The sequence below is a fragment of the Sarcophilus harrisii genome, chromosome 4 (assembly GCF_902635505.1).
Source record: "Sarcophilus harrisii chromosome 4, mSarHar1.11, whole genome shotgun sequence".
NCBI lineage: Eukaryota > Metazoa > Chordata > Mammalia > Dasyuromorphia > Dasyuridae > Sarcophilus > Sarcophilus harrisii.
Genome location: NC_045429.1, coordinates 26,939,753 through 27,227,148, shown reverse-complemented (window position 1 = coordinate 27,227,148; position 287,396 = coordinate 26,939,753). Strand labels below are relative to the sequence as shown.

General features: G+C 49.2%; 1 protein-coding gene across 1 annotated transcript; it reads right to left on the bottom strand.

Annotated features, from left to right (window-relative positions):
* Positions 1-87,942: 87,942 nt before the first annotated feature.
* On the bottom strand, positions 87,943-286,582 carry TRABD2B (TraB domain containing 2B). Its single transcript, XM_031968552.1, has 12 exons — positions 286,103-286,582; positions 282,463-283,023; positions 164,354-164,634; positions 156,534-156,755; positions 127,204-127,556; positions 125,933-126,070; positions 125,302-125,492; positions 124,313-124,505; positions 123,986-124,056; positions 123,763-123,878; positions 115,663-115,947; positions 87,943-93,938 (listed from the first exon to the last, which is right to left on the bottom strand). The coding sequence occupies exons 1-12, from the start codon at positions 286,238-286,240 to the stop codon at positions 93,722-93,724; spliced, it is 2,766 nt and encodes a 921-aa protein (XP_031824412.1). The 5' UTR covers positions 286,241-286,582; the 3' UTR covers positions 87,943-93,721.
* Between the last annotated feature and the right edge of the window lie 814 nt (positions 286,583-287,396).

Below are 287,396 nucleotides of genomic sequence, written 5' to 3'. Positions count from 1 at the left end.
GTGTTTGGGAGGGTACTAATGTCACAGGAGAGCCAGGGGGCCTGGCTTCCAGCCTGGGTGGCTCATGTGGACACTTCAATTTCCTTTCTAGAAATGGAAATTTCTATTCTAAGCTTCCTTCCTTAGCTTTGACATTATTTGTTCTATGTCCCAGCTCTGACATTCCCTGTTCTAAGGGCCCTCCCAACTCTGACATTCCCTGTTCTAAGCTCCACTTCAGCTATGGCATTTTGTGTTCTAAGGCAAGGCTTCTGAAGCACTTTCCACTCTCGACTTCTTTTTGCCCAAGAACTTTTTACACGACCCCGGCCATATAGGTATATAAAACAGGTAAATAAGTCAAATATTTACTGATAATAAATCATAAAGAAATTTATTTTAAAATAATTCTTTGATGCATATATAACTTTACCATTAATTAAAGACAAAACTAATTTGCATACTAATGAGATAAATGTGCTTGTTTATTTTTATATATTATTTTTATTTATTTATTTATATTTATATATTATTTTTATATAAAGAATTAAATCTTAGCAAAATATTTGATACCTATTTACCATTGCCAAAGTTTTCAAAACCCCCACATTCAATTATGTGACTTCATATGGAGTCAAGTTTAAGAAGCTTAAGCTTCTTCAGGTATTCAGGTACACAGATCTCTCCCCCAGTTCTGCCAGTCCAGGTTCTAAAGGCCTTTCTGGGTAGGACATCCTGCGTTCCAAGGTGCCTTCCTTCTCTTTAATGGCATAAGGCATGTTGTCCCCCAAGTCCCACCAGTGCCTTCCACCCCCTTCACCCCGTCAGCTAAGGCACCACTGAGTGGGGAGGATGAGGTGAAGCCCGGGGCACTGTAGGAGGCAGAACATTTTCAAAGGGACAATTAGAAGTCCCCACTTTGTGGACAAGTTCCTTTCACCGGGAAGCCTGAAAAGACTCAGGGACGGGGTGAATAGAGGGAGCCAAAAGAATCCCAGGGCTTTGTCATCCTCATCCCCACTGAATGTCCCCAAGGCCACTCAGCGGTTAAAAAGGACGGAGGCTCCCGCTCCGGGTGTTTGGAGTGGGGACTGGCTTGTTAGCGATTTGGAAGTAGGAGGGAGCGAGGAAAGAGCTAAGATCAAGAAATTTGGCAGCAGAGGCCCATTGATTATGTCCTGTGGGGGTGGGACAGGAAGAGTGTGAAGGGGGCTGCTGAGGTAAGGAGAAAAACCCCTTATGAGAGACAGGTGTGGGGGAAGTCTAAGATTGGGCTGGGGGCAAGATGACGAGTGTATGTTGCAGAGGGCAGGAAATGACCAGGAAGGAGGACTCTGGAGGGATCTCTCAGTGTGTGTGCAGAGGAAGGTGACCAGAACATAGAAAACTGGAATCATAGGAGATCTCTTGAAGGAGAAGGGATGCTTAGCCTGGAGGAGAAAAGATTTGGTGGGGGTGGGGAGAGAGCATAGGGTTCTAGCTCTCTTTAAAGAGCTGTCATGTAAAAGAGGGAAGGAAAAAGAAAGAGAGGGAGGAAGGGAGGGAAGAAAAAGGTGGGAGGAAGGAAGGAAGGAAGGAAGGAAGGAAGGAAGGAAGGAAGGAAGGAAGGAAGGAAAAAAGGAAGGAAGGAAGGAGGGAGGGAGGAAATGGAGAGGGGAGGGAGGAATGGAGAGAGGAAAGCAGAGAAGAAGGGAGGGAGGAAAAATCTTATTTTTAAGTGCTTAAAGTGCCAGATGCTGTGCTAAGCACTTTATAAATATTATACCATTTGATTCCTATAGCAACCTTGAGAGATAGATGCTATTATAATTCCCATTCTATGTTGGATGTTGGAGGGGATGTGGGAAAACTGGGACACTAAAGCACTGTTGGTGGAATTGTGAACTGATCCAAGCATTCTGGAGAGCAGTTTGGAACTATATACAAAGGGCCATAACATTGTGAATATGCTTTGATTCAGCAATACTGCTGCTAGATCTATGTCCCAAAGACATCCCCCAAAAGGATGGGAGAAAGGGAAAAGGGCCTATTTGTGCTAAATGATTTCTAAAAGCTCTTTTTGTGGTGGCTAAGAAGTCAAAGGGATGTCTATCAATTGAGGATTGCTGTGGGATTGTGATGGAATATGACTGTGCTATGAGAAATGATAAGCAAAATGATTTCAGAAAGACCTTGAAAGACCTCCATGAACTGATGCATAGTGAAGTGAACAGAACCAGGAGAACCTTGTCCCCACTAACACCAATACTGTTTGACGAACTATGAAGGACTTGATTCTTCTCAGCAATACAATGATCTAAGACCACTCCAAAGGACTAATGAGTAAACATACTAATCTGTTTGCCAAGAAAGAATTGATATCGATTGAATCCAGACTGAAGCAAGTTATTTTTCACTTTCTTTCTTTTTACTTTTATTCAAGTCTTCTAGTGGAGAATGACTAACATGGAATGTTTTATAGAATTCACATGCTTCTGATTGCTTACTATCTCAGAAAGAGAGAAGGGGATGGAGAGATGGAAGAATAAGCTTTGAAATTCAAAACTTTAAATAAAAAATGTTTAAAAACTGGGGAAAGAAAAAAAGAAGATGCTATTCACCTTCAGAGGAAGAAAGCAGAAGTGTGTGAGTTTACATGTATTTATAAATTTGTTTTAAATAGTGGTCTTCTCTAATGCAGGATGAGGAGGAAGAGGGAAGGTAACAGTTCAGAACTTAAAATGTAATAAAATAAATAAATAAAAAATTTTAAAAAGCATCTCACAAAATTAAAAAATAAACAGAATTCCCATTTTACAGTTGAGGAAGCTGAAGCAGTTGAAATAATCTCAATTCAACTTACCCAAGGGATCTGGTTTGGTGCTAGGGTCCTCTCACAGTCTTAGAGATCAAAGGTGGGAGGTCTATAGTCTGGGCTCAGTTGTGTGACTGCTGGGGAGCCCTTCAATCCAACCCAACTTATTATATTTCGGGTCCACAAAAAGGGATACAAAGATAAGAAAGAAGCAGTTTTTTCGTAGTAGGATATAAGCTTCTTCATTTAGCTTCTATCCTATTGGGGGCAGCAATTTGTCCCCAGGTAAGAACATACCTTCAGTCAGCTAACATTTAAGGGTCTATTATGTACAAAGCAGTGGGCCAAGTTGTGGGGATAAAAGACAGGCTAAAACAGACCCTGCCCTCGAGGAGCTTCCGGTCTAAGGGTGGAGGCAACCTGCAAGCAACTCTGTCCAAACAAGAGGACACTGGAGATCGCCTTCATCGGGAAGGCGCCCGCACTTGGCTATAGGCTGTGCAGTGCTAGAATGGAAGAAGCAAAGCCCAGAATCCTGCCCTTTCCCAGTTGTTGTCCTGGACGCATCTCTGAGACAAATTTCTGAGCCTCGGTTTCCTTCTGTGTAATAGCTGAATGACAAGACCTATAGAATGTTCCTGCCCAGGCACTTGAGAGAATCCCATGAGCTCTCTCGACATTTGCTGTGGCTACTCCTGATCTCACAACATTTTGTAAGTCCATGCTAGGCTGGAGCTCTCAGATGAAGCCCATGGGGCAGGGGGCCCGGGGCAGAAGTCCTGGGTCATCCCTAGGAGCCCTCTCGGTCTGCTGGGCCTGCAACAGGCTCCTCTTTCTAAGGAGGAAAGGAAAACCTCCCCCTTCTGTTCCCAGGCCCAAGTGGTCCAGAGAGAGTTCCCAGCAGGCCATGAGCAGTTGCCAAATCACTCTTGCTTATGTGTATTTATTTCCCCAGCCATGTGTGTCAGGACCAGTTAACGTGCTGAGGAGAGGGCTCCCCAGACCCCAGGAAGGGACTCCACACCGCTGCAGAAAATTCACACCTTTGAAAGCGTTCCAAGCCGCTCTGGAGGGCAAACAAAGCTCCCCCGTCTGTGGAGCCCCGGGCACCCTTGGGGGCCCAGCTCATGCTCATGGAAACACCATAAAAGAGCTGAGCACTGTTTCCTTTCCCACTCTAGAAAGGTTGCCTGGGGAGCTCTGGAGGAAGGGGTGGGGACGGGTGGGGGAAGGGGCAGGCGGCAGAGCCAGGGCCCCCAACCAGGCAGGATCACCCCGGGGATCGCAAATGCACATCTAGAAGGGGTGTGAAAAGTCACCTCATCCAGTCCCCACTGAGTTCCAGCAGAGAAGGGGTTTCTCATTCATGCAAATAACAGAAAAGAGCATAAGACACTAATCTCCCAGCTCTGGACATTTTCCCTAACTGTGCCCTCTGCCTGGAATGCCCTCCCTCTTCATCTCCCTCTCCCGCTTCCTTTAGATCCCAGCTAAAATCCCTGCTTCTCCAGGAAGCCTTTCCAGGTCCCCCTCAATGCTAGCTTCTTCCCTTTGGAATTATCAGTATAGATTTGTCACATATAGTTTGTAGTGGTTCTCTCTGTCAGTCTGTGTCTGTCTCTCTCTTCCTCTATCTTCCCCCTTTCCTTCCTCCATCTTGTTTGTATTTAGTGTTCTCTGTCTCTCTGACTCTCCATCTCTTTCTATATCCTCTTCCTCCCTCCTCCTTTCCTTTCCTCTTCTCTGTCTCTCTCATCTTTGTCTCTGTCTCTCCTCCTCCCTCCCTATCTCTCTCTCCTTCTTTCTCTGTCTCTGTCTCTCTGCCTCTATCACAATGTCTGACTCTGTGTCTCTCTCCCTCCAATTTATCCTTCTTTCTTCTCTCATCCCCTCCCTTCTCTTCTCCCCTCCCTTTCCCTCTATTCTCCCCTTCCCTCTTTTTTCTCCTCTCCTCTCCTTTCTGTCTCTGTCTCTGCCTATCTCTCCCTTTAGATGTGAAGCTTCTTAGGCTGATTTTGCCTTACTTTGTATCCTCAGCTATCTCATTGCCTGGCACATAGCAGGTAATTTAATAAATGCTTGTTGACTTGGCTTGATCCTCTGACCCTTGAAATTACAACTGGGCAAAGAGGCTGATATAGTCACAGAATCCCAGCCTCCCAGAGTTGAAAGGGGACCTCCATAGTCTCCATTTTATCAAAGAAGAACGAAGAGTGTGATTGACCATCAGCCCTTTGGGAGAAACTAGGAATCTCTAGGGAGCTTCAACCAGGACTTTTATCTATGAAGGATGCCCATCAGCTATGGAGTGTGATGACCCTGAGGGGAGCTCATGGCAAGAGGGGAGTGTAGGAGAGCAGAGCTGGGGAAAGTATAGACCAAAGTCATACATGAGATGGTAACCAGGAACAAATCAGAATCCCCCTGCTAACCAGCAGGCCCCGGTGGCCAAATGCCACCATTTGGGCAATAGCAGCTTTGTTCTCTGGCTCTCAGGTACTTCTTCAGAAACTGACCCACTGGCCAGTCCATCTTTCTGACTCCCCCCTTTTTAATTCACAGGAAAAGGGACAGAAGGGAGAAAAGTCCATTTTGTCCCTTTACTGTGGGATGATTCTTTCTGGGTCACTTACTTTTAGTCTCTGACCATTTCAATTGTTCTTACAGAATTTGTTCAACCCAAGATGTTTGCTTATTGGATGCATGGGTCAAGGATGAGTGGAGGAACCGAAATCCTTAACGGGTTAAGGGAGAGTTTTCCTTGGATGGAGGCGAGAATCAATTAGAGAGGGAGATAGACTATACAATTTATGAGCACTATGTTAAAGATAATTTGAAACCTAATTGGAGAGATCTGTTGGAAAGAGTATGATAACCTCCTGAACTCTGACTCCACTCATCATTCCTGTGACTCTCTAGCCTGAAACACCCTTCTTTTCCCATCATTCCCACAAATGCGCTGTCTCAACCTATTAACATTTGAGGTTCTGAAAGATAGAGATTGTCTCACTTTTGTATTTATATTTTCAGGGCCTAACAGTGTCTGACACAAAATAGGCACTTAAAACAATAAGCATTCACTCATTCAATTAATCAATCTATGTTCTTTCCCGGTCGAAAGAAAACAATTAGCCAACCGTCTGGGTTTACTATTACTCGGCCGTCTATCATGAGGTTATAGCTCTTTTATATCCCTTGGTCACCAGTGGGACCATTCAAGACCTTATATTCAGTCTTCAGTGGGAGATTACCCGTTGCCTTTTGTATATCCTCATGGTCCCTGTCCAAGCCATTCTGACTCTTGAGCTGTCAAACTCTTAACCTTAACCAAAAGGGAATGAACAATGTTGGTATAGCAATTTCTCAGCGAGACAATGCTTATTCCTGACCATCACTGCATTATTTCCTCCCAAAGACCCCTAAGTATTCTATCTGAAAATCCATTCAAAGAACCTGTTAAGGAATCAAAGTCAAGATTTCTTGTGTGTCATTTCCGGAATTTCCAATTGAAAAAAATGGAACAACATTCGTCTACGTATTGCCATTTTACTAGAAGGTTCAGAGTATTGAGATCAAGGCCTGCTGGGAGAACACGATTTACCGTATGCCACAGAGATCTAATTGATGGTCCAAGAACTAGAATCTCCCATCTATCAACCAATGGGAACATCGCAGTACCCCATGAGGAAAACAGGTAGGGATATGTGTGCCCATTTTATAGATAATTCTAAGGTCCTGGGATTCTGTGTTTCTAAGCTTCTCAGAGAATGACAAGCTTCTCTCAGTCTCCAAGGACCAGTACATCTTTTCGGTGGCTCTGTGTAGAATATGGGAACAGAGATGGGTCCGTGAGGCCCATTTGCCAGTTCCAGCAGAGGTGCTCCCCTTTGGGGTGCTGGTGAAGGGCCCAGCCTTAGAAGTACACAGGTGCCTGGCAGGGCCTCCTGATCCCCTGAGGCCCTAGGGCTGCTGGGTAGAAGCATCTCTGAATGAGTCTGCCTTTCCATCTTAAAGAGCCTGTTGAAAATAGCCTCTCCTCTCGAGCTGGGAGCCTCATTACTGACAGGCTGCAAAACAATGTTAATTGTCCCCAAGTGGGCAGAGCCTCCACTTGTGCGGGCAGCAGTGGCGGCTAATTCAGCCACATGAATATTTATGGAGCATCTCCTAATTAAACCCAGAAATAAAATTTATTCGAGCTAACAGGGCCACCAAGAGACTCAAAGGCCGTGTCAGGAACCAGCCTCTCATTTCCCTGAAGTAGGGCAGTCAGTGCAATATTTGTTTCCAGGGCCAGTGTCGTTGGGGGAAACGGGCCCATTTCTGAAGTGGGTCAAGTGGCCTGAGCCTAATAACATGCAACATGGAGGATGGCCCAGACAGCTCGGCCACAAGCTTGGACCCTGTGGCCTCTTGCTGGGCTGGGCCGGGTGAGTGTACACAAGGCCATCGAACTAGCAAAACTGTTTATCTTTGAACTAGAACCGACTTGGACAGTCGGGGAGTAGGGAGAGGAAAGAATCGTCTCCGTATTCCCCAATAACAGAGATTTTAGCCTACTTGTTGGGAAGGAAGGGGAAGCTCAAGCTTTTATTTCACAAATAGGATGGCTGAATATCAGAACCCAGAGCAGACAGGGGCTTCAGAGACCCTATGTTTCAACCTCTACCTGAACAGAAATCTCCCTTCCACTATATTTGACGAGTGGTCATCAAGCCTCCGGTTGAATATTCTCAATGGTGAGTGTCAGAGGGGTGGGATGGGTAACACACCGAAGCAAACCCTTCCATTTTGGACAGCTCTAACTGGCGGGAAATATTCTCTGCCCTCAAGTCTAAAAACGTCAGACATTATTATTATTAGCACTACTGTTGTTCCCATTCTTATATTCATTATTATTCATTACATTCATTCATCTTATATTCGATGGGATTCAACTAGAAATGGTTCTGGGACAAGTCAATCTCCTGTTATCATTCTTTGATGGTACATTTTCAGTGGCTGATTGCCCAGGTGGATGAAATGATTGCTTTTGTAATAGAATAGATGCTTTAGCATGTAATCTTATCTTTGGGTGACATATAAAATTATATATGTATATATAAAGCATTATGGAAGTTAAATCTCACTGTATAAGTTCTATATATATAATCACAGGTTATATGATAATGCCAATAATATAAAGAAGGTGTTGATACATCAAATGCTCACCCTAGGCAAACTACGTGGTGGAAAGTTCCCCGAGAGTACCTTTGGCACAGCTCCTGTGACAGAGAAGACATCGGGAACCATATGTCCCTCATTCTCCTCCCACATCATTTAAATTTCTTTTACTAGATCTCTATCTTTTGAAAACTTTCCAGACTTGAATCTAGGTCTTTCTGACTCCCAATGGCAGTCCACCCAAGATGGGAATGAGCAAGGCGCTGTCCTTGGTACTGGAGCCATAAAGATGCTCGGCCCTGTCTTCATGGAGCTGACATTCTTCTGGGTGTGCCTTTCTCATGTATACAGTTGAGGAAATGCAGGTGCTTCCAGGGAGGAAACAGGAGAGCGCAACCGGCAAAAGTTTCTCCCAGGAGGTGACCTTTGATCTATGTGCTGAAGAAAGCTAAGTTTGAAAGGGTAGAGGCAGGAGTGCATTCCAAGTTTGTGAAAAGGCATTAGATGGAAGCCCCTTGGTGACTCTCCCCATCATGGGGGAAGAGCCTCCTGCTTCTATCCTTCAGAGCCAAAATAAATAAGGCTCTTCCACATGAGAGTCCTGAACATATCTGAAGGTACTCATTCTCCCCTCCCTTGACTTCCCAACCCTCCACATCCCAGTCTTCTCTTCTCTGGGCTGAACCTGGCCCGCTCCTCTGCTAAGTCCCCATATGGCACAGATTCAAGGCTTTGCACCATCTCGATTACCTCTCTGTGGATGTTCTCCAGCTTTCTCCATAAGGTGGCCCCCAGAAATGAACAAGATGTTCCAGCTGGATCAGGCCCGGGTAGAAGACCAAAAATAAAACAAAAACAAAAACAAAACCCCATCCCCTCCTTATTCTTGGAAACTCTGCCTCTCTTACTACCAGGCAATTAGTACTGCTTAAGTTCTTGATATGTTTACAGATGCACAGCTAGTTAACCACACTTGTTTCTACTTTGTGCTTGAGCGACATTGCTCATCTTTGGGGTATTATGAAATCAGACAAAGTCATTGCTCTGAGAAAAGCTAGAAAGTACAGTAGCGCTTAGCGTGGATTTCCCCTAATACCAGGAATTCTAGTGGGTCACTCGCTTTAGAGCATAAGGGAATTTTAACAAATCCTGTGTTCAGTCTTCCCATTTCATAGATAGGAAAGGGGACATACCTAAAGTTTGAAAGAAATGAAATAACTAAGCAAAGGAACCTCTGCCCTTGGCCTTCAGATCCTGTGCTCTTCCCATTATTTCTCCTGGTCCACGCCCAGACTACCAGCCTCCACCCAGATCCCCATGACCTTGAAGACCTTCTGGTAAAGCCTATAAACTTGTGCTTTTTTTGAAGGTCAGCCTGGCAGTCAGTTTGTCGGCTCTGGCTCTCTCCCCTGGTGCCCCAGAGCCCAATAAATCCAGCAAACACCATAAAATAACACCTACCTCAACCCCCAACCCCTGCCTCAACCCCCATCCTTCTGGCCTTTGAAAAATCCCATCCGAGAGTCAAGGTCATAAAGTCCTGCTGAGAATCTCCTCCTTCCTCCCCTGATGCATAAACTCAGCTTTTATCCCCCTTAAACCTGAGCGGTGGGGAGATCATGGACCAGATTGGGGAGGAAGCTTGTTTGTTTTTTCTCCAAGCATGTGAAAGCTCAGACGTTTCCCCTCTCACCCCAACCTTATCTGGTTCCCTACTTCCGGAAGGGGCCAAGAGGCTGTTGCTGATTGCTCCCTTTCCAAGGTACTCTGCTTGTATAATCAGTCCCAAGGCCTTGGGGATTACACACCTCTTCCCCAAAATCAACAAGATGCAGTCAAACAAGGAAACCTTTCCCCCTTCATAGTCTCTGGCCTGGACACCAATCAGCAAGAAGGAAGCAGCTCAGAGATAAGGGTTAGGGGGACTTGTGTCCCCACTACCAACAACCTGCCCTTCCTGGGCCCAGAAATGGAGCTCCCCTAGGATCGTAGGGTCATCCATCTTTAGAGGGGTAGATTGAAAACAAGAACAACAGACATTTGATGGGTCTCGATGCTTAGAAGGAAGGAAACTGGAGTTTATTAAGCACCTACTATATAGTACTAAGTACTTTACAACATTTATCTCATTTGATCTTCACAACAATCCTGGGAAATAGATATTATTATTATGCCCATTTCATAGATGAGGAAACCGAGGCAGACAGAGGGTAAGACCGGATTTGAACATAGGTTTTCCTGACTTCAGACCCAGCATCACCTAGCTGTCCTTTTCAGAACCAAAAGGGACCTCAGAAATCCCTGTTACAGCTTGGATAACATTGTGGTGGAAATGAGAAGAGCACATGAAAGGCCATGGCCCAGAATTTGAATCCTGACAATGACTCTCACTCGGGGTAGGATTTGGAGTATTCCTCTTAATCTAACTGGGCCTCAGTTTTCTATTCTCTAAATGAGGCTCTGATGTCTCTGAGGTCCCTTCCAGCTCTTTATGGATAGTCCTATGATCTGTGCAAAATTCCATCAAGGAGCTGTCCATAGGATCTCTTTTCCTCTGGCCCTTCCAGAGCGTCTTAAAACCTTTTTGTGCATTAGATCCCTTTGGCAGTCTGGGGAAGCCTATGGGCCCTTTCTCAAAGTTTAAGGCATAAAATAAAATACATATGATTACAAGGGAACCCAATTATATGGAGATCGATCTGTAATCTTCACATATCTATCAGTATTTATCATCTGTATCTATATCTCTACCAATATTTAAATCTATCATCTATCTAAATGCCCATCCCTATCCATCTATCATTTCTATCTATCTATCCATCATCTGTCTATCATCTCTATCCATCTATCTATCATCTCTATCTATCTATTATCTCTCTATCTATCATCTCCATCTATCTTCTCTATCCATCTATCATCTCTATTTATCTCTCTATCATCTCTATCTATCATCTCCATCTATCATCTCTACTATCCATCATCTCTGTCTATCATCTCTATCCATCTATCTATCATCTCTATTTATCTGTCTATCATCTCTATCATCTCCATCTATTATCTCTATCCATCTATCTATCATCTCTATTTATCTATCATCTCTATCATCTCCATCTATCATCTCTATCTATCTATCTATCATCTCTATTTCTATCTTTATCTCTTTCCCTTTACCTCTCTATAACAAGTTTGTGGACCTGGTAGAGAATTCCTTTCCTACCCATTGCCTACTTCCAGAAATAACTTGGGATGGGAAATCAGAAGCCCTGATTGTTGGTCCAGTTTCTATCATGACCTAGCTATGTTCTTTGGGCTAAGTTCCTTCCCTTCACGCAGACGATGGCCAGGGTTCCTCACAACTCTATGTCTTAAACATCAATAATTATCCTTCCTAGTTGCATGCTTCCCCTCCCCCCCAATGAATTCTACGGTTAAGGGTGATGGTGGGAAAGGAAATTCAGGTACGACTTCCTTACCTGCTCCCTGGACGTTGACCTTAGCCCGCATACATACCTCCAGCACAGGAATGGGATGAATGAGCCCCTGTCCCAGTTCAGCCTCCATGGGCTACCTGGGAAGCCAAGCCAGCAGGCTGAATTTCATACCTTTTAGCAGTAATTGTTTAATTCTCTCCATTCCGAGGGCCACAGGCCCCGGGTGGTTATGTCTGGCCCACAGCTTCCATCCTCCTCCTCCTGGGTGCGGCTGCCCCAAGGACAGAGATGGAGCTACATGGAGTCCCGATGCCCAGGAACGCAGCTCTGAGCCCCAGCAGGAAGTCCTGCTAAAAGGAAACCATACATGTATATTTATTGTGTATCTAATTTATATTTTAATATATTTAACATCTACTGGTCATCCTGCCATCTAGGGAGAGAGAGGAGAGAGAGTAAAATTGGAACAAGAGGTTTGGCAATTGTTAATGCTGTAAAGTTACCCATGCATATAACCTGTAAATAAAAGGCTATCAAATAAAAAAAATAAAAAAATAAAAGGAAACCATAGCAAGAGAGCCCAGAGCAGAAACTGGCCAGGCTTTCTGGGACTCTGTCATTCCAGGCCCAGATGATGGAATTTTAGAGCTGGGAGGAGACACAGAACAGAGGAAGTCAGAGCTGGGAAGAGTCTTAGAACAGAGAAAATTAAGCCTGGGAGGGGCTTAGAGCAGAAGTAAGAGGGCTCTTAGAACAGAGAATGTCAGAGTCACGAGGGGCCTTAGAACAGAGAAAAGTGAATGTTAGAATGATGAAGACGCTTAGAACTTGGGACATAAAATATCAGTTAGGAAGTACCTGAGAACATAAGGTATTAGAGATGAATGGGGACCTAAATGAATGAAAAGTTATTTGTTAAGCACTTACTATGTGTCAAATGGCAGTAAGGTAGCACAATGAAGAAAGAGCTGGGCCTGGGGACAGGAAGACTTGAATCCAGCCTCAGATGCTTACATGTTGTGTGATCCTGGGCAAGTCACTATTTGCCTCAGTTTCCTCATTTGTAAAATGAGTTGAAAAAGGAAATAGCAAATTGCTCCAGTATCTTTTGCCAAGAAAAAGAGATTATGAAGAGTCAGATACAAGTGAATGACTGAACAACAACTACAAACATTTCAAACGCTGTGCTAAGCACAGGTAATACAAACAGAAAAGGCCGGGCAATTATACTCTCAGACAGCTCATATTCTCACTGGGGAATTCACAGGGCCAGTTGGAGAGGTGCCGAGTCCTAAGGGTGCAGCCTTAGGTGCCGAATCTCTTAGTCTAAGTCAAATGACAAAGGCCTTCTGGCAGCAGCAGAGATGACAACTTCTTGCCTGGTAGCTAGCTGTTGAGTGACTGACTCCAATCTTAGGGGAAGAAATAGGATTGGTCGTCCCATTCTCATCTACTTGATGCGATTGGTTAAGCAGTCTGTGTGGTTCTGAGCGACTCCTTCCAGAGGATGTGTAGAAGTAGGCTGGGGATCCTGGTGATGAAGGGTCTTCCAGAGGCCTTGGAGCATAAATCAGAGGAGCTCCCAAAGGGCCCCACAGTCTCATTTGCCAGGGAGGATTGAGCCACACTGACCTGGCCATGGGCCATGGGGGGAATGGGAGAGTGAGAATTTGATCTCAGGCTTCCCGAATTCCCAGTGTGCATCGAGAGAAGCCTATGGCCCATAGTAAGTGAGATGCTCCTCCTGATGTTTTTGAGAGAAATTGCAACTGGGGTACTGGGTCCAGTTTAAAGTATCACTTCAAGTCCAGAGCCCACTGAGAAGCCTGAACCAGGGCAAGGAAGATGGGGGTGGGGTATAAATTAGAGATGAGACTATAAGAAGGAACTAGGAACATTCAGTCTGGAGAAAAGAGTTCTGGTGAGAGATTATCTCAGACTGCCTCATGTGAGAGGAATCCAAATGATTCTTCTTAAGGGATTCCCTTAAGGAAGAAAAATATGGACAGAAGTTGCAAACAGGCCAGTTTCTTTCTTTCTTTCTTTTTTTCTGAGGCAATTGGAGCTAAGTGACTTGCCCAGGGTCACACAACCAGGAAGTGTTAGTTGGATTTGAACTCGGGTTCTCCTGACTTCAGGGCTGGTGCTCTATACACCATAGCACCTAGCTGCCTCCCAGGCCAGTTTCGATAAAAGGAATCACCACCTAACAATAAGAGCTGTCCCCAAGAAACCTCAGGAGTCAGGGATTGTCCCATCACAGGTCTACCAAAGATGGCTTCTGAGTCTTTTCTGGAATTAAATGAAAGGGGATCCCTGTTTAGGGGCTCCAGATAAGCTCTGAGTCCCCTTCAAGGGCCAGGGCTCCCTAAGGACCTATTCCTCTCTCTAGCACTGCCTATGGGGTCTCCAATCCAGCTAATGCCTTTGGCTTTGCCCTCTCCTTCTTCATTTCCCCAAACCCTGTGTTTTTCAAGGGAAATGGGACCCACATGGTTCTCATTCACCTGCATTTAAGCCATCCAAGGGTTTTGTGAGAACCATTTGAGGTTGGGTAAGTAGTCAGACTTTAATGGCCTTTTCTAGTTCTTTCCCTACTTCTCAAAACAGGAAATCAGGTTGTGCCGGACATCCACCACCCAGGACAGCTTTTCCTCAATTGGGACTCAAAGGAACTGGATTTCACCTATGGCAAGAAGTTGAAACAACATGGCAAAATGCATCAGGGATCCATCAACACACACGGGCCTGGGCTCTGAGGCCACATGATCTTGGCCACTGAATGTCCCCCTTCCCCTTCTTGGGGGCCCTCGACCTGTACCAACCAAATGTGACATCCACTGAAGCTCGTTGTCACCATCCACTGGGATCCGCGGTGTAGAATCAGGATGCAACCTCTTGAGAGATTTCTCTCTGGGATGCCCAGATCCTTTCTCCACACTCCTGAAGCTGAAGTTGGGTCACTGGGCCAATCTAGCCTTCTATGGACCTCTCCATCCAGACCTCTCCAAACCCCTTGTGATCATGTGCTCTCAATTCCTACAAACTCTTCACTTTCTAATATCCATATCTTCTCCCTCCATCTTTTCTTCTTTCTCCTTTTCCTCTTCTGATTTTTCTCTTTCTTTTTGTTCTCCCTTTTTTCTCCTCTCTTCTCATCTTCTCCTATTTCCTTTCTTCTTTCTTCTTCTCTCTTCTCTTTCCCTATATTCTCTCTCTCTCCTTTTATCTCTCATTCTTCTCTTCCTTTCTTGATCACTCTCCCTCTGTCTTTTCTCTTACCAATCGTGACTTTTCCTCTCTTCACTCTCCCTCTATTTACTTTCTCTCTCTCTCCATCAATCTTCTTCCTCTTTCTTCCCTTTCCCTTCTTTTCTCTCTTCCTTCTTTTTTCTTGCCCTCCCTCCCCCTATTTTCACCTCTCTTTCCTCCTCTTTATCCCAGACTGACAGAAGAGGAAACAAAAGCTCAGAGAGGAGACTTGGGATGATGATAAAGCCACGTTCCAGAATCTGAAGGGCCGCTCTATTAAAAAAAAAAGGAGCAGATTTGTTTAGCTCATCCCAAGAGGGAAGAATTTATATTTCTGGGCAGAAGGTATAAAGAGGCAAATTTAGGTTTGAATCCAGGGAAGAACTTCCTACAATGAGAACTCTCCCAGTCCGTTCTGCAGGGCAAGGAGCTCCCCGTCCTTGGAGGTCTGCGAGCAGAAGCTGGATGATCATGGCTCAAGGATGCCGTAGAGGGGATTTGTAGTCAGATATAAGATGATACGACTTCTAGGTCTTTTCCAGATCAGAGTTTGTGACTCTGACTTGTTCAAGGTCATATAGGTGACCTTAAATCAGGAGGTCAGAGGTGGAAATCCATCCTAGAGCCTCTGACTCCAAATTCAAGCTCTTTCTAAGATGACTTGGCATCTCAACACCCCCTACCCCAACATGCACACAGTTTGCCTACATATATGCACAGCAACATACATGTAGCATGCGTACAATCACACACATGAGTTTGTGCACGCACATGTTTGTGCACACGTGTGAGCAGTACAGACAAATGCATGCACACCTGCAAAGCCATAATGTCTCTGTTCCCACCCACCTCCCCTCACTGGTCCACAAGTCATTGGACACAGTAGGGATTTAGTGTTGGGACAAGTTAATTGTTCATCTTTCTCTCAGTCCCCCTGTTTCTCCCTCAACCCCTCCCTGGATCCAGTCCCCCAATACAGGAGAATGCTAAGATTGGGATGAGAATTTAGAACTTAGAACATGGGATTTCCAAGGTGGTATGGATCGTAGAGTAGAGAACAAACCATCAGAGTTTGATGAGACTAAAAGGAATGGGGTCTATCTTCCCTCCCCTGTTCCCAGTAATGTTTCTTGAATTAGCACCAAGAAATAGGCAAACTGTGTGCCTCAGTTTCCCCATCCTTCAATGGGCCCTTGCTCAGGAGCCAGCATTCCCTCTACACCTCCCACCCTCACCATAGGAGAATGGGAGTGGGGGAAAAAGAGATAAGCTGGGAATGGGATGGAAGGCAGTCTGTATCCATGCTCTCATTAGCAGGGCCCTGGAATAACAGCAGTGCTAGCGAGAGCTCCCCTCCCCTGTGCCACCCACTCCACTCCCATCCTAGGAGGGCCCGGGTCATCTCAGAGGGGAGGAGGTTGGGGGGGGGGTCCAGAGAGCAGTCGGGCAGGCTCTTAGCCCGGGCCTGTGCAATAATCCCCTGCCTTTGTCCAGGCCTTTGTCTGGATGGTGCACCTGGTCCTCCCAGCGGCCCCACTCTTCAGGTAGCTGTGGCTCCCAGAGGCCCCGGGCGGCCCCACTGTGAGAGAGACGCCAACCCTGGGCCTCCCAGGGCACTGACCCCTTTGTCCTGCTCCCCAGCTGTAATTATGTCCTAATAGAGCAACTAATGGTTTCTCTTTCTTTCCCTACGTTTAAGAGGTGTCTGATGGGGCTGGGAAATTGGTCTGAAACCCCAAGCTCGCTGGCTGGGTGGTGGCGGCTGAAGGGCCTGTCCCCTCCGCACCCCCCTTAACAGCCAGGGAGTCTAATAATAGATGTGATTTCTAAAGGAGGTTCCCAAAAGAGGTTTCCTCATCCCAGCCCTGGGAGGCAGTGGGGAGCAGGAAAATGGGGAAAGGGGAATGGGGGGGGAGGGAAGAAGGGGGAAGGAGTGGGGGAGGGGAAGGAGGTAGGGGGAAGGAAAGGGGGATGGGGAAGAGGGAATGGAGTGGGAATAAAGAAAGGGAGTGAGAGGAGAGGGGGAAATGAGTGGGGGAATAGGGGAGAGAGAAGGGAAGGGAGAAGATGGGTGGGGGGGAAGGCAATGGGGAAGGGAAAGATGCTAGGAAGGAGGGAGAAAGGGGGAAGGTTGGAGAGAGGGGAAATAAATGAGGGCAGGGATTCAGAAAACCTGAGTCTAATTCTGGTGACTGCCACTTGCTCCCTGTGTGACATGGTCTAAACCAATCATTTCCCTTTCCTGAGCCTCAGTTTCCTCTTCTGTAAAATTAGGGATTTGAGCCCCATGGTCTTTTCTGATTTTATAACTTACTCCCTGTGCAGCTTTTCTGGCTTCTCTTTCTGAACCTCAGTTTTCTCATCTGTGAAATAAAAAAAACCATTGAACTCATTGGCTTCTAAGGACCTTTTTGATCCCAATGACTAGCCCAGGGTCACCAAGCTAGTAAGGGAATTACAGGAATATGGATTTAAAGCTAGAAGGGCTATCATAGGGACGGGGCAGAAACCTAATCTCCAGGGCATTGTTGTCTCCCTTCCTCGTTCCTATCCCATGATTCCTCCCAACGCTGGTGTGAAGAAAGTACATTGCCAACTTGAAATGACTAGCTCAGGGCTACACAGCTAGCAAATATATGAGGCAGGGTTTGAACCCAAAGTCTCTTTTGATTTTAAGTCCAGAAATTTTAAGTGGGACTTCCCAGCTCCATCAGACACCTCTTAAACGTAGGGAAAGAAAGAGAAACGATTAGTTGCTCTATTAATTCATGTTACCATCCTGCTTCTAAAGTGCCAGAACTGAGAATCCAACTGTTTTCTGACTCAAGCAAGAGCTCTTTTCTCAACGTTTCTTCACTTCTCTTGACCTCAGTTTTCTCATCTATAAAATGGGGATAGGGACCGCTGTCCACAGCTAGTATCATATGTAGGATTAAAAAGATCACCCAGCTCCAATGTCACCCTTTCTCTTTTGTACCAATTTGTTCTTCAGCCATCTCAGTGATGTCCAACTCTTCATGATCCCATTTGGGGTTTTCTTGGTAAAGATGTTGGAATGACTTGCCATTTCTTTCTCAAGTTCATTTTACAGATGGGGAAACTGAGGCAAATAATTAAGCTAATGTCTGAAGCTGGATTTGAACTCAGATCTGGTACCCCATCCACTGTGCCACCTGGCTGCCACTAGGTATAGGAAATAGGAGACTCATAATAATAATTTGCCCATTCATCCAGGCTCCTTACTCTCGGAGGTCCATCAGGTGCTGACATGAGTGGGTTTTCTGGACTTCCTGACATTGTCTCTTGTGGATTCAGGCTGTCAGTTATGAATAAAAGGCTCTCAAAGGCTATCCCGAGATCAGAAGTTCTTTTCCCAACCCCAGTGCATCCCAACAGCTGGAATCCTTCCAGAGATGGAAACTCAGACCTCTAAGTCAGGAGAGATCCCGGAAGCGTCCAGTCTTATTACCGCGGAGAATCTCATCTGCAGCATCTCCTTTATGGGAGGAAGCCCATTTTCCTGTTGGACAGAGTCTATGGCCAGAGATTTCCTTGTACTGGGTCAAAATTTACCTTCTAGTATTTCCTTCATTTATCCTAGCTCACGGAACTGGAATTTTAGATGAGGAGACCGAGGGCCAGGAAACGGAGACTTAAACCCAGGTCCCCTGACTGTAAACACAAGTTAGGTCAAGAAGCATTTATTAAGTACCTACTGCATGCCAGCCACTGTGCCAAGAGAGTAAGAAAGAAAAAAATGGCAAAAATAATCCCTGCTCTCAAGGAGCACACATGACCACACTCATTTCTGCCCTTGCTGCCACGCTGAGGGATGGGGGAGGGAGTCTACACTGAGCAAAGCATTGAAAATCTGCCCTGTAGACATTACTGTGATTCAGACACCAGTCTGGTTGATAGAAAAGCTATAGGATCCAAGGGGAAGCTTGATGGTTCTGGAGTCCAAGGAGAGAAGTTCAAACTGTACCTGTCCAAGTCCCAGCTTCTTCAGGACTCAATTAAATGAGTGTAAAATGCATGGGCTAGACTCCTTGGCCTCTGAGTTGAAATAGTTCCTCCCCTGAAAGAGTTTATTCCCTGCGTCCTTGCAGCATCCCCTAGGAAGGCTCTCCAGCCATCTGAGAACAGGGATCCTATCTTGGGTAGAGGCTTTGTCTCCTCAATTAGGCCGTGAGATCCCTGAAGGCGGATACTGTACATCCCGTGTCTATCTCCTCTCTCCTGTAAAGTAACATCCACCACCCGTGGGGGCTCCAGAAATAATTGATGAAGTTGCAGTCCAGATTGGGTAACAGCCACTTGTTCCAAAACAAGTATTAAGTGCCTACTGATAGCATCTCCTAGTCCCTGGGGGGTCCACGGCTTCTCAAGGTTACACTGTGGCCATTTGTAAGCCTCGGTCGTTCCCTGTATTTGTGTATTTTGTTTCCCCGTTGAAATGGAAACTCCTCAAGACAAGAAACTGTTTCATTCTTGTCTTTGGATTCTCAGGACCTAGAACAGGGCCCGGCACATAGTAGGCACTTAATGCTGGTTGTTTCCTTCCTCTCTGAGCTCAGATTGGAGTCTGCTCTGGAGATAAGCCTGATCAAGATGAAATATCAAAGAAAAGATCATGGGAAGCTGGGAAGTAGGGGTGGCGCGTCCACAGGAGGTTAGAAATTCTGTGTGAAGCAGGAGGATGAACCTGGGACCCAGTCACGGGGACCTCCATTCAAATTCTGGTTCTGACACTTAGTAGCAGAGTCCCTTTGGGTAGGTCCCTTTCTTTTCCTAGGCCTCAATTTCCACATCTGTAAAACTGAAGGCATAATTGCCTGCTCAGCCTCCCTCACAAGCATGAGGTAGGTCTCTGGACTGTTAGGTGCTGCTCAGAGATGAGGATTATTTAATTGTCACCAGGTTGTCCGTGCTATGAGATGCTATCATTGTCTTCAAGGAGCTGAAGGGCTGAGAGATATTTTTTTCATAGAGAAGAAAAATTAGTGATCGAAGCAGGAGTTCATAGGAGGGTAAAGACACCCTGGGGAAGTAAAGTTACTTATCCGAGGCAGAACCGAGCCTAGTTCCTGCCATTTAACCCAGGAAATCACAGCATCCCAGAGCTGGAGGGAATCTCACAGGCTGCTGAGTCTAGTCTCTCATTCTACCGGGGAGAAAAATGAGATCCAAAGGGAAGGCTTTGTGCAAGGCCCTTAGGTAATAAACAGAACTTGATTTCAAAGCCAGGTCTCTTGCTTCCAAGCCTAGAACTCTCTATTTATTCTCCCCCAAATCCCCCAACAAATCCATTTAATGATGGAGAATTCTTTCTCTTATGAGGCAATGAGTTCCTCTTTGGGACAGACAAATGAGAGAGACAGAGACAAAGAACAGACACAAAGAGAGACACAGACATGGAGAGAGACAAAGACAGAGAGATGCAGAGAGACACAAAGACAGGTCAAGAGAGAGAGAAAGAGACAGAGACAGAGACAGAGAGACACAGAGAAACAGAGAGAGACATAGACACACACACACACACACACACACATAGACAGAGAGAGAGAGTGAGAGACAAAAAGATAAATGGTTGATGGGTAGCTAGAGTACTTATTAAGCCTTTTCACGTACCTGGCACTGAGATAAGCACTAGGGAGAAAGTATAATAGAAAGACAGTCCCTTCCCTCCAGAAGTTTATAATCTTTTGGGGAGCACACCATATAAAGGGGTGTCAGAGAGGGGCTGGTCCCGGCTCCAAGGCTCTATGACATTGGGGAGAGGAGGTGGACTCCAGAAAGAGCCAAGGTCAGAGTGAGTTAGTGCATGTGTGGGCTCCATCCTAAAATAGTGCTCCTGGGGAAAGCAGGGAAGCACATCTGGACATATTGGCTGGGACTAGGGTGTGAAGGACTGCTAATAGCAGGCTGATGGTCAGGCTCATATCTAGCAGACAGGGAGGCACTTAGAGGATGGAATCAGGTCGCGGGTGAACAGCAGTTTCTCCCACGTAGTGGGCCGAAGGGCCACCGGAATGGTTCTAGGGGGCCCCGAAATGCCGGCTCCGTGACCCAGCCAGGTCTTTGCTCAGAGCCAGAGGGGATCTCAGCAGCCAGAGACCTAGACCCTGCCTGAAAGAGGTTTGCCATGAGTCTGGGTTTAGTTTTGCCAAATGTCCTTATCTCCAACCACCCCTCAGTGGTCCTTCCCAGTCTAGGAGACTTCATTCAGGAGCTCCCCAGCTGGGCTCAGGACCGCGCTCCTCCCCTTTGCCCACCATTGCTCCAAGGCTGCTGGTCTTCTCTTCTGCTGCTTTCTCTGGGGGTCAAGTGGACCCCAACAGGGGATGTCAGCCTGCCCGTGAGGCCCTCCCAAGAGCCAAGCCCAAGTACCCAACCATGGTTGGGTACTTTCTGCCTCAGCCTCCCTCTGTCTCTTTCTTTGTGTCTCTCAAGTTTTGTATCTCCATCTTTGCCTCTACGTGGTGAGGGCAGTGGTCTGTCCTTCCCTTCCCTTCTTCCATCCCTCTCTCCCTGCTTTCCAGCTTTTTTCCAGGCCTCCATTTTTAGAGGCCAATGCTAGGGGTGTAGTCCAGGCTCACAGATCACTGAGTCACCCCAGTGTGGTATCAAATGAGCCAAAAGACGGTTTATGTGTTTCTCTGCTGCCATGGCCCTAAAGGTTTTACCATGAAGCAACTCGTCTGTTGGGAAGATGCCTCACCGTGGTTATCCACACTGGGCTGTTTCTGAGCTCAAAGGCTGGTACAGCCTGTGCCCACTGGGGTAGCCTTGGAGAAGCTGGGCTCACCTCCCCACCACAGTGAGGAGGATGGGCCTGGTTGTATACAAATTAATCCAAGCTAATTTGGTGGGACCTGGCAGGAGGGGGAGGAGAGGTGGGAAGAAAATGACAGAAGGGAGAGTGAGAGAAGGAGAGGGAGAGAGGGAGGGAGAGACAGAAACAGAGAGACAAAGCTAGAGAGGGGGAGGAGAAAGAGAGAGAAGGAGAAGGAAAGAGAGAGGGGGAGGGAGAGAGACAGAGAGAAACAGAGACACAGAGAGAGACAGAGAAAGTCAGAGACAGAGACAGAGACAGAGAAAGAGAGAGAGAGGAAAAAGGGAGGAAAGGAGGAAGGGAAGGAGACACATGTATGTGTGTTAATATAGGAGGGAAGGTAGGGAATTGTGGGAGGGAGGCTCTAGCAGCTAGAGAAAGCAGGAAAGTTCTCCAGGCCTTTGCATTTCTAAGCCAGCTGTAGTTTCTAAGAGGTAGAAGTGAAGAGGAGGCCAGAGATGGAGGACAGCTGTCCAAGGGCCAAATGCTGAAGCATCATGCAAGGCCAGATTGTCTGGACTCTGGGTGTAGAAAGCCTGGAAAGGAAGGCTGGGCCATGTGGCAAAGGGCCTTTAGTACCAGGGAAGAATTTCCATTTGATTCTAAAGACAACGGGGAGCCACTGGACCTTCTCAGGAAGCCATAGAGAGAAAGGAGAGATAGTCAAAAGGGGCCAGTTAGGAAACTCTTCAATAATCCAGTGAGAAGGATTGAGGGTTTGACTTACAGTGAGGTGGAGAGAGGGAACAAATCTGGGATTTGCTGTGGACAAAGAAGGGATGAGTTGGTAAGTGACTGAATAGGTATGGATAACGTGATGAGGAGTCCAAGATGCACCGGGGCCAAACAAAGGGCCATCTGGAGCTGCCTTTGTGACAGAGGAAAGGGTGAGTCTGGGTAGAGGGGCCCACTCCTTTGAGGAGCATCACAACAGCACTCTGGCACCAGGGAGGGGCTCTTGTCGTGTCCTATCAGTCCTTTCACTGATGCTTCATGCAGAGTTAGACACACAGTAGGCACTTAATACATGCCTAACTGGCTGTCTGGTTGCCTTTACTAAATCATAAGCTTTATGTGATTATTACACATTCTTATCGTGAGATTATTGTGTGAATCCACTAGATGGATCCCAACAAACTGGGGAAACATTTTCCAAAGCTTCTACCTGAGGAAGAGCTTTACAAATATAAATACAAACAATAACATTTATTAAACACCTACTGGATGCAGCCGCTGCTAGGGATGGAAGAAGAACAAAGTTTTCATCATCCGCTGGTCCTGCCTTCCCACAAACTCCCGCTCCCTAAAGCAGGGATTCTAATATCAGTCTTGCCTCTACCCCCAAAGTGGGGGAGCCTCTGGGAGCCCCACAGACTTGGGGATATGGCGGGGGGCCTTGTCACCAATACTGACTTGATGGAGCAGAGAGGGGTCTAAAGGCTTTTCCCTTTGCCTAAGGGAACCAGGCTCCTCTCCCTCCCCCAGAGGCAGGAGGTTGGTACCCGGGCACTGTCACGTGGTGCTGGCTGGTCAGGGGCCAAGGGAGAAAATGCAAACACATTATCCACTCCAGCAAATACAATCTGCTCCCAAGGGCTGACAATTAGGCAGTCGGCCCACTGGGCCTCACACTTGACTTAGGAAAATGATCACTCAGCAGCTGAGGCCGAGAGAGAGGAGGGCTCGGCTGGCAGCCCCGCCACTCCGCTCGTACCCAACCCACACTCCCGGTCCCCAGCCTGAGAGCCTCAGGCCTCCCAGATCACTCGGACAGGGGGTTCCTCGGGCTAGAAAATGCCTCCCTGGTTTCCGATCTAGGAATTTCAGGTATCATCTGCTCTAAAGGGCCACCCCCCGTTGGAGAGGTGAAGAACCTGAGGTTCAAGGAGGTCCCATGACTTGCTCAAGACAACATAGGAAATGAATGATAGAATAGGGACTTGAACCCAGGTTCTCTGACATCAGGCCTGGCCCTCTTGTCCACTGCACTGCAGCCTGGCCCAAGACTAAGCTAGGGATGCTGTGACCTATATGGGCAGTAATAGAATGACAGCTCAGGGGTCAGAAGGATGCCTTAGGGCTCATCTAGAAGCCCGGAGAGGCCAGGAAGCTAGCTACAAATCCCGAGTCCATTTAGCAGCTCCCACGTGACCTGCGTCTCATCTGACTGTTCTATTAAATGCGGCCATAAAGCTTGTCCCTCCCAGGGCTGCTGTGAAGATCCATCAGTTTTGTAAACGGTCGAGCATCTCATGGGCACCATTCAGCAGAGCAAGTCAGTGAGCATTTATTAAGTGCCTATTATTTACAGGGTCTTCCTTGTGCAATTCAATGCTAGAGATGCAGAGATAAAAAGAGAACTGACAGAGGCCCTGGATTCAGGAGCTTGGGATTGCATCAATGTTAGAAAAAGGCCAGGGAGGCATTATGGGAGAGGGCTTCGGAAGTCTGGTGAGAGGCTGTGTGGGGATCACGGGTCAAGTCAAGGACTCAACAAGTTTGTGGTCCATGGAGTCTTCTTCCTGATTTCTGGGGCCTTCTCTTGAAGACTAGTCACACAACTCCGGGCTGCATGGATTGCCACAGGCAAAGCCTCCCCAGCCCTCTGGTCAGCATCAGATTGGTCCTGGGCCTGTCCGGGCTGACTGAGGATGCAAACTCGGGCCATCCAAGGACCCTGCTCTCACAAGTGGATCGGGAGGTCCTGCCAGAGTCTAGCTCTGGTCCGGGGGGGGGGGGGTGGGGGCACATAGGCAGGAAGGAAGAGCCAGGGTCCTCGTCTACTGGAGTTGGGCCCAGGAGGAAGGGCTAGAGGGGCAGGTCAGGAACAGCTGGGAGGAGCCGGCAGCCTTGGGGACCGACTCTGTTTTCGGCAAAACGCAGAGTATTAAACGGGGGAGGGGTGGGGAGTCAGACCCAGCCAGGGCCTGGGGGGAAGGGCTGCCCCCCCTCCCCTCTCGATTCTCACCAGCACATGTGGCCTGGCTCTTCCCCTTCCTCCTTCTCCTTGAAAGGGGTCTGGATCATTTGGAAACCATTTGGCCCCATATGGATCGTTTTTGAGGTAATACTTGGTAATTCACTCTGTTTCCCACTTGTTTTTTTTTTTTTATTGAAAAGGCTGATTCTGTGTGTGTGTCCTGGGGAGGGGGGTAGGTTAAGGGGGCTGGAAGAGATTGTGAGAGAGGCAGAGATGCAGCTCCTGGGAGACAGAAAAGGGAGAGAGATTATGAGAGACAAAGATGAGGGAAACCAAGGTAGCAAAAAAGATGGAAGCCAATGTGTGTGTGTGTGTGTGTGTGTGTGTGAGAGAGAGAGAGAGAGAGAGAGACAGACAGACAGACAGACAAAGTGAGAAAGACTGTGAGAGACAGAGAGAGACCGAGACAGTCATAGACATAGATAGAAACAGTCAAAGAGAGAAAGAGACAGAGACGCAAAGTGAAAAAGACTGTGTGAGAGAGACATAGAAACAGTCAGAGAAACAGAAACAGAGACAGAGACAGAGAGAAAGTGGAAAATACTCTGTGTGTGTGTGTGTGTGTGTGTGAGAGAGAGAGAGACAGACAGAGAGAGAGAGAGAGACAGAGAGAGAGACAGAGACAGAGAGAAAGAGAGAGAGACAGAGACAGAGAGGCAGAGAGAAAGAAGAGACAGTGACAGTCAGAGACAGACAGAACATGAGAAAGACTGTGTGAGAGAGACAGAGACAGAGTCAGGCAGAGAGAGAACATACATAGAGAAAAAAAACTAGAGAGAGAGAAATGGAGAGGAGCCAGAGACAGACAGTAAAGGACTGGGAAAAGGAACAGAGACATTGAGGGCAGAGAGATAGTGAGGAGATTGGGAGAAGCATCAGCCCCTGTATTACATGAGGGCAGAAATTATCTTCAAAGCAAACCTTGAATGTTTTCCAGCTCTGGGCACAGTAGGCTGTACACAGTAGGTGCTTAATGAAAGATGTGAATGAATCAGTGTGAAGCCAGCTTCCTGCCTCTGTCGCTTTCTCCAGCTGTCACGCTGTCTGTCACAGGGGGTAAGTAAAGGCTGGAGAAGGAAAAATTCTCCCAGGATGCCTGCAGTGAGCCCAGGGCAGGGCGGGAGCCCTTCCTTCATGCCCATTCCCAGGCGCACCCAGTCAGAAGGCCCACGACAATCCATCTCTTTGCAGCCCTTCCCTCAGGCTCATCTGGTCAGTGGGCACAGGAAGGCTCCCTACCTCCCAGGTCTGGTGGAAGAAGGCTTAAATCCTTCAGAAGCTCGGAGATTAGGCCAGCTGTTCTCTCCAACTCCGGGCTTCCTGGGTTTGAGGGAGTTAGTGAGTAGGGGATGGGGGGGGCAGAGACAAACACAGAGACCGGGGAGTGACAGAGACAGACAGAAACCGGGGGAGAAGAGAGAGACACAGAGACAGACAGAAACAGGGGGAGAGGAGAGAGACACAGAGAGACAGAGACAGAGACAGACAGAAATAGGGGGAGAGGAGAGAAACACAGAGAGAGACAGACAGACAGAAAGACAGAAACAGGGGGAGAGGAGAGAGACACACACAGAGAGACAGAGAGACAGACAGAAACAGGGGGAGAGGAGAGAGAGACAGAGAGAGAGACAGTGACACAGAGAAAGATGTAGAGACACAAATAAAAAGACAGAGACAAGAGACACACAGTGAGAGAAACAGAAAGACAGAGACAGAGATAGAAAGAGACAGCGACAGTGTCAGAGACTCAGGACAGACCAAAACTTGCGTCCTGCGAGCCGAATCTCCAGGCCAGGAGCAGGCCAGGATGAGGTCTCAGGACCAGGCCAGGATGAGGTCTCACAATGATCGCAGATTCTAAGCGCTGAGAACCAAGCAGGCGCATAATAAAAGCTGGGCATCCCTGGCAGGGGACACTGCACCTCCCTATGGCCCCAAGGCATCAGAAAGCTGGGGCTATTAATGGCCTGAAGTTCAGGAGTGAAATACAGCGACCCAAAGATGCTGCTCTTGGGGAGGGGACGGAGGGAGGCGGGCGTCCCCAGCTGTCCTGGGAGGTCCCCACCGGGGGTATCCAGGGCTCGGGCTTCAGGGCGGGGCACATGTTAACAAGCACTTTGTAAATTTCAGACCACTTTATAAACTGCAAAGCTCCTTAACCGCTCCAAAGCCATTTGTAGACTGTAAAGTGCTCGTGAAGGGTGAAACCCCTTGTAAACTGCAGAGAGCTTCTCAAGCCATAAATCCTTTTTACCAACTATAAACCCTTTGGCAACGCGAAAGAGCTTCGTACACGATAAGATTCCGGATCCCCAAAGAGGTTACTATTGTTATTTTGTCCCTCCCGTACCTACAGAGCCATCGGAGGCCCTTCGGCGGGCCATGGGGCCACAGACAGGCCTTTATTCCCAGCTCTTCTAGGCCATCCCTCCTCGGCCTCCCAGCCCTCGGCAGTTTCTCTGCCCACAGGAGCCTGACTGAGGCACTCGGGGCCCGCATTTCTTTGGCTCTTGGGTTCCCCAGCGGCCGCTCTTTGCCCCACTGAGGCAGGAACAAGAGGGGAGAGGTTCTGGGGCTGCAGACCAGAGATATGTGTCCACTAAATTGCAGGCAGACTCCCCCGAGTCCTGAGCCCTCCTGCTCAGCTATGGCACAGGACAGGCTGGCCTGGGCTTCTGCTCTCGGGGGGCTCTCAGGATCACCCCCAGACATGAGAATTGCTTATTAGCCGAGCTCCCATTCCTCTTGGGTGCCATGATTCACAAGAGCATAGATTTAGAGCTGAAAGGGACCTTCGAGCCCATCCCCCCCTACACATAGGAAACTGAGTCCCAGGGAGCTAAAATGTCTTGGACACGGGGTAAATGCCTGATTTGGAATTTGAAATGGAGACACGATTTCTGAGCCAGATCTAGCGCTCTGTCCCAGAGTGCCACCTTCCTTCCCCACTCCGCCCTCTATCATCCCACAACAACCTTGGAGGGTACAAGTCTCAGTGTAGCCATTTTGCTGCTGAGAAACTGAGTCTCAGAGAGATTGGGCCGGTTTTTTAAGGTCACACAGTGGTCCAACGGGGCAGCAGCGATGAAACTAACCCGGAGGAAGAGCCAAGCAAGACCTGGGAGTGCGGGCTGCCAGTTCTCTGCCCCAGATGGGGAAAGGGAGGAAAGAGCTCCTCATTCACTGCCCTCCAGCCACACAAGGGATCCTGGGAGTGCTCTGGGCTGGGTCAGCTACACGCTTTCTGGAGACCTGGTGGGATCTGAATCCTAAGCCAGTGATTAGCTGTGTGACCTAAAGCAGGTCCCTTTGCTTCTCTGAGCTGCTCCTGTGTGAGGTGAGGAGGTCCAACTAGGTGATACCAGACTATGCTGTAAATGAAAGACAACCCTACACCCCTAAACCCCACTCCTTCTCTGATCCTCAGTTTCTTCATCTGTAAAGTGGGAACAAGCACCCTTGAGCTTCCTTCCTCGAAGGGATGTTGTGCTGAAGGGACTCCAGAAGGGGAGAGTGCCCTGGCCACGGGGTCACTGCTGTTATTTGGAGTCCCGCACGGGCGGCCACTCCTCCCTCGGTTCTTCCCACCTTCCAGCGGGGCTCCCTCCTCCCCACACCTCCTTTGTCCCTAGTCTGACAGCAGCTAGGAGTCTTGCTCAGCAATAGTGACATCTGCTGGCGCGGGGCTGGAAGTGCTTGGGGAAAGGGTGGGGCTGAGTCAGGGGAAAGTGGTTGGTGACTGGGGAAAAAAGGGGGTGACTAACATTCAAGGACTCCGGAGCTGGGAGGGAGCTCCTGTGGGCTTCCCCCATTTTGTACAGATGGGGAAACTGAGGCTGAGAGGGGGTTAGGGACTTGGCCAAGTTCACTCCGCTCATTGTGTGATTTCTCTCTCTCTCTCTCTCTCTCTCTCTCTCTCTCTGAATCAGCTTTCCTTCCAGTGCACACAATGAGGCAGCTGGATAAAATGACCACAGGGTCAGTGTGGCAGGGGACCTGCTCAGCCTGGCTAGGCTGGGACCCCCCTGAACCTGAGGCCACTGACCTCTGAGCTTTCTCAAGTACAAAGCAGGGGTCTCCAGCAGACCCCTGGGTGCCGGTGCCCAAAAGGCCGCCCAGGCTCAGAATCTGGCCCATTCAAGTTAAGCCGGGTCTGCACGAGAAACCCTTCTTCCTCATGGAGCGCGAGGGGCCACCCCCTTCTGCCTGAGGGCCTCCAGGATGGGGACCCCCTCTGAGATGCTTCCTGCTTCCAAAGCTCTTCCCAACCTCAAGCCTCCCTCTGCTGCTGGCGTTCCTGAGCCTCTCCTCTGGGGGTGGGGAGAAAGGCAGATCCCTATTCTGGAGACCAGCCCTTTGGATACCAAGCCCCGCTGTCTTGTCCTGATCTCCCCCCCACCCCGCCCCTAACCCTTTGCCCAGCTCCCAGGCTCCTCTGCACTAGCATCGATTTCTCAGATTGAAAGGACGTGAACCCATTTCATCCAAGCCCTTTACATAGAAGCAAAGGGAGGACTAGAGCATCTAAGTGACTTATTGAAGGTCACACAACCCGCCGACCCACAGAGTTGGAGTTAGAGCTTCAGAATCCTAAGCCGTCTGCTGATCTAGCCGCCAGTGTCCCAACCAGTCAGGAGGCCCACCTCCGCCTGCCCCCCACCTCCACCTGCCCCCCACCTCCGCTAAACATGAGCCCCCATCGGTCATCAGCATTTGAGCAGGGCTGGGCTGGGGAGGGGGGCGTTATCATCACCGAGTCTGCCTCCCCAAAGCCCCCACCCCATTCCCCTGCTCTCTGGGGGGGGCAGAAGTTTGTGGGGTTTACACAAGGTCCTCGGGTCCTCACTTGGGATGGGACCAGCTACCGCCTCCCCACAAGCCAGGCCCCCGCTGCTCCGGCCCAGATATCTCTGCCTGTTAAATATGCCAGGCCATGTTTGCCAACAGCCCGACCTTCCTAGGCATTGGTGGTGGCCGGGAGAACGTATGGAAATTGCTCTGACCTCCTGAGAAAAGGGGGCCTTGGGCAGTGGGAAGTTCAGCCGCTTCAGTGTGCAGGCCTCTAATCCCCGGCCCCCAGAGTCCTGCCTGATGCTCAAGACCCATGGCCAGGTGGCAGGGCCCACTCGGCCAAAGAGAAAACAACTTCACCTCTTGTCCTGTCCCTGGAGCTGTGGGCATATCAATACAGACTGACACAGGGTCAGAGGGGCACACACACACACACACACACACACACACACACACACACACAATCATACACACAACCACACACAATCACAATCACACAAATCACACATTCAATCACATGTACAATCACACACAATCACAGTCACACAAATCACACATTCAATCACATACACAATCACACTCAGCAGCCTTGGAATTCACACATGTTCCTATTTTCTCCTGGGTCCAGTCCACACATATACTAACACACATTCTCATGTACGTCTTCCACAATAAATGTTCTTAATTCACATCCACACTGCCCCTCAGTATGCTTTCACACACACACACACACACATACACACACTCATAAATATCACACACTCACAAACATTATACATACATTTCCACAAACATCACACACATTCATACAGTCTTACAAACATTACACATACACACACACAAACATACATGTTTAGATACAGGGTTCTGGGGAAAATGCACTGAAATCAGAGTCAGAGAAACTGCTTTCTTGATGAATGACCTTGAATCTTCCCCTTGCAGGGCCTCAGTTTCCTCCTCCATAAAAAGAGGGGTTTGCACTTTGTGAATGGAACAATGGAAAGGTCACTGGGCCTGTAGTCAGAGCATGTCAGCCCAAATCCCGCCTGTGGGATCGTAGGCAAGCCCCTTAATTTTCCTAAGCCTCAGTTTCCTCACCTGCAAAATGAGGGGGTGAGACCAGATAGCCTGAGGTCCCCCCCCCAGCACTGAGTCTATGATGCTGGGAGCTCTCTTCCACTTGGAAACACGGCATCTGCTTCAGCTGCCTGGAGACGAACAGCAGAGTCATAGGAGGGTATTGGGTTTGATGTGGGTGCTTTAATTCTAGCTCTGACAATCACTACCTGCGTGACTTTGGACCACTCAAATTTCTCAAGGCCTTTGTTGTTCCATCTATAAAATAAATCCATAAAGTACCGTAATGTATTGTGTGTGAGACTTAGAGTCAGGAAGACACGAGTTCAAATATGGCCTCAGATACTTACTAGCTATATGACCTCGAACTAGTCAATTCACCCCTTTTGCCTCGGTTTCCCATAATAAATAGGTTGAAGAAGGAAATGGCAAACCTCTTCTGTATTTGCCAAGAAAAGCCCAAATAAGGTCACAAAAAGTAGGACATGACTTAAAAAACAACCGAACAACAAAAACATGAGGACATTTACTAACTAAATAATTTCTAAGCTCCCTTTGAGCCTATGAATTGGGCTGAGGCGTCTTCATGGAAGGGCTCCCTCAGTTCATCCCTGCCACAATTCTCCCACTACTTCCTATCCAACTGGATCTTTCAATGGCTCCCATACTCCCCTCTTCTTCAAGATAACTGCGGTTTTAAAAAAAAGCCGATGAATCTAGAACTTCTTTACTGATGGTCCTTAACCTGGACCTAGCACCATCCATGGTTTTAGACCTGAGTGTATGAATAAGAGAAAGAGCAAGAGGACCAGGTAAGAATTCATCATGGCTGAGGAGAGCAGAGCCGGGCAGCTCATGGCCGAGCAGAGCAGAGTTGAGAAGCTCTGGGAAGTCTGGCTCAGGAGGCAGCTCTCCCTTTGTCAGTGTCTTGGTTTCCTGTATTTCATCTCAGAAGTCTTCTTCCTCAGTGTATACCATGAAAATGACCCATTCTTGGTCACAGAAAGTACCAAAGGGCAGAGCGGGGATGGCTCTGTGTTATCAGATAACATTTTGTGTCCTTGACAACACTATCTGAGCCTGGCCTTGGCAGCCAGAGAGACATCAGGACCTGGATATTAAAGTCCTGTGGCCTAGTGGGGAGACTGGGATTGTCTCAATGGATGGGTCTTCCTGACTTGTGCACTACGGTGCCATCTGGCCACTCCTAGTCCAAGGTCACAGGGATACTAAGAGTCAGAGCTAGGATTTGAACTCAAGTCATGGAATCATCAATTGAAAATGGAAGGGAACTTAGAAGTTGTCTAATTTCAAATCCAGTGCTCTGCCCTGTACCATGTTGCCTCCCTTGTCCCAATCATTCAACATTTATTTATTTTTTATTTTTTTTCATTCAACATGCATTAAGCACCTACTGTATTCAGTCACAGATCCATGTTCTACCTCCCACACAAAGCGGATTTGAATCCTCCCACTTGCTGGGGCTCTCCCTGGAAATTACTTGTATCCACTTTGTATATATGGAATATATTTTGTAATGTATTTGTATGTGATGTAATTGCTTATGTATACATTGTCTCCCCAGTTGAACAGAAGCTTGCTGAGGGCAAGGGCTCTGTCTTTGCAGTGCCAGCACCCAGCCCAGGGGAGTAAAGAGCATAATAATTGCTCATTGGCTAAAGATAATTGCAGTTAAGAAAAGCAGATAAGAACTTCTGGACTTATAGTCTCTGGCCTGGACCCACCATCATTCATGGGAAAGACACAAAGCACCTGCCTCCCCAGAGCTCATGTTATCAGGACCTTCTGGACATCCCCTCTCCACCTATGGCCTGACCCAGGCCCACCTGCTCTGCCACTGCTGAAGGCCAGGTCCCTGGCTCTGGGTATCTAATATACAACCAGCCCCAACGAAACTAGCTCAAGGTCAAACGTCAGCATAAATGGGAAACGAAGCCACGTGATCTGGCAGCTTGTCCTGAGTGACAGCCAGTCCCTGGTCCTGGACCGCCTCAGCCTGGGCCCCCAGCCTCCGGGGGCCGCCAAGCAAACAGAGCCTTGCCTTCATGGCACACACTCTGCAAACCAACGACAGGATCAGCGGAGAGCTTGTGTCTCAGCCCTCCCGCCCCCCAAAAGCTGAACTTTACAAGCGTTGGGCTCTGGGTAGAATGAACAATTTCCCATAAGAGATGGCATTGCGGGCTGAAAGGCAAATTAGCCCTGGCATTCAGAGCAAGGCTGCCAAGCTTGGGGAGGGGAATCAAGGAACTGTTCTTTTCTGACCCTGGGATTCTTTCTGAGAGATCCAGAACTTAGGGAAACTGGAGCCCCGGGGGCTGACCATTGTGAGCTCTGATCCTTTCTGGGAAGTCCTGTGGGTGAGGGGCATCTTTTTCCATCTCGAAGCCTCTGTTTCCTCATTTGTAAAATGGAGAGGTGAGCTGGGAAGGCTGGACAGGCCTGAGGTCTTTCTGGGATTCCGAAGGGGAGCACGAGGCTGCTCACTAGCTGTGTGACCTTGTAAGAGAGGGAGGAAATCCCTCCCATCTCGGCTCATTCTTTCATCCTCAAAATGGGATTATCTGGATGCCCTTCTTCCCAAGACAGTCATAAAGTTAAATGCCCCTTGTGAAATCTTAATCATGGGAACTGTTATTATATATTGGTCAGCCAATGAGCATTTATTATGCTCTTTACTCCCCTTAGCTGGGTGCTGGCAATGTAAAGATGGAGCCCTTGCCCTCAGCAAGCTTTTGTTCAACTGGGGAGACAATGTATACATAAGCAATTACATCACATACAAATATGGTACAAAATATATTCTATGTATACAAAGTGGATACAAGTAATTTCCGGGGAGAGCCCCAGCAAGTAGGAGATTTGTATCCACTTTGTGTGGGAGGTAGAACATGAGCTGATCTGGAAGAAAGTCAGAGACTGGAGTGGGGAGAGCTGAGGAGGAAGAGCATTCCAGACATAAAGGATTTCCTGGCCAAAGACAGAGCCAGGACAAGAAATGCAGTTGGAGGGGGAGGGAGCGAGGAACCATGAGCAGGCAATTTGGTTAAAACTGGTGCACGATGCAGTGATTTGTCAGGAGCTTGGAAAGCTAGGAAGGGTCCAGGTCAAAGGGAGAAGCCATCAGTGTCATCGGTCCTGGAAGCAATAGGAAACCGATGGAGTTTCCTGAGCAGGGGGGTGTGACCCAGTCTTAGAAGTGATTTAGAAAGGTGGTTTTCATGGCCTGGTGGAGAAAGGACTCATGAAGGGAGAGGCTGGTTGCTAGGGAGACTGAGAGGCGCTGGGGGTTGGACCGGGATAGTGCCGATGTGGAGCAAGAGAAGGGGGCAACAAGACTTAGCAACCGGATGTGAAGGCTGAGCAGGGAGGAAGAGCGGGGAAGGGCAGTGGGGCTCTTGAGAGAAATAAGGAGTGGGAGGGAACTTCAGCAATGAGATGATTCAAACCAGTCTCATTTGCTCAGTGATGAAGAGAGCCATCTACACCTGGAGAGAGAATCATGGGAACTGAGTGTGGGTCACAACATGGCATTCTCACTCTTTCTGTTGCATTGTGTTTTCTTTCTTGGTTTTTCTTTTTCTTCCTTCTTGTTCTGATTTTTCTTGTGCAGCAAGATAATTGTATAAATATGTATACATATATCATATTTAACATATATTTTAACATATTTCACCTGTATGGGATTACAAGCCATCCTGGGGAGGGGATGGGGGACGGAGGGGGAAATTTGGAATAGAAAGTTTTGCAAAGATCAATGTTGAAAAATTACCCACACATATGTTTTGTCAATAAAAAAACTTTAATAATTAAAAAAAAGAGTGGGAAGGAAGAGATCTTTGGGGGGAAGAGATGAAGTTTAGTTTGGGGCAGAGTTTGAGATGCCTAAAATACGGCCAGTTGGGATTGTCCAATGAATAATCAGTGACAGCACACAATCGGCGGGGAGAGGTGGGTCCTGCATCTCAGTGACAAAGTCTTGGTGACGCCCCAGGCCTAGGCCTCTAGATTCTCTTGGTGTCCAGACAATTGAGGCCAAGGGTTTCTCTCCCAGCCTCAGGTTGGCCTCTTGGGCGCTTCTGGCCCAACTAGTATAACGAGAAGAGCCCACGCAGCCCCTCACATCTGGATTTCTTTCCCAAATCTGCCCCTCTCTTGCTGCGTGATTCTGAGACAGACAGTTAACCTCTCTGGGCCTTAGTTCTCTCATCTCTTCATTAAGGATGTTACATTCTCTGATATCTAAGGCTCCTTCCAGCTTTATATCTGTGAACTTATGATCACAATAGTCTCTTAGGCTTAAGAGTTAAGAAGATAATTGTACTAAGAAGATGGAGCAATTGGGCAGCAGGTAAAGTGTGCAAAGGATGGGCCAGGAAGAGTGGAAGCAAAAGAGAAATCTCTGCTAAGCAGCTACAAGGCCCTCCTCTCAGACTCAGTTTCCCCTCGGTGAAAGGAAGGGGATACGCTGCCTGACCTTTCTCTGGCGGTCTCGGCCTTGGGTCCCCGTGGTTCTGGGATGGCTCTGAGACAACAAGGCGGGAGGGGAGAGGGGGATGCCAGTCTCCTCCCCCACTGACCTCTGGCAGGCCAGCCCTGCAAAGGCATCTGGAGCTGGGGAGAATGTGTGTGCAGAGCCTGGCTCAGCTGGCCGGGAGCCCTGGGGATGCAGGAAATAGGAGCACACTTCACATTCCTGAGGATGTGAGATAGGCAGGAGCCCCCCAAACAAACAGAGCCCGGCCAGCCTGGGCTGGGACCCCCAGGGGCTCCCCGAGGACGGCTTAGGTTTCACGGCTCGCCAGCTCCGAAGGGGCGGCCCGGGCTCTGGGGTGGCCCATTTGACAGTTCAAAGATGATATTTGGAATTTGGGGTCAAAAGTCAGTCAAGAAGTCATTTTCCAGCCCTTTCAGCTGGGAGAAATTTGCTGAAGCCAATCGCTTCCCTCTCCCAGTCCTCCCCAGGCTGGCAGGGCCTCCCCCTCCCCTCGGCCTGAGGAGCTCTTCTCATCCTTCAAGAACCAGCTTCAGTCTGGCCTCCTCCACGAAGCCCTCCCTGATCACCCAGGGCCCCCCATGAGCTCCCGTCTTTGTATTGGGCCGGTCCTGACCACCTGGACCCCAGCTCTGTTCTGCTCAGTCTTGGGGCCAAGGTTTGTCTTTTTCTTCTCTCTGGAATCATAGATTTGCAAGAAGACCCTTAACACAAAGAATAAGGAAGGTAGGTGATTAGAGAGACCTTTGAATGGCAGAGCTGGGAGGGGCCTGAGAACAGGGAATGTCAGGGCTGGGAGGGCCTTAGAAAAGGGGCTATGTCAGAACTGGAAGGAAAACAGGGGATGTCAGGGTTGGGAGAGAGCTTAGAATAGGGGATGGCAGAGCTGGAAGGAGAACAGGGAATGTCAGGGCTGGCAGAGAGGTTAGAATAGGGGATGGCAGAGCTGGGCGGGGGTGTGTGTGTTCAGAGATAGAATTCCAGCTCAGCCCACACCTGACCAAGAACCTGACAAGTTAGTTCTCCTTCAGCCTTTGCTTGAAGACCTGCAGCACAGGGGAACCTGCTTGGGCCCCAGCCCGCTCCTTCTATCTAAAGGGAGAATGGGCTGTCTTAATGGGGAGGAGGGGTTCCTGTCAGCAGAGCAGCTGAATGACAACTGTTGGGCACAACAAGTGTACGGGGGAGGCGGTGGAAGAGGGAGGGGCTCTGGAGAAAGGGTTCCTGTGCAGGCTGCGGTGGGATTCGACATGCTCTGAGGCCTATTTAATACTTTGACAGGGTTCCAGGATGGAGCCATTTATTAATTAGCTGCATAATTAAAACGAGTCCCATCTCCTCTTTAATCCTCAGCTTCCTCCTCTGTCACATGAAGATAGAAAAAGGGAAGGAGCATTTATATCAGACCTACTATGTGCCAGGCACTGTGTGCGCTAAGTGCTTTACAAACACCATCTCACAGGATCCTCACAACACTCCTGGGAGGGAGATACTGTTATTACACCCATTTGAAGAAACTGAGGCAAAGAAAAATTAAATGACTCACTTAGGATCCACCCAGAAATGTCTAAGGCTGGATGTGAACTCGGGTTTTCCTGACTTCAGGCCCCATATTCTATCCACTGAAAAAAATGCCCCCTTCAGAATGATTCTAGAATCTAAGTTTTAAACTCAAAGGGCTCCCAGAGCTCATTTAGCCCAGTTCCTTCATTTTACAACCATCATCTTATTATTCCTCGTCCTCATCCTCTTCTTTCTTCTTTTCCTTCTCCTCCTCCTCCTCCTCCTCCTCCTCCTCCTCCTCCTCCTCCTCTTCTCTTCCTTCTCCTCCTCCTCCTCCTCCTCCTCCTCCTCCTCCTCCTCCTCCTCCTCCTCCTCCTCCTCCTCCTCCTCCTCCTCCTCCTCCTCCTCCTTCTCTTCCTTCTCCTCCTCCTCTTCCTCAGACTCCTCTTCCTCCTCCTCCTCCTCTTCCTCCTCATCTTCTTCTCCTCCTCCTCCTCTCCTCCTCCTCTTCCTCCTCATCTTCTTCTCCTCCTCCTTCTCTTCCTTCTCCTCCCTCCTCCTCCTCTTTCTCCTCCTCCTCCTCCTCCTCATCTCCTCCTCCTATTTCTTCTTCTTCTTATCCTCCTCCTCCTTCTCCTCTTTCTTCTCCTCTTCCTCCTCCTCCTCCTCCTACTCCTCTCCTCCTCCTCCTCCTCCTCCTTCTCCTCCTCCTCCTTCTCTTCCTTCTCCTCCTCCTTCTCCTCCTTCTCCTCCTCCTCCTTCTCCTCCTCCTCTTCCTTCTCCTCCTCCTCTTCCTCAGACTCCTCCTCCTCCTCCTTCTTATCTCCTCCTCCTCCTCTTTCTCCTCCTCCTCCTCCTCCTCCTCATCTCCTCCTCCTATTTCTTCTTCTTCTCCTCCTCCTCCTTCTCCTCTTTCTTCTCTCCTCCTCCTCCTCCTCCTCCTTCTCCTCCTCCTCCTTCTTTTCCTTCTCCCTCCTCCTCCTCCTCCTCCTCCTCCTCCTCCTCCTCCTCCTCCTTCTCTTCCTTCTCCTCCTCCTCTTCCTCAGACTCCTCCTCCTCCTCCTCCTCCTCCTTCTTATCTCCCTCCTCCTCTTTCTCCTCCTCCTCCTCCTCCTCATCTCCTCCTCCTATTTCTTCTTCTTCTTATCCTCCTCCTTCTCCTCTTTCTTCTTCTTCTTCTCCTCCTCCTCCTCTTCCTTCTCCTCCTACCCCTTCTCTTTCTTCTTCTTCTTCTTTTTCTTCTCCCAGTGAGAAAATCCTTTTATCAGTGATGAACCTGCTGGGCACATTTATGGTCTTAGAGGTTTGTCTGGGGCATTAAGAAGAAAAAAGTATTTCCCTAGGGTCACATGGCCAGCACATGTTTGAGGCAGGATTCAAACTCAGATCTTCCCCATTCCAAAGCCAGCTCTCTACTCATGTTGTATGCCATGGTGACTTTCTGATATTATTAATCCCAGTAATGTCTGCAAAGTACTTTCCATAGGGCAATGCGGTGAAGAGAGAGTACATTTTACACTTGAGGAAACTGAGGCTCATAGAGGAACAACGACTTGGATTCAAGGAGTGTTGCAGCTGGCCAGGATCTTTTAAAAATCATTTACAGTGCTAAACTTGAAATCAGAAACTCCTGGACTTGAAGTCGGCTTTACAAGCTATGAGGCTAAGTAAACATTCTAAGTCTCAGTTTTCCTCATCTGTAAAGTGGGGAGAATATCAGCATATACCTCATTGAGTTCTTATGAATGAGGCTCAAAGGTGATTATGTAGGTCAACTGTTTCAGAAACCTTAAGGTGATGAATACATGTGAGCAATAAAATAATTGCTTTAGAATAAGAGACCAGATCTAGCAGGGCTGAACACACTTGCCCAAGGTCATGTGGTGAATTGGTAGCCCAAATTCACAAAGGAGGTGAGATCAAGGGCCAAGATAAAAGTCTAGTTCTCAGACTGCGTGGCTTCCAAGGTCCCTTCCAGCTCTGTTGCTCTTGGCTCTGAGTCTTAAGGTCCCCTTGTTTAGTGACTCGGTATAAGCAAGGCAAAGATGGGGCAAGTCTCCGTGGAGAATGGGCGTTTCCAACTGTGGCTTTTGTGGGTGTGGATTCTGAGGAGAGAAAGTGTTTAGCCATGGCCGGAGAGAGCAGCCCAGACTCAGGGACTGGGGGCCCCACAGGCGGGGTGGCCGGGAGGAAGGCAGAGGCTGGCCCTGGGACCCCGACTGGACAGAAGTGGGGGAGTTTGGGTGGCCAGTGACAGCTGGTTCTGCTTCTAAGTCCATTCTTCCTGGCAATCTGCAAGGTACCATGGTACCTTGTTCTCTTTGTCCCCAGAGAGAGGAGACGAAACCGGAAGTGGAGAAGGGGAAATGCTGCACGGAGACAGATTTTGGCTGAATGTAAAGATCTTCCCACTTTACTCAAGTGGAATGGGGTGCATCCTCTCAGTATGGACCTCCCTATTAGCGGAAGTATTCAAGCAGAGGCTGGATGACTACTTTCCCAAGGCTCATTGTAAATGGGACCCCAACTTCCATATCCATTGAGCTCAATGGCCTTTAGGGTCCCATCCAACTTGAACATCCTGTGAGTCCTGTTCCTCACTACCTCATCATGTCCTCTCAGAGCTCTGTTATCCCTCTACTATTCTTTCTCAGAAGCTAAGGAAGAAATGGACTGGGGATGGGGTTGAACCAGTGGAGGAGCCTAGTGCTTGGCAAGAGTTTTTGGGACAGACCAGCCTGCTTTCCTTGGAGGTCACTCACTTGCCTGGGAGGTCACAGGGAATTTGAGCTCCTCCTACCTAAGGTACCAGGTTAGCTTCTGACAGAGCATCTCGCACTTCCCACAATGTCCCAGAATCCTCTCTCTCTGAAGGCCCACAAGTCAGACATCTTGAGCTCTCCAAGCTGGGCTGATCTTACAGATCTTGGAGGTGATCTGGCCAAGGCCCCGTCACTGAGGGAAGTCTGGAATCTTCCATGAATCCATGAATCTGGAATCATGGAGCCTAAAGCCAACCCTTCCCATGCCAGTAAACTGTAGTGGTTCCAAGTTACCTCCATGATGAAAAATACCATTTTCTCTTGGCATTCAGAGCTCTTCATAACCTTCCCCACGCCACCCCGCACTTTCATGAACCTTTCCATTCTTATTTCATCCTCTCTATGTACTCTGTAGTCCAGCGACTCTGGCCTCTTCAATGTTCTTCCAACAAGAACCTCCATGTCTCCATTTTGCCCTTTTTTTGGCTGTCTTCCCCCTTCCCCTCCACCCTTCCCCCTCAGCCCCTCCTCATTTCTGACACCTGCTTTTTTGGCTTCTTTCAAGTCCCAGAAAAAAGTCCACTTCTATTGCAAGCCTCTCCTCGGTGTCTTCACTGTTAATTATCCCCAATTTATCCCATTTCTATCATGTTTGCTTATAGTTATTTGCTTGTTTCCTTCCCCATTCCACTCTGAGTTCCTTAGGGTCAAGGATTCTCTTGCCTTTTCTTTTTATCTATCCCCAGCATTTAGCAGAGTGCCTAACACATAGTAGGTGCTTTAAAATATCTCTTGACAGATTGAGTCCTCTGCTCTTCCCCAACCAGCTGGCCTCCCTTGTAGCCTACTTCCCATTAAGATCTCTCCACCTGGCTGTCATGAAGAAGGATTCCTCTGTGCTCCAAGACTGTCTTCAGTCCCTCTTGTTTCTCCAGGTCCTAAAGACCCCATGAGCCCCTAGACTCCCTGGTCTTTGACCTCCCCATCCTGACTCCCCTCCCACTTGCCTCCCCTGGTGTCTCCTGTCTTCCTGTCCCCAGGGCTCTTATTTGGTGCCCTGGACCTCAGCTGTACCCCAGTGTCCTGGCTGCTGCAACCCCCCCCCCCATCCCTGAGCATCCCTGCCACTCTCCGGAGGCCCAAGAAGGTCTGCATGTCCCCCCCCTCTGGGGCTCCCTACAACCACCCCCTTCCTTCCAGTTGGGGGAGACCTCCCTAACTCCCTTTCTTTATGCCCCTGGCTCTTCTTGCCTTTGTCCTGCTGTGCGCGCCCCCTGGTCCCCCTCTTCCCCCTCCCCTCTCGGTCTGCTCCCTCTCTTCCCCGTGCCCCCCTTGCATCTCTGGGCGCTGCTCCCCCCGTTACTGCTCTGGGCCCCCTCCTCCCCCATCTCTCGAGCCCCTGGGGCTCCGGGCCGGGGCCACTAACCTTGGCCTCCAGCTGCCGGTTTAACCCCGGCGGCCCCGGGGGGGCTGCGGGGGCGCTGTCCAGCCCGCGGTGCTGGGCGGGGGGCGGGGGCGGGCCCGGGCACAGCGCATTTTATGCGGCCTCATGGTCCGCAAGGCCGGAGCACTTGAGCAAACGTAACCTTCAGCGGGGGCCCGGCGGGGGCCGCGGGCCCGAGCCCCTCCACGGCCGCCGCATGCCTGATGAGTTGACCGAGCATCGATCTCTCGCTAATGGGGCTATCTATATGCGGGGCCGGGCCCCGGGTCAGTGCCGCCCCGCCCCCGGCCCGGCCCCGGCCCGGCCCGCCCGCCCCCCGGCCAAATGAGAGTTTAGAAAAGTCAATATTGTTGGAAGGGGCTGCCGGGGGCGGAGGGGGATGGTGTGCAGGGGAGGAGGAGGGATGGCCGGGGAGGAGGAGGATGGCCGAGGGGACAGGAGAAAGGACAGAAAGAGGGAGCCTGCACTGAGCTGCAAGCTCTCCCCCTCTCCCCCCCCAGCCTCTGGCCTGCAGCTCTCCCACTCTCTAAGAGCCCTCAGTTTCCCCCTTTGTAAAATGAAGCGGTTCCGTTGTGAGCTCAAAGTCTCCATCACCATCTCTGTGTCCCCCATCAGTTTCTACAGTCACTCTTCGGAGAATCTTTCCTCATCTGCCATTGTCTGTTCTAAGAAACCCTCCCGACTGGCATTCTCTGTTCTAAGGGCCCTCCCGCTTAGGAAATGATATGATTCCATACTCCCTCAAGGAAAAAAATTGCAGTAGAATCTTAGAACAAGGCTTTTCTACCTTTTTTATAAGCCTATGGACTCCATTCTTAGAATAATGCTTTTGAATGGAACACCCAGGATTACCCAGGTACTGAAAGCTAGCTATGGGATCTTTTAAAATCCAGGTTCAAGGACCTAGATTTAAATCTCCTGCCATAGAGGTAGAAAGCAGCTCTGAGAGCTTCCGACTAGAACGCTGAGGGGAACCCTCCACCCATGGAAACTAGCTCATAGTCCCCATTAAACAGTGCTGAGTTTGGGGGAAAGGGACCCCCAGTTCTCTAGTACTTGGGTTTTTTTTAAATTTAAAAGTCTGAGAGTAAGAACATAGGTACCATTATATCAGGCAGGCTCAGAAAACTTGCCCAGTTGATGCCAGGCTCTCAGTCAGATGCCCACTCCCAGCACTGCCCATGAAGGATTGGCAGGGCTTGGACAGGCAAGGAGGAGGGAGCAGGGAAGATCTCTCAGTGAGGGGATAGAGAAGAGGGAAAAAAGGGCAAGAATGAAGTTGGTCCAGATCAAAGTCCTGCACCACAGGTCTCTGTGATCCCTTCTCAGCTCAGGATTGAAAATTTCTAGCCTTAGAGTGTGCATGGTGTGTAGAGGAAGGTGGGGAGGGGAGGGACTGTGAAACAAGAAGGCAGAGCTGGGGAGTTAGTTTGCCTGGACAATCCCTGAATTGTGCCCTTGTTCTTTAGACCTTCTGTATCTTTTATTCTTTTTCGTTCATGACATGAACAGGAATATCATGTTTCTGGGTTCATAAGCAAAAGGTCTGATCAGAAAAAATATTTGGGTTCACTTGCTGGTGTTTTGTGACAGGAAGAATCTTGGGATCATTTAAGAAATAAATTTTCCAAATTACTTCGTCATTGCTGGGCAATTAAGTATTATAATATATTTTATTTTACCTTAATTGATTTGGGGATAATGTGTTTTAAGTGTAGTAAAATGTAGTAAAAACTCCTAGGAAGAAGTTCTTCAAGTTAATTTTATCTCATTGTCAGAGCATTCTGCAGTAAGAAAGAAACAAAGAAAGAAAGAAAGAAAGAAAGAAGGAAGGAAGGAAGGAAGGAAGGAAGGAAGGAAAGAAAGAAAGAAAGAAAGAAAGAAAGAAAGAAAGAAAGAAAGACAGACATTCCATGGATGTCCATGGAATAGGACATCCTGAATTCAGCCTTCATTCTCTCCGGAACCCTCCAATGACAAGGAACCCCCTTTAGCCCATTCCACTTTGGAGCAGCTCGAATTGTTAGGAAGTTTTTCCTCATCCCAAGCTGCAGAGCTCACTTAAGGCAGGTCAGGCTCTGTGGGCCAATCCATTTTCCATCTGTCAGGATCATGTAATAACCACCTTAGAGCTCATTTAATGCAATCTTTTTATTTTCCACATGGGGAATCTGAAGTCTTCGAGGGGATGTCACTTACCCAAAGTCTCAGAGTAAACGACAGGACCAAAGCTAGAAACCAGGCTCTCTGGCTCTCGGTCCAGGCCGCTTTCCACCCCACCACGCTGCCTCTTTTGCACGGCATGGAGGTTCTCAGGGAGTGAGACAAAATCACATGTATAAAATACAGACACTCCTCATGACCTTTCAGACAACTAATGAAAACGATGGGTACCATCCCCTCCCACACACATTTTTCCCATGGCAGGGAAAGAGCTTTGACTTTCAGGTGGGATGGAAGACATCTGCAGTGGCTCAGGCAGGGAGGGAAAGCGTTGGGAGACTCAGGGCTGAGGGCCAGGATGTGAAGACCAGCAAAGTGAGCGTGCCATCTGGTGTCCACTAGAGAGATTGCAGGCAGCGCCCCTGATTTCCCCAAGAAAGATGAGACAATTGTAGAACGAAACCTTTTAGCCAGTGATTGATAAAGAATAATCTCCCAGCCAGGAAGATATGTAGATATATGCAAATGTGGATCTGTGTGTATCTACATCCATATCCGTATCTATACCTATATATGTGTATATTTCATGTGTACATAAAATAAATGTGTATTTGTACAAATGAATGTGCGTACATATGTACAATAAATGTGTGTACCTGTGCATATATGGACAACGTGTGGTTTTTATATATTCATGAATATATGTATGTATAATCTTGTGTGTGTGGATCATTTTGGGGACACATGTGCTAGATATACCATTTCTATAGGCAGCAGAGACATATACATACATGCAGAAGGCAATATGAGTATATATTTGTATGCACGTATGTGTGTGTTTGGTAGGTATGTATTGTGCATGCATGTATATCGTTTTGTAGCTTATTCATCCATATTTTTCTTCATTTCATCAAATTCATGAAATCATGTTTTTTCCTTCATTTTTTTTTTTTTCTGTGTGGATAGTCAGGTCAAACACTTTGAAGTGATTATAACGGACATTTTACTACACTTAAAATACATTCTCCCAAAATAAATTCAGGCAAAATAAAATATATTATCATGCTCAATTGCCCAGCAATCATGAAGTAAGCCTTCTTCATCTCTAAGGTTTGTCACCCCCAAGTGTCGATTCTCCCTCTCCCTGGACTCCCCGGAAGTTTCCTCTTATCTGCTCCCAGGCATGAGGTTTATCTTTCCATCCCTATGGATCTATGCGACAGTTGAGCCCCTCCCCCATTATTTAGAAAAACCTCTCTGCCCTTGTGGTTTCTAATTGATTTTTCCCTTGGCATCTGGCATCTGGTCCCATCACTCCCTGAACGCTCTGTCCATAGATACCAGCTATCTTTCCGCTTTTCAGTCAAGTGGTTTTCCTCGATCTTCATTCTTCTTGAGATTTCTTTGGTATTTCCCTACATCCCCAGCCTCTCCTCTGGTAAATTTCCTCCTCTCAGGGTCTTCTCTAGTTCTTCTGCTACCCGTTTTCTGTCTTGTTTTCAGGATTATTAGCTATATCCTGCCTGCCGTGCCGTTGTGGTCCTCCCGGACTGCCCTGGGTCCTCTTCTCTGCTCTCTGTAATGATCTCGCTTTTGTAGTGACCTCATCAACTTTCATAAGTTCAATGATTATGATTATCCAGTTTACATATCTATCTCTGGTACGGCATCACCATCTGGGAAAGAGATAAGGGACTAAGCATTTATTAACTTTTTCACTCTTGATGGGCACAGTGCCAAGTGCTTTTATAATTATTTGTCTCATTTACCTATTTACAAATATTACCCCATTTGATCTCATTTGAATCTCACAACTTTGGGATCACCGTACCCCTTTTATGGTGAGGAAACTGAGGAAGACAAATCAAATGATTCACCTAGAGTCACACAGTTAGAAAGTATTTGAAGTAGGATGCAGGTCTTCCTGGTTTCCTGATTTTAGGCCTGGAGTCCTATCATCCATACTACTTAGCTGTCTATTGGACATGTCCACTTGGGTGTTCCATAGATGTCTCAAACTCATCATGTCCAAAATTTAACCCATTATTTTTCTCCCAAAATGGAAACTCTCCTCCTATGGTTTGGTTTCTTCCTATTTGTTTCCTGACTACACATGAAGTATTCTCAGACCTGGGGAGATTCAACTAGAGCCCTATTATCCATACCACTTAGCTGTCTATTGGACACATCCACTTTGCAGACGTGTCCCTCTAACCCCAGAATTCTGTGAATCTATAATGACAATTTCATGATGAAGATCAGAAAGTTCTTGATTCTGATGATGAGGAAGGAGGCCATGAAGACAATGATGATGATGATGAAAGAGTCAGGGATGGTGAAAATGATGGGGGTAAGAGGTACAGGAAGGGTAGAGTGGGGGGGCAATGAAGATGGCTATGATACTGAGGCTGAAGTCAATAAAGGTTACTGATGGTGCTGAAGGAAATAGAGATGAGGGCATGAAGATGGGGCTGATCTTGGCGTTGGTGAGCCTGTTATTGGTATTGGGCATAATGGAGATCAAAAAAGGGCATGGCGATGATGGTAGGGAGGTGAAGATGGAAATGACCATGATGGCTTAGAGAGCAGTGGCAAATGCATGTGGTGCTTGTGTCTCACCAGAAACTCCATCTCAAGAAAATGGGCCCACCATGCTCACTCCTCCATTCTTGTCATGGTTCCAGGCTTGAGTCTCCAGCCCTCTTCTTCATGTCCCAGCAACCTTCTCACACTGAAACATACTTCCATCCCTCTTAGTACCTTCTTCCCCAATGCCCACACTTTTCAGCTTTTTTATTATTGTTTTCCTTTTTCACCGTGTAAATGCTTTAAAGATGAGAACTTTCTCTCAGTCTCCTCCTCCCTTTCTCTTTGTCTCTGTTTCTCTGTCTCTGTCCCTCTGTATATGTCTCTGTGTATCTTGTTTCTTTTTGTCTCTTTCTGTCACTCTAACTTTTTGTCTCTGTCTCTGTCTCTATCTCTTTGTCTCTGTCTCTCTCTACCTCTTTGTCTGTGTCTCTTCAATAGATCTGGTATAGAAAATGCTCTGCATCTCCAGAGAGAGAACTATGGAGACCGAATATATTTTGAAGCATAATATTTTCACTTTTTTGTTTGTTTGCTTTTTCTTTTTTGTGCTCTTTTTCCTTTTGGTTTGATTTTTTCTTGTACAACATGACAAATATAGAAACATATATATGTTATATAAAATATAAATATATAAAAATATAAAAAAGGTTTGTACATGTATAACCTATATCATATTGCTTGCTGTCTTGGAGAGGAGGGAGGTAAGGGGAGGGAGGGAGAAAATTTTGGAACATAAAACTGAATGTTACAAAAATGAATGTTAAAAACTATCTTTATGTTTGTTTGGAAAAATAAAATACTACTCAGAGAAAAAAAAAGGTATAGCCCTCTGTCCTCTCTTCCTTTCCCAGGACACCCAGAGATGCTACGCCTCCTTTGCGTCACTCAAATGATGGTCCAGGACCCCAGCCTTGGTTGTTTGCCTCTTGTTTCAATAATGGAATTCATTAGTATAGTTCTACACGTTCCCAGTCTTAACTTTGGAGGAACAAATCCTCCATCTATTAAGAATGATGGCTGGTTATAGATGATACTTTAAGGTTTTCAAAGAATATTCTATATGTTATCTCATTTGATCCTTATAACAATCCTGGGAGGTAGGTACTTTATTAGTTCCATTTTATAGATGAGGAAACTGAGGCAGAGAGTGGCTAAGTGGCTTAGTTCTATAATTAATGCCTAGGGTAATATTTAAACTCATCTCTAACCACTGCAGCCTAGCTTCTTCCATAATGTGTTGATGGCCCTATTCTACTTTTGCACTGGTCCCTCTGCTTACGTCCCAGTTACCCGACTTGGTCTCCATTGTCAGACACTGCTTTGGTCTTTTACCAGCATCTGGGGGATAATGTCCTCCCCCCGCCCTTCCCGGCTTACTGATGCCCGGTGAATATGGTTTGAATCTCCACTCCAAGGACTCTTGCTGTCAGCACCTGTATTTCTTGAGATAAAATGCCTGCAAAAATGAGGACAGACATCCCCGAAGACAAAGATAAGGCCAGCAAGGTTAATTGCTAAATATTATAGAGATTTATTGTTGGATGCGGGCCAGCTGTGGTCCAAGCCTCCGTCTCCCAGCTCCTACTGCTTATAAGTTTTGCATTAACCTCTTGGATACCATAGCACAGGCCAGGTTGCTTCTAACAGAATTCTAAAACATGTTCAGAAAGAAATACTTAGGTGATTTGCCAGTGATATAAAAATAGAAGGGACAGCTTAATGCAGCAAGAATGAAGGAATCAGCACCCAACACATGTCAAGAGACTAGTACATCGGGTGAAATCTGATAATGTGGAATTTAACAGAGGTAAATGAAAAGTTTTTTATTTGGGTTCAATTTTACGAATACAATATTGGGGGGAGTATGACAGACATACCTGAATTTGAAAACAGAAAAGATCTGGGGGTCTTAGTGGACTGCAAGCTCGATACATTCAGCAATGGGATACAGTGGACAATTAACTACCTAATTTGAATTTAGACTTCATTGGTAATGATCTCACCATCTGCTACAATGGTCACCCTGAATCTGTAGTATTATGCTCCCACATTTTAGGAAGGACATTGATAAGGTGAAAAATAGCCGGAAGCAGGCAATGAGGATGGTAAAGGGCTTATATGAAATATGATTTGTTTTTCTACAGTCCCTGGCACTGAGTAGGCACTGCATAAATGCTTATTCCCTTTCTATTTTTCCCCCTTGGTATACAGTTCATGGGAATATTAGTTAAAGGATCTAGGGGCACTTAGATCTTAGATTTAGGGGGTACATGAGAGCTATCTTCCAGCAGCTGATGGACTGTCATTGTTCTATATGGCCCCAGAGGAATGAGTTGGGAACAATGTTGAAAATTTCAAAGAAGTCAGGTCCAGCAGATGGCAGGAAGAGCCTCTTCCCAGAAGGGAAGGGGCTGTTTGGGAGCTTTTGAGTCCCCCTTTCCCCTCCTTGTTGAGGTCTTCAGGCACTCAACAAGTGCCTGGATGCAGCAAGAATGAAGGAATCAGCACCCTATTCAGCTGGATAAACACTGGCCAGCAATATTACAGAGGAAAATTCTTCAAGCATGGGATGTGCCACATGACTGACCTTGGAGGAACCTTCTAGCCCTCGAGGTTCTAGAGTTCTTCACATTTAGAAGAAGGTGTAGCGATCCCAAAAATCCAGACTGGGTCCAAGAAAAGGTCCTTCTGGATGAACTTTATTTCCCTTTTTTGACAAGGTTACATTAAGGGAATGCTAGAGATACTGTTCACTTAGTGTTCAGAAAACCATTTGACAGTCTCTGATGGTATCCTTGAGACCAAATGAAAAATGGTAGAATCAAAGATCTGAAAAGGACCTTGCGACCAACCAGGTTAACCCCTGCACCTAAAGAATGCCCACGACAACATACCAACAAGTGGTTGTCCTCGTACTGCCTGGAGACCTAGGAGAGGGAGCTCACCATCTCTCAAGCAAGTCACTTGACTTTCTGAACATCTGCTTACCATGCTTTCTATGTTCAGACTGTCAGACTTCTTTCAGAAACACTCCACGGGGACTGTTGTTTTTGTTTGTTTATATTTGTATTTGTATTTATGCACATTTGTGTTATTATAGTGACTGGTACATATGATAAGAACTCTCTCTTAGTCTCCTCTTTCTTTCTGTTTCTCTCTGTCCCTCTGTATATGTCTCTGTGTACCTTGTTTCTTTTTTTTATCTCTTTCTGTCACTGTTTCTTTAACTTTTTGTCTGTCTCTGTCTCTCTCTATCTCTTAGGAAGCATTTTATCCAACTATTTATTTATCTACTCTATCTCTATCATTTCTTCATAATTCTAATTGTTATAACTCTTAATTGTTAGGAAGTCTTTCTTGACATCAATTGAAATCAACATCTTAGAAACTTCAACCATATCTTAAAGTTCTACCCTCAGAAGGAAAAGGAAAATAAGTAATATCAACAATCATTTATTAAGCCCCTACTATAAGCCAGGCACTGTTCATTAGGGAAACAAAAAAAAGTAAAAATAATTCTGCCCTCGGGAAGCTCACAATTTTATTATTGTTCAGTCATTTCAACTAATTCTGCCTTTTCATGATCCCATTTGGGATTTTCTTGGCAAAGCTAGTGGAGTGGTTTGCCATTTCCTTCTCCAGCTCATTTTACAGATGTGGAAACTGAGGCAAACAGGGTGAAATGACTTGCCTAAGGTGCCACAGCTAGCAAGAGTCTGAGGCAGGATTCGAATCCAGATCTTCTTGACTCCAGGTCCCAGACAATTTGTTGCCCACAGTTCACAGTGTATTGGGGGATAAAGTCCAGTTACTTTTCCATATGATATTCCTTCTAATATTTGAAGATATCTACCACGTCTCCCTTCCCCCAAATCTTTGCTAAGCTAAACATTCTTAGAACTTTCACCTTCTCCTTGCATAGCCCTACCCCATCCAAGAAGTCTTCCTCTAGTTTTTCATCATTTTTATTAATATTCATCTTAAAATGTGATATACAGAATCGAGCACAATACACCAATTGTGGTACAACCAGAGTAGGGAATAGAGGGGTTATTATATCTTATCTGATTCTTGAAAGCTATGTGTCTCTTGAGGCAGTCTTGGATCACAGTAGGATTTTCTTTCTTTAAGAAAAAATTGGGGAGGGAGTTGTCACGCTGCACTCCATATTCACATTGAACTTGAGGTCACTCCTTCCCCTAGACCTTTTTTCCAGACAGACTTATCAAGCAATGCTTCTGCCATTAAGTGCACTAATGTTGATTTTTGAACCCATATAAGACTTTCCATTCATCTGTCCTGAATTTCTTTTCCTTTAAGATTTAAGATTTGTTTGCATCCTGAGTGTCATGTATTCGGATGTCCTTTTCAGATTTATAACATTTTCAAATTAGATAGATGAATAATAATAATAGAAAGTTGCAAATTACTTTAAAATATTATCCAATTGAAATATCACAACAATCTTGGGAGATAAATTGTATGATTATCCCCATTACAGAGGAAGACACTGAGGCAGAGATTTGACCCTGACCCCCAAATTAGTAAGTGTTTTGAATTCAGTTCTTCCCGAGTTCAAGACCAATGCTTTATTCATTTTTGACATCTGGCTGACTTTGTTTAATTCATATATAAAAAGTTTAAGTAACATGAGGCCAAACACAGACCCTTGGAACACTGTCTTGAAAATCTTCTGCCATATTGATGTTGGGCCACTAAGGTCCAACTCTGCATATAACTATTCAACAAGCTCCAGATTACCTAACTATATTATTTCCTAGTCTACGTCTCTATCTGCTGCACAAAACCATCACGAGAGAGACTTAAACACTTTGCTCAAATCTGGGCAAATTACACCTATAGGATTCTCCATCTTTGCTGATATTCCTATGATATGGTCAGTTCTTTTTATTGTATTTTATTTTTCTAAATACATGCAAAGATAGTTTTCAACATTCACCTTTGCAAAATGATGTGTTCCAAAATTTTCTCCCTCTCCCCAAGACAGCACACGATCTGACAGTTTTCTAAACATATTTCCACATTCATCATGCTGCACAAGAAAATCTGATCAAAAAGTAAAAAAGCACAAGAAAGAAAAAAGAAAACAAATAACAACAACAAAGGGTGAAACTACTATACTTTGATCGTCCATTCTCTCTCTGGATGTAGATGTCACTTTACAACCCAAGTCTATTGGAATTGCCTTGAATCATCCATCTCATTGTTGAAAAGAGCCAAGTTCACCAGTTGATCATCACAGAATCTTGTTACTATGTACAATGTTCTCTGGGTTCTGCTCACTTTGTTTAGCATCAGTTTGACATGATCAATTCTTGATGAAGTTATTCTGCAACTCTGTGATCATCATTTTCTTTTCTAGGTTTCCTTTAATAAATGTAGTCTAGAGATTTTTTAGGAATCAAAGTCAAGGTTAACGGCCTCAAATTTGCAAGCCTCATTTTCTTCTTTTTTTGAAAACCAGGACATTTTGGCTTTCTCACGTTTTATGGGATCTCTTCCACCTTCAGGTTTTAAAAGAAAGTTGACCAAAAAAACCAAGTTTTTTTTCTTACCAATAATCTAAAGGTGTAGGTAATTTGGACTGGGAATCCCAATCTCATCAAAGGTTTCTAGGTGCTCTCCTTTGTTATCAGTCAGTCAAAAGAAGCATTTTATCACACATTTCCTATTTTCTAGACACTGCGCTAAATACTGGGAAATAAAGAAAGGAGAAAAGAGTCTCTTCTTTCAAGGGGCTCTCATTCTAATGGACAAGACAGTGGACCAGAGAGGACATTTTTATTCTGTCTTGTTCATCTTAAGATAATTTTCTTTGTCAAGGAGAACAGAAATTGAAGAGTTGAGCAGTATTTACTTCTTCTTCTTTTCAAAAGTCATTGTCTTATCTGTCCTGAGCATTACCCTATTCCAATGTAGCAGGAAAAAAATCTCCTTTTTGTTACTTTTAATTTTCTTCACTAGTCCCAGTTTATTCTGAGTAAAGGATTTCCAAAAAGTAGGAGATGTGAGGTATCCCTTTGTCACATGCTCTCTAAGCTTGAGCTACTAAACTAATGTCTGGATTTTGCATGAATTGGTAGACCAATGTGCCATGGATTGGGGAGTGGGGAATATTTCAGACCAGCTGTTCTTCCTCTATAACTTTAGTAAATATCCCTTTCTAAAAGCTTAAGTCTGATTGAGTAATTGTTATTAGTAGATAATCATGGGAGGAAGCATCCAATGGCATTAGACAACAACTCTCCCCATCCCGTCTCTTTTGACTTCTCCGGGATACTCCTAGATCCCAAGAGGAGATATATCAGCTATCTTCTGGGGAATCAACCTATTAGAACAGGTGGGAGTTGGGAGAGTAACATTCTGTGCTACCTAGGAAAGAATCACTTAACACCTGGCACTATCTGCCTTGGGAGGGAATGGGTACCTCCTCACTTGAGTTTCCAGCTGAAGAGCAGATGCCACTTGTTGGGGATATTATACTGCCATTTTTGGTTTATGGATGTACTGGATTAGATGACCTCTGGGGCTTTTTTTGCCACCGTCTTTGGACAGAGCCTGGTACTGGCTTCCGAGTCCCTCCAGCTGTGTACTATCCCTCCCTTCCTAAAGGCACAGTCCCCAATACAATAATGTAATGGATGCCTGGCCAATGGCAACCCACTCCTCAGAATGTGTGCAGTGTTCTTTGACTACTGTCAGCCTGCATGAAGAGGCTAGGGAACTCAATTCCAGAAAGATGTGTTGATGTTTAACGGAAGGAGCCTGATCCCTGATTCCTAATATTTGCAGATATTTTGAAATTCACATTCACAAGTGATCTTAGTGGGAGCAAATGCTTTCTAGAGATTGCTTTGATTTAATTTTTCATTTTAATTTGTCTGTTTAAAGCAATGGGCCTTTATTGTGGTTATCAAAGGAAGGTTTTAGGAAATGCCGAGGGGACAAATGGAGGCAGGAGCAATAAAGAAAATATATAGTTAAAGATGGCGTACCAACGCTAGCAAACCAAAGTTCATGAACTTGAGTTGAACTGAGGATATTTGTTATTTGGGGCCATACTCTTGGCAAATGGAATGAAATATGCCCTCAAATGAGCAGAGTGTAGAAGGGGGGCAGGAGGAAGGATTAGAAATAGGATAAGACCTGGGAGGAGCTCACTGTAGTCTAATGGTTTCTGATTTTAATGAATTATTTTTACTAACTAGGCACCTAGCTCTGTTATTACTTTATTATGAAAGAATAAGTGTTCTCAGGATCCTTTACATGGCACTCTCTAAATTTGCCACCCTGGGGTAAAGCCTTGATCATCTGACCCTAGTTAGATCTCTGCAGAAAAGATCCTGAGTCTTATTCAAGGATTTTTTGTTGTTTTCTCATCATAGAAGTTTTTAGTGTAACATTGTTGACACATGCCCTATTCTTTTTGAAGTAGTCCTGACTACTTTAATTTTAAGCCAATACCCTCTAGGGACTGAGATGATATAGGGTGTTGGGGGGAGAGTGTTTGTTCTTTTGTTTCCATTACCTTTCTTCTCACTAAATATCCCTTTGTAAGAGACAACAGATGGTATTTGGCCAAATAAAAGTGTGTATATATTGTTACTCATTGGTTGTTTAATTAGAAAAAGCCTAGACTTGGAGCTGGTGCTAATAGTATTAAAAATGCCTCAAACCTCTCAGTGCTCCCCTAGATCCTGAAAGGGAGGCATATCCTTGGGTTGTGGGATTGTACTCAATGAAAGTAAGAATTGGGTATGGTTATAGTTTAGTCTTTCAGCTGTATCTGACTCTTTGTGACCCTGAGGACCTTGCATGTCAATGCTGTCCCTGGCATTTTCTTGGCAAAGATACTGGAAGGGTTTGCCATTTCCTTCTCCAGGAGTTGGGGAGAGGAGTTGTGTTGATTAATGTGTGCTGAATGCATGACTGGCTAGCTGGCTGATGACATTAGCACCTGAGAACACCTTGTCTTATTCTCCAAGCTATGTTATCGTACACGGTATTTTTCTTATGGGATCCCAGATTCTTAGGCTGAATGGCATCACAGGAGCTAGGCTGTTCATCCCCAAACTGTAACATCCCTAATGAATGTTCATCTAGCTTCTGCCTAAATATTCTAGTGGTAAGAAATTTATTAACTGGGAAAATAATATGGATTGTTTTTCCTTGCATCCTGTTTAAGCCTGCCTTTCCCTGTCTTCCATGTGTGGCTCTTACCTGGGCAAACCAGAATGACAAGTTTATCTTTGCTGCTTCATGTTGAGCTAGAATCGAATCTTGGTCCCTAAGCTTTCCATATGTGTGACTCCCATGTGCCTGTTTTGGGAAAATGAGAGTCCCATATATGGACTCTTTCCCTGCAGACGTCCATGAACCCAGATTGAGTGTATCCCTCCTCATTTCCAGGCTTACCACAGATTAATCCTCAAAGCAGCAAAGATCTGCCAATCTTCTCATTTTAACACTGGATATGGAGAGATGAGGAGCTGCTAGCATGCAGTGAACATGTAAAGATTTGAAGGCTTATGACCTCACAGAATAGAAAACTGAAGCCTAAACTCAGTCCCAAAGCTTAATGGGACTTCATTCAAGTCAGCAAGCCTTTATTATGGATACTCTATGGCTCAAGTTCTAGGCTATGTGTTGGGAACACAAATAAAGGTGAAAATCTCGTCTTCCCTCAAGAAGCTTCCAGTTTAATGGAACGCTATAGGCCAGACAACTTGCGGCTAACTTCAGGGAGGGAACTAGCACTGAGGAGGACTGAGAAAGGCTTCATTGCAGAAGGCAGGAACTCAGTTGTAGGATGTAAAAAAAAGTGTTGGAGTTGGAAGTGCCCTAAGAACCCAGAACATGGAAAGAACCTAGAACGTGGGGTATCAGAGCTAGGATGGCTCTTAGAGCACAGACTACAATAGACCTCGAGCACAAACCAGAAAGTGTAGAACCTAAAGGAGACTTTAGAATATAGAACCATGGACATCAGGACTGGGAGGTGCTTAGAAACACAGATTAGGGAATGTAAGAACTGGAAAGGATCTTAGAACATAGGAAGGAGGATATCAGGGATTGGAGAAACTTTAGAATTTAGAATAAAGAGCATCAAAATACTGGTGAGACTGATAGGATTGGAGGGAGGTTCAATTTTGTCCCATCTCAGAATTAGCCCCTAGGTGGCAGTAGGGACAACAGAATTTGGAAGAGAGGTATTACAGAGCATAAAATGGAAGATCAGTTAGGAGTGGGGATGGGGCAAAGAGAGTCAGAGTTAGGGAATTACTCAGAGTGGAAGTAAGGAGAGGGCAGGGAAGGAAAGAAAAAGTGTCAAGTGGTAGAGCAACATTGAGTCTAGTGAAAAGAGAACTGCATTTGGCGCCTGAAGACGTGGCTTCAATTCTAGGTTGATAACTTCCCATCTGTGAGACCCTGGATAAGATGCTTTCCCTTGTCTAAGCCACAGTTTCCTCCTCTCTAAAACTGACAATGTTGTGTTGGGCCAGATAATATCCAAGGATCTTCTTAACTCTAAATCCAATCTAACGACTAGTGACAAAAATAGCTACCATGGGTAAGACCTTGTTCTTTGTGCTGGAGGCAGAGTCTCTATCCTCAAGAGACTTACAATCTGCCCTTGGGATTCAAGATAGGATGTCAACTTTCTCCCATAGAAAGTCTTACAAAGTCTTACAAAAATGATTGTTGAAAACTATCTTAACAAGTATTTGGAAAAATAAAAAACTATTGAAGATAAAAGAAATAAAAAATAACAAAAACATTTTAAAAGAAAATTACCATTCTTTGTAGTCCACTAATAGGACAGAAAATATTCGATTCGAAAGAGACCTGGGAAATCTGTCCATCCATATTTGTAGAGCACTCAGTGGTTAATTTAGAATGCTCTGGATTATATCGGTTATCTCACTTGGCATCTCTCATGATATAGGATGTGCAACTATTCCTGTTCTCATCAGAGATGAGGATGGAGAAGCAGCCTATTCAAGATCACCCAGTCAGTAAGAGCCATGGCCTGGAATAAGATCTGACTCCAAATTCTGTGGGCTCTAATCTAAAGGGCCTCTCTAGTCTGCATCTTACATCCCATTAAGAAAGAGAGGGAGCATGAAGATTTTCTTCCTGCAGAGCCTTAAGCAAAGTCAGGATGCTCATTGGTCAGGGATATTCCAGAAGGGATTCTGTTTCAAGTATTGACTAATAGATACATCCCTCTGAGGTCCTTCAAGATCTATGACTTAAGTAATTTAATGGGTCCATAATTAACAATTAATAAGTGCTTATTAAATATCTATTGTATGTAAGGTGCTGTGCATAGTGCCAGGAATACAAAGGAAAAAAGCAAAAACATTCTCTTTGCCTACAAAGAGTTTATAATCTAGCTACAGAAATGATATGGATACAGATAAATAGCTACTACAAAACACTGACAGCTCAAATGTGAGAGACTGTTGAAAAAAAGAGAGGCAATAAACATACATATTAACATGTGGGTTTCTAAGCCAATATTATATATATGGGTCGTGGCTCTATTTGAGTTTGCTACTGATGTTCTGAGGTGAGGAAGGAATGCATTTTAGACCTATGGAACTGCCAGGGCAAAGGTACAAGGGTGGAAAATAACAGATCAAATGTGGTTCATTATGTCCATTTTTCTGGCCAGCCTTCAGTTTGGAATATATGAAGGTGAGTAATGTATCACAAATCTGGATAGATAGGTTGGAGCCAAGTCATGAAGATCTTAAATAAAAAACAGAAGAGTTTTGTTTTTAATTTGATCCTAAGATGTCACAGGAAACCACTAGAGTTTATTGAATGAAGGGAGTGGTGTTTGGCAGTGTTAGCTATGCATCTGGGTGGAGGAAGGATTAAGTTGGGGGGAAAAGAGCCAGAGAGATGAACTGGGAGCTTTTATGCAGTTTAAGAGAGAGGGAGAGTATTGATTGCATGAGTAGAGAGAAAGAATAATCAACAGGACTTGGCAACTAATTGGGTGTTTGGTATGAGCAAGAATAAGGTGTTGAATGACACTGAATTTGTGAATCTAGGAGAAGAGAAAGATGGCAGAACTTCAACAGAAATAGGGAAGTCTAGGAGAGGGGAGAGTTGGTGGGGGGGTGGAACTGGAATTCTGTTGAACCTGAGATGTTTACAGAAAATCTACAAATCCCTTTAATATGTCCATCAGGAGATTGGTGATGCTGGACTAAAGCTCAGGGGAGATACTAGAACTGGATATCTAGTTCTTGTTGTTTGTTTTCCATTTTCAGAGGACTAATGACATCACAGGATGATAGTTGACTCATGCTTGAATTGGATTTAAGCGAGGCAGAATTGTACAAAGTCATCAGCCTCACTCTCTCTTCCAGAGTCATCAAAATCCAGGGGCAGAACAAAAATCAGAATGATTCATGATGATCCAGGAGGTAGTGGATGAGGATGACCTTGGTATCTTTTTTAAAATATTTTTTATTATAGCTTTTTATTTACAAGATATATGTATGGGTAATTTTTCATCATTGACCCTTGCAAAACCTTCTGTTCCAACTTTTTTCCCCTCTTTCCTCCCATCCCCTCCCCCAGATGGCAGTTAGTCTAGTACATGTTAAATATGTTAAAGTATATGTTAAATACAATGTATGTATACATATCCATAGTTATTTTGCTGCACAAGAAGCATCAGACTTTGGAATAAGGTAAAATTAACCTGAGAAGGAAATAAAAAATGCTTGGCCAACTTCAAAATATTCTATAGCACCTGCTTCAGCTGCTTCCATGGCAGTTGGAACAAATTGTTCTTATCCACCCATTCTGCTGAAGAAGATCTTCATATGTCTAGGGTAGACAGTCCCTAATTCACCTATGGGCTTGAGGCCCATTGGTTACCCTCAATTTGGGTCAGGCTTTCTGCTAAGAGGGTTTATAGGGGTGGGCCCCCTGCAATGCTACAGTAGATTCTTGAAGCCACAGGTGATAGTTGAATGAATCAGGTGGACATCAAGGATAGATGAGTAGCCCTGAAAAGATGTTAGAGAGCCTTCACACCAGAGGTGTTTGTCCTTCTTGAACTCTTTATATACCACTATAGATCTAGGAGTCAATTTGCAAGGACATGATAATTAAATCCACAGGAGCTGATGAAGTTAAGTGGGAAAGGATGAAGAGAAAAGAGAAAGGGACCCAGGGGAAAGCTTTGGGGGATATCCCCCCACAGTTCACTGAGATCAGGTGATTTGAATGCAACTCAGGGCTTTATCTATGGGATCAACACCCTATTGGTCATTTTTTGGACATTTTTGGACATTTTGCAAATGTCTTTCTCCTTGCCAGAAAAACAACAAGAAGTAGATGTAAAATGAATGTTATCAACCTTTATTTTACTTCCCAATCTAAGCAAAAGGATCCTGCCCCTTCTTTCTCTTTTTTGTCCCAATATATATTTTATTTTTTAAATACCCATTTGTCCTTGGCCGCCCTCAGCAACCTAAGAACAAGATGAGTTTTAGCATTCTGAACATTTAAAAAAAATTTTGAAGGCGAAAATTGAAAGCTTTTATTTTCTCCATTATACAAACCTATAAAGCTATACAGATAGATTAAATAGATATATATCTTTATGTATACATATATTATACACGTCCATACATACAAGTGTGGACATACATGTTCATACACATGTATAAGTGTACAAACTTGTAAACACACACAGTGGTAACTCCAGGGAAGGACTTTTACCAATGCAGGACAGCATTTTTTCTACAACTTATAGTCTTAGAGTATTGTTGGGGTATTGAAAACTCAAATGTTTTGCCTAAGTAGGATGTATCAAGATAACACCTCAAAGCATATGTGCTCATGACTCCAAGGCAATCTCTGTCCCCCCCAATAAATCCCTTTAGCGGCTGGTCTAATCCAGGTTGAGGATAACCAATGGGCCTCAAGCTGTCTTCCCCAACATGTGAAGACGTTTCCCAACAGAATGAGTGAATGTAGCCACTATTTCTGAATTTGTTTTATGAATACATGTCCAACTGTTTCTTTAAAGCTTTAATGCTCCTACGTAAGTGTTTTAGATGCTAAGAACAAAACCAATCTGTTTTGAGTTGATTTTTACTTAGCACCTCAACAAGGTTAACATAATAATCATCATAAGAGCTAACATTTATAACAGTTAGTTTATGCTAGATACTGTGCTAAGCTACAATTGCTTATTATTTTTATTGCTAGCAATTTATAATTGCCTTATCATTTAAATTTTTTGTAAATTTAATAGTATTTTATTTTCCTGTATACATGCAAAGATAGTTTTCAATATTCAATATTCAATGTATTCCAAATTTTTCTCCCTCTCTCCCTCCTTCTCCCCTTCCCATGACAGCAAGCAAGTCAATATAGGTTAAATATGTGCAATTCTTCTAAAGATATTTCCTTATTCTTCATGCTGCAAAAGAAAAATCAGATTAAAGGAGAAAAACATGAGAAAGAAGAAAAAACAAGCAAATAAATAAGCAACAAAAATAATAAAAGATGAAAATAATGAGCTTTGATCCATATTCAGTCTCCATAGTTCTCTCTCTGCATGTAACTGGTACTTTCCATCCTAAATCTATTGGAATTGTCTTTGATCAATTCACTGTTGAAAAAAGCCAAGTCCATCACAATTGATCATCACAAAATCATGTTATTGTGTACAATGTTCTCTTGGTTTTGCTCAGCATCATATGAGTCTCTCCAGGTGTTTCTGAAACCACTCTGCTGATCATTTCTTATAGAACAATAATTTTCCATAACATTCATATACCATAACTTATTCAGCCATTCTCCAACTGATGGGCATCCATTTAGTTTCCAGTTCCTCGACACAACAAAAAAAGCTGCTACAGACAGTTTTACGCATGGGGGTCCTTTTCCCTGTTTTATGATCTCTTTTGGGATATAGACCCAATAAAGACACTGCTGAATCAGAGAATACACAGTTTGATAGAAATATAGACATTTTTAAAAAAACAGGAACCACCTCTGTTGCCTGGTGCCTGGCCATGCTTCCATTTTCTATATGGATCTTTTGAAAATCTCAGTCACGTGGTGAGTTTCTTCTGCAACCAGTTTGGACAAATCCCAAACTTCCTCATTAAACAGCTCCACTTTGTATCTTCAGAATTTGCTTTTTTGAGCATCTCCCAAGTCTGCTGGCTGACTCCTCCTGAGGTATTTTACTCTCTGGGAGCCTGCCTACTTTCCCCTGCATCCTTTGAAATCTGCTTTGCTCAATTTCCAACACATCAGACTATGCCTAGATTTCCAAACCTCCATCTCAAATTCTAGAATTGAGTGCTTACTTCTTATTCTAGAGGTCCCTGGGGTTCCCATCATTTTTACCTCAGCAGCTAGTTCTGCCTGTTAGTGAAAATCAGATTCCTGATAGAACTTCCCTATTGTTTCCTTTGCCTTTTGAAGGATGAAATTATCACCAAGGTTAATTCAAGAAATCCTTATCTACTTTGTTATTATTTTTTTTTTTGGTGGGGCAAGGAGAGTACAGAGAGACTAAGAAAAAGAGATAAGAGAGACAGAAACTGAGAGAGACAGAGAAGAAGGAAAAATAGACAGAAAGGAAATATCTATTTATCTGTTCTATACATATGTGTGCATAAGTATATGCCAAATTATTCAAATCTCATTTTTTGAACAGTTGTTAAAATACTTCTTGACCACATTATTCTCATGTTCTAGAATCTTCATTGGCTCCCTACTGTCTCTAGGATCAGTTGACTAGTCGCTATTACAGGTCATTCCTTTTATTGAGGGAACTCAGGACTTAGATCACAGATTTTCTCTGCTTCCTAACAATTGATTTAATACTGGAAGTCTTGGATAAACCTCTCGATTCTCCCTCCAGCATCTTCACACCCTTCAGATCTACCCCTCAGCCATAAATGCCCACTTCTATTATCTAGAACTCTGAATGTCTACCCCACAATCCTTCGGTCATTGCACCTCTCAGCATCGCCCCTCCTAAATTATTGCTTTTTCTTAACCTTCAAGTATGTATTATCTGTTTTATTAGAAGTAACATTAAACATCAAGACAAGTAATTATACGTGACAAACGACTCTTTACTTCCCTCCTATTTTCTATGCAAATTTCCAAGCATAAAGTTTTTCAGTTTCTCCTGCCAGGTCCCCAGCAATTTTTTTGTCCCTTTGTTTCTTCTTCATTTTTCCTTTTATAAGATTGAAATGAGTGTTCACTCCAGCCCCTGGCCTTAATCTTTCCTTTCTGCCTCCCACATGCCTTCTTCCTGTTATTCCAAAAAGGTCTTCCCAAATTCGCTTGTATTTCTCATAGCTTAGATCTCCATGCTTTGCAGTATTTCATGGATGCACTGCAATTGATCTGATTAAACCAGTCTCCTGTTGTTGAACATTGAAGTTGCTTCCAGTTTTTACAGTTATATCTATGAAAGCAATGGAAATCTCAGAACAGAGAATCATTTTTATTCTCCCTCCCTTCCCCCCCCCCTCTCTCTCTCTCTCTCTCTGTGTGTGTGTGTGTGTGTGTGTGTGTGAAAGAGAGAGGGAGGAGAATTTAGTTAGGATATATCACTAACCATTTTCTTCATCCTTGTTCACATCTCCAATCTTCTGGCTCCACATCCCTTCCTTCACGGTTGACAAAACTCATTATCTGTGCTATTCCCACCTATCTCTCTCTTAAACTTCCCTGTTAGTATTAAGGTCATCACCATCCCCTCCAATACCTAGGCTCCTGACCATCTTCTTCGCCTCCTCCATCTTGCTCCCTCCACATACTCAATCAATGACCAAATCTCATTATTTCTATCTTCTTTACATTTCTTACATGCTCCCCCTTCTCTCAGCTCCTCATTACCTCCTGAAAGGGTCATGAGCAAACCCACCTAATTGATTTCTCTGCTTCCATTCTCTCCTGTTTCACCCATCCAAGCGACAGTAGAAATAATCTTTCTGAAGCACATGTCTGACTGTCACTTACTGCCTTCCTCAAGAATCATCAGTGACTTCCTGTGTCCTCCAGGCTGGAGTAAAATCAGCTTCCCCCTTATCTTCTCTGATGTATTTTTCCAGGGTTCCGTTCTAGCCACATGGGCTGACAGGCCACTCACTTTTCTCTTTCCAACCTCTGGCCCCTTCACAGACAGTTCTCTGCTTCCTCATAACTGCCTCTTACAATGCTCAGATTCTTTTTAATCTTCCACCCGGGGGTCATGTCCTACAGGAAGCCATCTTGACTCCTCTGCTTACTAGAGCTCTCTTTCTTTTCAAATGACACTTGATTTATCTGTCTCAATATTATTTATATGTTCCCCCCATCCATCCCACACAGAAACCTCAGCAGAAAATAGGTCCTTTGAGGGCAAGAATTATCTCACTTTTACTTTTTTATATACTCACTACCTAGCTTAGAGAAAGTGTTTAATAAATGATTGTGGGACTAATTGATTAATTGAACCCTTGGTCTCCTTTACAAAGCACTTTCCCATTCATTCTCCCATCTGATCCATGCAAAACCTCCTTGGGAAGGAAGCAGAGAATTTAGTATCCCCATTGGACAGGTAGAAAAACTGAAGTCAACCCGTTTCCTTCCATCATTGTGATTTTTCCATTAGATCTGCTCCAGGGACAGTGAGACTGAAGCTGATGTGACCTTCCTATTCATCCTGGGTGTGGTCGAGGGGTCACTGACAGGAAGGCGAAGGGCTCAGACATCCTGCCCTAACAGGCCGGGTGGAAGGAACTGGGGGTGTTTATTCTGAGAAGAGAAGGCTTGGGGTGCATCCAGAAGCTGTATTCTGATAGGCTGTCACATGGAAAAGAGATTCACCTGGTTCTGCTCAGCCCCAGAGAAAAAGATTGGGACTAAAGGGGAAGTTGTAGAGAAAGAGGTTTAGACTCCATGTAAGAAACTGCTCCCAGTTCTTAGTGATTTGCGTTGTCCCAAGGGGCTCAACTCAGTAAGAAGACCTGAGTTCAAATCCCACTTCTGACTGTTGCTATTGTATAACCTTGGGTAATTAACCTCAATTTTCTCAACAATAAAATGAGCACTAATCAATCAACAAGCATGAAGTGCTTACTTATCTTGTGCCAGATATTGTGCTTCATATGGAGATGATGCAGAGGCAAAAAGGGAGCACTACCTCCCTTATGGAGTTTATACTCTAATGGGGTTCCTCCCAGCTCTGGATCTATCAGACTATGATTGGTCTAGACCAAATTTCAAATTTGGCGAGAGGCTCCGGTATTGGATTTGGAAAAAAATAATAACAGATCCCTCCTTTTTATTAAAGGTTTTCAATTTTCAAAAGATATACATGGACAATTTTTCAACATTAACCCTTGCAAAATCTTGTGTTCCAATTTCACCCCCTTCCTCCTGCACGTCCCCTAGATGGCAAGTAATCCAATATATGTTAAATGTGGTAAAATATTTGTTAAATCCAATACAGACATCCATATTTATACAATTCTCTTGCTACACAAGAAAAATCAAATCAAAAAGGGAAAAATAGAAAGAAAATAAAATGCAAGCAAATGACAACAAAAAGAGTGAGAATGCCATGTTGTGAGCCACACTCAGTTCCCCCGGCCCTCTCTCTGAGATCCCTGCTTCTAGAAAGCACTTTCAAGCTGCAAAATATTCTCTATACATTATCTCATTTGAGTTTCACAGTGGCCTTGAGATACCATGATTCCCCTTTTACAGATAAAGAAACTGAGGCACTAAGCAGTGAAGTGATCTGAAATGTTATGCCGGTGTTGGATTTGAACCCAAATTATTCGTGCTGTAGAGAGTGGATGCTTTGCAGGATACCTCGCTGACTCTGGGAGGCTGCCACGTTTGGGACACAGTTGAATGCTCACTTTGGTGTTTGTTTGAGAGGCCATCCCTGGACTCTTGAGCTGGGCTTTGGCGGGGAATAATTGAGATAAAAGTGAACAAGAGTCTGTGCCCCTGAGAAGCTGGAAGGACATGTCATGGTCATCTAGCACCTCTCCTACCTCATCCCTTCATCCAGAATGATTTTTCCTGCTTTCAAGTAAGACAGTCATCCAGCCTCTGCTTGAATACTTGCAGTGATGCAGAACTCACTACCCAACAATTAAATAAAATGTCTATGAACACTAATAAAGCACTTACTGTGTACAAGATTCAGTGCTGGAGAAGAGCAATGAAAGGTGACCTGGGCTCTCCTCTCCCAGAGCAGTCTATTGTCTGGGTATGGGAGAGAAGCAGGGCAGAAGTAAGTTAGCTGTGAGTGGGAGTATGGGAGAAAAGAGAGAGACCTTTCATATCAGAGTGGGCTTCCTGGAGGTGGTGGTCCCTGAACTGGACTTTGAAAGAGAAGAACTTTAGGTGGGGCGGATGGTCAAAGGTACATAGTCAGAAGATCTGGCTTTTAGCACGGACTAATTAGCTGTGTGCTCATGAGCTTTTCTATGAGCCTCAGTTTCCCCATATAGAAAAAGAGGGAATAAATGGCCTCAAAGGTCTCTTTCAGCTTTATGCTTCTCTGAACCCTCCATGGTCCAGCCCACCTTGTTCCCAACTCTTTGGCTCCAGGCGCCAATGGCCGTAATTCTGTCCAATGCCACATGAGGGCGGCCTTGTCTCTCCATTCTCTGAGCTTCCTTCCAGCTCCCGGTAGATGAGCATTCAGGTTCCCGGAGCTCTTTGTGTGAGTGGGGAGAGAGCCTTTGGGCAGCTTCTCTTGCCCAATACCTGAGCCTGCACTGCCCAGCTACTAGCTGCCTCTACTGGGAAGAACCTTGGACTCTTACTGCTTGAGGGATTGGGAGTTGTCTCTCTGAGCCTCCACTTTCCTGCCAAAAAAATGGGAATAATCATGCTGGTGCTTCCTAATTCACTGAATTATTGTGATTAAGCTGCTTTCTAAACCTTAATGTGTTTTAAAATCCTTGCCTAGGGCTCACAGAAGAAAAGGAATGTTGGATATAGAGTCGAGAGCCAATGATGCAAATCCTGCCTCCGATACTTACTAGTAATACACGACTAGTTACTAGTCACATGACTAGTCATTGGGGAAATGACTTACCTAGTTTGCACAAAGAGAAAAATTCTTATCCTCACACTCAGAAAGGATCTTGGTGAGGAGATGCTTTAAAAACCTTAAACAGAACTCAGAGACTGAGTACCGTCATTGTCATTATTTGATTTCTGATTTCCCTCAATCTTGTATTTTTCTAAGCAAACTTTTTGCCACTGGCATAACTAAGGTAGGGCAACTGGTACTTTGCCTCAGGATGTTGGAATTTAAAGGTTACTGGTGACATTCGTTAAGTGAGCCCTGCTTTGCTTTCCCAGCACCAGCGTCTCTGTTCAAAGGGGCCAGGATCCCAGGGTCTGTTTTAGCCCTTTCCCATCAATGTATCCTTTCATCTGGAAGTTGAACTATCTGTTCCCCAGGCTTCTCAGACTTTTCCCCTCCTTTCCTCCCACCAGTCCAATTAAATTTATCATTAGTTAATTAGAGGGCACTTTTAATGTTGCTTGCCTTGTTGCCAAGATCCTGAGTTATGTCTTGAGCTATTTCCTTGTTTTCATTTCTCCGGCCTGATGAAAAATGGTCATTTGCTCAATTATTCGGTTCATAAGCTCAAGGGGGAGAGAGACAGAATTTATGTGAAGGAGGACTCTGCCTTCAAGCTCACAGCCTCAGAGGGGGAAGAAAACAAAGTGATTTTCTCACAGTGGCTCTGTGAAATCCAGAATAAAGACATTTTCCCCATCCTCAGAGAGGAAAACTGAGGTCAGAGAGGAAAGGTAACTGATGGAAGTCTGGAAGGGGATTGTGCCATGCAGATGTGACATTGGGGCTTGCCGGGAGGAGGTGAGGGAGCAAAAGGACCAGGTTTCCCTGCTGGCTCCGCCACCCTGGATTTCCCCAATGGGCAAGCAGACAAGTCCCTATTCTTCTCAGATTCCATTTTCTCATTTGGAAAGGGTGATAATAATTTCCTGATGAGGTCACAGAGTCAGAGGACCCGGGTTCACATCTTTGCTCCATCATTGACTCACTCTGTGACTTTGGCCAACCTTCTGCTCTTTGAGTGTCACTTTCCGAAGATATAAAATTAGAGGGATGATCTCTAATGACAAAAACATTCTTCCAGGACCTTTCCAAGTCTCAGAGTCTCTGTTGTTGGTTCCTCCCAACCTTAATATTCTCTGTTCTAGGTTCCTCCTAGTTCTGACATTCTCTGTTCTAGGTTTCTCTCAGCTCTGATATTCTCTGATCTAAGACCTCTTTCTAGTTCTTACATTTTCTAAAGACCTGCCTAGTTCTGACACTTTCCGTTCTAAGGATTCTGCTAGTGCTGACATGCTTTGTCTATCCTCTGTTCTAAGGTCCTACTCTCCTAGGTCTGACATTCTCCATCTAAGGTTTATCCCAACCCTGACGGGCTATGTTCCATGTTTTCTAATCTCTCTCAGCTCAGACATCCCAGGATTCCTGATCTATACAAGGAAAAGTTCGACCTAGATATTCCTTCTGCTTCCTTCTCCTCGGTTTCCTCCTTCCAGACCCAAGAAGCCTCCAGCTCTTTTACCTGCCCCTTGAAATAGCTGTAAATCAGCCCAGCCCAGAGTCCCCCCATGTAAATATTTTACGAACTATAAAATAATCACTGTATATATTTAGGCCTCTAATGTCGGAGAGTTTATGGCTGGCCCTGTAACCGATGTGTACATCTGTGGAGATAATGTCGGTGTTTTATAGACTGTGCAGTAAGTAATGTATATATTTTGGACAACAATATAAATATTTTATAGACTAAATGTACAAGCAACTGCTAAGTTGGGAATTAAAACCGGGTGTTTGGAGAAATGCAGAACATTAAGCCTTAAATTCTACTGTATGGGACATGTCCAGCCCAATTCGGCTGCAGAGTATCCGAGGCTGATGCAGCTCATAAATCATGAGTGCTGGGACCGGCGGAGACTGGGCAGACGGGCCACTTCGGGAGCTGCCTCTTACAATCAAGTCTTGGGCCCATTCAAGGAGGCCTGGGAAACAACAGCTCTCCCATCCAGGCCCTGGCTGGCTCCCAGGGACTGTCTTGGGATCCAGCCCCTCCCCAGGAGAAGTAGGATCTCATCCCACTTAATAGATGTGAGAACCTTCCCTGTTTATGTCATTCCTACGATAGTACAGCTGAAGAGCCTTTGGAGATCACCTTGTCTAAATGCACTCAATTTTTCAGAGGTAGAAACTGAGGTTCAGAAATGCTCAGGCTATTTCCCAGTCACGAGGCGTATTATCTTTGTAGAGAAGATGGAAAGATATGGACAAATGAGAAAGCAGTCAGATTCAGAACCTCTTGGATGACTAGACTCAAAGCATAATCTTCACTAGTTCAGTGACAGCACGTAGCAGGATTGTCTCAGGGGTCAGCACTTGGCTCTGGGCTGCTAACATGGCTATCAGAGCTATACATAAAGAAGCACATCATGTATTCACCAAAGTAGCCAGTGACACAAAGTAGCCAGCCACATGAAGTAACCAGCAACACAAAGTAACCAGAGACACAAAGTAACCAGAGACACAAGGTAACAAGCCATACAACTCTGGGAGGGGAAGCTAATACAGTGGAAAGGCAGGTTCTAGAGCCTTGGGTGGAATCAACTAAGATGAAATCCACTAGGGACAAATGTCAAGTTTTGGACTTGGGTATAAAAACCAACTTGACAAGTACAAGATGGGGAGAAGGAGTTGTCCCGAAATAGCTCTGAGGTTTTTTGTGGACCACAAGCTCAGCGTGAGTCATCAGGGTGGGATCCCGCCAAGCTAAGAAGCCAGATCTTTGGTTGCCTTAATTGGAGCAACTTCTAGGAATAAGGAAGGAATCAGATCTCCCCTGGAGTACTTATCTGAGTTCCATCTTAATTTTTTTATATTTTAAATCTTTTGTTGAATTTTGACCCACATTTCTTCTCCCTTCCCCTATTTGATCTCTTCCACTTCCATAGCAGCTGTAGGGGCTGACCCATATTTTTATTTTGCCCCAGCCCAGCCCAGGCCCTCACTTCCCTTTTTTTTTTTTTTTTTTACAGGTAAGCCTCACTCCTCAATTCACTTAAATATCTCTTTTGATTCTCTGAGAGATGAGGAATGCTAAGATAGTTTTTCTCCAACCAATGGGAAAACTGGCTTTTGACCTGGAAGGAAGACCTTTAGTCAGATTGGAACTCAAACACTTACTCTCTGTGTGACCCTGGACAAGTTACTTCATTTTGTTTGCCTCAGTTTCCCCATTGATAAAATGAGCTGGAGAAGAAAATGACAAAATATTTCAGTATCTTTGCCTAGAAAAATCCAAAATGGGATCAGGAAGATCTGGACACAATTGAAAACTACTCAATAATAACAACAATAGCATAGAGGAATCTCAGCTCCAATTGTAGCTTTCTTCCTACAATATCTCAGAGGGATAGTTGACCCCCCCCCATGAACAGAAATCTCCTTTTCCCGAAGTGGTCCTGGAGTCTCTGTTTGAGACCCTTTAGGGAAGGGAGATTAGGTCATCATCTCATTCTGGGATATTACTTTGGGTTGATTAGCCTCTAATATCCAGATTTTCCCCACTGCTCTTGGCTCTATTTTGGGGGGCCAAGCAGAACAAGACTCATCCCTCTTCCACAGAGAAGCCTTCACATATTTAAGGATAGCTCCTATCCCCTTGAGTCATCTCCAGATTAAACATCCTCCATTCCTTTCTTATCCCTCCTTCCTTTTCTTTCAACTATTTTTTTTTTAAGGAATCCATGTGATGTAGTGGAAAGATTGCTAGATTTAAAGTAAGGCAAAGGGTCTGGGTTCAGATCTGAGCTCCTCCATTTACTTCCTATGTGACGTTGAACAAATCAGAAATGGCATACAGTGCAGAGAGCACTGAACTTGAAATCAGGTCTCAGATACTTATTAACTATGTGATTCAGGACAAGTCCTTTTACCTGTTTCTGCTTCAGTTTCCCCATCCATAAAGGAGGAATAATAACAGCAGCCAAACAGGGTTATTGTGAGGATCAAATGAATTGACATACATAAAGTACTTTGCAAACATTAAAATGTAAATGCAATCTATCATTATTAGTCTTTTCATCCCCCTTGGCCCTAATTCCCACAGAAGAAATCAGATTAAATGGTCTCCTAGCTCTATACTTATCGTGCAGTGATCTTCTCTGCTCTCCAGTGATACTGATCTCCTAGCTGTTGCTCACACCAAGGATCCATTTTCAGAGTACAAGAGTTTTTGCTGACTGTTTCCTATGCCTGCAATACTCTGCCTCATCATCCCTGTCTCCTAACTTCTATAGCTTCCCTCATGTCCCAATTAACATCCTATAGGAAGCCTTTCCCCAGATCCTGTTTAATTCTAATGTCTTTTCTCTATTTTTTTACTTCTAGTTTATCCTGCTTATAGCCTAATTAGGTTATAAGAAAACTTGCTAAACATGCCATCTATGCCTTTGACCAAGTCCATAATAAAAATGATGAAAAACAAAACCATTGCTTTTTGTAGACAATGTGGTACATTTAGAAAACCCTAGAGAGTAAACTAAAAATTAATTGAAACAATTAACAACTTCAGCAAAGTTTCAAGACATAAAATAAACCCACACAAATCATATTCATTTTTGTCTTTTACCAATAAAAACCAATAAGAAGAAATAGAAATAGAAATTCCATTTTCCATAATTGTAGATGGTGTAAAATACTTGGGATCATAAAATTATTATAAATTATATATATGCATATGTATAATTTTATTATAAAATACCTGCCAAGAAATACACAGACACTGTATGGACACAATGGCAAAACAATCTTCATACAAATAAAGGCAGATCTAAATAGCTGAAGAAATATTAATTGCTCATGAGTAGGCAGAGGCAATATAACAAAAAATGGCAACAAATTACATTACATTAATTTACTTATTCAGTGCCATACCAACTAACTTTATAGACTTAGGAAAAAATAATAGCAAAATTCATCTGGAGCCACAAAAGTAGATGAATGCATGGAGGGAAATAGGAAAAAAAAAAGTCTATCAGTACCTAATCTCAAATACTACATATTCAAATACCAAATAACTACAAAGCCATAATTGTTCAAACAATTTGGCAATAGGTAAGAAATAAAGAGGATGATCAGAGGAACAAATTAGGCATACAATATACAGAATCACATGAAGACAGTAAACTAAGTTTCAATAAGCTCAGAGATGCAAACTTTTGGGGCAACAATTCACTATTCAACAAAAATTAGGAGGGGCTGGACCTGAGACAGCCCCTGGGAACCAGCCAAGGTTTATGTGACAGATTTGCTGTTTTCTAGGCTTCCTAGACCTAAGGAGTCTACTGTAAGAGGCAGCTCCCACAGTGGCCTATCTGCCCAACTTCTGCTGGTCCCAGCACAGTATGATTTATAAGCTGTCTTGACTGTGGATACTCTGCAGTTAAATTGGGCTGGACACATCTCATTAAGTAGAATTCAGAACTTAATTTTCTTAATGTCAGGAAGACTGTCTGATAGAAACTAGTACATAATACCCCCAAATCTCACACCACATCCCAAGATAAGCTCCAAATATATACATGATTTGAACATAAAGGGTGACATCATTTGCAATTTAGTAAATCATGAAAGAAATTACCTGTCAAGTCTAAGGATAGGAGCAGAGTTCATAACCAAATTAGAAATGAGAGATTTGCGATAGATAAAATGGACAGTTTTGGTTATATCAAATTAAAAAGGTTTTGCACAAACAAAACAAATACAGCTAAAATTAGACGAGAACTAGGAAATTTTGGGGGGAAATCTTTGCAACAAGTTCCTCTGATAACTGAATAAAACTTATAGGAAAAGCCATACCTCAATTGATAAATGACCAGAGGATATAGACACTTTTCAGGAAAAAACCCAAATATCAATAGTTATGTAAAAAAGCTCTATACCACTAATAATTAGGGAATTGCAAATTAAAACAACTCTGAATTATCGCCTTATGCTTCTCAGAATGGCTAAGTTGACCAAAAAAGGGAGGGATATCAAATATTGGGAGGGCTATGGGAAAACAGGTACTTTAATGCATTGTTGGTGGAGCTGTGATCCGACAGTCCTGGAAAGTAAATTGGAACTATTCCCTCTCATAATCATTAAACTGTGCATACTCTATGATTCAACAATACTACCCCAGTACTAGGTTTATGCCCAAAAGAGATCAAAGAAAGGAGAAAAGGTCCCATGTATACAAAAATATTTATGGCAACTTTTTGTAGTAGTAAAGGATTGGAAATTGAAGAGAGAACTCATCATTTGAGAAATGGATGAATAAATTATATGGTATATGGACATGGCTAATGAGAGAATTTGTATCATAATACAAAATGTGGAAGTGAATAGCATTTTTCATCCCGAGTCCTCCAGAATCATGGTTGTTCATTGTGTTGATCAAAGTCCCTGTTTTACAAATGGATTATCTTTTCAATACCGTTGCTATTGTATACATGGCTCACTATGCATCAGTTCATTTGAGTTTTCCTGGGTTTTTTGGAAACTGTCACTTTCACAATTTCTCCATGGAGTGAGGTTACTGAGCACCAATTGCTAGCAAGAAAAGGCTCTATCAAGCTCTGAGGGAACCAACAAGAGGTATAGAATATAAAAGGGAACTTAGGACATAAAATATATAACATGAAAACTGAGGGAGGCTTTAGAAGAGCACGTCAAAACTGAAAGGGAACTTAGAACATAGAATGTCAGAGTTGGGAAGGGCTTTGGAACACAGAATGTCAGATTTTGGAAGGGACATTAGAACATAGAGTGTCAGAACTGGGAAGGGTCTTAGAACATAAGAATATCAGGGCCGAGGAGGGCCTTAGAACACAATGTCAGAGCTCTGTAGATTTGGGGGGGAGAAGAGACATGTGAACAAGGATTGCACAGACTGTTTATGGGCTCTACCCTAGTTCTTCCCCACCAAATTTATTTTATTTGAAGAAACAGAATAAATAAAAAGAAAAACAAAAGAGAACATTAGCATGTGCCCAGTACAACATCAGGGAAGATTCAAAAGATATGACAACAAATACCAATTTAAGAAAAGTATATTTATTAGTAGAAGAGATTATATCCATGAATGTCTGTCTTTTCTTTACTTCCTTGTAAATTCTTTTGTTCTCTGCCTTATTTACTTTATTCTTTTTTCCTCTTTTCATCCCCCCAACCCCCAAGCAGACTATAGTTAAAAAAGGTTATATTTATATATACATATGTAGATATATACACATAAATACATACATACACACACATAGTATATCTCCCTCATCCTCCCATCCGCAAGCAAGCTACAGTTAAGAAAAGATATATTTATGTAGATATCCATAGATATCTACATAAATATGCATATACACACATCCCAGATACACACATGTATTTCCTATCCCTGCTGACTTTTTTTTATTAAATTTTGTTCCATCACTTGACTTATTATCACTTAACCTCCCCTCACCCAGAGATCTCTCCCTTGTCTTCTTCCCTCACTCCTTGTTTCCCCATTCACCTATCCTTCCCCCCTTATTTCTTTATAGATTTTGGAGGGTGCTGTATCCTTCATGATATATATGTAGCATTGCCAATTGAACTCCTTTCTGACATGAGCAGGTTTTCAGAATTATGAGCCCTCCTCCCCGTCTAATATCACTGTGTCTATTCTTCCTCTGCACCTCATTTGTATAACATGAATGCTATTTTTACTTTACTCTGCCAATCTTCTTTTTTTGAGCTTACCCTACTGTTGATATAAATCTTGAACATAAAGTATACATTTCCCACGTAAAAAATAATTTGTCCATGTTTAAACAGTTTATCCATGTTGAGTTTCTTAAAATTGCTCTTTGATATTGGTGCTTATATGTTTAATTTTCTGTTAAGTTTGGGTTTGGTTGATAGAAAGTCCTGAAAATCTGCAAGTTTGTTGAATGTCCATTTTTTTTCTCATTGAAAATTTTAACGGCAACAAGACTATATGATGATTAATTCTGATGGATGTGGCTCTCTTCAACATTGAGATGATTCGGACCAGTTACAATTGTGTAGTGATGAAGAGAACCATGGTAACAGAGGGTGGAACATAGCATAGCATTCTCACTCTCTCTGTTATTATTTGCTTGCATTTTGTTTCTTTTTTTCTCAGTTTTTCTTTTTCTTCCTTCTTAATCTGATTTTATTTTGTGCAACCGGATGGCTGTGTGAATATGTATACACATATTGGATCTGGCATGTATTTTGGCATAATTGGCCTGAATGGGACTGCCTGCTGGGTTGGGGAGGGGATGGAGAGAAGAAGGGGAAAATTTATGGCAGGGGGTTATGCAGGCATCAATGTTGGAAAAATTAACCATGCATATGCTTTGTGAATAAAAAGCTTTAATTTAAAAAAAAGAAAATTATAGACAATTTTGCTGGATATGATATTTTTGACTGCAGGCCTAGTTCTTTTGTTTGTCTGTAGATAGGATTCCAAGACCTGCAGTCTTTTATTGTAGGTAGTGCTAAGTCTTGTGCAATTCTACTTGTAGCACCAGCATATTTGAATTTTTTTTTTCTTGTTTCTAGCAAAATTTTCTCTTTGATCTGGGTTTTTTTTAAATTTGGCAATAATATCACTATGTGTTTTCCACAAAGGATTTCTTTAAGGTGGTGACTGGTGGATTTTTTTCTATTTCTACTTTTCCCTCAAGTTCTATCACTCCAGGACAATTTTCCAATATTACTTCCTGTATTATTGTATCAAGGTTCTCTTTTTGGTCACAACTTTCTGTCAGTACTATTGATGAGGTAAAGCCTAATTTTGGGGGTTCCCGGTGAGGGAACCAAAAATATGATGAGGTTTAGGTTTTGGGGAAGCTTAGCTTTGGGGGTTCCTGGTTAGGGAACCAAAAATATGATGAGGTTTAGGTTTAGGGATTCCCTTTCAGGGAACCAAGCAATGAGATATACATTTGGGGAACCAAAATAAGATTAGGGTTTCTAGTGGTCAGGGAGTTAGATGATAAGGTCTAGTGGCAGGTTTGGGGTTCAGGGAACCAAATGGAGAGGTTTGACTCCCCTGCAACCTCTTGGGATTCAGCACAAAAGTAGGGAGTTTTGGAGAACCCCCTTCTGGTGGCACAGGGATTCTCTGTAAAGGAATTTACAAACCTTTTCTGAAAACCTAGATTGATAAAACAGGTTTATTATAGGCATTGGGAAGTAAGATTAGAAATCCTGATAGAGAGGCATAAAGTCTTGTTAGGGAAATAAATGAGGATAAAAAGAGGATAACACTGGAAAAGACTATTATTCCAGTGGACAGAAGTCTTCTTGGCATAACAAGCATGGTATAGCTGGCATGTCTAGAACCTCTGCAAAAAAGTGAGTTTTTAATTGCCATTTTTATAAAGAGGTTTTTGGCTACAAGCCAGGCTTGCTCCCCCTCCCAATGAAGCTAATGGGTGAAGTTGAATTGAACAGAAGATCTTTAATTGAATAGGTTGGAATTCTTTTAGCTCAGGACTGAACCACCCCCATCTAGATAACAGAATGCAGCTGTATATCTTGTTTCCCTCGGGCGCGTCCCTTACTGGGGAGATTTTCTCCTTCAAGAGTTTTAGAGTTCTGGGTCCCTTTTTCACTATTCTTATATTTTCTCTTTCTTGATCTGTTCTCCAGATCTGTTGTTTTTCTTATGGGATGTTTGACATTCTGTTCTACTTTCTCATTCTTTATAATCTGTTTTATTATTTCTTGGTCTCTCTTGCCTTCACTGGCTTCTCCTTGCCCAATTCTATTTTCAAAGAGTGATTTTCATCTTTGAGATTCTTTACCACCTTTTATAATTGGTTAACTTTTTTCCTATAATTTTCTTGTTTTTTGGGGGTGATTTTAATTTTTTTCTTTAGTTTTTCCTCAATGACTCTCATTTAAATTTGGAATTCTTTTTTGAGTTCTATAAGTTATCTCTGAGCAGATAGACATTTCATGTTACTCTTTAGAGTAGAAACTTTTTTTTTTTTTACTAAAGTGTCCTCCTCTGAAGATCAATCCTAGTTTTCCCTGTTCCCATAATAAGTTTCAATGGTGGGGTTCTTTCTTTTTTGCCAGTTCATTTTTAAAATAAGAGGTATTAGTATAAGCACCTCTAATCATTGGTGGGGTATGATGCCTCAAGCTTCCCTTTAGCTTGATATTCTGAACAGGAACCCCAAACCAAGAGTTCCATCCTCCTGCAAATGTCTGTAGTCAGCAGCATCCCTGCCCCTCTGCCTCAGCACTAATGGGGGTGCTAGTTCTTTCTCATCCAGGACCATGTCTCAATAGCACAATTGGCTCTGGTGGTCCTAATCAGCCAAGCTTAATTTTGTCTTCCTGGACTCAACCCTCACTCAACAATCTGAGAAGTGAAAGTCTCTATGGTTCCTGCTGAGGCTCCAGCTATACCCAGTTAGCCCGAGGGATCCTCATTTGATGTTTTTGTGGAGCTAGTCCAGAAGTTTGCACTTCAAACAGGTAAATCCCCACCATGGGCCTTTCTTCAGATCTTGATAGGTTAAACCGGGACCCCTTTTCTGCCCCAAGTCTTCTTGGTTTTTCACCAATCTATGTTTGCTTTGAGGCACAAATTTGCTCTATTTGTGGGGGAAATCAGGAGAGCTTGAAATTTATCAACCTACCTCCTCCATCTTCCCAGAATCCTCCTCCTCCCTTCCAGTTCTTGATCATTCTTGGCTCTTTCTCTCTCCCAGGCTGCCCCCCAGTTTTAGAGTCTTGTAACAACAGTTTCCTGGTTTGTATGCACTCTGTTTATTCAGCAATTTGGCCAGAGAAATCTCCTTTTCCCTCTGTATCCCCAACAGGTGGCATTTTAACTGCAAATCATATGTTGGTAAAGAAAATATTTGAGAAATGTTTGACAGCCCCATCAGTGCAAGCATTCAAGCACAAACCTTTCCATCCACAGTCTGAGCTCCCAGGGGAAGGCCCAGGTGGAAACTCTGCCCCATTCCCACCTCTCCCAGCACTGCTACAGAAGCCCATTTGAGCAGGGCAGGAGAAGGAACGAAGGCTCCCATTGTGGAGGCATTTGCTATGGGACTAACCATCCACTTGGTCTATTAAGATGTGTCCAAGTATAACACGTGCTTGGTGTATTGGGTATAGAGAGAACCCTCACCCTTGTTGACGCAGCCGGGTTGCCAAGCAATAATGTTTTCATTCCAGTTCTCAAAGAGAAGGTGGTGGTGTTTCTGAAACCCTGGTGATTTGCTTCTCCGAGAATATTGACTTTGTCTCCTTGGCTGCTCATCCATGACTGCTTGGTAAGACAATAGGAAATGATCTCAAATAGAATATCTAGTTCAAGTAGTTCAAGACAGAAGAAGAGACAACTGGGTGAGGAGATGTGAAGGATGTCTTCAAATATTGGAAGTACTGTCATGTGGAAGAAGTCTAATACCTCTTGTTTTGCTTGCCTCCCTCCCAGAACAGAACAAAGATGAATAGATACAAATTAGTGGAAAGGAGATTTCCAGTTTAAAAATAGCCAGATGCCAAGAATCATCTATCCAGCTAAATTAAGCATTATTTTTTCAGAGAAGAAGATGGACATTCAATGAAATGGATGAATTTCATTTATTTCTGATGAAAAGACCAGAGCTGAACAAAAAATTTGATCTCCAAATACAAAACTCAAGAAAAGCATAAAAAGGTAAAAAGGAAAGAACTCTTGAGAACTATATCTGTTACAGGTATACTTAGAGAGTGCAGTTATAATTTGATTTTGTTGTGATAATATGAAAAAGAAATTACAGGTGGAAGGGGACCATATTGGAAAAAGGAAAATGGAGGTAAAATGAGAGAAATCTCATGAAGAGGCAAAGAACATCTATTATAACTGAAGGAAAAAAGGGAAGGGGATGAACATTGTGTGATATTAATCATCAGATTTGACTCAAAGAGAGAATATCTTGACTTATTTGGTTTCACAGAGAAACTTCTCTCATCATGGGAGGGAAAAGGGAAAAGGAAAAGGGGAGGCTAATAGAAGGGAAAACAGAAATAGTAGGGAAAAGGTGTAAGAAAAGGGGAGGGCTGTTTGAGAGAGGTGGTGATCAAAAGCAAAATATTGGGGATGAGGAAAAGGGGGAAAGGAAAAAGGAAAGCATAACTTGGGGTAAATAAGATGGTGGGGAATACAGGACTGGTCATTTTAACTGTGAATATGAATGGGACAAACTCTCCCATAAAACAGAAGCAAACCCCAGACTAGATTAAAAGCCAGAATCCTACAATATGTTGTTTACAAGAAACACATTTAAAGCAGAGTGATACATACAGAATAAAGGTAGAAGGATGGAGCAGAATTTATTAAGCTTCAGATGAAATAAGAAAAACAGGAGTAGCCATCCTGATCTCGGATCAAGCAAAAGCAAAAATAGATCTAATTAAAGTAGATAAGGAAGGAAATTATATATTGCTAAAAGATACCATAGAAAATGAAGCAATATCAATATTAAACATATATTCACCAAGTGTTACAGCATTCAAATTCCTAGAGGAGAAATTAAGAAAGCTGCAAGAAAAAATAGATAGCAAACTATACTAGTAGGGGATTTCAGTTTTGCTCTCTCAAAACTAAATAAATTGAATCACAAAATAAATAAGAAAGAAGTTAAGGAGGCAAATAGAATTTTAGAAAAGTTAGGCATAATAGATTTTTGAAAAAAATTGAATGGAAACAGAAAGGAGTACACTGTTTTTCTTGGTGGTTCTTGGAACCTATACAAAAATTCATCATGTATTAAGGCATAAAAAACTCAAAATTAAATGCAGAAAGGCAGAAATAGTACATGCATTTTTTTAGATCATGATGCAATAAAAAGTACATGCAATAAAAGACCAGGGGAAAATAGACCAAAAATTAATTGGAAACTAAATAATCTAATTCTAAAGGATGAATGTGTGAAACAACAAATCATAGACATATTCAATAATTTCATCCAAGAGAATGACAATAATGAGACAATCTACCAAAATTTGTGGGATGCAGCCAAAGCATTTATTAGGGGAAATTTTATATCACTAGATGCTTACTTGCATAAAATAGAGAAAGAGAAGATCAATAAATTGGACATGCAACTAATGCAGACAAGATTAGAAGGGAAGCAATAAACTGGGAAAACATTTTTATATTCAAGGGTTCTGATAAAGGCCTCATTTCTAAAATATATAGAGAACTGACTCTATATAATATATAGATTATATATATATTTAAATTTATAAGAATTTAAGGCATTCTCCAATTGATAAATGGTGAAAAGATATGAACAGACAATTTTCAGATGAAGAAATTGAAACCATTTGTAGTCATATGAAAAAGTGCTCTAAATCACTATTGATCAGAGGAATGCAAATTAAGACAACTCTGAGATACCACTACATACCTCTCAGATTGGCTAAGATGACAGGAAAAGATAATGATGAATGTTGGAGGGGATGTGGGAAAACTGGGACACTAATACATTGTTGGTGGAGCTGTGTGTGAAAGGATCCAGCCATTCTGGAGAGCAATTTGGAACTATGCTCAAAAAGTTATCAAACTATGGATACCCTTTAGCCCATCAGTGTTTCTTTAGCCTTATATACCAAAGAGATTTTAAAAGAGGGAAAGGGACCCACATGTGCAGAAATGTTTGTGGCAGCCCTTTTCATAGTGGCCAGAAACTGGAGACTGAGTGGATGCCCATCAGTTGGAGAATAGCTGAGTAAATTGTGGTATATGAATGTTATGGAATATTATTGCTCTGTAAGAAATGACCAGCAGGATGGTTTCAGAGAGGCTTGGAGAGACATACATGAGATGATGCTAAGTGAAATGAACAGAACCAGGAGATAGTTGTACATGGCAACAACAAGACTATATGACCATCAATTCTGATGGACATGGCTCTCTTCAACAATGAGACAATTCAGCCCCATTCCAATGATTTTATGATGAAGAGAGCCATCTATAACTAGAGAAAGGACTGTGGGAACTAATGGTGGATTACAACATGGCATTTTCATCTTTTTGTTGTTGTTGCTTGTATTTTATTTTTTTCTCTTTTTCTTTTTTACCTTTTGATCTGATTTTTCCTGTGTAGCAAAATAATCGTATAAATATGTATGCCTATATTGGATTTAACATATATTTTTTACCATGTTTACAATATTATATTACATCCCATCTAGGGGAGGGGGTGAAGAGAAAGGGGAGAAAATTGGAACACAAGGTTTCTCAAGGGTCAATGTTGAAAAAATTGTCCATATGTTTTGAAAATTAAAAAAATTTAAATTAAAAAAATAGCCAGATGTTCCATAATGGAACAGGCTGCTTTTAACATTAGTGACCTAATTGGGAACAAGACAAATTCCCATTTATTGGGGAATACCTAAACAAATTGTGCTACAGGTATATCGTAGAATATTACTGTATTGTAAAAAATAAAAGTTTATGTGATGAATACAGAGAAGTGTGGAAAGGCTGACATGAACTGATGCAGAGCAAAATAAAGAGAGCCAGGAAAACAATATATACTATGGCTCAATAATGTCAATAGATAAAATAACATCATGAGATAATCAAAGCAGAATGTTGCAAAATTATGGAGCCCCAAATAAGAGATATGAGATCCTTCTCTTGCTCATTTGTAGAATCAGGAGTGTTGACACTACACATAATGTCAGTTTTTGGATAGATGGATAGATAGATAGATCAGTTTTACGTATTTATAGCTATATATGAATTTCACGTGTGTGTGTGTGTGTGTGTGTGTGTGTGTGTGTGTGTGTGTGTGTTGGTATTAGGGATGAGAAGGGGAGATAAAATAAAAAGTCTAAGCAATTTAAAAGCTAAAAATATCAATGAATTTGTATTTTAGAATAAAGATAATGCGTCTCCTGTAACTGTAGGTGCTCAAGAAAGAACTCTCTGGCCCCTCAAAAATGTAGAGGACATTCCTAAAGCAGATGAGGACTGGGAGTGGACATCCTCTGAGATTCCTTTCAGATCTAAGACTACAAATTCAGAATTCAGTTAGAAGATTGGAGAAGAGAGGTTTAAACAGAAGCCCAATTCATACTCCCTCACATCATTTTTCTCTGCTATGCCCATTAGCCAGAAATCAATCTTCAGCCACAACACTTGTAGAAACTCACTCTCCTATGGCATGTCCAAGCACATACAAACTCACAATCATCCATGGCACATGCAGACTCTCTCTGTCTCTGTCTCTGTCTATCTCTGTCTCTGTCTCTGTCTCGCTCTCTGTTTCTCTCTATCTCTCTCTGTCTCTTTCTCTTTCTCTATCTCTCTGTCTTTCTCTGTCTTTGTCTCTCTGTCTCTATCTCTTTCTCTATCTCTCTGTCTCTCTCTGTCTTTGTCTCTCTGTCTCTCTCTCTGTCTCTGTGTCTTTCTCTATCTGTCTCTGTCTTTGTCTCTGCCTCTGTCTCTCTGTCTCTGTCTCTCTCTTCCCCTCTCAGACCTACCCACTCACCACACCAAAGAGTAGGAATGTAAGACTCCCCTGGCACGCCACACTTTCCCTGCAGGAGCTCCTTTCCATAACAAGAAGCCGGCCTGTTCTTTATTTGGGGATTTCATTATTCTGCCCATCTGTTTGCAGCGTGGTTCTTGGTTGGTTTTGAAATTTACGAGCCGGTGGAGAACACATCTGCCCAGAACCTGGCCCACGGCTGGCAGGAGCCTCTGGGCTCTGGGAGGAATGAATGACCTTACAGAACATGGAGTTCCTGTGGGTAAACAGGGACTCTCTTGCTGACTTGGGTCTCCTTTACTAACTCATCATTCAGATGACTCCCACTTACGGAGGGGGTCCCTATTGTTCTGTCTTGGGCCTTCTTATCTCTAGAGTGAACAGATCAGCTTTCATGGATTTAATGATTATCTCTATGTTAATGATTTCCAGACCTATATATCCAGCCCTAACCTCTCTCCTGAGCCCCAGACTAGTCACCAAGTGTCTATATATTTTGAAGTGAATGTCCCAGAGACTTCAAAGTCAATATTTCCAACTTAGAAGTCATTATCTTTCCCCCAAAGCCCTCCACTCTTCCCAACTTCCTTCTTACTGCCAAGGAAACCTCCTGGCCTTTCAAGTTTACAATCTGGACTTAACCTTTGACCTTCTATCTCACTCATCCCACCTTGTTTTTCCTCTCTCCACAACATCCCTCAAAGGCATCTTCCCCCTTCTGTCTCCTCAGGTAGCCACCCTCATCACCATCACCTACATGACTGCAAGACCTTTATATATCTTTTGTTCTGGGTACATCATACACCTAATATATTTACATATATATATATGTGTGTATATGTGGGTGTGCATTATTATATATGCTTATGACATAAATACTAATCTTATTTGAGAAGAGAGAGTATTAGAAGTTGAAGAATCAAAAAAGTTTCACACAGAAAATGGTCCTTGAAGTAAGAGAGACACTGAAGCAAGCCTGTTGATGGTCACTATTCTAAGTAAGGAACAGAGAAATAGCTGGCTTGACTGGTTAAGGTAGAGAGTGATAACCAAGACATTTGAGAAAGAGAGGAAGAGCTTTAAAAGCTAAATAGAAGAATTTTCCTTTTGTATCATAGTCTACAAAACACCTCTCCTATATGTATACATATATACATATTATATTATTTGTTAATAATTTTTTTATTTTATTTTATATTTTATATTTGTTAATTATCTGAGCCTTAATACATGGTTTCATTTGTTAAGGGTACATTGTGATGCTGAAAAAATATGAAAGTTTATTTGAAATATGAAATATTTGAAAGTTCATTATTTGAAATAATGAAATATGTATATATTATTTTTCATGTTCTTATTCAGTGTCATAAGTTTTTCTTTCAAAAGTAAGTCCTCTCACAGTTTATTCAGTTGTATATCCTTTTTGTTTATCTGTTAGACTCCTATAGCTCTAAAATAAAAATATTAAAATGTTTTATAATCACTGTATTATTTTATTTTTTGTGATTCAGTTAATTTTTTCCTTATGAATTTGGATACTATGATAAGAGACAGAATTCATACACATTTATTTCTGCTATTGTTTCATTGTCTGCTATTCTTCATATGCTATGTTTTCAACATTCACCCTTGTAAAACCTTGTGTTCCAAAATTTTCTCCCTCCCTTCCCTCCCAATCCTCTCCTCTAGGCAGCAAATAATTCAGTATAGATTAAACATACACTATTTCTCTCTCTGTGTCTCTCTCTCTCTCTCTCTGTGTCTCTCTCTCTCTATATATATATATTTTTTTTCCACATTTGTCATGTTGCACAAGAATCTTCTTTCTCATTTTAAACATTAGACAATTCTCATTCCTTGACATTTTACACTTTTATTTTTTTTTGCTACAGCTGACAGCATGATTACAACTCCTATTTGTTCCTGAAATTACCTAGTGTCTACTAAATTTTATTATACTCTCTTGTTTTCATTTTTGCAGGTGTCTTTATTTTCAGATACATTTCTTGTATTAATAAAATGTTCAATTTTTCTTTCCATTTTGATACTTTTGTCGGATTAGATTGTTTAATAAATTCATATTTAAGGTTATGTTTATTAGATTTATATTTTCCTCCATTTACTTTTATCTTGCTTTTTAAATTGCTTACTTGCCCTATCCCAAGTTCCTTGACTTGGCTTAAATTGTTCATTTGCTCTTTTTTCCCTTTCTCTTTCTTTTTTATTTATTTGCTTGTTTATTTGATTCATTTAACCTTCTTTTTAAGTACCCAGCTGGGTGTGGGATCCAAAATTTATCTTCCAACTTAAATCAAAAATCTCAGGTTGGAAAAAATAAAATAAAATTTAAAAAATCTCAGGTTGGGCTTCCTCCTTTCCTTGGCTGGGTTGTAAGTTCCTTGAAGACAGAAATTGTCTCACAGTCCTTTTTCTACATTTCTATATTCCAAACATCTAGCACAATGTTTGGTATACTGTAGGTGTTTAATAAATAGCTGTCAATCAAATGACTAAGTATCTTTATTTTGCTGGACCCATTTTTAAAAATAGCTTTTTATTTTCAAAATACATGCAAAGATAGTTTTGAACATTCACCCTTGCAAAACCTTGTGTTACACATTTTCTCTTTCCCCTTCTCCATCCCTCCTTTAGATAGCAAGTAATCCAATATAGGTTAAACAAGCCCAATTTTTCTATACAGATTTCTATATTTATCATGCTGCACAAGAAAAATCAGATCCAAAAGGAGAAAAATAAGAAAAAATAAGCAAGCAAACAAAGTGAAAATATTATATTGCAATCCACATTCATTCCCCACCTTCTTCTGCTCTCTGGATGCAAATGGCTCTTTCCATCACAAGTCTTTTGGAATTGGCCTGAATCAGTTCATTGTTGAAAAGAGTCAAGTGCTGGACTCATGTTCAAGAAGAAGGCTAATTTCCGTTTCTTTTTCAGTTTTCTTTCCTTTTCTTCCAAATTTGACTCTTCCTTGTCTGTCCCTTCTTTATTTTCTCTGTCCCTCATAAGAGTCGCACTGTTGTGGTACCCATCTGGAACTTTTTTTTTGTAGCTCATTTTGAAGTCAATACATTTAGAGATCTCACCTCATCCTACCTTTTGTTCGTTTGCTGTTCCTTACTCTTAGAAATGTCAGTTCACAAGGGAAGTTGTTCAAGCAAGGAAAGGAAGCCGTTTCAAGGAAGAAAAGAGTGTTGTTTGGTGAAATTAATTCTGGATCCTGAGCCATGAGATCCTCTCTTATCATGATCACTTACTGTTTTGTTTTATGCTACCCGCCACCCAATCTTCACATATGTCCCAGGTTCTGGCTGCCTTTCGAGACTCAGACATTCCCTCTCCTGAGGTGGATTCCAGTCCTGGGAAGAACAACACTTTTCTTGGAGCACACAGTCTCCTAATTCGCAAATTTCCCCAGGAAAAACACCAAATCAAACAAAACATTATAAGGCTCCTGTTTCTTACCACAGGCATACACTTTTCTACATGGGAACATTCGTTAGCCCTACTATTTCATCAACCCCCCCAGAAGTAAGATTTCTGTTTCTCTGCTCCTGACCTTGCCCATCCACTGCACTGATTTTGCTGTATTCTGCCATAGTTCCTCCCCCTTGCTTCCAATCATGTTGAGAGATTTCAGAAATTATTACGCTTTTTCTGCACAAATAGTGGGCAAGTGTGCATCTCCAACTTCAAATCCTTCTAGCTTTTGTTTTCTTTGTTCTCAAGCTCACAATTTCCCCTGTGGTATTTCCTTCCCCAAAATATATTCCATCTTCAGCAATAAGTCTCTCTAGATTCACTCATCTGTGTGTTTTTTCGTCTAAAGTTACTTAGTGTTTACTTGGTCTTTATCTTATATATACCTATATATGTACTCATGCCTCTCCTATTAGAATGTAAACCTTTTGAAGGAAAGTACTTTTTCCAATTTTTTTTTTTTTGCATCTCAATTTTTCTGTACGGTGCTCTTACTAAATGTTTATTGATTGATTGATTGACAGAACATTCAGTTTTTCTACCTTTCCTTCTACTTATTGTTAAAAGTCCCTTATATGCTGACTTGTAAAGGGCTGAAACTCTAAGTTGATGCATTGAGGACAGACAGTCAAGTACTTAAGGCTAATTACTGATTGAACAATACTCTATTAACATATGCTTAGAAAATGGCCCTTCCCACAATTCTGTGCTGGTTCAATCTTTTGATGTATACAGAGAATTATGGGAAGGATTAGGGGGTGGAGTAAAACAAGCCAGAGTCACTTTGGCAGTAGAGGAAGAGAAGGAAGGTCCTGCATACATTCTGTTCACTTCTACCTCTAAAGACCAAGAATAAAGAAGAAGGACTTTTACTTATCCTAACTCCAGCTGATTCTAAGGTATCCAGGGTGGTAATTCGGTCTTCACATTAACCCTTTAAGTTTTTTTAGTCTCTTGATCATTCCCTTTTTGTTCTCTCTTTTATCCATCAGTTCAAGTTTTTTTAAGCAATGCTTTTTATAAATAAGAGAATTAATTTTTATTATACTTAACTTTTTAATATTTCTCTTATTTGGAGTCTTTGAAGATATATGTTTTGTTCACTTTTGTTTATTTTTGGGGAAGTCCTCAAATATCTCTCTTTTGTTAAAGGGCCATCTATCTCACTGATGGTTCTGTTGATCTTTCCAGGATGTTATCTTGATTTACAGCTTAAGTCATTGCTTTCTAGAATGTCTTATTCCATTCTTTTCTCTCATTTCCTGCGACTCTGGAATAATGCTAGGTTACTGAAATTAGTGCTCTATTATTAAACAGTGCTCTATTAATTAATCTGAAATTAACTGCTTTTTATTGCAGACCTTTTCCTTTTATACTCCATTCATCTCCTTCAAATCACGGGATGCAGTTCTTCCTTACTCCCTCCAAGAAGATGCTGCATCCCTTGCCTTTGTCGCTAGTACTGAATGCTCCTTCTTTTCTGTTCCCTAATACAGCAGGTTACTCTCACTTCTGCTCTTTCTTCATACTGATTTATCACTCCATCCAAATTCTAGATTATTTGCCAGAAACCAGGTCATTGTCCTTCCTTTTTCAATTTATTAATCATTTAATTAATCAGTAACCCCTAGTTCACAGTGTTCTTCACTAGCATAAATCTATTCTTGGAGACTTCAATCCACATGCTGACATCTCCTTAATTCCTATCATCTATATTTTATTACACCTCAGCTACACAAAAGCATGGTCATACCAATTCATTAGTAGCCACAAGTATTCTACCTTCACAATCCCAAACTCTGGGGACAGTTAGGGTAGTGGATAGAGTCCTGGAATCAGCAGGACCTGAATTCAAATTTGACCTCTGATACTTAACCCATCAGCTATGTGACTCTAGGCAAGTCACTTAAAGTCCAATTGAAATACCTTGCAGAACAAAACAAAACAAAAAACACACAAAAACCCTAACAACAATCCCAAACTCTGAATGTCACTCTCTCTGGTAATAACTTCTTGTCCTTCCACATTTCCTTGTACTTGGCCCCTACTAAATCTACTCTTTGTAATCACCTCAAACTTTGGTCACTTGACTTTTCCTTGCTTTCCTAGTTCATTACTCCTTAATCTGGTCTCCTTTTTCTTCCTGGAAAATTTTGATTTATAGTTAAAGAAATCAACATTATCCCTTCTCTCCTTGAATCCCTTACCCCTTTCTTCAGAATCTATTCATCCTTTTCACTTTTATTTCATCTAATCTCATAATATACCCACCTTTTACCTTCTCCATTCCTGCACATGAGTTATTAAATACTCCTAGAGGAAATCACACAATTGTGCTGACGATAAACACTAAAGATTCCTGCTATTTCATCTCAATGAAGCTCTCATTGTAGAAAGGCAATCTGTTTATTCTTTCCTGAGTGAATCATATGACACTTCTTACAGTAAGTCCATCTAATGCATCATAATTACTTAACCAGAGGTTTATGAACTTTTAAAAAATATCTTTTAGTGACTTTATTTCTTCTTTAAATTTTTATTTGATTTTTAATTTATGGAATAAAACAAGCATGTCCATAACATAGCATAATTTTAAAAAGATGACTGCACATGAAATTGCAAATCTATCATGTACAACTTCCTAATGATTGTATTTCACTGTAACTACTTTCTGTTGTAATCCTACACTTTTTACTTTGGGCATTTAAAAACATGATTCTGAGAAGGGATCCTTTCATAGACTTTTCCAGATTCATTTGCCAAGGAGGGTCAGTGACCCAGGAAAGAAAACTCCTGGTGCAAGTGAACTGCTGTCTGGTCTACATTTCTCCATCTCATTCATAAGATTAACATGAAGAATTTTGTTTAAAAGTTTTTCTAAGGTGCTCTAAATCACTATCGATAAGAGAAATACAAATTAAGACAACTCTGAGATTACACACCTCCCAGATTGGCTAAGATGACAGGAAAAAATAATGATGAATGTCGGAGGGGATGTGGGAAAACTGGGACACTGATACATTGTTGGTGGAGTTGTGAAGGATCCAACCATTCTGGAGAGCGATTTGGAACTATGCTCAAAAAGTTATCAGATCCAGCAGTGTTTCTACTGGGCTTATCTCCCAAAGAGATAATAAAGAAGGGAAAGGGACCCACATGTGTAAAAATGTTTGTGACAGCCCTTTTGTAGTGGCTAGAACCTGGAAAGTGAGTGAATGCTCATCAGCTGGGGAACAGTTGAATAAGTTATAGTATATGAATGTTATAGAATATTATTGTTCTTTAAGAAACGATCAGGAGGATGACTTCAGAAAAGCCTGGAGAGACTTACATGAACTGATGCTAAGGGAAATGAGCAGAACCAGGAGATTGTCGTATATGGCAAAAAGAAGATTATATGATCAATTCTGATGGACTTGGCTCTCTTCAACAATAAGATGATTCAAACCTGTTCCAATTGTTCAGCAATGAAGAGAACTATCTCACTCAGAGAGAGAGAACCATAGAAACAGTATGGACCACAACATAGAATTCTCATTTTTTGTTGTTTGCTTGCATTTTTTTTGCGTCACTTTTTCTCTTGTGCAGCATGATAATCGTATAAACATATATGCATGTATTGGATTTAACATATATTTTTACCATGTTTAACATATATTGGACTACTTGCAATCTAGGGGAGGGCATGGAGGGGAAATTGGAACACAGGTTTTTGTAAGGGGTAATGTTGAAGAATTGTCCATGCATATGTTTTGAAAAACAAAAATAAGCTTTAATAAAAAAAGAAAAGCTTTTCTAAAATCTAGATAAACTCCATCTACCACATAATATCTGCTCTACCATTTTATTATAGTCTTGTCAAACAGAGAAACAATGTAAGTCTGGCAAGACCTGCTCTTGGAGAAGCTAAGATAACTTAGTGACCACTGGCTGCTTTCTTTTCAAGATGTTCATCTACCCTCCTTAATAATTCATTGTATACTTTTTTTCTGGGAATCAGGGTCAAGTTCACTGGTCTTTAGTTTGCAGTCTTGAGTCTCTTCTCTTTTGAATAAATCAGAACAGCCTGTCTCTCTCCAGTTCTTTAGTGTCTCTTTTTTTTCTCCACTGCTTTCAAATATCCCTGAGAGTGACTTGCAGTTCTATTTGCCAGTTCTTTTAGGATGTGGGTCAACTGGTGAAGGTAAATTGAATTCATTAAGAGCAACCAGATACTCAATTACTATCTTCCTATTTCTCCTCAGTAGCCATTTGTTAGGTTTTTACCAGTTGATTTGAGTTAGTCTAAACCTCTCATTTTTTAAAATGGAGAAACCAAGGCCCAGAGCAAGGCAAGAACTTTCTCAAGATCATATAGTCATGAAGCAACAGAGCAAATAATCTAGTAAACAACTGCTAATTTAAAATCTACAGTTTTGTGGTTCCCCCCAAAACATTTTCTGGCAAACAAGACAAGGGACAAGAGCCACCAGAGAGAACTTAGAATATCTTTTATTATTAATATATTATGCTACAAAAATATCTTGACAAAATAACATTAATAACATTTTTTCTCTTCTGTTCATTACATTCTTTAGGAAATTCTTCACAAAACTTCAAAAGAGGAGTGTGTGTGTGGGGGGGATGAAAACCCACCCATTTGCTTTGGAAACATTTCAAACCCAACATTCCAGAGGTGCTCTTTCCAAGGGATGCCCATAGATTGGGAGGGTCAGCAGAGGTCCCGGCATCCCCAGTGAAAGAGGACAAAGGTCAGGCACATTTCTGGGAAAGATCTCGAGTCAGCCTCCTCCTGGAGGCTCGGAAGGCCAGAGAGATACCTGTGGCCTCTCCTTAGAATGGGTGACCCCTCAGCCTGACAAAAACGCTAGTATCCGTACTGAATAGAACTCAGCCAGTGTTTTCTAGGAAGGCTCGTGAGCTGACGCTTGGACTGATTTGGTGTGGGGCCAAGGGAAGTACGTTTGGGAGCTCTTACTCTTTCTCTCACCCCTTACACCGCAATCTTCTATCAACTAAAAGAAGGCAGAGCCCCTCCCAGCTTTGGTTTAAAATACTGACTGTACCTTTCCCCCACATCAGTCCTTATTTAGTGCTTTGGGAAGCCTGGGAGGAGCGGGTTGTTACCCCTCTTTAACAAGCAAAAGAACTGAGACCCAGAGAGATGAAGTCACATCCTCAGATTTAGCAGCAGAGAGGACTTTGGGATGACTTCCTCCTTTACAAAATCTGGCATTAAGATTCACAGAAAGACCAGGTTTTACCCAATCAACTCATGGCAAATGGGAGACAGTTAGGAGTAAGACCCAGATCTCCCTGCTTAATGTTCAGAATGTTCATTTACCCCATATCAACACCGCTGACTCCAGACTATCCAAAAAGCTACTTCTGTCAGCAACTGGAGCCTCATTTTCCCCATTTGTAACTGAGATGAGCCCTAAAGTCTTTTGGAACATTTCATATTCCATATTGTAAATGTCTCCCACTCTGACTTTCTCTGTTCCTCTGATCCTTCCTAGCTCTGATGCTCCACGGTCTACGTTCCAGCACTGCTGCCAACTCTAAATCCCATAACTCTGTGACAACCAGAAATTCCAAAGATGGAGGCCTGGAGGAGGTGCCTCAGGCAGGCATCCATTTTGGAAAAAAACAGGTTCTGGCTCCATCCATTCATTATGCCCAGTGTCCACGGATGGGCTGTCAGTTTGCTCTGGAATAATCGAGGCAGGGAGAGGAGGATGGGACAGGGACCTGAGTCACGAGTCACATCTGCACATGGAGCCATCACACATGTTGACATCCCATTTCATGTGGACATGTGTTTGTGATTGCAAGAACTCGCCATTTATTCTCAAGCTCTTGTCTCAAAGCCAGTTCTCTTGGCCATGGATTGGCCGGGGACCTAAAAGAGTTTCATTGAAGATGTTCCCAAAGTGTTGATTGCCGCAGGCAGAGAACAGCTCCACATGGGCGAGAGCATCCCAAAGGGCTTCCTCCAGTGACTGGGACTGGACAAAGCCCAGCCCGCTGAGCCACTGGACGCTTCAGGAAAAGGTGACCTTGCCCCAGGGCAGCCAGAAAGGATGTCAGGTTCCCAACTGGAACAGGACGTGGAGGAGAAGGGATATAGTGGACTCAGGTTGGCCAAGTCAAGGGGCTGTACGGAAACAGACAGCCCAGGTGGTAAGAGGATCAAAGACCAAGCTGTACAAGCATCAATTCATGGAACTGGGGATATCAAGGTACAAGAAAACAAGACAACAGCTCCAACCTCAAATCCTAAAGGATCTTGTGGGGAAGAGGGATCTCTCGTTCAACTTGAGCCAAAAGGGCAAAACAAGGAGGAGGCGGGGAAGCCACAAAGAGAAACATTTAGATTGGCTCTAAAGAAAATCTTCCTTACCATTAGAGCCATTCAACTGTGGACTGGGCCGTCTTGACAAGTAGTGAGTTCCCTGTCACTTCAAGTCTTCAAACAGGGGCTGTGTGACCACTTGGCAGAGAGTTGCAGAGACAATTCTCCCAGCTCAGAAAGATGGACTTTAGAGAGTTAGCCTACTGTGGACAAGGATTTTATCATGTGTTTGTATTCCAAATACTGAGCACAGGACACGAAACCCAGGAGACACTTAACGATACCTGTTGACTGACTGACAAAAAAGATCCCTCAGAGGACCAGCACTTTGGGGTAGCCTCATTTGAATGAATGAAGCATTGATGAAGTGCTTACTGTATACACAGCACTGTGCAAAGACTAGAAATATAAATTGAAAAATTGGACAGTCGGGCTCTCAAAAAGTTCACCTTCCAATTCACTTTCCTCATCTGGACGACAGAGACCTGGAAGGATGACCTTGTCTGTCGTTTCCAAAGTTAATAGGAAGGAAAGCAGAAAAAGTGAGTCAGGACATGGCCCCACCCAGGGCCTGGGCACAGGGGATTCTTGGGGCCAAGCTCTGTCAAGGGGCTGTTTTTGCCAACATTTCTTTCCTACAGAACCGAAGCCACGCTCCCCACGCCAGCTTCCCCAGAGGCGGCAGCGGGCATGTCAGAGGGAAGTCTGGCCCGTGTGTTTCTAATTCCTTTACACTTATCTCACCAAAATCCTGTTTTGCAAGCTCTGTTTGATGTCCAACACGCCGCTGGAGCCCCCCTCCTAAGCTCGCTAAGCCCCTTTCTCTCAGAAGTCGGAAGTGTCTTCCTTGCCAAGAAGAAGCCGGCCAGGATGCCGGAGATTTTGCGTTCCGTTCCCAGTGTGGGGACCACAAGGGGCGAGGGGACCCTGGGGAAGGTCTGCTCCGTTTTCCATGCATCACCCTGGCCCTGGAATGAAGCCTCTGGAAGAGCAGCCCCAGGAGGGTGGAGCCCGGCTCATCAGAGCGGCATCTGGCCCCGAGCTCAGAGAGCGTGGGGCCGCGGGTCTGAAGGAAGCCACAGCAGCGTGTCATCACCATCCCAGGAACAGTCAGTCCCATGCTTGGCCACTTTGGGGCCAGATCTTCTGCCTGGGGATCACTTCCCAGGACCCAGAGCTGGAGAGGGCCCAGACACTCCCCAGACCCCCGGTCTGCCATGTCTCAGAACCTGGGTTTAGATTCTGGCCTTGAGACCTAAAAGCTGTATGACCTTAAGCCAATTACTTGCCCAGCTCTAGGTCCCTTTTCCTTCTAAGATGAGAGGGTTGGACGGAGAGTGTCTGGGGTCCTTTCCAGCTTTTTACAACTTTGAACAATCACTCGCCTGCTCTAGACCCTGTTGCCTTCCTTTGTAAAGTCGGGGGGTGGGAGGAATGGGTGCAGGGGCTCAGCAGGGGAGGAGGGAGGGAACTAAGCAATTCCAAGGTGACCTACAGTTCGAAATGTTGATCCTCTGGCTCTGAATTCAGTTATTCCCAGCATCCTTCCTTGTCATTACAAAGGATTATTAGGGCTAGGAAAACAGATTCTTAGGGTCTAACCATCAGCAATCCCAAAGAGAACTGGACTGCTTTGAGAGGTAGGGAGCTCCCTTTTCCTTAGAGAAGAGGCGAATAATTATCCCCCAGAGAGACGGGTACAGGGATGGTGGTTCATGGGTAACATCACTGAGCTTCCTTCCAGCTCAGACTAGGAGATCCTGGGCTTCTTTGATTCCTGAACATGAAGGCAACATCTCTGTTGTCCCAGAGATCTCTTCCTGCTCCAGAGCCCTGGGGAAGCAGCCTTGACAGGGTCCAGAAACGGGCTTTCAACTTCTATTCAAATGATGCTACTCCTTTTCTTAAGCTAGCTCTAAGAGGGGTCTCCTTCTCCAGGAAGCCTCCTCTCGGTCCCCTCGATTTCCCGGAGCTGAGCGGAGCCTCTGGAGCCCCGAGCCCCTTAGCACTTTCTACTGTGACATAATGTTTCCTGGAGGATGCTTTGTGATTTCTGTCATTGGACGACTTGTTGCATGGGGATTTTCTCCATCACCAGAGCATCCACAAAGTAGGAACTCACCTGTACCTAAGCAGAGGCACGGGCACAATGGCAACTCAGGAAAGATCTTGGGTCCTGGCCAACTGGCTGACTCAGGGGCCAAGTATGTTCTCGATGAGCCAGTCTTGGTAGGAAATTTGAGGTTGCCGCAGAGATTGAGACCCAAGACTCGCCATTCCCTGACCCTGGCCCTGGCCCTCGACTGAGCCATGATTCTCACTCACACAGAGACAACTCTGACCAGATGGCTGCCACAGGCCTGGCTGTGCTCTCTGCCCCTATATCCTAACTCCTGGCCTTTCTACCATCTGAGTTCAGAAAAAGCAAAGGGCATATTCTGTCCCTCTGCCAACCCCAGGGCCTCTCCCTGCCCTCTGCCCCCTGCCCTTAGCCATGGAGGAGAGCCATTGCACAGTGATCGGAATCCCCATCATGAGAGAGCAAAAATGTTTTAGCTGGGAATCCAAAGCCCTGGGTTCCAGCTCTGGCTGCAAGGAACTGTGGGAACCTTCTTTACTTTTATTGACCTCCACTGCTTGCCATCTCTAAGGTTTCTTCTAAATTATAGAAACCTCAATGGTGAGACCAAATTATCCAGTCAGCCCTAGAGGCATGAGAACACAGAATAATCCTTCACTTATGGTAAGACCTGAGTACAAGACGCTGTCCTTCCACATGTCTAGTCTCCTGTCTGTGAATAAAGGAATTAGATGTTATGGTTTCTAAGTTTCTTTTCATTTCTAAATTCTATGAAAGTCCTTTATTTGACTTCAAATAAATTCCTTCATGTTGCTGGGCCTCAGTTTCCCCCAAATAGGGATAATATTACTCATCTTCACTCCTTCCAGGGCTTCCTTCAGAGATCTATTTTTCCTGACCTGTGCTCCAGTCTCACTTCTCTTAGTCATTTCTTATGGGACTCTGGACAAATCATTTCCTTTCTCTGAACCTTAATTTCCACCACTGAAAAATGATGGGACGGGGCTTGATCTCAAAGCTTTCTTCCAACTCTGGGCATCCCTCTTTCTTGGTGACGGCTCATTGCCTCACTGCCACATGAAGGAACACTACTCTCTATATGCTTTGGTCAGATCACTTGCCCGGGGGTCCCAAGTGAATGCAGTGACTTCTGGGGGCTTTCACAATAGCAGCATAAGCATGAGCAAAAATCCTCCCAGTGATGGGACAAAGCACCCTCACCTATTCCGCCAAACCACAGGCCCCAAGGGGGCAACTACTGTCCAGGGTCAGAGGTAAGGCTCCCATTTTGGATATTATTCCTCCAAGACCATGCGTCATGCAAAAGTCTGTCATCCCAATTCCCCTAAAGTATGGGGAGCCACTGCAAGCCTCTAGTTCCTGGGGGAGGCAAAATACAAACAGTGACTCCCCTCCCCCAGTCTAAAGCTCTCGCCAGACCCTTAGGGAGGAAGGCACTAAAGTCACAGATAGGAAATATTCATTTAGCTAGGTGGCCGGCAATACAGTTTAATAAGTGTATTATTAACATATACATCATAAAAATAAGTTTATCATAGAATAAATATGCTTCTTTTTAAAACATGGACAAATATATTACAAAACAAGCCCCATAGTACTAGGGGAAATTAAGATCCTTCTACAAAAAAGAAGATGTAAGTCAGTATCATGAGAAAGTGTTTCCCAGAAATGTGTCAAGTCCTCCCCAGGGGGCCAGAATCCTCATTCCCCAGGAGCGCTCCAGGGGCCAGGGAGGACAGCCACACCCTCAGAATCAATTCATCATTTACCACAGTCTCTACTCCAGCTCTTGCACCTGGGGTCGGTGGAAGTCAGGATGGCCCCACCATTTGCAGGAGGATGGTGCCGGTTGTGAAGAGAAGGAAGGAAGTCAATGGAGAAGCGACTGCGGCTGAGCTTCCGGAGGGTCCCGGGGGTTCTGGCGGGGCCGGTGGCGGCCGATGTTCCAGCTGTTTGGCAAACCTGGTGGGAGGCTTGGCGGTGTCGTAGGCACTGGTGGCCCTGGATGGGGAAGGCACTGTCGTCGTACTAGAAGGAAAAGGAAACACAAACCTTCAGCTTTCCAGGGGCTGTTTTACCTGGCTCGGGTGGCCCATCATTAGCTCCTTCCCATCCCTCCCTCGTCAGGCCTCGGGGGGTTCGTGGCTGCAAGTGTTGGTGGGAGGGAATGGGGGGGTCACTCCTCGTGTTGCAGATGGAAAAAGAGAGGGGAGACATAGGAAAGAACGCATTCATTCTGCCATCACCGATAACGATAATAGTAACAGAAATCACATATCGTGCTTGAAAGTTTGCCAAACCTTCCATATGCCATTTTATTTGACCCTTATGATAACCTTGAAAGGGAAGTAGTATTCTGTTACTCATGCTACAACTATAGACCAAAACAGAAGTTATGTGATCTGCAAGGACGTCCAGCTAATAAGGGGATCGATAGGGAGGAAGACTCTGACTCCAAGTTTAGGGATCTTTGCATAATAACCTTGTTGTGCGTTGTTAATTGGATGAGTGACTGGTGATTTTGATAGGACAGCATAACAACCCCATTTTAAGAGAGAAAATAGGCTCAGAGACATGATCCGGCTTCCCCATCCACAGCTGGAATTGAAACCCAAGTCTCTCATGATCTTGGGTCAATCATTTTCATTACATTCTGCTTCTAATACAATCAACCATGCCGCTAATGAAACAACTATTTGAATAACTATCTAACCATTCATCCAACGAACCATATAACCAATTAGTCTTTATCAAATCAACCATAAAACCACACGAGCAAATATTTATCCATCAACTCATCCATCTATCCATCCCTGAATGCATTCATTCATTAAACCAACCAATCCACTGACCAGCCAATCAATCATCTGACCACTAATTAAGAGACTAGCCAAAAAACTATCTATCTGAACAACCAAAACACTATCCAGCCAAACATCTGGCCAACTGATTGAAAATATAACCAGTAAATCACCCACCTAACCAGCCAAGCAATGATCCAACCATCTTGGTTCTTTGTTGTCCTTTGTTCTCAAAGAGGAGCAAAATGACATCACTATGGTAGAGTGGAGTTACATGTTTCCTGACTGTGGCAGATGATCCCATATGAGCTTGGAGAGCTCTGCCATAAGTTGGATACAAATAGCCCTTAAGAATATTTGGGGAGGACTCTCTAACTGCTCATCTCACTTTTTTCTGAGCTAATTCAATTCTGCTTTGCTCATAGAGCACAGCATTTTCTCTGATGAGGGCACGCCATGCCAGTGTCTCCCATTGTCAAACAATGGATTCTAAAGTTTTTGAGACCTTGAGAGTGTCTTTGTGTTGTTTTTTTTTTCTGACCACTTTGATAGTGCTTGCTCTGTGTGAGTTCTGCATAAAATAATCTTTTTGGCAAGTGTACATTTGCAGTTGAATAATGTAGTCATCCCAAATAAGAGATCAACTGCTCATGAACCAACCAGCCAATGTATCCACCAACCAACCTACCAACCAATAATATTCCATCCATCCTATTAACCATTTATCCAACCAACTAACTACTTACAACTACTCGAATAAATTACCCATCCAACTAGCCCAACAAACTAATGCTATTGTGCCAAGAGTTCTGGATGTGGAGTCAGAAGCTTGAGTTCAAAGCTTCATTCTGCTATTCTCTCATGATATGGTCTTGGGAAGGATATGTAATTCTTCTATCTCCATTTATATTCAATTTGTTAACTAGAAATAATAATGCTTTTCTTTTGCTCAGGATTGTTAAAAGGGTCCTATGAGTTAATGGATGTAAAATACCTTGAAATCATAACAGATTATTCATATCCGAATAATTACAATTCTGATAGTGCCAGATGCAAAGATATAAAAGCAGAGCATATCCCTGCTCTCTGGAGGTGGAGAATAGTCAGAAGCCTTGTAAGCCACCAGTACTGCAGGAAGTTATGAAGTTATTCCTTGGGCAGTTAAGAGGATATAAGATGACCATCCTCCTATGATACCTGAACCATTGTCACGTCAACAGAAATAGTTTAGTGGAAAGAGGTCATGGAATTCAGAACTGGAAGGGACTTAGTTTTTACCTACTTTAGCCCCCTCAATAAGTGCTTATTGAGGGGAACAGCTAGATGACACAATGGATGTTCTGGCCCTGAAGTCAGGAGCACCTGAGTTCAAATCCAGCCTCAGACAATTAATACTTCCTAGCTGTGTGAATTGAGCAAGTCAGCTAACCCCATTTGCCTCAGAAAAAATAAAACAAACAAACAGATAAATGCTTATTGCACAAAATGCCTGGTAAATGGTCAATGCTTGATAAATACTTATTGATGATTGAGTTACATATGAGGAAACTAAAGGAGAGAGGGGGGGGAGATGGAGGGAAGGAAGGAGATAGAAAGAGAAAGAGAGAGGGAGAGAAAGAGAGAACAAGATTTAGTAACCAATGGGCCATGAGGTTGATATGGAAGTAAACAAGGTGAGTGAAGGACTGAGAGGAAGATGGTGGTGATGACCGTATGGTGATATGTGATCTGGAAAAAAAATTGGTTTGGGGGGAAATGATAAAGAATCCCCTTTTAGATACCATAAGTTTGAAATGGCTAATGGATGATGAATCTGTGATTGTCAAAAGGCAGTTGGTGATGAGGGTCTGTATCTTACAGGAAAGTCTAGGGCTGGATCTATAGATCTGGAAGTTTATCCTGTTACGATTTCTAATTTCCTTCAAAACATGATCCATTCATTTTTGATAGTTCTAGGATTGTTTTCATTTGAGGCAGCATGGTAAAGTGAAAAATATGTTGTCTTTGCAGTCAGAAAATCTGAGTTTGAATCATATTTATGCCACTTTTATAATCTTAGGCAAATTCCCTTAGGCCTCAGTTCTCTCTTCTATAAAATGAGAGGGTTGAGATAGATGACCTCTATGTTTAAAAATGTTTTAGTTACATGTCCCCCTGTTACTAATATTTTATTGCATGTAAAGGTAGTTTTCAACATTCACTTTTATAAATCTTTCTCCCTCTCCTTCTCCCCTCCCCAAGACAACAACCAATCTGATATAAACTCTACCTGTACCATCATATTAAACATTTCTACATTAGTCATATTGTGAAAGTGGAAACAGAATAAAAGGGGAAAAACATGAGAAAGAAAAAACCAAAAAAAAGTGAAAATAATCTGCTTTGATCTGCACTCAGAGTCCATCAGTTTTTTCTCTGGAGTATTTTCCATCCTGAGTCTTTGGGAATAGTAGGGGATCATTGTATTGCAGAGAACAGCTAAGTCTATCATAGTTGATCATCATCCAATGTTTCTGTTACTGTAGACAATGTTCTCTTGGTTCTGTTTGTTTCACTCAGGATCAGCTCATGTAAGTTTTTCCAGATTTTTCTGAAATCTGTTCATCATTTCATATAGCACAATAGTATCCATTTATTTACATTAAATTTACTATATTATATTCAACACATAAATTCAAATACATTATTTACATTCATTTACCACAACTTGTTCAGCCTTTCCTCAGCTGATGGGCATCCCCTTAATTTCCAATTCTTTGCCACCACAAAAAGAGCTACTATAAATATTTTTGTACATGTGGGTACTTTTCCCTTTTTTAGTGACACTCTAGTAGTGACACTGCTGGATCACAGGATATACACAATTTGATTAACCTTTGGGTGTAGTACCAAATTCTTCAGAATGCTTAGATTGATTCATAACTCCAATAACAATGCACTAATGTTCTAATTTTCCCACGTTTATCTTCTCCAACGTTTATCATTTTTTCTTTTCTCATATTAGCCAATCAGATAGGTATGAGGTGGTACCTCAGAGTTGTTTTAATTTGCATTTCTCAAGTCAATAGTGATATAGAGCATTTTTTCATATGACTCTAGATAGTTTTAATTTCTTCAATTGAAAACTGCCCGTTCATATCCTTTGATCATTTATCAATTGGGGAATGGTTTGTATTCTTTTAAATTTGACTGTGTTCTCTATATAGTTGAGAAATGAGACTTTTATCAGAAACACTGGCTGTAAAATTTTTCCCCAGCTTTCTCTTTTCCCACTAATCTTGGATGTATTCTTTTTTGTGTGCAACCCCTTTTTAATTTAATGTAATCAAAATTACTCATTTTGCATTTCAATTTTCTTTATCTCTTGTTTGCTCATAAATTCTTCCCTTCTCCATGGATCTTACAGGTAAACTATTCTTTACTCTCCTAAATTGCTTTGGGTATTACCCTTTATGTCTAAATCATGTACCTTATCTTGGTATAGGGTGTGAGATGTTCATATATTCCTAGTTTCTGCCAAATTATTTTCTGGTTTTCTCAGCAGTTTTTGTCAAATAGTGGGTTCTTATCTCAGAAGCTGGAGCGTTAAAACAAATAAACAATAGATCACTATAGTCATTTACTATTTACACTGGTTCTTGTGTACTTAATCTGTTCCACTGATCCACAACTTTGTTTCTTAGCCTGTACCAAATAGTTTTGATTATTTTTACTTTATACTTTGCAATTTTTAAATTAATTCCCTCAATTTTCTTAACCTTTTGCTCTTTCAGATGAATTTTATTATTGTTTCCAGCTCTAAAAATAATTTTGATAGTTTTATTACTATGGCATTGAGTAAGTAAATTAATTTAGGTAGATAATGTCATTTTCATTTTAGTAGATCTACCCATGAGCAACTGATATTTTTCTAATTGTTTAGATTTGACTTTATATGCAAGAAAGGTATTTTGTAATTTGTATAGCTCCTAGATTTGTCTTGTTTGGTAGACTTTCAAAATATATATATATATATTTTTTTTTTTCTATATTTTAAACAGAATTTCTCTATCTCTTGCTTCAGGGCTTTGTTGGTAATATATTGCTGTAATTGCCTTGCTAGTATTTTGTTCAAAATTTTTGCATTGATATTCATCAGAGAAATTGTTCTATAATTTCCTTTCTCTGTTTTTGACTTTTCCTGGTTTAGGTATCGGCACCATATTTGTGTCATAAAAAATAATTTGATAGTATTTCACCTATTTTTCCAAACAAATTATATTGTATTGGAGTTAATTGCTCTTTAAATGTTTGATAGAATTTATTTGTAAATCCATCTGACCCTGGAGATTTTTTCAAAAGTCATTGATAGCTTGTTCAATATCTTTTTCTAAAATGGTGTTAAGTATTATATTTCCTCTTCTGTTAATTGGAGCTGTAAATATTCACCCATTTAACTTAGATTGTTAGATTTGTTGGCATACAATTGGGAAAAATAGCTCCTAATTATTGTTTTAGTTTCTTTTTCATTGGTGGTGAATTTACCCTTTTCAGTTTTGATAATGATATTTTGGTTTTCTTCTTTTTTAAAAAGTCAAATTAACCAAAGATCTATTTTATTGTTTCTCATAAAACCAGCTCTTACTTTCATTTATTAGTTCAATAGTTTTCTTACTTTCAATTTTATTAATCTCTCCTTTGATTCTAATAATTTCTAATTGAATATTTAATTGAAGATTTTTAATTTATTTTCTTTCTAGATTTTTTAACTGCATGCCAAATTCATCAAGCTGTTCTTTCTCCATTTTATTTCTGTAAATATTTAGAGAGATAAGGTTTTTCCTAAGTACTGCTTTGACTGAATCCTGTAAATTTTAGTATGCTGCATTATTGTTTCTCTCTTTGATGAAATTATTGTTTCTATAATTTGTTGTTTGACCCACACATTCTTTAGAATCAGATTTTTTAGTTTGCAATTAATTTTTAATATATCTTTCTATGGTCCTTCATTACATGTAATTTTTAATGTATCATAATCTGAGGAGGATGCATCTAATATTTTTGCCTTTTGCATTTGATTTTGAGATTCTATGCCCTACACGTGGTCAATTTCTGTGGGGGTGCTATGTAACACTGAGGAAAAGATATATTCTTTTCTATCATCATTCAATTTTCTCCAGAGGTCTAGCAATCTAACTTTTCTAAAATGTTATTCACCTCCTTTACTTCTTTTTTATTTTGTAGTTAGATTTATCTAGTTCCAAGAAGGGGAGGTTGAGGTCCCCCTCCCTTAGTAGTTTTGCTATTTCTTCCTGTATTTTACTTAACTTCTCCTATAAGAATCTGGATGCTATATCCTTTGATCCATCAGCGGTACCCAAAGAGATCTTAAAGGAGGGAAAGGGACCCACGTGAGCAAAAATGTTTGTGGCAGCTCTTTTCGTAGTGGCTAGAAATTGGAAACTGAATGGATGCCTATCAATTGGAGAATGGCTGAATAAATTATGGTATATGAATGTTATGGAACATTATTGTTCTGTAAGAAATGATCAACAGGATGATTTCAGAGAGATCTGGAGAGACTTACATGAACTAATGCTGAGTGAAGTGAGTAGAACCAGGAGATCATTGTACACGGCAACAACAAGATTATACGATGATCAATTCTGATGGACATGGCTCTCTTCTACAATGAGATGATTCAAAACAATTCCAGCTGTTCAGTGATGAAGAAAGCCATCGGCATCCAGAGAGAGAGGACTGTGGGAGCTGAGTGTGGACCACAAGACAGCATTCTCACTCTTTGTGTTGTTGTCTACTTGAATTTTGTTTTCTTTCTCAGTTTTTTCTCCTTCTTCATCCGATTTTTCTTCTATAGCAATATAACTATATAAATATGTATACATATATTGGATATAACATATAACACATTTAACATGTATTGGACTACCTACCATCTAGGGGAGGGGATGGGGAAGGAAGGAATAATTTGGAACACAAAGGGTCAATGCTGAAAAATTACCTGTGCAAATAAAAAGTTTTAATAAAAAAAAAGAATCTGGATGCTATATTACTCGGTGCATATATGTCTAGTATTGCTATTACTTCATTATCTATGATACATTTTAGCAAAATGCAGTTTCTTTCCTCATCTCTTTTAATTAGATCTATTTTTGCTTTTTCTGAGATTGCCACCCCTACTTTTTTTTTTTAAAAAACTTCATTGGAAGGATAATATATTCTGTTCCAGCCTTTTACCTTTACTGTGTGTGTGTGTGTGTCTATGTGTTGTATTTCAAATGTGTTTCTTATAAATAATATTTTGTAGGATGCTGGTTTTTAATCCACTATATCTGCTTCCATTTTATAGGACAGTTCACATTCACAGATAAGGTTACTAACTGTGTATTTCCCTCTATCCTATTCTTCCCCTCACCCCACCTATAATTTCCTCTCTCCTTTTACCCTGTCTCACCTTACTAGTTTTGCTTTTGCACCACCACCTCCCTCAATCTGCCCTCCCTTCTTCCTTTTCTTTAACATTCCCCTACTACTCCTCCATAGAGTAAGATAGATTTCTATATCTGAGTGTGTATGTCATTCCTTCTTTGAGCCAAATCTGATGAGAATAAGGTCCTCCTCCCTTCTTTCCCTCTACTACAACAGAGTTTTTTGGTACCTCTTCATGTGATGTACTTTTATCACAGTACAATTCTTTTTTCATCCCTTAATTTTTTTATATTCATCACACCATAGTCAACTTATACCCTCCATCTAGGTTTCCTTCTAACTGCCCTAATAAAAGTACAGTTCTGAAGAGTTACAAGTATCATCTTCCCCTGCAAGGATGTAAACAGTTTAACCTTATTGAGTAACAAGTGGGTGTGTTTTTTTCTTTTCTGTTTACCTTGTTATGCTTCTCTGTTAAGCACTGGTCTTTTCATCAGCAAAGTTTTTAAAAGTCCCCTACTTCATTGAATATCCACTTTATCCCCTGAAAGATTTGCTGGGGAATTGATTTTTGGTGGTAATTCAAGCTCCTTTGACTACTGGAATATCACATTCCAAGCCCTCCAATTCTATAATGTAGAAGCTGCTAAGTCTTGAGTAATACTGGCTAAAACTCCTAGATATTTGAATTATTTCTTTCTGTCTGGCTAGAGTATTTTCTCCTTGATCTAGTAATTCTGGAATTGGTTATCATATTTTTTAAAAGTTTCATTTTGGAATATCTTTCAGGAGGAAATTGGTGCATTCTTCCAGTGACTGTTTTACTCTCTACTTCTAGGATATCTAGGCTCTTTTCCTTGATAATTTCTTGAAAGATAGTATCCAGGCTCTTTTTTTTCTTCTATACGGTCATAGTCCAGTAATTCTTAAATTATCCCTCCTGGGCCTATTTTCCAAGTTAGTTGTTTTTCCAATGAGGTATTTTACATTTTCTTCTATTTTTTCATTCTTTTGATTTTGTTGGACTTATTCTTAATATCTCATGGAGTCACTAGCTTCCATGTTCCCAATCCTAATTTTTAAGGAGTTATTTTCTTCAGTTTGCCTTTTTCCTCTTTTTTTCCGGTTGAGCAATTCTATTTTTGAGGAGTTGTTTTCTTCTGTGGATTTTTTGCCAATTTGATCAATTATTATTTTTTTTAAGGAATTGTTTTCTTCAATCAATTTTTGGCCTTCCTTTTTCAAGTTGTTGACTCTCTTGCATACCTATCGTTTATTTTCCTAATCTTTCTTCTCTCTTATTTGATTTTTAAAATCATTTTGAGCTCTTTAAAGAAGGCTTTTTGGGTTTGAGACCAATTCATATTCCCCTGAGAGGTTTTGCATGTAGACATGTATACATTGTTGTCCTCTTCTGAGTTTTGTTTTGATCGTTCCTGTTGCCACAGTAGCTCTCTATGGCCAGGGCTCTTCTTTGGTTATTTTTGCTCATTTTTAGCCTATTTTGAGGCTTTTTAACTTGAGCTCTCTTCCTGGTATACAAAGAGCACAGCCCCAAGCTTCTTGTATTGGTGGCCTGGGGACTGGCTTTTTGTGTCCTGGTCAGACACAGGGTCTGGGATATCACTGGGGATTAGCAAAAAACATATTGATTTGATGCTTGATACCAGTGTCATTTCCTCACAACAACCCTTGAATATGGCTTTTGTGACTCTCATAATATCCATGTTTGAGACAAACTTGGGCTCAGAGAAAGGAATTGTTTTGGATTCTCTTAATCCCACCCCAGCTCTTACATCCCCTGTTTTAGCTTCCACCCAGCCCTGACCTCCCCTGTTCTAAGCCCCCTCCCAGCTCTGACACCCCCTATTCTAAGACACCCTCCCAGCTCTGACATCCCCTGTTCTAAGGCCCCTCCCAGCTCTGACATCCCCTGCTCCAAGCTCTCTCGCAGATCTGACATTCCCTGTTCTGTGTTCTCAGGGCTCTTTTAGCTCAGTCTCAGGAATCCCTTTTCCTCTGACTCCTCTGTCCCTTGGAGTTGCAGGGATCCCCAGCCTCCAGGACACATCCCAGCCCCAGGACCTGGGGGTTTAAGGAAGCCTGTGATGGGTGCCTGAATCACTTCTGCTCTGATGAGGCCCCAGACCCCCACGGACAGTGGCCAAATGATAGTACCTCAGTCGCCCAGGTCCTTTGAAGTCTCTCCTCCGAGTGTCCTCCCCCCATCTAATGAGTTAAAGATGTGCTGCTCCTCTCTAATCTAGCCCCAGCCCTGCCTTCCGCCTGATTGGAATCAGCTTGGCAGGAAGAGAACCAGCGTGTCATCCTCTCCAGGAGGATGTGTGTGTGTGTGTGTGTGTGTGTGTGTGTGTGTGTGTGTGTGAGACGCCTCTGGGAGTGAATGGGGGAGGAGGTCCTGAGCACCAGGTTGGAGGGAGGGAGAGATTTCTCGACAGGGAGTGGAGACAGACCATTATGGAGAGAAGTGCGCAGCCCTCACTGGGAGGTGGGAGGCAGGCTGTGGGTGGTCCGAGCCCAGGCTGAAGTCATCCCCCAAATGGAAATATGTCCTTGGCACGATATTTCTTGGGAAGATCAGGCCTTGAATCTGGACGTGTGACTTTGAAATCAAAAGCAGCCGCGCAGTTTCTAAGTAGATGTGGCCCCAGAGGGCATCCAGGTAACCTCTACCTGGGCAGGTAGCCTTCCTGTCACACACCAAACCAGGAGTCATGCGGCCTCTGTTCTAAACCTTCCACAATCTGTTCCATGTTGGAAACTTCAGGATTGTTTTCATTTGAGGCAACATGGTACATGAAAAAGACACTGTCTTTGGAGTCAGAGGATCTGGGTTCAAATCCCCATTATGTCCCATATTTGTGAAATCTTAGACAGTCACTTGTCCTCCACACCCTTGACTTCAGCTTCTCCCTTCAGACTTCAAAGCCAGCTAGATGACACAGTGGGTACAGGAAGATTCATCTTCCTGAGTTCAAATCTAGCCCCAGACACTAGCTGTGTGATCTTGGGAAGGTTACTTAACTGTTTGCCTCCATTTTTCCATATGTAGATGAAGGAAATAGTAAACCACAAATCTCTGCCAAAAAACCCCCGCTGAGATCATGAAGAGTCAGACGTGACTGAAAACAACTGAACAATAACAATCTTTGGGAAGGTTTTCCTGATATGAAGCATAAATTAAATCTGTTCGAAGCTCCCTCCCAGCTCTCACATGCCCTAGTCTAAGCTCCCTCCCAGCTCCAACATTCTCTGGTTCTAAGCTCCCTCCCAGCTCTGACATCCCCTGTTCTAAGCTCCCTTCCAACTCTGACATTCCCTGTTGTCATCCCTTCCCAGCTCTGACATCCACTGTTCCAAGCTCTCTCTCAGATCTGATATTCCTTGTTTTGTGTTCTCAGGGCTCTTTCAGCTCAGTCTAAATTAAATAATTTTTAATTTAAACAAATTAAAAAATAAAAAGTTCTGCCCATTATCCCTGTTTCTGCCATCTGGAGCCAAATGGATCAAATAGACAATCTTTTTCAGTTTAGCCCTTCAAATACTTAAATACAGTAATCACTCTCACCTCTTCTCCTCCTCCATCCTTCATCCCCACTACTTCTCTTCACCTGGTTAAACATGACTAAGTCCATTTTAGATCTTCATCTGTAACATAAAGCCTTTTTCTTCTGGCTCTTCCAGCTGACTAATATTCTTCCATGGTTCCTACCACAGAAGACAAGCTTCCAGAAGAGGTCTGATGAAGGAAGAATGTAGTGGAACTCTCACTTCCCTCCTGAAGCTCAGCCTCCTCTAAATGTAATCCCAAGTCACGCAAAATTTTGGAGCGTCCACAAGTTTTCAGTTGTTCACAGTCCCACTATTACCGAGGCAGGCCTATCCCAGGAGAGTTTCTCCAAAGTTTGAGAAGAGTTTCTCAAGTGTTTACCCCAAAGTCAGGACAGTTTCAGGGTTCCCCCCATCATTTCCACTAAGACCTCTTCAAGAACAATAATTATCTGATCACTCCTCCCCTGCCTTATACATACGGCTTTGATTTTAGTTTTTTATCCAAGTGGAAGATAACTTATCTCCCCACTGAATTGCATCTTATTAAAACCAGTCCAATTCTCAACATGGTCAAGGCTAGTTGGATCCCAACTGTATTTTCCACCGTTTTTATGATCCCTCCCAGATTTGGCTCATTTGCAAATTTAATGAATATGCTATCTAGGCCTTTATCCAAGTCATTGATAAAGAAGTTAAACAACTCAAGGTACAGATCCTTGTGGAACTCTTAAAGACCTTCTGCTATGTTGACATGACACCATTAATGGCTACTTTTTGAATCTGGCATCTGAGCAGTTCTGAATTCATTAGATCTTGTTACTGTCTAAGTCAAATCTCCCCATGAGAATAACATGAGATACCATAGGAAAGACTTGGCCGAAATCTAGGTAAATTTTATTCACAGCATTTCTTTTATCTAGAGGTTTAATTTTAATCCAACATAACCAATTCTTGATGGAGCCCAGTTAGCTTTTTGGAGCTGTCTCTTTGTATGTTCACTAATCATTTTCTGTAATGTTCTCCTTTAGAATTTTTCCAAGAATCCAAGTCAAGCTCATTGGCTGAGAGTTTTTATCACTTTCTTTTCTTTACTTATTTTTTAAAAATCAGGATAACATTTGCCCTTCTCCCATCTTGTGGTACTGCTCCCAGTTTCCATAATCTCTTAAATGTCATTGACTGGCTCAGCAATTGCATGTGTCCATATTTTTAGGACCCAATGATGATGTAGCTCCTCAGACCTGAGGAAATAAATTCTCTGAGGGCATCTAAGTGCTCGCTTCCCATCTATCTCCTTATTTATCTTGGATATCAGTTCCCTGTTAATCATTTTTATTGTCATTTCCAATGCAAAAGTCCTTTTTCTTTGCAGAGAAAACTGAAAGAAAATATAAGACCTAACCTCCTCTGCTTTATCTCTGTTGTCATCATCCAATAAACCCCAAGCAAATGTTCTACCCTTCTTTGATCCTTTTCATTCCCAACATAACTTAAAAAAGCCTTTTTATTGCCTAGCTTCCCTTTCTATCCTCAGTTCATGCTAAGCTTGAGCATTGCCGACACTATTTTTCCAGGATTATGCCAGGTCTTTTATAATTTTTTTCTATTACCTGCCCTTTCTGTCATCTTCCTTTCAGTTCTTTTAAAAATCTAAGCTTTTTGGTGAGTTCCCTGTGCAACCACATTGGTTCCTTTAGGCAAGTCTCATTTTTCCTCAATAGAATTGTTTTCCTGTTTCCGCAACATCTAGGATTTGGGCCAAATTCAGGACAAATTTCCTGATATTCTTACCCCAGGAACAAATTTTTCCTTGTTAGTGAGAATGAGATCCAGAACAGAATTAGAGTTTCTTCTTGTTAGTTACTATGCCTTCTGAGGGAAACCTTGCCCTAAATCACCATCAAGGAAAATCAAGAAATTGCTCAGTTTTTGGAGGAGGAGGAGGAAAGGGACAGTGAGAATGAGAAGAAGGGGAAGAAGGGAAACACAACACAGAGAGAGAGATACAGAGACAGATGGAGGGAAGGAGAAAAACAGAGAGGGATGAGGGTGAGGAGAGAAGAGAAGAAAGAGAAAAGAGGAAAGGAAATAAAGGATTAATAAATAAATAAAAGGATAAATAAAGTGCCTTATCACTACTATATCAGTCTTCAATACCAGATTTGTGATCTATTTCCCAGATGCCTCATCCATTTCTTCTTTTTGTCCAGGAAATCTGTAGTATATTCCAGTGACATAATCATCACTTTTCCATCTTTTGACCTTTACCAACAAACTGCCATGCCCAAACTTTGGGCAATGCTTTATGGGATCTCGAGACCCTTAGTTTTATGAACGGTCCCTTTCTTGGATTTTATTTCCTGCTAATTTGTGCTCATTCCACTTATTCTCCTTCCATCTTATGGCTACTGCATCTAACTTAAGAAAACCTAGGCCATCTTCTCCCTCTTCTATCCTTTTTAGTTTTAAAGCCTCTTGATCAAATTTGCTGAACGTCTGATAAAAACATTCTGATCAGACTTTGTTAGGAGCACTCCATCTCTGGCCAGAAATATGTCAACCTTACATTGTAAGATATGATCCAGAAATCCAAATCCTGTTGTCAGACACTACCACCTAGACCAGCTATTCACTATTTAGGTTGTAGGCATCTAATTATTTACATGTTATTATCCCCATTTGAATACGAGCTCCCTGAGGGCAGGTTATTTTTTTTTTAACTTTTCCTTCTAGCCTCAGTGCCAGATGCGTAGTTATTATATGATTATTGTTATTAACTGACAAACAGCTGCTTCATTACCCTTCAACAGAGAAGTACCAACCCATAACCACATTTCAAATCTTTCTTCCTCTGAGGATCACTGGAACATCTCTCCCTTCAGAGTGGTTGTACTTGCACATTTGGGACATTGAAAAGAATCATGAACTTTGGCAGAAAAATCAACATAATACCCCTAATGCAAAAACCTGCATGATATCTCCTGTATTTTACAATTGCTGAAATTTTCAATCTTGTTTCTTGAAACTAATTGTGGTTTTTTACACCTCAACCTTGTTCCAAATTCTTCAGACCTGATCCCTTAAGTATATTCATGCACTTCATATTCATAGGAAATGTTTTTTTTAAGTCCTACCTGTAGTCTGATGGTTTTCCCTACTTTCTTCAATTTAAATCTGAATTTTGCCATAAGAAGCTCGTGATCTAAGCCACAATTAGGGCCAGGTCTTGGTTTTAACATTCTGTATATGGAGTTTCCTGCCCTTGGCAGCAAAGTGTATAACCAGTCTGATGATAGTATTAACCGGATGGTGACGGCCATATGTAGAGTCACCTTTTGGGTTGTTGAAAAAGAGTATTTGCTATGACCGGTGACTTCTCCTGACAAAACTCTATTAATCTATAAGGAAAGCTGATGCCATAGAACCTATGCTAAGGTGCCGGAGAAGACTTTGGCTAGTCCCTTGGACTAGCCAAGGAGATCAAATCAAATCAGGACTTAAAGGAATTAATTCAAACTACTCACTGGAAGGACAAATATTAACATTGAAACGCAAATACTTCGACCCCACAATGAGAAGCCAGGACTTATTAGAGAAGACCCTGATGGTGGGAAAGAATGAAGGAAAAAGGAGAAGGGACGACAGAGGATAAGATGGACAGACGATGTCATGAACGCAACAAAAAGGAGCTTGAACAGACTTTGAGAGAGAGTGTGAGTCAGACGGGCCTGGGGGCAGGGGTCTGTGGGGTCACAAAGAGTCAGCCGTGATGAATGAACAATTATCATCGATGGATGTAATTCTCCCTTTATTCCACTCTTGTTTCTAACTGGCTTTGCCTTGCCTTGTTAACTACCTTCTCCTGTTCCTTTCTACTCCCTAATTATCCGTGTTCCTTCTTACTCCATGGATGGCCTCCTTGATTGTCCTTGACCTTATTTCTTTTATACCCCCGAAGTAGAATTGGGGCCTGCCTTCGCTCTGTAGATCCAGGGTCCCAATTTCTTCTTCCCCTTTCCTCGTTCAACCTCAATTGCTTCACCAAGTCTGACTCTTTAATGTCACCCAAAGATGACTAATTATTGAACTCAAGGCTTTCTCTCAGTGGTAAACAAAGAGATGGATAGAGAAATTATCTCTCTTCCTCTGCTCCCACCAAAACTGGAAGTAAAATTGTCAGGCTTCTCTGTATTCAGAGGCCCCTCCCAGCCCTGACATTCCCAGTTCTAAGGCCCCGACACCCCCTGTTCTATGCTCTCTCCAAGGGTGCTGCCGGCCGCCAACTTCCCTCCAGCTGCACAGTTGTCACCGGGGGGGGGGGGGCAGTGGCCATCCCAGGCACCAGGGGGCTTGGAAGGTCTCGCCCAGGAGAGCTTAGGAAGGCTGGGGCTTCTCCCTCCTCCTTCTGCCAGTTCTGTTGTTCTCAAACTCTGAGTAGGAGGCAGAAGTTCTCCTTTCCTCCCCCCAGAGTATCTGCTCCTTGAGGGTAAGAACCCTTTCCCTTTAGGAAAAGGCTTTTCTGGCCTGTCTGCAGTGCCTCAGCCCCCTGCAGGGACTTCATGAAGGCTTGTTTATTGAACGACATGACCTTAGGGTTCTCATGCCTCAGTTTCCTCGGATGGTAAGGAGAAGGGGCTCCTTTAGAGAAAGGGGGACTATCTTGTCCACTCCCCCCTCCCCCCAGGCTGTGACAGCTCAGGTGGCCGAGGCCAGCTCCCCAGGAGGCCAGAACGGCTCTGAATCCCACGTGGCTTCCGTTCCCCTGCTCTGGCCTCTTTCTCTGGGCTCTGCCACTGCCCAGAGGGTCCCAGAGGAGAACGGCACCTCCGGGCTTGGGGGGAAGGCGGCTCCCTCCCGGTCCCAGCCCCTGAGGCGCCCTTCCAGGCTCCCAGAGTCTGCAGTGACCTTGGTTCCTCCACAGCCACTGGGTAGCCCTCAAAGATAGAATTTCCTTTTCTTCCACACTGGCTAATGAACAGAAAAGGGGGGAAAGCACCAGAAGAAAAAAAAGACATAAAAATTCCTGCTGGCCCCCGCCCAGCTCTCTGGGTGGGGGAAGCGGCCTGAAGCTTAACTGTTTCCCAGCTGCCACCAAGGGAGGCTGCTCCTTGCCTGGAGATGGCCTGGGAGGCGTCTGGAGGGCCTGCGGGGGACGGGCTCGGGCACTCCCGGCCCTTCCCAAAGGCTCATGCTCCCATCAGTCTCTGGGCCAGAGAAAGAGGCCCCTTCCTCCCCCACATAGACCCCTTCTTTCCCCACTGACTCTCCAGAGATCCAGTCATCTGTGACTGTCTCAGCTCCTCCTTAGACAGGGGTCTGAGGGAAGGCTTCGGGGGTCTGGAGGGTGGACTTCGGGGGCCCTCTGCCCCTGCCTCCATTTCATCAGGCGGCTGGGTGGTGTGATGGGTAGCGTTCCGGACCTGGGGCAGGACGACTGGGGCTTGCTAGCTGTGGGACCCTGAGCAGGGTCTCCTCCTCCATGAAAGGGCCCCCATGAAGGGGCCGCTTCGCAGGATCAGATGAGGCGACCACTTGTATCAGTGATATGCCCACCCAGAGCCTAGAGGCGGCTTCTCGTCACTATTGTCATTAAGTGACAGGCTCAGCGACACAGGAGGGGCAAAAACCAAGTCGTCCCTGCTGCCTGGAGCCACATTCTGGGAGAAGGAGGTGTCCAGTGGGCCTATGGGAGATCTCGCAAAGGAAGCCGGAGCCCGAGATGGCGGGGAAAGGGGGACTGTCCAAAACATTGGTGCGTGCCTGCTGGGTTAAGTGTCTGAGGCCAGATTTGAATTCAGGTCCTCCTGACTTCAGAGCTGGGACCACCCAGCTGCCCCTACTACTGCCTAGTCTCCATCTCCGTAGGGAGCAGAAGGACGGGGGCTCTGGCAAGTCCCAGATTCTTAGAGCCAGAGAGACCCTGGGATCTTCTTCCAGCTTCCACCAGCGCTCAGGCCCCTCTGCTTTCACACCTCTGGCGATGGGAACCTCCCTCCTTCCCGGTGCTGTTCACAAGCCTCGCCCACAGCACCTGTGTTTCCCTGTGGCCCAGCCTCAGACCCCGCAGCCGGTCAGAGGCTCACAGACACCATGGGAGAGACCGCGCCGAGCTCCTCGGCCGCTCTGTGCAGGGAGTTTGTGGGGGCCTGGGAGTAATTAAATCCCACGTCACTGCTCCTTCCCCGGCCATGGCTGCCTCTGAGCTTGTGTGGGCCTCCCGTGTGTGGGCAGGGAGTGAGAGAGGCCCAGAAAGAGATAGTCCCGGAGGGGGGTGGGGGGAGGGAACAGGCAGGAACCAGGGCAGGGGAGAGCGCTCCGGTCTGGGGTCCGGCCTCCCCTCCAGGCCCCACTTCTGGAAGCAGGCCCCTTGTTATAGACGATACCTTCGAACGGGCCCAGGGGGCAAGGGAGGAATCGGAGGTGCTGACCAGCCGGGGAAACTGAGGCACTAAATGCTTCATCAGCCGCCTTTCTGACTCCTCTTCCTGGACGTGACCCCAAACTCTTTTCCACAGTTCCCCCTTCTGTCACTGGTCCGCCTCAGGCCTCGTTCAGCCTCACTTGCTGCTAAAAATGCCTTCAGGGCCCTCTCTGCTGCTCCAGATCGGTCCTGTCCTTCAAAGCCCAGTACTGCGGCCCTCTCTGTACTGGCAGGAACAGGGATCCACACACACATAATCACTCATGGACACATACTCACACATACAACTCACACTCACAAACACACACACACACTCTCACACACTCACACACTCACAAACACACAACTCACACTCACTCACACACACGCTCACACTCACACTCACTCACAAACATACACACACATACACAAACACACACTCACAAACACACATACGCTCACACTCACTCACAAACACACACACTCACAAACACACACACTCATACTCACACACACACTCATACACATTCACACACACAACTCACACTCACAAACACACAACACATTCACTCACACTCACAAACACACACATTCACACTCACACACTCACATACACACACTCACAAATACACACACTCACACTCACACACACACACACACACTTCTCTCAGCACCCACATTAGGATGTGGGGTAATATCCAAAAAGCATTTCTATATCTAGTGCTTACTATGTGCCAAATGCTGTTGTAAGTCATGAGAATACAAGGGAAAAATCAAAATGACACCGGTGATCCGGGGGGGTCCCTCCTGCCTACCAGTTAGAGCTGTCCCGAAGAGGAATGGGCAGTGCCGAAAGGTAGTGAGCTCCCCGTCACATCTTCTGCACTCTAGCCTGGACTGTGAGCCTGAACAAGTTACAGAATGTCTCCAACTCTGAGTTTCCTCTTCAGAGTCCATATTGGATGTCAAAGAAAGAAATGGTCCGGCCTGGCTACTCTGGAGTCTCCTTACACCCTCCACTCTACCTCCTGTCCAGGGGTGGGCATTTTGTCTCCCAAGCATCATGGGTCCTGGCCTGGGGACTCATGCTTCGTTGTAGCTTTGGCATTGTCTCTCTCCCCATTCTTCTGAATAGAAAACTGAGGCTCAGGGAGGGGAATTGACTTAGTTGGAGATGCACAATTCAGCCGACCTGCCCTGAACTTTCCATGGCCTTCTTGGCAGCCTCCTAGCCTCCTGCCTCTCTGTCTGAGCTTTGGAGACATCTGAAGCTGGGCGTGATCTCCCCCTCGCCTGCCTCCAGCCCTCTTTGCTCACAGGGGCTCATTTAGCTTTTCTTATCAACCCCCATAAATCAGTCGGGCCCCTGCCTCCTCTCTCCATTGTCTCTGTTCTGTTTAACATCCTGGAGAAAGAGGGACTGATTAGGAGAGCCTTGATGTGGGGGCAAGGAGTCTGCTTTGGCCATTCACCCATTTATTCCTTCAACAAGCACTGAGTCCATTTCCATTTGCCAGACCCTTTGCCAGGCCTTGAGGGTACCAAGACAAGCTAAAGCTGCCTTTATCCTCAACGAGCCAACACTCTCCTTGTGAGATGGAGGGAAGTAAGCAGAGGTTGATCTGGCACCTCCCCCTTCCTGCAACCCCAGCCTCCAAAGGAAGGAATCCCCAGAGACAGGGAGGAGAAGGGGTCTGATGCAGCTACCCCCACCACTCGCCTCCTTTTAGACGAGGAAACTGAGACCAAAGGGAGCTAAACTTCTAGGACCCCATGAATAGGAGGGGGAGGGCCAGAAGTGAAATCGCAGTCTCCCGGCTTTCTATGGCCATTGCGGAAGTTCTGGGGGTGTGCAGCTCGGGAGAGCGGCACCATGGTCTGTCCAGTCTGGGCTCCCAGCCTGGCTTTCTCACCACCTGGCTGAATTACCAGACAAGCACTCAGTCTCCATCTTTGCCATGTTAAGTTTGCAGTGTTTTATCACTGCTGACTCTGTTTCCTCCCAGAAGTTCCCATGATGCTCCCAACTAACCAGGAAAGGCATCACAATCTTAGCTCAGAAGTGATGCTTTTCAGGGTCACTCAGGGAGCTAGTAGCTGAAGCAGACCAAGGGCAGTTCTCTAACCACTGCTTCTTATTACTAAATCTCTTGGCCTCAGTTTAATGGCTTGTAAAATGGGGGAATAATTCATGTGGTTCCCTCCCTTACCTGGATGCTGTGGGGGGGTATGCTTTAGAGACAGCACTTGTTCTCCTGCTGACATGAGATCCCATTCAACCATGACACTTTGAGGTTGGGAGGGATCTTGGCCATCTAGGCCACCCAGAACCCAAAAAGGGGTGACAAGTACTTAGTGAGGGTTCAGTCTCGTTCTGAAGCCCTGTAAGGAAGGGAAGCTCACCCCTGACTGGCCAGCAATGATCACTCAGAAGGTTCTCCTGACATCAGGCCTAAATTGGTTATAATTATTCTCTCCATGACCCCATTTGGGATTTTCATGGCAGGCACTGGTTGGCTGTTCCCTTCTCCAGCTCATTTTACAGATGAGGAAACTGAGGCACATGGGGCTGAAGTGACTCACCCAGCCAGGAAGTATCTAAGGTGAGAATGACCACAGGTCCTCCAACTCCAGGACCAGGGCTTTGCTCTGGCACTTTCAGAAAGCTGATGGCTCTGGCTGGCTAATCCCTCCTCTCCTCACCTTGGCTGCCCTCCCTGAGGAAGAGGAGATGATCTGATTTTCATTCTCCCCACTCCCGGTTGTTGGGGGAGGGAAAGCACTTTAGCAAACCGCAGAGCCCGGGAGGAAGGAAGCTGGGGCATCTACTAGCATCTGGCGCCTTGCCTGGAATCCCCCAGCCGGGATTCGCCGAGAGCCGTCCCCAGCCTCCGACCCATTCCGGGACAAAACAAGGAAACCGCCTGGTTTGTGGAGTAACGTGTCTGGGAGCTCTGGGCTGGGAGGAGCGCCATCTCACAGCCAGCCAGGGCAGCGTCTCGGCCTTCCAGGAGGCCGGTGAGCTTTTTGCCGAGGCGACAGCCCCCTGACATCTGTCATCACCCCCAGACTCTGGCTGACTGGCCCGGGCCCTGTTGACCCCCAGCCCTGATTCCTGCCAAGATGATAACATTACTTCTAGTCCTGGCTAAAAGCAGCAGCCATTTCAAGTCGGCCTTTGCCCCAAGGCCCAAATTCCAGGACCCTTCTTTCTGAGGAGGAAGTGGGGATATCTGACCAGACTCCCTCTGGGAGCCAGACGGGGCTTCCAGGGTGACCGCCAGTCAAACATGTCGCAGGAAATGTGTGCCCAGGAATGCTGGGAGCATCTGGCGGCTTTCATGATTGATCCTTCAGCTTCAACAGACTTTCTACTTAACTATAATCTGCCCCATGAAGGGCTCTTTCTTCCTTCCTTCCCTTCCTTTCTTCTTTCCTCCTTCCTTTCCTTCCCTCCTTCCTTTTCTTTCTTCCTTCCTTCCTTCCATCCTTCCTTCCTTCTTCCTTCTTTTCTTTCTTTCTCCCTTCCTTCTTCCCTCCTTTTCTTCCTTCTTCCCTTCTTTCTTCCCTCCCTCCCTTTCTTCCTTCTTTCCTTTCTTCTTTCTTTCCCTCCCTTTCATTTTGTTTCAGTTTCTCTCCCCCCTTTCTTCTTTCAATTTATTTATTTCTTTTAGAAAATCTTTTCTAAAGTGCATCCAAGAGAAAGTGCAGTGTGGGACCACCCAGGGGGAAGGGCCTTGGGCTGTGACTCATAGGCATGGACTCCAGACCTAAGTCAGCTGGGGCTGCAGCAGACTCATTTTTTGTTCTCTGAACCTCAGTTGTCCCGATTTTTACTTTGGGGGCTTGGAGAAAACTGAATTCAAGGCAGTGAGTGTGTTGCCTGCTTGGGGAGCAAAATGAGAAATTGCCCCAGTCTTCACGGAGCTTACGGTCTCCTGGGAGTGGGGCAGGGTGGCTGGGGGGGGAGAGGTCCCCTGACAGAGATGAGTGGAGTGGAGACCATGTGAAGAAGAGCACAGGGGAGTTGGAGGAGCAGGAGAGAAGCCCTATGGGAGAGAGCACGGAGCTGGGCCTTGAGGGAAGAGAAGGAATCTTAGAGGCAGAGAAGGAGGGTATTCCAAGCACAGGGCTCACAGCCCGGGCAAAGAGAGGAAGGTGGGAGGTGACAGGGAAGTTTGAGGAAGAGCTGGGAGACCATCGAGTGGGGAGTGGGCTGGGGATGGCTGGTTAGGGAATTATGAGGACTCCAGCTTCAGTGTGTGTGTGTGTGTGTGTGTGTGTGTGTGTGTGTGTGAGTGTGTGTGTGTATGAGTGTGTCTGTGTGTGAGTGTGTGATCTGGCAGGGAGGAGCAGAGTGTGGGACTAGCCATCAGACCATCGGCATTCTACCCCTAAGCCATGTTCCCTCGGGAGCTCAGTTTCCTCATCTCTAAACTGCGTGGGGCAGGGAGGCTGACTGGTTTCCAGCTGGGGTTCTCTTACTTCATATATTCTAAGGTTTGACGTTCCAGGCTGGGGGACAGTGAGGAGCAGTCTCGGCACTCACCTGTCCTCAATCCGGACCCACAGATCGTTGAACTGCCGCGGTCGGTGCTGCTTGTGATGCTTCCGCCGCCATTTCTTCTGTCGCCCAAACTCCTCCAGCTGGCTCAGGCTGTCGGAGAGCAGAAGGTGGGGGGACAGGAGGTCGTCCTCTTCCTCCTCTTCGTCCTCTGGCCCAGGGGGCGTAGAGGCCGGGGAGGAGGGTGGGCTGTGCTCCATCGGTGGCACCGTGGGGGCCATGGTCACAACGGGCTCTGGAGAAGGGGGCTGGGAACTCCGGGGGCTGGAGCTGAAAAGAGCCAGTAGGTCATGTGAAGCTGGGGGTCGACAGAGGGTGAGAAACCGTTCCCCAGAACCCCGAAGTGACATCACCACGTTAGGGTCGGGTTCCGTGTGTCCGACTGTGGCTCCCAGTTTGGGCTCGGAGCGCTCCACCACCCTGGGACACTGAGGGGAACCTCTCCTAGCTTCTCTAACTTGGGGCACCTCAAATTCCTTCTGGGCTCATTTGGTTCTGCTTTGCTTGTAGGGTCCTCTCTGAGGGGGCACTCTGATGTCACCTCCCAGGAGCCCGGGGCCGAGTCCCAGACGGAGTCGTGGGGCCCGGTCCCAGTCCGAGTCCTGGGCCTGATCTAGCTGGGCTTTGATCCTGGCCTAGCCGTCCCATGTACAGCTGCAGGCAGGAGCCCTCTCTCCTTGGGGAGACAAGATATAAGCAGCCATTAGTCAGGGGACGCTAAGGGTCCCAGAAGCTCCTCAGACCAGAGGAGGGAAGGATTCTTGGAGGAGAGAAAGCCTCTGAGCTGGACCCTGAAGGTGAAACCAATTTCCGGATTGGTAGCTACAGCTGGAGGAAGGAGGGGATATTCTGGGCAGAGGGAACAGCGTGAATGAAGCTTCTAAGGATGCCATGGGCACAGACCGGGGAAGATTCTGGGTTGGCCAGTGGGTTTTATTGGAGGGACAGTGGGCATCTGGGGAGGCTTTGGGGCTCACCTACTCTCTGCCCCTGGGTTCTGCCTCGGGGGCCCTGACAGAGCAGACAGAGGCAAGCCCTGGGCCGAGGAGGCTTAGCTTTCACTAGGGCCCGGGGCTGGGAGCCTCATTCTGATAGACAGCAGGCCTTCCTGCTCTCCCCTCAAAGGGCCCTGATATCTGGGGGGAAGGGGGGAGGCTGATGTCATCCTCAGCCACTCCTGGATCCCTTTATCCCGCCAGGCCGGCCCACGGCTCAGAGCAGGCGATGACAGACGGTTCCCTGATCTCCTCGCTTGGGGCACGACCACGGCCGGGACAGAATGGACACGGCAAAGGGGGCCGTGAGAGAGGCCGGGGCAGAGACCCCGGGAGCCCGGGACTGTGCTTCCGTGTGAGAGCAGCACGGCGCTCAGTCTGGAACCAGAAGGAAGGCTCTCTTTGGGACTGGCTTCAAGCTTGGGCCTGGCTTAGGGCTCACTCTGGGCCGGGGGTCGGGGATGGTCTGGGAGAGTCGGAGGTCACTCTGTGACTAGCCTTAGAGGATAGTCTGCACCTGGTTTGAAAGTTCCTTCACCAGACTCAGGACTTACTCTGAGATCTGGAGGGAAATTACAATCCTGCCTCAAGATTAAACCCCTAATCTTAGACCCATTTCAACCTTACGGAAGGCTGTTTGGTTTTTTTTTTCTATCACCATTCTTTCAACCACAAGGGTTCATCTATTTTTAAATTCTAGTAATTATTATTTTATGACTCCCCTCATTTCCTCCCCGACACCTCACCCTGGCCAGGATGTGACCCTGGGCCCCAGCAGCATGTGCAGACACCTTGTCAGCCCTGGCAGGTCCCACCCTGCTGGCGAGGTTCCAGGGGAGCGAGGTACCAGCCACAGACCAGAGAGCCTCATCACTCACACAGGGATTCTGTGTCCTTGGCAACCGTAGAGGGCCGTATAAAATATCCCTCCACCCTGCGTGGCCGCTTCCACGGGGACAATGGCGGATCGCTGGGGAGCGGGGCAGAAGGAGTCCCGCGGGTTCTACACATGAGACTGAGTGACCATATTCCCCAAATGCCGCTCCAGGCCCTGATCCTGCACACCCTGGCGCGCTCATCGCCCAGGCGAGGGAAGGCAGAAGAAGGTTTCAGCTGGGTCGGCACTTCTCAGGGAGGCCCCGGCACTTCTCAGGGAGGCCCCGGCGGAGACGTGGGTTTTATTGTGCATCCAAAGGCAACAAGAAACATGATTTCTGGGACATTTGGCCATCTCGTATTGCCGAGCGGGGGACGAGCAGAGGCGGGAAGGACCACCGTGAAGGTAACTGCTGTTTCCACGCCAACATGTATTGCAGAGGATGAGAAAGGAGACATGTTGGAAAAAGAACCCACAGGACGCTCCAAGCCAAGTCAATAGAAGCCTGAGAACTTGGGGATTTCATTGTGCAGAATCGGGGGCGTGGATAGGGCCAAAAAGAAGGAAAGAGAAAATACGGTCAAGGGTTGAAGAAGGAACGTTCGGGATCCTTGGGTTTGAAGAGTGTGAAAACTTTCTTCCCCAAACAACATCATAAAACAAAATCGACTCTTCTTGCAGACAAATGTTCCGCTGCCCACATGGGGGGCAGGTCCCAAGCAGCTGTCTGTGTGCAGTCAGACCGTTGGACAGGCAGGAGGAGGACAGAACCAAGGTGGAATTAGATGGAGAGGAGGCGGGCTGTGTAATTACAGTAGGAAAGGAGGAAGGGAAGGAGATTTTCTGTATTCCTCCTACACATCAGGTACTGACGCTGCTGAATGGTTTTTCACAATTATCTAACGGCCTTGTGAGGGAGGGACTCTTAGTAGCCCCATTTTACAGATGAGGAAGCTGCAGCAGACAAAGATTGAATGACTGTCACAGCTAAGAAGGATGAGGTGAATTAAGCTTTCCTGATTCGAGGTTCGGGGCTCTATTTACTGCGCTACCAGCTGGCTCTAATAACATTGATTCAAGCCCACTACTCAGACTGCTTGGTTTTCATTTTCTCCAGGATTTTCTCCTGACTTTCTAGACTTTCTTTGTTATTCAGTCATTTTAGTCTTTGTGCCTCCGTTTGGGGTTTTCTTAGCAAAAAACACTGGAGTGGTTTGCCATTTTCTTGTCCAGTTCATTTTACGGGTGGGGAAACTGAGGTAAACAGGGTGAAGTGATTTGCCCAGGGTCACTGAGCTAGTCTGAATTCAGGTTTTCTTGTCTCCAAGTCCACCGTTCTAACCGTTGTACCATCTAGCCACCAAAGACTCTTGCTTTGATAGATAGAAATATCTTCACCCTGGAAGTTCACTCTTCCTGGATTTCTCACACTGGCAGGAATCTCTGTCTCTTCTTCTTCCGATTTTTTGGTTCCTCCCAGAACCTTCATTTTATGGAAACTCTGAAAGCCAACCAGGCCTTCATTTCTCTCCAGGCTCCACTCCTGACATCTGGGACCTTCTCTACCACACTCTCCCAGTAGAGCTTTTTATCCCCTACCAGCTCTCACCCTGTCTTCTTGTTTTCTTCCATTAAAGGGTAAGCTCCTTGAGGGGAAGTGCCGTCTTTCTTCCTTTATACGTACTCCCCGTGCTAATACAATGCCGGGCAAACAGCACTTAGTAAAAGCTTGTTGACTTGACATGCCAAAAAAAAAATATCTGGAAATGGATACAGGACCAGACATTGACTCCGATTTATCCTTATTTCCTAGGGAACCTCACCTGCAGTAAAGTACCATAATTCCTGCAGAATGGGCACCCAAAGCATTCAGAAACAAAATCAAAATCGGGCAAAACAAGAGCCCAGAATCCTCTTCAGCCAACAAGCACGTGATCTTCTTGCCCAGGGTAGAGACGTAGAACAAAGTGGGTTCAGTTTGCAAAATTTTTCACAGGAGAAGAGAACGAGGGATGAATAATGAAGGGAAAAAGAGTTTGCTGAACTTGGCACAAGTAACCCAGTTCATCCCAAGAGCAGAAACTGATGAAACAAAAGGGGTGAGCAAAAGGGGGGAACAGAACAAACACTGACTCCTGAATCACCTTCATCCATCACTAAGTCACCAGGCATTTATTAACTGTCCGACACTGTGATAAACACTGGGGCACAAGGTCAAAGATCAAACAGTCCTTGATCTCAACGATTGTGCTTTTTCTAGGACAAATGTTCTTAAGCTGGGGATCCTGCACTCCCTTGTGGAGAATATTCTGAAAACTCTCTTTTGATACATTTGGTTTCCTCTCTAATTCCACATGGTTTATTTTGTGCATTTAAGAATATGATTAAGAGAAGTCTAGGTTTCCCTGGGCAGCCCGAGGAGGGGGCCACAGCACACAAGAGGTAAAAGGTCCCTAGGGAGGGACAACATGGACACTTGAGGCTGGAAGAGGCCTTGAGGCCGTGTGGTATTCAGACCCCTCCTTCGGTAGATGAGGAGCCCAAGAAATGAGAGGACACGGTCTCAAGAGCAAAAAGTGGCAGTTCAAGGTCCTTCCTTTACATGGACTGTGTCATAGTTTCTTGCACCCCCTTTTTCGCCACTTACACAGCACTTGCCCAAGGTCAGCTTCCTATAACCTCTCATCTCCACTTGTGTCATTGTCTTCTAACTAAATCCCCAACAAAAGCCCTCCTGCCTCCAGTCCTTCCTGCCATTCCCCTGTAGAGTTAGCTGTTCGGGATTCCTAAAGTATTGGTTTGACCGTGCATATGCTCCCCTGCTCAAGAACCTCCACTGGCTCCCAGTTGCCTCTTGGGAAACGGGCAGACATTATCTTTTTTACAAATGTTGTAGCTGGGACCCATAGCATGGGACCCATGGGGGGATTTATTTGCTCAAGGATAAAGAGGTTAATGTGGGGGTGAGGAGCCGTGTCTTCTAGCTTGTTATCAGCTGGGGGAGACCCCGCTGGTCCCCTTTGATATCTGGCTTTTCTGCACCTCTTAGGCCCAGAGGCGTCGTCAGCAAGGAAGTGAAGTGAGAGAGGTGTTCCTGAGTCACGGCCTTGAGCTGGGCCTGCCGGGTCATGCTCCCAGGCCCGTCCCACAGAGTGCATGACCTTGGAAATTTTGGCCCTCGGCATCCTTGGGATATGGTGTTCATTAGGAGGGCAGTGCTGCTCAGCCCAGCTCGCTGCCAGCTGTCCCCCTGGCAAGACTCACTCCCTGCGGCAGGAATATGGCACAGAGGCTGGTGGGCTTACGGTCCCAGAGAACCTCAGAGCTGGGAAGGCCCTGGGAGTGTCAGGGCTGGGAGGGGGCTCAGAACAGGGGATGTCAGGGCTGAGAGGGGGCTGAGAACAGGGAATATTGGGGTGGGAGGGAGCTGGAACCATGATGGGAGGATCTGGATCCTTCCCACAGTACTGCGCTGCTGCTGTGGGAGGCTGGCTCTGGATTTCCAACTCTTGGTGGCTCCTTCCCTCCTACACAATTTCTCTGGCTCCAGGGGCTGGCTCTTCTCCAGGCCTAGGAGGTCCTGGGGTCCCATTAGCCGTTTGGCCCCCGCTGCTGGCAGCCTCATGTTGTGCTTGCAAGATGCCAAGAGAGCTTGCTCCCCTGTGACCTTTGGGTGCCTCAGTTTCTCCCTTTGAAAAGGGAGGGTGTGCACGGGGCCGTCTCAAGGGTCTCTTTTCTCTCTCTAACTTGGAGGGCCTGGGAGGGGGGCGTTCCAGCCTCCCCCTCACAGGGGCCTGTGTTCCTGACCTCCCGCTGCTCTCTCAGTTCTCCTATTCTCTTTTTAGAGAGAAAGGGAGCAATCATTCCTCCTTCCCAGCTCCGGCCCCCCAGGCTGTGCCAGCCAAGGCCAGTGCAGGCAGGCAGCTGCTGGGGCCCTCCTTCCAAGCCTCTGGACAAAAGGAGATGGTCCAGTAACACCTGGGCCCACCTATTGCCCTGTATTGTTCTGGGGCTTCCCAGAATCCTCCGGGCCCCTCCACTTCTCAGCAAAATGCAGCCTGTTCTTGCTGAATGCATTCCAGCCCTGAGCCTGAGTGGTGGGGGGCGTCCGGGGCCTGCTGGGCTGTTGGGGGCATGGGATCTCAGAGGGGGAGAGATGGCCTTGGGCCTCTGCCCGCTGGGCTCCAGCTGTGTGGGGGGCTCCGGGAATGGGGACAAAGGGAACTTTCAGGGGAGGGGAAAGCGTAGAGGATGCTCTGGAGCCCATGACTTCTGCCCAAGAAGCAGCTGCCGGTCCTGCTCCTCCCTGCAAATGCCCTCAAGGATTCTAACTCACAATGTCAAATCGGGGTGATAGCATAATGCCCTCAGAGTAAACTCCTTGAGAGCAGGGATCATTGCACCTTTGTCTTTGTATCCCAAGCATATAACATACTACCTGGCACACAGTAGGTGCTTAATACATGCTCACCAAGAGACTGGGAGAAAAGAAGTTTGCAAACACTACATGTCTCCCCACAAGCTGAGAACTCCCCTTCTGGTGACCTTTCACTTTGCAAAGACCTTTTCTCACAAAGACCACGGGGGTTAGAGTTACCACTAGTGAACATCCCATCTTCCTCTTCCTTCCTCCTGTAGCACCCAAGTGCAGGCCCTCATCCCCACTGGCAAGGACACGCCGTGGCCTGTGGAAGTGACTGTGGAAGTCATTCCCCCACGAGCCCCTGAAACTACCTCACTTAATCAGAAGGAGAACGTCTTGGCGTGTAGCCGGACACCTGGGTTCATATTTGGCATCTGACTCTTACCAGCTGTGTGACCACAGGTGTCACCTAACATCCCTGAGAGGGAGGGTCCTCACCTGTAAATACTCTGCCAGGGAAAGGGCCCCCCACTCCTGCCTGTGCCTGCTGCTCCTAGCCCAGGGCCTGGGACATAGAAGGTGTTTCATAAAAGCTCAAGCAATGAAAGTCGGAGTCTCACCCGTGAAGTCCCCCTGTGGAAGAGCAAACACCCTAATCCTCCATGCCTGTCCATGCCCTCCCATCAGGGCTCTCCCCATGGGCACCAATGACTTGACCCAGTTCCTTGATACAAGAAGACCAAAAGGAGGGATGTTTCCTATTGTTTTGGGACAAATAGTGAAACTAACTCCACTCCTTTCTTTCCTTGCTTTTCCAAGAATGAGCTGGATCCTTTCTTCAGCTGAGCGGCAAATTCTGTTTCTGGCTTTCATTTATTTCGAAATGGAGACAAGGCAGGTCTTCTAGATGGAGACAAGACAGGTCCTTCAAGTGGAGACAAAGCAGGTCCTCCAGGTCTCAGAGACAAAGCAGGTCCTCCAGATGGAGACAAAGCAAGTCCTTCAGGTGGAGACAAGGCAAGTTTTTCAGATGGAGACAAAGCAGGTCCTTCAGGTGGAGACAAAGCAGGTCCTCCCAAATGGTTACTGGACAAGGACCTTCCTCCAATTGGTCACTGATTGAGGATCTTCCTCCCCATGGTCACTGGACGAGGACCTTAAGCTCAGGGGACCAGCGGCCGAGGTAGAAGGTAACTGATGGTCCAGCACTGGAATTCTCAGAAACTGCTGCCCACTCTGTTTCCTCTATCACGCAGAAGGAGAGCAGGGTCACACAGCCCCAAGGCCCGGGTGTTCTCATCAGCCATTTCATGGGTTGGCAGGGCCAGAGAACTTATCCCTGCAAGTCAGGCTTTTGGCAACAGGCCCCTCTGTTTCTGGCCTTGCATGGCAGGTCACTGGGCCACCTCAGCCAGCTGGGAGAACCAGCTGGGGCCATACTGGCACTGCCTAGCAGAGAGCAGCTTCATACGGCTTTCCAATGAGGCATCTGTACAAAGTCCTCAAGAAGGGCTTCATACCGGTAAAATGGGTATGACGCCGTAACCGCCCCCCAGCCCCATTGTGACGATCCACCCAGAGAGGGACACAGCCGGTGCTCAGCAAACCCTGACGCATTATGGAATTGTCAGCTACTGATCATGCTCCCAGATTTCCCCTCTGGGCCTCAGTTTCCCCACCTGTAAAAACCAAGTGTCTCTGAGGACACTTTCCAGTTCTGATCTGTGTGATCCTGTGAACAGGTGAAGAGAGCTGAGCCAGCTACAGCTGCCTGAGAGCCTGAGCCAGGACCAGAGTCAGGACTAAGGAACTCCATGGAAATGGAGGTAAAGGAAACAAAGGCGTCTCACCTGTGCACGGCCTTCCCTGGCGGGGTATGCTCCACCTCGAACCCAGCCTGGCGCAGGACGTCAATCACAGTGTTGTTCCCCAGGAAATGACCTGAAATAGCAAACGAGAAGAACATCTATCATCTCCTTCCCTTCCCAGAATAAGTGACCCCTCCCTGAGCCCTTCATCCTCTGGATGCTGCCTTTGGAAGTGGGCCATAGTCAACAAGCACTTATTAAGCACCTGCTGTATGCTAAGCACTGGGGTAGGACTATAGCTCAGTATCTGGGGGGAATCTTTGGAGACCACGGGGTCTGCAGCTCACAGAGGGAAAGTGATTGGCCAAGTTCACTCTTCTGATACCGTTTATGGGGCTTTCCCGTCTCCCCCGACTCTGGAATTTGCTCCCTCCTTCCCTAAGTGCTACATCAGGCTTCCCCTGCCCCCCGGCTTCTTGTGCCCCCCTTCAGCTAGCAGGCTTTTGTGCGGTCCCCATTTTGTACATAAATGCACATGTGCACACGGCAATTGGAACGTCTCTCCTCAAGAAGATGTCTTTTATCTCCATACCTGGTGCTGCACATAGTAGGCAGTTAATGAATCGTTCCTGGCTGATTGAAGGGCGGATGGAAGAGCCCCATTGCTCCTCCTCCACCCCGAGCTTCCCCAGCTTGTGCTCTGAGACCCCAGTCAGCCCCACCACCCAGAAGTACTGAAGGCTGACCTCGGGGGGCACAACCCAAAAGTCAGCCCTGCGCTCATGCTTTGGCAAAGTAACGGGAGGCCTCCCCGTGCACTCAGAGCCGAGCTTAGCGCCAGGGAAACAGTAGCGAGTCCCTTCCGGGGAGGCTGCTCCCCACCTCCTGAAGCAGTTCTTTCCGTTTTTGGATGTTACCCACCCCCCAGCCTAGCTCCGCCTGTCTGGGCTCGGGTCTGCTCTGATCCTTCCTCCCCCTTTGTCCTAGACACAGTTTTTCATGAATATAAACTCCCATTATCCCCTGGGAGAAGGAATGGGTCTATGTCGGCGAGCTCTTCACCCTTAGGTTTCCAAATCTCTCCAGTAAGAACAATGGTTCCAAGACCTATTTGGTGGAACTATGGTCTGGAACCCGGCTTCTGCTGCTGCTGCTTTTTTCCCCCTGAGGCAGTTGGAGTTAAGTGACTTGCCCAGGGTCACACAGCCAGGAAGTGTGAAGTGTCTGAGATCAGATTTGAACTCAGGTCCTCCTGACTTCAGGGCTGGGGCTCTCTCCACTGTGCCAGCTGGTTGCCCCAGACAGTAATATTATTATTAATCAATCATTATTTATTAATATATTGATATATATTATATATAATTTATATAATATGTTTATATATAAATCTTTCTATTATATAAATATTATACATTATATAAATTAATATAAATTTTATATATTACATAATCACACATAATAATCTAACAATCAGCAGCAGAAACACCACTGAATTGTCCCCAAAGCCTGGGACCAAGGGTGACATTGCACATGTACACGTGCCATCTTACTCTGACTTTAGGTTTAATATGAAGCAGGTACCTGAAAAGTGCCCACTAGCTGTACTGGGCTGGAGGGGGGGGTGAGACAGAAAGGCGCAAGGGCCTCTGGGAGGCGTCGGCGGGGGGGAGCTCTCAGGAAAGCTGCCAGGCAGGAAGATGAGGGCTCTCTCTGTACCCCAGGCAGGAATCCGGCTGTCTCGCTCAGGATCAGCCAGCCCATGTGTGCCAGAGCTGCGGGAGAAGCCAGATTTTCCCGGGGAGGTTCAGCTTTCCTCACACTCTACCAGAGCTGGCTCTCACCCTCTTAGTCCTCGAAGCCCCCCCAGCCCCCGTGCTCCCGGACCCACTGGCCCAAGACTTGAGGCTCCTGGAGACTTGAGGCTGGGGGACAAGAGGGGATGGGCCTGCGGCCCTGGCTGGCTCTGGGTGGGCTACACCGACCAACTGGCCACAGACCCAGGAGCTTCCAGGAACAATCTACCAAAAGCACAGATGAGTGGGCCTTGGAACCTCCCCTCCCCCCGGGTACCAGAGCATCTCCCCTCCCGCCTCCTTGGAGACTTGTTTAATTAAAGGCGCCCCAGCTCCCTGTCTCAGCCCTGCACACTTTCAGGGCCTGCCAAGGAAAACACCAGGCCCTGGGCTGTATACACTGGGCAGCAAATATTTACGCGGGCCTTGGCTGCTCCTGCAGAGCCAGTATTCCTGGAGACTGCAGGAGGGGCAGCCGGGCAGCATGCCGGAATCAGGGTGCCAGGCCCTGGGCCTCTCGGCCCGGCCTGAGGTCCCAGGGGCAGCACCAGGAAGCACTGGAGTAGGAGCGAGCCCATGGACAACCTGGGAACCGGCTTCAGCCTTCCAGAGGAGAGCTAGGGAAGCTCCTCCAGAAGGGCCCTGACCACCACTTCATCCAATGCTCAGGCCCCAGCTTCAGCTTTCCAGAGAGGAGCTAGGGAAACTCCTGCAGAAGGCCCCCAACCTCTGCCTCCTTGGATGCTCAGGCCCCGGCTTCAGCCTTCCAGAGGGGAGCTTGGGAAGCTCCTCCAGAAAGGCCCCGACCACCGCCTCCTCCTCGGATGCTGAGGCCCCAGCTTCCTTCCAGACTGGGACTACTTGGGGGGGGGCAGTTTTCCATTCCAGATGCAGCTCAAAGACCTCTGATGACTCCCTATTGTTTCGTGAGATCCTGGGTCCCTTGGTTCCCCACGTGGACGAAGCCCCTTTCTCCAAACCCTCACCCATCATCCCTTTAATGGCACATTCTAGAATCGGGCCAGAAATCCAAGGCAAGCCCACTGGGCCATCTTTGGCAGACTCTGACCCTTCCTTTTATTGAGAAACTGGGGGAACACTGGCCTTTGTCCAATCTGATGGCGCTTTTCTCCAACGGTGTCTATAGGGCACTGGCAGGGGCTCAGAGACCAGCCCTGCCAGTTCCTGGAGAAGCCCCGGGGACAGGGTCTGGGCTTGGCTGGGATTCATTCCTCCCATCTCTCCTTTTATTGCTCTTGCATCTCGTCACTGGTCATGCTGTTCCCCGGTCCCTACACACTTAAATGCTGATTTTTCCAGGCCAAACTTAGGGAAGAGCTGCCCCTTGGGTCACTTTAGAGTGCACGGAGAGGCTCGAATGCCAGGCTAAGTTAGAATTTGTAATCTGGGCTTTCTGACCTAGGAAAGATGCCAGATTTAAAGTCAGAAGATGTCCGGGGTCCCAGGCGTCTCAGCCCCTGTGGTTAGCACAGGAAGAACCCTGGATTTGGAGGCAGAAGACCTGAGTTCAAGTTCCAGTTCCAGGCCTGGAACTCTGTGACCCTAAGCAAGTCCTTCCCCCTTGGAAATTTAGTTTTATCCTCAGTAAAACAAGGAGAATATGCCTCTTTATCCTCACATCACTTATTGGGAAGCTTAAAGCGTTGCCGTTAGTAGGAACTGGTATTACTTCTTTCAATAATAATTTCGGTCTCGAGTAGGACAAGGACTTGGATCTGGTCCTCCTGGGTCCGGACTGGCTTTGGACGGTGCCATGGTCCGAGGGGCTGGCAGGGGGATGGCCCAAGGCCTGTGTTTTTGGCGGATTGTCCATTCCAGGAAACTCCAAGATCTGGGGCCAGTTGGCTGAGGATGGCCGGCTGCCACAGCCCCACCCAGAGCCGGGCCCGGGCCTCATGTTCTGGCCCTTCCAGACCTGGTTTCCTCCTTCTGTCCCCGTGCTCCCCAGCAGCACTGAGCCCAACCTCGGCGGATGAGTCGGAGGCGGCTAAGGGGGGAGCCCCTTTCTCCATGCTCCATGGCCTGAGAAGATTCCAGGGAAGGGCAGGGCAAGTTCCTAGAGGGGCTCCTAGCGGTCTGTGTGTGTGTCCCAGAGGGCCCGGCTTAGCTGGGTTTGAGCTAAAGGGAGATGGTTTTTTGACTATTAATCTGCAAAGAGGTTTTCCTAAAGCAGAGAGAGACCCGCTGAAATCCGAGTCCTCGGGAAGACGACTCGTGTGAGAAATGCTGGAAATCCTCGAAGGGCGAAGGTAAGGATTCATTCTTCTGGTTCCTTGTGAGAGTCAGGATACCCGGAGAGGTAAACTGAGGATGGACACAAGGGAAGAGCCTTCCTCATCATGAGAGCATCCAAAGGGCTAAAGTTCTGCCTCGGTTTGCAAGGAGTCTCCAGCCCGGAGGCTTGAGGGCCACTCAGGGACGGTGCAGGGGGCAGGAGCAGACGGCTGGGACCCCTCCGAGCTGGGACTCTACCCCAGACATCCCAGGGCCTCCTGCCTGCAGAGGAGGGAGAGCCTGGAGGGCTCTGGGGGAGGGACTGGCCCACGGACATAAGTCTTTGGGACTCCCCGGCGAGCATGAGGGGAGCCTTCATGCCCCCTGGGAATGCTGTGCTTGTCTCCAGAGCTGGCTGTGGGCCCAGCGAGGATGGGGCCACCTCCTATAGAGACAGGCCAGGCCCTTCCCATGGCTCCAGTGCTGACCCGGCTCCCTCAGGAGCAGCAGCCCAGCAGCCCCCCCCCCCATGTCTGGGTCAGACTTCTCCCGACCCCCCAAGCCCCTCACGGTCCCAGCGGGAGCCCTGACTCTCCTCAAGCTCTCCCAGGAAGCCTCCCTGTGGTTCCCCCTTCTCACCCTATCCTGGGACCCACCCCCAAATTCTGGACGGGCCCCTGTGCCCCCTCCCCTGCCCTGTAAGCTCCCTGAGGGCACGGACTTTATCCCCAATCCAGTCTTAGATACAACAGTGCAAGTTTGAGTTCTGAGCCTCCAATCCTTCAAGCAAAGTTCTGTCCCCAGGCAGCAGGACCAGGGTTCAAGTCCCCACTCTGCCAATGGGTGCTGGGCAAGCAGCTTTCCCTGAATTGGCCTCAGTTTTCCCATCTGTAAAATGAAAGGGTTGGACTGAAGTTCTCTAGGATTGTCCCCAGCTTGGGCATCCCCTATTCTAAGGTCCCCCAGAGCTCAGTCATTTTCCACATTCTGAGATCTCTTCCTCCCCCAGGAGGAGGTTCGCCTCCTGCTTGTGGGCCCCGGGCCCCAGAAGTCCCTGTTTCCGAGTGGGAAGGAAACAAGGCCGGTCCCTTCCAGGACTCCCCAGACGGGGTTTGTGCCAGGGACAGGAACAATGGGGCGATTAAGAGCGGCTGGGAGGCAGCGCCGGAGACCTGTGGGGGGGATAGGGGTGGGGGCAGGAGGGGCGCGGCCACATATTTCCAGGGCAGGCCCCGAAGCCTCCCTCACTGTCCCTAATCCCCCGCACATGTTTCCTCCGCTGGGGAGAGCTGCGGACTCGGGGCTCCTCGGGAACAGGGGCCCGAGCCGTATTTATGTTCCGTCTGAAATTAATGCAGGGGCGCCTTTCAAATGCTAATTCGGCGGCCCCCCAGCGGCTGCGGCTGCGCAGGGACTGCCGAGGAGGGTCAGAGACGGGAGGGAGGAAGGAACGAAGGGAGGGAAAAAAGGAGGGAGGGAGAGAGGGAGGGAGAGAAGGAGGGAGGAAGGGAGGGAAGGAAGGAGAGAGGGAGGAAAGAAGGGAAGGAGGGAGGAAGGAAGGGAAGGAGGAAGGGAGGGAGGAAGGGAAGGAAGAAGGAGGGGAGGGAGGGAGGGATGAAAGGAGGGAAAAAAGGAGGGAGGGAGAGAGGGAGGGAGGAAGGGAGGGAGGGAGGAAAGAAAGGAAGGAGGGAGGAAGGGAAGAAGGAAGGGAGGGAGGAAGGAAGGGAGGAATGGAGGGAGGGAGGAAACAGGAAGGGAGGAAGGGAAGGAAGGAGGAAGGGAGGGAGGGAGGAAAGAAGGGAAGAAGGACTGACCCCTTTATTTTCTTAGGGAAACGGGAGAGGGGGGAACTTGGGGATCCCGGGGCAGAGGGAGAGGAGGTCAGAGAGTTGAGGTTGAGGCACGGAGCCAGACAGGGAAGGTCAGAGAGGATAGGGGGCTGGGAACAGAGCAGAGATAGCTGGGAAGAGCCTGAGAACAGGGGATGGCAGGGCTGGGAGGGGGCTTACAATAAAGGACGTTAGATTTGGGAGGGGCTTAAAAGGCTCTCCCTCGGTGAGGCAGGGATAACTGATCAGAGCAGACACTCACTGCCATTTTCCACAAATGATCCCATCATGCTCCCCAGCTGGCATCTGACCGGGACCCAAGTCCCCATCCTGGAGACAAATGGCTGAGCTGGAGTGATGGGGATGGGAGTGAAGGGGGAGGGAGGGTGAGTCTCCTTTCTGTAAACTGATTCAGTTTCCCCAAGCCTAGAACTCTGCTTCTCCTGTTCCGTCTTTCATCCTTTTTCCCCTTCTTAAGTTTTCCCTTTCCCCCTTAGCCCAGGATTTCCAGCTGCCCTCGACCCTTCCTGTGCTCCCTTTAATAATAATAATAATAAAATTATGTCCCATTTAGATGGCATTTTAGCATTCAACATGGTACCATCTGCAATTCCAAGCGCTGTGCCGGGCATGTAGTAGGGGCTACATAAATGCTTATTCCCTCCCCTAAAGAGTAAAATCGGGGGTGGGATGGTCTTAGGTTTTCAAAGCAACTTAGAGATTATTTCTTTTGATCTTCACAATAAGACAGAGCTAAGAGCTACCATTACCAACACTCTACAGATTCAGGAATTGAGTCTTCAGGGAGCTAAGTGCCTTGCCCAGAGTCTGAGAGGATGTTAAGGCAGCTTCCGGAGCTCCCTCCCTGCCCCCGCTTCATGACCACACTCCCCGACTGAACAGGTGAGAAGCCCTCCGCCCTTGTCCACGCAGAGCAGCCTCCGCCCTGGCCTTGGTGTGCAAGGCCTCCCACTTCAGCCGTGTCCTCCCCAGTCCCAGCCTTCTCTCCCTCCCCAGCCCGGGCTTTCGGGATAAGCTCTCCCTTCTGTGGAAGGACGGACTCAGAGGGACTGGGAGCACTGCCCACTGTGGGGCCCAGCATCCCCGCCGTCCCTTCCATAGCACTGGATAAAGTCTTCTCCAGAAGGGGAAAGAACTCGCAGCTTCTCCAGCCGCTTCTGTCCCAGATTCCCTGAAGGTGTCCAGGGGCCAGGGCCTCCATCACAGGCTCCGCTTGGGGCATCAGGGGCTCCTCTTCCAGAGCCACGTCCATCCCTCCCCACCCCGGAAGAGGAAGTGGGAAGAGCTCCCTTTGGCCCTCTCTCCTTGCACCAATCCTCCCTCACTTCTCTCAGACTCACTTTCCTCACACATAAAAGCAGAGAGTTCTCCTTTTTGGCCCTTTCCCCATCCAGATCGAGGACCTAGAGTCCTAGGAACTGACTCATTGTTCAGAGAATAGTTAACATGGCGTCTTGAAGTCACGGAGACACGTGGGCTTTCTAGTGGAACCCAATTCAGAAGCAGATCTCATCCTTTTGCTACATAATGGACTTAAATAGATGGAAAATCCCAGATCCGACCATCCTGGTTGTTGATTTTTAAAGTGTGTTTGATGGACTAGAGGAGAGCTTTGCTTCCCAGGCCCCCACTCTAACGGGAAGCAGAAGCACATGCCCAAATCGTGGAAGACCCTCCTGATCGTGAGAGTTCTCCCTATGTGGGGATGGGCATCCTATGGGATTGGCATCCTCCCCCTCCGTGGAGATACTCAAACAGAAGCTAGGCAGTCACTAATGGGGCTGCTAGAGAGGGGATTCCTGTTCAGAAATGGCCTGGACTGAATGTCCTTCAGGTCCCTTCCCACTCTGAGATGCTGGGAGGGCTCCCATTCCAAAGTCTGACCCTATTCCCTGGGGACCATGACTTCTTGGCCATGGGAGGGGGAGAAAGCCCACTAATGGTTTATTTTTTTAAAAATGTCCAAACATATGGTTAACCTCAGAAGGGATTAATGATGCTGGCCCATTAAGTCCATGTCAGGCAGAATAATCCCACTGGAACAATTAATCACAGAATGAAGAAGAGGAGAAGCGGCCTTGGGACCTCGGACACATGGGAGCGTGAACATAAACACTTGAAAGTTTCTGTAAACAGATGTTCGCTCATGTAAGCAAGTCTGCCATCACTAACGTTCCCGTTTTCATGAAGTGGATATAGGTTATATAAGGGGCTGCAACTGGGCCAGGAGGAGGAACCCCCAAGGGAAGGAAACCCCACAGACCCTGCCTTGCTTTGTGACCACTTGAGCCACTCACTTCCACTCAGTGGCTTTCAGTATCCTAATAGAGGGGTTAGAGCAAGTGATCTCTAAGCTCCTCCGTGGTGAGATGCACCAGAGAGGGATAGATCAAGCCAGTGGAGCTCGGATGTTCCTTCTCGTTACGAGACATAATTCCGTGATTTCCCAGCGTGCTTTCTACTTTCTCCACAACAGCAAGATGAGGAGGGAGGGAGAGAGAGTAGAAGAGTGGAAGCCCTCTCAGGTCACCTCATCTTCACTTTCTACCAAGAGAAGCTCCAAACAGCTCCCAGAAAGAGTGACATCAGCGACAGATTAAAGGAGCAGGGAAGACATTACCTTCCAGATGGAGGACACAGCAAGAATTCGTGACCAAACATGAGATAGAGAAGGTCACAAGAGCTGGGACACTTTGGAGTACATAAAATGAAGAAAATGCTGCTGTTCTCTTAAATGAGAAGAGAAGAAGGAAATTGGGGGCGGGGGATGTGCAAATCTTTGCAGCAAGTTTCTCTGCTAAAGGTCTCATTTCTGAGATATAGAGGGAAGTGTCTACTTCATAAAAACAAGAGGCGCTCCCTAATTGATAAATGGTGAACACAACAAGCGGTTTTCAGAGGATGAAATCTAAGCTATCTACAGCAATATGAAAAAACTCTCTAAATCACAAATAAGGAAATCAGCATTTATATAGTATCTACTGAATGCCAGCCACTGGGATATGTGCTTTACTAATATTACCTCGTTGGAGTCTCAAGAAATTCCCAATAATAATCTCCATTTTAAACAACACCGAGGTACCACCTCATACCCACCTGAACAAAACCAGAAAATAACAAATGCTGGAGGGGCTGTGAGAAAACAAGATGGCGGTGCCTTCCACAATATTAAGAAAGTTAGGATGGGGGAGGACTGGAAGCAGAAGGACACGTTCAGTTTTGAACATGAGTTGTTTACAGAACATTCAGTTTGAGAAGTCCAACAGACGGCTGGAGAAGCAAGCTGGGAGCTCAGCAGAGAGGTTTGAGCTATATAGGTAGATCAGGGAAAGATCTGTAGAGAGATGATAATTAAATCCATGGGAACTGGTGAGATCATCAGGTAAAAAATGGTATGCAGTCCTTAGTTTGATGGAGGACAGAGCCTTGGGGGATGTCCATGATGAATGAGCTTGACTCGTACAAAGATCAAGCAAAGGAGATTGAAGAGGCGACAGGGAGGAAGGAAGAGAACCAAGAGAATCCCCCACACTTAGAAGAAAGCATCCAGGAGAAGAATTAACAGTGTCAAAGATGGCAGAAATGTCAAGAAGGATGAAGCCGGAGGAAATTTCCGTCATTGAATCTTGCAAGTTAAGAGATTGTGAGTAACTTCGGAAAGAACGTTTGAAGGCAAATAATGTGAGAAGTCAAAGTGAGAGAGTTAGGAAGAGAGTGAGAGAAAAGGAAGGAGAGTGGGGACTTTTAAAGGAACTTTGAATTCCCAATCCCTATATTTATGCACACCTGCATTTTTGATTTCCTTCACAAGCTAATTGTACAATATTTCAGAGTCTGATTCTTTTTGTACAGCAAAATAACGTTTTGGTCATGTATACTTATTGTGTATCTAATTTATATTTTAATATATTTAACATCTACTGGTCATCCTGCCATCTAGGGGAGGGGGTGGGGGGGTAAGAGGTGAAAAATTGGAACAAGAGGTTTGGCAATTGTTAATGCTGTAAAGTTACCCATGTATATATTCTGTAAATAAAAGGCTATTAAATTAAAAAAGAAAGGAACTTAAAGGGAGGAAAAATGTGGTATGAGAGGGAGTAGGGATGGATGGGTGGAGACGAGGGTTTTTGAGAATGGAGGAGACACGGACATGTTTACAGGGAGCAGGAAAGCATATGGAAGACAGGGAACGACTGATGATAAATGATGGGATCCAGATGATAGAGAGGGTGATGTGCTGGAGAATATAATAAGCAATGGGATGTCTTCTGCAGGTAGGAAGCTTTGCCTTGGCAAGTGGAAAGATCATCTCATTGTGTGAGCTAATGGTGAAGCAGGAAATGGGGAAAGCATCGAAGCAAAGGTAGATGAGGAGGAGGAACAAGGAGTTCTTTATCTTTTCCAGTGAAATACGGAGCAAGGTTCTCAACTGAGATGTTTGGAAATGGATGAAAAGGTGTGAATTGCTCTCATGGTAAGCAGGGCACTGAGTGAATTAGGGTTAGTGTAAGAAAGTTGCCTTGCCACAGTGAGAGCCCAGTTGAGATTATGCAACATCAATTTGGAACAGACCCAAGCAGCCCGGTTTGGGGGCTCTTTCCCATCTTCATTCAGCTGCACAGGAATAAGAGGGAAGTTATTTAACAGTGAGAATTATCCAAGGCTGAAGCTTGACAGGGCAAGATCATTGGTGGGGGTGGGGGTTAAAATGGAGTGATGGATTCCAGAGAAGGAACTGGGATAGAACTGAACTGGCTTAGCAGGCAGTCAGTGTGGGAAAGGGAGAGAGTGGGGCCAGGGCTGAAAAGAATTGTGGGGTCAAGAGACTGGAAGTCACAGTTTAGGTGAAGAACATGATTTGGATTCGCAAGATGGAGAGAGAGAAACAGAGACAGAGAAAGAGACAGAGAGAGACAGAGAAAGACAGAGAGAGACAGAAAGAGACAATAGATTATGATCAAATAAAGGAGTTTTAGAATTCCACCTAATTGCTGAGTATCTAAGGCACAATTTGAACTCAAATCTACTTGACTTCAAGCCCAATACTCAATCCACTCTATACCTAGAGACCAAAGTAGTAATAGTAGCAGCAATAACAGTAGCAGTTGTAGTAAAAATAGTGATAGTAGTAATAGTAGTAGTAGTAGCGATAGTAATAATAGGAGTGGTAATAGTAATGATAGTACTAATAGTATAGTAGTAGGAGGAGTGGTAGTAGTGATAGCAGTAATAGTAGTAGTAGTAGTAGTAGTGATAGTACTAATAGTATAGTAGTAGTAGGAGTGATAGTAGTGATAATAGTAATAGTAGTAATAGCAGCAGCAGTAATAATAGTAGCACTGGTAGTAGTAGTGGAAGTAGAAGTTGTAGCAGTGATAGTAGTACTAGAAGTAATGGTGGTGCAGTAATAATAGTTGTTGCTGCTTTAAAATACACCCAATTCAATTCTTCCTGTGCCAAATTGGAGACACTCTTAGAAGGAATGCACTCATACTGAGGGAGGCTGGCAGAGGCTTCTTGTGTCAAGGGGGATTATGGGTGGGACTAAGCAAGACTTTAGCAGAGATAAGGAGGGAGGGCATAGCAGGTACAAGGCACAGCCAGTGCAAATGTCAGGAGGTGGAGTGTCTTGTGCAAGGAATAGCCAGGAGAGCAGTGTCACTGCATCAGAGTATTTATGGTAGAAGGAGTGTCTCTTTGCACAATGCCTGGCATACAGTAAGTACTTAATAAATGTTTATTGACTATTCACTGACTTTCCAATAGAAGTTGGTTGAAATTAGTATCGGATCCTTCTCCCTTTCGCTCTCCTCCCAGCTCTCCACCCAGCTGTACCATGCCCAGTTAGATTCCCCTGTGTATCCCTTCCCTCCTCTGAGCCTCAGTTTCCACATCTGTGATCTGGGAGGATACTTCTCTGACTGCATCAAATAAAACAGTTATGATATAGTGGGAAGAGGATTGGATTTAGAATGACAAGATTTGGGTTCAGATTCTGGCGCCTCTTGTCAACTGTGTGATTGCCGGCAAAGCACCTGTTCCCCAGGGGTCAGGAGGCGATCAGCAGGGGGACTTCTAAGATAGAGAAAAGGACTTTGTATGGAGAAAAGGAGTTTCAGTTTCTGTCTTTCCGGCCTACAGAGTTTTTTTCATAATAACTCGGAGAGATGAGGCTGGTGTACATATTATTACACCCATTTTACAGATGGGAAAACATGATCAGAGAGGGGAAAGAATCTGTTCAGGCTCACCCAGGGACAAGAGCCCAAGGTGGGATGTGATGAGGCTCACCTCTCCCCCCTTTGGGGGATGCTATCCTGCATGTAACTAGAGGGAGGGTGAGCTTTTTCCTGGAGTGCTGAGACATTCTGAAGAAGGCTGGCCCATGCCTCTGCTCCAGCTGACACAGTCTCTCCTAGGGGGAAATGCTTTAGGGGTGGGTAGTTTGTTCCTTCCTATTTCTGCAGATAAAACTGTGTGACACTTGACCCCTTCCCAGCTCCTCATTGGGGGAGAGAGCAAACATAACAGGACCATGTGTGAAAGAGGCTGCCGGGGACAAGTGGCGGGGGGAGGGTGGATGAGAATCATGGGGGCCCATTAGGAATGGGAGAATGTCAGAGGCCACAGGGAAGGTGTCTGAGGAGCCCTGGTCGCCAGCCCCAACGGGGGGACAGTCACGCTCAATCACATCTGGCCCTCCGTGACCCCACCTGGAGTTTTCTTGGCAAAGATAATGGTCAGCCATTTTCCTCTCTGATTCTTTAGACATTTGAGAGAACGGAGGCAAACAGGGCAAAGTGACTCGTTCACAAGCACATAGCGTCTGAGGCCGGATTTGAACTCACAAAGGTCCGGCTCCCCAATTCTAAGCCTAGTGCTCTGTGCACGATGTTGCCACCTAGCTGCCCCAGCCTGCTGTTGTTCTGTTCTTAAGTACTTAAGACCCCTGTGGAGGGCTGCTTAAATACTTACTTAAGTATCCTCCCAAGGGCTGCTTAAATGCTTAAGAACTCTGCAGAGGGTTACCAAGAATCCCGGTCACTTGAGGAGACCTCCTCCTACAAGCAGCCCTCCTGGAACAACCCTGCCTGATTCTGGACTCGGTCCGAGGAGATCTGGTGAGGATTCTGCTGTAACGGACCTCAGCTTTCCATTGGGCAGATTCCTCCTGATGGCTCTGGAGGAGGAGACTGAGACCGGGACTTTGCTCAGCTCTGCCGCACTTATACCCAATTCCTGTGGCTCTCATGGCCTTCTCTGAGAAGGAAGGGCAAACAACAGAACAATTAGATGGGTCTTAATTGGAAACTACTTCCCTTGACTTGATTCCAAAGTGTGGCATCCTCAGTGATCGAGGAGGACCAAATTTCTCCCCCTCCTTTTCGGTCCCCATTTTTCTTATCTGCAGAACAGGACTGGGGCAGCCTCGGCGATCCCCAAGGGCCCTGACTCTTCTCCTCCCTCCTAGTTTCTTCCCCTTGGTCCCAGGCAGGGCTCAGTGCCCAGGACAAGACGCCTCTCTGGTCATTTCCAGCCCGGAGGTTTGGTGGCTGTGATTCCCTGGGGCGGCCGGCACTCTCACCCCCCCCCAAATCCGGGGCAGGATTCTAGCTCCTTCCCCTTCCTCCCCCCAAGGTCCTCAATGAACGTGCTATTTATGGTATTCGTAGCCCCTTGGCTTTAAACCCCCCTTTCATCCTATCAGCCCTGATAAGAAGTAGAATCAGCGTCAGGCTGTCCCGTGATGGGAGCAAGGGTACACAGGCCACGGGGGCAGAGAGTCCCACTATTATATCTCACACACCGACTGGACACCCAGACCCCGCATCTGCTGCATTGTGAGAAACAAGGGCCTCCACGGTCTGAGTTGAGCACCGGGAAGCCCGCCTGGAGGAGCGGGGATGACCAAGGCCAGAAAGCCTGATGGGAGGCATTATAATGGGCCGATGGACCTGGGCAGGGTAGTAAGAGGGCAGTGGCTGTGGGACTGGAGAGAGGTGGGGGACGCACCCGGGTCTGGTAACTGAGATCTGCCCTGAAAGTCATAGACGAGCACCGCAACTCCACACGATAATAACCAGACTGAGAGTACTTACATGGTTACAGCATTTCTGTGACACTTAGAGGGTGGCGGAGATTTATACACAGTATTTTGTTTGATCCCCACCACAATCCTGGGAGGTGGGTTCTAACATTTTACAGATAAGGAAACTGAGGCTGATCGTGATTACATAGCTTGCCTAGGGCTTCACAGCCACCAGGAATCTGACATTGGAGTCCAGAGCATGAGCTCCCACCCATCTAGCTGCCAACGTTACAAAAAGGAGAGGCGGTGATGGCCCCACAGATGGAAAATTAACACCAAAAAGGAAAGGCAGGTTTGGGAAATTGGTAAGAAGCTACCCTTCTCCCCCTCCCTCCACCCCCACCCCTGTTCCTTCAGGGCCAGTCAGAGCTAGGACGAGGATGTTTTTTGCCCGCAGTAAGCAGCACAAAGCATGTCCTACGTTGACTGAGTGGTAGGAACTAGTCTAGGAGTCAATGACCCTATTTCCCATCCCCCGGGAATTCATTTCATACATGAGGGAACAGAGAACAAAAGTAATGAGCTTAAAGTCACAGTGAATCCATGGCAGAACCAAGACCAGAATCCAAGTCTCCTAATTGCTAGTCAGCATTCAATTTATGTCTCGGGATAAGAACCGGGTCACTCTGTCTATAATTGGAGAATTGAGAATTGCAAGGAAGGGAGGGAGGGGAGAAGAGAGGGAGAGAGGTGGGGAAGGAGCAGAGGGGAAAAGGAAGGGACAGAGGGAGGGAGGGGAAAAGGAAAAGAGGGAGAGAAGGAGGAAGGAAGAGGGGAAGAGAATGAAGGAGGAAGGAAGGAAGGAAGAGAAAGAGAAAGGGAGGAAGGGAGAAACAGAGAGAGAAAAAAAGGAAAGAGGGAGGGAGGGAAGAAGTGAGAGAGGCCGGGAGGGAGGAAAGGAGGGAGAGAGGCAGGGAGGGAGGAAAGGAGGGAGAGAGGCAGGGAGGAAAGAAAGGAGGGAGAGATGAAGGGAGAAAAAGAAAGGCCAAAAGGAACCCTAGAGACCAATCATCTCTTTTTACAAATAAGAAAATTGAGGTCTGAAGAGATAAAGAGATTCGTCAAAAGAAACTGGAAACTGAGTGGCTGCCCCTCAGCTGGGGAATGGCTGGATAAGTTATGGTATACGAATGCTATGGATATTATTGTTCTGTAAGAAACAATCAGCAGGAGGATTTCAGAAAGGCCTGGAGAGACTGACAGGAACTGATGCTGAGGAAGTGAGCAGAACCAGAACATTATACACGGCAACAACAATACCATATGATGATCTGTTCTGATGGACGTGGCCATCTTCAGCAATGAGATTATTCAAATCAGTTCCAATTGTTCAGTGATAAAGACAGTCCTCTACACCCAGAGACAGAACTGTGGGAATTTGAGTGTGAATCACAACATAGCATTTCCACTCTCTGTTGTTGTTTGCTTGCTTTTTGTTTTCCTTCTCAGGTTTTTTCTTTCTTTCCAGATCCGATTTTTCTTGTGCAGCAAGAGAACTATAAATATGAATATATATATTGGATTTAACATATATTTTAACATGTATGGGACTGCCTTCCAGCTAGAGGAAGGAGTGAGGGGAAGGAGGGGAAATCTGGAACAGAAGATTTTGCAAGGGTCAGTGCTGAAAAATTACCCATGCATGTTTTGTAAATAAAAAGCTACAATAGAAAAATTATCTGTGCATATGTTTTGAAAATAAGAAGCTTTAATAATTAAAAAATAAAAATAAAATAAAATTTAAAAGAGAGAGAGAGACAGAGAGACAGAGACAGAGACAGAGAGAGAGAGAGAGAGAGAGAGAGACAGACTTGCCAAGCCAGAGTCAGGATTTATTTACAAATCAAGAACTTTCCCTTTACACTTCATTGTTTGTCCTGATTGGAGATGGAGCAGCCAGCTCAGGGAGCCCAGGTCCCTGGTGCACCCAGCACCCAGAGGCCTCTTCGGGTATGCACATATTCATGTGTGAACTATTGGAGCTGAAAGCTGTCTTTGTTTCTGAGCTTGGGTCACCCCACAGAATTGCTGAGTTTTCAGAAAACTTGGGAAGTATAAAAAAACCAGACGGAAGAAAAAAAATTCAGCTCTGGGCTGGTGGGTGGGCGGCCGGGAGGGAGGGTGGGCGGGGTGCTGCCGCTGGGGGTAGTGGGGAGGACTCGGGCTGGGGCTGGCAAGCTGGTCTGCCTGCCTGCAGGAAGCCCTGGGTTATAGCCCAGCGAGGGCTGGGGGGGTTCAGAAAAGGAGATCTGCAAACCTGCCGATCGGGGTTTCACTGGCCCACAGAGAGCCTGGAAAGCGTGGTGGAGCTCCCGATGATTTTGTCAGTCAGCCTGGCAAAAACTCCCATGTGCCAGGGCCTTCAGGTTCTCCCTGATGCCCCGAGGTGGGTGCCAGTGGTAGCAGCGGCCCATTTGGCAGGGGAGGAGGCTGGGCTCCGATGGAAGTCAGCTCAGCGTTGCACCCCCAGTGACACAGCCCACAGAAGGTCGAGCTACCTCCGGCTGTCCCCATCACAGGCTGGGGAGATGGAGTCACAATGAGTAAAAAACGCTTGTTCCTAGGAGGCTCCCTCAGCAATCTGGTCACACGGACTGGGCTTATCATTCTCATTTTGCAAAGGAGACCTGGGTCCAGAAGAGGCTCACAAAAATCTCAGAATTCCAGAGATGGATTAGAAGCCTCTAGTCTAACTCACACCTGGGCCAGAATCCCTTCCTCAGCATCTCTGACTACGGGGCCCTGCTCTCCCCCCTTCAGGGTAGTCCCCCATGTCACTCTGAGACAGCGCCCATTATCGGGGATGTTCGTCCTGATGTGAGCCTCAGTTTGCCTTTCCAGTTCCCCCTTCCTTCCCCCCAATGGCCTTGCTCCTCCTTCAGACACTGAAGCCTTCCCTTCTAACCATCCCCAGCTCCTTCATCCGGTCATCACAAAAACACTCCAAGCTCTTCACAAACTCCGCTGGACCACCTCGTTCATCAATGTCTATGGAAATATCAGATATCCTCCTCCTCTTTCTCATCCTCATGCTTAATTCCCATCACCATCCTCCTCCTCTTCGTTATTACCATCCTCCCCATCCTTCTCTCCCTCCTCATTCTCATTATCCACCCCGCACCCAGGAGCCGTAGTGACTTCACCTTTATTTTGTACCCCCGGACTATATACAGTAGGCAATCAAGAATTGCATGTGAAACTGAACTCCACGGAACTGAATGAATTGAACTGGAGAGACTACTCCCTCCGAGCTCACTCTGCCTTTTAACATCAAGGCCAAGACTGCGAGTCCAAACTTTTTTGGCTTCCCTCCCCGGCTGACTCACTCTCGGCTTCCAGGCCACTGTTTCTCGATGAGCCGCTGGCTACCCGAGCTCCCCATCGTGTACTTGGGAAGTTGTTTCTCTGGACCCAAAAGCAAAGCTTGAAACGTTCTTATTAGATTCCTCCCAACTGTCCCACCAAGGCAAGCTCCCCGGGGAGTCCAGCATCCTCCCTCCCAGCTCTGAGTCATCTGCAAACGAACGAGCCTGGTCTCTGGGCCTCTCTCCAAGTCATTGATAAAAATGGGAAACAGCTCAGGGCCAAGCCCGGATCCCCGGGGTCACTTAAACTATCAACGAATACTCTTTGGGGACGCTCGTGCAACCACATCTGAACACACTTCGCCAGGCTAGTGTCTGGTACGTGCCTCCCCATCTTTTCCATGAGAAAAGCAGGAGAAACGGTGTCGAGAACCTAGTGAAAAGCGGGGGAAACAATGGCTGCAGGGCTTCCCCGCTCTTTCGGCTCAGAATCTGTCGAAATGAGGACTGAGGTTGGCTTGGCAGGACTGGCTCTTGGTGAAACAATGTTGGCTCCCCGTGACAGCTGTTTCCTCTTCCAAACGCTCAGTTACACTTTGTAGACACTTTTCCCCCCTTCACTGAGAATTGATGGGGCAGAAGGGAATTGCCTTCCTCCAGCCCGATTGGTTTCGACTTTCCGAGATCTTCCAGAGATCCTGGATAGCGACTCAGTGAGCCCACCTGCCGGTTCTTTTGGGGCCACTTGGGCCCGGTGACCTGAAGCCCTTCAGGGAGGTGAGGTGCTCCCTTATATCTCCTTCCTCAGGTGCGGGACAAGCCATTATCCCCCCTTTTTTGGGGGTCTGCCATTTAATAGTTAATAGGCTCTGTGCAGAGCTTTACAAATATGATCTCATTTTATCTTCATGGAAATTGAGGTGCTACCCATTTCATAGATCAGGAAAGAGAGGTTAAGGTCTCACAGCTAATAAGGGCTGGAGGCTGAATCAAACTTAGAGCTTCCTGGTTTCAGGCCCAGAGTTCTTGCCACTCGTTGCCTTGGAGCCCAGAGTCAGAGTAGGAACGCATAAACCACTGAAGAATTGGGAGGGACATTATGATACATCCTTCATTTTTAAGATGGAGAAGCAGAGTTTGGAGAGAAGGAAATGATTCAATCAGTTCCTGACATCCCTCTGAATCTGCCTGCATTGTTCCTAATCCAGCCTCCAGGTCAAACTAAACTTCTTCTTGGTGGCTGCCCTTCCTGTGCTCTCAGTCCGGCTCTGAGTCTGATCCCCTCCAGATAGAGCATCCCCAGGCCTGGCTCCGTAGGCTCTGCGCCCTGGGTTTCTGGGACCAAGCTACCATCTTGTTCCCTCCTGTTTCCATCTGATCTATTCCCTAGGCTGGTCGTCTTCCTCCGGAGGATCCCGTTCATTGCAGCAAGCGTTTATAAAGGGCCCACAAGCTCTTACTTAGGTACCAGGGAGACGGAGGTTGCCTCCGTCAAACATGAAACATCCCTGCTCTCCAGGGTTTGCTGTTCTTCTGAGCGCTGAGAGCTCACATCAGTCCTGGAGAAGAATTAGATGATAGAGAGAAGCCCCAGTCGGGGAGGGAAGGAGCCGGCGTCCAGGCTGGGATTCAGTGTGGGAGCCCCCAGAGCTGGGAGGGAGGGAGGAGCCCAGCAGGGGAGGTGAGGAAGGAACGGGGTCCAGGAAAAGGATGCCCACGAGGGCAGAGGCCGGAGGTTATGTCTCAAAGAGGAGCTGCGTGCCCCTTTTGCTGGACCAGGGAGCACACATACCGGAGAGGAGCATGAGAATAAGGGCAGAACCGGGCTTGACTCAGCCTCATTCCCCTGATCGTGCAGGGCACAGGGCTCTGGCCGAGGGAAGGAGCTCCGAGCGGGGCCGGGGAGCCAGAATCCACGTCCTCTGAGTCAGAGCTGGGACGGCTCCGTCACCGCGGGGCTGCCAATGCGGAGTCGGGCGGGTGTGCCGGCCCCCACGCTGGGGCTCATAAAACAGGCCCAGCTGCAGACCAGCCAATCAGCCCAGGCTCGGGGCCAAGCCGCCATGTACCAGAAACTTTATGAGGCTGCTAGGGTCTCACCCCCCGCTGTCTCAGGCGCTGAGGAACTCACGGATGGAACGCGCGCCTCAGCCCAAAGCACGGAGAGAGGGGAGACGGGCTAAACGAGGGACGGCCCGGAAGCACCGCGGGGCCACCTGCTTGCCAGGAGCACCGAGGGACCCGCTCACGCCTGCCCCAGAAAAGTGACTTAGTCCACCCGGAGCTGCCTTGGGCCTCGGAGTCTCCTGGGCTGCTCCTCTGTGAGGCCAGGAAGGACAAGGGGCAAACACAACTGAGCCTCCAACAATTCCCAATACTGCATTCTGGATCGGGCACTCCTGGCCCCTCTGTCTTCGTGCTGTTGCTGTTGTGGGAGGCCTCTCAGGGCGGGCAAAGAGGCAGAAAGCGCAATGGGAATGGCAGGCAGAAGCGGCAGTGGGTCAGTCTCTGGCGGGGCCAGGAATCGTCACCTCTGTGTTTTAAAAGGCCCGTCACTTTGGGGGGCCAGGCCAAGGTGGATAAGATGTCAGCTCCCTGGCCTTTCTTGCTCTCTGGCTTCCTGAGCGAAGTTAGAGCTGATGGTCCTGAATTCCTGCTTGGTTCAGCTCAGGAAGGGAGGAAGGAAAGAAGGAGGGAGGAAGGAAGGAAAGAAGGGAAGAAGAAAGGAAGGAAGAAGAAAGGAAGGAAGGAAGGAAGGAAGGAAGGAAGGAAGGAAGGAAGGAAGGAAGGAAGGAAGGAAGGAAGGAAGGAAGGGAAGAAGGGAGGGAAAAAGGGAAGAAGGGAAGAAAAAAGGGATGAAGAAGGAAGAAAGAGGAAGAAAAGCCTAGTGTCTCAGCTCTGCACAGGTACAATCACAAGGCATCTCAGAAGCAGCTGCTCCAACCCGTACTGGGGCAAAAAGTTCTCCAGAGTCACCTCCCTGACAGGACACACAGGACGGCCCTAATTATTAGAAGATTCTAATTCCAACCAAATGGCCCTCTCTCCGACTTGCCCTGTCCCCCTGAGTTCTGCCCTTCAGGCCCCAAGAACGAGTGCGATCCCTGTTCCGTGAGCTGGCCCTTCAGGGGCTCCTGTTCTTCTCACTCTGCCTGCCAACTGCATCCTCTCACCCAAAGCCATGAGCTTTGAGCCTTCCACCTTCCTGGCCATCCTTCTCTGACTGGGATATAAATGTCCTTCCTAAACGACCGTTGCTGGGGCTTTGTGCAGCACGGTGCTTGGCCCACAGAAGGCACATAATAAGTGTTCGTAAGCCCAGGGAACAGAAGGCACTTAGTTAAGTCCAACATAGAAAAGGGAATCCGGCATCAGGAAGAGAGGGCCCTGGGCTGGGAGCCAAGGGACATAAGCTTAAAACTCAGCCCTTGACACTGCCTTGGACAGGTCACTGCTGGGTCTCAGTTTCCCTAGCTGTTAAATGGGACCACCGCCGTATTCAGTCGTCTAACGCTGCTCTTTTCCAGCTGTGTGACCTTTCCCTTCTCTGGGCTGTCCCTTCCTTTATAGGATGAAGCAGTTCTAACAGATGAGCCCCCAAAGCCCGCTCTTCTCCAGATCAGATTCCTGGGCTATGATGTACCCCGGGGTCCCCCAATACGCCAGGATTCTGTCATTTCAGGTGGCTTTCTCTGTGTTCCTTGGGGGCTTTCCCCCAAGACAGGGGCCGGCTGTGAGTCAAGGGCTTGGGAGGACGGCGATCTCAGCGAGCATCCCCTTCCCACGGCGGGAGTCCCTCCCGAGCACTGGCCTCCCCGGGCCAGGCTCATTCCAGAGATACTGTGCTCAAGACACATCACATCACAGGCTTTCCATCTGCGCCAGCAAACGTCATCTTGGCCTGCTCAGAATAACCTCACACTTTCCCCTTCCCTCGCTTATCCTGTGTCTAGACAGCACCTTCCCCGCTATGAGATAATCTTTTCTCTTTTCTTAATGAGAAGGTCAACCCACCCAGGTTCACAGCAGCCCAGCATGGCCACAATCAGATGCTCAGGAAAAAAGGGAGTGGACGGAGAGCGGCCGGGGTGGGCCTGGCCCCCGGATCCTGGGCCCTCTGAAACCAGCTCCCGGCCGGCCTGTCCCTGCATAGGCAGGAGCATCTCTGAAACCCCTTCATCCGAATCCCGGAGGCCCATGGGGCCAGAACGCAGACCTGCAGACCCGTGCCTGAATCCTCAGCAAAGTCTGATGACCACTGAGTCTCCCCTTCTGTAAAAGGGCCCTGTCCCGTCCAGCCTCGCGTCCCCTGATCCTGCGAGTCTGGCTTCCAACAATTAATAGTTGTGTGGGCTTCCACTGGGCCATGTCTGGTTATTAATAAAACCAGGTAGTTGAACAAGGTAATCTTTACACTCTCTCTCTAGAATTATTTTAAATTTCTAGTGCACACTGACCTGAAATGTAACAAGCCCTTAGTAATACTTACTTATTGACTGACTAGTCATCGATACTTTCTGCTCTTACAATACTTTTTTCCTTCTCCAATTAGAAAAAAGGAAAGAGAAAAAATTCTGAACAAAAACTACAAGGAAAGGGAAGTTACAAAAAAAGAAAGAGAAAAAAAAATTCAAAACTAATTTTATAGGAAAAGGAAGAAAGGAAGGAAGGGGGGAGGGAAGGAAGGAAGGAAGGAAATAAAAGAGGGAGAGGAAGAAAGGAAGGAGGGAGGGAAAAAGAAGGGAGAAATAAAGGAGGGAAGGAAGGGAACAAAGAAGGAAAGAAAAAAAGATACAGGGAAGGGAGAAAGGGAGGAAGGGAAGAAGGAGGGAGGGAAGAAGAAAGGAAGGAAGGAAGGGAGGAAGGGAGGGAGGAAGAAAAGAAGAGAGTAATAATTTAAATAAGGCCTATTCTGTGCCAGCAAATATCTCATTTGATCTCCATAACAATCCTGTAGGGATATGATGTTATTGTTCCCATTTTACATTTAGAGAAATTGGGGCAGATAAAGGTGAAGAAGTAGCTTGTCCAGGGTCACACAGATAATAAGTATATGAGACAAGGAATGAATTCGGTGCTTCTTGTCTCCAGGCCCGGAGCTCTCTCCACTATACTTCCCAGCTACATATAACTAAGTTATATTCAGCGTCCCACCCCAGAGGGCCCCTCCTCAGCAAAAAAGGGAGAAAACTGCGTTTTTCCCATCTCTTGTCCAGGAGCAGGCTCGGTGATTAAAATTTGGAGGCCATTTTCATCCCTATATTTTATGACCTTGACTCCTGGGAGCCATGTGACAGAATGGAAAAGCAGCTGGACTGGGCATCCTGAGCAAGCCCCACGGTTTCTCCGGCTGCGATTTGTTATCGGGGGTGGGCTGGGAGGCTGCAGGAAGGCCGGGAGTGCAGGCTGGCGAGGTGACCCAGAGCCGCCCTGACGCTTCCCAGGCTCATCCTTCGGCCCAGTGGGATCCGTCCTGCACACCTCGGGCTGCTGACAAGCGGCCTCTGCTTCGTGTCAAGGCGTGTGAGGAGAGAGGGGGCACGGGGCATCTTCTTCTGATAAGTGAGGCCTCTGGCGGGCCCGACTGTTGGCGAGCTCAGGGTTCCTCTGGAAGACCGGAGGAGCCCTGGCAGGAAGTCTGAGGGCAGAATAGAAGCAGAAAGGGAACCAGAGCAGGTTGGGCCAACAGGAATCTGGATCCCCTTGGAGCAGACTCAGGAGACGGGCTGGGGAGGCCCTGGAGCACTTGGTTTGGAAAAGGGGCCTGGGGGCTCTCTTTGAAGGGTGGAGGAGGGACCAGCCTTGAGCTGCCTGGCATCAGAGGGCAAGGCCAGGAGTTCCAGCAGAGGCAGATTTAGGATAAACAAAAGGGAAACTCTTTTCCCACAAGGGCTTCTCCAGAGTAGCACCCCAGGGGGAAGTGGGGGGCTCTCCTGCACAGGGCTCATGCTCAGGATCTTCACAAAGCCAAATAGCCACTGTTGAGGATCCCTAACGTGGGAGGTGCTGGACCCAATGCCCCCCAAGATTCTGGGGTTCTGTGAGGAGCCACCCATAGGCCTGGTGCAAAGCCCTAACTTTGGGCTTTGTGAGTAGGGAGGTAGGGAGGTGGGGTCAGGAGGTGGGAATTAACTTGTTCATTCTGCGGTTCACTCAAGAAATGCAGAGATGACATTTTCTGGGCTCACTGAGCCTGGGGGATGGAGATCAGCTCAGAGATACTCCCTGTCCTCAGCAGGAGATTAGGAATCTGGTTCAAGGACCAACCCACTGCGTCCTCCATGGATTAAGGGCCTCCTTAGGAGGCCTTAATTTTCCCGAAGTTTTCTGGAAATTGAAGTCTGCCTTGGAGCCCATATGTGTATATTTCTACAGCGTCTTCAGGTTTCATAAAACTCCAAAAAAAAAAAACTCCAAAATCTCCAAAAGGAGTTTCTGTAACCCTTTAGTCCAACTCCTCTTGGAAAAGAGATTCCGATTGGTCAACAAACTCCTACTATGTGCCGGGTTCTGTCCAGGGTACTGGAGGCAAAAAAATGGCCCCTGCCCAGAGGGAGCTTACCATTCTAATGAGGAAAGGAGGCTCCTGTACAAGCAACATGGAGGGGACAGCACCTGCAGGGGGAGGGCTCGGGTAGGCCTTCTGCAGGAAGGGGATTTTAAGAGGAGGAAGGAGGGAGGAAGACTATTCCAGGCTGGCAGGGCAAAGGCTTGGAGATGGGAAATGAATTGTTGTGTTCATTTGAGGAACACACAGAAGCCACCATGGCTGGGTCATGGACTTCCTGAAAAGTTTAGCATAATATTGGAAAGATTGGCTGAGGCTACAGGGTTAATTAACCCTTTTTTTTATTTTAGAGGTAAAGAGGCACTGTTGGATGCCCTTGGAGTTTCTGGGGTAAGGTGGCGACATAGTAGGAAGATCACTTTCGCAGCTAAGTGGAGAAAGGACTGGAATGAGGAGAGACTCGAGATGGGGACCGGCCAGAAGCTGATCTCAACCAGCCTAGGTGTGGGCGGTGAGATCCTGCCCCAGGGGCTGGCCGATGGCATCTGATGGCAAGAACATGGTAAAGGAAAATCATGCAAGATCAGCTTCAGGGAATGAGGGAGTGTGGAGGTTGAGGGGATACCGAAATTATAAGCCTGGCTGATCAGGAGGATGGTGGAACCTTTCCAGTAAAAGGCACCTTGGGAAAGATGTTAGAGTGAGGAGGACCCAAGTTCAAATCCAACCCCCGACACTTACCAGCTGTGTAACCCTGAACAGATCATCTCACCTTTGTCTCTCATCTGTTTAGGGGATAATGATTGCACCTAACTCCCAGGGTTGGTATAAGGATGAAATGAGACACTATTTGTGGAGTGCCTGGAATACAGTAGGTGCTTAATAAATGCTGGTTTTCCTGGCTAGTTGCCAGGTCTCCCCCCTCCTGGCCCAGTGGTTGTGGTGGTGACTTCTGCCAGGCCTCTGGATTGCAGAACAGGGCTCAGGGCAAAGCTGAGGCCAGAACACTGAGCGGGGATGGGGGGGGGGACAGCAAGCCTGAAGCGGGACCCCTTGCTCCGATCTCATCAGCCTTGGACGTTGGACACCACGGCGGTCTCTGAGAACCCGGGAGAGCAGGGACAAAGCCAGACCTCAGCCAGAGCCAGGCCCCATCCAGCGTAGCCAGAGCCCTACTCTGAGATGAGGGAAGTTTTCCTCAAATTAACTGCTCTCATAAATTTATCCATCTGTTATCATAAGTGTGGCTTGGAAATGACTCGGCCATAAAATCGAAATAAGCCAGGAGTGACTGTTTCTTCCCCTTGGCTTCGTGTGTATATTCTCCATGCCAGCATATTAACTCTTTTTAACAGTCCAGGTCTGGGCCGGCCTCGGACGGGGCGTCCATAAAAGACCTGACAAATTCCTGGGGCCTTACGGTACCTAGCCGCCTGCCAGGGGCCAGTCAGCCTCCACTCCCTCCCAGCCAAGGTCAAGGTTGGAAGATGAAACCTTCAAGATAAACCCCACAGGGTCCCGGAGGCCTGAGCAGACCCCTGGGGGAGGGGAGGAAACACCGTCCTGGAGCCAGCCTGAGGCCCCAGTGCAGCTGGGCTGAGAGAGGCCCTATCTGCCCTGGCTCAGGAAGTATGGGTGGCCCACCCCCAAGAGGCTTTCAAGGTCATTTCCTCTTCAAGACTTAGCTTTCCCTAAATCATCAGATTTTTCTGGATTAAGATTGGGACTCCTTATTCTAACACTGAGGGCTTTAGAAGTTCACCTCGCACCAGAAGTCGCCCCGTCCCATTCCCTCACAAGACAAGTCGCCTCATCCCATCCCCTCATACGAGAAGTTGCCTCATCCCATCCCCTCGCACCAGAAGTTGCCCTGTCCCGTCCCCTCACACAAGAAGTCGCCTCATCCCATTGCCTTTTTGAAGATATAGGGAAAGTGAGACCCTCAGAAATGGGCTGATTGTCTTCCTATCTGTGCAGTCTTCTGCAGTTGGACTATGGGCTTCTCAAAACCTGCCATATTTTTCATCTCTACTTCCCCTCCATAGCACGATGCTCGGCTCACTGTAGAGTTATTCATTTCCTCCTTTGAGTGATGGAGTTAGGAAATGAATGAATGAATGAATGAGTGAGTGAATGAATAAATGAAAAGAATTTCTTAATTGCTTATAATATACTAAACTCTGGGGGTACAAAAATGCAAAACACTTCTAGGATAGTGATCTATAGCTTAAGGAGGGTGACCTGTAGGTCACTGGAGACTGGCAGGGGCAGGAGCCCACCATGATGCTTGCACCCCTGCTCTGCTGCTCAGCACCCGTGTGATCTTGGCAAGTGAGCTTCCTTTCCGTCTCATTGTCTCCCCTACAAAACTAGTATTTTACAATACTAATAAAGTGTATGTCCCTTGCCTTGGCATTCAAGGTCCTTTACAATCTGCCACCAGCCTCACTTTCCAGCATTATCTCCCAGGGTCCCCTCTAGTTCCCAGCCAACCTTCCCTCCCTTCTGAGCAACCAGCATCATGTAGTGGAAAGAACACGAACCTTGTCCATAAGGCTTGAGTTCAAATCTCACCTTAGAGACATTTGCTTATTATGGGATGCTGGTGAGTCACTCTCCGGGTCTCGGTTTCTCTGCTTGTAAAATAAGATCCGACATCACTTTCCATTTCTAATCTACGTCCCACGATCCTCCTCTGGTTCCACCTTCACACTCCTTCACGTCGGCATTTCCCAGGTTCTGCGACTGCTCATGTTCCCTGGAGTGTGCTCCCTACCCCTCTTCACCAGATATATTCCAGTCCATTACTTTAACCCAGCCCACGGCTCCCCTCAGCTGAGCACCTTCCTTGCCACACCACCTTCCCAAGGCAGGTCGGCCCTCCGCCCCTAGGGTTCCCAGCGCACCCCACCGGCCCCGGCTCATGCGTCCCTCTCCTGACGCGGGACATCATCACTGGTAGCTGGATCTCCTCGGCCTCCCGGGGGATGAAAGCCAAGGGGCTGTGATGGGCCGGGGTTCTGGATTCGGGATCTTTAGCCCGATTCCGGATCTCCCCCACCACCCGGACAGGCTTCTCCCCAAACGCCGTATGCATTTGTTCCATTTTTGTCCAGTTGAAATGAATGGTGGGAGCAGCAAGAAGTGCTCGATGACTCTAACCCTCAGGGTGAGTGGGAGACCCTGGGACTCACCCAAATATTTCCAAAGAGAGGACGGAGCTGAGACAAAGGGGGAAGGGGACATGACTGTGGACTGGAGGGAGGGACCAGCAGGGGAGACCCTCTGGCTGGTGGGCCCAGTGATGGAAAGCGAAGCCATCGAGAGGACCCTGAAATTTTTGGCTGCGCCCCATCCGTGTGTGACTCAGAGCATCTCCAAAGACTTCTGTGGACCCCACTTAAACCCTCTAGCGATGGAGAGCTCACTCCTTATCAAACTGCCTTCGTTCTCCCTTTCCAAGGAGTTCTAATGCTAAAAAACTCTTCCTCCTCTGCTTCCTGGCCCCTACCCAGTTTCCTCTGGGCAACCAAGCAGAACGAGACTAATCTCTCCTCCTTTAACCCTCTGGAGGTGGGAGTACATCTGCTGAGTCACCTCCTCTCCAGGCTGAAGGTGAGAGGGGGATGGGTTGGGGGCAGGATCCCTCTGGGGGCCCCTCCTCCCCACCCCCACCATCGGGCACCATCCTGTGGTCTGGCTCTTCCGGAAACACTCAGTCCCAGGGGAAGCTGCTCCTGGGATGTGGTTAGAAAGCGGCCTCCGGCAAGATGCTGGTATGCACTTCCAGCAGGTGCCTGAGTCCTCCTAAGCCACCGTCAGCTCCCAGGCAATCCCCATAGGCCGAGACCCAGTTCCTGTCCCGTCTCCTTCCTCCCTGAGGTTACAAAGGGATCTCGGCGGCATTAAGGGAGATGCGGCTTCCAGGAAGCAGGAGGTGATGGATTCCCCCTTCTCTGGGTGCCCCCTTCCACAGGAAGTCTTTATGACTTTCCTGTTTCTGGGCCTTCCCACCCTTCCTTCCTGCAGAGCTCGTCTGTATGTATTTGAGGCTTTTTGTCCCCCTCCCTGTTGAGTCGTGAGCTCCTTGCGGGCAGAGACCAGCTTTTGCCTCCTTATTGCACGCCTGGCACTTAGCCCAGTGCCTGGCACGTAGTAGGTATTTCACAAATGGGCAATGACCAACAATGCCCTGGATTGACCACACTAGGAGCTCCATCTTTGTCCTGGGTCCCAGGGGCTGGGAAGGACCTTGCTCTGTTGGACAGAGGCTACCCAGGGGAGGACAGGGGAAGGGACGAGAGACAGACAGGGTAACATGAGAGCTGTGACGTAAAAGGGGGTCAAAATTGCTCTGCTTGGGCCTGGACTGGGTCTGAGCGGAAGGAAAGAAATCTCTCAGAGGGAGAAATGGAGGCTTGCTTGGGAAAAACTCGAATTAGGAGCAATTCTCCCAGAGGGGAACGAGCCTCCTTGGGGAGGGTCGGGCTCCCTCTCCCTGGGGGTGTACCCGCAGAGGCCGGACGCCCGCTTGTTGGGAGTGTTGGGAGGGGGAATTCCTGGTCAGATACAGACTGCTCCAATGCTTCTGGAGGTCTTCCAGCCCTCAGAGACGCTAATGCTTCCAAAGTTTATGACATGCTCTGATCGCATCAGACCCTTCCCAGGAAGCCCAAAATATGTTCCTGAAAGTGTTACTGGCTCCAATTCACAGATAGGGAAACTGAGGCTCAGAGAAGTAGCTTGGCCACAAGTGACAGAGCTGGGGTTCCTGTCTCTGAGGCCGGGGCTCTCCATGGTCAGGGACTTTGGGTTTTCTAAGTGAATAACAAGATGGCAGAAGGTTCTTTGGGAGAGGCCGTCTGAGCAGGAATCTCTGTAGTCCACCGAGGGATTGTTATCCGGACCCTGAAAGCAGGAATTGCCAGCAGCCTTTGGCAACGGGGGGGGGGGTCAGTCTAGCCTGATCCCTTGTTGACAGGATGGGTCATGGTGGTGATTGGGGCAACTCAGTCCGACCCCTAAACCAGATTGCCTGGAGAACTTACACAAACTCACAGGCCGTCCCCAGGCTAGCTCGGGGCTATCATCAGCCCTGACAGGGAGAGATCGATTGCAAGGTTCAGACACTGCATCTCACTGAGGGGCTGCAGGGAAGGGCACAGAACTGCTCCAAAGCTTTCCTCCGGGAGCGGAACTTCCCAGCTCACTCTCCACTCTTCAATAATGCAGCTTTGCTCGGTTTAGACTTCCTGGAACCAGAGCTGCCCAAACAAGACACTCCTGCCGGATGCCCTGGCCCTTTCCACCTTCTTTCTGTTTTCCCCCATTAGACTACAAGCCTCCTGAGGGCAGGAACCATCTTTCTTTCTCTTATTTGTGTTCCCATCACTCAGTAAAATGCCAGGCACAGAGCAGACAGAATAAACGTTTGCCCAATCGAACTCGTCTGGTTAGAACATCACAAGAGCAAGGGCAAATTAGCCCAGAGAAATGGGGTGACGGCAGTTTGGGAAGAGTTTAAATGCCCACTGGAGACATCTGGAGCCGGACAAGGGGGTGACATAGTCAGACACAAATGAAAGGCCTGGCAGTCGTGTGGAGAAGGGACTGGATCAGGGAGAGGGGAGAGGCAGGGAGGCTAATTGGGAGGTCATTGTCATAACCGGGGGAAACACGAGAAGGACGTGGGCCAGAGGGATGGCCCTTGTGTAAAGGAAAAGGGATGGACGCAAGAGATGACCTAGAAGGCAGAATAAATAAACTTGACACAAAGTTCTTTCCTTCCCCAAGGGGAGAGGAGGACACATAAATTCTTCAAGCCAACACAGGCATTTTCCAACAATGTTTGTGACTGACCCACTGACCCACTGTCCTTTGCACAACAGACAGTAACGATCGCGAGGATGCTTCTTCCTGCCTCTTGCCACTGTTATCCCAAGCCTCCCCATCCCAAAGAGCTGGATAAATGCTATTATAACTGTCTCTCATCTCCTGAGGAGACGGAAGGAATTTCCCAAGAACCTCCCCCGCCCACCCCACCCCTCCTTCTGTTTGCCCTTTCCAAAAGCCCCTGGGTCACCACTCAAAGAGCCAACCCTACACCTCTCCTGCCAGATGAGCTCCGCAAAGGTGCATCTCCTGGGCCCTGTGGGGGGGAGGTGGTTTGATTTAGGGAGTTTGGGGAGAAAGGAGGGGTTGTTTGATGGGGTTGGAGGTGTGGAGGGGTGGGTTTATTTTTTTTTGGGGAGGGTTTTTGGCCTTTTGGGTCCCCGGGTGGGGGGGAGTGGGAGAAAGGGGAGTGAGGGAGGGGGGAACGGAGGAGGGGGATTGGAGAAAGGGGGGGTGGGTTTTTGGGGGTAAGTTTTCCCAAAGTGGGATGAGAGGGAGTTTGCAAGATTTTTTCCCTTTAAACCCATGTTTCCCCTTCCCCGGGGGTGGGGTGAGGGATTGAAAACCCAAGTTTGGCCTTTGGATTTTAGTTGGTGATGGCCCAATTTTCCCCTTTTAGTTTTTATTAAAGAGCGGAAAGGAAATGGCAAAAAAATTCTTTTTGTTTTGATTTTGAAAACCAAGAAAAGAAAAAGAAAAGAAACTTGGCCCATTTTTGGCGCAGTTGAGAAATTTTGAAGAGTTTGGAAAGAAAAGAATTTTTGCCCCTGCAAAATTTTTTTTTCCCTGAGAGTACGGTGGTTGTTTTCCCAGGGGGCCCAGGGGTGAGAAAGGGGGGAAAAGGGTTTAAACCCCTTTTGAGGGGGGCCCTTTTTCATAGGAGAAGGGTGGTATTGAATTGTGGGAGTTGGGCTTGTTCCTAGGTTAGCCAAGGCCCAAAGCAAATAAAGGAGGGGGCCCGGGGGGTTGCTAACTTTTTGTTTGTTACTTGGGGCGGGAAGGGGGGGGGGGAACGAATGGTGGGATCTTTTTAAATGTTGTCCCGTAGAAAAAAGTTTGTGGAAAATGGGAACATTAATAACCGAAGGGTTGTTTTTGGTTCCAAATAAGATTTGGGTCTAATTCTTTTGGTTTTTTCCCTGTTCTTTGCTGGAGGTTGGGGATTTTATTTAAACCTTTCAAACTGAGTAATGTTTTTTTTATTTTTTTCCTTTTTTTTTTCCCGGGGTTTTGTTTCTTTATTTTCCCTTTCTTTCCGCCCCCTTTCCCGGGGGTGATGGGGGGGGATGGATAAAGCCCCTTTTGTTTTGGGGGGTTTTGTTTACCCCGGGGTTTTTGTTTGGGTTTCTGGGTTTTTTGGGGGGAGGGGGGCGGTTTTTGTTGCGTTTTTGGGGTTTTCGGGGGGTTTTTGTTGAGTGGGGAAGAGGCAAGAGTTTAGAATTTGGGAGTTTTTAAATTTTGTGAGGATGGTTTGATAACATTTTGGGGGAGTTTGGGGGGTTTTATAGGGGGGATGGGGGGTGGGGGGAGGGGGGTTTAACCCGCAGTTTCCCTTTGAGGGTTCCCGGGGGGTTAGGGGGTTTCCCTGGGGGGAGAGGGGGGGGGGCTGAGAGGGTGGGATTGTCCAGGTACCCCACCAGGGGGAGAGTGGACCCGGGAAGGGATGGCCAAAAAAAGATGGGGGGGAGTGGGGGGGAATGGGTGGAAGGGGCGGTGTGGAGAAGGGGGGCGGGAAGTTAGGTGGGAAAGAAGGTGGGGAGGGGTTTTTGTGGGTGAGCCTGTTTTCAAGAGGAGTTGTTTGTTGGAAGGGGAGAAAGGGCCGCCCAGAGAAAAGTTTGGGGGGAATTAGTTTGGAATATCCTGGGTCCAGGTTTGTTTGGGTTGGGGGCTTTTTGGGTCCAGGTGTGGTACCTTGCTGGCAGGGTTTTGGGTCCGCCTTCATCTTGGGTCCAGCCCAGGGTCACCCTTTCCCTGAGAGACACTGGCCAGTTTGCAAAGAGGCCGGTGAGGTGGAAAACACCCACAATGAGAGCTTTCCCAAGGGGCAATTGGGGACCCGGCCACATGGTGACCATTTCGAATGATCCCTCGGCCCTTCCAGCTCTGAGATTCGGGGACTGGGTAACTAGTAGGTGGCTGGGTTCCATCCTTGCCCTTGCCTTGACCTCTGCTCTGTCCTCCCCTATCCTCTCTCCCTCCACATGCCTTCGGCCTCCAGCCCTTGGGTGTGTGGCCTGCTGGGCACAATAAAGGGTAGAGGGTCTCTGAGAGGCACCGAGGTTAGGAGGCAGGGTGGAGGGACTGACGTCAGGCCTGGCTTTCCTATTTACTTGCTGTGGGACTTTCACTCTCTGGACCTCAGTTTTCTCATCTGTGAAATGGAGGATTATTCTAGCCTTCTGCAGCCCTGCCCTGACATTCAGTGTTTCAGGGAGGTGGAACCCCCCCTCCCAGGGATCTCCCCTGTCCCCAGAGGAAGCTTCTCCTCCACCCTAACAAGCTCCTTCCCCCAGCTTCTTTCCATCAGAGGAAGGGCCCCGGTCACCTCAGCTCTGCCTGGCCCTCTCACCCTCCACACCCAAACAGCAGCGGACCGAGAGCTGTGGAGGGAGAGCTGCAGGTCTGGCAACTGGCTCTGCAGCCATTCACTCAGCCTGGGAGAGAGCTTCTGATCCACTTTACAGACTAGGAACTGGAGGCAGAAGGAAGTTAAGTGTCTTACTCGGGGGTCACACAGACTAAGAAATGTTTGGAGCAGCCTCCAAACTTGGGTCTTCCTGCCTTGGGTCTGTCCAGCTATCCCTATCCAGCTCTGACTGTTTGGTCCATGCGCCGTGGAGCGGCGGGAGAGAAGGCTGGAGTCCCGCAGCCTCTGGCCCCATCCCAGCCCAGTTCCTCACTCTTCCTGCCCCTGCTTGTGGAGGCTGTGACTCAGTTTCCTTATCAGTAAAAGGCAGGTTGGATCACATGATCTGGAAAACAGAAGACTCACTGGGAAGAAAAATGCCTGAAAGCCCAGGGCCCGAGAGGCCATGCATGATGAGGGATTACTCTCACTCTGCCAGCCCAGGGGCAGAACTAGTGAAACCAGCCCCATGGAGGCAGCCGGGACATCGGGAAGGACGATGACAGCTCCATTACACATGGAACGGGTTACACAGGATGTAAGGAGTTCCCCATGACTGAAGGCCTTCCAGCAGAGCCCTGGCTAGTGGGTCGTAATGGGGATCCCTGCTCAGCTGGACTTGATAGCTGAATGGGATTCCTGCTAGCCACGAGACTCGGGGCCCCTTCAGGCCCAGTCCTGGAAAGGGGTAGACACAGATGCCCCCCAGAAACAGGAAGCAAGCTCGGCCAGGCGCCCTGTTGGAGATGGGGCAGTCGTTTAGAATCCTCCAGGCCATCTTTCCAGGGAGCACATGATGGCTTGGAACCCCATGAGCCATTTCCAAAGTTCAGCTGCAGGCGTAAATCAGGCCCCACCCGTACACATTCCCCCAAATTCCTTTCTCCCCAGGACATCCTTGTAAAAATGTGAACGTTTCAAATGTCAGGCCGGAGCTTGGGCGTCCAAGAACCTGAGAATGGCGGCTTCCCCTGTCCCCGGTGCTCCGTTTCCCATAGGTTTCTGGGCTCATGGCTGACTGACCCTCAGCGGCTCATATGTCTGTTCCCCCTCCCACCCCTTCCCATGCTGTCGTATTAGCAATGTGACTGGGATTAGCCGGGATGGGGCCAGAAGTCCTCCCTCCTTACTCTGGGCTTCCCCTCTTCTCTGACTCACGGCATCTCAGAGCCGGCAGAGACCCCAGAGGCCGCCGGTCCAACCCATGAGGAATCCCCTCGTGACCTTGTCTTAATGAGGCTATGGGGACCCAGAAATGGGTAAATGTAGCCGGGGGAGGGAGTGTACTGCTTGTGGGAGACAACGGGGACCCTGCTAAAGGAGGATCTCTGCCCACAAATCCCTGGGGAAAGGGTACATGCTATCTTTGGGGCAGCCAGACCGGCCTACTTTGGGGGCAGCTCCATTTGGGACAAAGAGGTGCCTGACATCAAGCCCAGCGCGGCCTCTGGGGGTGACTCCCCTCCCCGCCACTGGTCTGGGCGCTGACTCCTTCCTTTCTGTCTCTCTCCAAGGGTCAGTGTCTCCCAGAATCATCAGTCAATTAATCTGACCCAAACACCAAAGATTCAGCACTTCAGCTTTTGCAATGATGGTTTACCGTCCTCCACTTCCAGTCCTCCCGCGATGGGGAGCTTAGCACATCCTGTGACGGCCTGTTCCACTCTGAGCTTCCTTTCATAGGTAGAAAGATGGATCCAACATCTCGTCTCTGTGTTTCTCCCTGTCTCTGTCTCTCTATCTCTGTCTCTCCCCCTCCCCCCAAGTCCCTCTCTCTGGCAGTTGGGCCAGGCTCACACAGCTAATTAGTGTCTGAAGCTGGATTTGCACTCACGTCCTCGGGACTATGGGCTGGTTGCCCACTATGGCACCCCCTAGCTGCCCCTGCATCCAGCCTCAATCAGCCTCTCCCCAGCTTCCCATCATGCCTGGCTCTGCCCTCCGGGATCACACAAAACAAATCTGCTCCTCCTTCCAAGGATAAGCCTTTAAATAACTGAAGACAGTTATCATGGCTCCCTGCCCTCTCCCCCGCATCTTCTCCAGGTGTCTCCCAACTATTCCTCGCAGAACATCCTTCACGGGCAGGTATCTCCCCTCCCCTCCTGCACGCACCTGCTCCGTCCTGGAGTCTCTTCTTATTATGATCATTTCCCAGGGACCTCCTTGGCTCCCATTGGTTCAATGATCATGTCTAACAAACGCCTTCTAGACCATCCAGTCTTAGCCCCTCGAGCTCTAGCCCCACCATCCAACCACCAACCAGAGTCTGCTCTTGGAAGTCTCACGATCACAATTCGGCAAACATTTATTGCATCCCTACTATGTGCCAGGTGCTAGATGCAAGAGAAAGTGCCCACCCTCAAGGAGCTTCTGTTCTATTAGGGAACGTACACGGGTACGTGAATACAGGACTTCTGGAAATAAAGAGAATTATCTCAAGGGCCTCGAGTATGCGCGATGGAGGGGATCAGGCTGGAGGAGGAGGTGAGGGGTGATGGGAGCCAGGGCCTGCGAGAGGCAGATGCGGAGGAACCGGCCCATGCAAAGGCGGGGGCTGGAATGCCATCTCCTTGGAAATCGGGCCAGTTTGTCTGGAACAAGGTCCGGGGAAGGAGAATAACGGAAAATGATGCTGGAAAAAGGAATGCGGGAGGATGGAGGCAGAGGGACTTAGACAGGGGAGTCTCATTTATTTTATCCTAAGGACCAGAGGAAGCTGCAGGAGCTGTTTGTGGAGGGAGTGACCCGTTGGATCTGGGCTTTAGGAAGATTGGCAGCTTGGGGCGGGGAGAGGCAGGAGTCCTGAAGATCAGTTGGGAGGTTCATCCGAGAGCCTAAGTCGGAGGGGATGGGGATCTGACCCAGAACACCGTGATGTTCCAGGATGTCCAGGATAGCCTGGGAGTAGGAAACACAAGACCCGGCAGCTACTCGATAGTGAGGCAGGAGAAGGGAAAGAGGAAGGAAGCAAGCATCTATTAGGCTTTTACTCTATGCTAGGCATATAGTCTCATTTGATCCCTCTCACTATCCTAGGAAGTAGGTGCTGTTATCTCCATTTTACAGTTGCGGAAACTGAGGCAGACAGAGATGAAATGACTCATCCAGTGTCACTGAACTAGTAAGTGTCTGAGGCTGAATTTGAACTCAGCTCTTCCTCCCGGCTCAGTGAGACTGCAAAGTGGGGCGACTCAAAGGAAGGTGGAGCTCTGGAAGAACACTGGGAAGTTTGGAGGAGGGGCCCTGTGGGGGGAGAACATAACGAGCTCTGTTCGGTTTGAATTTGAGACGCCCCTGGGGCGTGCTCTGGCCTATTCTCCCTCACCTGCCATGTCCTGGCTGTTGCCAAGTCTCGTTTCTGCCTCCATAACATCTCCCGAATATGACCCCTTCTCACCGGCCCCCAGCTGTGACTCTGGCCCGGGCCCTCATCACATGTCACCCGGACTATTGCAGCAGCCTCCTAATTGGTCTCCCCGCCTCCAGTCTCTCCCAATGCTTCACACAGCTGCCAAAGCGGGCTTTCTAAAGTCCACGTCCGCCCGTACCAACCCTTGCTCGGCTTCTATTGCTAATTGAATTTTGGGGAAAACTCCAGCTTCCCATTTGGCATTTAAAGTGCTTACTTCTGCTCCCCTGCCATCCCCTCCGTCTTTCCAGGCCCGTTTCCCACAGACTTTACATTCTGGCCAAGACATCTTATTGCTGTTCCAGGAAAATGACATCCAATCTCCCGCCCCCATACCTTTGCACAGGTTGGCCCCCGTGCCTGGAATGCACCCCTACTCCATCTCTGAAGGACTCTGGTCCTTTTCAAGACTCCGCCTCCTTTCAGCCATCTTTCCTGCTGAACTGCTCATCGTTAGTGTGTACCCATCTCTGATTCTTCCCTAATTTGTGCTGTAGCCTGTCGGCTACGACAACATTAATAAATGTTTATTGGAACACACTTCCTAATGTTGTTAAAATTAGGAACTAAATGATAACATTAGGAAAAAACATGCAATATTTATAAATGTTTGTTGCATTGAGCTAAACTGAAACAAAATGAGTCGAACCCCCATTTGGATATCAGGTCCTCCCTGAGCCTTTCCTTGGGGGAGGGAAGTAGAGAACAATGGATCCATTTTCTAAAACTCTAAGTTCAAATTGTGCTTCAGATGCCTTCTAACAGGGGATGCTGGTCAAGTCTCTTAATCTGTGCCTCAGTTTCCTTAGCTATAAAATGAGGGGCCTGGACTCAATGGCTTCCACTCAGGATCTTTTTCTTTTCCTCCTGTTCTCCCATCCCCTGCTCCTGCCCTTCTCCTGCCCCCTCCGCCCAGTGATCACGGTTGGTTTCTAGGTCTCTGACTGTTCTGTGGTGACCAACAGTGGAAACCTTTCACACACACCCCCAAAGGGGGAGAATACTCCGTCACACACTTGACCGGTCAAAGGGGCACCCTCGCTTACATCAGAGACAAGGGTGACATTTAGTCCGCAAGAATGAAGGGAACAAGCTGATCCTAAAGTTCATCTAAGGTGAACTCTCCCTGGGGTCTCTGAATCCTCCACGAAGTCTTTCTGCTGTGGTGGGACCTGGGAGGAATCAGGAAGCCTCTGTCAGTCTCCCTTCCATCAGTCATTTAGCTACTTGTGTGACTGGGGGCCTGTGTTTTTCCCTCACTGGGCCTCGGGGTCCTGGATACAACGAGGGGGGCAGACAGAGAGATCTTTAAGGGCCTTTCTTTAAGGGTCCTTCCAGCTCGGAGTTATCTGTCTGGGTCCAGTCTTTGCTTGGCAAGAAATGACTTCCTTCCTTTGAGGAAAAGAAGGATTTGGGCTGAAAATTCCTAGGATGGAGGGAAAAGAAAGGTAATAAAACCTCCATTTCCCAGCCAGCCTCAGAACCTCCCAAATTCTCCAAAGGAAATTCAGCATATCTGCGAGCGTCACTGTGATCCGCTCACACAATTGTCCTGTGTCTGCTCCGAGGGGCCCTGGGATGGCGGGGGGAGGAGCGAGGGCTGCCCCGGCCGGCCGGCAGCGGGAGGCTCCGCGGGCTTGCGTCAGGAAGCTCAGGCAGCGGCTCCAGAGGCTGCTGGGGCCCTGAAGCTCCATGGCTGGGAGATGGCAGCCTCCTTCCCCGCCTCATCCTGCCCTCTCTCAAGCGGAGCTGCTCCACAAAGGGAAGGAGAATGGCGAGTTAGGGACTTGCAGTCACCACTTTCTCTGGGCCCTGGTTAGGTTCCCCTCTCACAGACACTCCTTAGAATGAGATTGGGAACAATGACCGTAACATATCCACAGAGAGATCTCAGGCTCCAAAGCCCTTTTCTCACCAGAGCCCAGGAGAATAAAGCCTTGATATCAATCCCATTTTATAGGAAAGAAACTGAGGCTGCTCAGAAAATAAAGCTGTTTCCCAGGTTTCCCAGGCCAGAGGCGGAAAGCTATGGTACTGGGGGTGTGGGTTCAAATCTCAGCTTCTCATTAACTGTGTGATCTCGGATAATTCACCTGAACCCCAGTCCCTCCATCGGAGAAGTGGGGATGTTAAACCTCGGCCTGTCGCCTTCCCAGGGTTACTGTGAGGATGCCCCGACAGAAGGAAGAGCCCCGGGCACTTTATCAAGTTCAAGGTGCTTCAGAAATGGGCCCGTGCCTGATGGGGGCCTGCGCCAAGAGAGCAGAGAAAATGTCTTCCCTTTTCTTACTGCATCAGGGCGAAGTCTGGAGGGCCATTGACCCCAAGGAGGATGCGGGAGTCTCCAAATCCCCCTCGGCTTCTCCACGGGTCTCCTTTGCGGCCAGTCATGGACCGCCACCTCTGGGAAGACTTTTCTAGTGATTGTGGCCCATTTTCTGCCCCTCAGAGCCAGCCTCTGGCTCTGTTAGTCCCCATGGAGCCCAAACCTATGATTTCAGGGGCATGAGGGCTTCCCATGAGTAATTCCCCTCTGCCAAAGCAGGTCAGCACTTTCTAGTCAACGAGAGCTGTCCAGCACACTGAGAGGGTAAGGGATTTGCCTGCGACACACAGCCAGTCGGTCAGAACCACTAGCACTCTATCCCCTGCTTCATGGCTGCTTAGAATCTATCAGGACTTACTGATCAATCAATTGGTCAACAAACATTTATTAAACACCTACTGTGTGCCGGATACTAAACCAGAGGATAGAATGGGGCTACATTTTGTAAATAAGTAGATGTAGGAGATACGTGCACAGGAGATACTAAGTAACCTTAAAATAGAGGCTACAAGAAGCTGGCTGAGGGTGGGACAGGAGGAGGCCCGAGGGAGAAGACAGGAAAAGACTCATATCCCAGAGAATGAGAATAGAGGGGTCTCAGTGGCCTCCAAGAAGCCTCACAGGCTGAGCACCTTCTAAGAGAAAACTTCCTTTGACTTCCCTTTTTGTCCCACATAGTCTCCCTGTCTCTTCCTGACAGCCTCCTAGACAGGGAGTCATTTAGCTCTACTGGAAGACCTCCATGGGTCGGGGGAAGCTCGATGTCTCCAAAGGTACCCCGCCTTGTTATGAGAACTTCTTCATTTTTCTATACCCAGAAAAAGAACTCTGGGAGATGACTAAAAACCATTACATTGAATTCCCAATCCCTATATTTATACACACCTGCATTTTTGATTTCCTTCACAAGCTAATTGTACAATAATTCAAGTCCTATTCTTTTGTCACAGCAAATATATTTTAGTCATGTATACTTATTGTATCTAATTATATTTTAATATATTTAACATCTACTGTCATCCTCCATTTAGGAGGGTGAGATAAGAGGTGAAAAATTGGAACAGCAGGTTTGGCAATTGTTAATGCTGTAAAGTTACCAAGTATATATCCTTAAATAAAGGCTATTAAAAAAGAGACTTCTTCATTTTATGAAGCGAGTTACCCTAAAAGATCCCCCTCCCAGCCTCTGCAGCCAATAAGAACAAGCTCAATTCCTCTTTTCTCCAGTTATTGGATGATTTTCCTTCACTATCCTTCCAAGCCTTCTTCTCTAGATGAAACATTCCCAGGTCTTCATGATCAAAGTCGCCAAAGAAAGCAAACACAAACCTAACCTAGAACACTAAGGCACCGGGTGCTCATTGTTGGGGGTCAGCCCTCATACAACGGATGGGAGCCCGAGACCCTGCGCCATCTTGGTCCCCCTCATCCTGAGATCTCCAGCATCTTCCAGGTCCTTCCCACAAGTGACTCCGTGGACTGAGCCCTCCCCCGCCACGTGGGCAGAGAACAGTGAGGGAGCCCAGGGCACTCAGCCGGGACACATAAGCCTCTCACCACACCCCAGTGAGATCTATGAGCAATACTGCAAAGCGCTTCCCAAATTACAACTGGGCAAGTGTGTGGGGCTTTCCACTGCCAAATCACAGGCTGGCATCAAGCCTTGTGTTCGACCTCCACCCCCAGGCCTCCTTCCCCCTCCAGACTGGTCTCAGCTCGGCTCTCCTGGAGCAGCGGATGGCACGACTGAGTGCTCGGTGCTCGGGGGCAACACACCCACCTCCGTGTCAGCTGGTGGGGGTGAGAACCATACGGGGTTCTAGGCAGGAGCCCAAGGGAAGCTCAGGGCCCTGGCCCTGACTACTAGCTTTGTACCCCCAATGTGCTACAGAGAAGGTGAGCTCCAACATTTACTGTCTGTGTGACTTTCAACAAGTGTCTCTCTGTGTCTCTTTCTATATGTCTTTGTCTATCTCTGTCTCTGTCTCCTCCTCCTCCTCCTCCTCCTCTCTCTCTGTCTCTTTCTCTTTTTCTATCTCTATCTCAGTCTCTGTCTCTCTATCTCTCTCAGTCTCTGTCTCTCTATTTTAGTATCTGCTTCTGTCTTTATTCCTCTCTGTCTCTGTCTATCTCTATCTCTGTCTCTCCCTCTCTCTGTCTCTGTCTCTTTCTCTTTGTCTCTGTCTCTATCTCTCTCAGTCTCTGTCTCTCTATCTCAGTCTCAGTGTCTCTCTTCCTCTCTGTCTCTGTCTTTGTCTCTCTATCTCTCTCAGTTTCTCTCTCTCTCTGTCTCCCTTCTTCCTCCCTTCTCTCACTCCCTCTGTTTCCTCCTCTGAAAATGAGGAAATTGAACTAGACAGACTCATACTCCTGGGGAGCTGCCCTGAGCCTGGAGAAGGGAAGTGTTTCATCCGGGGGTCCATGGCCACTCTGTGTCAGACATGGGCCTTGGAACCAGCTTTCTCTGGCTAGACAGCATCGAAGGTCCCTCGTAGCCTAATGTGTCCTAAGCTTCTCTTCTGTGGAAAGCCAGACCCTTTCCCTGAGACTCAGTTTCCTCATTTGTAGACTAGGGAAAGGCTCCTCCGACACTTTGCCTCCTACTGGGCCGTGGAGAAGAAAAGGCTTTGTGCACGCTGAGGGGGTTGGCAGTGGGGATGATCGCCCCTGGCTCTCCTCCTCCCTCCCTTCGGCTGCTCCCCCGCAGCCCTTCCCCCCCAGCAGGCTTTACCTGGGATGTGTCATGGTTGAAGATGACGGCGTTGAGGTCTCCGCAATTGTAATGCTTGATGAGGTCTTCGGTGGTGTAGGGGGCCTGCAGGCTGCCGGCCCTGAGGCTCTCGTGCTGGAGCAGGGTCTGATTCAGGGCAAACAGCACCTGGGAACCCAAGGGGCCAACAGTCAGTACCCGAAACAGTCGGAGGGAGCCCTGCCCAGCCCGGACTCCCATGAGCCCTTCCCTTCTCCCCTCCTGGCCAATGTTCAATCATGCGCCGTCAGAAAAGTCCGCCAAAAGGGAGCACCGAGAGGACCACGGGGGCCCCTCGGTCCCTGCAGAAAAAGCCCTGGCCTGGGCTTGGGACCCAGAGAGCTATTACCAATATGAGCTTGAAATTCTCCCTGGGCCTCAGTTTCCTGCTGTTTGTGGGAGGGTGGGAGGCAGTGGGCAACCACAATGCCTCGTGGTGCCGTCCTAACCATCTCGCAGGAGCATGGCGGCCGGTGCCTTTCCTGTCCTAGGACAGATTCTCCAAGAATGGAGCTGTGATCCCCGACACACAGACGGTCTCTATATACACAAGAAGTTGGGGTGACCTCAGACCGATCCAGTGTAGAGACGAACCCGCAGGCAGACAAACGGACACATCATTGGACCAACCGAAAAACAGGAGGATGAATGCACAGGCAGAGGGCAGAATCACCCAACGGCCGGAGACTGTCCCTGATCCTCCCACCCTCACTGGGCCCTCTCTGTCTCGAGTGCAGATACATGCCAGTAATCTCTCCCCGTTAGAAGGGAAACTCCCAGAAGGAGGAGGAGGGCTTGCTTTTCTCGATAGCCCTGGCACCTCACATGGTGTTTGGCACAGTAGGTACCTATTAAGTGCTGGTTAACTGATTGGATGGATGCATGGAGTACAGAAGGATGTCTGCGTGAAGGGCAGAAAATGAAGAGATGGAGGGATAGGGATGGAAAATGAACCATGAAGAAATGGATGGATAAACAGATCACAAGTGAGTGAATAAACAAAAAATGCAGATGGAGGGATTTAGATGGAAAACGAACACATGAATAAATGGATGGATGGCCAGATCAAGAATGAGTGAATAAACAAAACATGCAGAGATGGAGGGATTTGGATGGAAAATGAACAATGAATGAGTGAATGAATGGCCAGATCTTGAGTGAGTGAATAAATAAAAAATGCAGAGATGGAGGGATTTGGATGGAAAATGAACACATGAATAAGTGAAGGGATAAACAGGTCGTGAGTGAGTGAATGAATTAACAAAAAATGCAGAGATGGAGGGATTTGGATGGAAAATGAACACATGAATGAGTGAAGGGATGGCCAGATCTTGAGTGAGTGAGTGAATGAATGAATGAGCAGACATATGGCCACGTGCATGCTTGAGTGAATGGCTGGATGGGGCACGTACAAGTGAATGGATAGTCAGAAGCTTGGACGGATGGATGAATGAGCAAATGAATGAACAAATGTGTGAATGAACAAGCAGATGGATGGAGGGATGAGCATAATGGTGGAACTCCCCTTAATCATCCCGATCCCCCCTTTCACAGCGGGAAGGGCTGGCCAGAGGAGGGGGACTGGGCTCCCCGGAGAGTCCCGCCCTGCCTGGCCATGTGGGCAGAGCCGGCTCTGGCACAGTCCAAGCATTCCTGCTCTGACTGCCAGGGTGCTGAAATCTCGGCCACAGCCAGCCAGGCGCTGGTTGTTGACGGCAGCTTTACAGTCACAGATGGAAAACAGCAGGAGAAAAGGGGAAGGAGGGGTCCATCCGGCTGATGGAAATGTTGCCATGGAAACCAGCTCTCACAAAAACGGCCCATGCCGGGGGTGAAAGCATCCATTTAATAGACTCACTCGTATTGCTCAGCCCTCCCATTACTTGGGATCAGAAGATTTAGAGTAGAAAGAGGCTTAGTAATCAACTCATCCCACCCCCTCATCTTACAGATGGGTAAAGGAGGCCCCGAGAGGGCAGAGGGGGGCCTAAAAGCATGCTGGGAGGATTTGAGCCTGGGTCCTTGGACTCCCAATCCCCGACTCCTATTGCTGCATGACTTGTTAGAAGCCCCCATTCCCCCATAGGGGCTTCCTCTTGGAACATCAGTGGTTGCCATTCTAGCCCACTCAGTGACCACGAAGCCCACCGTTAAGTCACAAGTCCCAGGTTAATTTATTCAACAAACTTCATCGCCGACCTTGTGCTAGCAATGGCCACGTAAATAGTCCCTGCCTTTAAAGGGCTTACAATCCACTCAGGGAGGCCGGAGGAGGATCTGAGATGAGCCGAGAGAACAAGGAACAGCGTCCCTGAGGAAAGGGGGTCTCCTGGGGGACGCTTGAGGAGAATTTGAGAAAGGAGAAGTTAGTGGGGGTAGGACAGAAATCAAGAACACTTCCAGTTCTGACAAGAGGAAGTCCTCAACAGGCATTCAAAAAATTGCTCTTTGGTTTTTACACCTCCTCCATTTCTGGACGTGCTCCCCCTCCTTCCCATCCCTGGCAAGCCATTCTTGGAAACACAGAATTGGGTGGAGATTTTTAAAAGAAAGTGGGGAGAGCTCAGCAAACTCCAGCTCACCGGGGTCTCCCAATGCCCCAGGTACAGGACCGGCCCCTCAGATTTGTCTCCTACTGACAACATATTTATCACCCACCACTTCTAAAGCCATCGCTCTGACCCTGCCAGCCCTTCTCAGGCCGGGACACCGGCACCAGGATCTAAGAGCAGAGGGCAGAAAAGTTGGAGCCGGAGGGCTTGGCCATCCAGATTAGGATGTGGGAGCTGGAAGAATCCTCGACCTGAGATCTCCCAGTTTTCCTGAGACCAGGAGATTAGAGAGTCAGGGGTAAAACTGAGTCCAGAGGCCAGGCCCTTTTGCCTCCCCACCCAAGATCTGGCCCCATCCCCATCTCTTCCCCATTGGGCTGACTCAGAATTCATTCATTTTCACTCATTCATTGCTATCTTGCGCCCCAGAGCCAGCAGAGACAGGTAGGCCCCGCCCATTTAGAATAACAGACCTTGGGCTGTGGCCTCTGCAGCTAACTCTAGGATAATGTTTATGTTAAAGAGTTGACATGAACTAACAAATAAGGAAGGAAAAACCCCAGGCTGTTCTGCTTTCCCATTCCCATTTACGTGCTCAGTCCTGGATGAGCCGAACGTGGGCTGGCCTAAAACTCTCGCTGCCTTTGCTGCTTCCCAGGGGTTTTCTCCTTTGCCCTCACCAAGGGGCTGGGCCATTTTGGGGGATGCTCCTCTAAAGCCAGAGGCGGGGGGCCTCTGGGATCATGAAGGGGGGGGGGGGGGAGGAGTTTAACCCAAGAAGCAGAAAATGTTGGGGAAGTCCAGCAAGCTGCAGCAGCCGTGATGGCGGACCTGGCAGAAAGGCCCAGGAGACTTGATGTCAAGAAAAAGTTCCTGCTGGAGAGCCGCTCCAAATAGCAGGGAGTGAGTGGGTCGTTGGGGAGGTGGTGAGTTCCCCGTAACTGGAGGTATTTAAGCAGAGGCACTGGTCGGGAAGGCTCTCCAAGGATTCCTGCCCCAGACATGGGTATGGCCAGTTGGCCTCTGAAATCCCTGAGATGTATGATACTGAGGTGGAGGACACTGCAACTCCCCATTCCCCTTATAATCCCGGCTCCTTTTTCCTGAGCACTTTCAGGTTGATGAACACCCTAAGGGCTCTGCAGTACTCAGAATGCTGGGTCTAGAGTCAGGAAGCACTAGCTGGAGTAACCCCTCCTACCTCAGTTTCCTCATCTGTAAAATGAGCTGGAGAAGGAAATGGCAATTCAGTCCTGTATCTGTCAAGAAAACCCCAGATGGGATCATGGAGAATCAGACAGAACAACAACAACAGAACACCTTCAGAGCTGCTCAGTAAGATGGGAAGTAGGGAGATCAATACTAACTACCTTCCCCAATTCATAGATGAGAAAACTGAAGCCCAGAATTATGGAATAATTGACGCCTCCCATTTCTTGCTGCTCGACAAAACATTCTCCTCCAAATAGTCTTTGAGATGAACACTTAAATATGACCAATCCCATTTAACAGATGACGAAACTGAGGACCACACAGGGGATGGGACTTGCCTAGAGCCATGCGGTTAGTGTCTCAGAGCTGGGACTTAGATTGAGCCTCAATCCTCCAAGATCAGATATCTGACCCCTTCATGAGAGGGGCTTCTGCAGCTATGTGGGTCTGTCAGTCCTTCATAAATAGTCCCTGCCTGTGTTTTAAAATCCCTCCCATCCTGATATTCCCCGTTCTAAAGCCCCTCCCAGCTTTGACACCTCTGTTCTAAGCCCCCTCCCAGCTTTATAATCCCCTGCTTTGTATTTAAGTTCCCTCCCAGCTCCAACATCCCCCATTCTAGGTGCCCCCCAGCTCTGACACCCCCATTCTAAGCTCCCTCCCAGCTCTGACACCCCCATTCTAAGCTCCCTCCCAGCTCCGACATCCCCCATTCTAGGTTCCCCTCCATCTCTGACATCTCCTGTTCTAAGCTCCCTCCCAGCTTTATAATTCCCTGCTTTGTATTTTGTTTCCCTCCCAGCTCTGACACTGTTCCATCGCCCCTCAGAGCTGGACTTTCTCTGTTTTCGGTTCCCTCCTGAAACAAACCAGACCTCTCTGGGAGCCGGCTCCAACCTCTTTTCGAATCTCCCCCTGCCACGTCCCGCCCTCACGACCTAGAAACAAGCTCTCAGAGAAGCCCCAATGTCCAGGTGAGCCGTGAGCCCCCCACGCCGGCCGGTGACAAAGGACGCAAACATGGGCTGTATATTATTGGAAGGCCGGCTTCCATGTGTGGAGCGTGAATGATGGTGAGGCTCTCAATGAGCTCTCTCATGCGCACATCGCCCCGCCGGGCTGGGGCTTCCCAGGTCCCTCAGCTCCCGGAGAGCGCAGCGAGCTCAGCGCAGAATGAGCCCATTGAGTGGGAAAAGGGGCCCCTTTCTCCCTCCAACCGGCAGAGCCTGGGGCACCGAGAGGGACTCCCTCCCTTCTGCGGGGGACAATCCCCTCCAAACACTGAGTCACTCAAGGGAGGAAGGAGGTGGATTCCCAGACCTGGAGATCTTCCCTCACTGCCCCCTCTCCCTCCATTTAAAATGCCCATCATATCAGCCCTGCACACTGGGCAGCCCCATGGGGGGTGAGAAAAGCAGCTAGTGGGACTTGTTGAGGGCCCATGAGGAGGAGGGGGGGCCCTGGCCTGACAGAGGAGGAGACCCAAGGTCAAGGCAGCCACATGATTTGTGGAGGGATTAAGGCAGGGTTTGAATCCAGATCCCGGGGCCCACTGTCTCCCACACACGCTCCCTCTCAAGAGATGCACCTCTGCCTCCAGAAGCCATTTTGCTCCAGATGTTTTCTGAGCCAGGGCTTCGGAGAAATTCCCAATGGGACCTGGACCTGCCCTCTTTCCCCGCTTGGGTCCCCGGGACTCACTTTCCTGGAGTCCGCAGATGGGGACATGCGAGTTGTGGACCAGCCCAGGCCTGAGCTCGCAGGGCTCATGGAGGCTCTGCCAGTGACTCAGTCACCTTGAGAGTCTCAGTGCTTCCCCAGGAGGCCACGACCACAGCCGGCATCCCCCCCTCCGCCGGCTCTACCAGGAGGCCATGGTGACCCTGGGCTTCCTCCCTGCCCAGTGACTCAGTCACCCTGAGAGTCTCAACGCTTCCCCAGGAGGCTGCGACCACAGCCGGCATCCCCCTGGCCGGCTCTACCAGGGGGCCATGGTGACCCCGGGCTTCCCCCCTGCCCAGTGCAGGGAACCATCAGACTCTGGCTCCCCGGGGAACAGTAGCCACCTGGAGCCGCCTGGAGCCACCTGGAGATGGAGTTAAGATGAAAGCTTGGAGACCCCCCTGCCCGAACCCCGGAAAAGGGACAGCAGCTCTGTTGGCCACAACTCACATGAAGACAGTGGCCAGATGGCCCTTCCTGAGAGTGTCGGGACCAGGGAGAGAGTCACGCAGGTGGGAGCTTCCATGGGCTGTCTCCTCTGTGTGGGATAAGTGGAGAAGGCACGTGGGGAAACGGCTGGGGCTTCTGGGACCCAACAGCTTCTCAGCATTCTGGGAGCCAGGCTCTCCAGCAAAACCTCTTAACTGCTGGCACTGAAGGGGCCTGAGAGTGAGTCCGATGTCTTGTTTGTACAGATGGGGAAACTGAGGTCCAGGAAATAACTTCCCCTGGGGGGGGGTGACTAGTCCAAAGTTATGGTGACTAGAATTCCCAGCTCCTGACTTCTCTGAAGCCCCCTTTGGCTCCCTCTCCTCCAACTTCTTGGTTCTAGTCCTGCCTCTGATGCTTCCTGATCTTGGACAAGTGAGCACTCCTCCCTGAATGGCCTCTGGCTCTCGGAGGCCGGACGACTGTGGCCGGCCAGAGGAGCAGGTCTCCGGGGGGCAGCCGGCCTTCCGGAGGACTCAGGGAGAGCCCTCAGCCCTGATGCGCTGGAGGGGGCACCGGTGGCCCACGAATGACCCTCTTCTCCTGCCGCCAGCTGAAGCCCCAGGCCCGGAATTCCGCAGAGCTGCCATGCGTGCATCAGGAAGTCCCCTTTGGCCTCTGGGCGGCAGACGGAGGGGTGGCGTTTATGGGGGTTTCTGCAGTGTAAACAACTTCTCAAAGGGCTCTGGGAGTTTGCCAAATGCCTCGAGTCCTCTGGAGCGTTTCAGTAGATGAAGCGGCAGTGGCCGAGTGGGGCAAGGGACCTGTCTCTTTAGATAATGGAGCCGGGGTGCAAATTCTGACCCTGTCATTGACCGGTTAGGCGGGCTGCAGAGGGAGTGGACGGCACCAGGCCGTTTCCGAGGATCCTTTTGTTTCTGATTCACTGAGAAATGGTGTCTGGCAGGAGGCTCCAGGCCGGCCCGGGACAAATGGAGAGCGGTCCGGCTCCGTCGGCCCTCACCGTCCCCACCCAGGGAAGGCGCCCAAAGATGCTTCCTTCCCAGACCATTAGTGCCCAATGAAGGGGATCCGGCGTCACCATGTGACAGAGCGGGCGAATAGGGAGGCAGAACTTCCTGCCTCCGAAACAGCGGGCAGGCCCCCAGCCCTCAGTGACGGCCATTCGAGACCACCCGGGCCAATCCCACCAGCTAAGGGAGCTTTGTTGCCGTACCAGTGAGGGAGCGGCTCTGGATCACATGTCCAACAGCAATGGGAAAGTTCTATCAGCTTAAGCACTTTGTATATGTAATAATATATATAATAAGGCACTTTAAGTTTGGGGGGGGGGGCGCTGGGTGACTCCGTGGTGTGCAGAGTATGGAGCTGAGGGTTCAAATCCACACTAACTGTGTGCACATGAGCAAATCACTTTATGCTGTTTTCCTCAGTTTCCTTATCTGTAAAATGAGCCGAGGAGAAAATGGCAAACAGCTCCAGTCAAGAAAAGCCCATGGAGATCCATGGGGCTGGCCCAACTGAACCACAGGCCTGAGGGTTTCCAGAGAGCTGTGCAAACACGGTCTCATTGGATCATCACTATGCAGGGGAGGCACCATTTTGATGATGGAGCCTGTTCTCGGCTGCCCACTCCACTGGAAAAGCCTTCCCCTGCTCGGGGTGGGCGCCCCCTCGCTCACCAGTGGAAGGGAGACCTGTGTCCCCTTACATGGTTTAGCCCATCCCCTGGGATGATCTGCCCGCGTTACAGCTTCCTGGGGCCCCAGGGAAGGTGGGGCGATGGTGGATGAGGAGCACCTCGCATCAGAGCGTGGTGCCCCCCGAACACACCATACTGAGGACATAAAGCCCTGATGGAGAACCCCCGGCCTCAGGGAGCCTCCATATTGGGCTGTTGCCGGGATTCAAACCCAGGTCTCTGGACTCCAAATCTTGACCTGTCTGAGCCTGGGATTCTGTTAGTCACCCTCCTCTTTGATACTTCCCTTGATTCTCCTACTCTGACAGACTCTTCAGGCTCCTCAGAGGGATCTTCATTGATGCTTTGATCAGTGATCGTGGGTGTCCCACCCCCAGATTCTCCTGACCCCTCTTCTCTTCTCCCTCTGAGTGATACCGACCTCATCGGCTCTCCTGGATTCAGTGACCCTCCTTACGTCGGCGACTCTCGGGTCTACTTGTCCAACCTCGACCTCCCCCCATGCTCCAGCCCCATTTCTACCAACCCACTTCGGACGTCTCGAACTGGCTGGCCCACAGGGATCCCAACACAGCCAAACCAGGACTCATTACACTCTCCCCCAAACACTCTCTTCTTCCCAGCTTCCCTGTGACTCTGAAGACATCACCATCTTCCCAGTTGAAAACCTCAAGGTCACCTCAAGTCCCCCTTAGGACTCATTCCACACATCATCCCATTGTTTCTGCCTTCCCATCACCGCCAATCCATGGCCCTTCCCTGCACTCAATGCCCTTCGGACAGCGCTAATTATGGGGCAAGTCCCATCACTCCTTGCCTGAGCCATTGCTCTCCATCCTCCACTAAGATGGTCACAGCCTAACAACTGCCAGGTCCTCCTGGCTCCAGTCCCTGCATTCTATCCACTGTACCAACTACCTGCCCCAATTAAATATAAAGCATCTATTGTATGCTCTTGCTGGGTACATATAGAATATGTTAAATAGGGATGACATAGAATATGTTAAATAGGGATACATATAGAATATATTAAACATGGATGATACAGAGTATGTTAAATATGGATGATATAGAATATATCAAGTAGAGATGCATATAGAATATGTTAAATATGGATGATACAGAGTATGTTAAATAAGGATGCATATAGAATATATTAAATATGGGTGCATATAGAATATGTTAATTAGGGATGCATATAGAATATGTTAAGTAAGGATACGTATAGAATTTGTGTCACATATGTGCACATATATGTGAATGTATATGTGTGCCTGTGTTTCTAGGGAAAGGATCCAAGCGTAATATGACCTCGCCCTCCCCATTGTCTTCCCTAAGCTAACAAGCCTTTCCAGTCCTTTCAACTCCTGTTTCTGTGATCTGGTCTCTAATTGCTTCTGCCTCCCCTGGAGAGGCTCCAAGCGGTCACTGGCAAAGTGGCTCCCAAACTGCAGCACATTGTCTGTGAAATGGGGACAAATTGTGCTGGCCCTGATGGATTTTCAAGATTCTTGGGAAGCAAAGAAAAGAAGCTAAGAACTGGGAATTGGCTCCGAACGCCAACATTGACAGGGCCGTGAATCACCAATAATGGTTTTATTCTCCGCCGGGCCGCGGAAGGGAGGCTGCCCACTTGGCCGGGCTACCGGAACCCAAGAGAGAACTCTTTGATCTGGACTCCAGAGGGAGTCGGGCCCATGTGCCTGAGCCTGGGGTGGGCCGCTCTGCTGAGCTGTTTCCGATCGCGATGCCAGCAGCAGGGCTGGCTGGCCCGGCATCCCAGGACACCGACGCATTCTCTCCAGCCGAACTTCCCGCAGGGGAAAATCTGAAGACTAAAAAATGGGCCACAGACCCAGCATTTTCCGAGATCCCATCGAGGAAGGCTTTGTGCTGGGCAGGATGAATCCCAAATCAGATCTGGGATCACAAGAGGGAGAGGAAGGAATAACCACGTGTGAAATGCCTACTATGTGCCAAAGCTCTGTGAGAAGTACTTTATGAATATCATCATTTGATCCTCCCAACAATCCATTTTACAGTTGAGGGAATTGAAGAATTTACAGGGTAAAGGAGAGCCACAGAATTTAAGGGCTATAGGGGACTTTACAGGACAGGAAGCCCAACCTCCCTTCTCCCACTCCCAGGGCAGGAATCTTGTCTACTTCATTGGTAGGAGGTTGTCCAGGTTCTGCCTGAGAACCTTCAGTGATGGAGAACTCACTATCTCTGAGAAGACCTTCTCTCATCAGACAGATTTAAGTAATGTAGAACCATTGCCCCCCACTCAGTGTAGACGAGGTAACGGAGGTAAAATCTGCACTAGAGTCAACAGAACAAGCACAATATCTGCCTTATGGCTTTCAGCTACGTCAGGGTGATCATTTCTTCGTTCCTAATCCATTTCTAACACATTTAAAGTCCCCTCACCACAGTACCATGGCAGCTATCTCCTTCCTTAGCAATCTATCAATGCCCATCCTAAAAGGTGGTACCCTAAAATTGATCCCAATAATGTACCCGTGATCCGAACAGTGCCAAGAACAGTGGGATCATCACCTTCCAATTCTGGATTTCTGTCTCTCTTCCTGTTGTTTATAACAGAACTGATCATCTTTAAAAATTTTTTTTATGATTATACCTTTTTATTTACAAGATATATGCCTGGGTAATTTTTTCATCACTGACCCTGGCAAAACCTTCTGTTCCAATTTGTCCCCTCCTTCCCCCCACCCCCTCCCCCAGATGGCAGGCAGTCCCATACATGTTAAATATGTTAAAGTATATGTTCAATACAATATATGTACATGTCCATACAGTTATTTTGCTGCACAAGAAGAATCGGACTTAGAAATAAGGCAAAACTAACCTAAGCAGGAAATCAAAAATGCAAGCGGACAAAAACAGAGGGATTGGAAATGCTATGTTGTGGTTCACACTCACTTCCCAGAGTTCTTTTGCTGGGCATAGCTGGTTCTATTCATTACTGAACAAATGGAACTGATTTGAAAACTGACCATCTTTATGGCCTGTCCAAGATCCAACTGAAAACCTAACAAAACTTCTCCATCCATCTTTAAGTCATCCTTTACACTAAGAGTATTCTCCATCCACTTGGCTTTTCCTGGGCGGGAGGTCAGTCAATTCCCTTTTAAGGTCTTTAAATGGCCACCATCGGCTCAACTACAAGGATCATAAGCACTTGAACCACCATGGAGGACATGTAAGGCTACAAGAGGGACAACCGAGTGGGGCGGTGATATCCATGAACTGCCAAAGACCCAGAGAAGGAAACCCTCTCCTCCATGTACTGAAGACGATGACACTGTGAAGAGCCCAGCTAGAAAAGGAAAGTACAGAACATAAAAAGGAGTGGACAGATTTCAGTCTATCAGTCAGTCAACTCACATTTATTATTAGGTGTCTATTTTCTGTCAAGTACCGTGCAAAGTGTGACAATCAAAGAAGAATCCATATAAATGACCTTGAGGGCCGGATTGGCAGTCATTCTTGCCTTTGGTGGGGAAGAAAAAAATCTTTTTTCCCTTCTTTTCTTGGGATGATAGCTTGGCAGAAGGCTATACTTGGAAGGAGGAAGGCAGGAGTGCAAATCCCTCCTTAGACACTCGATAGCTCTATGATCTCCAGTCAATTTCTCCGTCTCTTTTAGGGATTTTGTTGCCTGATAAATGAGGGCTGCTTCTCGCCCCCGGTAGTAGTTCTTTTCAAATCTCAAACTACCTTAGGCTGTTCCCCTCAAAACCCGGGCAATGAAGGTCTGAAGATGGGCCCAGAGCCTCTTCCAACTTCAAAACTCCTTATTTCATGGAGGCCCAGAAAACTCCTCATCTAAAGGGGTGATTGATGAGAAAGATGGCCTTGGGGAGGTCACAATGGGGAGGGGTCTCATGGGGGCCCAGTTCTGTGGCCACAACGTACCACTAAGCTTTCACTGTTAGAAAGCTGAGTCCTCTCTGAGCCTCGATTTCCCTGCCTGTAATATTAAGGGACCAATCAAGATGATCTCCTTCGGTGTTCCATGTCTCTTGTCTGTACATAGTTACTCACATGTTGTCTCCTCTCTTAGAGTGTGGGCAGAGACCAGCCAAAGCCTTCCCATAACCTAGAGCTTCGCCAGACCCTGACACGAGGTTTCTACAGGGTTCTGGGCTGGACTTAATATGTGGGGTCTCAGTTCTGATTAACATGACTGAAGAATAACTTGGAGGAAAGGCAGCAAGGAAAGGAAAGAGCTGTTAGCTCTGAGATCCCCTGTTCTAAGCCCCCTCCCAGCCCTGACATCCCCTGTTCTAAGCCCCCTCCCAGCTCTGACATCCCCTATTCTAAGCCCCCTCCCAGCTCTGACAGTCCCTGTTCTAAGCCCCCTCCCAGCCCTGACATTCCCTGTTCTAACCCCCCTCTGACGTTTTATGCTCCATGTTCTGAAGCCCCCATCTCCTGTAGCCCCTAGAGGCCTCTGGCCTGGCCCTTTCCAGGCTCCGTGCCCTTGGGTCCCGAGCCCCCTCTCTCAGTTCTGGAGACACTTCAGAGGGCAGGCAGGTGGGAGGGACCGGCCCCGGCCCCGGTCAGCACCCGTTGGCCTTTGAAGGGGATCAGATTCTCCCACAAACATAATTGAACTCAAACAGAAGAGAGAAAAGGCTTTTGTTCTCTCCTTTTACAGCATCAAAAAATATGTAACAAATTAGCCCTTTATGAGGTAAGAGAAGCTGAAAGGGGCCGGGGCAGAGCCTGCGCACCCCCTGCCAGCCACAATCGGGCCTCTGACGGCCGTGTTTGCAGTTCGTATCAGGTTTTCAAGGGAGCCCCGAGGGAAGACAGGGAGCAGCCTGGAGCCCACCCTGCCTAAAACCAGGGCAGAAGGAACAGAACCAAGCAGGAGTTGACACATATTTTCTTCCCTGCTTGGACCTCCAACAAAACCGCTAGCTCGAGGTCATGATGGAGGAAGGTCTGTGAAAAGGATCTGGGGGTCTTAGCAAGCTGCCAACTCAAGATGCCCCAGTGGCAAGATCTGATAGCCAAAACCCCCCAAACAAAACAACCTCAAAAGTCTGTAGCCTGCCGGACAAAGTGCTGGATCTTGAACTTAGAGAGATCTAACTTTAAATTCTGCTACTAACCCTTGCCAGTTGTGTGGTCCTCTCTGCCTCCATTTCCTCATCTGTAAAAATGGGAATCATAATAAATAATACCTCACAGCATTAGTATGAGGATCAAATGTGATAACACATGAGATTTTCAGACGTGAAAGAGAGTGTGTCAATGCTAGGAGGCTGAGGATGTCGAGACTAAGCCCTTTTCATATAAAAAAACTTTATTTCCAAGTTGGGAAAGAAGTTTGAATTGCCCTTAAGACCAACGAGGAGAAATGACCTTTTCCACCTCATGCTGTATTAGAATAATCGCTCTTAATATTTTAACTATTATTTTCTCCCCCTTGTCATCTAGGACAGTGAAATAATATAAAAAGTGTTTTGCCCCTTAAACCTCCACTAAAATGCTAGTTGTTATTGATTGTGAATTATTATGAATTAATTATTATTTTAACGTTATAGTTTTGGACTTTCCAATCAGTCTTTAAGGGAGGGGAAACAAGTTTTTCTTCCTGTTATTATACTAGAATTATTGCTAAATTGCATCTGTCTCATAAGTATTATCATTGGAGTCAAAGGAGGCAATCTGGGGCAAATACTTTGCAAACCTCAAACCTCCCCAACCATGTCAGCGATAGTCACTGTGATTCTTATTCATTTTATTATTATTGGGCTTCAGATAAAAATGATCCAGGAACAAGTCACTCTCCTTCTTTTATTGTTTATAGTGAATGTTCACTGAACTACACAGATGGGAAAAAATAACAGGCTCATCTTCTGTATGGTCCCTGGGAGCATCTGGACAGAGAGAGAGAAAAGTGGATAAAGCTCTGGATTTGGCGACAGGAAGGCACACCTTTGAGTTCAAATAGAGCCTTCAGCATTTACTGGCTGTGTGACCCTGGGCAAGTCACTCTACCCTGTTTGCCTCAGTTTCCCCATCTGTAAATATGAGCCAGAGAAGGAAATAGCCAATCATTGCAACATTTCTGCCAAAAACACCCAAAATGGGGCCATGACTGAACAACCACCAAACTACAAGAAAGACTCTCAGGGCAACTTTGTGAGCAGAGAGGATGATGGGAATGCAGACATCGATTGGGAACATTATTCAAAAATGTTTATGGACCAATTTTATGTTATGATAATAGCACGGTCCCAGTACAGCATGTTGGTGGAATTTTTTGGCTGTTTTGAGATCTGTGTTTATAATCGGGGAATTTGTCATCTGTCGGTTCATAAAAGATAACAACCTTCTGCTACCTAATCCAGCTATCAGGTCCGGTCCTGCTCGATTCTGCTACTTTTTAGAGCACAGTGATCGATGACCCAGTCTCTAGCATTCCCTTGCGTGATCTTCATTGAACAGTAAGTTCAGGTTCCTCAAGACAACATTCTGCAATTTCTGGTAATGACCTGGCCCTGAATTGCATCATAAAAACCTTCCGTTTCTTTCAACAAATCTGCCCAACGTAGCCGTCTGTTCGATGCTTTTGTGCTGATATATGGGTTGAGTTCATGTAGATGTCGCCCACGGAGGGTTTTTTGATTCCACTCTTGGATCTTTGCCATTTCCCAGATTCCATCTGGATGTAAACGACTTTCAGTTCCAGTCTGCAAATCCAAAGGAGGGACCTACGACCAGCATTTACTGTGAAACGCTGTCGTTTGTTCCAAAAATCTTTCCACAACTTTTTAACCTGTTGGTCACATCAGAGGATCTCATTTTGCTTAGGATATGGAGGAAAATATGAAAGACCCTGTGCACAAGGAAATTATCAAGTTGGGGGAATATATATAAATTGTATATATGTATACGTATCTATGTGTATATATATATATATATATCTGCACATATGTATACACATGTGCACATATAATGGCATAGATGTAGACATACATGTATATATACATATGTGTATATATGATTGCATATATGTGCATATATAATTGCATATATGTATGTGTGCATATATATATGTATATGTATTTCAGGTAAGTGGGAGAAAGATCAGGGTGGCCAAGAAAAAAGAATACTGATTTTGAAATCACAAGACTTGTGCTCAGTGCTTCCTCTGATGCTCACTAAGTTGGGTGGGCCTCAGTTTCCTCATCTGTAAAAAGGGGAGTTTGAACCGAATGGTCTCTGGGGTCCTGCCTGGCTCTATGATCACATCCTCCCCCTCCTCCTTTCTCCTGGCTGCCATCCTAGCTCAGAGCCTCCTCCTTTCTCTCCTTTCCATAGCCTCCCAATGATTCTTTCTCTTCTCTTATTTCCATAGCCACCATTTACAGTACAGTGTTGAATAACAGTGGCGATAATGAGCTTCCTCGCTTTACCCTGACCTTATTCGGAGGCTTCTAGCTCAGCTAGCTTCATCCCAGACAAAGCTCCAATCATTCTTCTGGACTCCAAGCCCCGCCCTTTCCAGCTGCCTTTTCCTGAGCCCAGGTGAGTCTGACTCTGGGCTGCTCAGGAACTTCCGCCTTTCCCTGCGGCCTTCAGAGGCTGAATGCCAGTTTCTCCATTTGGCCTCCCAGCCCTCCCCAGTTTGGCTCCAGTTCTAGACCAGTTTCCCGTGAGTCCCTTTAACAGAGTCCGAGTTCCGGATGGCCTGGTCTGTTGGTGTCCCCATGGCCATTTCCCACCACCGTGCTCTTGCCCGGGCTACCCCGGCTACCTGGCGCAGTGTTTGGGCCCGGGGCCAGAGAAGGCCCTTAATAGATTCTTGCTAGATTGGGTGGAATGGAGACTTCGTTTTACCAATACCCTGGAAGGAGGACAGGCCCTCCGGGAGCCCCCTCCCCTTGCCAGCTCTCAGCACAGGCACAGTTTGGCTGCCTCTGGGCACCTGCTGGGCAGCTGCAGCAGCCGAAGCTTTGGGGGCCTCGGTGGGGACCTGGGGGTCCCGGCTGCCGGAGAGCCAGCGGGGCCTCGGTGAGCTGGGGTAATGGAACCCATTGGAGGTTGCCTGCTCCGATCAGGCATGAATATGTCGAGTGTTTCCTCCATGGGCACAAACCCATCACCGGCCTGGACCGACATTTATTTATTTGGATTGGGGTTTAACAGGCCTTCTCGAGCCTGAGACTGAAGCCCACCGGCCTCCCCCAGAGACTTGCTAAAGCTCAGAGGCACCCAGCTCAGGCTGGGAGGAAGCGGCGCCGGCGGCCGGGACAAGAGGCCTCATTTTTTCCAGCTCTCTGGATCTGGCGGGCCTGGAATGCCAAGGCCCCGCCAGGGACGGGGTGCCCCCCCCCCCGCGGCCTTTGAAGCCGTGGCTGCCGCAGAGAGCTCAGCCTGCAGAGAGTCTTACAGGGGCTGGGGATCCTGGAGCCTGCATTCGAGAATATGTAGTGGTGGCTCTCGGAGATGGACGGGACCAGGAGGTTACCCCTCATGTTACAGAAAAGGAAACTGAGACCGGAAGAGCAGTGTCTTACTCAAGATTAATATGCCCCACAGGGGGCACTTTGGAGGTCCCTCAGGTAGCCTCCAACATCCTGGGCTTGTGGTCAGCCCGACACCCCTGGAGGACTTTGGGGGGGGCAGTTCACAAGCTTCTTCCACTTGTGGATGGGCAGCTCTTGTTAGGAAGCACTTCCCAGAATCCACTGGACTCATGGTACAGATGGCTCTGAACAGGGGAGCAATAGATAGAACTTTGCTTTTTGGGCTCCCCTGCCTGCAGGCTCCCAGACTGTTGGAGTGAGGGATGTCAAGCACGGCAGCAGGGATGAAGGGAGGAGGTTCAGATGAAGTACAGAGAAGGATGGGAAGTGGGGAGGTTCTGGAAGGGTGAGGCAGAAGGGAGAGGTACACTGTGAGCCCCAACCTCAGTGCAGTCCCAGGCAAAGTGGGGAAATGCAGGAGGATTCTGGGTACCCTAAAAGTCATGTCCAAGGTCACAGGGATCGTTTAGAAATATGGAGACAAAGGCACCCACTCTAACCTGCTTATCTCACAAAGGAGAAAATGGAAGAGGGAGATGACATGGCCAAGCAACTGCTCTCAGAGGCAGACCCAAGGCCTCGGACCCCAAACCCAAACCATTCTTTACTGTTCTCTGCTCCCCCCCAACCCTAGCATCTGTTCTGAGATAACTTTCCAATTATTACATTTTTGGATCTCTGACATCCCCTGTTCTAAGCCCCCCCCCCAGCTCTGACACCCCCTGTTCTAAGTTCCCTCCCAGCTCTGAAAGTCTGTATTTTGTCTGAATTTCAGGTTCGTCTCCAGGGGGAGTTCTCAGCTCCAAGGTTTCCCCTGCCCCGGGGACAAGCCTATCACAGGTATTGAATAAGTGTCTGATGAACCAGCGACTGGACAAATGGAGGAAGTGCCGTCGTGTGGGATCAGCAGCCCCCGCCATGCTGGGATTAACCCACAAGGCCGCAGATGTAACGAGAAGGCTGAAATCCAGCCAAGTCCCTGCAAAGTCAGCACATTCTTGGGTGAAATGTGCATATTAAAACATATTCACAAAGGTCCTCCATTTCCCCAGCGGAGGAAGCCCTGCAGAGCTGGGGCTGCTCTGGGGGAGGAGCAGACACCTTCGGGGCTCTCCAGGCTCCCTGCCCTCCTAGCTCACTGGCTCAGTGGGGTGGAGCCGTGTCAAGTCTCCACAGATTGATGATTTACCAATGGGGTCTTTTCCCCCCCTGACTTCAACCCCCCTACACACCCTGGACTGGGAGACCTCTTGCCCACATCTTCCCGCAAACTCTCCACTTACCCACTGGGAGGCCTTCCTCTGCCTCTCAATAATGAGCCAACGTCACACATCCGTTTCTGTAGGTGTCTATATATGTGCACGTCTCCCTGGGAGAGGCTGACTTTGCATCCCTAGCAGTGCCTCCAGGGAGCCAGCCCGGAACTTATACCAAGGACCCCAAAATTGCTTGATAGATGCTTCCTGAGGAGCTGATGGGTCGGTATCAATGGCGCATCACTCCCTCAGCCCCCACTCTCCACGACTTGCCTGCCTCCCTTTCTGGGCCCCTTATGCAGGATCTTGTTTCCTTTCCCCTGCATCCCTCCCAGTCAGTGACATGTGGCTGTCAGCTCATCCCCCTCCCCCTCTCTGCTGTCCTTTAGTATCCATAGTCACACCTCTCCTTCCTCAGAGAATGAGGATCCTGGGAAGGACCCGGACCTTGAAGAGATGGCCCTTTGTCTGAGGGAGAAGCTGGGGGTCATATGGGAAGGACCATCAATTTCCCCAAAGCATAGCATGCCTTTTCCTCCTCCTGGTCACTTAGGAGTCGTCCTCATTTCTGACTCAGAATGTGCTTGACAGACCATACAGCATCAAAACAAGCACTTACAGAGCACTTTCTGTTTGCTGAACCTTGTGGGAGAAACCGTTGGGATGGGGGATAGTGAAGAGCGAGGAGAGGGGAAGGATCTAGTTTAGTTGGAGAGTCAGAACTCGTGGGTTAAGAAGTGAGACCAGGAGCAACTCTGAGGTTTTTCCTAGCTCAGAATCCTGGGGATCCATGGATTCTCTGACCGGGGGCAGTATTGAATGGCTGATTTGTTGACTGGTTAATCGGTTGGTTGGTGGGTGGGGGGTGTCCTTCATTCTCAGATAAGACCAAAATTTCCATCTTAGAGTTGAGTTACAGTGTGTCTAACATGGCCGATCAGACTGACCCGAGCTCGGAGTGCTCTGCCTCAGGTTGGACACAAATAGTCCCCATAAATATGTGGGGTGGATTCTCCAATTTTGTGTATCTCACATTTTCTGCACTAATTCACTTTGTTCCCAGAGCACAGCACCCTTTCTGAGGAGGGCATACCCTGCTGGGCGGTCCCGTGCCAGTGTCCCCCCGTCATACAATAGATGCTAAAGTGCTTAGAATCACCTCCTGGGTTCCAAACTCTTGAGTTGTCTCATTCTCTTTTTTTCTTTATTAAAGCTTTTTATTTTTCAAAACATCTGCATGGATAATTCTTCAACATTAACCCCTGCAAAACCTTGTGTTCCAATTTCCTCCCCCTTCCCTCACACCCTCCCCTAGAGGGCAAGTAGTCCTAAATATGTTAAACATGGGTCTTGTTCTCTTTTCTGGACCTTCCCTTGACATTTGGACCAGTTGGTATATCTTGTCCTTTCTCACTCCTTCCCATCTCTTGTCCTTCTCCCCTCCCCTCAAACAGCCCCTACATCAGCCAGGCCCTCAGCATTTCTCCATTTAACCATCCCAATGGCCTCCTCATTGGGCTCCATGACTCAGGTCTCCACCTCTGATCCCCCCACGTACACACACTCTATCCATCCTCCAGCAGGCTGTCAAAGCCATTGTCTTACAGCCCACTCCTAATCATCTTCCACTGTTCGCCTCCTACTCACTAAATACCAAAAACTCCCTTCTGACTTGAGTGTAGACTATAAAGTCATCTGTTTGGCTTTGAAAGGTTTTTACAACTCACTTCCAACCCACCTTTCCAGGCTGATCACACATTATTCATCCCTTCACACTATCCTCCAGCCAAAATGGCTTAATGCTGTTTCCCACACCTGAAATTCTCTCCCTCCTCCCCTTCTAGTCTTAAAAACCTTCATCCTCCTTCAGGACTTCAAGAGGACTTGTCTCAGATGGATATTTTGGGTTACATTAAATCAAAGAGTTTTTGTACAAACAAAATCAATGCAGCCAAGATTAGAAGGGAAGTAGAAAACTGGAAAAGTTTTTTTTATAGCCAAGAGTTCTGATAAAGGCCTTATTTCTAAAAGATATAGAGAATTGACTCAAATACATAAGAAGACAAGCCATTCTCCGACTGATAAATGGTCAAAGGATATGAAAAGACAAATTTCAGATGAAAAAATAAAGCTATTTTTAGTCATATGAAATAATGCTTTAAATCACCATTAATTAGAGAAATGCAAATTAAGACAACTCTGAGGTACTATTACACACCTCTCAGATCGACTAAGATGATAGGAAAAGATAATGAAAAACGCTGGAGGAGATGTAAGAAAACTGGGACACTGATACATTATTGGTGTAGTTGTGAACGGATCCAACCATTCTAAAGAGCAATTTAGAACTAGGCCCAAAGGGCTCTACGACTGCACATACCCTTTGATTCAGCAGTGTCCCTACTGGGTCTGTATCCCAAAGAGATCATAAAAAAGGGAAAAGGACCCACATGTGCAAAAACGATTGTGGTGGCAAGGAGCTGGAAACTGAGTGGATGTTCATCAGTTGGAGAATGACTGAATGAACTATCCTGTATGAATATAATGGAATATTATTGTTTTATAAGAAATGATCAGCAGGCTGATTTCAGAAAGCCTTGGAGAGACTGACATGAACTGATGCTGAGTACAGTGAGTAGAACTAAGAGAACATGGTACACGGCAACAACAAGATTATGTGATGATCAACTGTGATGGGCTAGGCTCTTTTCAACAACAAAGTGATTCAAGCCAATTCCAATAGGATTGTGATGGAGATAGCCACCTGCACCCAGAGAGAGACTGTGGGGACTGAAAGTGGATCACAACATAGTATTTTCACTTTTTTGTCATTGTTTGCTTGCTTTTATTTCTTTTTTTTCTTTCTCATTTTTTTTCCTTTTTGAGCTCACTTTTGTTGTGCACATGATGAATGTAGAAATATGTTTAGGAGAATTGCACCTGCATAACCAGATTGGATTACTTGCTGTTTAGGGGAGAGAAATGGTGGGAGAAAAATTTGGACACAAAGTTTTGTAAGAGTGAATGTTGAAAACTATTTTTGCTGTATTTTTGAAAATAAAAGGCTATCATTAAAAAAGAGGACTTGTCTCATTCTCCCAGACTTTATAGGTCCTAGTCTCCTTCTCTTCTCTGGAAAATCCCTGTATATTCATAACTTCATAAGGAGGGAATAGCCAAGAGCTGCCCAGCCTCCAACTTCACATATAGAATCCAGAGATACTTTTCTGATTCACTTTTTTATTTGTAGTCCAAATGTGCTTAGTATGGTGCATAGTAGGTGCTTAATAAGTGCTTATTGATTGATGACAGCTCAGGGATAGAGAGCTGGTTTTAGAGTCAGGAAGAATTCTACGTTAGCTTCAAGATATAATGGCTGTGTGAGTCTGGACCAGCCTTATGGCTTCTCAGTGACCAAGCAGCTCTTTGAGGCAGTAATAAGTTCTACTGAAGGAGCTAATCTGTATTTGTGAAGGGAAGCTGCACACTGAAATTTCTCAACACTGATGAAATTATAGATCTGAAAAAAATTACAAAAAGGAAGTCTCAAAACTTAAAAATTCTGTTCCAGTGATTTGATTTGTGTGACCTTGGGCAAGTCCCCTTGATTGCCGGATCTTGGTTTTTTTCCTCTACAGAATGGGCAGCTTGCACAAGATGAATCCAAGATTTCATCCAGCTCGACATCTTCTGACCCCTGAGCAAGCCTGTGAGGGGGAGATACTGGGCTGCCTCAGCCCTTGAGCTCCGATCTTGGCTTATCAAATACACCTCAAGTTCCCAAGGGCCTTGGCTGAGGATAAGTGGGGCTGGTGCCTCCATGAAAGGGGCAGAACTTGAGTCAGCAGAACCCGAGGCAGTAGAATTATCACTCTGCCATCGTGTGAGAACTTGGACCCCTCCAGATGCTTCTCAGGCCAGTGCTTGGGGTATTTCCCATTTGTGAATGGAAGTTTCATACAAGCTATGGAATAGGGTGGGTGGGCGATAAGGAAGACATGGAAGACTTGGCTAATAAAGGTCATCCCATAGTGGAAGGAGATTCCTCATCAGGTAGTAAGCTTCCTGTTCTGGGAGATCTGCAAGCAGAGCTGATGCTGAGATAGAATGACTGCGCTTGTGATCTGATTGATACAAGGGATTTCCGGATGAGGAAAGTTCCTCTCCTGCTGCATGTGGGCACTTATTCTCTGACTTATCATTTTAGAGCTGCCTAGAAGGCCAACAAGCCAAATGAGCCAAATCCTCCTGTACCAAACCTCCCTCTGATTTTCTACAGCAGAATGGAACAGACCGAGAAGTTCAGGGATGGGGATACAGAGATCCCAAGCAGCAAAATATCCAAGGGAGAGGCAAAAGGCAGCAGCACGTGTGAGGCCAGGAAAATGTCCCCCGGTGCCTTGGCCATCAGCTTCCCTCAGATCCTGAGCCCAGGAGCCTTGGGAAGAGCCAAGTTTCCAACCCAGTGCCCTCGGCCGTCTTCCTATTAAGCAGCCCCATTGGAGAAGCAGCCTGAAGACTAACTCCTATAAAGATGGCAGCCACAGCTCTTAAAGACCTAGAAAGGAAAGTTCTTGCCACCAAAATCCTTGGCTCTGCCAAATGGTTCCACATCAAGAACGGGTGAGATTTTATTAGTAGAAATGACACAAAAGACGTATTACTATCTGCTCAGCCACTGGCCCCTCAGGATCATGGGACCTTTCCATCTGAATCGCAGCTAAAGCTTTCCATATGTGTTCTCCCCACCTTGGGGGATACAGTAGATAAAATCTTAGGCCTGGAGTCAAGAAGACCCAAGTTCAAATCCCTCTAGTTCAACCTATAACTGTGCAAAAATCCTCTCTTCTTCATCCCTAACGTTGGCCATCCATGTCCCAAGACCTCCGGTGAGACCAAATTCCCTCCCTCCCAAACCACTCTTGGATGGCTTTCATTATTAGGAAGTTTGCCTTGAAATCAAGTCGAAACTTGTCCCTTTGCCAAGCCAGCCATTTTCCCCAGTTCTGCTCTTTCTGGATCCAAGAAAAACAACTTTTCCACCTTCCAAGTGCTTGAAGACAGCTCTTGTGTCCTTTCCCTCCCTCCCTCTATATCTTCTCCTTTTCAGGCAAAGCTTTCTTATTTTCTTTAACCTAATCTCTTAAGGCACAAACTTGCCTGGATTTTCTCCTGTTTATCAGCCTCCTTCCTCCAGCATAATGCCCTGAACCGGACATAAGCTTCCGATGTTGTCTGGTGAGGTGAGAGGACAAGGGACTTTCACTTCCTGATTTCAGACCCTGTCTCTTTTACCTCATTTCTCCTTAGATTTCTTAGTCAATCTGTTAACTCATATTGAATATATCAATTCACTAAAATCCCCAGATCTTTTTCAGACACACTGATGTCTATGTGAATCGTGCTGTAGATTTTATAACTCAATATTTCCATATACCAGACTTTCTTAGGATGTAACACACCGATGGGGATACAAGCCACAAAGCGGAGGCAGCGAATGACAAACCTGAGGAACAAAACTGGCTGAAGACAAGCCTGGCTTGAGGATGGACAAGTGAGGGAGCATTGGGAGCTCTGGCTACTTTATGGGATTCCTCCGGGTTTGTTTTAATTTTAGAAGCGGGCGGGACTGACTCCTGGAATCATTAATGATGGGCCGTGGTCCAGCTGTCAGATTACAAACAGGCCTCAACTGTCCAAGCAAGGGAGCTCATGTCACACGCGCCCTGGTTTAGTGAAGGAGAAAGAACTCTGGGTGAGGAGCCGGGAGACCTGGATTTAAATCCTCCCACCTTTGAGCACTCCAGAAAGCCTGGAGTTTTATCTCTTTGAGCCTCTCTCTTCTCATCTGAAATTGGGAAGAATAAATGTACTACCTCCTCGTAGTGATAATGATGCAGAACGCTCCAAATGTGGCAGGTGATACTGAGGAAGGTTGGCTGAGGGGGCCCTAAGCCATAAGTGTCAACATAATCCGAGGCGACACTGAAGCCTGCAACAGTTACTAGTGCAGCCCAACTCAGATTAAAATATCATTGGAAACATTGACACAATAGACAAAAATACAACAGAACATAGATAATGTTAAAATGTGGTTTTCTAAGTCAACGTGCTGCCCCCGGGATCCTTCTGAATAGTTTAATGGCCCCTGTTGCTGTTTGAGTTGATAGTATTGGTTGAAGAGGTCCATCTCTGCTTTGGAGGAAGGGAGGAAGGAGGAGAGAAAGAAGGGGGCCGGAATACCCCCAGAAAAAAAGACTAGAGGTTTCTAAATGAGCAGCTTCATCAGGCTGAGACCGTTAACTCTGTGCTTGGGGCAGCTGAGCTTGGGAACTTCGGGGAGGAGGGAGTGGGAGGCCAGAGAGTCCATTCCAAACCCTGGACACTGCCAAGAGCCTCGATGCTCTCAGGTAACTGTCACACTAAAGCACGTACGGGCCGAGGTGGGGAAGGTGCCCACAGATCCCTGTGATCGAGAGGTCAGCAAGAAGGGGGCAAGGGAGGGGCCCCCAAAAAGATGATGAACAATGTGCAGAGGAAGTGAGTCCTCTCATCCAAGGGCATGAGGAGCAGTGGAAGGGCATCTCCAGGTAAGCGGCAAGTCACCTGAAGTGCATCCTTCCTTCCCTCCCTTCCCCCATCCTTCTGTTTTCTTGCTCGAAGCAAGAAAGAAAAAGAGAAGGGACCCCCGAGAGCCCCGGCAACTCCTTCCTGCCAAACTGTCCCAGGGGGATCCATCCGAGAGGGGTCACCATGGAAACGGGCCCCCGCTCAGCACGGCTCCCAAGCAGTTATTCAGGGGCACCTGCAGGGATCTGCTTAATTTGTCATTTAGCCCCTTACTCCCTACCTCAGAGACCAGAGTGGCAGTGTCACATTGCCCCGCCCCCTGGCCCCTTCTTCCTCCGTGGGAGCCTTTGAGATGCGGGCCCTGAAGTGGCGCCCACCATTCTTGGGGCGGGACCAGGAGGGGGGCGGCCGTACTCTCCGCATCCGTGTCAGAGTCAATGGGCCTCCCGCTGAGGGAGAAAAGATTGGGGGGGGATTCAAAGGGAGGGAGAGAGCAGGGAGGGAGGAAAGGCAAAGCAAGAAAACAAGAGGGAGGGAAAGAGGGTGTGGAAGGGAATGGGGAAGGGAAGAACAAAGACTGCTGGGAAGGGAAGAAGAAGACCTCAGCCTGGAGTCAGAGAAGCAGGAGAAGAATTCTGTGTCTGCCCCCACTGCCCAGCGGGTCCCGGCTGTGTGAAACGAAGGCTTAGCTGACTTCTTGGAGCCCTTGAAGCTCTAGATTTATGACCACACGGGGAGGGAGTGAAGGAAGGAAGGGGGACGGCCGCCATTCTCTTCCAGAGTTCACCAGACCACAGCATCACACTTTGGAAGGTGGAAGGGACAACACTCCACCTGGGAGCCCGGGTTCTCCTCTCTGGGACCAAACAGTACAACCCTAACCCTTCCTCCATCTTCAGACATGTGAAGACAGTTGTTACTCTCCCCCTCCTCCCTATCTCCCCGGTTTCCAGGAGGAACATTCCCAATTCCTTCCAAGTGAGCCTCACATCTGGATCCAGAACGCTCCGGGACTGCCGAGCTCAGCACGTTGGACAGCTTGCCGACGCCCTCCCTAACATGGGGCTCAGACTGGCCGCTGCCTCCAGAGAAGGACCCCCTCCTCCTCCCCGGGGATGCAGTCCCCGCTGCTAATCCCACGAGACACCATCACAGACTCACGCCGAGCGTGCAAGGGTGCCCTGGACCATCACCAGAGCCAGCTCATCTCGTACTTTGGGTGACTTTTTGTACCCACACGTGGGACTCGACACTGGTCTCTCCCGGATTTCCCCTGATCAGGAGGCCGGCCCGTGTTTAAGGCCGTCAGGCCCGGGCGGGTCTCACCTCTGTCCTCCGGGAGCTGGCTCTCCTCCCAGACTGGCGAGCCCCCCTCAGCCCAGTCACCCTTTCTCTCCGTTCCCATTTGGGTAAAAGGACAGTTCGATTCCCTGAGCCCTTCCTGGACGTTACTTCTTCACTCAGCCCCATGCTAATGCGGGGAAAGAAAGGGCAAAGGAAGGAGACCCAGATCTTGTCCTTAGGAAGCTCCAGGTTTAAGAGAGGAAGGGGAGGGAAGAGCAGGGTGATGATCAGAAGCTAAGGGAAGCTATGAGACAAGTCCTTTAACCTTCTTAGCCTCAGTCACCTAATCTGCAAAATGGGAACAATAATAGCACCTACCAAATAAGGTTGTTAGGAGGATCAAATAGCTAACTCTGTGTTCTGAAAACCTTAAATCTCTGAGTGTTAGTTATTTATTATTAATATTAATATGATTAGCCATCACCAGGCCTGTCTCCTCTGGGGCTGTTTTCTCATTATTCTCTCCCCTGAATCACAAAAATTAGGGTAAAAGTTTTTTTGGGCCATTCCTTCCAGACTGGCCTGGTACATATCAAATGCTTCAAAAGAGTCTAATTTTAAATGTTCCCAGGGAATATCATGTGGGAATACTTTGCTTTTCGGGCCTGCGGGTCTGGATATCAAGATCTTTTAAAGGCATCAAAGGGAGGGCACTGAGTGACTCCACAATGAGATCCTAGGGTTAGGCTGGCCCGGGCCTGGGCATTCTGGGGGACATTAAGCAGTGGCAATGAACAGAGGGAGAAGGGAGTCCTACAGAGAGCCCCAGGCCGGGAACTCGGCTGCCTGGCTTTGTGGCCCATTTCTCATTCACTGTGGGATGCTGGGTAAAGAACCGGGCCACTGTGTAAAAAACTGGTCCTCCCTGTAACTTTCACCAAATAAAATGAGGATTTAGAGGTAAGAGGGACATCCAGTCCATCCCCTCTGTTCCACTACTTTGTGGATGAGGAAGCTGAGTCATAGAGAATGGAATCAGAATTTTTGAGTTGGAAGGATCCAATCTGACCCATTCTGAGAAAAAATTAATCCACAGTGGGTGATTATAAAGATGTCTGCTTAAAGCTCTCCCTGAGATCCCCCAGTTTGCTCTGGAGGATGGCAATCAGTCTGAGCTCCAATCCCGGCTCACCACGGCTTCCTTTTCTGTTTGGCCCCACCCACCACAAATCTGGCCTCTTCCCCCAGACTCAGCAAATGAAAGTTGAGCAAACTTGGTTGGAGACCCAGGCCTGTGGTTTCATGTCTTTGATTCAGATATGACTTAGCAGCCTGGAGTCAGGAAAATCTGGGTTCAAATATTGCTTCTGACACTTTGTTGGCTTCAAGGCCGCCCTCGCGCCTCTCCAAATATTCCATTTTCCCCTACCAAGTTTTCTCTTCTTCTGGCTGGATAGTCCCAGTGTCTTCAAGTGGGCTTCATACGCCTGTCTCCCCCAAGACACGGGGATGGTGTTTTTGCCTTCCCCGGCATCTGGGGTCTGGCGCACAGTAGGCTCTCAGCAAATTCTTCCTGATTCTCAGAGCAGCGGACTTACAACCCATGACCCCCCAGGACCCTCCGGGACTACTTCAGGTTATGGACGGTCTTCCTAAGGGGGGCGGAGACGCAGGATCAAATGCAGCCCCCCAGGTTAAGCCTGACCAAGGCCAAAAAGGCCGAGGGAACCTCACAGCCCAGCCCTGGCTAATGCAGCCTAGGGTCCCATTAGCTGTCTCAGTCGGCCCATCTCCCTGCTGACTCATGTCAAGGCCACAGTCCAGTGGAACATTCAAATCCTTTTCCAGAGTAACTGCCGTCTCGCCAGGATTCGCTCAGTTTTGTCCTTTGACCTGGCCCAGGTCATCGAACAAGTTGCTAGTATACCCAGAGCTGGAACTGGCGCCCAGTCTAAGACTCCTTGACCCATATTATGCTACAAAGCTCCAGGAAGAGAAGGACCCCAGAGGAGCATCTTACAGAGGTCTGGGAATTCCAGAGAGGACACCCCCCAGGAAGCCCGGGAACGAGGGGCTGCACCTTCTGTCTCAGGTAGACTGGCCGTCCTCATGGCCCACAGCTTTGTGGACAGCCCAGGGAGCTGAAGGACCCCCTGCCCAGGAGGAGAACCACTCTGCCCTTCTTTGTGGAACCCAGGTAGGCCCTGGGAGCTACAGCGGCAAGAATGGCAGCATCACATGGGAAAGGGGGAGCTGGCCCCTCAAATCCGGCTCTGGTAATTGTAGGCTGTGCAACTGAGGGGGTTTCTGACCCTCTCTGGGGTTCAGTTCATTCACCTTCCAATGCTGTAACTAAGGGGCTGCCAGATTTGCCAGCACATATTGGACATATCATGGAACTCGTGGCCACAGGAACTCAAAGGGGAGCAGGGTGAGATAAGGCCAGGGAGGATCACGACCCCACAAGGCCTCCAGGATGAGGTCCAGAGGGGGAGGGACTGACGGGAAGGACGGTGTGGTGACTGCCAATACAAATCAGCAAGCTGGATGGAGAAACTGTTTTCAGAGAGCAGATAATGAGCTGCCGCGGCCATGTGGAACCTGAAGGGTCGCAAGGGTCCGTGGGGCTCATGGGCATGTGGAGCTGGGGTGAGGGGAGAGCTGCTGGAACTACCCCGGAGGGCTCTCAAATTGGCCCCGTCTCAAAGGGACCCCCTGCTCCCCCAGCCCCAGGTCCCTGCGGCTCCATCCCGGTGCCTGAGCGTCCGCCCCCTCCAGTCCGTGGCCAAATCCGGCGGATGCTGCTCCCGCCCCCGCCCCCCCCCCCCGTCCTTCCCCCCAACACCACATTAGAGCCTTTTCTCACTTCATTCTATCTGGTTTCCTGAGCAGGCAGCCTGGGTCACACTTCATCAGCAGGGAACGAACATCCCCAGGACTGCCGGCTCTCACCGGCTTGGCCACTTTTCCCAGCATTCTTGCATCAGGGCTTTCACAGCCTGTCAAGGAGCTGCCGGTAATTTACCATTTGAACCCTTTTTTTGCCCTTTTTTTGTCCTTGGATACATTAATTTTGTTTCTGCAAAACCTTGTGATCCAAATGACCCATTTTATCTTGCTCTGATTCTCACGTCGACTCCTTCCTTATCTTGGACATGAACTTTTTCTTCCTCTGCTCTTGTTCTTCCCTCTCATTCGCTTGGACTCTCCCTGGTCCTTTTGTCCCTCTCCCCGTATCCTGGATAATCATGCATGATGAATGATGGCCCCCAGTCGCAGTGCAGGCGTCTGCAGGACAGTGGGTTCTAGTCTTCTCAACCAAAACCAGAATCCCAGAACCTCAGCAGCGTCAGGGACCACCTAGCTCAAACCCAAGCTTGCAAAAAGCATCCCCGCCTCATTGTAGGTGGCGAGAGGTCCCCCAGCCTTGACCCAAAGACACCCAAAGAAGGGAAGCCCAATGCCCCAGAGGCGGGCTGCCCCAACATCTGGAGAGCAGACTGGCAGGAGAGCTTTACTGACATCGAAGCTTTCCCCAGATGTTCCTCATCCTGTCCTCCAGAGCCAGGCCAAGCCCAGTTCTAGAGCCACACTGACCAAGACCAATTCTAAGCTACACTGACCAAGCCCAGTTCTAGAGCCACGCCAACCAAGTCCAGTTCTAGAGCCATGCCGACCAAGCCCAGTTCTAGAGCCACACCAAGCCCAGTTCTAGAGCCACACTGACCAAGCCCAATTCTAGAGCCACGCTGACCAAGTCCAGTTCTAGAGTCATGCTGACCACACCCAGTTCTAGAGCCACACTGGCCAAGCCCAGTTCCCATGCTGACCAAGCCCAGTTCTAGAGCCACACTGACCAAGCCCAGTTCTAGAGCCACACTGACCAAGCCCAGTTCTAGAGTCACACTGACCATGCCCAGTCTCTAGAGCCACACTAGCCAAGCCCAGTTCCCATGCTGACCACGCGCAGTCTCTAGAGCCACACTGACCAAGCCTAGTTCTAGAGTCATGCTGACCACACCCAGTTCTAGAGCCATGCTGACCATGCCCAGTCTCTAGAATCACGCCAAGTCCAATCTTTCCCGAGGGTAACAGGCCTTCCAACACTAGAAGGTAGCCATCCTGACCCACCCAAGTCCCAGCTCCTCTCTGGGCCAAGCAGCCCCCACTCCTTCAATCGATCCTCATCACACAGGACCCAGAGACCCTTCATGGTCCATCCTGGCTGCCGTCCTCCCCTCAGCGCCATCCCTCCTCCCAAAGGATGTGATGAAGTGACAGAAAGGGAGAAGAGGATGAGGCGCCGGGCAGCAGGGAAGGAGCTTTCTCAGAGACATTTGGCTTCCCTGTTTTCTTGCTTTTTTAAAAGGTCTAAGCTGAGGCTGCTGCATTCCTGGTGACCCTCTGGGCTCCAATCTGAATGTGGCCTCCAAGAGGGAGAGAGAAAAAAGGAATCTTTAAAAGGCTCTCGGGGGGGGGGAAAAGCAACCGGATTTTTAAAATTTTTTTTTTTTTAAAAAAAAAAAAATTTTTTAAAAAAGGGGTGGGGGGGGCCCCGGGGGTTAAAAAAAATTTGAAAAAAAAAACCGGGGGGGGGGGGGGGAGGAAAAGGGGGGGGGGCGGTCAGAAAAAAAGGGGGAAAGGGGAAAAAGAAAAGTAAAGGAACAAGGGGGAGAAGAGAGGGGAAGGAAAAACAGGGGAAAAGAAAGGGGGGTGGGGGGGGGGGGGAAAGGGGGGAAGGGGAAAGGAGACAGCGATAAGAAGAGACGGGGAAGGAAGGAAGAAAAGGGGGCAAAAGAAATTTTAAAAGGGAGGCAAAGAAGGGGGAGAAGGGGGGCTCAAAAGGGCGGCGGGGGCAATTTCCCCGCCCCTGGGGAAATATCCCGATTTCCGGAGGTCCCAAATTCGGAAAAATCAAATCGTCGGTCCTGTAGGAAACGGGCACACAAAGGGGCCCAGGGGGCCAAATCCCCTGGAACCCAGCCTTAGACTGGAGCAGGCTCTCCCCGTCTCCCCCGCCCATGGACCTCCCAAAGTGGTCTTCCCATGATGTCCTTTTCCACTCTCAGAGCCTGCCGACCCCAGGGCCCCGGGAGGGGGCTTTTTCTGCCCCCCAAAGGGGCTGTGGGCCCGAAGGCGGCGGCCCATCTCCCATGGCCGGCTGGTTTTCCCTTTTCCCTCTTGGGAAACAAAGGGGAAAAAGCCCATGCCCTCGGCCCCCAGCCTCCCTCACCTCCTCAGAACCAAAGCCCGGCCAGAGTGGACAGTGAACCTCAGGCCCGGGGGCCCATTGGGGGGGGCAGGCCAGGTGTCTGGTTCTGTCCTCCTAGTTTTGCCCATTCCTCTTTCTCCTGACTCTCTCTCTCAGTGCCTGCCTCTGTTTCTCTCCCTGTCTCCGCCTCTCCTCAAATTCATCTTAGAAGTCTCTCTGTCTCTGTATCTCTCTCTGTCTCTCTCTCTGTCTTTGTCTCTCTGTCTCTGTCTGTCTCTGTCTCTGTCTCTCCCTATCTTTCTCTATTTCTCTGTCTATCTCTATCTCTCTATCTCTGTCTCTCTGTATGGGTGTCTTTGTCTTTGTGTCTCTCTGTGTATATGTGTGTCTCTTTCTTTCTGTCTCTGTATCTCTGTCTTCCTCTGTCTCTGTGTCTCTCTTATTCTGTCTCTGTCTCTCTCTCTCTGTCTCTCTATCTCTATGTATCTCTCTGTCTCTGTCTCTTTGTCTATTTCTGTCTCTGTCTCTCTATCTCTGGCTCTGTGTGTCTCTCTATCTCTGTCTCTCTATTTCTGTCTCTGTGTGTCTCTGTCTTTGTGTCTATTTCTGTCTCTCTGTCTCTCTATCTCTGTCTCTGTGTGTGTCTCTCTGTCTCTGTGTCTCTCTATTTCTGTCTCTCTCTCTCTGTGTGTGTGTCTCTCTGTCTATTTCTGTCTCTGTGTCTCTCTCCCTGTCTCTGTCTCTCTCTATTTCTATCTCTGTCTCGCCTATGTCTCTGGGTTTTGTCTATCTCTCTCTCCTTTGTCCACACCACTGAAGAAGGCTCCTTCTGCCCGCACAGAGGTTCTGCAGGGGCTGTTCCCCCCACACTCAAAGAGCTCCCTCCTCCCCCCAGAGTGGGGGCTTTGCCCCGACACCTCGGCCTGGCCGGGAGCACTGAGGCCCGGCCTCCAAAGGGCCGACACCGCATGTGCCCAGACAGAACAGGTTCCATGAGAAAGCGTAACCGGCAATTTTGAGCCCACATGTAATTAGTGGATGTGTCTGTGGTGGAGGACAGCGGAGGGGGGAGGAAAGCTCCCAGAACGTTCGCAGAAATTAGGGTAAATGTCTGGCAGGAGCCTCGGCTACATTCCCCGGCAATGCACAGTGAGGGCGCGGGGAGCCTCAGAGCCTAAACCAGAGGATGTCGGAGCTCCCCCTGTTTCCAGCCCCCCCCCATCTCGCAGCAATCCCCTACGTGGCCTAAGCCCTTCTCTGTCTGAAAGCTCGGCTCCACCCTCGGCGCTCTCCTGGTCAATAAACTGTACTGGCTCCCTATTGCCTTCGGTGTTTCACCGAAGCCCTTCCCATCTGGCTCCATCCCCCTAGTCCAGGCTGGTTGTTCAGCTCTGTCCTTCTGCCCTTAGGCAGCCAAACAGGCCTTCCTTCTGCTTCTGGATGTGGAGGGTCTCCCCCCTGGCCCCTCACCCGGCCCCCCTGGCCAGGGCTCTCCCTCTCTGTCCCACAGTCCTTTGTTTCCTCCTCCCTTCATTTTAAACTCCATGTAGCACATGGAGCTGGAAAGAGAGCTGGAGGTTGCCGGGGGAGGGAGGCAGTGGGCCCTCTAACCCGAATCCTTTGACGCTGGGATCCACTCTAGCATCACATGAGCACGAACACCCTCCGTGACACACCCACCAAGCAGTTATTCAGCTTTTGTGTGAAGACCTCGGAAGATGGGGAGCTCACTACCTCGCCGGTCGCCCATTCCCACAAGAACACTCATTCATTGAAATCTGACATTTTCCCTCTGACATCAAGTTTAAACCAGAAGAATTTATTGAGTACTTACCGAGTTCCAGCGCGCTGCAAAGACCTTGGAATAAAAATACTGGCTAAAAACTGTTCCCATCCTCAAGAATTTACATTTATTTTTCCCTTTGGCAATGAACTGGAGGTTGCTGAGGGTCACACAGCGAGTGAGTGTCAGGAGCCTGAAGTCCCATTTGAACTCGGGGCCTGACCCCAGAAGCCGCACTCTCCCCACTGAGCCCCCCGGCGGCCCCTGAGAAACCCACATTCTAATGGGCGGAAGGAGGAGAAAGTGCCCAGAGACCCCCGGGATGCCCAATGTCTCCTGTGGCAGGGGGAGGCCCTGCTTGGAACCGGGCCAGAGTGGAGCTGCGTTCTCTGAATTCCCGGCTGGGGGGCCCGCACCCGGGCAGCCCTGGGCAAGGGGGCTTAATGGCTTGGATGGCATTTCTAAGTCTTTGGTGGGGCCTCGGGACGAGGAACGGCTCTTTCATGGGATTCCAGGGAAAAGGCTTAAAATGAGACGGGACCCAAGACACCATCACCACTGAGGAGAAAGGGACCCCGAGACGGCCCCGGTCACGTCACAAAAGGGTCCAGGATGTCCCTGCAAAGTGCATCAGAGAGGGGGGCAAAAAGGGCTCCGGGAGGCCTTGGGAGGAGGCTTTGTTAACAGATGAAGCTGGGCGGGCTTCTTGGAGGAGGCCATACTGGAGCTGGGTTTTCAAGGTCAAGTAGGAACCGAGCAGAGAAGAGAGAGGGGAAGTACGTGCTAGACCCAGGGACCGTGCAGGGGAAGTGCGGTGGGTACAACCTCACCCACGTGGGATGGAAGGGTGGGGACCCCGGATCCCTGTACATCACTCCTCATTTGCTCTGATTTCCTCCCAGTCTTCAAGGAACAAGTGGGCCTCTCCCTAAGACTAAATCCTCCACTTGCACCCTTTTTCTTGTCTTTTTGGTTCCATTATCTCCAGGATCTTGCTCCTTTAGTTGTAACTGGCCCCTTCTTTTCTGCCTACAAACAAGCCCAGATCGCTCCCAACTCTTTTAAAAACTCACTTCTCCCTGTCACCCCCTTTAGTTAAAATCCTATAATATCGCCTTCTTTTTCTCAGTGAAATTCCCGGGGAAAATGAGCCCTGCTCATCCTAGTCTCCCGTCCTTTCCTCCCACTTACTTCTCAACTCTCGTCCTCTGGCTTCCAGTCTCATCACTCAGCTGATGCTGCTCCCTCCAGAGTCCCCAGGGCCGCTGAAGGGCCAGACCAAGCACTTTTGCTCCAGCCTCATTCTCAACCTCCCCCTTTTTTGACCCTCCCCTTCTGCATTTTCCTTCTTGTCTCCTTTGCTGCATTAACCTCCACGTTCTAGATCCGTCTTGGACCCTCTCCGCTTCTCTCCCCCCTCTCACAGCGATCTCAGCGGGTCCCAAAGCATCCTCTCTTCCCTGAGCTGAGCATTACTGAAACACCTTTCCTTGGCTCCAGTCCCGGATCGCTGACTGCCTATGGGACAGCTCCTCTGTGCTGCCTGTGGTCATCTCCACCTCACAGGCAGAAACCCGACTTGGGATAATCCCCCCCTAACCCCTCCTCTCCTCCATTCAGATCTCAGTAGAGGAAGGCCACAAAACTGCCCCCGAGCCACCTGGGAACCTCAGGGTTCAGCCTTAACTCATACATGTTAGATCAGTGGGCAAGTTGCCTCAGTTCCCTCCCATCCATCCCTTTCCTCCCCTCACCCCCCTGCCTCATTCAGGCTCTCTGGACTGGACCATCACAATGGCCCCCTCATAGCACCCCCCATCGCGGGACTTCTCCTTTCCAAGTATATTCTCACGCAGTTGCCACATGAGATTCCTAAAGCACAGGAACTGCAGCCCCCCTGTTGCTTCTGGGTAAAAACAAGGGTCCCCACGGTCTGGCTCCGTTGACCCATCTTTCCAGGTTGATAATATCTTACTTTCCTGGTTAAACCGTCCGTTCTACTGTTCTTCGTGCCCACCTTTGCCTCTGCCCTTAGGAAGTCTCGCTCTCTCTGTGCCCAAGGCCTTGCTGGACACCTTGCCCCCCCCGGGTGGGCCCCAACGCCCGCTCCCGAATCACTTTCTATCTCTTTTTGAATCCCCCACATTATTATACACAATCCCCCAGCAGTGGGAAACTCTGTGGGGCAAAGTCGGTGTTTTCTGGTGTTTGGGCTGAAAACCTACCTGGGATACATGTGCCCGTAGGAAGTACTCACTGAAAGGAACTGGACTGAGTGCAGTTCTCCAAGGGAGGAGAGGGGTGACCCTGCAGGACCAAGGAGGCTGATCACGAGTCAGCCTGTCCTTGGAACTCAGAGTTCCCAGAAATGGGGGGAGACCCAGAGTTGGATAATCACCGGATTAATTCACGTCCCTCAGCTGAGCCTGATTCTTAGGCCCCTGCACTACCATCCCCCAAACCTGCCCGACTCCCTTGCGCTGCTGGATATCCTTCCTTCCTCTCTGGGTCTCCCTTCCTGGCCAGAAGTCTCTCCTCCTTCCTTGCCTCCCTCCTCTTCCTCCATCATCCCTCTCTGGCTGTATCTGTTATTCTGCATGTGTCTAATGGGTTACTGTGAGACCGTGAGCTCCCTGAGAGCAAGAGTGGCCATTTCCCCCACCTTGTAACTGTTTCCAGAGGGTCTCAAAGATCCCCTCTAGATCAGGAGACAAGAGGTTTCACCTCAGTCTGCCAGCGTCTGATTGGAAGGAGCGACGGCGCCTCTGTGCCTCAGTGTCTCTTTTATGATAAAGGAGAAATGGGCTAAACGGTCCATGAGGTTCTGATCCCAGAGCGGAGCTGTAAACTTGGGCCCTGTGTCTAACCCGAGCTCCCGAGTGGACGTTCCCCTCCACTCCTGGTCTCACTTTCCTTGGATTCAGGGTCTCCACAGTCCTCTGCAGCTCCTAGTCCCGGGACCACAGGAGCCTCACACCCAGCCTGCCCGCTGCCCCTGGACCCCCCAGCCCATGTGGGGCCCCCAGGCTGAGAGGGGACGGCTGAATGAACTCGCTGTTGAGCTGGCAGAGCCTCTGGCCCGGCCCAGGATAGCTCAGACCCCCCCAAAGGAAACCTGGGGGGGTGCAGCTCCCATTCCGGCCCAGGCTCTGTTTGCCTTTGACTCAGGGAGCTGCTCCCCAGTAATGGCGGGAGTAAATCATGTCATCAGCCAACCCTGCCAAGTCCGGACGCAAAAACAGCTCCTGACCGCACCAGGGGAGGGGGCCTGGCCTCTGAGTGGCAGTGAACAGGTTTTATGGGCCATGGCTCAGGGGGACCCCCCCTCATTGTGGGCCCCAGGAGCATGTGAGAGAGAGCAAGTGAGTTTGTGGAGGTGTGAGTGAGTGTGTGTGTGTGTGTATGTGAGTGTGAGTGTGAGTGTGTGTGTGAGTGTGTAAGTGGGTGTGAGTGTGTGATTGTGTGTCTGAGTGTGTGTGAGTGTCTGAGTGAGTGTGAGTGTGATTGTGTGTGCGAGAGTGTGTGTGTGTGTAAGTGGGTGTGAGTGTGAATGTATGATTGTGTGTGAGCGTGTATGTGAATATGTGTGTGAGTGTGAGAGTGTGTGAGATGAGGTCAGCAGACCACAAGGTGGCTGTGGGCCGTTGGAACTGCCCAGACCACTGCCCAGAGGCAGGGGTCAGAGGCCAGCGGGGCCAGCGAAGGCCTTGGGCCGGCCCAGTCTCTGTCCTCCTTCCTCCCTTCTCTGTTCCTACAAACTCCCATCCCCTGGGGATTTCCCAGGCAGCTCAGGGTCAGGGGGGAAAGTGAGCTCATAAACCGAGGTGTTAATGGCCGATAACAGCTTAATGAGCTGCCCCTCCCGAGGGCCCTGGGCCGAAGTGAGGCCAGTCTGTCCTGGCTCCACCATTTACAGGCTCTGCAACCTTAGGGGGCTCACTGCCCTTGTGTGGGCCTCAGTTTCCCCATTTGTGAAGGGCAAAGGTTAGGCTGGGTGGCCTCTGAAATCTCCGCTTGAGATCTGGGATCCTGTGCAGCTGCCGACCCTCTCTGTGCTCTGGATTTTTTCCTTCTCTAAAATGGGGCTAATAACAAGGTTATATGATGAGCAATTCTGATGCCCGAGACTCTTTTCAACAACATGGTTCAGGCCAGTTCCAATGGTCATGGGATAGAGAGAGCATCTGTACCCAGAGAGGATCATGGGTCCTGAGTGTGGATCACTAGTTTCTCCTTTTGTTGTTGTTTGTTTTTTCTCTTTCTCATTTTTCCCCTTGGATCTGTTATTTTGTGTGCAGCATGATGAGTGTGGGGATATGTGTAGAAGAACTGCACGTGTTTAACCTACACTGCATTAGTTGCCATCTAGGGAAAGGGAGTGGGGAGAAGGGAGGGAGAACGTTTGGGAACATGAGGTTTTGCAGGGCTAATGTTGACAATTAGCTTTGCACGGATTTGGAAAATAAAAAGCTGTTATTAAAAATTCAACTAAAATAAAATCCCATGGCAAAATAAGCAAATAAAGTGGGGTTGGTGGGTAAGGCTCGGGCAAAATGAGGTGTAAGAGCATTTTATAAACTGAGAGGGAATCGTGACTGCGGATGCTGCAAAGGCCCAGTGTCCGGTGGAGCGGGAAGGAGGGATCAAACATGGCACTGACTCGTCCTCTTCACAAAAAAGCAGGGGATTTATGGTAGAGATGACTATCACCCCAGCTTTGAGATTTGCTTTCCCTTGAGAATGTCACGACTGTTTAGGAAGATGACGCGGACTATAGAGAATTCAGAACCAACCAGGAAACGGCCCGGGTTCATTGAGCCGAACCTGGAAGGGGTTTGACAGGTGAGGAAACTGAGGCTGGGGAAGGAAAATGACTTTCTCAGGCTAGTAACTGTCCGAAGTGGGACGGGAGCCACGGTGCTCCCGGATGGGGATGACTCTCTCTCTGTCTTTGTGCTGGGTTTTGCAAAGTTTAACACAATCCAGGAGGACCCGAAGTCAGGTCTGTCCTTGGACACTACTGTGGGACCTTAGGCAGAGACCTCCCCCGACAGCCCTGCTCCCACACTCCCCGTGCTCTCGGTGACCTCCCTGAGGTTGCAGGTAGGGAGCGACATCAGCAGGGAACCCTCAGAGGGGCCGCCAGCCCCAAGACCCCCAAGGCACCTAATTCAGCCCAGAGTCACGGGAGGATCCCTGCTGCAGCCCCCAGCCAGCGGGCCTCCCGCACCTCCTCGGATGCCTCCCTGGCGGGGAGGTCACTACCTTGCTCCTCCTAAGGCTCCGTTTGCTCCTCCTGGAGGCAGGGGCTCCTCCATCCGTCCTGTCCCCCCCAGGGATTCTGGGGAAGCCCCGAGGAAGCAGCGGACGTGAGTTCCCGGGCCCGGTACGGAGACAGAGGCATGACTCAGTGTGTCTCAGAGACGCCAGCACATCTGGTCCGTGCAGGGAAAAGAACTGGGATCGGCTGTTTGGGGTCCCCCAGACTAAACAACGGGAGGGACTGGCGAGTTTCCCCCTTTCCAAACACTGGGGGAAGTGGCCAAGCCAGAAATACCTGCCGCGGGCGTTCCAGGCCGTCAGCCTCCACTCTAACACGGCACAGAGTGGGCTGAGACCCAGGCGCCCCGCGCCCTCTGACCCTGGGTCAGGGGCCACAGCTCTGGGGGTCAGCGGTGCTGGGGGGAGGCAGAGGGCCCAGGTCAAAGGCAGGAGGGACCAGACTTCGGAGGGGCCCGGACTCAGACCGGGGGTCTCTGCCCCTTGCCCGCCCCCACCCCTGCTGCTTGCCAGCCTAGGCAGGAGGAAACAGAATCAGGTCCCCTGCCCTTGTCCAGCAAACTGGCTCCAGGGAGGGAGGCTGAGGACGATCTAACCCCAGGCCCCTCACACAACATCATCGTGGCTGTTTATAGTGGGCTCTCCCAGCCTTCATCTCATTTGGACTTCACAGGAGCCCTGGGAAGTGGGGGCTAATTGTTCCCATTTCCCAGATGTGGAAATAGAGGCCCAGAAGGCTCCTGGGAGACAGATAATGCCCTACCTGCGCCCTCTGGCTACAAGGTGCCTTCTGAAGGAGGCAGAGCCCTGGGGAGGCGGAGGCCCCAGGCCAAGGTCGGTGGGAGCTGAGGAGCTGGGGCAATAGATGCTCCCCCAGGGACCTTCCACAACCCCCTCCCCCTCCCTCTCCCTGGGGACCCCGGCCAGCAGCCAGCGGGCGGGAAAAAGGCCCCGTTCTGGGAACCAGGCGAAGCAATTATGGATGGAAAAAGCATTACCTTCTAACGGGCGGCCCCGCCCCGGTGCAGGAAAGGCTTATAAAATTCACAAGGCACAGTCTTTGATAAAGGCTCATTACTGCAGGGGTGAGGGCGGCCTGGGCGGGCACGGGGAGGCTTGGGCATCCCTGACCCCAAGCAGGGCCCTCAGGCCAGGGGAGGCCACAGCTCTCCAGAGCCCAGCCTGAGGAGGAGCCTGAGAAGGAGCCTGAGGAGGAGCCTGAGTAGGATCCTGGGGAGGAGCCTGAGAAGGAGCCTGAGGAGGAGCCTGAGGAGCCTGAGGAGGAGCTTGAGGAGCCTAAGGAGGATCCTGAGGAGGAACCTGAGAAGGACCCTGAGGAGGAACCTGAGGAGGAGCCTGAGAAGCCTGAGAAGGAGCCTGGGGAGGAGCCTGAGAAGGAGCCTGAGTAGGAGCCTGAAGAGCCTGAGGAGGAGCCTGAGGAGGAGCCTGAGAAGGAGCCTAGAAGGAGTCTGAGCCAGACCTGACAGGAAGAGGGGAGAGCCAGGTTGGGACCTGGCCAGGACCGGAGCCTCCCCAACCTGGACTCGGTGCTCCCTGCAGGAGGCCCAGCTTCCAGAGCCTCGGCCATTTGTCTGAGCTCTCCCCCCTCAGGGGTGGGGCCTTCATGGGCCCATAGCTTCCCAGTTCCTGGCACAGGAGAGAGAGTGCCAGGCCTGAGACACTGACCCTGCACAAGAGAACCTGGGACCACTGCCTGCCTCAGTCTCCCCACATGTAAAGTAGGGATAACAGCTCTTAGCTCCAAGTTGCCCTGAGGATGAATAGAGATATTTGTGAAGCCCTTGGCATAGTGCTGGGCACACAGCAAGTGCCACATAAGTGCTTATTTCTCCTCCTCTTCCCTCCCTCGCCTGTAAATTCAGAGGGCTGGGCTAGATGAGCAGGGGATGTCTCAGAACAGACCTAAAAGCTCGAAGGTTTCAGGAGGAGGTGACAGAATAACAGCTCTGGGGTCAGGGAAGCGAAGACCCTCCGGGGTGATCCTGGAAGAGCACCCAGGCAGCCTGAACCTCAGTTTCCCCATCTTGCTTCCGGGAACCTCTCCAGCTTTAGGTAGAAGATCCTATGGACACGGCAGAGGGAGCAGATGTATTCTTCTGGGCCCAGAGGGGCAAGTGGAGGCGGGGGAGCCAGATTAGACCAGGTCTCATTCCTGCAAGTGTGTGGTTCCCTTCCCTTAGTGATGGAGCCCCCCAGATACCCTTCAGCACTAGTTCCTACTGTCAAAGCTGGGTTCTCAGTCCCCTCCCAGCCCTGACACCCCCCATTCTAAGTTCCCTCCCAGCCCTGACACCCCCTGTTCTAAGGCCGGATGGACAGCAGGCCCAGGAGCAAGGATCTCCAGGGACATGGCTCCCGAGTCCCCACCTCGTGGGGGGCTGGGAGGAAGCGTGCAGGGGTTTGGGAGGAGGCCGGAGCCCCTTGAAAGGGCTTGGCCCAGGAATAACTTCATTATGAAGGCTTGGCCGGCCTCTGGATCCGGGGCAGGCCTGGGGAGGCCAGAGTCCCTCCCTTCTGGGAGAAAAGCCTTTTCTAATGAATGTTGGACAAACAGAGCACTCATCTGTAAACACGTTTAATTAGAAATCAGGCGGGCGATTAAGCCGGGATGTCAGACTCTGGCGGATCGGCAAACAGGGGCCCCTGGGAGGCCACATTCCTCAGGCCAGGCCTCGGCTCGCCCAGTGGCTCCTGCGTTCTCCAGCCGCGGCCTCCCCGCCTCCCACAATCAATATTTGCCTTCCCTGGCCACCGGCCCCTCAGCCCGGCGGCATCTGTGTTTGAACAGCTTCCCTCCCCCAGGCCTCCCCGATGTGTCTCTCGGGCAGGCCCCGACAGCAGGGGGTCACCGTGCAGCGATGGAGGAGGGGCCAGTGGGGTGCTCCCAGTGGGGTGCTCCCGGCGGGGTGCTCCCGGCTCACCTTTCCAGGCCTGCAGTCGGACTTGGCTCTGAGTCCCAGCGGGGAGCTCCTGGACAAGTAACTGCCTTGTCCCTCATGGGACTCAGTTTCCCTCATCTGTAAAGTGAAGGATTTCTCCTGGGTCTGGAGGCCGCGTTCCCTGGCTATGTGTCCCCGGAACCTCAGGGATGCTGTGAAAAGGCCTCAGTCACTCTCAGAGGTCTGGGTCCCTGCCCTCCTCTACCTGCTCCCCATTCTATCTTGCCCCCCCTTCCAGACCCACTCCAGGAGGCTTCCCTGACCCCTGACGCCCACAGGGGCCTCTGTGCTCCGAGCCCTAAAAGCTCTACTCCCCTCTGCAACTCCTCCTTTCCCACCTCCGCTCCTTTGGCCAGGCTGGGCCCCAGGCCCAGAATGCCCTCCCTTCTCTGGGCGAATCTCTGGCTCCCCCGAGTCCACGTCAATAGCCGTCCTCTGATCCCGGCCAACTTGGAGGGGGGAATGGCGGCCTTCCAGCCTGACCCATTCCAGAGGGCCCCAGGCTCGGGTCCGGCCTCAGCTTCTATCCCCGGGATCCCTGAGATCTGGGAGCTACCTCAGCAGCTCCCCTGGAAATCTGCTCTGCGACCTCCCAAAGCAGGGCCCGGCCTCCCCTTGGGCAGAATCCTAAAGCTGCAAAACACCCCGAGTCAGCCCCAGAGGAGGGCGCGACCCCTGCATTGGGGGCCTCCGGGCAGGCTACAGACCCTCAGAGTCCTCCCTGGGGTCCTGGTAGGGCGCGCACCCAAGGGCCCCCTGCCAGCCGGGGTGGGCGCTCAGTCCTGGCCCATGTCAGCACAGAGCCCACCATGAGGGGCAGTGCGGCCTGGTGAGCAGAGCCACCTCGGGGGTGTCCCTGACACACACAGACCTTGAGGAAACCATCTGCTCCCCAATTTTCTTTCTCTCTGTCTTTCTCTGTCTCTGTCTCTGTTTCTCTCTCTGTATGTCTCTATCTCTGTCTCTCTCTGTCTCTCTCTTTGTCTCTGTCTCTGTCACACACAAACACCCCCCCCTCTAAAATCACCCTCCCTCTAAGTCACTTGTCACACACCTGAGCAGCAGAATGCGCCACGTCTGAGGTGGGACCGTTAGGAGCACCTGGTTCGCCAAACCCCCAGTCGGGAGGCCCTGGGCAGCATCTCAGGGGACGCTGTTCCTGACCTCAGCCTAATCCAGCCTCTCCCAGCCTCAGCTCTCCCTTCTCCCAGGCCCCCTCAGCCACTGCCCCCGGGTCTGCCGAGCGCAAGCCTGGGCCCTCCTCCACAAGACAGCCTTTCACAAACACGCCATCAAGTATCACGGCCCGCTCCATGTTCTTTTCTCCAGGCTAACCCTCCCCAGTTCCTTCTCCCGATTCTCCCAAACCAGCCCATCCTGTCTGCCTTCGTCTGGATCCTCTCCAGCTTCCCAAAGGCCTTCCTGCAGAGGGGCACCGGCAACTGGTCCTGCTGCCCACCTCGCCCTCCTGCCGCCCCCCCCCCCCTCCTGCCGCCTCCATCCCTCCTTCCCCTTCTGCCACATCGGATCCCACTTCTGACAGAGGCTCCCCTGCCAGGGCTGACTTCTGAGGCCCGTCCCCTTGGCGCTGAGGCTAGTTGACCCCCACAGCTGGCAGCAAGCCCCGGCTGGACCTCCAAGGCCTCCCATTTTTCAGAATCTCTGCTCAAGATGAATTCCTTGCTCAGCACCTCTGGTAAAGAAGATTTATGGCCACCCCCAAACTCTTTTCATCCTCCTTCCCAGACACTGTGATGGATTCGATCCTGATAAATCATGAGCGATGGTCCCAGCAACAAAGGTTGGCAGGAGATGTTAATGGGGTGAGCCAAAGGAGAAGGAGCTGAGACTTTTAAGTGGATCTCTGGGAGAGAAACATCCAAAGAGGGAGGGGGGGAGGAAAGAGGGAGGGAAACAAAGAGAGAGACAGAAAAGAGGAGGGAAACAAAGAGAGAAAGAGAGAGAAGAGGGAGGAAGACAGAAAGGGAAGGAAGGAAAGAGAGAGAGAAGAGAGAGACAGAGACAGAGAGACAGAGAATGAGAGAGACAGAGAGACAGAGAGCGAGAGAGGAGGAAGAAAGGAAGAGAGGCAGGGAGAAAGGGAGAGAAAGAGGTAGGGGGAAGGGAGTACCCAAGCTGAGGAGAAGCTGTCTTCCATTACTATTATTGTCTGTCCTTGGCTCTTGAGAAGGACCATGAACTGGGGGAGCTGATTGCATGATAATCAAAGGGATGGCCCTGAAGCGAGGGGAGGGCTGGCTTCTGAGCATCTGCCCGAATCTGCGTATGTCACTGTCTGTGTCGTCAATCTCCTTGGGCCTCAGTTTCCTTATCTGTAAAACAGGCAGCCCGGGCTGGATCTCCCTGGGAACCTCGCACTGTCAGTCCACCACCCTCCAATCCTCTCCTCAATAATGATAATTTGCCCCCCCCCCAGACAGCTCTTTCCTGGTAATCACATCGAGGAGGCCATTACTCTGTCCTTGCATTTACCAGCATCCTTCAGAGCCCCACCGTGGTCTCCAGAAAGCCTTTTCTGACAGAGGCCCTGAGAACAGGGGCTAGAACTCGGCTCTCCTGGCCCAAGACTGGTCCCGAATGACTGCCCAGTGCTGCTCTTTCCCACAGTCCTTCTGTCCATTCCCGCCCCCAAAGCCAAGAGCCCAGGGCCCCCCCACGCTTGCCCCCGGGCCCCGGCAGGTCAGCCCTGTGGTTAGAGCCAGCAGCGGCCTGGCCACAGCCCCACCCTGAGACCACTCCCTGGCTAAGGTCTCCCTGGGCTGGGAATGGTAACTTCCCATCGGGGGAGAAGGGGGCTGCCAGGCCCTCTCCAGAAAGCCTGGTGGTTTTTATGGGGCTCTGTTCTCACAGAATGGGCCCCAGGATGGAGGGCAGCCACAGCCACTCCCCCTCCCCCAGGCAGAGAGAGGCACCCACCCAGAATCCACAGCCTCGGCAGTCTCAGAGCTGGAGTCCCAGCCCGGGCCCAGTGATCACAGGCTGCAGGGCTAGGGAGCTGGCCATCTGGTCTAACTGCCCATTTTACAGGGAAGCACATGGAGGCTCAGGGCAGGGCAGGGAGGGGACACACTCCAAGGTCACACAGACTCGAATTAGAACTCCAAGTTCATCACTGATGTGGAGCCGGAGTATGTCCTAACTCCCCACCCCCTTCCCCTCTCCTCTGCTGGGGGCAAAGGCCCAAAGATGAACAGTTCAAGCCTCTGGATGTGGGCACTTGTGGCCAGTCGGTTCGGGCACAGCCAGAGGTCTGTTCCCCGGGGGCTGAGCTGCGGCCCCTGTGAGCACTGGCCGGGGGGGGGGGCATATCTCTGCCCGCAGCTCCCACAGCCCGGCCATCGGCTAGTGGCGGCCCTGAAGTCAGCCAGAGCCAGAGGCACCACGGGATCGCCCGTCCAGAATTGCCCCCCCCTTCCATTTGTGAGCTGGTTAGAGCACTTACTCTTAGCAAGCCTCAGCTTCCCCTTTAGTAAAAGAGCATCGTGATCTCCAAAGGGCACCTGTAAGGGGGGCACTCTGTGCCCCAAAGTACCAGAGGGAAGAGAAGGAGCCGTGTTGTGAGCCGTCCCAGGATTCAGGGCCACCAGGCTCCCTCCTGCACCCGGCTCTGCCAGCCTCCCACCCTCACAAGCCCGGCCCAAAGCACAGTGACCTCAGACCGGAGCCCGCAGGGTCCTTGGCCCTCTCGGACAAGGAGAGCCAGTCCCCAAGGGCAGGGCCCCCCTCCCGTGGCTGCCAGTCCCTGAGGCAGGCCCACAAACAGGCTTTCAGCGTCCCTCAGCTATGGAGGCCCTTCAGAGGCGGCCTGGCCACAAACTCTGCTCGGGCGCAAATCTGGGAGGGGGCGAGGGCCCAGCAGCAGGCAGAGCAATGTCCCAGGCGGAGCCCCCAGAGCCAGAGAGGAACAACCCAAAATCCAAGGACAGGCTGAGAGTCCTGGGGGGAGAAAGCAGCAGAACAGGCCCAGGCTGGGGAGGCAAAGGCTCAGAGGCAGCGGGTTCCTGCTGAGGCAACAGTGGGACTCAGCAGCAAAGGCAGGCTCCAGCCTATAAGCCAACTAGGAGATGCTCTGCCAAAAGTCTGATATCCAAGACGTGTGGGATGATACAAATATCGAAGAACAGAAGCCATTCCCTTAGAGGAAAAATGGTCAAAGGCTAGGAAAGATCCCTTGAGATAAAGATCTTTTGAAATTAAAGCAATTTTCCAATTCACCAAGAGGCAAAATCGGGTCAACAGAATCGACCTCCTCCCCCTCAGCAGCCAGGAAGACAGGGGATCATGTGCAGGGGCCTGGAAGCAGGTTATAGAGCTCTGGACCTGGAGGCAGGAAGAGCTGTGACTCTGAGTTAAGATGGTTCAACTCCCTCAGGCTCAGTCTACTCATCTGGGAAATGGGGAATAATACCTTCAATACATACCTCCTGGGGCCATTTCAAGGTTCCCAGGAGATCCCAGGAAGGGCCATATTAACATCAGCTCTAATGATCCTCTCCATTCGCCCACTAATTTTACAGATGAGGCACAATGAGCACAAGGCTTTTGTCCAAGATCACCCAGGCTGTAAAAAAGAGGTAGGATTCATCCCAGGCCCTAAACCCAGGGCTCTGCCCATTATCTCATATTATCTAAAGTTTAATTCCTAAGGCTGGTGGGATCTGCCTCTGTGGAGAGATGACCCACAATGAGGAATTCTCAGTCTCTGGTCTGAAAAGAAAAAAGCCAAGAAGGCTAAAAATCTAAGTACTACATTTTATTTTATCTAATCCTAATTTTATAGAGAGGTAAACTGAGGCTCAGTGAGAGATGTGTGACTTGATCAAAATCATCCAGCTAATGAGGGCCAGAGCCAAGATTTGAACACAGGGACCCGGCACCTGGCCCTCCTTGCCACTACCGACCGCTGGTCCATGCAGACCTCCAGCCGGGCAGTCACTGCCCAGCTTCTCTTGAGCACTGGCTCTACCACGGGTCTCTGAGGAGGCTCCGGGCTATCTGGGGCCAATGGCAGAATGGTCTCCTCGGTGGGCTGGTCATGTTCCATGCTGGAGGGCCCGGCCCTAGGGCTCCTGAGGGGTGAGGGGCCAAGTCCAGCTCTGCAACTTTCTGCCTCAAGATTGTGAACCCGTCACACTTTCTTCATCAATTCAATAGGAATCCCTATTTCTTAGGTAGGAGGGGAGAATTTTAAAACACTTCAAGTGCCCCAGAAATTGAAGGGATTCCTCTGGCATTGAACCCTTTGCCCAAGTTGCCAGATACTGTGGTATATTGTTCTTTGCCAAAGGACCAATCCATACATACTACTGCTACTACTACTAGTACTACTATTACCACTATTATTATTACTACTACTACTGCTACTACTAGTAGTGCTACTACTATTACTACCACTACTGTTACTACTAGTAGTACTACTATTATTATTACTACTACTACTATTACCACTACTATTATTACTACTGCTACTACTAGTAGTAGTACTATTATTACTACTACCATTACTACTACGACTACTGCTATGACTACTACTTTTACTTCTCCTACTCCTATTCCTACTTCCCCGCCACTATTACCATCACTACTACTGTTATAGTACTATTCCTACTGTTACTATTACTATTATTGTTACTGTTACTGCTGCTGCTGCTCTACTACTGTTATTACCACTACTACTATCACCATTACTACTACTACTATTAGTTACTGTTACTGCTGCTCCACCACTGCTCCTTCTCCTACTACTATTACTACTACCACTACTACTGCTGCTGCTGCTACTATTACAATTTTACATCCTTGTTTTTTTTATTTTTTATTGAAGTTTTTTTATTTTCAAAACATAAGCAAGGACAATTTTTCACCACTGACCCTTGCAAAAGCTTATGCTCCGATTGCCCCACCCACTCCCCTAGATGACAAGTATTCCAATATATGTTGAACATTTACATCCTTATTTTAAAGATGAGGAAACTGAGGTTGAGATGCCAAGGGACTTGGCCAGGATCGCACACTGAGAATATCTAGCTCCCAAACCAGTCTTCTTTCTGTTTCAGCTTGCTGAAAGAATGATTGAATGAATAAATAACTAAATAGGACCAGCAGCCCCTGCTAGCCTGCGCTAATTTTTTTCTCCCAAATATCATCTGTAAACCAGGTGCCGGGGACCTGCTCGCCTTTCCCCCAGGGTGGTCTTTTTCCTCTTGCTCTAGCAGGGTCAGTCCAAAGTTTGCTTGGCCAGAACCGGGTCTCCCTCCCTCAGATGACTCCCAGGCCTTTGGGGATCTCGGTGTCCCCTGAAACTGGGAATTGTAACCATCCCAACGTGGTGAGAAGGGAGCTGGTGAAGCCGCTTCGCAAAGTCTGGTGGTTTTTATGTAGCTCTCTTCTCCCCAAATGAACCCCAGGATGCAGGCAGCAACAGCCTCTGCTCTTTACCAAGCAGAGAGGATTATACCCACCCAGAATCAGTCATCTCAGTTACAGATTTGGTAAACAAAGTCCTGAGAAAAACAACATGGAGGTCTCAACAAATTTTGAAAAAGATGGAATCTCAGCAAGCTCTCATTTGGAATTTGATCATGACGATGACGACCACGATTTCAAGGACGATGATGATAATGATGATAGTATTTATTTATGTGGCACTTTAAGGCTTTTTTTCACTTAAAATTTTTTAAATTTTTTAAATTTGATAACCTTGTAAGGTAGGTGTTATATTATTATCCTCATTTTACAGATAAGAAAATTGAGGCTGAGAGAGAGAAATTAAGTGAATTCCCCAGGGTTATACAGCTAAGTATTTTTTTAATTAAAGCTTTTTATTTTCAAAATATATGCATGGACAATTTTTCAACATTGATCCTTGCAAAACCTTGTGTTCTAGTTTTCTCCCCTTCCCTCCACGACTTCCCCTAGATGGCAAGTAGTCCAATGTATGTTAAACATGGTAGAAATATATGTTAAATCCAGTATATGCAGACAGATTTATATACTTATCTTGCTGCACAAGAAAAATCAAATCAAAAAGGAAAAAAAATGAGAGAGAAAATAAAATGCAAGCAAACAACAAAAAGAGTGGAAATGCTACATTGTGAGCCATATTCAGTCCATCTCTGGGTGCAGATGGTTCTATTCATCCACAAGATAGTTGGAACTGTCATCAATCATTGTTGAAAAGAGCCACATCCATCAGAATTGATCATCATATAATCTTGCTGTTGCCGTGTACAAGGATCTCCTGATTCTGTTCATTTCACTCAACATCAGTTCATGGAAGTCTTTCCAGGCCTCTCTAAAATCATCCTGTACAATGGACCAGTCTTTGTTGTTTGTTTGCGTTTTATTTTGCTTTTTTTTTACTGGTTTGATTTGATTTTACTTGTGCAGCACAATAATTATATAAATATGTACATTTAATTGAAAAATTAAAAGCTTTAATCAAATTAAATCAAATCATCCTATACAGCTAAGTATTTAAGGCAAGATTTGAACTCACATCTTCCTTACTTCAAGTTCAGCACTTTTTCCATTGTGCCATATAGCAATCCAGTTAGCCAAATAACCTTCGCCAAGTGGCTGGCATTGGCAATCAAGCATCTCCTCATGATATCTGAGAGGAAGTATGAAGACATTTTAGAACTGCCCACAACTACATAGTGCCCACAGTAAACACGGGTTTGCTTGTCTTCCCTCATCAGCTTGTAGCTCCTTTAAAAGCTCCTCTTTTTCTTATTTGTATTGTTTTGTCATTTGTATTCCCAGTATGTGGCCCACAGACAGCACTTAGAAATGCTTATTGAATTAAATTGTATTGAATTGATGGGAAGCACCCAAGGAGAAAAGATGGAGTTTTCAAGGAAGGCTACTTAAAATAAAAGTCAAACACTATCATGGCCGAAGAGAAGTAAGAATCATTTCAGAGTTGCCAAAGCCACGGCAAGATTACATCCATTTCTAATCCTCTCACCCAATTAATGGCAATATCATATTAAATAATATCAATATCAATAATATCATTGTCCAAAAAGGTTGGGGACAAAGAGCTAAGCCAAAAGAATCAGGAAAGAAAAGCATCCTAAAGGAATCTAGAAACGGAAAGAAAAAGTCAAAAGCTGTAGGCCATCGCAAAAGTCAAAGCAGCAGATAGAATAAAATAAACCAACACTCATAAAAACCTTTACAACAGAGACTTGAGAAGCAAAGAAATGAGAGAGGAGAGAGAACCAACAAAAAAAGGAGAATTAGGGACTTTCTGGTCATCTAAATGGGGACAAGAAGCCCAGGGAGTGAAAATGCAAGTTGTATCAAACAAGAAACAGGTTGTGTACTGTTAATATAATGAAAGACAGAACTGTGAGGTCAAGAGAGGGAACTGAAACTCGAGATTCTCTGCAAACTTAGAAAGCAGTGGGGCCAGATAAGATCCATTATTATTGGTTCCAACACTTCGGAGTGGTGCACGAATTCCTAGCAAACCGCTTTCTAGCCTCTCCTTAGATGCGAGCCTTTCTCAGTAGTGAGCAACACATATCTGTTCCCCGACACTGAGAACCCAGCAGCCTCTCAAGACAGACTGATTATGCTTATGTACTTTATGCAAAACAGTAGCAATGCATATCACTTTTTAAAAAAATCTATAAGCAATTAAAAGAAAATAAGTATCTTGGTTGAGGAGCAAAGGAGCGACAGAAAGTCTCAGGGATTTAAAGAACAACTTGTTATGGATTTGGTGATTATTGAACTGGCCACCAGAGACATATATACCGATTTTATCAATTATTACTGCCTTTTGATCCAGAGCTTCCTCCCTCATGGTCTTTGATCCAGAGCTTCCTCTCTCATGGTCTTTGATCCATGAGGTTCCTCTTTCCTATTTTCTCTATGAACTTCAAATAAATAAAGCAAATCCAAATAGAGTGAGAGCACTGGACTTCCTGATGTTCACATGAAAACTTATTTTCTACTTATCATTGCGTCATAGATTAGAAAGTGACCTTAAGAATCATCTAGTGTGACTTCTTGATTTTATAGATAAAGAAATGAGGCTAAGAGAGACCGCCCAGGGTCACACAACTAGTCTAAGAAAGGATTTGAACCTAGGCCTTCTTGACTCTGAACTTAGCATCATGTACTACACCATAGTGCTGCTAAAACTTATCACCAAAATAATGTCAAGAGTAATGGACATAAAATGGTATTCTCTGCCCCCCAGGGACACAGTTTAAGCTCATTGTGGTTCCATGTAGCCCTAAAGAAAAAGTTCCTGTCTTTTCCTCTTTTTATGTTCCTAGCACTTAATACAGTGACTGAAATATAGTAGGAGCTTCATAAATGTTTATTGATAGATAATGATAGACAGAACTGCGAATGACTTCCAAATTAAAGAGAGTATCAAATCAAAACATTTTTAAAATCACAAGTTACCATGCATGATAACAAGTTATATTACTCAACTAGGAAACAACTACTTTATGTTATGAAAAACTTTCTGTTTGCTGAAATATCAAGCCATTTAGACTTGAGAAACACAAAATTCTTACCATAAACCAAGAAAAGCTAGATTCTTTGAGCTTGAACTCAGGGATCAGACTAAATGAATGAGTGGAGATAATGCTTATCAATACTAGTATCAACAATCCTTGTTCTCCTTCAGGCACAATCCATCACTTTCTAAACTAATAAGAAGAAAATTGTAACTGAATACATGGAGAATTTCCCATTTCTGGAATTCATTGGGGAGAAATTAACACCTACCCAGCACCTGTGTGAACATCCTTAGATAGAAAATGAACTCTGACAAATTTGGAAAGAGTCTTAACCAGAGTCTATACAATTAAAAACCCCCTGTTTTCCTTCCTTCCTTCCTTCCTTCCTTCCTTCCTTCCTTCCTTCCTTCCTTCCTTCCTTTCTTCCTTCCTTCCTTCCTCCCTCCTTCCTTCCTTCCTTCCTTCCTTCCTTCCTTCCTTCCTTCCTTCCTTTCTTCCTTCCTTGAAACGGTGCACATCACTGAAATTGTCCAGTGGAACAGAAAGGTTACTTCTGCCTAGAATTTGTAAAATACCTAAGATACAGGAGTGGAATTGAATAGTCCTCTGTGGGCAACATCCACAAAACAGCAACAGCCATAAAGAAGCATCAAAACACTGAGAGCTGAAAGTTTGTTTATGGAAATCCAGAGACTTAATGATAACCATTAAAGACCTAAATTAGTAGTGGCATTAATTGCCACTACTAATTACAGGAAGGTTATTTTAAGGATCTTCATTATGTAAGAGAAGAGAAGAAACTGTACGATTCATTCCTATAGACTACACACATTTAGCACTTACAGAATACTCAGTGGCTAGAATTGTATACATCAGGAGCTGTATCCATGTATACATCATTATCTTTCCTGAGCTGAAAAGCACAACTCTCTATACTACAAATACAGATCTGGAGCTCTCCTTGGGAGCTCAATTAGCTACTGGAACCCAACCATTATTACAAACCAAACTCTCACCCACAAGCATCAGAACATCATAACACTGATCCACAAGAATTTAGGAACAATATTTTTAATGGATACGGCTATGCTAAATACTCATCACCTCCATGCTGAGTGGGATAGAAAGCTTTCAAAATAAAAAGGACAAGAAATCAAAATTACATGAGGATAAGACAAGGCTGAAATCATCTCTATTGATCTGTTTGCTAAAGAGCCAGACCAAGGATGTCGTCAGGGAGTCTGAAGAGATAAGATTATACTTGAATATTTGTTGTTCAGTCATTCAGTTGTGTCCAACTCTTCATGACCCCATGTGGATTTTTCTTAGCAAAGATAATTAAAGTGGTTTTACATTTTCTCCTCCAGCTCATTTTACAGATGAGGAAATTGAGGCAGTGGCTTGACCAGGATCAAATAGCTAGTCAGAATCTCAAGCTAGATTTGAACTCAAGTCTTTGTGACTCCAGTCTCAGAACTATCCAGCTGCCTCTTTTAATACTTTATTACATTATAAATGTAATAAATTTATATATAATATATATATTTATCTCCTTGTGCAATCATTCACTGAACATTTAATATAGGCGAACAACAAAATAGTGGCACAGCCCAGTGACATGCCTACATGAACCCCTTCAAAAACGAAGAGAGAGATGAAGATGGTGATAACTGACATTTATAAAACACTTTGTGAAAGTGTTTATAAAACATTTATAAAACCATTGTGAAGTATTCCGCACATGTGACCTTGTTTCACCCTCACAACACAACAACCCTGTGGGATATATCTGTCCAACAGGGGGATTATTCCCATTTTGTATATATATATATATATAAAGACTGAGAAGAATTCAGTGATTTGTCCAGAGCTGTAGCTAATAAATGTCAGAGGGAGGATTTGAACCCAGGCCTTTGGGCTAAGTCAAGTTTTCCATCCCTCATGCTGTCCTGCTAAAGACCACAAAGGATAAGAAACTAGTGTGAGACCCAGATATTAGTAACCATGGCATTTCCATCTGCTGACTGAGTCACAAAATCATCAAAAATTCAAGATGAAAGGGATGTCTTCCAACCCTGATGTAGGAGAACATGAATGACTTGCCCAGGATCACACGGCTACTAAGTCCAATGGTGGAGTTTGGATCCAGGCTCCTCAGCTCCCCGTCTGTTGTTCTCCATGCTGCACCAGCTCCTCCTCTGGCAAGGTCCAGCGGGTGTGAGTGTAGGGGGGCAGCAGAGCCAGAGCTGGAAGGGAAGGCCGTTCTCCCCTCTGGAGCTGGGGATCGCTCCTCCTCATCCTCCGGCCCCTGCGGACGGGCAGCCAGCTGAGGGCAGGTGGCCAGGCAGGGCCCGCTCCGCCAGGTGTTTTGGGCAGGCGGCCACCCCTGATTGCAGAGGCAGCTCCCTCCCCGCCCCAGCCTGTCTGCCTGCCTTCAGACTGCGAGTCACAATCAATTTGCGGCTGATGGGCTGGCGAGGGGCCACTGCTCCACAGACAGCAGAGTTCAGCTCCCTCAGGCCCCTGTCTTCAGAGCCGTCTCAGGGTGGAAACGGAAACGGGTCATGACTAATGCTCGGCGAGATTGGGTTCGGCGTCTGGCACTGAGGGCTCTCGACTTGTTTCTGGCACGTCGCGGCCTTCCTCCCACACGGCAAGTCTTCTCACGCTTGCGGAAACATGGTGTTTTCGGTTATGGTGCATTAGGAGTGTCACTCATGAGCCGAAGCCTCCCGCTCTTTGGGCCTTGCTGACAACCGTCTCGGCTCCCTCGAATGATGGCGCTGGGAGGAGTCGGGCTGATTTATCTCCCACCTCCGGGCTCTTGCCCCATCTGCTCCCCATGCCTCACCGCCACATCAGGGAATCTGAATTATCCTTCAAAATATAACTGATGTGGGAAGGAAAGGGAAAAGGAAGGAAAGGGGGGGAAAAGGAGAAAGGGAAAGGAAAAGGAAAAAGAAAGGGAAAAGAAGAAAGGGAAGAGAAAAGTTTAAGAAAGGAAAGGGACATAAAAGCAGCATAGGGGAAGAGGACGAGAAAGGAGAACCAGGGAAGAAGAGGAGGGAAATGGAAGTGGAGGAGCAACAGAAGGCCCAGTGCAGATGGATTGGAGGCGGGGTTTAAGTTTGCCAGGTTGTGTAAGCATGGTCAGGTCTCTTGATCCTTACTCCTCAATTTCCTCCCCTATAAAATATAGACCCTAATACGGGCCCCACAGCCCTGTAGACACAGGGTCGATGACCACGGATGGCCATCCACATTAGGAAGTGCTTGGTCAGTGTGGGAGCTTGAAGGGGGGAGGGTAGAAATGTAGAGGAAGAGGAAGAAGATCAGGTCCTGCCGCCTTGGCGATGCCCCGCAGGAGCCAGCAGAGAAGGCCAGACAATGTCAGGAGTATGAAATCCGGGTTTTGAAAGCTCTGAAGCAATTATCCTGTGACATTTGGGGCGTAATCAATTCCAGAAACCCCCTCGCTTCTCAGCCGCCAAAACAGCTCCTAATCCCCTTCAAGCTCCAGAGGGAGAGAAATGGAGACATACACACACACACACACACACACACACACACACACACACGCAGAGAGAGAGAGAGAGAGAGAAACAGAGAGATACAGACAGAGATAGGAGAGAGAGAAATAGTAAGAAGGAAATAGTAAGAGGGAAACAGAGGGAGAAGGATAGATACACAGAGAGAAAGGACAATAAAAAGAGAAAGAGACTGAAAGAGACAGAAATATACAGAGAAAAATAGAGACACAGAGAGAGAGACAGACAGACAGACAGAGACAGAGAGAGGAAAGAGACAAGACACAGATAGATAGACACATGGAGAGAAAAAGAGCACTTTCATGGACTTCAGTGAGTTCACTAATGAGAAATGCCCGACCACTTTCCCCTCCCACTTTCTGATCCTCCTTGACACTTTTGCAAACAAGACATCAGTGGGCTCCAGACTCCAGCCTGACCAGAGTCAACGGCCCATCCAGGTAGAAAAGCCAAGCTCCGGCTTATCGCTGTGTGCTGGGCACTCGCCAGCCCAGCCTTTCCTAAGCCCCTGATGTGAGAGAGACACGTAGTTTAGATGTATTAGACCACAGGCACCTTCTACGTGTGGGAATTCCAAGGGACGGAGTGCGGCCATCTTGCTGAGTTGTGTGGGCTCCACTTGGCGCTCGGGCTGTCGTAGGCAGCAGGGAGCAAGCACAGAGCAAAAGACCCTGCTCTGTGGGCAACCTGTCTCCGTGCCTCGATTTCCTCAGCCACAAAAAAGATAAAAACATTCACACTGAATCAGGGTCAGTTCGTTTCCATTAGTCAGGCATTTATTACTTACTGTGTGCCTGAAGTCAGGTACACACACACACACACACACACAGTGAGAGCGAGAGCGAGAGCGAGAGCGAGAGCGAGAGCGAGAGAGAGAGAGAGAGAGAGAGAGAAGAGAAGAAAAAAGAAAAGACAAAAGAAAAAAAAAGAAAGGAAAAGAAAGTCAGCTCTCTATTATGATTAAAAAGAATTGAGTTGACAATATGAATAGTGGGACCATAGCCAAAGGCATGGGATGAGTTGGGGAGACCAGGGTGGCTTCTGAGCCCTGACTGACCAACTCAGGTGTCAGCCAGTGACCTGAGGCGCCAGCAGCAGGAGGAAGGGTGGGCTTAGGGAGAGCCGGATCCATGATGTGAGCTAGATCTGGGACCCTGATCTCTGAGTCTTGGTGATCTGGTTGTGGAGGAACACACCATGGGATCCAGAGTTGGAAGAGATCTCACTGGACTTCTAGGTGAACCCCCACACTCATTTTATTGAAGAGGAAACTGAGGTTCTAAGAGGCACCCAAAGTTACCTATCTAATAAATATTTCTCAAACCAGAGTTTTAATTTAATTTAATTTAATGGTTTAATTTAAACCAGAGATCAATACCCTTCCTATTAAGCCACACTACCATCTTGAAATCCCTTAGCCTGGTATTCAACATCCTTCAAAATCCGGTCTCATAGGATTGCTCCCTTAATAAATGGTTAAAGGGATGGATGAATGAATCTAGCTTCTATCATAGCTCTCTAAATCTCCCTCCTCAAACTGCCCCTCCCCCATGATTTTCTCACTTTGGCAAATCCACCCAGGTCCCTAAAGCCAGGATCATATCCCAGCTTCCCCAGGAAGCCCTTGCTGAACCTCTAGCCACAAAAAGAACACTGACAGCTTGTGTCCTGACTCTGATGTCTCTCTACTTGTTCTCTCATCCTTTCTTTCCCCCCAAAACAAACAGAAAGCTCCCCAGGGAGCCCCCCCTTCCATCCAGGGTGTTCTCTCATCTTTCCCATGGTGCATCAAGGCCACCAGCTGAACACCTAATATATCTTTAAGGACTGTATGTTAACTGACTGAGTGGCAGTGCTCTAATAGAGAATAATCTGAGAAGCCTCTTTCACCCCATACACACTAGTGTATTCCCCTCTATGTCCCTCCTATGATGTGCAAGTATAAGACTCGTAATGGCCAACCTGGATCAAGGCTCTATCTGTGACTTAGGAGGGGCTTCCTCGAGAGGAAATCAGTTGTCTGCAAAAACCGCCTACCTTCCATGCATTGCTCCATCTGCCCTTTGTGGCCAAGTTGGACCAACCTAATCCGTGTTCTAGGTGAGAGCTTTTCTAGTTCTTGATCAATCTCCCCCCGAGGATATATATAGCTTCTAGGTCCTTCTACATTTTGGTTATCCAGCTCTGCACATGGAAAAAGAAGAAAAAGGAAGAGAAAGAGAGGAAGAGGAAGAGGAGGAGGAAGAGGAGAAAAAGTAACAACTTGTATAAGGGTACCCCTCTAAACATCTTAAATACTGTTCTAAAGTGGAAGGAGAAATGGAGGAGGAAGAAGAGGAAAACAACAACAAGACATCTAATTCCCTTTTGCAAATGAAAAAAACTGTAGTCTTTCATATTCTAGTGAGCTCCTTAGGGGCAGGGATAATATTTTTGCTCTTCTTTGTTACCCTAGTCCTTAGCACGGTGATGGCAAACAGCAGGTGCTTAATAAATGTTGATCGCTTAAATCTAGAGGTCTTTATTAAGCACTAATAGCTTCTTGTATTTACTCTCGTGTACCATCTCCTTTTGGGGCAGAGACGATCCAGGGAAGGGAAGGCCAAAGCCAAGTCAAAACTATGACCAGAGAGTCTCAGAAAAGGCAGTCAGGAAGGTCTGGAAGCTGACTGATTCTTGGCAAGGGAGACCTTCCTTTCTGTATCAGGAGGGAGGAGGGATCTTGAGAGGCGATCAGACCACTCTCCCAAATCAAATTTCTGATGAGTCCGGTAGAAACATATCAGAAACACATGCGTTAAATTTGCCTACAATTACACACAGTTTGGGGAATTCAGGCAAAAAACAAACAAAATCCCCAGTTTGAGACATGTAGAAAGTGTTTCTAGCCCAACCTGGACAGGGGCAAAGAGGTGGGGAGGCTGGGCCGGGGCAGCTGCTCTTGGGGTTAGCACCTGGGATCAGCCCAGCTGAGCACATTATGTGTTCCAACATCACTGATGGTGGTGGAGCCAAGATTGGTGGGGAAAAGGCAGTAACTTGCACGAGGTCTTCCCCAAACTCCTCTAAACCCTTTAAACATTGTCATAAAACAATTCCCAGGGCAGCAGAGCCCACAAAAGGATAAGGTATGAGGTGAAATAATTCCCCAAAGATAATTTAGAAAAGTTTGGGGTGAGAGTTGAGCATGGTCCAGAGACTCAGCAAACTAGAAGGTGTTTGGGGAGCCACTGAGGCAGCAGCAGCTGCTACTGTGTGGGGAGCTCTCGGCCCACAGACAGGAAGGGGGTTGAACAATCGGACAGAAGAAGATTACAAGGGTCTCCTGACTGGCACCGGAACCACACTTGCAGTCCTGGGTGGCAGTCCCTGGGTGAGGAAGAGGAGGATGGTGACAAGGAAGATCAAAACATAGAATCAGAAGAAAATAACAAGTTAAAGCTCTTATGTCCAAAACCAAGAAAAATATGAGTTGGTCTCAGGGAATGGAAGTTCTGAAAAAGGATTTTGAAAATAAAGTATGAGAGAAAAAATGAAAAGAGAAATGAGAGTGATGTAAGAAAATAATGAAAAACAAGTCAACAGCTTGGTAAAAGAGATACAGAAGAAAATAATATCCTAAAAACAGAATAGGCGAAATGGTAAAGGAAGGCCATTGGCCAGAAGAATGCCTTAAAAAGCAGAATTGGCCAATTGAAAAAGGCGATACAAAAGCTCACTGAAGACAATAATTCCTTAAAAATCAGAATTGAGCAAATGGAAAACTGATGCTTTTATGAGATATCAAGAAACCAACAAAACCAAACCAAAAGAATGGAAAAAATAAAAGGCATTGTGAGATATCAAAAAGAAGCACATTTCTCTGATATAGACCTCTTTTCTTAAATATGTAGAAAACTGAATCAGTTTTTTTATAAAAATATTTTATATTTATTTACATATATAAATATATATTATCTATGTTATATGTAAAATGTAAATATTTTTATAAAAATAAAAACTATTTCCCAATTGATAAATGATCAAAAGATTTCAGATGAAGTCATCAAAGCGATTTTTCCTCTAGCTCTAGCCAAGTGAAAAATACTCCAACTTACTACTGATTGAAGAAATGTAAATTAAAATAATTCCAAGATACTCCCTCATTCTTATTAGATTGGTTAATAGAACAAAAAAAGGAAAATAACAAATGTTGGAGGATATGTGGGGAAAAATGAAATATTCATGCATCGTTGGTGGAATCATGACCTGATTTAACCAGTCTATAAGAGCAATTTGGAATTATGCCCCAAAGGCTATAAATTCATGCATACACTTTGACCTATTGATACCACTCCTAGGTCTGCATCCCGAAAGAGATAAAAACCAAAAAGGAAAAGGGCTTATATGTACAAAAATATTTCTAGCAACTCTTCCCTGGTGGCAAAGAATTAGACATTGAGGGGATATCCATTAATTGGGGAATGGCTAAACAAACTGGTATATAATTATGATGAAATACTATTGTGCTGTAAGAAATGATGAGCAGGATGCTCTCAGAAAAACCTGGAAGGAATTCAGTGATCTGATGCAAAATAAAATATACTATGTACAAAGTAACAACAATATTGCAAGATAATCAACTGTGAATGATTTAGCTATTTTTGGCAGTATAATGATCCAAAGCAACACTGAAGGACTTAGGATGAAAAATGATATCCATCCCCAAATAAAGAACTGACAGTGTCTAAATACAGATTGAAACATACGTTTTTTAACTTTGTTTTTCTTTTGATCTTTGTTTCTTTTACAACATGACGAATATGGAAATGTTTTGCATGAATACACATGTATAACCTATATCAAATTGCTTGCCTTCTCATGGAGGGGGGGGGGAATTGAGAAGGGAAGAAGGAAGAGAATCAGAAACGCAAAGTTCTAAAAATGAATGTTTAAAATTGTTTTTACATGTAACGGGAAAAACGAACTACTAAATAAATTCCCCCAAAAGAAAAAAAAAATTTCTATCAATGACTTATTCCTCAAACTCGCTTCCCTTCCCCCTATGATCAATCAGAGAAAAATAGCACAGAAACAGAACCTGAGATCTGAAGGACTTTGTTAACATCAAGTCCAGCCTCTAGCTGAGCAAGACTGTTCTCTACAACATTCCTGAGAAGTGGGCATGCAGTCTTAGCTAGAAGATTTCCAATAATGGAGAGCTCACTACCTGCTACGTGGAAGGGAGTGGGGAAGAATCCATGAAAAGTTTTGAAACCTTAAGAGGTAGTTGCTATCCCTATTAACTTCATGAGGAAACTAAGGCAGGGAGGCCATATTTGAACTCAGGAAAATGAGTCTTTTTGACTCAAGGCCCAACACTATACTTCCTAGCTGCCTCAATCCCTTTGGGGATTTTTTGGGCAAAGATATTAAACTGCTTTGAACCAACAGCTCTTGAATCTCCATCTGGAATGAATACCTTAATTCCCTAATGACCTCTGACTTTAGAAGTAACCTGGAATGATGAGGATGAGGTGATGGAGCCCAGTTTAGGGAGGTTGACTGTGAGCAGGGATCACAGTAGCAAGTGTGAGAAATGTTCATCTTCAGACAAGACCTTAGAGCTGAGAAAATCAGAACCAGAGAAGCCTTGGATCGGAAAAGGGAGAAAGAACTTCAGAGCTGGGAGAGGCCTTTGAACGTGGAATAGAATGTTGGCACTTGAAGGGATTAGAATGGAGGATGTAAGACTGGGAGGAAGCTTAGAACAGGGAATGTTGAGCTGGAACAGACCTTAGAACAGGGGATGTCAGAGCTGGGAGGGAGCTTAGAACAGGCAATGTCAGGGATGAAAGGAGCCTTACAAAATAGAATGTTAGAGTTAGGAAGGGCCTTAAAACAGAGAATGTAAGGAATTGGGGGGGGGGGCTTAGAACAGGAAATGTCAGGTCTAGGACCTGAAAATAGAAAATGGAGAATATTAGTACTGGAAAAGTCTCCTGCCTTTCTTTTACACTCAGTACCTAGCACAGTGCCTGGCCCAGAATGGCTATTTTATAAAGGTTATTGGTTGCCTGATCAGAAAAGATGAATCAGGAGCAGGTCCTAAAGCAGAATCCAGACCTGAACACTGAGAGCCACACACCGCTACCCACACAGAGAGGCAGACACCTCTTTAAGATCTGACTAAGGAGGAGTCCAACCAGCTGATCCTGATATGTAGCTAGGGACGTTGTGGCCGTATTTGAGAAAAGGGCAAACTGATGCTCCAGGATCTCTGCTCCTTTTAGCACAGGGACAGTGCAGAATGGGCAGAGGGGTAGACACCTAAGAATGGGGTTTTCCAAGAACCCCAGTGACAGTTTGCCCTGATCAAGCCTCCATGAGTGATCTCCAAGGACTCTGGAGAAACTGCCAGCATCCGCCACCCTCACGAACACCAGGTATCTCTGTTCTATCATGCTGTGTGACCTGGGGAGACCGATTTAGCTTCTCTGCAGCTCAAATTCCTCCAAGTAAAAATACCAACGAGACTGCTATTAATCTAGGCCCAAACATTCAAAGGTTTCCATCAGGGCCCTCAGCTAATCCCAGAAGGCTTTGGAAAAACCTTAGCTAGGAGAGGATACATCGGGTGGATGACACACAAAAAAGTAGAGGGTTCTAGTTAGATGAGGCCACAGGTGCAGGCAAGTCCACACTCAGCACTGGGTTGGTACTTACAAGTATTATTTGAGTCTATAAAAGGAGGTTGATAAAATTCCTCCAACTTGCCTCAGTGTCCCCTCTGCAGGGATTCATGTATTTCTTCAATCGAGGTAGTTAGGCAGCCAGGAGATGCAATGGGTCTGCAATCAGGAAGAACCCCGTTTCAAACTCCACCTCAAAACACTTAATAGCTGTGTGACCCCCTAAGCAAGCCACTTAGCCTTCTTTGCCTCAGTTTCCTCATCTATAAAATGGAGTCCATAGAGTCAGACATGACTGAACAACAAACAACTTCTAGCCTCCCAGTTCTTGATCTCAATGGCCTCCCAATGTGTTTCTGATAGATCAGAACAGCCATGATCACTCCACTTGAAGAACATCCACCTGAAGATCTTACACAGTACAGAGACCCAGCTCACGGTAGTTTTCCTCACCCTTCTCAAGTCATGTGAAAAAGCACCTTCTGTTCCCTCGGAGCGCCTGCCCGCGTTCCCCACGGGAGCCCTTCGGTTTCTACCAGTAACCGGCATCTTTCATTATAGAGGCCGAGAACATTTGGAGCTTAGTCTCATTCTTCACGTCAATTCAATTAACTGTAAATCTGAGACCCCACTATTTGGCTCCTATGATATGTGGGCTGGTTTTGTTGAGAGCGAGGCAGACGGCCAGACGCCTCCGAGGCCGTGTAGCCCAATCCCTACCTGAAAAAGATTCCCTTCCACAATATTCCCAGTATGGGATCAGCTGGCATCTGCTGAAGTCTCCAGAAGGCTCTGCCCACACCTTCCCCTTCCTTCCCTCTCCCCTCTGACCAAAGTCTCTCTAAAGTGGTCCAGTCTACACCACGTCTTTTAGCCCTATTTCCTATTCTCTATTCTAAAGTCTCTCCCAGTTCTATGATTCCATGTTCTAAAGTCCCAGGCAAGTCATTTCACCTCTGCTTGCTTTGATTTGCTCAACTTTAAAAGAGGATAATATTGAATGTTGAAAATTATCCATGCATATGTTTTGAAAATTAAAAAAGAGCATGATAGTAGCACCTATGTCCCAGGATCAGTTGTGAAAATGAAATGAGATAATACTTGTAAAGAGCTCTGTGAATGCTCAAGCAGCTATTATTATTTTTTGTTTGTTTTTTTTGTTTTTTTATTATAGCTTTTTATTTACAAGACATATGCGTGGGTAATTTTTCAGCATTGACAATTGCAAAACCTTTTGTTCCAACTTTTCCCCTCCTTCCCCCATCCCCCTCCCCCAGATGGCAGGTAGACCAATACATGTTAAATATGTTAAAGTGTTAAAGTATATGTTAAATATAATATATGTATACAAATCCACAGTTATTTTGTCGAGCAGACATTATTAACATTAACTTGCTTTCCCTTTGTTTGATAAGCCTGTTTTTTTATTTGCAATATTCATGCAAAGTCTGTGGTAAGAAATAATTTCTAAAACTTTCTCTGAAGATTTCCACAGGCACATAGAAGACCCAGATGTCTGGTGTCCCATCAGGCCACTTGATTGATGGAGAGGACTACCTTTATCACACGATTGTCCTCCATACGACCATTTGACCTAACGAAAACATTGTTTCAGAGAGCGCTGATTCACTAAGTAACACAGCGAGACCCAAGTCATTTGCCACATCTAACACTCTAGTCAATCTCAGCCTCTCAGCTGTCACTTCCTTTTACATTGTTGCATTCAGGCTATCTACAATGTTTCTGCTTCTTCTCCCCTCTCCTCCTTTAGTGGTTTATATAAGTCTTTTCATGTTTCTCTGAATTCTCTGCAAGGGACTATTGAGCCTCATTCACATGCAGAAAAAAAGAAAGGAAGGAAGGAGGAAGGAAAGAAGGAAGGAAGGAAGGAAGGAAGGAAGGAAGGAAGGGAGGAAGGAAGGAAGGAAGGGAGAAAGGAAGGAAGGAAGAGAAAGAGAAGGAAAAAATCCATTTTTGTAATATACCTGACAGAGTCTACCAGGGACGGGGAGTCCTCCTCGTATCTCCTAAAGCAGCCCATGACTTTTTGGGTCAACTCTTCCTGCTGGGAAGTTCTTCCTTATGACAAGCTACTTCTAGCCATTATGGCCTCAGCTGGGCCCTTGGTCCAAATTTAATTTTCCCTCTGCCATGGGAGAGCCTGGACAGGACTTGAAGATGGCTACTAGGCTTTCCCATAGGTTGTTCTACTTCAGGCTAAACTCCTCAGTATTTCCAAAAGACTTCTCAGAGAGCATGACCACAAGGCCCTTCTTTAACTTTGGTTTTGTGTTAGAAGCTCCCTTTGGCCGTGATGTGGGCAGAGAGGAGAGTTCTAACTTCAGTGTCAGAGGGTCTGGGTTCAAATCCTGACTCAGTTATAATGCTACTCCTTTGGGAGTCCCAGGCTAGTCACTTAAACTCTGCTGGGTCCATTTTCTCACCTATCACATGAAAGATTGCACGGTATCACTTTTGTCAATAGTATATTCAACTCAAAGTAAAATGTGTATGGCAATAGCTTTGAATAAATCCATCCTAAATCAGGATTAGAAAAAATCAAAATGAAAATAAGGTGCTGCTAAACTCCAAAGAGCTTGAAATTTTTTAGTTCACCGAAAATGTTAAAATGCAGATTTTAGATAGTCTACTTAAAATAAAAATGGGTGAAAAAAAAAAAAAAAGATTGCACGGAATGGCCAGAAGGGCAACTATATGACAATACTAGAGAGACAAGACAAACATGTTACCCCCGTTTTTCTAATTTGGAGCAGGAATAGGCTGCTAGGTGGTACAGGGAACAGAATGCTAGGCTTGGAGTTGAGAAAACAAGTTCAAATGCAGCTTCAAACATTTAGCTGCGTGATCTTTGGCAAGTGACTTCCCTTTTCTCAGCCTCAGTCTCCTTCTTTGTAAAGTGCTTTCCCCCTCTGAGTCTATGATGCTTTGGCTTCTTCCAGAACACAGCAAGCACGATGAAGGAGCAGAGTTGGAATTCTAACTCAGATCCTCTGATTTTATCTAAATCCAATAAATCCCACTTGGGAGAGTGGTGAAAGGCTGGTCAGGAAGTTGGGGGAAGGGGGATCATTCCTGCTCTCCTTTGGTTCCAAGAGAGAGAAAGAGAGGGGGGAGGGGGAGTGAGGGGCAGGGAGAGAGGCAGAGACAGAGTGACAAAGATAGAGACATAGACAGAGAGAGAGACAGAGACAGAAAGACAGAGAGAGACAGAGAGACACAGAGAGAGACCTCCAAACATGGAAGTGAAGAGACAAATCTCCTGATTATCAGGCTCTTCCTAGAACCCAAAATTAAAAAGTCTGAAGGCCAGAAGGCTATTGACTACATACTACAAACAATACACAGACACACAGACACACAGACACACACAGACACACACACACACACTGCCTTGCTTGAGCCTGAGCTGAGCTAGGATCCTCACCCAGGCTGTGTGTGTGTGTGTGTGTGTGTGTGTGTGTGTGTCTGTGTCTCTGTGTGTGTGTGTGTGTGTCTGTGTGCACATGCCAGCGCACAAACACACCAACCGGGATTACTAGAGACAGCTGGGGACCCTGGGGGAAATTAGGCTGAGTCTCAGCCGGGGCCCCAGCCAGGCGGTCAGGGAGGGCTAACTCAAGCAGGATGGGGAGCTCACTCCTTGGCCCCTGCCCTGTCATCCTCACCGATGGCTCCTGGGGTGCTGGGGCCGCCCCCCCTCCCTCTGTGAGCGAGAGCCTTCTGACAAGGCCCAGGATTTACAATGTGAAATGTTGCTATTTTCCCTCCGTTCTGTCTCTGCTTCAAAGAGGTCCCGCCCGGGCTCCCAAGGCTGGGATAAAGGTGATTTCTGGGGGGAGACAGATGAATCAAGGGCCTGACACCGAACGCCATTCTTTTTTCCCGTCTGATCCATCTGTTTATTATTGAATGGGCCTTTCATCTGTCCTCTGGAGGAGCAGTCTTCTTCCCTGAAACAGTGTCCCGCTCAGTTTCGGCTCCTTAGAGGCCCGAGAGGCCGCTGGGCCCATCTGCTTTTGATCTAGGTAGGGGCGAGCTGAAACCGGGGGTGCAGCTCTGAAGGCCCAGCTGGGTCTGGGGGCAATGGCCACAAGCACAAGAGAGAAGGAGCTCTATTCTTTCTAGAAAGGAACGGCCCCACCCCAACCCCATCATGGGCCATGGGAAAAGAGGGGTGAGCTGGGAGGGAACCCTTCCGAGATCATCTTGGGCTCCGGAAGGAATCAGCTGGGGCGAGCCAGGTCCCAAAGCCACGAGTGGGGGGAAAGGGCAGGGGACAGATCCATTATTTACTCAGCCAGGACTATGTAGCACAAGGGAGGGTCTATAAAGCCTTGAAGAGAGGATAACTGCACCGTGGCTAAACTGAGAACCGTAGAGCTTAGAACAAAGAACTTAGAGCAAAGGGTCTTAGAACAAAGAATTTGAAATATCCATGGAACCTCAGAACCCAAAAGGTCAAAGCTGGCTTAGAATTACAAAAAATAATATTAATTACATTCAGCACCACTTCACATTTCTAAGTTTTACCAAAGTTCCTAAGTCTCTGATCGTGCTGCGATCTCCAGTTCAAGGATCATCAAAGTTCTAGCCTTAATTCTGAGAAAAGGAAGATTCCCAGGAAGGACTCATGCAAGATCACCCAGTGGCAGAGGGAGGATCTGAGCTCACTGTCCCCTCACTCCACTTCCTGTGGGGGGGAGGGGGGAGGGCTTCTCCCCAGCCCCTTCCCCTCCCTCCCCTGGATCTCCATTGTCAGAAAATCCCTCACCAGGGCCCCGCGCATCAAGCCCAGATTTTCCCACTCCCACTTTAATACTTTTCTCATCACATGAACCTGGCAGTGCAATGGGGGCAGGTGCTTGGGAGACACCCCCCAAGCAGGAACGGGAAGGGAAAGTCAGCTGGGCGCCCCATCCCTCCTACCTGCTATTCCATCTAGATTCCCAGCCGTGACCCTGTGCAAGGACCCCCAGAATCCACTGGCACGGGCCTCCTCTCTCCATTCTCCCCCACCTTCTGGGCCTAGGCCGGTTCCTGCCTTGCTCCCGAGTGCCCCAGCATGAATGCGGGTCCCCCCCTCCCTCCCTGCAGCTAGAACGGGGATGAGGAGGGCAGCCAGCGAGACTCCTCTTGGTGGGCAGGCACGCCGCCCCTCGGCCGCCTCTAATGAGCGTGGTCTCTCGGCGGCCCGGTTCTGATTTTGTTTTCCATTCTTGTGTTAGAAAGTTCCCCACTGAAATCTTGGAGAGGAGCGAGCCCCAAATACCAACGTGTTGGGTGGGGGAAGCAAGAGGAGGAAAGGGGCCAAGGAGGCATCTCTCCAGATCTCTCTGCCGAGCCCGGCCCTGCACAAATGGAAAGAGCCCGTCTGGGGAGGTGAGGGGGGGAGGGGGTTGGGTGTGAGTTCCCAACGGGGGTCACTTAACAAAGCAGCGTTGCTGGCCCTTCCTGAATCACTTTTTCATTCTGGGGCTCAGTTTCCCCCTCTGTAAAATGGGGGCATGGACCTCTAAGCTCCTGTCCTTGCTCTGGTGTTCTCTACCTAAGCTCTCTCCCAGCTTGAACCCTGTGAATCCTTACCAGTGTTCATGGATATTATTCCTCTGCTGGAAACATGGGAGCGATCCCCAGCAAGTTCTAAGTCCTTATCCTGTCATTCAAGGCTCTCCATAGTCCAGGACCACCTTACTTTCCCGGGCTTTTCTCCCAGCATTCCCTTCCCCACTCCATGGACCATCCCGGATGGATGAATCTGACCTCTGAATAAGCCCCAAGCTCTCCTGCGGCCATATCTTTAACTTAGAATACTCTCCCCTCCCTTCCCTTCCCTGCCAAGTTCTTCTCCATCCTTTAAAGTCTAAAGCAATGGCCTTTCCTCCAGGAAGCCCTGGGCCGTAAGGACCTTTGCCCTCAGACCTCAGTGGGGGAGAGCTCTCAGATGTGTTTCCAGCCCTGAAAGTCCGGCTGCCCAGCTTCCAGACCGGTCCCTGTCATTGCCTGGCTGTCGGGGAGCTATCACCCCCCCCATCCCTGGCCCTCGGGCTCCCGGCCCCGCTGCTGTGCGGCCTCGGAAGCACACATTGCCTCTCTGGTCCTCTCCCCATTCCCTGCCTGCCACAGAGACTACCCAGAGGCCACAGGGAAGAGGCCGCCAGCACCAGCAGGGGCCTGAGCGGGGGCCGAACAGGAGTGAGTTCTGGAACTCTAGAGCCGAGAGGGACCCCAGAAAGTGCCCGCCCTCACCTTACCCAGCACGTACAGAGGGAAGGCCGGGCAGCCCCTGGGGCAGGTGCACAGCTGGGACTGGGGAGCCTAGGCTGGAGCCTGTCAGGCCTCTGGCTCCAGCTCTTACTGAGGGGCCTGGAGGGAGACGCTCCCTTGAGAGCCCTTCCAGCTCTGCCCATCCCGGGTCCGCCATCTCCAGGGTGGTCTCTGACTGATATGGACAGAGAGAGATCCACACGCAGCCTTGGGAGGGGGCAAGGAAGCCAGAAACGCGCCCTCCCCCATCAGGCCCAGCTCCACGCCTGCCTGTGGGAGCCTTGTGAGGTCTGGGTGGCTCAGACTGGTGCAAACCTCTCCAGGAACAGCGATAGCTGTGGGCTAGGCCGTGCCAGCTGGAGGAAGAGGGGACCGCAAAAAGGGGAAGGCTGAGACCTGGAGACTAGTCACACATCAGTCGCATCCATTGGGCAACTAGGGTATACTCAGCACTGTGACGGAGGTGAGATGGGGGTCTGGGGATGGCAAGTGCGAGGAAGGAGACCTCTTGAAAGCTTCTCTAAGCTGGCTGGGGAATCAGGGCCTAGAATTAGCCCAGAGCTGGGCTTGAGGATTTGCAAAGTCCATCCTTACTCGGAAGCAGCAAAAATAGGTTGCTTAACATGTAATTAGGGGGAAATAATTTTAAAATATTTAAATGATAATAATTTAAATAATTAAAAAATATTAAAAAATAAAAAAAGAAGTGGGTTGGAACCAATAATCCGGGATCTTTTAATTTAAAGCACTTCAGCTACAAGTATTTAACCATTCACAAAGCCTTTTACTTAACATTAAGATCTTTATAGTTTATAAAACTTATTTAGACATCTAGCATTAAATATCGGACCATTCACAAAGAATTTTCCCTTTGCGTTCGGCGCCATAGAGTTTGTATAGACTCTTCTAAAAATAATGGATTGAACGTTCACCAAGTCAGTTTACTAGTCCAGGCCTTAACATTCAGTGGATTTTATTTTTTCATTGTGTTTTGTTTAGTAACTTTAAACTTAAAATATAGTTTTAAATGAAGCTTGGACTTATTTGTCAAAAAAATACAGAATCTTTTTCACTTAACTTTGCAGTTTATAACTTAAAATATTCACACTCAGCCTCATGTTTGACAGTGTACAAAAGTCCTTTCACTTAATATTAAGCATTTAGCTTTACAAAGTCCATTCCCTAACATTATGTCTGTTCATTTTACAAAGGTCTTTTACCTAATAATATATATGTGGCAATTGACAAAGCCCTTTCCCATTAAGCACTTTACAGTTTACAATGAAGATCCTAGAATTATGGATTTAGACCTTAGTGGTCACAACCACATCATTTTACAGATGAGGAAACTGAGGACAGCAAGAGAAACAATATGCCCGGGCCACACAGTAAGTGTCCGAGGAAAGATTTCAAGTCAGGGCTTCCTGATTGCAAGTGCAGGGCTTGGGACACCTGTCAGAGGCTGCTTTTCCTGACCCTGAGGCAGGCTCTCCTCTCCTAGTCCTTAAGATAAATACAGAGCAACTAAAGGGTAGGAAGGGGCGCGTCAGGAAAGAGCTCTCGGAGCTGGGGCTCAGAGGAAGTCAGAGGGTTAAAAGAGGACCTCAGGGGGAGCTCCCATCCATCCCCACTTCTTGTCTTGGATCCTCAGCACCCTAGCCAGGAAGGTGGATGGAGGAAGACCCCAAACAAGCGGGAGCAGCCTGGGCCTCAGGGGGCCAGGGGAGTGGGAATGCCAAACTCCAGGCTGGGAGATGGAGCTGCACTCACCCAGCACAGCGGGACCTCCGCCTCAAAGGGCGGCTCTTGCCCTTTGCCAACCACAACCACCAGACCAAAGGAACTCGTGTATCAGCCTGTGGCTGCTGGTGTGGTCAGTGGAGGCCCGGAGGTAATGAGGCTGAGGTTATGGGTTTGATTGGAGCCCAAGTAGGTCAGGCTGGCTCTGTTCCCTGGTCACATCCCGAGGCTTGACATTGGTCCCAGGCTGGGCCCTGACTCTGGGCCCACACTGAGCTCCAATCATGGGGACAGCCGGCGTCCTGATCCTCATTCCAGCCTGAGCTGGAGCCCAGACAGAGCCCTGAACCCAGTCCCAGACAGGGGCCTGACCTTGGACCCAGACGGATCTCTGACCTTGGACACAGACATAGCGCTGACTGCAGTCCCAGACAGCTCTGAACCCAGGCCCAGACGGAGCCATGAACGCAGGCCCAGACAGAGCTCTGACCTTAGACCCAGACGGAGCCATGACCTTAGACCCAGACGGATCCCTGACCTTGGACACAGAGACAGCTCCGAACCCAGTCCCAGACAGAGCCATGAACTCAGGCCCAGACAGAGCTCTGACCTTGGACACAGACATAGCCCTGACCTCAGATCCAGACAGAGTCCTGACCTTAGACCCAGACGGAGCCATGACCTTAGCCCCAGATAGATCCCTGACCTTGGACACAGATATAGCGCCGATTGCAGTCCCAGACAACTCTGAACTCAGGCCCAGATGGAGCTGTGACCTCAGGCCCAGTCAGAACCCTGACCCTGGACACAGACGGAGCCCTGACCTTAGACCCAGACGGAGCCATGACCTTAGACCCAGATGGATCCCTGATCTTGGACACAGACATAGCGCCGATTGCAGTCCCAGACAGCTCTGAACTCAGGCCCAGTCAGAACCCTGACCCTGGACACAGACAGAGCCCTGACCTTAGCCCCAGACAGATCCCTGACACTGGACACAGACAGCCCTGACTCCAGTCCCAGACAGAGCTCTAAACCCACTCCCAGACAAAGGCCTGACCCAAATCCCAGACGGAGCCCTGAGCTTATGCCCAGACGGAGCTTCGGCTTTGATCATCCACCCAGACCCTTGACTTGCCTCCCAGGCTGATTTTTAACGTGGGTCCCAGACCAGCCACAGTGACAGAAATGGCTGTATGAGCATGGCGTCCATATGAGAAAGCTCATGCATAAATGGTGTGTATTCTTTGGTTTGGGAAGTTTGCACCAAGTGGCTGGTAACCGGCGGGACATCTCCTGCTGCAGCACCATCGCTGAAGGTCCCTCTCCCCTTTCCCCCCCTTGCCCAAAGTGCCCCCTGGCCACAGCAGTGAAAATGACTGACCTTGGCTCACACACACACACACACACACACACACACACACACACACACACACATACAAAAAGAACCTGGCCCCAGAGTGAGCCTCAGACCCAGATAGACGGTGACAGAGTTTGAGGGTTTTATTCTTTTTTATTCTGAAAATGACCACCAAGCAAAATAGGTCCTTCCAGAGCCATGGTTTTATGGAAGCAGAGAATGCCTCCCAGAGCTCTGTTTCTGACTTCCCGGCCTGGACCATTAGGCCTCAGCAACCTACGTCCTAGAAAATGCCTCCACCCTGCAGCCTCCTCCTCCTCCTCCATTCTGAAGAAGAGCCTAGGGGAGCTCTCCTTCGCTCCTCTCCTGGATTTGCTTCTGACCCCCTCCACTGCCAAACCCCTTCCCCTCCCCTCACATTAGTACTTTCTCTTTCCCCCTTCTTTCCAGCTCCCTACTTCTCCTCCAGTGGAATATAAGCCCTTTGAGGGTAGAGATTGTCTTTCTTTAAGCCTGTATTTGTATCTCCAGCACTAGCAAAGTGCCCGACACACAGTAAGTGCCTAATAAATGCTTGCTGTCTTGACTTGACTTGAAGGAAACTATTGAGCTCTAAATTGTGGACATCAGTGTCTACTGTCTGCTTTCTCTCATGTGTATAAAATTCCACATGTAACTTTCAAATCTGTCCTGCTCTTCAGTGTTTCATCCTGGACTTCTTTTTCTCTTTTATACATTTTTGTAAAGACTGCTTCACTGATTTTTTTTTCCCATTAATTAATTAATTAGTTTGGTTATTTGCCGTGGCTTTCCTATTCCTATTTTTTTCCTCACTACTAAAAATGAACAAACAAACAAAAAAAGGAATACAAGAGCATCCTAAAATTATATCCACTCAAAAAGTTCCCACACTGGCTGTGTCTGAAAAGGCATATCCTGAGTCCATCACCACTTTATTGTTGTTCCTCTCAACTGCCATCACTGTTGACTAAATCGATCAGTTCTTCTTTCCTTAGGATGTCACTGCATCAACGTTACCCCCTTCTGCCTCAGTTGGTTACTCTGAAACTGTCCTTTTCATACCTTCCTGAGGCCCAAGGGACTCTGCTGCAGCCTACGCCACCCCTCTGAGGGGGACCTCTTAGCTTCCTTCGCTTTTACAAAAAAGAAATACTCGAATTATTTGTGTATCTCTGGGTCCCTTTCCTCTCTGCTGAATGGTTTTTAAAGTTCATTCTAGACATTAATACACTTGGACCTCAAAACAGCCCCGTGAGAGAGACAGTATGAAGAATTAGTCACCCGATCCGTGATGGAGAAACCAAAGGGGCTTCAGAGGCATTCAAGCCCCCTCAGTTCACAGGTAGGAAACTGAGATAAGGATGCACCGGATTTGAGCTTGGCTGCAGAGCCAGTGCCCAGTCTCCTGGTCCTTCATTTTAAAAATGAGAAACCAGACTCGAGGAAGGGGCCACATGGCTTACAGACAGATGAGGCGGGTACCTCATGCTCGCTACGCTTCAGCTGGGCCCTACTGCCCTCCTGGAGCTCACTCCTCCTGTCTCAGACCTGAGAATGGCTGCTGTGTTGGGCCCAGCCTGATGGACAAGGCCGGACTTGCTTTCCCTCTCCCAAGGGGGCCATAAGCCAGCCCTGTCTCCGGGCCTTCTACAACGCTATCCATCAGCCTAAGCCGGCTGCGGGGGCCCAAGGGGTGGAGGGGTGGAAGCCCCTGCAGCATCAAGGGCCATTTTCCACCAGAACCTGAGCTTTAGGCGAGGAAACGTGGACCCCGGTACATCCCCGTTCCTTCGGATGGACGCCCCCAGCTTCGCCACAGAAGGTATCCCCGGGGGGGCTCCCCAAAGCCACAGGGCCGACATTCCCGCCACACAGAAGGCCCTTTTGGTCTCCCTGCCCAAAAACTGGGCCGTCTCTCCATCTGTCAAGTACGGTTCCTTCCCAGGCCCCCGCGGAACAAGCTATCTTTATGAAGCCCAGGGACGGCCCTTCAACCATTAAAATAACACCTCCTTAGGACAGAGCCGCCAACCACAGGCCGGCACAAAGGGACATTCACACACTGACTGGGATGAAAGAGGCTGAGCTCGGGCCTGAGGCCTGTGGCCAAGGGAAGATGGGAGCTCGTGCAGCTCGGGTGGCAAATGGGGCGGGGGAGATGCCGGCAGGAAACTAGCTTAAAAACTTGCCTGGGCTTCTCCAGCGCCGGAAGGTTTTCAAGGGCCTTCTTCTCAAGAGCCCTGTGAGTCAGGGAGAGCAGGGACCATGTTCCCCACAGCTGGGGGACCCGGCAAGGGAAGGGACTTGCTTAGGGTCACCCAGCCAGCAAACCCAGGCTTCCTGATGCTGAGCTTGGGATCGGTTCCATCAGGCTGCAAAACCTTCCTTCCCCATCACACATAAAAGCACAGAGACTCTGAGCCCAGTTGGAGAATCTCTTACAGCAGGAGCTGCTGGGGCAGCCCGGCTTGGGGCCTGACGGACTCCCCGTCTGGGCCAAAGCTGCCGGGCCCAGCGGGCTCGGGGCCCGACGGACTCCCTGTCTGGGCTCTCCGACCTCTGACCAGAGCAAAGAAAGTTGAGTCTGTTTCTAGGCTGAGAGAGAGCCAGAGGTCCCATGGGAGGGGGGGTGCCAGGGAGCCAGGATGTGGGGCTCTGACCCTGCACAATGCTCCCATTGTAGTGAGATCAGGAGGCAGTGGGGAGCCCCTGGGAGGGCTGCCAAGGAGAACCCCTTCCAGGACCGAGCGAAGCACATAAAGGGGGAGACTGGGCTGGCATTGTGACCTCGGAGGGGCTGAGGCCCCAGCGAGGAGGCCGCTGAAAAATGGGCCTGACACTAGCGGATCTGGGGCTGAGTGCAATAAAAATTAGTGTTTACATCTCAATCGACTGATCCATGACCATTGATTAACCACCAACTGTGTGGGTCATGCGGACATAAGTACAAAAATGAACCAGCCCTACTTATAAGGACTTTAGTACCTTAGCTCATCAGCTAATTATAATATGATATTGTTTATTGTGCTAATTATATTAATATGGTTATTGTGCAAAAAAATAAAAAGAACAAAAGAAAGGAGTTAAATAAGTGAGTGATTTGGGAGATGGAATCAGAAGAGACTCTACATGGGATGGGGATGATTGAACTGGGACTCGAAGGAAGAGACAGACGGATTCTTTGAGGCAGACAGAGGAGGAGGGATCGCATGGCACGGCCCAGCGGAGCAAAAGCTTGGAGGTGGGAAATGGCACAGCATCCGTGAAGCCAGCGACCAGCGGTCTGGCTGAAGTGTAGAGTCTGTGAAGGAGAGTCAAGGGAGAGAAGGCTGCAAGTGCTAGAACATTGGAGCATGGAGTTAGAGCTGAAATGTGATTCTACACTGTCACCTGTTTCCAACATCTCCAGCCCTCTCTCCCATCTCCCCCTAGTTCAAGGATATTTTCTAAAGGAAAAGGCCGAGAGTGTGGGTGGATCCAGTGCCCACAGAATGCTGAGGTCCCCAGAGGAAGGAGAGTCTCCACCAATGTCCAGTGTCCTCTCATGAAGGGAGACTCAAGGGCAATAAGGTCATGCTACCATGCCAGAAGTCCAGCCCCAGGTCCCCTCTGCCGCTTCCTCCTCCTGATCTTGTTCCACCCTCAGGCCAGGGGCCGATGGGTCCACCCGCTGTTCCCTGATCCCGGCCCACACAGCCAGTGCAGACAGCTGCAAGGCTCTCAAAGGCCTCTCTGGGCCGGGATTCCCCAGCGTCCCCTCCTCTGGCCCTTCTCCCGTCCTGCTGCACTCGCCCCCTCCAGACTTGGCCTGACCAAGCCCAGGCTCTCCAGGACCCTTCTCCCCCAGTCCCGCTTGCAGTGTCTCCAGCTGCAGCCCAAATTCACACGCACACTTGAAGGCGCTCACAAAAGGGGGTGTTGTCCTGAGGACAGCCGACACCTCTGAAGCACCTTGCTTGGGGACTCTGGGTAAGTCACTGACCTTCCAGTGTCCCAGGCAACTCAGTGAGCAGATCGCAGGCTGCAGAGAAAGTGCCCACCTACTTCATCTGCTCCTCCAGGGTGTCCCCTGCCCAGAATCCCCCTCCCTTCCACCATCACCCCTTCTGCCTAATCCTAATAGTCCGGGTCATCAGTGAATTGTTTATTGAGCTCTCTCCTCCCTTTCCCATCCCCCATTTACTGCCCACATGCAGCCTCCTCCAGGAAGCCTCCTTGGATGGCACCCAGCCAGCAGCGATCAAACCCTGCCTGGAATTCTTCCCCGACTCCCTCTAACAGTCCTCGTACCCCCGCACGGGTCCTCAAGCCCTGGGAGCCAATCAGGGGCATCTCCTTGCCCCCCCCTTTCCCAATGCCCCTGATTCACAGCGACCAGCTTTGCTGGATGGCAGTTCAGACTGACCCAGACCTCGCCCATCAGTTCACTGGCTTCTCCCAGCAGCCCCACGAGAAGCGGCAGGACCGAGAGGGAAGCTTGTCCCGTGAGATCAGGTGACCTACCCAAGATCACACAGTGACTTCCCAATGCAAGCCCTGCGCCCTCCTCTATGCCACGTCTGCCGGAGCCAGAAGGGCTTCGAGGGGCCCGACACAAGCCCAGGAATTCGAGAGGAAGGAGGAGGGATTCACATTAAATTCATGAGCCTCGGTGGGGATGAGAGAGGGGCGAGGGCCCCTCTTGGAATGGGAGGAGGTGCCAAGGAAAATGTTAGTTTTGCTCACTCTCAGCCTCTAAGACCAGCCCAGATGGGGCCAGACCTGACCATTCTGTCACTGTTTATTCAACTAAAGCTCCAGGCAGTCAGAGGAGAGCCCACCGGGGGGACACCTGTGCTGAGCCACCGCCCACCCTGGCCAGGGGACGGGGGAAGGCCCGGGAGGGAGACACTCCTGCCCCAGAGAACAAAGGAGCTCTGGAAAAGACTTGCCCGAGCACAGGGAGAGGGGCAGAGCCCTGGATTCGGGTCCAGGCTCTGTCACTGATCCCTCCCAGGATCGGGGCAGTTCCTTCCCGGAAAGATCTGGCACAGAACGGGGACCCTGCATGAGGAAGAGTCGGCCCAGTGACAAAGTCAGGACTGCAGGGCCTAAGTAACGGGAGGGTGGGAGCACCTCAGTGCTAAGGGAAACTGAGCTGGGAGGGGGCATTCTGTTGGGGGCAGCAGAGACAGAGATGACTCCGGTACGGAGGCAGAGGTATCCAAGGCCGGGAGAGCTGGGCTCAGGAGAGAGACTAGGGCTGGGTGTATAGAGCCAGACAGCATTTGCAAAGAGGCCGCGGGAGTGGAGATGACCCCCAGAGGGGACCTAAAGAGGGCCCAGATAATGGCTGAAGGACTTCCCAGGAGACCAGGAAGGAAGGGACAGACATGGAAGGAGGAGGAGAACCGCCATGAAGATAGATCATGGAAAAAGCCAAGAAAGGAGAAAGTGACCCTCCCAGAAACCAGAAACTCAATTAAACATCACCCACACAACTCCTTGGATTTTTTATTAACCCCCTTCAAAGCTGTCCTGTTCTTTGCCCCCCACCATAGCCCTGTCAGGTAGGGCCCATTGGACAGAAGGAAAAACTGAGGCCCAAAGTTCACACAACACACTAGGGGCACAGTAGGTTGTATGATGAGAAGCGTTTAACAATAGGCTCTCTCTAAAAAAAATTAACTCACATTAACATTTTCTTCTGATCAGTTTCTTAAGTCCAGACAATAAATAAACCCTGATTATAGCATTTGCTCATTTGCAAGGCATAAATTTGAAAATTTACATTCAGAAGATTTAACAAAAGCCTTGGTAGGAGCTGGCCCCAGAAAGGCCTCGGGGAGAAGTCAGGCTAAGGTTAGGCCTTTTTTCTGCTCTTCAGTTCCATCCAACAGTCTCCATTAAGGACCTGCTGGTTATAAGGCGCCATCTCCAGAACCTCAGAGCTCACAAGGCCCTGAGAGGCGCCGGTTCTCCAGCCCAAGCCCGATTCCGATCAGAAACTGGATGAGGACGTGCCCAAGTAACCATCCAGCCTTGGGCCAAGGCCATCAAGTGATGTGGCAGCCACTGCCCCCCCTCGGGGACAGCCCATTCCACGTGGGCAACGTTCAGTTCATCAGAAAGTGTTTCCTTATGCCTACTTGAATGTCTGGGCAACCAGCCCAGTTCTATCAGGCCCAAGGCTTCCCAGTGGGCCCCGGGCCAAGCCAGGCCAAGCTCCCAGACCTTCCTCCTTCTCTCATGGACCTGGCGTATCCCAGCCTGAACCCTTTTCATCTACGGATGGGACGTGTCTGCCCTCTGAGCCCATCTGTGTCTCTGCTCCTAACCCAGCCCCCTCCCCGTTTCAGTAACGTCCTATTCAGGCAGTTAAACCAGAGGATTCTGGGCAGCCAGAGAGGATGGTATCAAAACAAGGTCTCTTTGGAAAACTGAGTCAGGGTCAGGAGAGCTTGGATTTGAATCTTGCCTCAGATATTTCTCAGTGTGTGACCCTGGACAAGTCACACTTTCTCTGAGAACGGGGTGGGGGGGAGAGAAGAAAAAAGAGACAACGATAGTCTGACCCACCCCTCATTTCGGAGCCGCTTCAAGGATCAAATGAGAGAATGACTGTACACAACCTCAACGGCCTCAGGCAAGGGGAGTTATACGCTCATAAGTTGTCAAACTGTCCAAACCCTTCGCCCAGCAGCGTCTCTACTGGCTCTGTATCCGAAAGAGATCTTAAAGGAGGGAAAGGGACTCCATGTGCAAAAATGTTTGCGGCAGCCCTTTGTGTAGTGGCAAGGAACTAGAAAGTGAGTGGATGCCCATCAGCTGGAAAGTGGCTGAATGAGTTATGGTGTATGAATGTTATGGAATATTATTGTTCTATAACAAATGACCAGCAGGAGGATTTCAGAGAGGCCTGGAGAGACTTAGATGAGCTGATGCTGAGTGAAATGAGCAGGACCAGGAGATCATTATACACTTCAACAACAATACTATATGATGACCAATTCTGAAGGACATGGCTCTCTGCAACAATGAGGTGATTCAGGCCAGTTCCAGTGATCTTGGGATGGAGAAACCGTCTGCACCCAGAGAGGACTGTGGGACTGAGGGGGCTCATACCAGCATTCTCACTTTTTTGTTGTTAGCTTGCACTTAGTTTTCTTTCTCATTTTCCCACCACTTTGGGGCTGTCTCCTGACATTTGTCAACCATCATAGAGAGGCAGCCTAATGATGGCAATGACAGGCGGAGTCGGCCTTGATGAATATTGAACAGCTGTGGACGTCAAAGTCAAGGCAGCAGCAGAAGCCTACCCTGTGCCCTCCCAGCACTCGCAGTGGCCGGGCCGGGGAGCCGGAGCCCTTCCTCAGGTATCGGGGACGAGTCTGAGGCACCTGGGGAGGGCACTTTAGGCCAGGCCTCCCGGCCCAGCATGTGTAACGTCTGATAAGCAGCCTGCCATCGTCTCCTTGGGCTGCGGCTCAGGGTCTGTGACACACTCAGGCTCCCTTGGCCCTTTCCTCTCCTCCATCTATCGGGAACCTCTCTGGGAGCTCCCCCGGAAGCAGAAGGAAACAAGGGCCCAGAGGACTGCTCTTTGTCCCTAAGGCACTGGAGCCATCCCGGACGGGCCCTAAATTTGCAGCTGGGTATCAGACCCGTCCCTTGCCAGCACTGAGACACTTCATAGAACTTCCAATGGAGGGACGATGGTACCTCAGAGGCCTTCTAGTGTTGCCTCCTATTGCACAGGTGAGCAAACTGAGGCTCCGAGAAATGGCCCACTCGAGATCCCACAGCAAATAAGTGACAGAAGCAGGACTCGCACCCAGCTCAGCTGGCTGGTCTAAGCCTTTCACTGGCTTGTTGCGGCTGCTCTTCCTACCCTTCTCTGAGACACACACACAGAGCTCCCTGGGGGGGGGGATGAGGGGCTGAAAGCCACGGCCTCTCCCCACTCTGCTACAGAGGAGATAACACAGTCACAGGAGGGACCACAGCCACAGGGTAACACAATCACAACCACAGGGTAACACAATCACAGGAGGGACCACAGCCGGGGTAACACAATCACGGGAAGTATCACAATTGGGAGAGATAACACAACCCCAGGTAACAATCCCAGGGATCCCACATCTTCTGGGCAACAATCTGCAACCCGATGTGCTCAGGGGTGACTCCCTTGTGTGGGAAGGCGGTTACTGAGGAGGACAGTGGGAGGAGGACAGTGAGGAGGACAGGGCTTCCCGCCGGGGGTGACTCCGGACAGAGGCTCTGACATATGACCTGACAGGTGCCTGTGGAAGGGAAGACCAGGCCCCCGGGGCCACCGGGGAGGAGCTGAGCCGGGAGGGGGCCGCCCGACCAGGGGCAGCCTACGGAGTAGGATGCGGGGCCAGGGCCGTGTGGCTGAGAACCAGCGCTGGTTCATGGCACTTTAAAGCTGGCAGAGAACGCTCTCCTTGTACCTAAAAAGCAGCCCCCCGAGGTTGGGGCCGCAGCACCCTGACACCCACTTGGCAGGCGATGACCCCAACTCCGGGGGATGGCTTGGGCTTGCCAAGGGTCACCCAGGCAGTACTTGGGCAACCCAGTCAGACACCTGGGTGTCTGTGAGCTGAAGACCAGCGGGAGGGAGGGACAGCCTGGGGAAGCGTTCAGGATCGGCCCATGGTGATGCCGGAAAGTTTGGCTCAGAGAAGACCGGGCTCAGCCGGACATCCAGGAGTGCCTGAGGAGCCGTCAGGTGGAAGAGGGGCTCCTAGGCTGCTTCAGCTGGCCTGGGGAGCAGCGGGGGCAGAGGTCAGGCTCTCAGGGATCCCTGGGTAAGAACCCGTGGCCCCGGCCTCCAAAGGGTTAAAAGTGCCGAAGGAGGCGCCCCCCCTCCCCCACTGGGCAGGGATGTGCCGAGCAGGGCCCACATGCCTCCCATTACCATTAATGAGAGCTCAGTGCACCAAATCTCCCCATAAGGCAGAAAACTTAACACCCAGTAAATATTTATTGATTGCATAGAACGCTGATTAACTTTCCCCACTGCAACTTCCCGTCCCCCCAAGGCTGCTCAATGGGGGGCCCCACAATGTGGGGAGAGCACCCCACTGGGTACCGGGGGGCCCGTCTCGGAGCCCGGCCCCAGCTACAATCCGGCCCCCAAGTAGCAGAGGCCGAGCCTCCTTTTGCAGAGGGGGAAACTGAGGCCCTGGGTGGAGACGTCAGGTGCTTACGATCACACACCTAGTCACGAGCAAGTCTGGGACCGTAACCCAGGCCTCCGGACTCCCAAACCCCGGACACTTAACGTCCCCCATCTGGGAATCAGTCTTCTCAACTTTAAAAATGGGAACACGGAGAAGACAGCGCTTGGAAAATCTCAAGGCCTCTGAAGGTCAGGCACTGCTTCTGCAAGGGAGAATAAGCCCCAAGTTTGGGTAACTTCATCTGCAAAGTACTTTACAAACAGAATCTCTTTGCAAGGACTGGAGAGGGAGGGGCTGCTGTCACCCCCATTTCACAGGTGAGGAAGCTGAGGCAGCCAGAGGCTCTGAACACAGAACAGCGCAGCTGGCAGGGCCTTAAAGCATGAAACAAAGACGATTGGAGAGAGGAAGGAGCTGAGCAGTCCTCTCTCCCTTTGCTCCTTCCCTTTCTCCCCAAGTGGTTTTTTAAGTCTAGTGGGCGTTTTTAGGAGTCTCTGCTCCAAGGGCCCGCCAGCTCCAATAGTCTGTGTCCTAAGCCTCCCTCCATCATTCTGCGTTCCTGGCACCCTAGGGCCTAAGTTCTAACACCCGTCCCCGTGACATTTTCCAGTTGACCTTCCTTAGGGCCCTTCCCTGTGCTGAGACTGTGGCTGAGGGAGGCCCAGGAGGCAGCCCAGCATGGAACCCTGTCCCAACCCCACACTGCTCATCCTCCTCCTTCTCTACTTGGAATCCTCCCTTTTTCTCCCTTACACACTCATACTCTCTCACACACACTCACACACTCACACTCACACACACACACACACACACACACACTCTCACACACACTCACACTCTCACACACACACACTCACACACACACTTATACTCACACACGCACACACACATTCACACTCTCTCACACACACTCATACACATACTCACACACATACTCACACACATACTCACTCTCACACACACATACTCCCATCACACACCTCACACACTCCACACACTCACCCTCACACACACTCCCCACACTCCTCACACACACACACCTCCACACTCCACACACACTACTCACTCATCACACACACCACATTCCACACATCTCTCACACACCTCCACTACACATACTCCACACACATACTCCCCACACACTCACACTCACACATACTCTCACACACACATACTCACATGCACACACACTCACACACACACTCACACACACACACACCTCACACTCACACATACTCTCACACACATACTCACATACACCCACACACAACTCCACTACAACCACCCTTACCACACTCACACACACACCCTCACACCACTCACACAACTCTACCCACACCTCCACACTCACACATACTTCCCTCAAGGCCCAGCCCAGAAGTCCTTCCTTGCAGAGCCTTCCTTAAGTCCCGGCTGCTCCCCAGCCCTTCAGGGGGAAATGCTGTCTCCTTCCTCAGATTTCTCTCCTGGGTCACAAGTGTTTGCAGAGCTGACTTGAATTATTATTATTCCAGTTCATGTCTTTTCCCATCTATGACGTCAGCCCCCTAAAAGCCAGCCCTCGACATGGGGTCCGGGGACCAGAAAACCTTGAGGTTGTGAGTCAATGAATGAATGTGTGATGACCTTGAACAAGCCCCCACCTTCTGAGCCTCAGTTTCCTCATTTGCAAAATGAGATGGCACAGTGGAAACCCGCACTGGCTGATCTCTGGAGGGAGGGGCTCCGTGGCCCTGGAGGTCTTCTAGCAGGGGCTGGATGACCCCTTGTTTTAAGGAGTCTCCTTTGGTTGTAGGAGGCCCCTTCCAGAAAGAGGGAAGGTGACTCTAAGGCACCTAAGACTCTAAGACTCTAAGGAAGGTCTAACTCACAGACGACCCTCGGGGTCCTCAGAGACTTTACAAACAACAAGCCTGTCTGTCGGCAGCACGAATAATTACTTAAAAGAGGAAGGGGCCAGATGGCCGGCCCTGCCCCCTCCCCAAGCCTGGGGCAGCCTTGCTGTGTACCGGGACCTCGGTCTCCCCAAATGCTCTCGGGGATGTCCGAGTGAGGGGAGGATGTTCCTCACGTTCCTGTCCTGTCCCATTAGCTGGGCTCACAAAGGGCTCTCCCGGGTCGGACATCCCCTGGGTTGTGGCTCCTGGCCGATGGGGCAGGCCGAGGGAGGCCTTGGGCCCCTGCCTGGGGGCCTGTGGCACCTCGGGGGCTGGAGACCCCAGGAGCCGGCCCGCCGTGGGCCCAGAGCCTGGGGCTCCTGGGAGAAGGAGGCCTTAGCAGCCACCAGCCTGCCTGTCCCGGCCCGCCTGCCCCATCCCCGGCAGCAGAACTCAATTAGGGCCCTGCTTACACACCCGCTCCTGAGCCAAACCAAATTCTCGTAACCCCACATGGCTCCGGTTCAGCTGCGAAGCTCACAGTTGCACATCCCCTCGGGTCTCTGGCCCCCGACACACGTGCTCGGCCCTCCCTCTCTGGCTCCGGATGCATGAGGCTGGGGTGGGAGGGAGCGGCCGGAGCCCAAGCCGGTCTATAAGGGATGCAGAGGAAGGGGAGGACCCGGAGGGGAAAGGGAGGTGGGAGGAGAGGCAGGAAAGGTCCCGGCCCGGAGAAGTGACCGGCTCCCTAAACCCACGGAAAACAGCTCTTCAACTGCTCCCCCTTCCCTACAAGAGGCCAAACGGGGGCCCTCAGTGGCCAAGAGCCTGCCCGGCCAGCTCTGTCCCATCAGGCAACCCGCAGTGACCAAAGTTAGCCTCGCCTTTGCTGCCTGCCGGCCTGGACCGGCCTCTGAGCCTTGGTTTCCCTCTCTGTAAAGTGAGATGGCCGGACCAAGGCTCAGAAGTGAGGAGCCGGAATCCCCCGGCCTTGGGTCTCCTCTGTGGGCTCCAACCTTCTCTCTTCTGAGATGCCTCCCACTTATCCATCCATCTCCTGCTCTGGGGAGAGAATAAGGCCCTGCCCAACATCCTTGGAAGTTCAGAGAAAGTTCTCGGAATGGGTGAGTGCTCCTCCTCTTCCCGGCTCCCTGCCCCAGCTCCCGGTCCTGCTGCATCACCTTTTCTCCTTCTGTAGGTAGAGGGGGTGGAGAAGCAGACTCCTGACCCCCATTCTTGATCCTAGCTGGCCTGGAAGGGCCCGGGAGAAGGAGGTCCCTTCCCGGCCTGGCAGCAGCCTAGGAAAATCAGCCCCTCTGCCTTCCAACAGCTTCCTCGGGCAATCACCGATCTGTGCCTCACCTAGAACCCACAGCCCCCAAACCAGGGGGGAAGGAGAATGGGGCCTCCAGCCCATCCAGCTCCATCCTTGGGGAAATCTCTTTGGTCCAATGGCCCAAACATGAAACTTTCCCCAAGTCATTCCCTCAATCTGGAATTCTCGTTTGCTGTTCAACTGTCTCCTCGTCCATCAGGTTTCAGCCTCCCTCCCCTCGCTCTCCAAAGCATCCCTGACAGTCCTGCCCCCGTCTCCCCACTTGTCCAAGGGAGCCCGGGCTCCCTGGGACGCTCGGGATAGACAGAGGACATCGACCGGGGCCAAATGTAAAGTTGCACACAGGCTTAAAGAATCAATTCCCCAAAACCAACATGGAGCTACTGGGATAGTAGTAAAGCTAAAGAGAGGAAGACTCAGGGAGGCCGGGAAAGCTGTTGGCCAGGGTCCAGGAGGGAATTACTACTTGATCCCCAAAGACAAGACCCAGAGAGGGCGGCAATGGGGTATGGTAATAATATGAGGTAGTGAGCTCCCTGTCAAGGGAGGCTGGATGACCATGTAGCAAGCATGTGAGAGAGGGGTTTCTTGGACAGATACGAGGAATACTACAAGGTTCCTTTCTTCTGTGGGATTTGGAGGGTTTTTCCCTAGAATAAGTTTTAAGTTTTTCCTCAGCCAGGTACAGGAAAACAAGCCTGGAAAGCTCTCTCCCTCTCAGTAACAAACACTAACAAAAGAGATATTGCCTCTGGAGTGGGGAGAGTGCCCTTTGCCATGTCCACCTCCTCCTTCCCCAGCTCCCTCCTTCCCTGTTCCTCTGGTCCTTGCCTCTCACCCCCGCAGTCCTCGCACTTTCTTTCCTTCTTTCTTATCTCAGGTCCTCTTTTCCCCCCTCATCTCTCTCCATCTTTCATCTTAGTTCATGTTTCTCTCTCTCTCTGTGTATTTTCTCTTCCTTCCCTCCTCTTTTTCTTTCGTTCTGTTTCTTTCTTTCTTTCTCTTTTCCCTTATAATTCTCTCTCTCCGTCTCTTTCTGTCCTATGTGTTTCTCTTGGTATCCCTCTCTTTCTTTCCCCTTATAATTATCTCTGAGTCTCTGTCTCTTTCTCTCTTGTCTGTCTCTGTGTCTCTTTGTCTATCTTTATCTTTCCCTCCTTCTCTCTCTTTCTCCATCTCTTGATTCTATTTTTCTCTGTCTCTCTTTTTGTGTCTCTGTTTCTGTCTCTGTCTCTCTCTACCTGTCTGTCTTTCTCTGTCTCCCCTCTCTCCCTCTTTCTTTCTTCCTCCCTCTCTCTCTCTTTCCTCCCCTCGGCCTCCCCCCCTCCCTCCCTTCCCCTCGGCCTCCCTCCCTTTCTCTCTCCGTGATTTCCCCTTCACATTCCCTGTCTTCCTCTCCCTCCTTCCCTCCCTCCCCTCCCTCCTGGGCTCCCCAGTGCCTTGCCTCTGCCCCAGCATGACCCAGCCTGCCTGCCCCGGCTCCTACACACACAGGCCCCATCTGGTTCCCATTTCAGCTCCAGTCTGAGCTACAAGGTTCCCGGGATCTCCTGTTTGTTTAATTTGGGGGAAGGCAGGGAAAATCCACTTCATTCTTTACGTTTATTGATCCTGCTCTCCGTTTCCCTGGGTCTGGCCTCTCTCTGCGCCCCCTCTCCACACCGGGCCCCGCCAGGCCTCCGGCTCTGGTGCCAAGGGCACAGCCAAAAGGGCCGCGTGGTGGGGGAGGCAGCTAAATGGCTGCGGGTGTGGGGCAGCCGCAGCTTCTCCACGGGGCAGAGGCCCTGGGTCCAGAGCCCTTCCTCTCGGGAACTTTGGGTGCTCCCAGTGGGGAGGGCCCGTAAACCCAGGCTATGGGGCAGGAGAGCAGGGGGGGGCCTTAGAACCGAGAACACCGGGGCCCTTTTGGGACAGAAGATTGCAGAACTGGGGGCGTCTATGGGAGAGAGATCGCCGGGCTTAGAACATAGAACAAAGGATGTCAAAGCTAGAAAGAGTCAGAGAACAGAAAACTAAAAATGTCAGAGATAGCAGGGGCCTCGGAACGTGGATCATCCCAACTCAAGGACCTCAGAACCTGGAACAACGGAGCTCGGAGGAGCCTTAGAACCGAGAATTCCAGAGCCGGGAAGAGCTAGAGAACCCGGATGGTGCAATGTCAGTGCTGGAAGTCACTTAGAACCCAAACCAAAAAGCTCAGATCTGGGGGATTTCGAACATTAGGTTGGGAGAACACGAAAGGCTGGAACCTGGAACAGAGACTGTTAGACGTGGGAGGGATTATTGGACGTAGAACAGAGAATACCAGAGCTGCCTGGTTCCTTCTAGAAATGGTCCAAGCCGCTCATTCTGCAGCGGGGGAAGTGGAGCACACAGAAAAGTGACTCGCAGGGTCCGGAGTCAGGAGCCTGGAGCTACAAGCCCAGAACTCAGGTCACCCACACACTGACGGGTTATTACGCTACCTCAAGCCATCTGCAGCACAAGCCCACTTTGAGCCATTCTCAGTCACGTGCGACTCTCGGTGACCCCATTTGGGGTTGGCTTGGCAAAGAGACCGGTGGCTGGTCGTTTCCTTCTCCACTCATTGTACAGATAAGGAAACCGAGGCAGACGGGGTCTCCCAGCTAGGAAGTGTCCGAGGCTGGATTTGAAGTCAGGGAGGGGAGGCTCCCCGATCTATCCCCTACATCACCTACCACACCCACTTTACAGAGGGAAAAACTGAGGTTCAGGGAGAAAGTCCTATACAAGAAGGGGAAATGAGTCTAGCAGTTCGGCTGTTTGTACCTTATTTGTGCCTCATTCAATAGGTCAAGGGAGTCAGTGAAAGTTACTGAATAGAAGAGCAACCACCAGAGTGGGGCCTTAGAAAGCCCGAACAGCTGTGTGAAAAGTGGGCCTAGAACTCAGGGCAGGCTGGGAACGACACTGAGACCCGCTGCCCGATGGGCAACGAAGGGCGTGGGAGAGGGGGAAATGATGAAGGGAGAGGAAAGTGGCGTGGGTGCCGGAGGACACGGATTTGTGTGACTCTGGGTACCTCACAGCCTCCTGGGCCCAGGTCCCTCAGGTTGAACGCGGTTCTCTCTGAGCCGCCCGCTCTAAAGTCTCGGTCCCGGGGGCTGCCAAGAACACAGCCCAGACTGGGCCGGGACCCCTATGTGATTCCTGCCCCCTACCCTTCCAGCCCTTATGGACCAGGACGATCCATGGCTCTTTCTCCGTCCCTTCCTCCCGGGATCTCATTCACCGGCACTGGGAGAAGGACCATCACGGCCCATTGCCCAGATGGGGAAGCTGCCTCTTCCAGGGCTGAAGCCTTTGGCCCCACTCAGGAAGCGGGTGGGAGCGCCAGTGAGGAAGTCCCGCCCACCACCTCGCCCCACCCCCACCGGGAAAGGCTCCCGGCCCACCGGCTGTGGGGGAGGAACAGGAGGGGGCAGGGAGAGGGGGGCCGGGGTCAGAGCTAGGTTGGGAGGTGAGGCCACCCGGCCTCCCCCGACTCCCGACAGGGCTGCAAGGCCAGCCAGCCTCCCCGCCCCCAGCCTCCGACTCCTTGTTTCTCGCCACAAGATATAAACTAATCTATTTAGTTAGAAAAACATGGTTTATTGGGATCTGAGTGATTTGTGTTTCTCTCCCCACCACAAGATGTAAACTAATCGAGTTACTAAGAGCAGCTCGGTTTAAGGGAATCCGGAGCAATCGGCCTCCCGGGCGAGCCCGGGTTTTGAGGGGCTGTGGGCGGCCGAGTCTCCTCTCCCCGTTTGGTTCCGACAAGCCGCCCTCTGGCCCTCACCGCTGCCCGCCTGCCCCTGCAGGACCCCAGGAGCCGCTGCCCGCCTGCCCCTCTGGCCCTCGCCACTGCCCGCCTGCCCCTGCAGGACCCTGGGAGCCACTGCCCGGCTGCCCCTGCAGGACCCTGGGAGCCACTGCCTGCCTGCCCCTGTGGGACCCTGGGAGCCACTGCCCGCCTGCCCCTGCAGGACCCCAGGAGCCACTGCCCGCCTGCCCCTCTGGCCCTCGCCACTGCCCGGCTGCCCCTGCAGGACCCTGGGAGCCACTGCCCGGCTGCCCCTGCAGGACCTAGGAGCTGCTGCCAGTGGCCTCAGCCTCACACCAGGCCCAGAACCCCCAAACCCACCAGAGGTGGCCAGGAGGGGGGAGGCTGCACTGAGGGGGAAAACACCCCAACTCAGAGGAGCATTTGGAAGTTACTGTAGCTTTCTAGTCATTGCAATGGGATTCATGGGGGGGATAATTGGGGGTAAAACCTGCCCTTGGCCTGGAGACCCGATGGGGCTGGATCCACGGCCTGGGGAAGAGGCCCCGAACTCACAGGGGGAGGCCTGGACGTGAGGCCCACAGCACCACTGACCAGCTCAGCTCGGACCCTGGGCCCAGGTCAGAGGCCCCCAAAGAGCACCCGGGCTTACCCCTGCTGGGCCGGAGGCCTCTCCCCCCTGGCCAGCCAAGGACGCGTCCCCTCTGTGGGGCTGAGGTCCCACAGGCGAGCCCGCTGATCCCGGCTTTCCCAGGCTGGGCAGCACAAGTGCTTAGTCCTAACGCCCAGAGAGGGTCCAAGGGTGGCCCAGTACCTTGTGTACGCCATCTCACTGCGACAGCCTGGGGATGGTGTCACTGTTAGCCCGTTTCACAGGTAGGGAAACTGAGGCAGGCAGAGTGAAGGGGCTTCTCTGGCTTACACAGGAGCCAGGGTGGGCTTTCGGACTCCAGCTCCAGCTGACTACCCAACGGCCTATCACATCATGGATAACTCCACCATCCGCCAAGGCTACAGAGAGGGTCGGGGCCAAAGGCGTGGCTCTTGCTCCTGGCATTCAAGGCCTCCAAACCCCAGTCCTCGCCCACAGACCAGGTTCATCTCCCGTAGCCGAGTTCTCGTTTACTCCACATTCTGGCAGAAATGGATGAGTTACCATTTCAGGAACAGCTTATTCCTCTTGACCCGCCCCTCCGCCTTGGCCAAATCCTAGTGCCCACCTGGTCCCTCGGCTCCCACCCTGAGCCCCAAGGGCCCCGTGACTGCTCTCCCCGGGATCCCCGTAGCACCAACTCTGTACAACATCCCGGGGGTGGATCCCCCAGCTCTAGGAGCAACCTTAATCCAAACTAGATCGTCTAAACTAGATGTTCCACTGGGTGATGGAATGAGTCAGGGAGACCTGAATTCAAATCCCACCTCAAACATTTACTAGTCACATGACCTTAGGCAAGTCTCTTACTCTCTGTGTGCCTCAGTTTCCTCAACTGTAAAATGGGAATACTGACATCACCCATCTCACAGGGCTCCCAGGAGGATCGGATGAGATAATCTCGACGGCAGGTACCGTGGTCTTGTACCGACTTCTGAGCAAACCTACTGACGGAGCTGAGCCACTAGCGGGAAATCCCTGAAAGGCGGTCACTGACTGACCTCCTCCCGAAGGCAGAAGGGCCCAGATCTGCCACAAACTATCGGGACCTTGGGTCCGCCGCATGGTGGTCCCGGGAGGGGCTCAGGGACTATCTAGTCCCAGTCGTTCTTTGACCGGGAGGAAACTGAGACTTTGGAGGCCATGGTCGGAATGGGCTAGAACAGGGACACGGCCAAGGCTTCCCCCACTCCCTCCCCAGCTGCTTTGCCTTCTGGGACAGGATGGAAAACCGTCCTGGGTGAGAGCCACCAGCCCCGCGTCTGTGCCCTCGGGAGAGCCGCGGCTGCCATTTATCCGCGGGTCTCCCAACAGCCGTACCCTGTGATTCCGGAGTCCGGGATGAAGCTTCCCTCAGTGGGAAGGCCGTGGGGAAGGTCTCACCGCTTGGCCCAGGCCGTCCCGGCCTCCCGAGCCCCGTGTCGGGCCCAGGTGAGTGCGGGTCAGCTGGGGCTGGGGGCGGGGCTGCCACAGCCACCACACCCGCTGGCACCGGGAGCCCCCCCCCCGGCTCCCAACGGTGACCTTGGCCCACCGGGCCGCCCGGGCAGGCGGAGGTCAGAGGCTGCTGAGGGGAGCGGGGTGTCAGATGATGGAGCGCTGGAATTAGTGAAGGAGAGGGACCGGGGCCAACTCCCTCAGCCAGGGGCGATCTTAGCAGCAGCCAGGCAATTGGATAATTGAAATCAGGTCCCCCGGGTGAACGCTGGCATGTAAACCAGAGACCTTCCAAGGCAAACAAACAAATCAACCGGGGACAGGGGAAGGAACCCGGGCTGGGCCTCCTCGGGGAGGCGGGGCCTGGACCTGAGCCCAGAGGGAGAAACAGAGGCAAGGTGGGGGCTGGGGCCGGGACACCTGGCTTCGACGACCCGCGCCCCTTTCTGGGCTGAGGAGGCCCTGAGCTCAAATGTGACCTTTCCACTTACTAGCTGGGTGACCCTGGGCAAAGCACGTGACTCCCGTTGCCTCAGTCTCCTCATCTGCAAAATGGAAGCTACAATTCCTGCACGACCTAGCTTAGGGAGCTCTGAGGCTTTCAGGCTGCCACGGGTCAGGGGGATGACAGCAATGGTGACAGTGATTATGGTGACCAAGAGGAAGAGCTGGAGGAAAATGATGTCCGTTGTACTGGCAAGGGTGGCGAAGGATGATGATGATGATGATGGCCACACTAGGGATGATGATTACAAGGAGGAGGAAGAGGAAGAGGAGGAGGAGGAGGAGGAGGAAGAGGAGGAAGGTCCCCACTGCCTCCCAAGGGCCTCTAGGATAGGTATGGGCTTATCTTTCTGCCTAGTAAACTAGAAATCTGGCCCCAGTCTCTCTTTCCTGGTTCACCAGACATTCCACGTGCTCCTGCAGTCTCCTCCAGGCAATCCGGCCAGTCGACCCTACATTCTGTTCCTTACCAGAGACACACTCATCTCCCACCTCCACGCCTTTGCCCAGCTGCCCCACAGGCCTGGCACACCCTCTTCCCTCACCTCCTCTTCACAGAGTTGCTCTCTTCCTTCCAGACGCACTCAGCACCCCCCTTTCCTGCAGGAGCTCCCTGACCCCTCCCTGGAACTGCTCCGGCACGCCTGCCCTCCTCCTCCCTAACAGCCCCCAACCATTTTGGATCCATTGGAACTGGCCACTTTTTATTCCTGCTGCACACACACCGTGCGTACCTGTCTCCCTCGAGAGCCCAGAAGCCCCTCATGGGGGAGGATTGGTTCATTCTGGTCTCTCAACAGCCACCTCCAGGCCTGGCGCACAGTAGGAGCTTAATGAAGGTTGTGAATTGGCTGATTCGGCCCCTGCCGCCCCATGCTCCCAGCTAGGTCCTCTGGGTCGCCAGTCCGGCCCCCCTCACACACTGCTCTTGTCCACTGGAGCCGTTCTCCCGCTAAATCTCTGTCGGCCCAAAGTGCCAGAATTCAGACTCAAGGCTGGGGAGCAAGGGAAGACCGGTCCCCATCCCGGCTCCGCCATGGGCACGCCATGAGAGCCTGCAGAAGTCACTCTCCCACTCTTGGACTCGGTTTCCTCATCTGTAAAAGCCTCCCCGGGTGAGCCGTGGCCTTGCACAGTCTTGTTCACTCCCTCCCGCCTCCTTCCCCCTGGGGATGGAATCCAAGCTCTCCGGGCCTAAGCTCTGGGGTGTGACAGTCGGCCCTGGAAAGGGTTTAGGGAACTGGGCTGGGAGGGGCAAGGGATGATCTGCCTAAGCCCCAACAGAGACAGACAGTCCCAGCAAACCCTTCTCGGCTTGTGGGGCTCAGCGAGGGCGGGGCGGAGGGTGGCAGAAAAGCTGGCCTTCCAGGCTCCTTCTCACGGATGGGCCGTCACCCAGACCCGCCCTCGCCGCCTGCTGCTCTCTTACAGTGACTGTGTGTGGGGGCACAGGTGTTGTTATCCCCCTCTACAGATAGGGAAACTGAGGCTCAGGAGAGCAAGGGTGGGTCATGTAGCTCGTGAACAGCAGCGCCAGGATTTATAACAGGCAAGAAGGTATAAGGGAGGCAGGGAGGACCTGAAACAGAGGGGACCCAGAAAATCTGAGGCCGGGGAGGGCCCTTCCTGGGGGAGGGGGCAAATGCATTCCAGGCAGGGAGCACAGGTGAGACAAAGGCACCGAGGCCGGAGCAGGCCCACTGAGAGCAAGGCATCCACGGGGCAGCTGGGTTGGCAAGGCTGGGAGGAGCCAGCCCGGGGGCGACTTTGCCCTGGTTTCTCAGACAATAAGCCGGAGGTTCCTCAGTCTCAGGTCAGACCTGGGCCTTGGCTCCTCGGGGCTCTCCCTGAAGGTGAGAACCAGAGACATGTGACCTCACAGCTCATTCAAAAAGCACTTATTAAGCACCTCATGTATTCAAGGTGTTGTCCAGGGCAAGTGAGTGTCAAAGCCAAGGCTTGAACTTGAGGCCTCCTGGAGGCTAGCCCCGTGTCCCTGCCCTATAAGAGCCCAATTCCACAAACTATATAGAAGTTCAAGGACACTGTCTACTTTTTAAATTGCTTTTTAAAAAGGGAGGAAGGGAGAGAGGAAGGAAGGGAGGGAGGGAGAGAGGGGGGGAGGGAGGAAGGAAGGGAGGGAAGGAGAGAGGGAGAGAAGGAAGAGGGAAGAAAGAAGAGAGAGAGAGAGAGAGAGAGAGAAAGAAAGAAAGAAAGAAAGAAAGAAAGAAAGAAAGAAAGAAAGAAAGAAAGAAAGAAAGAAAGAAAGAAAGAAGGAAAGAGCGAGAAGGAGAGAAGGAAGAGGGAAGAAAGAAGAGAGAGAAAGAAAGAAAGAAAGAAAGAAAGAAAGAAAGAAAGAAAGAAAGAAAGAAAGAAAGGGAAAAGGGAAAGGAAAAGGAAAAGGGAAAGGAAAGGAAGAAGAAACTAAAACCCTGGCCCTGAGGAGTAAATGGTAGGGCTTGCGTCTTCTAAGAGCCGTTTATTTTCAGAGATCCGCAAGGAAAGCTTCCTGTAGACAAGTCCTAGAGAAGCGGATGGGCTGCTGGCCATGCTGTTGCCGAGTATATCACAGGGAGCTGGAGCTGGACAGAGCACTGGAGTTCTGGGAGTGCAGGATTGGCCGGAGGGTGAGGTGCGAGCCCATACACAAGGTCACAGTTGACTCGACCCAACCTGATGCACTGACACTGTTTGTTAGAACGGTCACCTTCAGGACTCAGGAGCAGGAGAGTGGACAGGCTTAGGGCCCGCTCTTCCCCCATCACTAACTACCCGTGGGGTCATTTCCGAGTCTCAGTTTCCTCACCTATGAAATGGGGCCAGTGCTGTTTGCTCAGCCGCCACTCAAGTCCCACTCTGAAGTTTCTCTGTGGCAGAGGGGGCCCCTGGACTTCCCGCAGGACTCATCAGCAGGATCCGAGCCCTGGCAGCTCCCACTAGGCAGGGAGGCTCTGAATCCAGGCTTAGCCTGAGTGGGTGAGTGGGATGAAAGCCGTGTCGTCAAGGACGGGCCGCGCAGCCTTGGGGCGCAGTGGGGGCCCCGGTCGCACGACTACTCCTGGTCTGGGCCAGGTTTAGACTCTTCCTGAGGCCAGATCTATCCCCCACCCAGCAGCTTTACATCCGACATGGGAAGGGAGCTCGGCCAGGAATGTGGGGAGACCTCAGGCCATAGCCCTCACTTGGGGATGAGACACTGAGACCTCGAAGGTCACACAAGTAGTAGTGAGTGACAGCTGAGATTTGAACAGGGTCCTCTGCATCCCAAAGGCCCCTCTTCCCATTGTGCTGAGCAGCAAACAACATCCTTCACATGGAGGTGTCTGGCCTCTGGACGACGTCCCTTGCACGGAGGCCCCCGGCCTCTCCTTCCATCTTCTCAGTGGCAGAGGCAGCCGCTCCTCTCCAGGCCTGAGTTGTTTGGGAAGCCTTACCCCCGATCCCCAGTCTGCCTCTTCTCAGCTTGCACAGAACAGTCGGCAGACACAAAAATCTCAGGCCTAGGACTTTGCAGGGCATCTGGTCAACATGTCTATTTTACAGATCTGGAAACTGAGGCTCCAACACATTGAGTGACACAGGGTAAAGGTCGGAGGGGGGAGTTGAAGTCAGGTCTCCCTGATTCCTGTACCCGCCGGCCATCCAGGAGCCAGAAGAGAGTGGAGTTTTCCAGGCGATGGTGGCTGAGGACCAGGCGGGCACAGCACCTTAACTTGGGCAAAGCTGGACACAGCCGGGGTCCGAGACGAGGAGAAAAGGGGGGCGTCCTGACATGGGAAGCCTGAGGCCTGGGTTTTTCCCCCAGCCTCGGGCAAGCAGCATTCCCGCAGGCCCCAGAATCTCGGAAAGCCCGCAGTTCTCAGAACTCACAAGGAGTGCCCACACATGTGGGGTGCCGGGCTAAGCCGGCACTGGCGACGGGACCAGCCTGGCATCTCGGCTTGGTGCCCCTGGGCCCGCTGACTCACCCCTGCCCCTGCCTGCCAAGTCTCCCTGGCGATGAGTAAACAGTGAGCGGCCCGGCAAATCCACCGGCAGACACCTCTCCCTCCCTTGGCTCCCTTTCCCAAGTCAACAAGTCAAAATCCGTCTCCCGTGAAATGAAGGCCCGGAGCTATTGGAGAAAGCGGCCCCCGTGCTGTCTCCCCCGCCTTTGTGCCCTTCTCTCCGTGCCCAGAGCCACCGGCCCAAGCCAGACCTGACACAATGCCAGCTTCCAGTCCCACCCCTCCTGGCCCCAGGCCCTTCCTGAAGCCCTGCTGACCCCACCACCTCCCCAAAGTCCTCAGGGGCTCCCCTCTAGATTCCCCGGCTCTGAAGCCTTCCACAGGCCAGCTCGCACCTTCCTGCCAGTGCCGGGCCCTCCACGTGTGCTCTGCCCACCCCGGCCCACAGGATGGAGCGCCCTGATGTCCCAGAATCCTGTGTGGCCCTTTGCCACAGCTGCCTCCCCATCCGCCGATGCACCGTCACAATGTTCCCTCAGGCTCGGCTCTTCTCCCCACTAGTGCTGACCCAGAACCTGCATTTAATCCCCGACCAACTACCTACTGAACCCCTGAGGGCATGTGGCCGACCAGGAGGCCCCAAGATAAACGCCCGAGCTGTGCCCACCCAGCCTCCGCTCACAGGGCAGATCCCTAGGGAGGGCAGGGGGGGCAGGACGCAAGAGCCAGGTTTCAGGGCCTGGGGGCCAGGTCTGGAGCTCAGCACCCGTATGATCCTGGACACAGCCCGCGGTCTCTCAGGGACTCAGCTTCCTGGCACATAAAGGGGGGTAAATAGATGGGATCATCTCAAGGGTCCCACAAACTCTGGCTCTATGGCCACATGAGCCCCCCTCGGCGGGCCTCCCGCTCTCCTTGGGGCCAGGAAGTTGTCCTGACATTAAGCCCAAGACTGCGTTTAATCCTGCGTTAGTCCTCCGGGCCCAGCGGGACAAGGGGAATCTCCCACTTCTGAAAACAGTTGTGCCGTCCCTCCCTTTCTCATTCCCTGCTCGCTTTCCCACCATGAACCGCTCCCGGACCCTCTCTGGCTCATCCCTATGCTTCCTAAAATATGGCTTCAGAACCGACCCTATTCCCCAGAAGGGCCCTGACCCCCAGGGCTCCCTGGGGCTCCTTTTGCGCCATCTCTCCCAGCATTTAGGTCCCCACTATCTGTGGACCAGGGAGGAGTGGGGGATATAAGGCAGACTTAGTGAGGGAGGACGGCCCTTCTCGAGCATCTCCCCCTTCCCTGGAAACAGCCAGCCGGGCCTTGCCTGGAAGCCTCCCCTGACTCCCCCCATCTCTGCCTCGGAAAGGCAGCATAGAATCACCGTCAGAGCCTTGGATTAGGTGTCCGAAAGTCCAAGGCCAAACCCCAACTTAGACCGCAAATCACTCCACCTTCGCCGTGGCCTGCCTCAGTTTCCTCATCTGTAAAGTGGGGATAATAACAGGAGCTTCTTCCCAGGATGATAATTAAATGGGAACACATGCAAGGTCTTTTGCCAGTCCTGGCTCAGCAGGTTTGGGGAGCTCACCTGCCTCAGACCTGCTGACTTCTGAACCCCAAACCCCAGTCTCGAGGCTTCTCTTGGAATGGGAGCCCCTCAAACAGAGACAGTCTGCCTTTTGTCTTCACATACCCCCCCTCAGTGCCTGGCACAGTAGACAAGGAATAAAGGCCACTTGGTGATTGGGGGGCTGGGGGCTTAACTAGGCCGGCTCCCTAAAGTCCTGTCTGATTGGATTGAATTTCAAAGGGCCTCCCTCCTCCCCCATGGGGACGGCCCTCTGGTAGTGAGCCCCTCGGCGCTCAGCCAAGCGGGGCTCTGGTAACAGACACAATGGAGAGATTACCGACTCTGGAGCCACCAAATCTGCAGTCGGACCCCTCCCGCCATGGCTGCCTGGTGCCAGTTTGCCATTCACCAGGGTCTTTCCTTCACAGGAGTCATGGGGCCTTAGAACAGGAGGGGTCAGAGCTGGGAGGGGGCTTAGAACAGGGGATGTCAGAGCCAGGAGGGTCCCTAGAACAGGGGATGTCAGGGCTGGGAGGAAGCTTAGAACAGGGGATGTTGGAGCTGAAAGACCCTCAGTCCTTTATTTATGCTCCTTGGGCCTAGAATGCCTGACCTTCCACATCCCCACCTGGGAAACCTGAGGCCCTGAGAGCAAAGGTGGCCCAACTGGGCTGTCGGGGCTGTGAAGCCTTTGGGCGAGGGCAGAGTTTGCCCGTTGTGCGTCCCACCCAGCCTGCTCCCTCTCCCACCCCGGGAGCCCCGTCTGTGGTCTGTCCAGTCTGAGTTTGCACAGAGCTGTGTCCGGCCGGCCCCGGCTCCAGCCTCCTTGGACTTCATCAGCGGACACTCCGGCCTGGCCAGATCCTGCCTCCTTGGACCCTCTTGCTCTTTGGACCCTTTGCCGGGGAACAGACCCTTGAAGTTTTGATATTATTTCTTTGAACAGGACTGCTTCAGGACTGAGGAGAAAGGCCTTGTGGCCGGCGGCCCGGGGGCTTGGAAAAACCCCATCATCTCCTTCCAAGACCAGGGAGTCCAAACCAAGACTCGCTTCCGCCATCAGACACACGAGGGACGGAGGGGCCGAGGGGGCTCAGCAGGGTGGGTCGGCGGGAAGAGATCCGGGTTTGGTGTGAGAGCTCTGGGCTGGGCTCTGGTTCCCGGGAAGCCGCCTGGCTCAGGGGAAGAGCCAAGGCCAGGATGGAGCCACATGTGGCTCTGACGTCTGGCTACGTACAGTCTTGGCCAAGTCGCTGGGCCTCAGTTTCCCCCTCTGTAAAACAGGAGCGTGGAACCCAATAAAAGGCAGAGTGGGAGCTTGAAGGCGGCTACAATTCCCAGCAGTGCCCCTGACTGACGGCGGGGGGTCCCGCCTGGAGGCGGCCAAGCAGAATCACTGGAAAGCATCACCCCCAGAGCCAGCTCCCACGCAGGGGACGGAGACCCCCGTTGGAAAGTCCCTTCCAGACCCCATGGGCCCCTTGCGTCCATAAGCCTCCTCTGGCTCTCTCCCCCACAGGACTGCCCTTCCCGGGCCCTTGGAGCCGGGACTCATGGGGCCGCGCTGGGGCTCCCCCCGCTCGGGCTCCCCGCGCCCCCTCCCTCCCCCGGCCATCCCGCACAGTTACAGGCCCATACAGGCGGCGCTGGGAGGGACGCACAGGGACTCATCTCACACATGGGCCAGCGGGCCCATTGACATTAAGGGTCCTGTCCAAGACCCCTGGGGGCCGGCGGGGCCGGGGTTGCCACCTCAGCCAATGGCTCCAAACCAGCTGGTCATGAGTCACCAAGCACTCATTGAGCGCCTGCTGTATGCATTCATTGAGCGCCTGCTGTATGCACTCATTGAGCGCCTGCTGTATGACATGGGGCTCGGTCTCACAACTAAGAGAGGCTTGTTTGCTGGGGAAGGGCAGACGCCCAGCTTGGCTCACTACGAGGCAGGGTCTGGACCAAGGCCGCATTCCGGGGCCTTTAAGAGGCTGAGGGGAGGAAGCAGAAGTGCTGACCCCAGGGGAGAGAAGCGCAGGGGCCGGTTTGAAGGCTTCTACCTGACGCTATTGGCCCGGGGATGGGCGGGGCCCTGGGTGGGCGGGGCCCGGTGATGGGCGGGGCCAGTGGCGGGCGAGGCCCAAGGGAAGGGCGGGTCCACTGGGTGGGCGGGGCCAGGGAAGGGCGGGGCAAAGACAAGGCGCCCGGTGGGTGGCGAGGGAGCGGGAGGAGAGAAGGGCATCTGAGTGCAGGCCCTCTTTTCCCTTTATATAATGACATTTTCCAGCCGTGAAACACATTAAAGGCCACTTAGAAATGCAGCTCTCGCCACAGCTATGTTGGGTCCCGGCCCAGAGGAGGCGTCCCGGGTCATGAATGACACTGTTCTGCCCAGAGTGCTCCCCCCCCCCCCCCCCGCCCCCCTCCCCTTCCCCCTCCTCCCTCCTCCTCCTCCCCCTCTTCCCCCTCCCCGCCGCGCCCGGGCCTCCGCCCCCCTCCGAGGGTCCCTGTGGCCGCATTAGCCCCTCTCTGCCGCTCCCTGGGCGCCTCTGGGGCCTCCTCATCTCCCTGCTGGCTCCCGGGCCAGGGGCTGACCTCCCCCCCAGCCCGCCCGCCTGCCTCTCCAGCCTCAGTCTGCCGGGCCAGGAAATGGGCCTTAGTCTTTCTGGGGGCACCCTCGGGGGCGCCGGCGAGCCAGCCTCCCCAGGAGCCAGGCTCGGCCGGGGTCTGTTAGAGAGCTCGGGGCGGGGGCAGACTACGGGGCCCGGGAGAGCGCGCCGGGTTCTAATGCTGCCTCGGACCTTCCCTAGCCTTGGCAAGCCGAGAAACCTCAGTCTCCCCTTCTGGGAAATGGGGATAAGGATCCCAGCTGGGCCTCAAGCCCCACCGGGTCCAGTTCTCTATTCCCCCAGGCATCCATTAAATAGCTCACTCAGCAGAAATAATCAGAGCTTTAAAGACCAAAGGGAATTCTGGGGATTTAGAATTAAAAGTTCTAGCCTGACAATCAGCAAACCCGTCTCAGAGAGCTTGTCACCTGCCCAGGCACACAGCCAGTGACTGGCAAGACCCAGATTTGAATCTTGGTTCTGCAACCCGGTGATCAGCTTCATCACTCCCACTCCCCTTCTCCCAACACCAAGCACATCCTTAATTGTCCACATCTGGAATTCTCCTCCTCCTCCTCCTCCTCCTTTCCCTCCTCCTTCTCCTCTCCCTCTTCCTTCTCTTCTCCTTCCTCCTCCACTTCCACCTCTTCTTCTCTTCCTCTTCCTCCTCCTCTTCCTGCTCTTCTTCTTCCTCCACCTCCTCTCCTTCTCCTTCTCCTCCTCCTCGTCCTCCTTTTTCTCTTCCTCCTCCTCCTTCTGCTCCTCTTCTTCTTCCTCCTCTCCTCTTCCTCTCCTCCTCCTCCTTCTGCTCCTCCTCCCCCCCTCCTCCTCCTCTCTTCCCTGACTTCTTTCAAATCCCAGATAAAATTACCCTTTGTCCAGGAATCCGTTTCCGATCCCCCCGATGCATGTGCCTTGCCAATGTGGCTCACTTCCAGCCTCTCCTGCCTGTGGCTCAAATGCACCTACTTGTTTGCTTGATGTTGCCCCCCCGCCCAATCTGTGAGCTCTCTGGGGGTAGGGAATGTCTTCCACTTTTCTAAGTCTCCCCAGATCTTAGCCCAGTGCCTGGCACACAGTAGGTGCTTACAGTGCCTGGCACACAGTAGAATTCTCTCCTCCAAGCTTCAGATAAAAGCCCCCCCCCCTCGGGAGACTTCTGGAGCCCCTTCTGCCTTCCCTTTCAATTACCCTGGATATATCTTGCATGCACGTTATACACACACACATATATGTACAGAGCTGTTTGCATGTTGCTCCCTTATTAGAATGTGAGCTCCCTAAGGCCCTGGATTAAAGATTTACCTTTGTAGCCTCAGTTTTCCACGGCAGATGGCACATAGTAGGACTTGGTAAGTATTGACCAACTAACTGCTTAGTGACTGAATCAATAACCTGAAACAAATTGAATGGTCTAACAGAGGGCCCCGTGGGGGTTGGGGGTGCTCTGGGGGAACGTCCTGGATCCCTTCCAGGACAGACTCTCCAGTACAATCACTATCCCGGCTGCCAGGAAATAAAGTGAAATTCTCCTTCCCCAAATCCTGGAGGCAAGAGTGAAGTCTGGGAGATGGAGGAAGAACGGCCTCTCTAGCCCCCCATCCCTCCGACATCCCCGGGCTCCCACGGGGCAGATCCATCGGTGCAGCCCAGCCGCTCTCTCACCCTCAGAACCCAGACTGAGGAAAATGTCCCTCCCCAGGAGAGGGCCCTCAAGGGCCAGGACAATCCTCAGCCCCTCCCAGAGGATTTAGGGCCCCCTCAGAGCCAGAAATGGCTCAGGGTCGAGCCAGGCTGGAAGAGACACCGACACTGGCCTCCATCAGCTCAGGGGGGACCCCGGGGGCAGAAAGATCTGGGGATGTGGCCAAGAGAGTGATTCTTCTTCTCCAGCTCAGGTGGGAAGGACCAGATCAGGCAGGAGCAAAGGTATTTCCCAAATAAGGTAAAGATGTGTGGTTGGGAACCCCTTTCTCCTCCCATGTGTTCTTAGGATCAAAATTCAATTCAGGCCAATTCAGGAAGGATTTATTATGTCCCACAGAATGTGGGAAATGGGTCAGAGCCAGGAGGGTCCGAGCTCGGAGGGTCCTTGGAATACAGAACGGCAGAGCCGGGGAGAGCTTAGGGCAGAGAGGGTCCGAGCCGGGAGGGCCCCTAGAACACAAATGGCAGGACCCAGAGACAGAGAGCCCAGTCCACTCCTCTCCCCAGGGATGGCTACTCATCCGATGTCAGCTGGAACACTTCTGAGGGGAGCCTCACCCTACCTGGGCAGGCCATCCCACCCAATGACCGCTCCCACTCCCAGGAAGTTTTTCCTTCCTTTGAACTGAAATCTGTGTGTTTTCACAGATGGCTCCGGGGGGTCTAAGCTGGAGACCAGACCCTCCACCCCCACTCCCGGGGCTCCGGACCCCCTGGCTGGGCAATGGTGCCCTCCTCCCCTGACGTAACTGCCTGTGAGATGCCAGGTGTGGGACCTTGGTCCTGCGGCTAGCCCCAAAGGGTAGTTGGGGGCTCACCAGGAGCCTGATGAGGATCCATGAAGAAAGACCAACAAGGGGCTGATGCCATCCAGGGCGAACATTAAGCCAAATTTCGGAGACCAAAGGCTTCCTGGTCAGGATGGCAGCCTGGGCATCTGCCACCCTCCCGCCCACGTCCTGCCGTCTCTGGACTCCTCAAAGAAGAGCGGGATGGAGAAGGGCTCATTGCAGGATTGTTGGCCGAGAAGTGGCACCAGCCAAGCCCCCCCACATCTCCTCTGTTCCATTCCCTTCTTTCCAATTCTACTTTGTCTCTAGGAGCTGAAACCCCAAAAAGCCCAGCCCAAACTCCAAGCTTCAATTCCAAGGCCGGGGACAGCTGCCTCTGAGGGGGAAGGGTCATCCAGGGATTATTCCCGGGAGGAGGCCCAACTGGCCGCCTGTGTCAGGGGCAAAGAGGGGCGGGAGTGTGGAACTGCAGGAAGGCAGATTTCTGGGATGGAGGGGCTGGTAGTGCGGTGGAAAAGAGGATGCAGTGGACTGTATTGGAAGTCAGCTGAGGTCCCTAAGCAGGTGAGGACGTGTACAGGGGGTAACCATAGTAATAGCAGCATTTTTAGGGGATTTTAGAGTCTTTGAAGAACTCTGCATAAATTACCTCACAGTAACCCTGCTTTTGGCCCATTTTACAGATGAGGAAATGAGGGTGAGAAACATTGTGAGGAAGATGCTATAATTACTGATGAAGATACTGGCTCACTTTGATATGGCTCTTTAAGGTTTATACAGCACATTAGATATGGTTTTGCATTTGATGCTCACAACAATCCTGGGAGATGGACAAAAACCCCATTTTACAAATGAGAAAGTAGAAGCCCAGACTCACGCACTGGTATCTGAGGCCACATTTGAAGCAGGGTCTCCCCGACCCCCACCCTGGCTGTTCAACTTGGACTAGACTCCTTTCTGTCCCTCCTTGTCCCTCAGGATCTTCGTTCTCCCTGTCCCTCCCCTCCTCGCTGCCCCCTTTTCCCACCCTCCCTGCCCCACTCCCGCCTCTCCTAACCTGTGTCCTGGAATCGCCAGCATCGCCCAGGACCACCCGGTCCCTGCCTCTAATTCCCTCCCTCACCTGCCTCACTTTCCCTGCAGAGCCCTCCGGGGCCTGTGGCCAGATATGGCCCAGGGTGAGGGGGATGGGAGCCCTGGGCTTTTTAAAGCTCAGCTCCTTAACGGCTTTCCGGCTAACTGTGGCAGCCCCGTTCCGGATAAAGGCTCTGGAAGAAACGAGACAGAGAAAGGCCCCTTTTATCTACTCTGAAAAAAATCCCACAGCCATCAATGGCCCAAAGCTGGGCCTTAGGGAGCAGAGACCTGGAGGCGGAACAGGAGCTGGGAAGGAGGCTCCTCTGCCAGCAATGGGGACCTCAGTGGGACCGAAATGCAGCAGAGAAGGTGATACGGGGGCATCCCAGACTGGGGGGCCAAGTGTGTTCAGTTATTACCTCCTTAGCTTCAGAGTGAATAACACCCCTTAGTAAAAGCTTGCTTATTATCTAGTGGTTCAGTTGTGTCCAACTCTTCCTCACATCATTTGGCAAAGCTACAGGAGGGGCCAGTCATCGCCTTCTCTGGCTCATTTACAAATGGGGAAACTGAGACAAGGTTAAGTGACTTGCCCAGGGTCGCACGGCTAGGACGTCTCCAAGGTCAAATCTGGCGTCGGGTCCTCCTGATTCTGGGCGACACCCCCAGCGTAATCGGTATTAAATGGAGTTGGGAGTTTATAGCAGGGGAGGAGAGGGAGATGGCAGGAGGTTTGAGCTAGGATCATCAGCAAAAAATCCTCCCGTGCGCCCCCAGAACACTGAGGGGGAAACTAACTGCTCAGGAGGGGGCATCCGGAGCATCCCGAGCACAATGAGTCGGGTCCACCCCGGGAGGTTCCTTCCTGCTCTAAACCGGTTATTATTCACCCCGCTATACAAAGGGAGAGGAAACCTCATCCCAGAGCAACAACAAATGACTTGTCCAAGAGCACAGCGTGAGGGCTCCCAGCCCAGGCCTCCCCCTGGGCCCCGGACCCTCCCCCTGGGCCCCAGACCCTCCCCTGGGGCCTCAGTCCTCCATCCTTTCTCAGTTCCCGGCAGCCCATCCCTGTCCATACATGGTGCATGGCATCAGTCCGAGAGCCAGGCCCTGCGGCAGGCCCGGCCGGGGCGAGGCCGGCACAGCCAGTCGGGAAGAGGCAGGCTGGAAAAAGGGGGCATTGTCTGAGAAAAGGGAGAGAGGGGACTCAGGACACAAGAGGTAAAGTTTTGTTCAAGGAAATAGAAGCTGCTTTCTTCCCCCAAGTGGAAGAACTAAAGCAGCTCCTTTGGCACAGGGCTCCCCCTCGCCCTCTGAGAGAGGGAGAAAGAGAGACAGAGGCAGAGAGAAAGGAGGAGGATGAGGAAGAAGAAGAGGAGAGGGGGAGGAGGAGCAGGAGCAGGAAGAGGAGGAGGAGCAGAAGGAGGAGGAGAAAGACAAAAGAAAAAGAAAAAAGAAAGAAAGAGAAAGAAAGGGGGAAGGGGAAGAGATAGAGAAGAGGAAGGAGATGGAGAAGAAGGAGGAGGAGGGAAGGAGAAGCAAGAAGAGAAAGACAAGGGAAAGATAGACAGGAAGAGAGGGACAGAGAGAAAGAGAACAAGATGGCTAGAAACAATGAGAGAGATTAATACCAAGATGGAGAGAGAGCACGAATGAGTGGAGGCAGAGATAGAAGCCATCTCAAGAGAAAAAGAGAAAGGCGGACGAGGACCAACAGACAGAGGGACAGCCAGACAGAAGAGCCACAGCTCACGTGTTGTGTCGTCTGCCATCCAACAGCCTGGAAGGGCCTCTCGGGGGCCTAGGACGGGCTGACTCCGGCCTCAGGGTCACCCCTGCCTGGCACAGAAGCTGGCAGTTAATAGATACTTTAAAAACGGGGCGACTTGAATTCATCTGAATCAGGGTCATCGACCCAGCGCCCAGGGGGACCCTGTGGGCCTGTGAATCCAACCTCCTGTTTCTGGCAGGGCTGGGATCGGATCCGGGTCACTGAGCCCAGACAAAGGCCCAGCTCCCCGTGAGGAAGAGTTGGACACAACTGAACCACTAGGCCCCTGTGAATTCCCCCGGCCCCCGGAGACCCGTCTGTGGCCGGGGATGATTCAAGGCCAGAAGATTTTTTGTGTTGGGTCTGGAGCCTACAGCCCGCTTGTGAAACCCGGCACTAGGGCTCAGGCCCAAAGGCCGCTGCCATACCCAAGACGTGATGGGCGCTGCCAGGCTGAGCCATGAGGGGCCCAGCAGGACACACGCAATGTGCAAAGAATTTAGCCTTTGCTCAGAGGCCCAGGCTCTGCTTCCCCTGATGGAACCGACAGGTTCCCGGGCACCCACGGTCAAAGTCTATCCCTGAAGCCCCAACAGCCGTGGGTCCACAGCCTCAGCCTGGGGGGGACTGGGACCCTCACCCACCTCAGGAAGCCAGCTCCCCGGTCTCAGTTCCTTCCTGTGGCAATCAGCCAAGCTTCAAGGGCTGTTCCCCTTATCCCAGGACTGTCATCAGTGAGCCCTGACACAGCTCTGGGAAGCATAAAGGTCATGGACCAGCGCAAATCTCTGATTAGGTACTGATGCTCCTCTCTGAGCCTCAGTTTCCCTACAGGGTTTGGACCCGATGCTGTGATTCTTTGAGGTCTAAGGTCAGAAATAAGCAGGTGGAAGAGGATATGAGGGAGCCCCCCAAGTCTGAGGGGATTCAGGACCTTGGGCCGGTGGAAGGGCAGAGATGAGCAGCCCCCAAGTGGAATCTGCTGAGAAAAACAAGGGCCAAGTGCTCACCCACCCAGGGTCCTCCGAGGACTGTCCCAGATGCATACACAGTAAGTGCTTAATAAATGTTTGACAGTTACTGACAGCTGTTGACTGACTAGAGACAGGAGGGCACATGTTATCTCCCAAAGGAAGGGGAGAGGGAGAGGGAGAGGGAGAGAGATATAAAGAAAGAAGAAGGACAAGGAGGGACAGAGACATAGGGTGAGAGAGGCAAAGAAATAGAGAAAGCAAAGGACAGAGAACAAGACAGAGTGAGAAAGATGGGCAGAGAAGTGAGGGAGCAAGCAGTAGATGGAGGCAAAGTCAGGAGACAGGAGGGGGAAAAGTATTCTGGGTCTGGAGTCAAATGATCTGAGTTTGAATTCCAACCCTACTATTTCCTATCTATGATCTTGGCAAAGTTCTTTGTTTGATCCTCAGTTTCCCCATTTGTATTTGCCCTGGATGATCTCTGAAGTCTCTTCCAACTCCAAACAAACCCTCAGAATTTCAGAGAGAAGTAAAAATTAAGGAACCCAGAAACAGACAAAGACAGCAAGATGGGGTGACCCCTGTGCCTGGTCATGTGAAAATCTAGGCCAATCTCTCAGCTCCCATGGACAGGACACAGGCCATAAAACAACTCCCCGTGGATAAACTCCTTTGATGCCAACTTATTATCCCCTGCCCCGAGATAAGAGACCAAATGAGCATTCCATGGACTGAGAGAGCTGGGAGGGAGCTGGGAGGGAGCTTAGAACAGGGGATGTCAGAGGTGGGGAGGATAGAATAGAGACCTCCATTAGGCAGAGGGATTCTAAGAGCTGTTCCAAAAGTAGGGAGTCCTCTATCCATGAGACAAAGGTACAGACACAGAGAGACAGAGACAGAGACAGAAACAGTAACAGAGACAGAGACAGAGACAGAAACAGTAACAGAGACAGAGACAGTAACAGAGACAGAGATGAGAGAGACAAAGAGACACAGAGAGAGACAGAGAGACACAGAGACTGAGAGAGACAGAGACAGGGAATCAGAGGCACAGACAGAGGCCCAGAGTGACAGGAGGCAGTGGAAAGAGCGAAAGGGACAGAGGTGACAGACCCGGCGCAGGTGAGCGGGGCAGGCAGCAGGTCCGGGGAGGAGGGCGTGGGCCCCTGCTCCCCAGGGCTGGAAAGCTCCGGGTCCCGCAGGCGGAGCGGGAAGCAGATCCTGGCTGGAGCCTCCCCCTCCCACTCGCGGCCCCCGCCGGCCCCAACCGGCTCCGGCTCCCAGAGTCCTGGAAAAGCTTTCCTGGAATGTATAGGCTTAACGAGCCAATTCGGTAATTAATGGGGATGAAAGGGGGAGGGCGGCCTCGTTCCATTACAGATGTAATAATTGCCAGGGCCATTAGGAGGGGGGGCACAGGGCTTTTGATCTCCGAGTTAGCGCTCTGAACATTTTCCAAGCCTGAGGTCTCAGGGAAGCAGAGAACCCGGAGTGTCAGAGCTGAGAAGCCTCTGGGAATCTAGAACAGAGTGTCAGGGCTGGGACGGGGCTTAGAACAAAGAATGTCAGAGTTGGGAAGGATCCTAGAACAGGGGGTGTCAGAACTGGGAGGGGTTTTAGAACAGGGGATGTCAGGGCTGGGAGGGAGCTTAGAACAGGGGATGTTAGAGTTGAGAGGGCCTTTAGAACAGGAGATGTCAGAGCTGGAGCCTAGAACAGGGGGTGTCAGAACTGGGAGGGGTTTTAGAACAGGGGATGTCAGGGCTGGGAGGGATACTTTTTGAAAATCTAATCCAAGTGTCAGAGCTGGGAGGGGATTTAGAACAGGCAATGTCAAACCTAAGAATGACCCTATAAAAGAGCCTTTCTGAGCTAAGCAGGCCTTCCATGACCACCTAATTCTCCTAATCTTAGTTCAAGCCCTTAGAAAACAGAGTAAGCCCAGAACTTGCCAAGAATTAGTGAGTTAGAGCCACATTCCCAGCCCCGCACCGCGCTGCTGAAGTCCCCCGGGTTTTCTCAGGAGCCACCGGGTTCCTCCTTCTTGCTCTGAGGGGGAAGGTGCCTGATTTCCCAGGAGACAGAGAGATGGACAGACAGGCAGGCGGACAGATGCATGTGCAACGGGAGACGCACAGACAGACAGCTGGGCACAGACGCATGTACGGCCTTTTCTAAGCCGGCGGGGGAGGCTGGGATTGCCCCTTCCTGCAGGCTGGGGCCTTTCCTCTCTGAGGGGCACAGGCGGGGATCCCCCACAGACACAGAAGCCTGCCCGGGGTGGTTGGGTCCTTCCCGGGTCTCCACAGGAGGCCACCCTCCTCTGCCTCTGATTTTTCTTCCAGAGCTTGCACATGGATTTGAACTCAAGGGTCCCAAGGCAGGCCGGGGCTTCTGCCCAAAGTCCTGGAGCAGAGGCAGGGGCAGGCACTCCCCTCAGGTAGGCCAGCTGAGGGCGGGGCGGGGGGTAACTCAGTAACTGAGGGAGAAGCTGGCCTGGGAGTCACAGGGAGCTCAGCCAGCACTGGGTAAATGGGGTCAACCCCTGTCCCAAGTCCAAAGCCCAACCTGACACTAGGACCCAATGGCGGCCCCCAGGGCTCTGTTCTTCCCGGGGTGTTCCTGTTTTAAGAGTCAGCTTGAGGGAGGGGGCGGGGCTGAGCGGGCTGGAGACAGAAGCCAGCCGAGATCCTCCAAGCCCCAGAGCCCACCCAGAGATGCCGGGCCACTGACCACGGCAGCGTCTCTGCCAGGGCCGCCCTCCCCGCCCAGAGCCTGGCTCCAGGCCCAGCTGCTGCTGTCACTTGGGGACCATCCCTGCGCCCTCAGCCCCACAGACTCCTCCTGAGATCTTCCACACCACAGTCAGTCACAAGCATTCGTTCAGCACGTCCTCGGTGCCGGGCCCTGGGCTCAGCTGTAAAAGTCCCCCATTGGATAGACCCTGACCTGGAGGTTAGTTAGCAAATGAGAAGCCATCAGAGGTGGGAGGGGCCTTTCAGCCCAACCACCTTCTACTACAAAGGGAGAAACTGAGTCCAGATTCTCATCTGAACAGACTCCCCCCGGGCTGAGAACCAAGAGGGATCAGTCAGACCCTTCTCAGTCTCCCATCGCTCAGTTTGGAAGGAAGACGTATGAGTGCAGGTAACTGACAGAGCAGGACATGCTACACCTGAGAGAGGTGCAAGTGCAGGGCTCGGTGCCTGGTGGCAAAGGGTCTCTCCAGCGCTTGGGGGTGAGGGGCAGGATTGCAGATCGGGGGAAGAGACACCATCTGAGCCGGGCTTTAAAGGGTGGATGTGACTCGCCCAAGCCTTCCCAAGGGGGCAGGAGGGCGTCCCGGGCCAACGTGAGGAGACAGGAGAGTGCGAGGTGATGAGAGAGAGACAGCCACGAGTGGCCGGGTCTGCAGGCAGACAAAGGGGCAGATTCCGAACACTGGGAGAGAGAGCCCAGAGTGAAACGGCCACTCTGGCGGGGAGCGAGCTCCCCTCGGCTACAGGGGCTTCCAGCAAAGCCTGGGTGGCCCCTTGTGGGGGTGATACAGAGATCCTTGGCCAGAAGGGGAAACTGAGGCTCCAGAGAGATGAGTTTTATAGCTCCTTAAGCCAACTGTCCCACATTCCAGGTAAGGAACCAGGCTGGGGAAGATCACACAAAAAAGATGTTTCTATTGGACCCCGCGACTTCCAGTCTGCAGCCATAGGGGGCTCAGCTTGGGCAGTCTCACTCTGGGAGAGTCTTCTTTCACTCTATGGGACTGTGGGCAAGTGAGGTTCCCTCTTTGAGCCTCAGTTTCCCCATCTGTGACTTGATTAGCTCCAGTGGGAGGATCTCCAGGGACTAACCGGGTCTGGGTTATTGCAGAGAAGAGAACAAGGAAGGACTGAGGCCCTGGGGTGCGTCCTGAGCCCTGGGGGTGGAGAAAGACTTAACAGACCTGGGGATGCTCATCTCAGGGAGAAAGGCCCCGGCTGGGCCCTTTAAGCCGTGTTCAAGACTTACAGGGCTGTCACTTGGGAGAGAGACGGACACACGCTCTCTGGGGGCCCGAGGGCAGAACCGGCAGTGCCAGGGGGCCAGAGAGGCCAGGGTGAGCCTGAGGGCCGACAGATGGGACCACCCTGCAGTCCTGGGCTGCCCTGAGGGCTGCCAAGGGCTTCTTGGCCAGATCGGTGGCAGAGGCGAGGTGACCACTGACCATGGAGACGCTGAAATCTCCCACATTCTGAGCAGTTGTGGCAGGGGCAGGGGGGGACAGGGCCTTCAAGGGCAGCCAAGCTGATGGGCTGATGGAGGGAAGCGGAGGGAGGCGACTCCCACCCAGACAAATGCCCTCGGTCCTTGGCGGCCTCTCCAGTGAGTTTGCAAAGACCAAAAGGAGCCTTGCGAACAACAGAAACCCCACAACAGCCTCCGGTGGCCTCGGGCCCCGCGACGTGTGAAACGATAAATGTCACTTGGACAAATATTTGGAGCTGTTTACAGAGGGGTCTATTAAATCCTCTGGAAAGTAGGGGCCTGGCCGAGAGCTTAATTTCCACAAGGCGGCCCAGCGTAAACAGCAGCAAGAAGGATGGGCAGCCTGATGACTCTGACATCTGGGAGCCAGGATGGACGGGAAGGGGGGGGCTGGCAGAGTGCCAGGAACTGACTGGCTCTGGCACGGGAAGCTGCAGCCCAAGGGCTCCCCCAGACACGGCCCTGTGCCCTTCACCCCTGGAAGCACTGCCATCCGGGAGCCCCGGGTCAGGGCAAGGGGAGGAGGGGCCTGGTGCCCATCTGGGCCCTGGAAATGCTGCTGCCTGGGAGCCCCGGGTTAGGGCAAGGGGAGGAGGGGCCTGGTGCCCATCTGGGCCCTGGAAATGCTGTCCCATGGGCCCCTGGAAATGCTGCCCCATCAGACGTGGGGAACACTGAGGGGGCGGGGCCTGGTCAGAAGGAAAATCGCAGGAAGGGGACTGAGGAGGGACCCGGCGCCCCATTCTGTGCAAGAATCTCAGTCCCCATCTCCCCGAAGCTTAACCAGCTCCACTGATGGGAAGCTCCCTACCTCACCAGGAGGTCCGCACCACCTTGGGGCGACAGCGAGGGATGGGAAGCCTGTGGATTTGGAGGTGGTGACCCCGGAGATCTGGTCACTTCCCAGGATGGGTCAGAGTACCCAATGAGGTTCAGGGAAGGTGGGGGATCAAGGTACGTGTCCCAGGAAGAGAGAAGCCATTTAGCAGCTATGTAGATTTGACTGACAAACATTCGTGTGCCATTTCTTGTGAGCAGATGCTTGCAGAGGAGAAGCGATACCAGCCCCTGCCCTCACGCTGAGCTGCCCCAAAGAGGGGTAAGATCCCAACATGGATGACAGCGATACGCTGGCAGGGGATGAGAAAGGAGAAAACCAGAGCTGGGTGAAGGCCAGGGGGCAGGCGGTCTGTGGGTCAGCCGTCACCTCACAGAAGCCTTAATCAATCCACGGGCCTCAATTTCCCCAACCCCAAAAACTGAGGGTTTTCTTGTTCGGGCCCCTGGGCCTCCAGGAACCTGCGTGAGGTCATTCCCAGCCTGGGAAGGTTGGCCTTCCTCCACAGAGAAGCAGAACTAGGATTTAGGGCAACAGCTGGCCGGGGGTCTGTTTTGTTTAGGAAACAGCCAGGAGACTTTGAGTTTGGTCCCCATGGGTGTGAGAGAGACCATGGGCTGCCGACCGCCGGCATATTTACTTCTCTCTCCTCCCGATCCCCTCCCAGTCATCAGGCCCCGTGAGCCCGCGCCCCCTCGGAGGCTGCTCCTCCCCAGGGCCCCACACATGGTTCTCATTTGCTGCATTTAGCAGTTTTCATTTATCCTGCGTGATGCTAACAGAATGACCTGCAAACAGAAGCTCTCGCCGGGCGCCCTGGAAGAAACCCAGGATCCTCTGAGAGCAAAGGGAAAAGAAAAGGGGAGCAGGGAACACTCCCCCCTGGATCTCCACAAGTGGCCCCTGGGACTGACTGTGGAGGGTCCTCTGGGTCAGAGGGCGACCGGGGCTGATTCCAGAAAATGGCCAACCTGTGGAGCTGGGGGTAACGGCCCTGGGCAGCTGGTCACTTGCCAGGACGGCTCAGAGTGCCTGGGGAGGCTCAGGGTGCCCAGGGAGGCTCGGGATGCCCAGGAGACTCGGGATGCCCGGGGAGGCTCAGGGAAGGTGAGTCACAGGATGTGGCAGGAGAGAAGGCCTTCAGTGGCTGATAACCGACGGACATTTGCACGCCATTTCCTGTGAGATCCTCACAGGGAAGAAGCGATATCCAGAGACCAGCCCCCACCCTCACACCGAATTGTCCCCAAAGGGGGGTAAGGTCCCCACACGAGTGACAGCGATGCTCTGGCAGGGGATGAGAAAGGAGGAAAACCAGAGCTGGGAGAAGGCCAGGGGCAGGTTGTTCCTGCCTCCGCAGGAGGACTGGGGCTGCCTGGGAGGAGCCCGGCCTTAACAAATGACACAGGGTGAGGATGACGGAGCAAGTGTGCAGACCCAGGAAGCAGCAGCTGCAGGAAACTTGCTTTGGAAACTGTCAAGCGCATTATAAAGAAAAATAAGGGATGATTATTAATGTCGTATTTTTGTAAATGTCCTGCAGAGCCCTAAGCCCATACTTCAGGATAGAAGCACTGGGAGCCACAGGGGACTCTGGAGCAAAGGACGGCATGCCCGGGCCCACGTTTTAGGGATATTCTCTGTGGAGGACGGACCAGAGAAGGGAGAAACCTCGATCCCAGACACCGGGCCATTACTAAGGCTCAGAAGGCCCTCCGCGCGGCCAGCTGCAAGGAAGTTGCTTCGGACCCAAAGGGCCCATAGTTGAGCCCCCTCTGCCAGCTGCTGCCCCTGCACTTTGGGCCGTCATGCCTTTGTTGCTAACTGAGAGGGATGGCCTCCCAAAGCCCCATTACTCTGGCCTCCTACAACTGGGGAAAGAGGACTCAGGAGGCAGGAAGGACTAGATTTGGCAAGTGACTAGAGAGAAGTGGCAGGGAGGGGGAGAAGCAGGAAGCTGGGGAGGGCTCGAGTACTTCCCAGAAGGGATCACGTCTTCAGCTCTATTAGCTCCCTGAACCGGGGAGGACTCAGGGCCTGAATTTTTGGCAGGTTGGACCCCCCCAAAGGTTCAAAACACACCCAAATCCCTCAAAGACCCAAATCCCCCCAAAAGCCCAGATCCCCAAAGGCCTGGATCCCCCCAAAGGGCCAGACCCAAGGCTGGGCCTGCACACACTGGTTGAGGCCCTGTCTGATCGCCCCCGAGGCCTTCTGTCAGAAGTGACGGGCCAAGGCCAGGCCCCAGCTTCCTTCCCAGTGGACGAGGGCAGCCCCAGGTCTCTCCATGACCTGACTGCAGAGGAGAGGGGCAAGTCCCCCCTTCAGAAAAAGCCAATCTCCATGCTGTGCCTCTGTCCTCCCTGGCACTGGACGCCATCCATCTCGTTAACTCTCTTTAAGGCATCATTTCCCCTCCAAGCTGCCGGCCTCAAGCACCGAGCCGAGCCCCGGTCGGGGGCCACGGGGAGAGAAAGGCTGCTTGAGGTAATCCGGCGGCCCCCCCAGAGCCCCGATGAATGGCCCAGCGCCGCCTGCAGGGGGGGGAGCTGGCTTCCAAAGACTCCAGAGCAGCCGCTGACCAAACAAGATGCCCCCCCCAACCTTCATTAAGGCTGCACTGGGGGGGGGCCAGTAATCCCATCAATAGAGACAGACAAGCTGGTCCGCCCAGCTCCTGGGGCCCAGCGGGGGGAGCGGCCAGAGAAGGCAGACTGACTGAACTGAACGCTTCTTCTGGGGGAGGGAGGCCAAAGCGGGGGGAGACCGGGGTTTGGTGCTCGAGCCCAGGGGACGAGGAGAGACAGAGAGACAGAGAGAGACCGAGAAAGACAGCAGGACAGAGAGACAGGGAAATACAGACAGATAGAGAGACACAGAGAAACAAAGAGAGATAGAGAGACACAGAGAGACTGAGAAAGACAGAGACAGAGCGAGACAAGAGGGACAGAGAAACAGAGAAATACAGAGGCAGACAGAGATAGAGAGACACAGAGAGACTGAGAGAAACAGAGACAGAAGGACAGACAAAGAGAAAATACAAAGACAGACAGAGATAGAGAGACACAGAGAGACCAAGAGAGACAGAGGGACAGAGACAAATAGAGATAGAGACAGAGGGACAGAAAGACAGGGAAACAGAAAAAGATAGAGACAGAGAGACAGCGACAGCCCCTAATTCACATCTCTTTTCCAATAAATCACAGAATACAGGACGTCAGACCCTAGAGCCATCTTGGTGCCATTGGGACTCATTTCATTTGAAGGATGAGGGGGGTGAAGGATTTGTTTCTTTCTTCATAAAAACATGTGGGACTTGGTTTTCACCAAAGACCCATTTTACAGAAAAGAAAATTGAGGATCAGAGAAGGAAAAATAATGCTAAGAGCAAAGTTTAAGGTTTTCAAAGCCTCTACATCCATGAATGCATTTGTCACTCACAACAATGGGTAGCTAGGTGGTGCAGTGGAGAAAGTGCCAGATCTGGATTCAAATGTGACCTCAGACATATCCTGGCTGTGTGACCCTGGGCAAGTCCCTTAACCCTGCTTGCCTCAGTTTCCTCATCTGTAAAATGAACTGAAGAAGGAAATGGCGAGCCAATCTAGTATCTTTGCTAAGAAAACTCCACATGGAGTAAGAGCCGGGCACAGATGAGTAAACAAAACTCCCAACAACCCTGGGTAGGAGGTGCTACCATCTAAGCGCTGGCTATGTCTCCTATCTATATAGATAATATAAATAAGAGATAGAGCCAGAGGAATAAACTGAAGATAACAGTGTGGAGAAAGATAGTTGCTCAGTGTCACATGATTAAATATATGTGGCAGGGTTTCGAATCCAGCTCTTCTTGACTTCTTTCCCCACCGTGCCAGCTAGCTGCCCAGAGGCAGAGGAAGAACACTGATTAGTCAGAGGATCTGTGTTCAAATACTGTTTTGGATACTTTGTATAAGTATGATCTTATGGCAGTCACTTAACCTTCATGGGCCTAGGTATCCTCAGCTATAATGGAGAGGGCATTTAGGTGGTCTCTTCCAATCAATCAATAAACAAGCAATTATTAAACACCTATTGTGTGCCAGGTACTGTGCAAGGGAGCCAACCTAGAAGTCTCTGATGTGGAGACTGCCCAGGGAACAAGGGGTGGGGCAGAATGGGGAGCCAGCCCAGGGGAAGGAACTCTACCCCAACAGCCCTCCCCGGGGAAGGTCTGGGGCTACCGGGGGCGCTGGACTTTTCACCTTACACTGTGTTGGTGCCCTCATCGTGCACCCAGTCCAGGGGACCACAGTCCTGCTTGTTCCACTTCCCCCACCCCTTCCCCAGGGTAATGGGGGAGAGGTAATAAGAGCAGCTCAGATCCCAGCAGGGGCTGGATTACTGAAATGCAGACTGAGGAGCCACTGACCAGATGGGGGTCAGTCAACAAGCATTTCCTGAGCATTTTCTAACACTGAGTGCACAAAGACAAAACCTCCAGTCTCTGGCCTCGAGGAAGTTTCGTTCTGTGAAGGGAGAGAACGTACACATACAAGTGTATGCAATCTGGAGCAGTTATGAGGAAGAAGGAAAGGAAAGAAGGAAGAAAGGAAGGAAGGAAGGAAGGAAGGAAGGAAGGAAGGAAGGAAAAGAGAAAGAAAGAAAGAAAGAGAAAGAAAAAGAGAGGGAGGAAGGGAGGAAGGAAGGAAGGAAGGAGAAGAAAAAGAAAGAGAAAGAAAGAAAGAAAGAAAAGAGAAAGAAAGCAAGCATTTCTTAAGTGCCTGCTTACATATTAGGAATATTGCTTAGAGATTGCTGAGTCCTCTCATCCTGATTTTGCAGAAGAGGGAACTGAGGCAGAGAGGAAGAGACTCCCTGAAGGTCAAGCAGGTAGTAAGGAACAAAGGAGGAATCCAAACCCAATTCTTGTGAGTTCATTCCTGAAATTTGCTCATGTTTGGGGATGAGTATCACTGACCAGGACAAAACATGAGGGGTAGGAAAGCAACTCTGGGAAGCCCCTGTTCCAAGCCCAGCCAGAGGGCCCTCCTTATAGCAGCCATGGTATAGGGGGCAGGACAATGAGCCAGACTTTCCATTCCGCCCTCTCCACTCCTCAGATCACCACACAGGCTCCCAGGGATTCCCAGCTTCTTCCAGAAGCTCCCTCACAGGCTCTCCCACCAGGCTGCCAAGGGCCCCAAGGACCAGATCAAGAATCCCGGCCTCTGAAAGCCTCAGACCCCGGAGGAGCTTGGGAGCCCAGAACCAAGCACTGGGACTGTGAGGGACTTCCTGCAGAACGGACAGCATCAGAGCTGGGGAGGAACTTTAGAACATGTGACAAAATGGGAGAATTGAGAGGGATCCTAGACAGACACAACCACACAAACTCCCTCATTTCATTCAGGCAGAAACTGAGGCTCCGCGATGGCAAATGCTCTTTCCAAAGGTGAACTGGAGACCTCCTGGATCATGAGATGGAAGATTATGGCGTTCCACTCCCCGAGGTTATAGAAAATGGAACCGGGGTCACAAGGAAAGAAGCTCGGGCTCCTAAGTCTGTGACCTCATTAGCACAACTCCTAGAACACGGACTAGCGGAGCTGGACAAGTGCTGTGTCATCATGGGACCCTGCCCTTTCTTTCCCAGGGGAAGGAAGGAATGGGGAAGAGAGGAAAACCAACAACTCCAAGAAACCCCCAAAGCAGCGGTGGGTTCTCATCTAACTCTAAACACAGGACAGGGAGGGGAGGGCTTGTCACCTGCAGCCCCTCCCCCCAACCTGCTAAGCCAGCCAGGGGAAACAGAGCTGAGTGGGGGATGGTGACCCACCGCCAATCACCCCGACTTCCTCAGGGCCCCGTCCCAAATGACCTCTTGGACACCAACCGTAGCATCCATCGGGCTCCTTATTTTCTCCATCTCTGTATTTCTCCACACACGCCCCCATTTGATTCTCACAGAAGGCCTATGAGGTAAGTCTGGTGGCTCTCATAACTACCAGTTGTTGGAAGGATAAACTGAGAAACAGGGCGGTTCCTTGGGCTAGAGACTTCCTGACCGCCACTAGCAAGCAGAATCATAAAAACGTAAGGACTCACTATCTACACTGATGCCCCAATCCTTTTATCAGAGGGAATAGACTTAAAAATGGGAGGGACTTGGGGTGGAACTTGAACCCAGGGTTTGTGCTCAGAGAGGAATCAAATCAAAACAAAGCACCTACTATGCCATAGGAATGAAGGATCCGATCCAAAACAGCCCCAGGCCCTAAAGGAGCTCCTTTAGGAAGCTACTCTGTACGTATAAATATACAACCTGGGGGGAGGGGACTCTTTTTTTTTTTTTTTTTTTTTTTTTTTTTGGTGTGCCTTGCACATAGTAGGTGCTGATGGAGGGGCCGGTGGATGGACCCCGGCACTTGCCATCCAGGCCTCTCTCTGAGCTTCTGGGCTCCCTTCATCCGCTCACCAGCCCCAGACAAATGGACGAATCCACCGAGAAGCCCGATTTCTCGGTAAATATTCCCCAAGAGGTCAAAATAGTCCTTAGGCCTTGAGGGAGAGAAAAGGTATGTCAGCAGGAAAGAAGTGGGGGTGGGGAGGGAGAAGCAGGAAGGACGGGAGGAAGGAGATGAAAAACAAAAGTCACCTCTCCGGGTTTGTTTTGGAAGCTGAGCGCGAGCGGCCCGAGCCGCGGGCGGCGGGAATCTCTGGGCTGGAGCCCGCGGGCCAGAGCTCCGAGGAGGACCTGGGCAGCCCCGCCCGGGCCCGGAGCCGGCCCCTTCTCCGCTCGGCAGGAGGGAAAACCGTTGCCTTCCCTGCAGGACCCCGAGCCAGAGCCCTTGGAAGCAGCTATTCTAAGCCGCTTTTTCCCACCCCCCCAAAATATTTTGCAATAACACTAACGCAGAGAGCAAAGTAAAAATAAAGGATCTGATGCACTTAGCAGATATTTTGGGACAATAATGCATCACAGATGTGCACATCAAACCGTGCGCGCGCCCGCACGCACACGCGCCCGCGCGCACGGAGGGCTTCGCCTCCCCGGCTGCCGGCCCGGCCCGGCCCGGAATCGCGCCTTCCTGACTGAGCCTCCCGGCAGCCCCGAGGACGGAGGGCGGATTTCAGCACCTCTCTCCACAACGATAACAGGACAAATTGGCCCGGGCGGATCCTTTCACAGGTGCTGAAGGCTTCAAAGATTAGGGAGCCAGAGCTCGTCTGGCCCCTGGCGGCTCCCGCAGCCCGGCCCGGGGGCCAGAAAGGGGCCGCCTGTGCCCCGGGGGTGCCCGGGCTCCGCCTCGGATGCCATCTGTGCCCTGCGGCCAATCAGCCGCCCCTCCCCCCGGTCAGCTGAGGAGGCTGGACGGCACCTCCCGGCCCTGAGCTGGGCATTTGCTGTTCTGAGGCCCTTCCGGCTCCGACCTGCCCGGGCTCGGCTCCCACTGGCCCTGTTCTCAGTTCTAAGGGAGCCCCCTTTCCCACCTTTTCTCCTGTGTTCTAAGGACCGTCCACTTGTGGGCTTTTCTCCTTTGTTCTAAGCGTTGCCCCGGTTCTGAATTTTCTCCTCTGTTCTAAGGGCCTCGCCAAAGGCTGCCCTATTTCTGATTCTCCCTCTTTTTTGTTCTGAGCCCCCCATTTCAGACCTTTTCTTTGCTCTCTATTCTGAGTCCCCCCATTTCTGACCTTTTTTATCCTCTGTTCTGTCCCCAATTTCTGGCCTTTTCTTCTCTGTTCTTAGCCTTGCCCCATTTCTGAATTTTCTTTTCTGTTCTAAGGCCCTCCATTTCTGACCTCTCTATTCTAATCTAAAGGCTGCCCCCATCTCTGATTTTCCTTTTTCTTTTATTCGGAGTCCCCCTATTTCTAACCTTTTCTTGTTCTCTATTCTAAGGATCCTCCCATTTCTGACCTTTTCTCATCCTGTTGTCCTCCCATTTTTAAATTTTTCTTTTCCTCTGTTCTAAGAATCCCGCCTCTGACATTTTCTTCTCCTCTGTTCTGAGTCCCCCATTTCTGACCTTTTCTTCTGTTCTAATGGTCCCCCTATTTCTGACTTTTTCTTCTCCTTTGTTCTAAGCATCTCCCCATTTCTGTTTCCTAATCTAAAGGCTGCCCCATCGCCGATTTCCCCCATTTTTGGTCTGAGTGCCCCCATTTTTGACCTTTTCTTGATCTGTTTCAAGGGTCTCCCCATTTCTGATCTTTTCCTCTCCTTTGTTTGAAGATTCCACCCATTTCTGAGCTTTTCTTGTCCTTTTCTAATCTGCTTTCAAGGAGGTCACTTAATGGGCCACTTCATGGAGGAAAACTCACTGTTTCTGAGCCTCTGGGATGAGCCCTAACCTCTTGTCTGCTGGGAGACAGGGATTTCCCATAGACAAGGAGCCCCAAACAGGTCAGGGCTCCCCAAGCCAGAAAACAGGTAGGGAGCTAGTTGTGTGGCCGTCCTGGGGCCAGAGGACTCCAAGTTCAGTAGGTCCTTGGAAATCTTCATATCCAAATCTATCACCTTATAAACGAGCTGAGGCCCAAAGAGAAACAGAAACTGTCCTAAAATCACACGGCTCCTGAGCTCCAGAACCGACACCTGAACCACATCCTTTGACTCTCAATCTGTTTCCATGATGTTGAAAACAACCATCAGGGCCAAGCACGCCTGGAGGAGACAGGACTCATTGAAGCTGGAGAAGGCAAAATATTTTCCACCTAAGAACTCCAGAGCCAAAGAAAGCCCACAACTGGCCTGGGGTGACCCACCTCGGCCGGACCGCCGCGGCCCTGGCCACAGGCTCCAGCTGGGGGGCGGCTGGTCATGCAGGACAAAGTCGCCTTTCATTTGGCCTAGCAAATGAATCTGGCCTTTTTGTTTCCCCGGGGAAAACTCTGCATTTTTCCCTGGGATAACAAAAGCCCAAGTTCCCCCAGGAGGGATCACTTTCCTCCCCTGTTTCTCCTGTTAAAAGACTGTAACCTCCCCGCCAGGGCCCAGCCCCTCTGCCAGATCACAGCCTTGCCCCAGATTCAGCAGACTTTCTGTGTTATCCTACCCAAGGCGAATTGTGTTGAGGGGTAAGGGCCCTGCTCACCTTATGAGGGCCCCATGCCCTGTGCCCAGCTCCACAATGGCTGCTTTGAGATCAAAAGAGGCCTGAAGGGTTCCCTTCCCCAGCCAGTTGACCTCTGCCCACCAGAGAAGCAAGGTGGTGAAGAAACAAATGTCACGTTTACCCAGTAAGGGCTATGGGGATCTTAAATGGGCCTCTTAGGACACACTGTGATGTTTTCCTCGCCTTCCCTGAACTGGGTTCAAAAATCAGAAATGGGTTCCTGAACTTACACATTTTTCTCACCATTCTGTCAGAATCATTAACCCAGAAATGCCAGTTTTATCTCCATCTCCATTAGCCCCCACAGTAAAGGCTCCTCCAGGGCAACCAGGGGACAATCAAGTTGGGGACGAGGGCAGGCTACAAATGACCATCATACCCTGGGCCCTGGAGCCCGAGTCTGCACCCCCAGCTCAGCCAGGACTTAAATGCTTAAGTAGCCCCTGCCACTTAACTGCCCAACTCCTGGGATTTACGTACTCAAACCTACGCCCCTGACTCTCTTATTTCCAGGACTCAAAACGAACATTCTCCTGGTGGAGGGGAACCCAGGCAACCAAACCCAAAAGACAGTCATCCTTTCCCCTCCCCCAGGAAGCTGAAACCCCATGCTAAGCTGTTCTCCATATGCCGGCGGCCCGGGAACGACGATACCAGCCTCTGCCCCCCAACAAAGTCATTCCTACCACAGTTCTCAGCCCCACAGCCACCCACTGGCCTTAAGGCTGGCCAGGCTCTCCACCTCCAGAGCAGCGTGCTGCCATGGCCTCTGTTGGAGGGGAAGGGCCTCCATCTGCTCCCCTGGAGGGACATCCCCCAAAAATGACCTTTGAACGCGCATGGAGTTAGGAAAGGGGAAAGCCAAGATCCTACCTGAGAGAAGTTGAGCCCATTGAGCGGATGGCACTGCTCTTCGACCCTCTCCACGGCTCCCGTCCGCTTCTTCATGCGCTCGGCCTCCTGAGCCAGATAGAGGTCCAGCACGGGGACGCCCCGAGAGCGCACGTCGGTCTCCGTGAGCGAGTTCACCATGAGCATCACCCAGACCGGACGCTTGCGTTCCCAGTTGCCGGCGATGGCGTTGAACAGGTAGTCGGCGTAGAGGCCTTTGCCCCTCTGGTCCGGCGTCATCCAGGTGGGCATCATGAGCTTCACGTAGTCCAGATGGCGCTTGAGGCGCCGGTAGAGCTCGCGGGGCAGCACGTCCTGGAGGTTCTCGCCATGGGGCAGCAGCTGGCAGCTGGCCAGGGCCGAGATGGTGTAGGGATCGGTGAGGTCGAGCTCAAAGTAGACCCGGGCGCTGGCCTCGAAGGCTGCCTTTGAATTGTCCGGGATGAAGTCCCAGACCCGGGTGTAGGGAACGTGGATGGTTCCAAACAGGTAGGCCGGAGGGTCCCGATGAATGGTCCAGAGAAAGGAGTTCAGGTCTCCCTGCTATCCAAGGCAAGGGAAAGAGAAGAGACGAGAGAGCCGGATCAGAATAATCACCTGATGAGTCTCTAACACCCAACTGAGCAACAGACATTTATGAAGTGGTTTCTGCAGGCCAGACCCCGTGCCAGGAACAGAGACGCAGCTCAGAAAGGAAATGGTCCCCACCCTTGGGGAAAAAAACCCATTAGCTCATTTGAGCCCCCTCCTGAGATACACATCTTAAGATCCTCATTTCATAGATTAAATACTGGCTTTTCCCATTGCTCACTAGAGGTTACAAAGTGCTTTGATCTTTAGGACATTTAGCTAGTCAATTAGCACTTATTAAGTACCCACTAAGCTAATCAATGGAGATACAAAGAAAGGAAGACATTCCCCTGCTCTTCAGGAGTACACAGCACAAATGTTATTATCCCCATTTTACAGATGGAAAAACTGTGGCCTGAAGAAAGGGACTCAGTCTACATCATTCAGCTATGGCTCAGGAGGGTGGCTCATGAGAGGAAGGCCTAGCCTGCCCCACCCCACCCCCATGAGAGCAGACAGGTCTAGATTATTGCTCTTTATGGTTTCCAGAACTTAACTAGCAAAGTGAGTGGTCTTTCCAAATCGGAGGTGAAAGGGTGGGAGTAGAGGATCTCTAAGAAGACGCCCATATTTAGGGGGCTAAGACAATTCCAAAATGAAGCCCCTGCTGATCGAGGTCCCGTTTATGAGCTGGGAAGAGAGAAGTGGGAGGAAGGAGCTGATGACCTCAGGTAAAGGTTAGACTGGATACCAAAGGGGGCCTTCTAGCTCTGAATCTCCGAGATTCTCCTCGGGGTTGCTGGGAAGATCAGCAGCAGCTACTGGGGGACATGAAAATGCCAAGCAAAGGAAAAGGGGACTAATCATCCAACCCACAAACACTGATAAAGCACTCCTGGGTGCCATGTGCTGTGGTCGGTGCTGAGGAGACAGAGATGAAAACAAAACGTTCCCTGCCCTCAAGAAGCTGCCATTCTAGCAACAAAGCCAACCGTCAGTCTAAATAAAAATAATACCGAGGACATTTCTGCTAGACTTTCAAGTTTACAAAGTATGTTTCTCCAAATTAGCTATCCAAGTAAGGAATATGAGAATTATTTCCATTTGACAGAATAAGAAACTGAGTTACTAAGCGAAGTGACTTTTCCAATTTATATTCTCTCCATCACTAAAAAAAAAAAAAAAAATTCTCTTGCTCCCAAGGTCCAAGGCAATTTTTACTGTAAATTCCCTGTGCCTCAGTTTCCTCCTCTGAAAAATAAGGGTAGGTCTCAGGTGCTTCCCAGCTCTAATCCTATGAAATCCTATGAAAAGAATCCCTTCTTTTTATGGTTTCCATCTCTGGGGATTTTTGCAGAGCTGATGTGGGTTAGGAGAGAAGAGAGACTATATTTTTTCTAAGTTGGGTCTGGGGCCTAGAGGATTGATTTGTTTCCCATGGAGGCTGCTCCATCAGCCTCGCTTCCTAACTCTGCTACCAGCACTACCCAGACTTAGAGGGCAGACTTAGAGCTAGCCCTTTCTCCTGTAGGGCCTTCACCACCTAGAGACACCCCACCTCATCCCCTTCCCCCATAAGGTTTCCTCAAGTCCTAAAATCCCGTGATTCTCCCGGAAGGGAGGGAGGGAAGGCCGAGTGATCCAGCTTGGATATTGGGTCCAAGGGCCTCTGTGGGAGTTGGGGATGGGGGTGGGGAGCAGGCCACAGCTCCATTTCCAGGAGCACCTAGCACACATGCCGACCATCTCATGTGAGTCCCCATTTTACAGCAGTCCCCTAGACCCCTCCAAGCCTTGCTGGAGGTCCCTGCCTGCCAGAGGGTGGGACATTCGGGGCTGGAAGGAACCCGAGAAGCCTTCTAGTCCAGCCCCATCTGACAGAAGAAGACACAGATCCGGTAAGATTAAATAATCTGCTCAGGGTCACGGGGCTGTTAAGTCTCTGAGGCAGTCCTTGAACCCCATCTTCTTCACTCCAGGGCCCATGTGCTATTCACTGAGCCCTCAGAGTCATTTGAAAAGTCCAAAGCCGGGTCTGGTCCAGGGCAGCGCCTCCATGGGGAGGAAGGGACCCGGGACTCCACTGGGAAGCACAGGCTGCTTTAGCCCCCTCCCCAGCTCGGGGCTCTTCCCTCTGGAAGCCTCCCTTCCCCACCCCCTCCCGCTCTGGGAGAAGACACCCATGGAAGGCGTGAGTGTCCCTTCTTCCCCAGCTGAAGCAAAGGGCAGAAGGCAGGCCCGGGGCCAGAAAGGGAAGCTAGGTGGGTGGGGGAGGGGGGAGAAAGAAAACTTTGCCTCCGGTTGGCACAGAAGGGAAATGCCTGGGGGAGTGGAGAGGAGGGGGCCGAGAGGAGGGGGCCGGAGAGGAGAGACATTCCCAGTCCTGTCCTAAGGGAAGTTTTTGGAAAGGAGGAATGGGGGGGGGAGAGCTCTCACCCCCCAAGCCCTTATGAGAGGGAAGGCGGTGTGAGTATGGGGCAAGAGAGGAGGGGAAAGGTGCCAGAGGCGAGGAGACAGGTCCGGGTCAGGGGAGGTTGAAGCCTCCGAAAGGAATTGGCGCCGGGAGGAGAAGCTCTGCGAGTGTGGGGAATGGGACTGAGAAAGGGGTCGGTCCCGAAGCCAGGCTGAGGAGGAACGGGACGCTCACAGCCTCGGGCCCCACCGAGCCAGGCGGGGCTTTGGGCTGGGATTGGGGCTTCATTTGGGAAGGGAAGCTAGGAGCCGAGGAGACCCCCCCGGGGTTAGTGCTAGCCCAGGCTGAGGGAAAGGCTGGGACGGGTCAGAGGGAGCGGAGGAAGGGGAGCCACCTTTGTGCTGCTGGCCCAGTCTCGGAGGGGGGAGTGGGAGGCAGGGGCCGGCAGCCCGGGGAGGCATCCCCGTGCGGCTGGCCCGGGAGCCCGGAGAAGTTGGGGAAAGTCCTCAGCCGGCCCTCGCTCAAGGCGTCCGGGCCGCCGAAGCGCAGATGGGGGCCGGGGGCCGGGGGCCGGGGCGGGGGAGGGGAGTGGGAAGGGACCCCCGCGGACCCGGCAACTGCGAGGGCAGGGCGCCTCACCGATCCAGGCGGCCGGCACTGTCCTGCGGCGTCCAGAGGCTCCCCGGACCGGGAGCAGGCTCCGCGCAGCAGCAGCAGCAGCAGCAGGGCTAAGGCGAGCGCCAGCCCCAGCCCGAGTCCCGCCAGGCTCCCGGGCATCGTGCCACTCCTCGTCCACTTATCGGTCAGTCTGTCCGGAGCGCACGGGGCAGGGCGCGGAGCGGGGAGCGGACGCGGAGCGAGGGCACGGAAAGGGGGCAGAGAGGGGCAGGGCGCCCCTCTCGGAATCCAGCCCGGCCCGGAGCCCCGCTGCCGGCCCAGGGATGCTCCGGGCTCCGGGGAGGGGCGCCTGGGTCCCTGCCCCTCCGTCCCTCAGCCCGGCCGGCCCCCGGGCTCAGTGCTCTCCGCCTCCCTGCCTGCTTCAGCGCCTCGCTCCTTCGGGGAGAGTTTGCGGGCTAGGGGCCGGGCGGGCTGGCGGGCGGCGCGGAACAAGTGCGGGGCGGGGGCGGGGCGGGGCGGCCCGGGGCTGGGGGCGGGGGCGCCGGGGTCCCGGCCGAGCGGGCCGTCAGTCCGCCCCCCGGGGCCGGGCCGCCCGGGCGCCCCCTCCCCAACTTCAGGGGCCCGGCCGCTCCGCCATGCTGCTGCCGCTCGCCGGGGCCGGCGCCGGAGCTGCGGGCGGGCTCCGGGGCTCCCTCGGCTCCGTTCGCTGGGGAGGGCGGGCGGGCGGGCGGACGGGCGACCCGGGAGGATCGAGGTTGGGCTGCGCGGGGCCGGGGAAGGGCCCGGGCCGGCTCTGGCCAAGTCGGGCAGGGGCGGCCCCGGGGCTTGGAGCGGAGCTGGGGCAGGGGCTGGGGCTGGGGGGCCGCGGGCCGCGCCGGGCTGGGCCGGGCAGGGCTGGGCTGGGCCGGGCGGGGGGCAGCGGCGCGCTCCGCTCCGCTCTCGGGCTCGGCGAGGCGGGGACTGAGAGGCATGTCAGCGTGTCAGACACACACACACTCACACACACACACTCACACACGCGCGCGCGCGCCCAGGGAGGCAGAACTCCCAGCCGCTTTCCAAACTTCCCATCCCCTCCTCCCTCCTTCCCTCCCCGCCTCCCGCTCCTCGTCCCGGGCCTCCCCCCAGGCGCGCCCGGCCGGACGCTAGAGGGCGCGCCGGACGCGGTCACCGTGGGGCCAAAGCGCGCTTGGCCCCCGGCCCGCGCGGGCCCAGGGCTCCCCGGGAAGGAAGGTGGCTCCCTGGAGTCTGGAGAGTCTGCTCCGTTCGGGGGCAGCTGGGGGGGGGACCCCGCATCCCGAGAGAGAGCGCAGAG

What these genes read in the sequence shown, in the direction of transcription:
- TRABD2B (XM_031968552.1), bottom strand. Translation starts at nt 286,240, where the DNA reads ATGCCCGGGAGCCTGGCGGGACTCGGGCTGGGGCTGGCGCTCGCCTTA. An exon ending in CTGTGTAACCCGTTCCATGT is followed by an intron (nt 127,557 to 156,533) that starts GTAATGGAGCTG and finishes GAATCTTCTCAG; the next exon opens with GCCATGGAGCATGGAGAAAG. An exon ending in CCAGGGAAGGCCGTGCACAG is followed by an intron (nt 115,948 to 123,762) that starts GTGAGACGCCTT and finishes GGCTCTTTTCAG; the next exon opens with CTCCAGCCCCCGGAGTTCCC.